This window comes from Passer domesticus, chromosome 7, assembly GCF_036417665.1.
Source record: "Passer domesticus isolate bPasDom1 chromosome 7, bPasDom1.hap1, whole genome shotgun sequence".
In the NCBI taxonomy this organism is placed as follows: domain Eukaryota; kingdom Metazoa; phylum Chordata; class Aves; order Passeriformes; family Passeridae; genus Passer; species Passer domesticus.
Window position 1 is genome coordinate 16,429,430 of NC_087480.1, and position 203,742 is coordinate 16,633,171.

General features: G+C 45.6%; 4 protein-coding genes across 15 annotated transcripts; 2 read left to right on the forward strand and 2 right to left on the reverse strand.

The window, feature by feature from the left end:
* The first annotated feature begins 6,000 nt into the window (after window positions 1–6,000).
* LOC135304585 (serine/threonine-protein kinase PAK 3-like) lies at window positions 6,001–20,189 on the forward strand. Of its 4 annotated transcripts, XM_064427154.1 has the most exons (14): window positions 6,001–6,204; window positions 6,881–7,144; window positions 7,231–9,451; window positions 10,339–10,388; window positions 11,217–11,357; window positions 11,792–11,945; window positions 12,877–12,940; window positions 13,703–13,751; window positions 15,009–15,121; window positions 15,958–16,075; window positions 17,343–17,442; window positions 17,559–17,755; window positions 18,774–18,911; window positions 20,008–20,189. In XM_064427154.1, the coding sequence occupies exons 3-14, from the start codon at window positions 9,349–9,351 to the stop codon at window positions 20,134–20,136; spliced, it is 1,356 nt and encodes a 451-aa protein (XP_064283224.1). In that variant the 5' UTR covers window positions 6,001–6,204; window positions 6,881–7,144; window positions 7,231–9,348; the 3' UTR covers window positions 20,137–20,189. The 4 variants fall into 4 exon arrangements, with proteins under 4 accessions (XP_064283224.1, XP_064283225.1, XP_064283226.1 ...); XM_064427155.1 differs by having other exon boundaries at window positions 6,881–9,451; window positions 11,223–11,357; XM_064427156.1 differs by having other exon boundaries at window positions 6,881–9,451; window positions 11,250–11,357.
* A 951-nt stretch (window positions 20,190–21,140) lies between these two features.
* LOC135304584 (calpain-5-like) lies at window positions 21,141–73,538 on the reverse strand. 4 transcript variants are annotated; one of them, XM_064427149.1, is made up of 14 exons: window positions 73,280–73,538; window positions 67,308–67,394; window positions 66,340–66,511; window positions 45,191–45,322; window positions 44,164–44,372; window positions 43,609–43,801; window positions 39,166–39,359; window positions 37,541–37,618; window positions 36,195–36,390; window positions 32,232–32,354; window positions 30,090–30,292; window positions 29,246–29,367; window positions 25,362–25,498; window positions 21,141–24,361 (listed from the first exon to the last, which is right to left on the reverse strand). In XM_064427149.1, exons 3-14 carry the CDS (start codon window positions 66,502–66,504, stop codon window positions 24,179–24,181), a joined length of 1,935 nt encoding a protein of 644 aa, XP_064283219.1. In that variant the 5' UTR covers window positions 66,505–66,511; window positions 67,308–67,394; window positions 73,280–73,538; the 3' UTR covers window positions 21,141–24,178. The 4 variants fall into 4 exon arrangements, with proteins under 4 accessions (XP_064283219.1, XP_064283221.1, XP_064283222.1 ...); XM_064427151.1 differs by lacking the exon at window positions 73,280–73,538 and adding an exon at window positions 69,325–69,381; XM_064427152.1 differs by lacking the exon at window positions 73,280–73,538 and adding an exon at window positions 69,165–69,186.
* Window positions 73,539–82,950: 9,412 nt separating this feature from the next.
* DCX (doublecortin) lies at window positions 82,951–188,954 on the reverse strand. Of its 6 annotated transcripts, none has more exons than XM_064427158.1 (8): window positions 188,801–188,913; window positions 161,962–162,158; window positions 160,073–160,463; window positions 149,678–150,018; window positions 107,494–107,596; window positions 103,450–103,587; window positions 97,373–97,470; window positions 82,951–94,622 (listed from the first exon to the last, which is right to left on the reverse strand). In XM_064427158.1, the coding sequence occupies exons 3-8, from the start codon at window positions 160,434–160,436 to the stop codon at window positions 94,566–94,568; spliced, it is 1,101 nt and encodes a 366-aa protein (XP_064283228.1). In that variant the 5' UTR covers window positions 160,437–160,463; window positions 161,962–162,158; window positions 188,801–188,913; the 3' UTR covers window positions 82,951–94,565. The 6 variants fall into 6 exon arrangements, with proteins under 6 accessions (XP_064283228.1, XP_064283233.1, XP_064283232.1 ...); XM_064427163.1 differs by having other exon boundaries at window positions 103,465–103,587; window positions 188,801–188,912; XM_064427162.1 differs by having other exon boundaries at window positions 97,376–97,470; window positions 188,801–188,911.
* On the forward strand, window positions 187,915–193,647 carry SERTM2 (serine rich and transmembrane domain containing 2). The gene is made up of 2 exons (XM_064427165.1): window positions 187,915–188,448; window positions 191,464–193,647. The coding sequence occupies exon 2, from the start codon at window positions 192,053–192,055 to the stop codon at window positions 192,326–192,328; it is 276 nt and encodes a 91-aa protein (XP_064283235.1). The 5' UTR covers window positions 187,915–188,448; window positions 191,464–192,052; the 3' UTR covers window positions 192,329–193,647.
* The last annotated feature ends 10,095 nt before the right edge of the window (window positions 193,648–203,742 follow it).

Here is a 203,742-nt window from a genome sequence, read left to right on the forward strand (position 1 = left end):
TGCATCTGTAAAACAAGAATGTTTACAAATAATTTCAAAGAAAAAAACCCCTCATCCTAAGGATTATTTTTATGAGCAGGAAGGGATTGTGAAACAAGCAGTTGATGCATCTTGTGCTGTGCTAAATTTTTGTGGATGTGAAACACTGGAAGGCATGTGAGTTGGAACAGGGCTGAGAAATCATTAGATGTGGGAAAAGGCTCACTCTTGTTTATACCCCTTGGAAACAGCATATCTTATTGTTATTTCTCCCTGAAACATGTAAGTATTACAAAGATTCCATGCTGGATGTTTTGGCAAACCTGCAAGGGCAGGTGTTCAACATTCTATGGGCTCCATGAGGATGATTGCTCCATGACACACATTTATCTTTAATATAGTTTACAGAGTTGGGATTTTTATTGTTGTTGTTATTTTTTGTGGGTTTTTTCCCCTTTTCTCTGTGACAAATTACATTGTGCTTTATGGAAATGTAACATTTTGTATGAATGGCTGGCAGCAGCCATGTTGCATAGCAATGAGCAAGACAAAGTAGCTCCACTCTTATTTGCAACTGGCTCAGACCTTTCCATTAGCAAATTAAAATCTGTTCAAATTTATTTACTAATATATTAGGAGAAGCTTCAGGCTAACCCCTGTTGACCTGTATTATATAGCAAACAACTGTAGCAGTGAAAATAATTAATAGAATGTATTGCACCTCCTGCTTGTTTCTCCATCACAGCCCAGGGTCGGCTGCAGAGTGGGTTTGCCATCTGCATTCTGTTACAAGGCCACATTTACTTAAAAATTATCAATTATATTCTGAAATTACTTCCTCTAATTGAACTCTCTTTATTCAAGGCATCCCCTGCTTTTAAAGCTTCTGAAAGCATGTACACGAAAATGTTTTATTTTTCAAAATTTAAGGGGAACTTGCTGAATTACCTGTGGATGCAAAAGGAGCAAATATGCAACATCAGTTATTCTTTATTATTATTATTATTATTATTATTATTATTATTATTATTATTATTAATATTATTATTATTATTTCATACTTGTGTAATTCAGGTGTAAAGTATTACAAGACCTCTTTTATTTTTCATTTGCTATTACAATGTTTTCCAGAGAAGCTGTGGCTGCCCCATCCCTGGAATTGTCCAAGGCTGGGCTGGACGGAGCTTGGAGCAACCTGAGATAGTGGAAGGTGGAACTGGATGAGCTTTCATATCCCTTCCCAAACCTTTGGGGTGTTACCCTCATCCAGCATTTTTACCTGGAGAGCAGCTAATTCTGAGGTCTTCATCTGATTGATGAAGGAGAAAGAGAGTACGAGACACAGAATGATAAAAAAAGGGGTTGTGAGGAAAAAATGCAGTTTTCAGTTGCACAGACTGAAGTTTAAGTGCTAATGAAAGCTGGGGATGTGTAAATGCTTCCTTTCTATCAACACAAACAGCTACAATAAAAGCTGTCAGATGGTGATCAGCTGGGAAATCTTAGCCCTACACAACATATCCAAGTTTTAAGAAAGAAATCAATATGTCACCTTAACATCTTAGTGATTTTTTAAAATGTATGTAGATATAGAAATAAACTTGCACATTAATGGCCATGGTGACAAATTTCACACAGTGAATGTAGGACTATTTTATTATTATATGAACAAAACCAATCACGATCTCTGGAAAACATACAACTCTAGGTAATTTACTTAGTTTTTGATATCTTCCTTTCTGTATAAAGGCAAACATTAATTAATGAGTGCTAGATCATCACCCTTCAAATGTCTTTAGAAAAAGAGATTGTTAACAACCTATACACATTAGAAGATCTTCTCTAAAATAGCTAGAAAATCTAGTTTAATTAGGTGTTTTTATTATAAAGTATTTCATATACAGGAAGAAGGGGTATTAGCCATTACAGGTCGCTGTTGACCTCTTGTGGTCCCATTCTGTGGTTACAGGAAAACCCTAAAGCCAGCCAGGAGTTGGACATCGATGCTCCTTGTGGAGCAGGACTATGACTCTGTAACTCTCGGATAGCCAGGAAATCCCTGGAATTCTCCCCTGAACCTTAAAAAGAACAAACCCAAGATTATTTCTTCACCATAAGACTGGAATATAAATCAAATGGTTGTTTAGAACAGCTTCTTTCCTGTGGAGGAGCCTAAATGCTGAATATCAATTAATAATTATCAGATAACTTATCAGTTATCAATTGTTAACAATTTTGTTTAAATTCATTCAATACTAAACGAAAAAAAGTACTCTTACTGTTAGCAGCCAGCTCTTTCTTTTCCAAAGTGGAAAAGAACAAAAATTACAAAAAAAAAAAAAAAAAAAAAAAAAAAAAAAAAAAAAAGATACAATACAACACGATGTTCAAGCATTCAGCTAACCAAGAAATAACAATTAACAGCCGGAGAAAAGGCAATTAGGGGACAGGAGGAAGATGAGAAATAAAAGAATGATAAATCAGCATTTAGGCCGCTCTACACAAAAAGCAGTAATTCCCTCTGGAAGCTCTACAAGCTCTTAACTTTCTGTGCTAGTGAAAGATTATGTGATAAAAATTCACCCTGGCATATTGTTTTCTTTCTCAGAAAGAAAACCAAACCCAAACATGTTAACAAACAGCTGAAAGAAAGCAGCATAGTTCTAATTGTTACTAAGAAAAATAAACAGAGCAGAAGCCCCCTCCATCTCAATAACAGCAATTGGAATTATTATATAATACATAACAGCAATATTATCAAGAAAGCAAAATTCTGTTGAGCTACACATATTTGTGAAGAAGATTTAAATTTGCACTTTTATGCTAAGCAGGAACAAGGAAAACTGTAGGTGATCCTATGGGGTTTTTCCTCCCTGCAATTTCATGCTCCTGCTACCTACAAAGATAAAACAATCCAACATTTCCAGTGTGAAAACATAGGTATTGCTCTAAAAGCAAAGGAATATTCAACAAAATAGTGAAAATAATTAATTAAAAATGAATAGATGCCGTTGTGTCTGGTGTCCCTGTTTTATCTTCTGGCATGTGCCACATTTCCTCTGGTCCACCCCAATGCCAGCAGCCACGCAGCAGCTGGTGCAGCCATCTGTGACCTCTCTGTCCCTCCAGGCTGCAGAACAGCCCCCAGCTGGTTTTCCCTGCCTGGGAGGGTGAATGGGCAAACAGGAACCCTCTCCTAAGGAAATGAACACAATCCTGAACTGACTCCAGGAAACTGAACTGTGCTAATTCACAGAGACGCCACGAGGTGGCAAGTTAGGATTGCATTCAACCCTTGTACTCTCACAAGAGCAGCGAGGGAAAAATCAAACTTCATTTGCTGGGATGAGAAAGGTGTATTCATAAGAACCATTTATGCAATCTATTGTGCCTATCAAAAACAAAAAGAGTTTTGAACAATAACAATAATTTTGGAATTATTTCCTTTCTCTGTCTTTAAACTTCGCAGGATTCTCTCACACACTTCTCCAGGGAAGGGGTTGTCACGCCCTGGAAAAGGCTTCCAGGAAGGTGGTGAAGTCTCCATCCCTGGAAATGTTCAAAATCCATGTGGGCATGGCAGCTGAGGACATGGTTTGGTGCTGAGCATGGTGACAATGCTGATGCTTGGTGATCCTCTTCCAGCCTTCATGACTTTATAATTCTATTTCCCTTGGTAGTTTCTGTTTTGTTTTAAATAAGGAACCTCATATCACAGTTTTAAAATATGTAATAACAAAATATACTGTTCACTTTCAGTGGAATGGACCCAAACCGACATGATTCCACTGCAAGTAAATGTTTTTTTCTTGGGGACCAAGCCAGGGTAGCAGTGGGAATATGTTCAGTCAGGATCTGTTCAGTATCTGCATGCACACGTTTGTATCTGAGGTATGGAGGATCTCCACCCCACACAGAACAGCTCAAGTGCCACAAATCCCATGGCTCCCGTGGCACTCTGCATTTTGCACTCAGTGTTTGTGCCTTCAGTAGATGCAGGGAAGCACAGGAGCACTCCCAGCTCCTCTCTGGGAGCAGGACAGCTCCTGAGTGCCACTCCACCACCAAGAGCTCATGATTTATTGTTAAATGTGATTATGTCCTGTCAACACCACGGTGTCACTTGAAAACTGTCTTCTGGAGGAGATGAAGAGAACAAAACTGCTCTTCCAGGCTCTCTTCCCTCTGTTCTGCCACGAGGATTCTTTGCTTGGTATTTTCCCTGTTTTCCAAACACGGGATGCTCTGAAGGACCTGGTGCAGGTGACCTTGGGCCCAAGGAGGGACCCATGGCTCCCTCCTATCCCCGTCTGCCCCATTCCGTCTCCCCCATTCCCTGTCTCCCCCATTCCCTGTCTCTTCCCATTCCCTGTCTCTTCCCATTCCCTGTCTCCCTCATTCTCAGTCTCTCCACAACCACAGTCTCTCTATTCCCAGTCTCTCCCCAATCCCAGTCTCTCTCTCCATTCCATTTCCCTGTTCCCAGTTTCCCCATTCTCAGTTCCCCGTTTCCAGTTTCCCCTTTTCCAGTTTCCCCATTCCCAGTCTCTCCCCATTGCATTTCCCATTCCCAGTCTCTCCCCATTCCCAGTTCCCTGTTCCAAGTTCCCCATTCCCACTTTCCCATTCCCAGTCTCTCCCCGTTCCCAGTTCCCCATTCCCAGTCTCTCCCCGTTCCCAGTCTCTCCCCATTCCCAGTTTCCCGTTCCCAGTCGTTCCCCATTCCCAGTTCCCCGTTCCCAGTCTCTCCCCATTTGCAGTTCCCCATTCCCAGTTCCCCATTCCCAGTCTCTCCCCATTCCCAGTCTCTCCCCGTTCCCAGTCTCTCCCCATTTGCAGTTCCCCATTCCCAGTTTCCCGTTCCCAGTCTCTCCCCGTTCCCAGTCTCTCCCCGTTCCCAGTCTCTCCCCATTCCCAGTTCCCCATTCCCAGTCTCTCCCCATTCCCAGTCTCTCCCCATTCCCACTTTCCCGTTCCCAGTCTCTCCCACGTTCCCAGTCTCTCCCCATTCCCAGTCTCTCCCCATTCCCACTTTCCCGTTCCCAGTTCCCCATTCCCAGTTCCCCATTCCCAGTCTCTCCCCATTCCCAGTTTCCCGTTCCCAGTCTCTCCCCGTTCCCAGTCTCTCCCCGTTCCCAGTCTCTCCCCATTCCCAGTTCCCCATTCCCAGTCTCTCCCCATTCCCAGTCTCTCCCCATTCCCAGTTCCCCATTCCCAGTCTCTCCCCATTCCCAGTTCCCCATTCCCAGTCTCTCCCCGTTCCCAGTCTCTCCCCATTCCCAGTTCCCCATTCCCAGTCTCTCCCCATTCCCAGTCTCTCCCCATTCCCAGTTCCCCATTCCCAGTCTCTCCCCATTCCCAGTTCCCCATTCCCAGTCTCTCCCCGTTCCCAGTCTCTCCCCATTCCCAGTTCCCCATTCCCAGTCTCTCCCCATTCCCAGTTCCCCATTCCCAGTCTCTCCCCATTCCCAGTTTCCCGTTCCCAGTCTCTCCCCGTTCCCAGTCTCTCCCCGTTCCCAGTCTCTCCCCATTCCCAGTTCCCCATTCCCAGTCTCTCCCCATTCCCAGTCTCTCCCCATTCCCAGTTCCCCATTCCCAGTCTCTCCCCATTCCCAGTTCCCCATTCCCAGTCTCTCCCCGTTCCCAGTCTCTCCCCATTCCCAGTTCCCCATTCCCAGTCTCTCCCCATTCCCAGTCTCTCCCCATTCCCAGTTCCCCATTCCCAGTCTCTCCCCATTCCCAGTTCCCCATTCCCAGTCTCTCCCCGTTCCCAGTCTCTCCCCATTCCCAGTTCCCCATTCCCAGTCTCTCCCCATTCCCAGTTCCCCATTCCCAGTTCCCCATTCCCACTTTCCCGTTCCCAGTCTTTCCCCGCCTCAGGACCCTCAGTCCCGGCCCGGCAGCGCCCCCTGGCGGCCCGCGGCTCACAGCCCCGCCCTGCTCCCCGTCTAGCCCCGCCCCCCGCCTCCGATTGGTGGGAGCGGCCGAGGGGGCGGGCAGAAGCCACGCCCCCGTGATTATTGAGGGGCTGGTGGGGGCCGTGCCAAGATGGCGGCCGGGAGGGGGACAGGGGTGCAGACCGAGCGGCAGCGGAGCGGCGGGGCTGGGCTCCCGCACACCTCGCCCTCTCCTCCTCAGCCCTGGAGGAGACGGGCAGCTCCGGCACCCTCCGCCTCACCGGCATGCAGCTGCGCGGCCAGCCCAGCAGCGACAGCGCGGCAGCAGGTGAGGGGCCGCGGCAGTGGCGGCGCTGGGGACGGGCGGTGCGGGGCCGTGAGGGGCGGCAGCGCTGGGTGAGCCCCTGGGCGGCAGGGAGGGCTGCGGGGGGACCCGGGAGCGGCCGAGGAGCGGGCCCCGCTGTGTGAGGGCAGCGGGGACAGCGGCGGCTCGGCCTCTGGGGGCTCTCCCTGCGGCAGCGGGGCGGGCTCGGCAGTGTTGGGTCATTAGTCTGGTCATTAGTCTGGTTATTAGTGGGCTCTGTCGCCGCACTGATGAGGGGCTCCCCTTCTCCGCGTGTGGGGATGGGGCCTGCAGGGTGTGCAGCGTGAGGGGAGCCCGGGGCAGTCGGAGCCCCGAGCCCAGGTGGGCTCGGACCTGCGGGCTGTGGATCCCTGCCGTGAAGCTGTCCCGGTCTGTCCTTCTCGGCTCAGCAGGAACACGCTCCAGGTGCCGATGTGAGGGATGTGTGATGGTAAAAGCAAACCTTGGACAGCTGCACAAGCAGGATAAAGTAAAGCCACCCCATACACATCACTCTGCTAGTGGGAAAGCCCAAATGAGCAAATTTCTTGATAACGTGCACGGAAAGAGCTCTTCACATAACACCAAATGAAATTCTGGAAAAAGGAATCGTTACTGAGTGCTAGTTATTTAAGTAATTTTTCCAAATATTTCCCAACAGATGGATGTTCGTGGAGAAGGAAAGCTGCCAGGGATGAGAAGATCACTGTTGAAGCAGGGCACACTGCAAACATGATGTGCTCTTTCATGCTTGAAGCTGGGTAAACCTCCCTGCCTCAGCAGGTGGAAAGTGAAACCCAGGCCTGGAGCAATTCTGGTGGCTCATCCCCAGGTGGTGCTCCCCACTCCTCAGAAGCTCATGGCACTTTTGGGCTTTGCTCTCTTTGTTTTGGTGATCTCAGTACCACATTTACACTGAAGTGTGGCCCAAGAGCCCCGGGGCAGCTCAGAATAAATATCCTGCTCAGGTCCAAGAGCCCCGGGACAGCTCAGAATAAATACCCTGCTCAGGTCCAAGAGCCCTGGGGCAGCTCAGAATATCCTGCTCAGGTCCAAGAGCCCTGGGGCAGTTCAGAATCCTGCTCTTGCTGAGGACACTCAGTGGGTTGGGGCTGGGCCCTGCCTGGAGCAGAGAAGGATGGGATTGCAAGGAGCTTCCTTCCAAAGTGGGAGAACACAAGGACCCTGATGAGACAGGCACTGAGACTGTGCCCAGTGCCTGGCAGTCTGCCTCTGTCACAGCTCCAGGGGCACAGTCTGCTCCTGCAGCCCCTCCCTCTCTGCCTGTCCCCTGCCCCTGGGATCTGCATTTCCTGAAAATAAATGGAATTTCACCCTTCCAAAGTTTGCCTCAAAGTGACAGAGGAAAAGCTTAATAAAAATGCCAAGGTCACATTTTCCTTGCCTCCTAAAATAATGTGACAGATCCAATATCTGCATTATTAACTATGAGTGTGAGCTTGTTTTCTTTTTACCTGTTTTCTTTTTGCTTTCTGATTTACCTGGGGCTGTTTTTCTTGTGCTGCACAAGCACATGGCTGCAGCCACTCCTGAGCCTGTGGGCAGCAGCTCTCTGGGACCAGCAGTTATTTATTGTCTTGGCTAAAGGTGCCCTCTCACTGCAGAAAATAGCTGTGTGAATGCTCCTCTCTTGGCAAACATTTCATTCTGACAAAAGCCTCAGTGTTTTGCAGAAAAATCCCTTTGCAAAGGACATTGATTGCTCTGCTTTGAACTGGAGCAATCCTGGACAGGCTGAGCAGGGACAAGCAGGATTTCTCCCAACAGCCCCACTGTCCTCACCTGCCATTGGCAGTCCAAGAAAAGGCTGCAAAATGTCACCAAAATCTTCCAGGAAATTATTTAGCAGCAATAATACTTTTTAAAAAAGCAAATTTTGATGGAGATGTCATTTCATGCAGCAGATCACTTTGGTTTGTAGGTAAAAGCTAGTGGAACAGAGTGTGTGATCACTTGGTGTTAGAAAAAAACCCTCAAAAATAGCATGTGTGGCAAATTAGCTGCACTAACTGAGGTATCAAAGACAGTTACTGATGGGGTAATTTGGGTTATTTAAGTCTGTTCTGGGAAAATGAGGATTAGGAAGAGGCATAATTAAAATATGCAAAGCCAAGGGGAATAGAGAATAGATATTAAGTCACTTTAAATTAGTAATTCATGAGAGGGTGGAAGGGAGAGAAATGGATGAAATTATGCTCTGAAAGGGCCCTGATATTCCATTGTTGCAGAGAGAAAAGCTATTCAGAGCCCAAGCACATCTTCTGTGCACACAGAAATTGGAGAGGGGAAGGATTGAGGAGCTGTCTGTCCACTGAGGGAGCTGATCCTGCAGGCTTCCCTCACATCCAGGGAATATGTTTTGGCAGGGCATCAGGAGTTTTCCAAGCTCTGTGTTCTGTACAGTGACAGCAGAGCTACAGGGGCTGGACCAGGAGAGTCCTTAGCACCTCAGTTAGGACTGTGAGAGGCAGTCTTTCCCCAGTGGTCCCTGGTGTGCTGAAAATTAATTCCATCAGGATGGGGTTTACCCTCTAATCAGACAGCAGAGACCATTTCAGCAAGATGTTTTTGTTACTGAGCATCAAAAGTCCAGTGCAAAGCTCCTGAAGGCACTGTTTTGTCTACCAATAGAGAAGAGTTTTGTTATGGAATAAAAGAATCACCAGCAAATGAGTTTAGCCTTAAATCCTTCCTCCATGGAAGCACACAGTTGATTTCCAGGTGAGTTCCATACAGAAATAGCTTTGCATCAGGAGGAAGGTTGACATCTCAATGCCATGAAGGGATGCCAGGCTCCAGAATGAGCAAAATTGAGCATCCAGCTGCTCCAGAAGCAGCCTGGGACCGTTCCACAGAGTGTGAACGTGCAGCTGCTGCCACTGTGATGTCAGGGCCCGCTGGGGTGTCGCTGAAGGGTTGGCAAGTCCCCACAGTGCCAACAGACCCTGCCATTCCTGTGATCCAGAGCTCCTAATGCCCCCTTCTCCTGGCATTCCAGGAGGATCCTCCTCCTCCAGGAGTTCTCAGCGGGCTGCCTGCAAACCAGCGAGGTTTTTCGCTGGCTTTTGGGTTATGCTGCTCTGTGAGTTCTAGCACAAGCCTGCAGAAATGATCCCGCAAGTCGGTGCCACGGCGTGCGACTTTCTGTCTGCCGCCTCTGCGGTGTATTTTTATCCAGATAAACCCTGGCTGGTGACAGCTCATCTGGGCAGTAAGTAGTGCTTTGCCTGAGGTGCAGCATATCTGGCTTTGGGATCACTGTGCTCTTTCTTCTCTCCCTTAGGATCTGAGCTGAATTTGGAGCAGCAATGACAGTCAGATGGCATTGGTTTGGTACAGCTCCTGTCAACAGCTTCTGCTAAAAGGGGTGTCTCAGTGGGGACAGCATTTGGAATGTGGGGAGCCCTGTGGGGGTTCCATGCCCTACACACAACAGTCTGGGGAGTCTCTATTTCCCTCCTTTTGCTGCTTCAGCCAACTTCCAAAATGCAGACTGAAGAGCTTGTCAGAAATGCTTCTAAAAACTGTGCAATTATCTTCAGAACTGAGGGAAAACATCTTTTTTTTTCCCCCATAATGAAAGGATTTGACTAACAACCTGTGCTAAAATAGAGACGACCTTCATGAGGAATTGTAACTTCCCAACAGTGTGTGAGGAGCCCAGGAGCTGTTCCTGTGCAGTGTTAGAATAGAATTCACATGGCTAAGGGGATTTTGGGAAAGCTTTTCTAGGGAAGCATTTTCAGCAAGCTAAAAAGAACCAACATATGCATTTTAATAATTAAAAAAAAAAAAAAAAGGGAAACTTTAGCTCTTGGGCAGAGCAGAATCATTGACTATTAAAGAGCAATTTACATTTTCTTGGCTGAGTTTCTATTTATTTAATGGTGAAACAACACAAAAAATAGACGGAAAAATGAAGAAAAAAAATCTGGTATTTTGTCCTGTTCTGTGGCTTACTATAGAAATGAACTGTTGCTCCTGCAGGGATGTTGTCAAATAAAATGCTCTTATTTGGGCTGACTTGTTCCATGGGGGATGCCCCACAAGAGGCAGCTTTCTAACAGCATCTGGTTCATCTTCTCTTGCCCACTGCAGATCTGGTCATCCAGTTATCCAGAGGTGGATACATGACAGCCCCTCCTTTGGTGAGTGGGAAAGGAACCTTTGACATTCCTCGAGTTTAAGAGCTGTGGAGGAAGTGGTGAATGAGCTTTGCCTGCTCCAACAGCGTGCCAGCCTGAAAAAATGTCCATGTCTGGTTTTGCAGCAGCAGCAAAGCAGTCCCTGGCTGTTTCCTCAATTTCTGTTCAAAGCTTTTAAACGGATGAAAGTCTGGATTTGCAGGGGGAAGATTGTGGGTTTAGCCATGGTGGAATATCTAATTCACAGCCATTTTCAATACTGTATAATTGCCCCATTTTAATTTAGTTTTACCAACTTAGAATTCCCTTTCTAGCAAGTCTCATGATTTATCTTTAGTACAGCTGGATATATAGGTGAACATAAATAAGTTTATAATTGATTATGTAACTCACTGGAGCCATTGAAAGGAAGTTTTAAATAACAATCCACACTAATAAATGTTGGGTTGATATAACAAACCTAGAGAGAGAAATGACATCCACTGTACTATTAGCCAAATTTATTAGGGTTAATATTAAACATTTTAAATAGAGCACCAGTGAGGTGTGAAGGTGTAGAATGGTGCCTTTGATTTGCTTCAGTTCTCTGAGTGGCCTTTCTGACAGCTTTAAAGCAGTTGGGAAACAGCAAATTTGGGGCAACTTGATGTAATGCTCTGCCCTTCCAGAGCAGAAGATGGGGCTGTTTCAACCCCCCATAATTTATAGATATTTCAGTTGTACTGTGACATGTGCAACAGAGATCTGAGGCTGTAGGACCACGTGCATGTCTAGATCAATTTCTGATGTCAAAGCAGCTGAATGTTGTGTTTATCTATCAAACCTCCCAAGTGGCAGAAGGGAGACTCTCACTCCTGTCCCCAGGCCACAACACTGCCACCAGGACCTCAGCTGGCTCCTTCCCTTCCTGGACAAGAGGATAACGTGAAGGAGGTGGATGAGGAACATGCAGCTGTCACCTCAGGAGAGTCAGTGAGTGCCAGCTTTGGTTACCATTGGTGCAATTCAGAGTTTCTGCTCAGCCAGCAGCTGCCATTCACAGCTGGAGGTGCTGAGGGCTGGGGTCCTGCCATGACGTTGTGCTTCACCCTGGAAAATTTGGGTTGAACTTCCCCTTTAGTCATCAGTTGCAGGATACAGGGGAAATTTCAGGATACAGGAGAAATTGTCTCTTGGATGTACATGCCCCTCTGCACAGATTATTTGAGAAAATCCATGCAAATTGAACACGAAACTGGCCATGAACTTGTTTTGGTTTTGTTCATTCAGTTTGTGATGTGGACAGCAAAAAGCAGTTTAAGAGCACTGGATATGGCTGACAGGCATCTTCCTCAGGGTTTGCATTTGGAATAGAAACTCAGGGGATCCCTGCCTGCTCCCTTCCTGACATTAATTTCTCACCACAGATCCACACGAGCTCTCTGCTGGGAGCTGAAGATGCAGATGATGAGACATTTCTCATGTCTGACACCCTCAGCAGAAGCTCGGGCGCTCTGGACAAACCCAGGGTCCGGCCGCAGAAGAAAGTCCACGTGATAGAGGAAGTGCTGGAACAACTGAGTACGTGTGGTGTGCCTTGTCTGGGGTGTGTGTCCCAGCCTCAGCTGCACCACAGGGACACGGGGAGCAGGAATTCCTGTGTCCCTGGGCATTCTGGGCATTCCTCAGGGCAGCTCAGACTGGGTTCAGTTTCCCTATGCTTCCATCTGTGCTGAAGGCAAAAGCAGGGATGGTTTCTGATTCAGCAGAAGGTGCTTTGACCTAATGAACTACTGAACTCCTGAGTACTGATGGCCAAATCAAGCAGGATATTTGGGCTCCTAAATTCTCTTTAGTCTGCTGACAAGTCATTGGAGCAAAAATACTTCACAGCAATCTACCAGATTGAAGACAAGCAGTGTGGTCCTTCAAATGGCACAGGCAAGGTTATCATCAGAATTTAGCCTGGTAACCCATGATGAGGGTCTGGATCCTAAAGCTCCATCATTATTGATTATAATATGAGATGCTGTTCTTGAAAATCCTAAGGACAATCCTTTGGTGAACTGCTGAAAGTTGGGAAGGTCCCCTTCTCTCCTGGAAACACTTTGCACTGTTTCTTAAAAATGAATCCCAGAACCCAAGGTGCATTTAATCTTCAGAAATATTAAACCTTTTGTTGAATCACACAGAGGGTTTATTCCTGGGAAAATAAAAGCTGTGTTGTTTTAGCTCTCCTAAATGTTTGTAGAAAACAAATTCATGCTTTGGTACCTGGTCTTTCCCGATTTCTGTCTCCTGTGCATATTTCTCCAGGTGCTTTGTTTCCTGTCAAGGTAACTCTTCAAAGCACTCTAGAAAATCAGAAAATCCATGGAGCCATCTGTGCTTTGGGGCTGCCTCTGTTGCTGTTGTTGTCCACAGAGGGCTCACAGGCAGTGGGGCTGCATTTCCCATCTGCTGGAGGGTGGTGTCTGTCTGAAGTGAGCATCCTGCATTTCGTTTCTTTCAGGGGGCATTGTGAACGAGGGGGACCCTAAGACCAAATACACTGAATTTGTTCAAGTTGGCCAAGGGTAAGTCCCTCCCAGTTACTCCTACAAGACCATGGGCTGGGCATTTTGCTGCTGTAATATCAAGTGTGAATCCATGCAAGCTCCAAACATGATGTGGGTTTAGATCCTCCCATCTCAGTAGAGGTCAAAATTAATAATTATGGTCAGAAGGGGTTGTCAAAGAAATCTTGACACTGGCAGTGCCTCACCTGCAACAAGGAGGAGATCTGAAAAATCTCCCATCCCTCAAACCTTATTGCCTAAAAGAGCACCTTACCACCCCACAGCTGTCAGACAAAAGTTCTCAATAACATTTATTTCAAATATTTTGCTTAAAAAATATTTGGTAATCTGGATTATAACCACATAGTTTAGCAATTGAAACCAGAGATGAAATAATAAACTCTCACACTGTCATAGAAAAACCCATCCTTTGTAGTCTGCAGCATGCATTCCCTGGGAAAAAATACACACACAAAAAGGAAAAAACCCAACACAACAAGGCAAAATAGAAAAAAAATTAAATATTTGTCAGTTTTTGTAGGCACACCCTCCCCCTGGTCTTAGGTTTTGAAGGTCTGTGTGCCAGCTCTTTTTCTTCAGTTTTCTTCTCAGTTTTCCCTTGGACACTCTGCATGACAGAGGGCTGCTGTGCTGCTTTGAAGAATAGATGAACCAAGGTGTTTTAAAACACTTCATGCAGCGGAGATCTCCTGTCTGGGCTGGCTTTTACTCCCAGCACCTGAACTGCTTCTCCTTTCTTCACTGCTCTTTTGTTTCCAGGGGTTTCGGGACTGTTTACAAAGCCACGGACCCAGCCACAGGAGATGTGGTGAGTGCCAGCACCCCCAGCACACTGTGCAGCTCTTCAGGGCCTTCCCCTCTGCTGGCAGCTCTGCTGGAGCTTTGGGTGCCCAGTGGAGCTTCCCTGCACAGCCTGTTCCTCGAGCACAGAGCAGTGACAGCTGCAAAACTCATTCTGGACAGACTTTGTTCCTGCTCAGTTCCAGAAAGAATGCAGGATGGGCAGTGGTGTCTTTCAGTGAGGAACATAATTAAGGCTTAAAATACCAGAAAGTTATTTCTCTAGAAACCCAGAAAACAATTGCAAATCTGAACTATGCAGTTCAGATTGCTCATAGAGTAGCAAAATCAAAGTTCAAGAACTGAGAAATGTGGGATTGTATTATTTTTGTGTGTGTAACTGCTATGATCTTTTAGGGTGGGATTTTATCCATCATGTATGCATGTGTTTGCTTTGTTGTTCAACCAAGACCAGCAGCAGTGGCTGAAATAATGGCCAAACCCCATAGAATTGCTGAAGGATTCCCAGCTGTTTTGATATATTTTCACAGTCACAAAATCCTGCTTGCAAAACCTGTGTGAATAATAACAGAAGTGATAAACTGAGGCCATCAGGGAAGAATGTGGGTGCAGGGTGATGTCAGAGATCTGTGGATGTTAGTTTAGAGAAATTTTTGCAGAGTTTAGAAGGCAAAATGTCTCTGGCAAGTGTCCTGTAAGTGGCACCCAAGCAAGTGGACAAATCAGCTGTTGTCCTGTCACTTCCTGAGCCCTGGTGTTTGATCACAAGGCACAGAGCAGCTGGCACAGTCCAGCCCCATCACTCCAAAAAGATTCTCTCCATGGTCATTGTGCTCTGTCAAAGCCAGGTGCCCCCAATGCAGCAAATATGTGCTCTGACTCCATGGTTCAGAAGGCTGAACAATTGTTGTATTAAAACTATACTAAAAAGATACTGTACTATACTAAAGAAAACCCATGACTGTCTCCAGACAGTCAGACACAGCTTTGAGTGATTGGCTAATCACTCAAAACAACTTTCTCCTGTGTCCAATTAACAAATCACTTCAGGTAAACAATCTCCATAACACATTCCACATGTGCAAAAACAGGAGCAGTGAATGGAGATCAGAATTGTTTTCTCTTCTTCTCTCTGTGCTTCTCCCTGCTTTCCCAGGTAAAATCCTTGGGAAGTTGTGCCTGCTGCTCTCTGTGAAGAGAGCTGTGGCCATAGTGCTCTCCTGCAGCAGAACTCTGGGCTCCACGGGCTCCACTTTCATTCCAGGTGGCCCTCAAGAAGATGCCTCTCCGCAAACGGAGCAGGAAGGAACTCATCGTCAACGAGATCCAGGTCATGAAGGAAAACAGGCATCCCAATATTGTCAATTATATAGACAGGTGAGTGCTTCACACACAGTGAGTCTGTTCACACACAGCAAGACAAAGGTTTAAAAACCTCTCTGGGCAGTGGCAGAACATGGAGCTCTTTCTTATTTCTCTGTTCATCTCCAATTGATGGAAGGAGATGGCCTTGGGTCTCCATTAATCTTTTCTGGTGTATGTAGCTGGAAACCTCATTTCAGAACCTGAATGTGCCATGTCTTACTGAAACAACAGCCTGTCAGTTCATTACCTCTGTGTTGTTTTGGGGTTTGGTTTTTAGGTTGATCATATTTTCTATGCCTTAACAATAAGTGCTGATAAACCATCATAGAAATTATTTCCCTTGGGCTGTTCCCACCATTTTCCATTGCTGTGGAATCCAGGAAGACTAAATTTTCATTTGTAGAACCACATAATTTGCCAGTTTAACATAGTTTTCCTTGTTTCTGACTGTATTTTATGCAGTGTTTTCCAAATGGTTGGCCAACATCTGTTCTCAGTGGTGCAGAGCCTCCTCCCATAGGTAACTCTGGATTGTGTTGCCTTGTTCCTGCAGTGAATGCTGGAACTGATAAATTAAGATAATGACTCAGTTGATGGCAAGTGTCCTGGTTCCAGACTGATCTCTGCTGTTACTAAACTGCATTTTTCATTTAATTTCTCATGAGCCTTTCTCATTTAGACTGCACAGGTTCCAAATAATCTGTCACCTACAAGGAATGTCTCTCCATTTCATTCTGCCTCCATTTACAAGTGACCTGGAAACAAAACTCCCCTGCAGTCTTTCCACAAGGTAATTTAGCTGTGTACATTCATACATTCATCTCCATGCCTTGGTTTTCTTCTCTCAGCTACCTGGTGAACGAAGATCTGTGGCTCGTGATGGAATATGTGGATGGAGGCACTTTAACCAGCGTTCTTGTCCAAGTCTTAATGGAGGAAAGAATTATAGCTGCTATCAGCAGGGAGGTGAGGGACCCTGCTTGTGCTTCCAATGGCTTGGACAGGTTGGGACAGGAGTGGCTTCGTGTTCACAGCTTTGTTTCAGATATGAAATGTAAAATAAAAGGGTGTATTTAGTTTGAATAGACAGGTGTCTATTAAGGAAGGCAGGAGCTCTCTTGAAATGGAAAATGTGAATCCCCTCTCTCTGAATTATTATGATTTTGAAATTAAGAGGCTCTCAGGTAAAGATATGGGAAAGGGAATAACAGTTATTTATTAGGAAAGTTAAAAATACAGATGCAATAGTACACTGCCAACGGAACCACAGGTAGTGGAGGACAGAAAACAGGCAAAGTCTTGGAAAAGATGGGGTCACTCACAAAGACACATTTTTTGTAAGAAATGGACTTAAAGAAGCCTCAAAAAGCCCTGCCACAAAATCACAAAATGTGCCTAGATCCACACCTCTATTCCCTATGGCTCTTCTCCCTTAACAGGATTTCCTTTTGTCACAAGATTTGACTAGGAAAAAATCCCATTTTTGTGAGGTGCTGTGAACTGTTTTTATTACTTGTAATAACCATCCCAGATCTGAGTATTCTTGTAATGCAATGCCATGCAGCAGAGAACCTGTCCACTTTATAGCTTTGCTCTCAATATTTGTTACTCATTGTTTTCTCATCTAAATGTACATTTGCAAGATGTGTGTCCACCTAAGACAAAGGGCATCTAAGTGAGCCTCCTGCCAACACAACTGCATTTCCTATACCCTGTTATTATACACTTTTGTCATAGTCTCTTTTAAAATTTATTTAACATTCTAAACTTTGCCTCATTAAACTGGAGCATGTCTGCACTGCATTCTTGGCCTGTAAAAGCAAACATGCTGGTGGCGGAATTTTAAACTAACAACAAATTAAAACAGAGCCTCATTTCGCACAGCCCTCAGCTTAAAAGGAGAGCATTGCACCCCAAGTGGTGTTTGCTTCTGAAAAGTGACTAATGTGCTGCTTAATGTGCTGTTGAGGCCAAAATAAAACCTCTGTCATGCAGCCTCCCACAAAAATGATACAATTCATAATGGAGGGAGAGATGTTTTCCTTTTTGACAAACCCTCCTTTATCACCCGGATGGAGAGAGCAGAACCACTGCAGCCATTCTGGCTGGGTTAGCAATGGACAGTCTAGATCAACAACTGGTGTTTCACCTAGAAATTCCATCTTTTAGACCCATTTCCTTTTCTTGTGTGATGAAATGAGATTAACTTCTACCGTCATGGGTTTTGTCTCAGTGCCTCAAAGCCCTGGATTTCCTTCATTCAAAGAATGTGATTCACAGAGATGTCAAAAGTGACAATATTCTTCTCGGGATGGACGGATCTGTGAAACTGAGTAGGTATTCTTGGTCAGGCACAGCATCCCCCTGTTCTCAGACACAGAGTGAGGAATTCTTGTGCTTGGTTTCACGGTTCAAGCTGGTTTGACAGTACTTTTGTTTTCCTCCTCAGCTGATTTTGGCCTGTGTGCTCAGCTGACCCCGGAGCGGAGCACACGGTGCACAGTGCTTGGCTCTCCTTACTGGGTAGCCCCAGAAATCCTGAAAAAAAAGGGATACGACACCCAAGTGGACATCTGGGCCCTTGGGATTGTGGCCATTGAAATGCTGGAGGGAGAACCTCCATACTTTAAAGAAAGCCCTATCCAGGTAAGGTGCAAACACTGTCAGATACCACTGTCTTGCCAATCTGTGCCATGTTTTGTCTCCCATGAACCAAAATCCCACTCAAATCAGCCTGAAATGGTTCCACCAAGGCCCACTTCTAGAAATGTCTCTGCAGAACATCTCATCAGAGGAGAAGTGACCCGTGCCAGTGCAAAAATGTGCCTTTTTGGCTTCCAGCACTGCTTGAGTTCCTCCTGGTGTGTTTGGTCTCCCTCTGAGCTGGATCTGAGCTGGGAATGACAGCAGCAAGTTTCTCCAATTGGGAAATTATTATGAAAAGCATTACAAGTGTACCTGCAGGCCCAGAAGTCTTTTCAAATTTTGACAGTGCCTTTCAGGGAGGGTCACTGGTTCTAGTGATGCCATAATTATGTATTACCCAAAAAAATTCTAAAAGTGTATTTTAGCAAAGCTATTTGCAGTAAACATATTTTGAAGTTTTCAGTTTTAGATTCTAATTCCTTAAAATGAAATTATGAGTTCTTATACCAAACAAGTGAGGAATAGTGGAGGAATGTATACCAGGATAAAATCTCATGCCTATTAGCTGATACCAGGTTAAATGCTGCACAGTTAATTCCTGAGGAAGACAACTGTTCTGAATATTTCAGTCTTCCACTCTTCTTGAAAAATTTCCCTGACTTACCTTGGAAGGCCACTTTTGGATTGCTTTTGCCTTGTATAAGGCAGCAAACCCAGATGAAGAGAATGATTTCCAGATCCCAGAATATTCTGAGCTGGGAGGGATCACCAAGTCCAGCTCCTGAGTGAATGGCCCATGTGGGAATTGCTGTCACCAGCACTGTGCTCTGACCAGCTGAGCTCCACTCAGGCTCATGATCCTCCCTGCTCTGAGGCTGACAGTCCTGCTGCCTTGCCCTCAAATGCTGACCACAGCCCCTGCGAGGCACCAGGAGCTCTCAGAGAGCCAGCAGGGCCTGTGCTGGAGCTGTGACCCCAGGGATGGTCAGTGGCTGTCCCGTGCTTCCTCTGTCCCCAGGCTCAGCGCCTGATCGCCCGGAACAGGTACCCCCCTCTGAAGATGCCCAGCAAGATGTCAGTTCTGTTCCACGCCTTCCTGCACTCCTGCCTGGACACCGACCCCGGCATCCGCTGGACAGCCAGGCAGCTCCTGCAGGTACAGGCCCAGTGGCTGCAGGGGAAGGTCTCCTCTCCTGTTAATCCCCAGTCTGGGTGCTTTGCAAAGTGGAATCATAGAATAGTTTGGCTTGGAAGGGGCCTTTAAAGTCCATCTGGTCCAACCTCCCTGCCAGGAATGGAGACATCTTCAACTTGATCAGGTTGCTCAGGGCTCCGTCCAACCTGACTTTGGATGTTTTCAGGGATGGGGCATCCAACACCTCTCTGGGCAACCTGTGCCAGTGTTTCACCACCCCCAGCATAAACAGTTTCTTCCTTAGACCTAACCTGAATCTCTCCTCTTTTCATTTAAAACCATTATCCTTTGCCCTTTTGCAACAGGCCCTACTAAAAATGGGTCCCCTTGAAGTTTTGAACGGCTGCAACAAGGTCTCCCTGGGGCTTTCTCTCCTCCAGGCTGAGCAATCCCAGTTCTCTTGGCCCTTTCTCAGAAGAAAGGTGTTCCATCCACCCTCTGACCATTTCTGTGTTGTATTTTGGGAGTGCATTCAGTTTTGGCTGGTGGCAAGAGAGCTGCAGTAGAATGGTGCCAGGTACAGAGGCCCAAAATGGTGTTGGTGGAAGAGGAACCCAGTCCCAGCCCAGCAGTCAGAGATTTGGCCGTTGTTGTCTTGGTGCTGAAATCCTGCACCTCAGTGTCCTTCAGAACAGCACAGCCCTAAATCCTAATGGGATCAACATTCCTTGGAGGTGCTGGAGTTCCCTGTGGAACAGCTTGCACTCATCTTTTCTGACAACTGAAGCAGCCCTACCTTTAGAAAAAAAAGAATCTAAGTGAGTCCTTTGAATTTCCTGAAATGAAAAAAGCCCTAAGGCAGCAAGTGCCATTCCCAGAGTGCTGGCAGGGTCAAAATCCCAGCAAGCTGAAGACCCCTTGATAAATTGATTAATGGGATTACTGGGTCATGTTTGCCTCTGACAGCAAGGTCCTGAATATTAAGACTGAAGTGGAGATGGTCCCCTCAGTCCTATTTATGGGTATTTCTGGTAAGCAGAGGAGTCATGCTTCCTCTTGTGAGAAACTGGCCCTGGAAAGTAACAGTTCCTTTGTTTCTTTTTTCCCCTTTGGGCAGCATCCATTTTTACGAACAGCCATGAGCCTCTCTGTCCTGCCTGACATGATCCGTATAGCCAGGAAACTCTGTAAGGCCATGGAAGCACTCCAGGCCAGCAGTGCCAGCCCAGAGGAAAAGAAGGAATAAAATTTTCACTCCTTTGGGAGATTTGCTCCCTTCTCACACTGGTTCCACAACAACTTCTGAGTTATTGGTTGCTTCTTAAAGATGGAAAGTCCCAATAATGGGAGTTTTGGTATGGTTTGGAAATGGGGAAGGGTCTCCTTCCTCCATCAGCTCCAGACCACGCTGCCTCTGGAATGCCCATGGGCTGGGTTTTGCCCACTTGTGGCACTTCTGGGTGAGGAAGAAAGTGAAACTGCATTTCCAGCCAAACGGGGAAGCCAGAACATCCTGTTGGATGCACACAGTCAGCTGGGACTGCAGAGTGTTTGGAGAATTCCCTGTCCTCCCTCCACCTGGCAGAACATGTGGACACAAAAAATATCTAGAGATTATAGAGAAAGACATGTATATAACATATATTGCTAAGTGGGGGGTGTGCAAATGTACACAGACACATAATATACTGCATAATTATATGTATAAATATTTATAGAATATATATTATTATTATAGTCCTATATATATAATGTTTTTATATAATTATATGTATAGATAGCATGTTACAGAGCTATGGACATACATTTACCTTGTAACTTATATTGTCCCCTATTCACAACCCCCCCCCATAACTCTCCTGAACTTATATAATACTCCTTTTATATATATATGTGTGTGTATATACATATATATGTTGTGTGTGTATATATATTGTGTGTATACATAGTGTGCATATATATTATATATCTGTATATACCTATATAGCGTGTGTGTATATGCAGTTTGCATATATATATATATAAAATATTTTTATATACACTCAGGGCTTCTATAACAGTTACACAGTGCGTAGAGTGCTATAATAGCGTGTATAGGTTAACGTCTGGCCCCTTCTATAAATGAAAGGCCGTTTTTACCCGGGAGTGTCGCACCCCGCGCTCAGGTGTCCGTACCTGGCCGTGGTCACACCTGTGTGATGGACACCGAGCGCCCCCTCGCGGCCGCCGCCGGCGCAGAAATCGCTAAAATTGATTTTTGGTAAAATTTTATTTAGGTCACTTCGTATGGAAAAGTTACAAAATGTTGCAATGAAATATTTTACACCCATTTCCACCTGTTTTCATTTTTGAGGTGGCTCGAGCGTGTACATAAATGCAGCCCTTCTCCCCTCTCAAAAAAACAACCCAAGATGTTTTCCCACATGTTGATATTGTTAAAAAAATGAACCATTTTAAGTACCAAAGTTAGAAGCAGGCAGCAGCACAAGCCCCTCTCAGCCTGCCCTTGCCTGGCTTCACCTGGGAAGGCAGAAGCATCTGTAAACCAGCAGAGCCAGCTGAATTCCCAGGCTGGGTAAACCTCATGGGTGAACCAAACAGTTCCCAAAAACAATCACTGCAGAGGTGGAGGCAATCCTGCTGAGCCTCCTGCAGCTCCAGCACTGCCAGTCCCTTGGGGCAGCGCTGGCCAGCAGTGCCTGGCCCCGTGCCACGGGGACAAACTGGGGCAATGTCTGGGGCTGGCACAATGATCAAGGCCTCAGAGTCACCGTGTCTGTCCTCCACCCTGAGCTCCCACTTTGCCAGGCTGTGCATGCCCAGGAACTGCTGGTCACACTCCCTGTGTCCCGCTGATGCTGGGGACAGCCCTGAGGGACAGAGGCTGGGACAGGGTGGTGGTGCTGGGATTGGGGCCAGGGCTGTGGGGCTGCAAGGAAAGAGCCAAGGGACTCCCCTCCAGCTTGGGGCTGAGCTGGCTTTGTGCCCTCGGTGGGCTCAGGAGCTCCCTCAGCCAAATCGTGGGGCAGGGAGGCACAAACCTCTGGTGCCATCTCAGAGTGGAATGTTTTTCAGGCTGAACACTGCTCCTTGGCCAAGCCAAGCCCCAGGAATGGCCCTCATCCCATGGAGAATGAGCCCCAAAGGGAACAGCCCCCATCCCACAGGGAATGGCTCCCATTCCATATGGAACAGACCCTAAACGGGCCCTGATCCCATAGGGAATGGCCCCATTCCACAGGGGAAGGCTCCCATCCCATATGGAACAGCCCCCAAAGGGCCCTGATCCCATAGGGAATGGCCCCATTCCACAGGGAATGGCTCCCATCCCATAGGGGAAGGCTCCCATTCCATAGGGAATGCCCCCATCCCACAGGGAACACTGCAGGAAGCAGCTCCCACAGCCTGGACAGAGTGTGAGGAAAAGCAAAGCAAACAGCTCTCAGTGCAGCACTAGGGCAGCCCCGATCTTTGCAGTTCTGTCCAAGCTCTGGTCTGCGTGAGACAGTTTATGCTTTCCAAGAGAGAAATCTCAGTTTACAAACATTTCCCGAGTAAGCAGCCCTGAAGCCATGAGCTTTCAGAGAATGTCACTTGCCTGTGGGGCCTGTAGTTCACACCTCTGACAAGATGTCTGCTGTGCCAAACGGCCTGAGCCCAAACTGTCTGAAAAGAGCTGGATTTTGGTCCTTGGTTCCCGCGAGCTGATGGCTCTGCAGCATCATTCACAGCCCCACAGACCATCTCTGCCATGTCAGAGAAAGCATTTTCCTACCGCAGCAATGATCTTTTTGGAGCCCTGAGGAGACCTTTTGTGAAAACATTAGCTCTGTCAAGGACCATTTCATAAATTGTAAAAATTGCCCAGTGTGGCTGAAGTGGCTACAAGGCACACAGAAATCCATATTTCCTGGCTGTAAAAAGGAATAATGGTCCTTCAGCTTCACTTTCCCACCCGGAATCTGCAGCTGTGTAAAATCCATTTCTGAGTGTCTGGCACAGAGCCCTGTGCACTGCCAGGGTCAGTGCCCAGCGTGCCCACTCCAGACAGCTGCTGAGGGAACCCTGCCAGGGCTGCAGGGGGAGGGAAGAGCTGGCACCAGACCCCTGCTGGGAGGGAAATGTGAAATAACACCCATCCTCCATGGTACCCAAGTGAAACTCCATCAAACATCAGCCACGACAGCAATAAGTGACTGCAAAATTTTAAGAGTGAGACCTGACAACTGCCAGGGAATAGCACCCTGCTTTTACAACCCCACCCTTCTCATGAGCTCATTTTATCCTTTCGGGCTGGTGCTACATCTACCAAAACAAGAGGGCTGTTATCCCATTTTTAGCATGATGTGGCTTAAACAAAGCAAGGAGGCTCCCATTACTGAATCTGTGCTCTGAGCAAAGCCCCAGCTGAACTGTGAGGTGCCCTTGGACAGAGATACCAAACTGTGAGTGACCAGCTCGAGGCGGAGAACAATCAGAAAGTCAGTCTGAGAGCCTTTGGGTGGACAAAGTTCTTATTTGCTGCAGTGTTCAAACAGGCACTGCAAGATGTGCCCCTCTGTTTTAATGTTGTCCTGGCAAGACTGGTCTTAAGGCCATGTGCTATGACTGAGCTCTATTTTCACCGAGGAACAGAAACACCTAATCTATAGTGAAATTCATCAAGAAATTTATATCCTTCTATGGGAAGGATATGGAAAAACATCCCCATGAAGCCCCCTTGTACTTGCCAGTTCCCAAGCTGCTGGTGGGTGCCCAATGGAGCTGCAGCCATTCCTGCCTGCATCCTCAAATCCCCACGAGCTTCCCTGCCAGCATTCCATTTGGTCCCTCTCCTGTCAGCCTGTTCTTCTAAGTTTTTCTAAGGCTTCTGATATTTATATTCTTGTAACGGAGTTTCTCATGCACTTTTATGTAAATAATTATTGTTTTTACATTCCTCTCTGGAGGAGGAGAAATTTGAGAGAAATTTGGTTTGTCCAGCGTCATTGGAGAAGTGGCACTTTCATCCTCCAATCCACTGTCACTTTTGAAAGTCTATAAATGTTAGAGTCAAGAAATAAACCACCCTTCTTCTTCTTACCTTGCCGTTCCAGTGTCTGTGTGGTTTAATTTCATGTCCTATTGCGACACTCTCCTACTGCATGAGCTGTATCACGAGCATAGCTATGGATAAATATGCATTTCCCCCTTTCCCAACGGAGGGCTTTCCCCCCCCTTTAAAGCGATTATGCTGATGTGCTCCCTGCGCTGCCGAGAGGCGACAGCTCCGTGTGGCTGCGCGGAGCTCAGAGCCCGGCCAGGTCCTCGCTGCACAGCACCGTGACGCTGATGTGACCCGGCACCTCGGCCGCTTCCCCGCCGCCTCTGCCCCGCAGCTGCAACCTCTGCTGCTGGGGGGGCTCACCCGGGGGGGCTGCCAGCACCGCCTGCCCCAGGAACCGGTCACTCAGGAGGTTGCTGTTCCACACCTGCAGAGAGCACACGGAACCCGGCTGGGCAGCACTGCTGTCACAGTCCGCCAGGAAGGGTCACCCCCGATAACCCCTTGGAACATTGCGTATCTCAGTTTAGCTAATTGTCTAGAGAGCGTGAGGGAGAGTCTGGATTTGCATGCTCATTTACACAGACTATGCAAATAAGGAAAGAAATGCAGCTTTTTGCTTTCTAGGTCAGAGCGTGCCTAGGAGAGGAATAAAAATGACCTTTTTTAGCACATCAGCAGTAAAATCTATCTACAATAGCCTGTCTGTGCTGCTCTGCCTGCCTGTGCCCACCTCTGCACCTCCTCAGTGCTACAGTTTTAGAGCCTGGCCCAGAGACTAGGCTGAAGACTAAGTTTTCCTGGACTGCATCATCTCAATGCCAAGCTCTATTTCTCCAGCAAGTGCTGAGGTAAACAGTGAGGTCTAGTTCTCACAGGACTAGAATTCGGGGTAGAAAACTTCCTAATAACAGCCTTAGCTTTGGGGTTGTTTCAAACACTGACTCTGGACAGCACTTGGCTTTTCCTTGTCTCTGTTTCATCAGATACCACAAGGGGCAAAAGGAATTCTGTAAATTCCTTCAAAGACTTGGAAAGAAATATTCCTTGGAATGAAATATGCCTTGTGATCCCCAAGTGCCATCAGCTGGTGTTTGTGGAGCAGAAGCAGCCCTGAGTGGCCAGCTGCCTGCTGAGGTTCTGCATGGCGCAGGATTCCTCCAGACCCAAGCTGCCACCACCTGCAACTGTGGCTGCTTTGACAGTGCCAAGTGCCTCCTGCAAACTGACATCAGGAACCTGAGCTGGTGAGTTTTGTTTCCCAGGGAAAAGGCTGGCATTGGTGTTCAGGGGCAGAGCCCAACATGGGGAGCAGAGGTTCACTCTTCTCTCCTGGGTCACATGAAGGAACAGTTGGCCCAGTGAAGCCCAGGGCTGCTGCTGTGCTGCCCTCCCTGCCCTGAGCAGCTGCCCTGGGGCTGTCTCACCTGGATGGTGACAGGACTGTCGATGTCCTTCCTGTAGAAGATCACCTGGGTGTTGAAGACGGGGCTGGTGGTGTCGTGCTGCACCGCGGAGCGCCGGCTTTGGTTCTCACACTTGATGAGCACGTAGGGATCTGCTCCTGGAACACAGTCAGCAGTACAGCTCTGGGCACACAGAATGGCAGCTGAGAGCTGCCCAGAAACCCAGCAGAGACAATCCCCTCCTGTGCCTGGCAGCACCACAGGACAGGGCACCAGAGCACATCACAGCCACTGCTCCCTGTCCAGGTGAAAACACAGAATCCTGGAATGGTTTGGGTTGGGAGGGACCTTAAAGCCCATCCAGTTCCACCCCCTGCCATGAGCAGGGACACCTTCCACTGTTCCAGGCTGCTCCAAGCCCTGTCCAACCTGACCTTGGACACTTCCAGGGATGCAGGGGCAGCCCCAGCTTCTTGGGCACCCTGTGCCAGGGCCTGCCCACCCTCACAGGGAACAATTTCTACCAAACATCCAATTGAACCCTCATACGTGACCCCCTGCCATTGTTCAACATTCTATAAATGCCTTGAGCATTTTTATTTCTTATTAAAGTTGATATTCTCTTTCCTTTACAATAAGGAGTGAGATCCATTTTGAAAACATCAAACACATTCAAATAGAATGGGCCATTCCATCTTCTAATTAACCTTTAATTAAACAAAGGCAATACCATGTTTTCATTTCAACACAACTCTATCTATTTCTATGTTAATGACAGAATACCTTTTTTCCCCCCACATCTTGCAACTTCTTAGATAAAGATGTTAAATAAACCCAGGGTATGTGTAATAACTCATGAGAGTTTCTACCACACTTCTTTTCACCATCTACTTGAAAATACCATCACAGCCAGAAGGCAGCACAATTCTAGGCAACTTTAGCTTAACAAACCATGCCCAGCTGATTTCCCTCAAACTCATCACTTATTTACCAGACCAGGTACTAACACCTCGCATGAACAAAGCACATAACAGCTGCATCCAAGGCAGACACAGCCACTTCCATGTACAAGGCAGACAGATTTTTCCACATGTTACTCTGTGGTTACACCTGGCCAGAGCTGTTTCCCTGTTTCCCTGACAATCCCCGGTTCCAGGGCAGGTAGCAGGATATTGGCTTTTCTGATGGGCAATTGCCTTCCCTGTCACTGAACTGTGAATTCAGCTCTGGGGCACGGGGTGGCACCAGGCTGTGTCACCAGGGGTGGAAAAGCTGCCCTCTTTGCACAGCAGTTTGGAAAATGGATCTGGATAAAACGGGGTCTTGCCTGTCACCCCAGTGGTGTTCACAGCTTTGTCCGAGGGCAAAGGGCAGAGCAACACCTGATCATTAACAGTAATTAAGAGATAAAGAGCATAAGGAGGGGTGGGGAAAGGGCACAGAGCTAAAGAGGTGACAGGCACATCTGCTGGATGGATGAGGGAGAGTTAATGAGGGAACTGGCTAAGTGAAGGGAAAAGGAAAGAAAATATTTGAAGGAAACTTTCAAATTCTCAGCAAGACCTCTCAGAGGGAGGTAGAAGGAGGACATGTCACCATGATATTTTCTGAAAAATCCCTTTGCCAGGATTTCTTCTCCTGGGAAGTTGAGAAGCCTCAGAGAAAAATGTAAATAATAATTATCTGATTCTCTTCTCCTGTGTTTGCTGCTTTGGAATGTGGCAGGTGCACGTTTCATTGGTTCCATGTGAATTGTTTTTACTTAATGATCAATCAAAGCCAGCTGTGTCAGACTCTGAGAAGTCACAAGTTTTTATTATTCATTCTTTTCTAGCCTTCTGATGTATCCTTTTCTCTATAGTTTAGTATAGTTTTAGTATATTATTTTTAAATATAATATAATAAAATAATAAATCAACATTCTGAAACATGGAGTCAGATTAATCTCTTCCCTCATCCTGGGACCCTCACAACAACAGCAGGGACACAAAATGTTCCTGTAGCCGTGATGATCCAGAATGTTCTGACCCCGTGATGGCAGTGCTGGATGGGTCAGTTGTTTTAGGAAAACTGGCTCCAATTCCACAACAAAAGCAAGCAGTGGGAGAGCAAATGGGGGATCAGATGTTCTCAGCTGTGTATGGCCCAGTTCTGTGCCTGGTTTATTTACAGGACAAAGAAAAAACACCAAGGTCTGCTAGAGTGGAAAAGCAGTGTCCTGGAACTGGCCATGAGCAGGGAATGAAACCAGAGCTGCTGCTCAGGAAACAGCTCTGGCAGTGGAAGGAGGGCTGGGTTCAGCTCTGGGGCACTCAAATGGCTCCAGCTCTGCCCTGAACCCCACAACAGCTCTCTCACCTCAGTCCTGGCCATGCTGCTGCTTTGGGAAGTTGTACAAAAGAATAGTGCAAAGGTAAAAGTTGGAATCTGTAAAAGCCAGAAACACCTGAACAGTACTGGCATTTCTGAGGGTTAAAGAAATCTGTGCTCAGTAGTCTAAGGGTGAATTTTTGGGTTTTTGAGAACTGCACCGAGGATCTAACACCCACACCCTGCAGCACTGCACCGAAGCAAAAGGCTTTCTGGAAAACATTCCTGAGGGAATGCTAGCTGCATTCCCACTCCTCTACTGCTCTTCCCAGAACCTGGAGAGCTCTGACAGCCTCAGCCACTGGAAAAGAGCATGGCACAAACACCAGGTACAGTGCTGGGACACAAGCACTGCACTGGCAACCACAGGTTGCCTCTGGCAGCTGAATTTCTGCTTCTCAGGCTGCTCCCAAGGCACTTCCACTAAAGATTCTCTGCTTCCAGGGCTGTCACACACCATGGATCTCCATACTCAGTTTATATTCTAAGTGATGAAAAACAATTCAATGTGCAAATCCAACATGGAATGTCAGCAGGAACACTTAAAGGTGCAAAAGGTGATTTTTTTCACAAAGAGAAATACAGGGAAAAGGCCTGACAGACAGTAGTGAGAGCCATTTTTAAAACAGGCTTGGGAATGAGTGACAGAAAATCCTCTAGCACAGAGTTCCCTAATCATCCTGCAGACCTGCCACTGTGCTTGGCTCACAGACAGCTGGATCCACTTCAGAACACACTGACTTGGAGAGAGGTGCTTCCACAAGGAGCAGCCAGGACTGAGTCTGGATTCATCCACTATTCCTGACAACAGCAAACCATCCATTATTTTGTCCAGACAGAGCAATGGATCAAAGATAGCACCGAGGAGGAGCTTTCCAATAAACATTTAAAATAAAAATTAAATAATTTTCCTCTGGCCAGGAACAAAGCTCTGATAACAACCAGCATTGAGCTGTGAAAAATGAAGACCATCAGAGAGCAGGAGTAGAAAATGAAAAAGCAAATGACAACTGGGCAAGTTTCCTAATTAACTCAACATCAGGTGCTAAAAAGCCATTTTGGTGTCCTTCAGGACACTTCCTCTGACAGACACACAGTCATGTATAAAGCATTTAACCCCTGTTCTACTTTACCCAGCTGAAAATGATTGATTGAAAACCATGAAGTCCTTCCTGAAGTGCTCTAATGAGGTAAATGTAACACGCTACACAAGTCTGTGCCATTCAGCTGCCCCCTGGATATTTTCCATTTAAAAAATTCACAGCCCTGACAAAAAACCTTACTAATCCCCACAATTAGCTCCTCAGGAGGGTCTGGCTACTCCTGCCCATCCTGGCCAGTTATGGACCTGCCCATAATTTGCTGTTGTGCATCCCCATATTCATCTGATCTCTCCATCTCTCTTTATAGCAAGATGGAAAAACAAATCCCATAAATCCTGTTTGGATGATTTCTGATTGCTTGCATATCAACCCAAATCATCTTCAGAGGACTGAAAAGCCAATTCCACTCCTCCAGACTCCCTTTCCACTTACCTCCTGATCTGTCTTGTTTCTGCAAACCCTCTGCAGAGTGCACTTTGATTTGGGTGACGCTGCGTGGGTAGCCACAAAGGAGACTCCAACACGTCATTTTAGGCCTATCTGCCTTCAGCTCTCTGAAAAATCATGGAAAAGGCAACCTAAGCAAAGAATGCCAAGCAAACAATCAATGGTTGTGGAAATCTGGCATTTTTAGAACATGAGATTTGTAGTTTTTCCTCATCTGCTGTTTTTGAATTCTGTGGTGCAGAAATGACAGTTGTAAGAGATAAAAACAGAACAAAACAAAGTAAAACAAATTTGTGTTATCTTTTGTGTGAAAGCAAAAGTGGTGGAAAAAACCCCAATTTTAAATAGTGGAAAATACTATCAAATCAAGAAATAAATGCAGTGGGCCTGATTCACGAAGCACTGGTTCTCCTCTTGCAGCAGCCACTGCTTTCAGAGGAGATGGCCACAGGAACAACAAATATCAGCTGTGGCCACAAGCACCAGTGCTCCATGTCCTGACCTAGAACTGGGAGCCACTACAAGAACTGCACTAAAAAAGCCAAAAGACTGAAAATGAATCATCCAAGATGTCCCCAAGTAAACATTTCCTGACCGTGCACAAACCTGGATATTCTCAGAGGTGCTCCTGACCAAGACGTCCCCAAGTAAACATTTCCTGACCATGCACAAACCTGGATATTCTCAGAGGTGCTCCTGATGTCTCCAGGGCCCAGTTCTGGAGCCACATGAGCCAGGGAGCTGGAGGACAACCTGGCAAGCCCTTCCACGGAGCTGCAGCCTGTGGGCTAAGGAGGATCCATCTCCTGCAGCTGTGAGTGGCACCCACCTGAGTTTTGAGGGCACATCTGTGTAGAGCCTGAGGATGAATTTTGTGGGGACCCCTGGCATGTAGGTGGTTGGGACCAGGACGTAGCGGCCCTGCTGCAGGGTCCTCCTCAGGAACACGCTGCGGGTGTTGGAGTAGGGAGACGTGGCCACTCTCTCCTGCACCGTGAGCTTGTGCAGCCTGTACCTCCTGTTGTCCTCCACCTGCAGCACGAGAGGGGTCAGGGACAGCAGGGCTAAGGGCAGGGCTGTCCCTGAGCACCACGCAGCTTCTCACCCAACAAGGCAAATAGTTTGGCAGTTCAGTCCAGTTCAGCTGTGGCAGGTGAAAGTTTGGGGCTGGCAAAGACAGGAGCCCACCGACAGAGATGATGTGATGCCACTGCAGAGCTTGGAATGCTTCCAGAGATGGACACACAGCCCAAGGACTGCACCTGCTCAGACAAGGCTGAGATCCCGTGGAAGAGGTTTAACAGTGAGTTCAGTGAGCCAGAGGGAAGTTTGAGAAGAGGATCCATGTTCACTCCTGAAAGAATTTTCTACCAAGGTCATTGACATAGAAACCAAGAAAGAAAGAAGGATGAATAAGAGAAACCTGCAACTGCCTGTTCCAATGAGCACTTTGTTTGTCTTTCCTGACCAATGAGTAAAGTGTAAACTGATGAGTTTTGTAAGAATGTACAAAAAGCATGCAGGCTATAAAAAAAAACCAGTTTGAAGCCTTCTGAAAATGGAGTGTTGCTTTGTATTGTGACCATCTCAACTAGAACAAGATCCCTCTGCCTCCCTTCTGTAGCCTTTCACAGCAGGCTCCCAATCCAGATGCACACAGCTGGATTTTCCTTGCCCTTTCCTGAATACAAAAGCCACAGAATAACCAAGCATGTTTTGTTCTAAGCCTTGAAGTCGTGCTTAACTCTTAACATCCCCTCCAGGGCTCTGGTATTGCCAGAGCACAGTTTAAATCTAAACCTCTCTCTCAAGCAGTTCTTGAGGCAAAGCAGCCCTTCATTCTTTTCTGGCAGCTCTCTTCCCAAGGCCTTTAGTCATGCTAATGAGCCTGGTGTGTTAGAATATATCTAAAATAGAAAAATTATTGATCAGAAATAAAAATAGAGCACTGAAGCTCTTAGGAAGGTGTGGTGTTCTTTTTCAAGCCTTTCCAAATTACAGGCATGAACAAGGGAAATTATTCTGCTTTCTGCAACACTTTTCAATATATGTGGTTAACAGGTGATTGGCAAATGAGTAGGTGTGGTGCAGATGTCAGCAGATCTAACCAACTGTTAAAAATTGACTTTTTTTTTTAGGGTAGGGCCATAGATTTAATGCAGTCCCAGGAGCTGTAGCAACAGATGACAGGATTATCCCAATCCTCAGTGAAAGAGCAGAAAAAATGCTGTTTCTTTGCTTCCCTCCTCTGAGTTTGAGTGTTTTCATTTTACTCAATTTGCCTTGAGAGTGCAATTAAATTACCTTTTGGGATCCCTGTGGTTCCTTTTCCCATATATTCATTTCCTGCTCACCACTCCAGCTTTAGAAAAGACTTTTTTCCTAAGTGGCAACAGAAAAACTGCAGACTTCTCAACCTCATTCTTCTAGCTGTATTTTCTGGTGAAATGGAGGCAGAAGAAGGAGACAAAAACCCCATGTTTTAAGTATTAATATAATTTTGCCTTTCTCTAGAAAGTTTTGGGGTAGGAAAAACACTCAAAATTCTTTTGCAAGGAGTGAAAATTATTTATCTCAAATAAATGAAATTTATTCGAATAGAGTTTGAGCTGAGCTAAAATCAGTTGCGTTCCTGTGGCCTGAGTGCAGTGCACACACAAAGTCTGAGCACAGAGCCAGACCCCAGAACAATCCTGGTATATTATCTGAAAGATGAATTTTCAAAGTAGTACCTAAAAGAGTAAGTCCCCAGACAGTAAGAGAAGTCTATACCTGAATTTGCACATGCTGGGAGAGAGAAGGGCAGGAAGGTGGGAAAGGGAGTAGGAATAGATGAACAGATAAACTGATTTTTATCTAGATTTATCTATCTAGAGATAGATCTCTATCTGCCAAAGATCTCACTGTCAGGGAGAAGCAGGACTGAGCAAACTGAACAAGCTCTGCACCAGGAGCACAGCTGGCTGCCTACCTTGAGGATTTCAAAGCCAATTGTGATGTTGTCTCCTTTCCCTTCTTTCTTGTACTTGCGGCGATCCTCCTGCTGTAAGGACACCAGCACTTTGTCCTGGGCCTTCTTTACATCAAAGAGGTACTGGGAGGAGAGAGGAGAGGGAAGAGCTGTTGGAATTCTACCCTTGGGAGGCTGAGAGTAAAGCCATCACCAAGGAAATGTTGTCTTAGGTTGGAAATGGGGGTGTGTGTTCTATTTCACATCTGTCAGAGCTGGGCAGTTCTCTGCTGTCCATGGGGCAGATTTTTCTTTATCTCTCCCACAGCCAATCCTCCCTCCAGGAGATCTCTGCTGTCCATGGCCAGGGAGTGTCCCTGCAGGGCTGATCAAATTCCAGCATCCCATGGGGAGATGCTCCGCCCAGGGCAGGAGCCAAGCATTCCTACCTGGATACAATCTGAGCCCGGAACAGCACAGCAGCCTCTGCCCCCTGCATTCCCAGGGGAGCAGCTTTCTCCTGCCCTGCATTCCCAGGGGAGCAGCTTTCTCCTGCCCTGCATTCCCAGAGGAACACCAGGCCCATCTCCAGCAGCCCTGGAGCTGCAGAGGAAAACTCCCCCCTTGTGCAGGATCCCTGCTCCAGCAGAAGCACAGCTGGCACTGCAGGAGGGCTGAGCCCCCATGGGATGGGACTGTGCCACCACCCTGACACACAGGGCTCAGCTCCTGTTCTGACTCTGTCAGATTTGTTTTGTTTCTTTGTACTATTGCATTTGTATTTTTAATTTTCCTAGTAAAGAACTGTTATTCATATTCCCATATCTTTGCCTGAGAGCACCTTAATTTCAAAATCATAATAATTCAGAGGGAGGAGGTTTACATTTTCCATTTCAGGGGAGGCTCCTGCCTTCCTTACCAGACACCTGGCTTTTCAAACCAAGACATGTGCATACAAAGGAGACAAATGGAAAATACCTTTGAGGGAGGAAGGAGAGCTCTCCATGGAGCAGACATTCCCAGCAATTCACAGATGGAAAATGAATGCTAGTAATAATGATCTTAAAATCAAAAGTATCAGGTAAATAAAAGGTATTGATGAAAATGGTTATCTTACTGGTAGGACATGGGGAATGACCTTAAGGTGAAGCAAGACAGGTTTAGACTGGATGTCAGGAAAATTTTTTTTCCTAAAGGAGGGTGGGCAGGCCCTGGCACAGGGTGCCCAGAGCAGCTGTGGCTGCCCCTGGATCCTGGCAGTGCCCAAGAGCAGGCTGGACAGGGCTTGGAGCAGCGTGGGATGGTGGAAGGTGTCCCTGTGGCAGGGGATGGATTGAGGATTGAGATGAGCTTTAAGGTCCCTGCCAACCCAAACCATTTCACGACTCTGATTCTGTGAACTCACATAAAAGACAGCCTGGGACAAAGCTACAAAATAACTGGAGTCAGCAGGAGGATGCCTCACTTGAAAGCAAAAGACAAAAGATGAAGTTTTATTTAGCTATATATCAGGAATGAGATTAAAAAAATAAACCAACAGACTCCACAGGGGGTCTTAGATAATTTTTGATTCTCCTTTTAACTAGACAGTGCCTATAAATTTCAAAAATATTTATATAGGAGCTGCAAATGAAGGAATCTTTCAAATCTTTTTTAAAAGGCACTTTGTTCTGCATCTACCATTCCTATTTAATGTGAGAATGACAGTAATGCTAATTTTGGACTTCTCAGTTTTCCTGAATACCCAGTTAAAAACAGCTAAGAAAGACTCCTGCACCTCTACCACACAAATATTTTATCCAAACTATTTACAGTAAACTTCAGTCAACTTGGGTTTAAGACAAATCAAAGGAATTTATCTCAAGTTTAAGCAGCAGTTCTCATCTTACTAAATCTGACTTGAACAGTTACATTAATAAAAATCACTACCCGACCAGTTCATAAGTATGAACAAAAGAAGGTCAGACAGGTGTTTCTTTATATGACAAGGAATTTAATTAATTTGTTCATTATTAGAGACTCCTTTAAATTTTGCTTTGTGCATGCAAAGGGCAAATCTGAATTGTCAGGACCAGAGAAGAGAAGAGGACATTATTTACCCCAAGTTTGGATAGATACTGCACTCTCCCATCCTCAAAGACATTTAAATGTAAAGAAAATAAATAGAAACATAAACCTGCAGCAGTGCACAGCTGGGTACCATGTGCACCACATGTTCTGATTTAAACAGAAATTCCCTGGCAGTGTGGAGAGGAACATCATCATTGGTTCAACTCTATCCTCCCTTTTCCTTTGGCTGCTGCTGCAAAACAAATTACTGAGCTTTGCTCTGAGGTAGATTTTGAGATTGCCTTGGCTGCAGAACCATCCACATCCCTCTGCCTTGCAGCTCTGCTGAACAAGGCCCCATCCCAAGCTCTGATTTGTGTTTTTATCACTTACTGCAGCAGAGAAAGCACAGGGCCCTGGGAGAGTCCCAGGGGTTGTAAGAGAACATAAAAAGTGAGATATAAAGATGGAGCAACACCCAGTAAGGCACATTTTAATTCTTGTCCTGTTGAGCCATACACAGGTTACCCCCTCAGGGTGCTCCAAGGCCAAGGAGGGGTGGAAGGGCAACAAGTGGAACCAGGAAAGTTCTCCTGGTCTGGTGACAGCTCTGCAGCTGTGACCTTCTCCTGATGGCACCTCAGCTGCCCAGTGGGTAATGATCTAGAAGTCAGCAGGTGACTGTGGAATACACAAATACTTGGCTGAAATCGCCTTATCAAAGGAACTGGAAGTGTGACAATGCCTCTCTGCACAGATAAACCTCACAGGAAGCCTCAGTGCCAGGAGAACAGAATGATTATCTCTAGATTACGGTGGGGTGTACCACAGTAACCTGTAATGGCCCTAAAATAACAGAAATGTGTTCCAGCACTGCTACTAAGAGCCTTTTAATCAGCTGGCCCAGAGATAACACTGGAATACCACATCAGCATTGCACCCAGCTGGAACTGTGCATTTTGTTCTCTGTGACATCTAAACACTTACAAATGAGACCAGACAAGGCTTGGAACACATCCAGAATCCCACAGGGCAATACCTGAATTACATCACCCGCTGGAAGTGAGGCACTGACAGAAGGCAGAGCAGTGAAGAACTGCAGGATGAGCCGGGAACCTGAGATCTGATGTGAACAGCAGGGCTGCACTGCTGCAGCATCCTGCTCTGAAAACACAGCCTGCAGGCAGAAACCTCCCTTGCAAGTGCAGAGAAGCAGATGCAAAAATATCTTTAATTAATCTGGACAGAAAGATCAATTATCAAAGTAGTAACTACCAGAGTAAGTGCCCAGACCCCACAGACAATAACAGAAATTGTATGTCTGAATTTGCATGTGCTGGGAGAGAGAAGGGCAGGAAGGTGAGAATGGGAGTAGGAATGGATGAACAGATAAACTGAATAGCTTGAAATGACCAGGTAGGATGAGAAAATGAAAATTCTGTAATGCTGATGAGAGGGTGAGCTTGGGGAAGAGATCAGGTACTTCCAGAATCTCACAGTAATGCCAAGGGATACTAACTGAATACAGTGGATCAAATCCCCAAGCTGTTTAAGGGGGTTAAGTGAGTTCTGTCATTAGAAAATCAGAAAATTGCTGCCTTTGTATGACTGGGAAAATGGAAGAAGTCCAGGCAGGACACTAATAATTCTGTTGTGTGTGTGACTCACCAGCCCCAAGCATGATCAGTCCTAAATAAATATACAAACCATTCTGAGGAATTGCACCGAAATCATCAAACATGCAGTACACAGCACACTCCCAGGGCAATGAGATTCTTGTCTAGTAGTCACCACCAACTCCTAAACAGGGGGGATACTTCAGGAGCCTCAGCTAAAGTGGGTACACTTCAATACCTCACAGAACTTCCCACCTGGGGGTTCTGCAGGAAGGTCTCTCTGTTATCAAACACCTCACAAACACACAGGGGTTCCTACCTGGGGGTTCTGCAGGAAGGTCTCTCTGTTATCAAAGCAGCCCCCAGCTCGGTTCAGCAGGGGCTCTGGATGCTTTGCCCAAGCCCCATACATCATTTCCTTCTCCCAGGTCTTGTGGAGGCTGAAGCAGGAGGTGTTCACAGTCCTGCAGATGTCCACATCTGTGAAATTCTTACACCAGTCCTCAAACGTCATCCTGTTCCAGGGAACATCAGGAGAATAATGGTTTGTTTAAAAATAAACAGTGATATTCACATAAAGAATCAAAACAAAACACAAAATCTTCCAGTAATTTGAAGAGGAGACATTGCTCAGCTGTCCAGGGGACAAAGTGATTCACTGGAAAGCTTTCCTTGTAGAAATACTCGTGAAACCACAGAGTTTTAATTCAGAGCAGCATCACTCAGTGTGCTTGGTCAGACCAGGATCTGGCCTGTTGCATCTCCTAAGCCTAAAGGACTGCTTGAACTTCCCAGGCTGGATTTGATAACACATTTTACAAAGGCCAAAGAGATCACCTGCAATTAAAGCAGGATCCACTCATTATTACAGTCCTTATTGTCACATCTGTCCCTGAGCAGGACTCCAACCTCTGCACTCTGGACAGAGCTTTTTTTTGACCTCATCTCACCTGTGCCTGCTAAAGGAAGGGGCTGGACTGCAGAGCCACTGAAAACCAGCTTGGCTCTCTGAATTACCACCATGGCCTGGCTTATTCATGGCCCAGAGCCAAACCCTGCAGCTGCCAGTCCTGACAAAGCCAACAGAATTATTTCCACTCTGAGCCCTGCCAGCTCACTTGATGCAATATTGATCATCTCCTGAAGGACCTGCTGGGCTAAGGATCCAAGCTTTAAGCAAGGTCAAAATTAATAGAGCTCTAGACATTGTATAGAGAATGAACACTTGGAAAGCGCCAACAAATACTGGATGCAACTCTATTTTTAGATGCCTCAGCCAGGGCTGAGCTACAGACAGGCACAGTACTCAGTAAACAGGGTGTGAAATGCACATGGTACTTCCTCAGATATTTTTGCCCATTTCAAAATTTAACTGGTCTAAACAGTGTTCAATATTGGGCATTGTGTCATGTAAATCAGCACATTTTCTCCTGGTTTTTGAAAGATTATCCTAAATATAGACAATAGATTCTGAGAGCTACTGATTTTGTTCTACTAGCTTGAAATCCATTTTTATTATTCTTCCCTGTCATCCCTTGGGAGCTTGAAAGAAACAGACCTTGGGATAACTTTATCCATCTGTTTTTGAAGCTGTTAATTGGCAGATTAATGACAGTTACTCAGTGTAGCCAGTGTCTCCAAACCCTTCTCATCACTCCCACTCACCAGAACTCTCCATCGTTCTCAACAGTGAGCCCCAAATTCTTGCGCTCAGAATCGCTGACTTTCTTCCACTCTTCAGAACTAAAAGGAAATTATTTTAAAAAAAGAGAAAAAAAAATCAAAACAATAAAGATGATTAATAACTTAAAATAAAAACTCTCACCTGGAAAAAAAATTGAAGTAAAAGTCTCTCCTGGTCCATGGTTTTAAAAAGAATATCAGAGTACTAAAAGGGCAAATGATATTGATGAAAGTGTGAGGCTTTCAGGAGGAATTTTAAAACATGAATTGATTTGAAAGCTACTGAAAAAGAAAGAGATTAATAGGAAATAGGCTCAACTAGAGCAGAACTTTATTGATTTCCTTTGTCACACCCTCCATTAGGACTCTTAAACACTTAAACAGCTGGTTTCCAAGGTCACAGGAGATTGACTTCACTCCCTGAAGGCCCCTCAAATGAAACCTGGTTTTCCTCCTCGGGAGATTATTGAATGCTTCCCTTAGACCAGAGTATTCTCTTTGTCTTTTAATCACCTTAATAAAACAGGCCTGAGGTCTGAGATTTCCCCGGGGGCCTTTGAGAAGAAACTGCTGGAGCCTGAGCAGAGTGTCCACTCTGCAGAGGGATATTCCAGTGCACAGACCCTCCAGGCACACAGAGCCTGAATTCAGCCTCCTGCTGAAACCCAAACCAGACCCTGTTCCTGCTGGGGTACACCAGACAAACAGAGCCACAACTCCCCCCTGCCCCTCCAAAAGCACCGGAGGCTAAAGCTGAAGGAGGCTGGAAGGAGGGAAGAGAGGCTGCTCACCCCAACAGCCATTTTCTTAACCTGTTTAGAAATTGTCAATTTAATTCTGTTAGACCAAAAACCACGGGTCACCATCAGAGTTCTCAGTGCTGGCATGAGTGGCAGCTGTGCCAGGCTACTGGAGAACCCTAAGGGCTTCAGTTAAACAAGACACAGCAGCTCTTTTGTGCATTCTCTGCATTTCACCCAAACCAATCTCCCTGAAAGGAGTAGATTTTTGCTAGCTAAAGCATGGATTATAAGAAATTAATATGCTGCTGCTAAGAACAGTGCAATGTTAAATACCAAATGCTAGCTGGTGAGCCCAGTGCTGAATTGTCACATATTTTTCATGTATAAATCACCCCTGATGGGAGACTTCCCCTCCAGCAACCATGTCTCTTGCTGTGGAGGTACCTGCTAAATCCATGGCCCATGAGACAATTAATTAGAAAGTTAATTAGAAAGAAATCACAAATATGGCACTTTCACAGCATTTTTCACCAGTCACTTAAATTATCTACAAGACTTTTGCCATCCCCAGCAGCTGGAAATGACAGGTGAGAAACTGAGTCACAGACACACTCAGTGGTTCTTGACTCCTGAGCTATTTTTCTTCCCATGTTCCAGTGGGCCAGAAGAATGATGTAAACAGTAAATAAGGTCCAGGGAGCCATAGACTCCTCCAGGACATGCTCATTTTCTCAGAGGAAAATGGACAGAGATGCACAGAGCTCCAGCCATCTCTGAGCATGGGTGTGTGCCACCAGTGTTTACCCACAAATTGCAGTGCCCCAGCACAGCTTCACCCTTGGACACGGGGTTTACAGCCCTTACCTGTCACTCCAGGCACCATGCCATTCTTTTTTGCCCCAGGGATTCCTCAGCCTGACCATGAAGAGCTTTTCTGCCTTGAAGGAGAACACCAGGCTCTCCCCGAGGCGCAGCTTCCTGATAGCAGTCACAGAGTAGGCATGGCCCACGATCAGCCCCATCTCTGTCTCTGCCTCACTGGGCCGGCCAGGGGACTCCTGGGGCATGAAAAACAACAATTAAACAGAAAGAACCCACATATGTGAGGAACCTGATGTGGCAGCAGCTCTCTAGGCACAGAGAGAAACAGACAACCTTTCAAGGCATCGTTCTGGGAAAGGCTGTGAGAAAATCTGAGAAAAGAATGAGAAACAATTCTTATCTTGACTTGCTGCACCTGGTGTTGTGAACATGTGGAATGTGTTATGGAGAAAGGGTGGTTTCTTAATTAGCCAGTGGTGATGGTGTTTTAACTAAAGCACCAATTAGGTCCACCTGTAGCAAACTAGGGTATAAAAGTATGGGTTTCTTAATAAAGAAATTATCAGCCTTCTGAAATACACCGAGTCTCTATCAATTATTACCCAGCCAGGGACCTGCTGTGCTGACAACCTGACAGCTCCACATTCAAGGGGAAGGACAAGAAAAAATTGTTTTTCATTCTCTTCCTGAGTGATTTTACTGTGCATAATAATAACAGCACTGGGAATCAGAACTAGGGGCTCACTAGTGTGGTGGTGTTAGTGCCAGATAATTCCAGTGCCAGACAGTCCCAGGGCACAGGGGAATCCTGCCTACTGCAGCCAGTCTCTCTCCTCCTGGCCTCAGAGTTAGAGACAGGGCTGATGGAAAATCAGCCCTCCCAAAATCTTGCCATCTCTACCAAGTGGCTCTTCTGGACACTGATGGCTGTGCCCAGACTGGTGGCCTCACCTGGGCACTCATGAATTTACCTGGTGATCCAATGGTTGTTCTTGTGTTGGAATAAATTAATAGGAAGAACTACTGGCAGTGAGTGAAAATGGGAGAGCACAAGTAAAAAAGCTTCCAAGCCATTTGTGTCCTCTACCTCACTCACTCCTGGCAGGGCTCTCTTACGTGGCAGAGGGAAGATCTGTAGGGTGCTTTAGGAACTGGGTTTGCTCATCATAAACTCCACTAAGAATCCCAGTTTCCAGCAGTGATCAGGCTGTCCCTAAACTGTCCTACTTGATGACCTGGGCCTGATCAGATGCTGATCTAAGAATACATAAAAGTAGTCAAGCTCTGAAAAAGAGTGCAATTTCATTTAAGGCATCCAAATCTCCTGATCTAAACCCAGAAAAGCAGCACCATACAAAGATGTTGGAGTTGTTTTGAAGGTTCTGGACCCAGATTCTCCTCACCTTCACTGAATCCAGCCAACCATCCTTGAGTCTCTCTCATCTATCACCCAGAGGGTCTGGAAACACATTCCCTTGGTCATCAAGGAAGGAAGATTTGACTCAGTGCAGATCATTGTGTGTCACCTTGTAATTACCTAATAAATGCTCAATTAAGCTTTGGCTGGGTGGAGAGAGCAAGAGGTATGGCCTCTTGGTGTTACTAATGCAAATATTTAAATATAAATATATTTTAATAATTGCACATTAACATATTAGTATAAATATACGAATATTTAAATATAAATAAGGACTCACCACAGGTATGAAATGCACATATTTCCTCAGATATTTTTACCCATTTCAAAATTTAACTGGTCTAAACAGACAAGGTCCTTGTCCTAAGGCAAATGTTGCACTGATACAACAGTGCTCAGTCCCCAAAGGTAAGAAATCACATTTAAAAAAAAAGGTGGGGGGAGGAGAAATTCCTATCAAATTGGAACTGACAGATGGGCTGGCAACTGTGAGAGTGTCACCAAGGCCTCTGTGCCTCTCGCTGACAGCAGCTCCCATGGAATCAGCTCAAGTGTTCCCCAGCCTGGCTGACATCCCCCTGGCTCTGGGCTCCCCCAGTGTAACACTTTCACTGGCATTTTTCACAACTAACAGCAAACAAAGAGTCCTTGACAGCACAGGAGTCTGTAACTTCTCCTGCTGCCTTTATCACCCCCCAGGCTTTCCTCACTGCTGGCCTTTCCCACCTCATTCTGAAGATACTTATTTATTTCTTTATTCAAATGAGATATTGGAGCATCTCCTGTCTGTTCAGATTTCCAAATGGTGATGCTCAGGGCTATTCTGTAATCCAAGGCAAACGATGGCATGTTTGTAAGGCAGCAAAGAAGCCACTTGAGTATTAAATATTCTACACCTAGCAAGCTCCACTGGGTGTAAATTACATCAAGACATGACAAATGCAGGCAAACTTAGAAATGGCCTCTCTGTTATCAATGTTTAGAAGCATTTGTGTTCAATTTGGAAGGCAGAAACATAATGCCAGGAATCAGTGAAAGCATTACAACTGCCTAATTAATTGCTTTTTGAAATACAGCTCACTGTACTGAGGCAATCAGCTCAGCAAATTCTTGCTAAGAAACAGAAGTGCTCTAGCATTTGGGAGCAGCCCATCATTCTGGAAACAGTGTCTGCAGTAACAATTCACACCAGGCACTCTGCCCTGTCAGCCTGAGAAAATCAGATGGAATTCTTGCAAATAAAAATTCAGGCCTTATGAAAAAAAGGTAAAACAGAACCCAAAGACCTTGAAGCTTTTGTTTCTGAGCTGTTTCCTGATGTTGCTGGGAGGGACAGTCCCTGTTCTACCTCAGGGTGGAGTTTGTGTCCCTGAAGGTACCAGGTGCATCAAATTCAGGGTGCCCCCAACGTGAGGAATCATTGGCATCTGACTCCATGATTCAGAAGGCTGAACAATTGCTTTATTAAAACTATATATATCACATTAATACTATATTATAACTGCACTAAAGAGACACTAAAGAAAAAAACCACGACTGTCTGAGACAGCCAGGACACAGCTTTGAGCCAATTGGCCAAGGAATGAAAACAATCTCAGCAGAATCCAACTGACAAATCACTTCAGGTAAACAATCTTCCTAACACATTCCACATGTGCCAAACAACAGAAGCAGAGAGTAGAGATAAGGATTGTCTTATCTTCTCCTCTCTGTGCTTCTCACTGCCTTCCCAGGAAAAATCCTGTGTGGATTTGTGAATGTGGAAAAATCCTGTGTGGATCTGGGAAAGCTTGTGCCTGCTGCTTTCTGTGAAGAGAGCTAAGGCCATATCAGGTGTTCCTCCTTGGTGCCTGATGCAGAACCATGCATGGCCAGGGCCAGATCAGCAGGTAACATTCTGAGGAACCCCAAAACCAGCTGATTTTCTGCTGTTCTTGACAATCCCACAACTCTCTTCATACTCAGAGGAATTTCTGAATGAATCATCCTCATTCACAGACAGGGAAATTAAAGCAAAATATTTAGGTGATTTAACTAAGATCAGCCTTAGCTAAGGCCTTAAACTGAAGCAGGGGCCATGGGAGGAAGGTGCTGAAGTGCACTTGGATGCCAACCCTGCAGCTCCTAGAAAATTATCCTTTTTCTGTGGGCTGCTGGGTTAATGATTCACAATAAGTAACTTAAAAAAAAACATTTAAAAGCAACTTTTAAGGAAATATTCAGGTGCATTCATACTGCAGTTTGTTAGCCCTTCACGTGATAACAGCTGTGAGCAAGGTGAGGATTTTAGCACTATCCAGCCAGGGCCTGACATTGCAGACTTAGAAGGGGAGTTCAGTCCAGCTGTCAATGGTTTGCCTCCTGTGGCCAGGGGCTGGGCCATAGGTCCTTTGTGAAGCACAGAGCATCCTTTGGGAGCTGTTATTCATCCATCTTCTAGCACAGGACTGGAGAGGGGCAAATCTTCCTCAGAAACATCCCCTCTCTACTGACTACAGGAACTTCAGGGCCATGGGCTCCTCATGTGGGCACTGAGCCCCACATGAGCCAGCACAGACAAGCTCTGCAGGTTAATGCCAGCAGGGAGATTATTCAATATATTGACTGTATTGAATATATTCAATATCTAATAGCATTCCCTGAATAACCAGGTGAGCTCAGCCTTTCAGCTCAGCTCCACTGTTACCCTGGACTGCAGTGGCACAACCAAAGTCAAGAAGTCTCAGCAGGCTCTGTGCCAGAGCTGTTTTCTCTAAAGAGATTTCTCTAAGAAATAAAGCAGTTGAATGCTGCTATCTGCTGTGTAAATTAGGGTGGATTTACCTCAGGTCAATTCACAGCTGTGATCATTCAGAAAAAAGAATTTCAGACACACAGTGAAGTGGCAGCACAAGCACTTGTGATTGTATTTAGTGGCTCCTGAAGCTGGAAGCACTTGTTAGATTTCTCCATACAAAGCTTTTCCAAACATGCAAAGGAATTGCAAACATGCAATATCCTAATAAAGGTATGTCTTTCAGAATATCTTCATTGAAATAAACCCTAAAAATCCAGCTCTCTGTACTCACTGAAATGGAGCAGCTGATGAACCCTCCTCTTTTATGCACTTTCATCAAGTCTTCAAACAGCTTCATCTGCTCAGGAATAGCCTCACCATATTTGCCCTCTTCCAAATTGATGGATTCTGCCACTGCTCCAGTGAAATCCACCAGGGCTTCTGCAGCACAGCCTCCATCCAGGGCTTGGTAGGATCCAGCCAGCCTGGGAGCAACACAGAATATTCTCTGTTTACAGGGGGCTGGAACAACTGCTCTAATTTGGCTTAAATGTAGGGAACATGTTTGTGTCTCACCAAGGAAAAAGCAGAACAGAACATAAAAGCCTGAGCAAACTGCAGATAAATTTTCCCTAGTTTCTAGGATCCTTAAGGATTTGGCCTGCTGAAGTAGACTGCAATGCAGTCATTTATGATTTTAACAGAGATTAAAGAAGGAGTTTTCAGTCTTTTTTAGGTTCTCTTCCAGCAGCAAAACGAAAACCTATGGAAAGTCTGACAGAACTGAAAGACAAAACAGCCAAAGGGACAACACTGAGGAGTACAACCACAAGGAACCAGCTCATACTTAGCATAAGCTTTCTCCAGCAAAGCACTCCAGAATTCATTTCTCACGTTGGAACGGCAGTAGATGAGCTCCCCATGCTCAGTTGGCAGCAGATCATCCACCACCACCTCTGTCCACTCTCCAAAGCGCCAGAAGCGGAAACGGAAAATCCCAGCATATTTCTTTGGGTTTTTGGGGTCCCACTCCTGCTCGTTATAGTCTGGAATCACCTGAGAAACCATGCAAGGGGGTGAAAAATGCCAAATCACTTGTTTTTAGAATTTTAAAAGTTTAATAGTAATAAAATGGTTATAAAAATAGTAATATAATTACAGTAATAAAAATCTGGACGATTAGGATTAGGACAATATGAGACAATAAAAACAAAGAGTTACAGGCAGTCCAGGTACCTCTTTCTGGGCAAAATAAGCCCGAAAAAGGACACATGTTAACAGAGGATTAACCCTTAAAAACAACAGCCTGTTGCATGTTCATACACCTCATACATGATGCATAAATTCCATTCAAACAAAGGATTCTGTCTGGTTAGCATCAACTTCTTCCTCTTAATTCTGACAGCGTCTTCAGGGCTGAGCAAGGCAGGAAGAAGTTAGTTTCTTCTGATTATGGAGCAATAAATTCTTTTTTGCTGAAAGATTTAGGTGTCCTGTGGCTGCTATACCTATCTTTAAAAAAATATCCCACATACATAGATTCTATTTTAACATTATGTTATAACCTAAAACTATATTTAACACACTACTTAAGAGAATTAATACAGCATAACTTTCTAACGTAAGACATATAATATTCATTTTAATATTTGTGAAAAGCTGATCATAAAATACACATTTTTCACAAAGGGGAAGTTCAGCAAGTGCACTGTGCTGAGGTTTATTCCCTGGGCAGACTTCCCTGGAACATGTCAAAGAAAGGAAAGATTTGAATCCACCAAAATTTACCCCTTGTTAGTTCTAGGGAGAAAAACAACCAAGGTTAGCTTGGTTTCTCAGATTTATCTCCTGCACGACACACAGCAATCACCCACCTGCTGCCAGAGGCTTTTCCTCAAAGCCAGGCAGGAGCACGCAGCCACAAACCAGCAGTTCCCCAGCTTGCCCTGGTGGAAGTCGTGGGAGCTCATTCCATCCACAAGCAGGTGGGGGTCTTCACAGAGGTCCTGGCAAAGCAAACCAGAGATTGCTGGAGACTCCACTCCCAAAATGATCACAGCATCCTTCCAGTCAAGAAAAGCAGCAGGAGTTGATGCTGCTGACACCTGAGCTCTGAGCTTCTCCTTGTCAAGCCTCTAAAGAGGGGAATGCTGCTTCAAGATTTTAGCATTTATATATTTCAATCCTGTGCTGCAATAGTGCATAACTCTACACTTCATACAAAGTGTTAATTACTGTCTTCACACTTTGGTCAGACAGAACAATCCCTCCAGGCCTGGAACCCAAGGACAGCTTACAGCCTCAGGCCCTGAAAAGTATAAACAAAAGTGAATTGGGGAAAAGCAAACTGAGGCAATGTGACTTCATTATCTGAAGCTGTAATTGGGGAATGAACCTCTGATATGCAAACAGACCAAACTTACATCAGCCCAAAGAACTCGTGACCATCGTGCATCTTGGGTGTAGCCCCTGCCAGGCTCCTGCCCTGCCCAAGGTGAACCTGCTAAAGGCCTTTAATAAATACTCACTTTATTCTCTTAACTTTGTCCAGCCTCTGTTCTAGTAGCCACTCCAAGGCATCATCTTGACTGCCATTCCTTTGGCTGACACACTGGAAACCCTCCCTCACCAACAGCCTGGGTCACTGCAGTGCCCCCAACCCCTCAGCACCACAGCAGGAAGAGAACACTCTTTGTGCAGCACACTTTTCATTCTCTGGGTCTCATAACTCTCAGGATCCGGCTCCTTTAGAACTATTTGTCCCTCCTTTCCTGGCTCCATCTCTATCCACACTCAGATTCTCACCAAAGCATGGCTGGATCTTCCTGGGAGGTCTCCCTGCTTCTGCCTGGATTACCCCTTGCACTAAAGGGAGAACTCTCCATTTCATGGACCATGGGAAAGCCACAGGGGTGCATTTTGCAGCAGTGGTGTGTTTGTCCCCACAAAATCCTTGGCAGAGGTGCCCTGCTGAATGGAGGGGGAACCTCCCACCAAGACTTCAGCAGAAAGGAATGGGACCATCCCTAACTGCAGGGTTCAACCCAGTGACTGCTCCTGACACTCTCCTGTCAGTCACTGCTCTTCCTGCCTGGCTGAGAAGATGGCAGAGCAGGCAGTGGCAGGAAATTCTGCTCTTTCACAGTTTAATAACCCTAAATTTCAACACTGTGGAGATGATTCTGTATCCAAGCATTAGAAATGCAGAATAAATAACTCCACCTCATCTCAAAATGGCAGGAGAGCCCAGATTTCCTGCAGTCTGTCCTGTCTGCCATCAGCAGCAGAGGAAGGAGCTGTGCTCCTTACCTATGGATTCTCTCTGCCCTTTGGTAATTAGAGATGATGATCCCAAAACATCATCTGGACTGCAACCCAAGAATGGCTACAGACCACAGGCATCTATCCCTCTGATGTGACTCTGACAAATCAGAGTCAGATGAACTCATTTCCAGATGAAAGAGCCACCTCAGTGCTCAGCTGATGGAGAAACGTGGGCTGGTTTAGCCAATGGCACCTGAAATCAGCTCACAGCATGGAATTCATAGAGCTGCAGCCATCCTCCTTAAGGAAATTATATTTTTGGCATGAGACTTTTATCATTAAATAACAGCTGACATTTTAAATGCCTTTTGGGAAACAAGCAACTGATCATTACATGACACTGCTCTCCTGTCAGGAATTCTCATGTGTCTGCACTTAGAGAAAACACAAAGCTTATTAAGAGGCCTCAACAAAAATCTGAGTAACAAAATGGTGCCCAGGAGGAAAACTGAGCACGTACAAGACGCTCACCAGCATCATGGACAGATTCATGCAGCCTCCCTGGTGCTCTGACATGGAATGGCACTTCAGGGATGTAAATCCTCCTAGCTGCAGGGGTGGACAGCAGTTGGCCCCTTGGCTTTCATAGTGGTAGCACACATCCCACATCCACGTGGGCCAGATTCCATTTTATATCCCATTTCCTGGCATCTCTGGCATTAATAATTTCTAGTTTGTTTTTCCTTTCAAAATGCTATTTTGTTTGAATAATAAATGAGGGATAAATGAAGCCATTGGGGTTAAAACTGTCCAAACTTTTCCGTCACTAGTAGAAGCCAAAACTTTAATTAGTTTTAGAAAGAAATTAAGCACTGCTGTGTATTATGAAGATCTTATTTGGTTTGTTTTGATAAAAATAACCACATTAAACTGCCATTTTTTAATTGAAGTGTGTCTTGCATCTCACAAAGTCCTCAGAGGAAAAACAGAGCAGCATGTGCCAACTGCCAAAATTTATGGATGAGATCAGCATTTGCTGAGTGCTGGGGTCCAAAGCAAACATGGAACAGCACAGCTCAGAAACAGCACCTCCCTGCTCACACCAGAGCCACCAAATTCTCCAGGATCCTGCCTGATAAACCCTTTCTGGTTAAACTACCTAAGAAACCTGGAGTTCTGGGGCTAAAGAACAATGTAATAAAATGCCACCAATTCTGTTTATTTTATTAATTAATAAATTAATAAATTAGTGCCATTAATTCTCTTGTCATTATAACAGCTTCTGTGGTGACTGTCACTGTGTGGCTCAGATGAGACACAACAGCACTGAGGCACAGCCTGGAGCTCATTTCAGCTCTTTGCTCTCTTCTGGGCTTTGTGATTTTCACCACTTATGCCATACAGTAAATTCTTAGGAATACTTTTATCTATGTAAGTCACAATTCCCCCAACACAAGTTAGAAATGTGCTATTTCAATATATTATTCTGCAGTCCTTGTGAGGATCTTTAAGTGTTTTTGGTTGCCCCAAGCATGCAAAAAAATAGAAATTAAAAAGAAAAAAGATAAAAAAAAATTAAAAAAATATTTTTCTACAATGCTCCCAGCAGTTGGGATATATAATGTTCCCAATTTAGGATTGTTGAGGATCAAGCCTCAAGCCAGTTACTATCAGAGGAATTACAAGGAGGAGACACTGACAGGAGATGTGATCCAGGCACTTCAGGAGTCCCAGTCCCTTCTCCCTCTTGCTGCCTAAGTACCCAAGCACTGGGGCTGGGAGTTCCACCAGAACCTCCTCACAGAATTCACAGAATCACCAGGTTGGAAGAGACCTTCAAGACCATCGAGTCCACCCCAGCCCCAGCACCTCAGCTAAACCCTGGCACCCAGTGCCACATCCAGGCTTTGTTACACACACCCAGGGATGGGGACTGCACCACCTCCCCGGGCAGCCATTCCAGAACTTTATCACTCTTTCCATGATTTTTTTTTTTCCTAATGTATTCCTCCTTTGCAGACACAATGGTTTAACCCCAATCCTTTTTCTCAGGATCATCTTGCATCATCCATGCTGTGAAGGAGAGAAATATCTTCCCATTTCCAAGGAAACGTTCAAAGGCAGTTACAGGATCCTGCTGCACACCACTAACATTGACAGCCACCCTATTTCTGACACAGCACCACAATAAAAGCAGTTGTTGCAGTATTTGTGCCTGCAGGGAGCATCCCAGATGCAGAACCCTCCCCAGTGGTCCCCTCACACACGTACACAGTGAAACAAGCACCATCTGCAGAGCTCTGCCTGGGCTGGCACGGGCTGGAATTCAATGAGGTTGGAGGTTTCAGGGCCTCGTGGTTCTGCTGATGCTCTCCCTCATTGTCCCACCAGGCTTTCATTTGCATGACAGAAGTCTGGTTGTGTCACCTCCCATCCTTGCTGCGTAGTTGGAATATCTGACATTCAGACACTGATGCTCTGAGGAATAAAGTGGCTCACAGACCCCTTTTTTTCTGTTTTTAGTGGTCCCTTTATTTCTAACAGACCAACCTGGTCAACTGGCTTGCAATCCTATTCCAGTCTGGATCCTACAGAATTACCATACCTGCCTTCCTAGCCCTTCATCCAAGCAGTAACGAAAATTCTGATGGGGGAGATCCCTCTAGGACTCCAGCAACACAGCTTGAGAGTACTCCAAGTAATTTATTTCACCAGCTATGCATCCCCATGAAAGAGTTTTGCAAAACAATGTGAACCATGGGAGACAACAGACACCCATTTCACTGGAGCCATGAAATGGTTTGTGTGTTGTTCTGCCACAATTCCCTAAAATTTAAAAAAAAAAAAAAATAAAAAGAAAGTATGGGTTTTATTTAAGACCAGATGCACCACTGAAAGTACAGCAGGTAACTGATTGTGCACTGATACATGCATTGACTCAGAGTAATTTAGCTAAAGGAGAAAATTCCCCTTAGCTCTGAACATTCATCTCCTGGTGTGAGTATTACCAATATTCATGAACTAAAAGTTATGCAGTATTGGTTAGAAATAGGGAGAAAGACATTCAAAGGGTTAATTAATTAGCTGTGTGTCTTCGCAGGAGTTAGCTGAAGCTGCACTGTAAAATAATATTATTTATTGGATGATCTCAGATGTCCAAGAAAAGGGAAAGATGATTTTTTAACAGATTAGGATCTGTCAACTGTCTTAGAGACAGACCCTAATTATTCAGAGATTATACAATGTCTATATAACAAAGATTATATAGAGATTCAGTCAAGGGGAGAAGACAGAAGAGCAGTAATTGTTTGCAACTAAGATTTTCAAAGGTTTCTGTAGTATTTAGAGCTTTTCTATAGCACTCTTTAAAGAACCCAGCCCTAGCATGACAAATAATCCACCTTTGCTTGCACACGAGGCCTGCAGAGACAGGCACTATCAAACTGGTCTACTGATCCCAGTCACCATTCCCTTAAATTCTTTAAAGCAGGTTGATTTCTGTCAGAGCTGAGAATTGCTTCCATTTTCTTCCCTTCTCCCACCCTCACATCATCCTGAGACAACTCCTGCAGAGGCAGTGCAGGGAGCAGGGGGAAAGGCAATTCTTTCTGAACATGGATGGAAAATTCAGCTTTGGCTGCAGCTGGCACTGAAGCACCCTCATCTAAAGGAGGACACTCAGTGGCCCTGGAGCTGAACAGGTAAATGGGATTGTCCATCCTATAGCAAGCCCCAGCTGTGCTGGCATGGCCACAGAAGCCCTCCCCAGAGCAGGCTGCGTGCCAAGGCAATTGCAGTGAGCCCCAAGAAGCAAAAGGACCAAACCAAACTGCACTGGGTACTCCACTGCATGCAAAAAGATTTTAAACCTTGTTGTGGTTGAAAAAAAATCTGCCTGTGGAGTGGAAAAATAGAAGTGACCCCACAGGGGGCAGTTCTCAGAGAAATCTCCATCCAAAAAAACCGAGACTCAGACGTGACCTGACTGAAACAGCCCTTGCTGAGATCAGGAGGGGACTTTGGGCAGTGCTGCAAACCCCCAAAAGGCAGGTTTAGCCCCTTTAGTCTGTGCATCCTGAGCTCAGGATGAGCAACTCCTCTGAAAGCTCTGTGCCCAGCATCCAGCAGCATCAGCTCCTGAAAGTGAGACAATGCCCAGTGCTGCTTCCGAGAAACTGAGCAGCACAGCAGCAAGGGGAAGGGCTGCCAGAGCTCCAGCCCTGTGTGAAAGGAAACTCAGCTATTTGGGGATTGAGAAATGCTTCTTCCCCCTCCTCCCTCTCCTCTAAATCCTGTTACAAAATCAAATGCATCACAGACATTTTTATAGTGTTCTTTTTTTCCTTTCTCAGTTTGGGGCTAGTGGTGACTAATACTCAGTCCATGGGTTTCAGCCTTGCTCTGCCTATGGGCCACGTGTGTTTGGGGAGGATCTGAATCAGTGTTTTGGAAGAAAAACCCCCAAAAAATTGGAATTGGGCAACATGGTGTGTATGTTGGCTGTCTGTGGGTTTCACCTGACCCCTGGAGCAGCACGGCTGCTCTCTCCAGAATGCTGACAGGGCTGGGCAGGGCTCAGTGATGGCCCTAGGGCTGACCTCTCCTGAACCTCCTGACAAAGCCTTTGCTGAAGCTCTGCCAGTCCTCTGCCACTGCGGCCCAGAAATCACTCCAGACTGCAATGAAAGGTTTGCTGTTCTCCCAGAACCCTCAGACAAGAACAAAGCACTTCAGATCACCTCTTGCTGCACCATCTGAGTTTGTGATGCTACAGAACTGCAGCACATCCACAACACCTCCAGAGAAAAGCTGCCTTCTTTGAGAAGAACACTTTGCTTTTCACTGAATTTACCAGAACACAGCCTTTGCCTCCTGCCTTTTCCCCTTGGACCTGTTCCCTTCTCTAAACTCAATTTGTGTGACTTTTCCCCAGCAGCAGCAATCAGAGATGCCATTCTTAGGACAGGATTCACCTCAGGCAACATCAAATTCTCTCAGCCAGATGTCCAAACTCCCCTGGAAGCAGAGCTCAGGTCCTTTCAAAGGGCAGTGCCCAGACTTTACCCTGTGTCTCTTCTGATCATATAAACCAATAGTTCACAGCAATTCCAACCCCTATGAAACTTGATTTTCAGCTATTCTTAAGCTACAGCAACTGTGACATAATGTGGAGGGGAAAAAAATTAATAAAATCCCAATTTAATCAGTTAAAAATGTATATGTTTAAACTTCCTGGGAAAAGTGATAATTTTCCATCCTAAAGGAACCATTTTGGGGTCACTAATCTGACATTTTCTTGCAAAATGCTTTTACAGGGATTTATTCTGATTTTGAGGTGGTGATGCTCCATGAAAAACATTTGAAAGAAAATCTGACTGTAGCCATGCACCAAAGCAGGGGAAATGTTTTTGCATTAAATGCAATAAAAGAGGATGGTCAGGGACAAAGCCAGTCCTTAGGGCAACTCCCTGACATCATTTCCAGAACTCCCAAACGTAGCTGAGGTCAGACATGGGCTGCAAGGCCACTCATCAGACTCAAAGGCCACCCACTGCTCAGCTCCAGCTTTTTACTGCTTCCTCAAAACATGTTTGTCTATCAAATTCTTGGACGAGTTTCCTCAGATGGGGAACAAAAACAGTAAGAAAAGGAGGTTGGAAAAAGTCGTACACATTTTTTCACAGCACTGACATATTCAGCACTGGAGCAGTGTGGAATAAACTATTCCCAGGTCAGTACTCCTGACTGTCTGGGGAGGAAAATATTTGTTTGCCTGATAACGAGCATCATTTTGGGTCAGGAGCCATGATCTTGTCCAGTCTGACCTTCTGCTCTGTCTCAGGGGGCTGGCAACTGATGCAGATGGAATTCTCCATCACTGCCTTTTCTGAAGAAGGGAATTTGCTGTTTACAAAAGAGTACCAGGCAGATTTTAGCAAAGTCACATTTATTTTTTTATGACATTGAGTATTTTGTAGCAAAACTAAAGTCAAGTCATCTAAACATTGTCTGGAGTGAAAATTCAGATTAATCTGGGAGATGATTTGTTTTTCCTGAAAGGAAATATTTCTCCCTTGCCCAGTGGCAATGCACAGACTACAAGGATTAAAAAGCATAAATCTAAACACCACCTTAAAGAGCATAAACCCCTTTAGCAACAAGTTCCTCCTTTCCACATCCCTTTTCCAGCAGGGTTTGTTTCAGCCTAGATTCCACTATCTACCATTTATCTCAGACACTTAAGGATAAAAATCCTTTTTCCTCTTCTCCCAGGCTCCTCATCTTTTTCAGACTGCACCTTGAGGTGTTCTCCCACTTATTTGCTTCAAGCAAAAATAAGTGAATGCCTGGGATAACAGTTCAGGGCCTACCCAGTGACACCTTGCACAGAAACCTTTAGAATTGTGATCCACCCCATTCTGGACTAGATGTTTGCTTCATAACATAAAAAGAGGAACTGTAAAATGACACAAAGCCCTGAGCATAACACACAAGCTCTTAGACTATGAGCTGTATCAAATTTTGGATTTTGAATTGGTTTTTAATAGAAATGTTGTTCTAGCCAACACAACACAACTGTGCTGAACCTATAAAGGTCAGAGTCTATAGAGGGTCTCTGTCCCAAAATTACACATTCATTAAATTCTAGTCTGGACATCCTTTCTGGCAAAAATCAGCCTTAGAACATGTAAACCAGAGTATTTTTCTTTTAGGAAGACAGAGAGTTCAAATTCTAAGCTATAAAAATATTGCCTCAAAAGTGACACAGCAGCACTCATTTTACTCCTGAATACTGAAAGCACTTTTATGACTCAGCCAAATCAGTGTATCATAGAATCATAAATTCACAGTAACTACCAGGAAGGCTTTTATTTGCTCATTTTGAAAACAAACAGCAGCTTCTATCTCTAAAACATCTTTTTAAACTTTGTCTTGGAAAGATTTCCATTTAGCAATAAAGTTACAGCATGTGAGATAAGTTTCTTCAGTTCTGAGTGATGACACTGAAAAATCCACATCAGTGACTTCCAAAGAAGAATTATTAAGCAAAAAAATCACAGTTGCTGTATCTGCCAGGCAATCAAGCCCATGCTTTTCCCTCCATGTAGTTGATTTTGTCTTGCACAGATGGCTATTAGAGTACTAAAATGAATAAAATATGTTTGGATAACATGCTGTTATACAAAGTGATCTTGAGGATTTCTTCTTTCCAGCCCCAAGAGAGTTTCCAGGATAAACCAGTCTGACTATGCTTTAATGTTCTCACAAACTCTGCATGTCACTTTGGATATTGTTATTGTGCAACTTAAATCCTGAAACCACTGAAAAGCCAGAGGAACCTGGATGCTTTAATCACTTAAGGACTTGTGAAAATGTGGAGCTCTATCACTGTTTGAATACTCAGTGAGTTTCCTAGCACCATTAATGATCATTAATTTTGGATTCTCTTCTGCTTCAACCCAAAACAAAGAGTAGAGCAGATCCAGTCAGACAGATCCATGGACAAGAGCCTTTGGCTGCCTGGGAGGACTCAGCCTGTCAGGGTGGAGTCAGAATATTTACTTGGTCAGACTTTATCCCAGATGAAGCACAGTGAGTTTCATCTCTGTGATTAAATTGTTCAGACATTTAAGAGACTTCTTGTTTGCAAAGACAGAGTAAGACATTTTTTTCTTTATTTATATCATGCTGTTTCTTTCCATAGCTCTTTCACTGCTTGAGCTAATTTTCAATGTGATACAAATACACTGAGTTGAATTCACCACTTCATTTCAGACAAATTTCTCTGTTAAACACTAACATCAGTGCCATCCCTGAGAAATTGCCCTCCTGATTTACCAGCTTAGAAATCTTTAGAATCCAAATAATCTCCCTCCTGTCTTTTGCAATAACTACTGGCAGCCACAGGAATATTCACAGTGCCCAACCTCACAGCACCTCCCAGAGAACACCAAGTGTTTGATTTGGAATTATGGATTTGAAGTCACATTCTGGGAAAAACAAAAGGGATCCAGACCTCCAGTTCCTGTTGTGTTTCAAAGCACCACAACATTTCCTCTAAAGATGAAGATTTTATACGAATATCTAGGAATTGCTGTGAGAACTCCACCATCTTTATTTAATCAGGAACTAACAGCTAAAGTGAAGTCAGTGAAAAACCTAAGGAAACATTTCTTAACTCTCAAAAGACAGGAGAAGAGCCTGTTTCTAATAATGTTGAGGTTTGTCAGTGCTGCCTTTCCCTTGTCTTACAACACAAGTATTTACAGCTCATTCAGTTTCATTATGTTCATTGGGAGTGATGTCGGTTTTTAATTTTTTGCAGATTTTGGAATGTCTGCACAAGTAGCTTAACCTGGTGTCCCTGTGTCTTCCAAGCACAGCCTCCCCCTCAGGGTCTGCATTTGCACTCCACCCAAACGAAGAGCTGTAAATCATCCTCACTTCAGCTAAACCAAGGGCTGCTGGTGCTTTATGGGTGCCAGTCCCCTCAGCCCACCTCTGTCCAGGCAGATACAGCTTTGGTTGGGCTCATGGGACATCCAGCATTTTAGGGGAATAAATGTGCTCGTTAAGACCAGGAAGGAGAAATGCCATGGTTGGATTACATCTGAAATATTTGGATTCAATTGGAGTTATTCCTCTCGCAGTGCAGACAGCAGCTGTTTGACCAGGTAGGTCACGTGCCCAAATGTGACAAGCAGCTTTTAGACAATTGTCACTTCTGAGGAGTTTTGTTTGTGGAGAGCGGATCAGAGAGTGAGGGAGGAGAGGCCAGAGGACGAGGTGCTGCATTCACATCTCCATTTAGGGAGGAAAATCAGATGTCCAAGGCTTAAAGGCCCTTCTCTGAAGGGAGGAGGAAACAGATAGCAGTCCTCATGCACAGCAAATGCAGCTCTGCACAAAGATGGATTATCTGTAGTTATCCTACTGACCCAGGGAGAGAAAATTCCTGATTTTTGTCTTTTGTCAGTCCCACAAATGCTTCCTTAAAGCTCCTGTGGTAAACTTGCAGCAGCAATAAAACTCCAAACATGCACACCAAAGCTCAGCCCACAGCTGGATCAGTGCTAAATGAGATTTAATTTTTTACTCACCATCACAGGACTGAAGATTAAGTGCAGTCTTAGGCAAAAAACCAACCCCATTTTGATAATTATTCAGTGTATCAGACTGGAAAATGCTGCCTCCAGACGAAAATCAGCCTCAATGTGCTTTCACAGCACAGACACTCTTTACTCAGCAGACCTTGGGGAGCCCCTTGTCCTCCCAGGTTCAGGAAGGGTCAGCTGGAGCAGGAGTGCCCAGATGGCTCCTGGACAGCTCCAGACACAGATTCCACCTCCTGATGCATGTGAGGAGCTCAAGGTGGCCTCTGCCACCTCCAACGTTGGCCAAAGCTCAGTGTAGGAACTGAAAAATTGTAAGATAATTTTAAGATAGCACTTGCTCTTAAGAAAAAGTGCATTTTTTCTGAGGAACAACATTTTGTTTTCTGAAAGCTGGAAAAAATGCAAATTCAAAATGGTTTAGCCTTTGTGATTAAGTTAGAAACATTGCCACATACAGGCAAGAAAGCAATTCTAAAAGGTTCTTTCAGCTGTAAAGGATTTTTAAAAGCTTCTTTTTAGCCAAGAAAACATACATATTTATTTAATCTTTAAATAGAATTAATCTTGAAGGAAACATACACTTGGATCACAGGAACACAGCATGAAATTCAAACAAATTACTCTGCAAATCGAAGGCAGAATGGCTTATTAAACTTCCAATTCCAGCTCATCCCAAATACCCTTTTAAATATGGAAATAATATGACAAAAGCATGAAGCTCTTCACACAGAAAGCATTTTTTGGATGGGGATGCTTTCTACTCTTGCTGAAGAGTGTTGACAGAACAATACTTCAATTTCCTTTGCAACTGGCATGTTTAGGCTGTAATTTTTGCTTCAGAGAAGTCAGACATTTAATTCTTTTGGAAGACTAAATCAATGAACTAACAATTACTGTAAGAAGACTTATGCTAGCTGGGGATATGATCCTCAGGCTTTTTGTTTTACAGTCTCAAAATAAATTTTACCATGTCATCCTTGCCATCACCACATCGCCTCAGGACAAACAGCAACTGTTTGAGAAAGCAATTTTCATCTAATGACAACTGAACCAACTAAATGAAACCTGACATTTTAAACTTTAAAGAAACATTCAGAGCCTTGCAGTTGTACTGTTTGTGCTCTAGAAATGACATTGAGGTCGTTTAATATTTTTTTTCTTTAGAGGAAACAACCACAACAACATAAGAAAGCCTTCATCCAGTCTGAGGGAGGGAAATACAAACTGGAAAAAGTGCCAAGAGAGAAGATAACAGAATACTGGCATCTGGAGAGCTGTCTGCTTGGCAAGCATACATGTCATTTACAAATGTTTGCCTTTAATTATAGTCCTGGTGAATAATCCCCCTGAGCAAGCTGCCACTTTCCAAAGGTTGCCACTTCATCCCTTCTCCATCAATACTTTCATGGAAATAAAGGGTTCCCATTGAGGGGTTTTTGTTTCCTATCAGGATGCAGCCAGCAACAAAGGGCACAACTAAACCCAAAGAATTTTCTGACATCAGCAGTGGGATTGGGCCATCAAATTGATGTCATATGGGGTCCACTCAGTCACCAGGCTGTACTGGAGAGGTCAGGCCTGCAGGTTTTATGGTGCCTTGCTCATCTCTTCTTCTGGGCAAGCCCCATCTTAACAAGATTTTCCAGGCAAATAAAAATAAAATTATGGAATTCGTAGAATAAGGGTGAGCAACAGCTCGATTCTGGGAACATTTCGGCAGTTTCTGAAAGAAACATGTCACAACTTCCCCAGATGGAAACATTAAGGACAAAATATTATGGGAGGAATGTTTTATCCAGTCAGAAACCAAGATGGAAACATGCCAAGCAATGTTTTCATGATGCCTCCCATACTCAGCCTGTTGGGGGACAGACAAGGTGACAAACAGAACACAGTGAAATTCCCAAAGCTTTGAAAGGAGCCAGTGACCAAAAACCCTGATATTAATATTGAGGTGTACCAGCATAAATCACTGGTGGGAGTAAAAGTGAATTAAACTATGTTTATAAGTTTCTATTGTTTAGAAAAGGACACTTTCTTAAAATAACATCCCCAAGAGAACAAAACAGTATCTGTTTCAGTCTCAATAGAGCTTCTTAAATTAAACACTCATCTCAAAAAAAAAGTGAGGCCCTCCCAGGTTCTGGAGCACCATGTGCTCCCATATTTTCATTGTTCAAATTAACACAGATTTCAAATTAACAAGATCGCTTCATGGTGTGAAGCACCCTGCCAGAGCTGGGCATCACCAGCCTGCTGCAGAAAGGTGAGGAGAGACACAAAATCCTAGAGCAATATGGAATTCCTGATCCTGTTCCTGGTGGACCTTCACGGACACAGAAATGGAATTTTATCAGCTTCTCAGGGTTCCTGGTCTAGAGGCACAGCACCTCAGCCTGGACGGGGCCTGCAGACCCTGGCCTGGGAAATGGGACCTGGACAAGGCTCACACTGCTGGACATGACCCCCAAGAGGGAATCCCAGCCCCTGCCAGCAATAACTGCTGGGAGGGACTCAGGGAATTGAGAGAATTAACCCCTCCTGGTTTGTTTGGCTGTGTGAGAGGAGTCCTGGGGACACCACACACAGCTCTGCTCCACTTTCTGCCTCCAACAGCTGGGAAAGAAAGTGCTCAACAACACACCTGCAACAACCTTTTGTGTCTGGTGGCTGCTCAGCCCAGTCACTTCTCCTTGGACCCATCCTCTTTCCCATCACTACTCTTAGTACAAAAAAATAAATTATATTTTCCTTGTAAAGCTACCACCATTGAAATTCTACAGCACAGATTCTGGGGCTGCTTGCCTTCCAAGTGCCTCAGGTTTGCCCTGGGGTGACAAAGCAAGTCCAAAGCTCTGCTTCACCCCTCAGCATCCTGTTTCCCAAGGTCCTGCCCATTCATGTACACACATCCATGTGCACATCTCCATTTAAACACATCCCTGCCTGCCTGCTCTGGGTTCAAGCCCTCACAGCTCACCATCCAGGCTTCATTTTCGTGGTGGAAATTGGGTTGGTCTCACCACAGATAGAAATGCTGTTGCAAATGAATCAAGATTTCAGCTTGCTGGGGGGTTACGTTGTGAAATTGATAATTTATGTGAAGCTTATATTGTTCAAGTTAAAACTCTCTTTAGCAAAATGCAATCCAATATGAAGTATTTGCTGTTAACAGGATTTTCTCAGGGTCCAATGCCCATCAGATTTCCAGAGACAAGCCTGTTAATTATTACTTTGAGGCTTTGGTGACAAAGGTTACTTTAGAATAATAATAGGCCAAACCTGCAGACAAAGTCAACACACATTTTCCAGTTTGTCTGGTGACAGCAGAACACCTGCAGAAGCTGAGGCAGGGCTTGCAGCAGAGATGTCATAGCCACTGAGAAAGGATCAGTGTCACGTTGAACATGAATCAGCACAGTGGCCATGGTGTGGGCATTTCAGTCCCCTTTTCCTGGGATCAACACAACATTTCCTCAACTGATTATTCAGTATTTTTACTATATTCAACAAGGTATCTTTTGTGGCAGCTGTCTGCTCTGCTGTGGCAATAAAGGTCCTTCCCTTTGCACTGCAGGCAAAGAGAAAAGATTATCTAACAAACACATAAATTATAACATCAGCCTGGAAGACAGGAGACTCCTTTGGAGTTTTCCTGGTTTCTCAGGAGGCTGCTCTCAGATGTTGTGAGCTGTCAAGCACGTTTTACATGCCTGATGTAACAAAAATCCTCCTGTTTGGTTCTTCCTTTTCCATCCAGCTATGAAAAAAAATCCCAAATGAACCTCCCAGTTGTGAAACACACAAACACACTCCCCCAAAAAATCCACTTTTGCCATTTCTCAGCCAAGAAAGGGCAATGGTCTGTAGGAAACAGCTGCCTGCAGCTCCCTACCTTCACCTGCCAGGATACTAGTAGGTGCCACATCTTCTTTTTCACATGTTCAGTGAAAAAAATAAAACAACCCAACCTCAAAACCTTAGGACAAAATAGTAATGGGAGAAGGGCAAAAAATGAAACAAAGCCCATGATGTTTTCAGTGAATTGTTTGGCTGGACACCATCGGAACATGTTGTTCTAAGTACCTTAAATCACCAACAAGGGACAGCCCTTCAGGGCTGAAAAATGTTTCCTTGCCTCCAAGAAAAAAATTTCCGATAAATATTTCAGCTTTATTAGCACATTTGGGGGAAAGTTACAACACTAAAATTAAAACCAAAAAGTATTTTGGCTCAATATTTTCCCCCCACAAAGAAAGCCACTATTTCTCCCTTCCATTCTTACAAAATATGTGTGCTCCTCAAAAAGATCAATTCTTTGGAACAGCTGGGACTGGTCTTAACTTCAAAATGCTTACAAGATTGTATTAGGGTAGCACAAATAATGACAATGTTATTCTATCATGATGTGCTCTATGAGAACTTCCATTCTTCATTGGTAAAATGCGAATTCCAGTTCCAAGGGATTCCAGTTACTTTTTTGATCTCTGTAGATCAATGCATGCTATATGAATTTGAGTTATTAGAATTCTTATTTAGATTACATTTAGATTTCAATATCCCTTACAAAATTCTGGCTGCTTAGTGCTTTAGAAAGTTTTGAATTTCAGTGAATTCCCATAAATTGTGATTTGGTGCATGAAATACATCTCTTCTGTCCCATCACTCTAGGGCAAAACTAGGCAGCCACACTTCTCTTGAAAATGACATTACTTTTCCAGCTGCTGGTGAAAATGTCCCAAATCAACTGATTTCACCAAATAAAACAAGAAAGCAGATTCTGAACCCAGCTGATCCAGAATTGCAGCCATACAGGAAGGGTAAGGCTTGTTTTGACCTGGATTTGAAAGATCTTGCCCTCCACTTTTGGACACCTCCTCCTAGGAGCTGGGATCTTGGTAATCCCTGCATTTCCAGTCTGTGGATCTCCAGGATGCAAGAACAGCAATAGCTGCACAGAAGATCATTCACTCCACCAAATCCACCCTCATTAAACAAATAAAGCTCCCGAGGCAGATTTTTAGTCGCTCCAACAAAACCCCCCAAGGCTCGGGAGCCAAGTGCCAGCACTAATTTTACCCTTCAAGAAGCCCAGAGCACGATGAAGCCCTGCCCACGCCGGCATCTCAGAGGGGTGGCAGCTCATTGTTCTACCCCCAACACCCCTCCCCTCCCAGCTCAAAATTAATTCTAACAACGTGAAGACAATCCGACTTAATTGCAGCTGCATCATCTCCTGCAGGATGCCGCTGCCAATGCTGCCCTTCGAATGCGCAGTTGCCAGGGCAACGGGCGCGAAGAGGATGCTTTTGTGCTGCCACTTGCATCCTCGGGAGCCGTGCCAACCTCGCAGCTCCCGCAGCTGGGATGGGGTGGGATTAACGCCTTCCTCCCCGGGAGCCGCCTGTCCTTCCTGCACATCCACACTTGTGCGACAGGGACAGATGGCTGCAGCTCGGCTCGACAGCTCCCGGCACCCTGGGTGCTGGAGCAGCTCCCCAGAAACGTGCAGCAGTGCCAGACTCTGGTTGCAGGAGCTTTGGGGTACGTGGTTTGTTCTCAACGAGGAAAGAAAAGATACTTCACCGTCATTTAGGAATTATTTTCTTCTGGTGGTTTCCCATCTGCCTGTTGTTGTCCCCTCACCCACCCCCTCTGCACTAGCAGAAGACTGCACCATGTCTGGAGGTCTACATGGTTCCTGCCTCCACAATTTTAATCTAAAACCATGATTAATGTGTACAGAAACCTCCCCATCAATCTATGATTATCTTCCAGGGCAGACTGCTTCCCAGAGCTTTGCTCTTAACAGCTTTCCTATTTCTTTAAGATGAAGGGTTTAAACTTGGGTCAGAGCCTGCTTTGCCTATGACCTTTTATACCACTTTTGAGTCTGCAAGGCTTAAACCTTCTATAAAAATTAAGGTGCACTGCAATAATTCTCTTTATATACACACACATGCAGTTAACAAAGAAATATCTGACTTTAAGTTTTTCCACAGATAGAGCTGTAGCTGAAGATCACGAGCTAAATCTGCTTTTAATGGCAGAAAACTATTTGCAACAATAGCAAACAGCCTCCCTGCTAGTGCACTCACAACTAATTACAGCACACAAAAACGCCTGTTGAAAGGATCACCAGTGTCATCTAGGAAGTCCTAAAATCCTCCAGCAGCCCTGTACAGCTACACTTATGGAGTGAATGTCTGAAAGTCACCCACTGAAGGATGCTGGACTGTCTGGAGGACAACATCCACGGTGTTGAGATCCAGGATGTGACAGACACACAGGGAAAAGAAGCCAGTTTGGGATTGATTTCATCTTAGTGCAAAGCTGAGTCTTTCACAGCCCTTTGCTGCTACAAACAGGTCCCAGAGAAGCCCAGCAAACAAGCAAACCACAAGGCACTGGCTCACACAGCCTCCAGCCTGAACCACCTTTGTGTCACCAGCTGTGCTTGAGGCACATGAAAGGATTTGTGAGCTCCCTCAAAGCTCAGCACCTTTTGAAACACATTTCCTCACCTCCCAGATGCCACATGTGCCATTATTTCCAGTGCAAACACGAATGTCAGCACACAGAGCTTTACAGCTTCTGTTTACCTACACTTGAACAAGAGTCAATAACCACCAACAGCAGAGAAATGTGGACAATTCTGGGATAGGCAGGGAAACAGAAGCCCAAACTTCATCTGTTTCAGTACACGTAGCCTTTGCAGAATAAGTAATTTTTTCAGGAAAATAATAATTATATCATGCAAATCTTTAAGGGTGAGGAGGAGAGGTGGGGAGGGACCCCTATTCTAATTAAGCATGATTGCTGTTGGTCCATATTTTTAACTGGAAAAAAAAAGGGGCTGAAGGAATTAAAAAGGCACATTCAGATGTGAAAAAGTGATCATTTCACCACGAGCCACACTCCAGAAGGGTGTTGGGGCACAGAGAGGGGATCTGGCAGACCAGGTAAGTGCCACTGTTCAGGGGGGCTGGCACAAGCCCATCACTTTGTCACACAGAAGGCAGCAGTGCAGCTGCTCTGAGAGGAGTGCACATCACTGCCATGCAGCTGATGGCATTCCCCTTTAATATCCACTCTCCTCCAGCTCTGGATTCCCCCCAGGCCCCATCCTGGCAGATATCCCAGGCTGTGATGAGCTGTCACTCCTCTGCATGCCCTGAAACTGCTCTTGCAGTGGTCATGCAACTGCTCAAAGCCTGACACAGTGCCAGGACACCTCCCTGTCCTGCCGGCTCCACACGAGACCCAAACACAAGCAGAAGTCTCTGGTCTTGTTCAAACTGGAAAACAGGGTCACACTGCAGTGACACAGCCACAGTGGAGTCAGAGGAATTAAATGATGAGGAGCATTACATCTGAGGGACATTTAACCTGACAGCCAAATCTTTCACGACCCTCATTCCATGAAATTTATGACAAGTGGGTTACTGTTGAATATTCTGGAGGACACTGTCACTGTGGAATAAAGAACATTAATGCAAAATCTGGAAAGCTCACCCAGACTAAGTGCCCACACAGGGATTTTCCCCAAGCTTCCTCTGTCTTCCAAATGAGAGCAAAATCTTAAATAGGCAACAAGGTAGGGGAGGGTTTAGGGTTTCAATCAGCACTTGTAAATATGAAGATGTTTCAGCTCCTGAGACAATGGATCATTTTCCACCAGAAGCAAACAAAAGCTGCTACTGCCTGCAGTAAACACATGAAGGTGCAGAAGTCAGAGCTCCTGAATTCCCTGGCAGCAGAGAATAAAGGTTGGATAAATCACCAACCTGCTCATCCCACACACCCCAATTTGGGAAGTGGGGAGACACTTGTCCCATCTATTCTTATCACTGGATCATTCCAGAACACAGTACTGCCTTATTTTCTGGACTTTTCCATTGCATGGTGATAACCACTCTGAAAAGGCTGGAAAACTGGTGGGAAGAGTGGAGAATGTGGCCCATGGCATGCAGTGTTTCTAGGAAAAAGGACACTGGGCTGTGCAGATGCAACTCCCCACCTTCAGCCAGGTATCTGACCTTTGGAGTTAATGGGAATTTAATCAAACAGAGCAGTGTCCCTCAGTGGGCTGGGACACAGGAGGGGTTTCTGGGGAAGCAGATCAGCAGCTCTGTCTCACGGTGTCTTTCTGTACTGTTTTCCTGGACACAGACCAGCTCTGTCTTCCCAGAACATCAGGGTGCAATCACAGCCCTCTCAAAAAGAGAAGATGCAGATGAAAGCAGAATCAGGGCTCAAAAACACAGGGTCAAAGCAGGGAAACCAGGAAAGCACATGATAAGAGTCTCATTCTGTAGGATCAGACTATTTTTCCTTGTGAATAACTAAAGAACAGTGTTTATCTCTGAAGCAAGCTTACCCACTCTTTCCTCACATGCCTGCCTGCCCTGCTTGGGGGATCACTGCTGTTTGTTTAACACTGACAACGATGTCCTTGAGATTCCATCCTTTCTGCAGGGTCAATGAAAAAGTTCACACAAACCCAGGTTTTGTTAAAAATAAGACAAAGTATCCATTCAGCAGCTGCAGGAATTCCTGGGTATTTTCAGCCCATGCTGAGCAGGACCACACAGAGGCAGTGTTAACCAGGACAGGTGGCCAAGGACATCCCCTCTTGACAGGACACAGCTGCCCCCAGCCCTACTTCAGCCTGGCAAGGGAGGAAACACCAGGGAAATCACAGGAAAAGAGCAGGATGATGCTAATATCAGTGGGCAGAAAGAATGTCCACTAACCAGAGGGAATGTTTCTTACTCTTTTTCCAACAAACCAGCAGGTTTTCCCACAGAGGATCTCCCCAGGAGTCTTCCTGCATGAGCTGAGGGGCTCTGGAAGATGCTGCACCTTTGAAATGGTCGTGCTCAGCTCAGCTGCTGTTTCACAGGTTTATCTCAGAGGAACTGGGGTATTAGCAGAGCCCAATGTTCTGAAACACCAGCAAAGGATTCACACACAGGAGAGGTTTAGATTAGATATAAAGAGAAACTTCTTTACCAAAAGGGTTGTCAAGCACTGGAACTGATTGCAATTGGACATAGCTTAGCAGTGGACTCAGCAGTGTCAGGGTAAGTGTTGGATTCAATGATCTTAGCAGGCTTTGTCAACCTGGAAGATTCTATGGTTCTGTGTTGTTGGCATCAACACCAGAATTCACCCTCTGAACTTCTGGCTGGCAGAGGCCAGGACTGGTGGGATATGGTTCAACATCCCAGGAGGGTCAGGTTAATCTGTGCTTGGTTTTATGATAAATTATAATAAAATCTATGTAAATAGAACATTAACTAATATGTGAGGTTTCCTACATTAACATAATGTTTAATGGGTAATAATTGAATGCAAAGCTAATCACTGACCTACAATTAGATTTCAAACTACTGACCACCACCTTGAACAAACTCACAGGCACAAGAATGGCCCAAAATGGCATCCTTGGCAAGAGTTTAGCTCTTGCTTCACATCTTTGATGAAGAACAAACACTCTTCCTGACCTCACTGTGAATGGTTGCACAGTATTTTCTCTTCTAGGAGGGGATGAAAGACTCCAATAAACAGGAAAGTGCTCAGAAATAAAAATAAACCCACAGACTTTGGAATGTCTTCTTTTTCTTTCCCAAATTACTTCTCCCCATTCTTCAGTCTCATGTCTGACTTGAAAAACTGAAATGAGAAGCAATGAAAGCAACCCTTTGACTGCTCACTAAAATTCCAGTAGAGAAGCTGCTGTGAGGAATGAGCACCACCAGGAAAGAAGAGAAGCAAAATAGAGAAGCAGCCTCAGGCCATCCTGGCAAAGAGAGCCCAGCCTTGGTCAGCCTCATCTGCTGTCCCCTGTCACAGAGGACACAGAACAGCACCAGCTGTATGTGAAGGACATCACATTGGCATTGTGTTTTCTAAGGAAAGACACCCAAGTCTGTGCTTCCAGAAGATTAACCCCAAAAGTGGACATGGGTGAGGTCAAGGAGTGATTCATCATGCTTAAGGGCAAAAATACTGCCTGCATCTGGCTGGAGGCTTCCACTGGCCTCTCCATTACACTTGTCACAGTAAGAGAACAGATGACACTGATGGAAAGCCAGACTGGGAATGGGTTTGTGTTCTTCTGAATTGTTTGCTTATGGCTGTGAGCTGATTTAAAAATACATGTGAAGCATAAAACCTCAGAGCAAACCAATTAATTGACCATGGATATAGGTATTAATGATTTGAAATTCCTACTACATTAGTTCCCATTCAAAGCAAATTAGATATTTGTTTTCCTGTTAAGATGCCAGTAAAAGTGGCAAAGAGACAAAAGCATTCTTGGTTGCTTACAGATAATAGCTGTTCATTTGGCATAGAAGGTCACTGGTGGGTAATTGAGGTTTTACACAAGTCAGAGCCAAAATCCATTGTGAATTCAGCACAGCCATGCAGAGACCAGAGCTGGCATCAACCAATAAAGGAGAACTCTCCACTCTCTCTGGGTAGAACTTGCTGCTAAGGCTTCACCAGAACCAAACTCAAACAGCTGAGGGAGAGGGTGGCAGCTCAGAACAGAACAAAGCTGTGCTCAGACACCTCTTGGTGGAAGTGTCTCTGCTGGAGGAGCCAGCAGGAGTGCAAACACATCCACCATTTACCTTTGGCCGCTTCCATTCCACCTTCCCTTTTGCTGCTGAGTCGTAGTAAAGGGATTCATCCGAGGCTGGAAACTCAGGGTCCTCAAAGAGGATCCCCTGCCGCAGGCACTGCCCCTTCAGCTCGTGGTACCTCTGGTCTCGGAAGAGCTGCACTGATGAGGACATCTTCTGTCTACATAAGATCAACATTGGACAAACCATGAAGACTCTTGAAAGCCCATAGGTGACACCACTCCCTGGTCTTGAACAAGAGAGCATGCAACTTGTTCTAAATGAGGCGACTGATTTATTTATAATAAAACAAAAAGCCCCAGATTATATATTAGATTAGATTAAAGACTGGGAAAGTATAAACACAAGAAGATCCTACAGATAAGGATCATATTTTTGTTTGAACAGAATTCTTATCAGGAAAGAGCCCAGGCCAGGCACAAACTCAACATTTTGCTTTGTCTAATTGATTGGAAAGGTAGCAGAGTGAGGCTTGGCTCTCAGTCTGCACCATGTGTGAAGGGCTGGGCCGTCTTTCTTATGTTCTTCTGGCCACTAAAGCTCGAATTATCTTCTTCAGATTTCATGCCTAAAAAAACCAAAACCAGATTTCCACATTTCTCCATCTTAATGTAAGTGACAATGCTTTGGCTTGTACTATTGTCTTTGAACTTTATGTTACATTTCAGGGAACAGATTTCCCAGAAGGAGAAAATATTTGCAAATAATTGATGAGAACTAAAAGTATTTTTAAAAAAGCACAACAACAACAAAAAACCCAAACAATGTATTCCCAGAATCCTGACTATCAAACTTGGCAGGTTTATGGTTGCACCCACAGAGCTCAAATAAATAGCTTTAAAACATTTTACAAATGAGTAATCAATTACAGAAATCACTGATAGTTTGAAATTTGGAGGACATGAGGGATGCTACCTCTGCTTCATGAGAGAGAGTGATGAGAGATCTGAACTTACCTTGTTTGGAGGGGTCCTGTGTGTCAGTTCCTTTCCTCTTCCTTCTGGACACAGGCTGGAATTTGAGATGTATCTCCCCTCCCTTGCCTACAGCAATAAAGACAAATGCAGGCTGAATTAACCAACATCCTACTCTGGAGCATGGCACCACATGGTCCTGGCAGCCACCCGCTGTGTCCAGCTGCAGGGAGCTCAGCTGCTGCTCCTTGAGCCACCTGCAGCACAAATTGGATGAGATTCCACAAAACCAAGCTTTTGCAGGTGGGCAAGTGAGCACAGTGAGAGAAATACAGAAGAGTAATGAGGAACACTTGGAAATGGCAAATTTATCATGGTCTTTGTTCTTGTGAGTGAAACCTGTTTGTGGCTGCTCCTGGATCCCTGGAAGTGTCCAAGGCCAGGATGGATGGAGCTTGGAGTAACCTGGGATGGTGGAAGGTGTCCCTGTCCATGGCAGAGGGTGGGACTGGATGGGCTTTAAGATCCCTCCCCATCAAAGCCATTTTGCGATTCTATTCCTTTCTGGTTAGTTATCTCCCTCAAAAAAAGTCTCAAGGCCTCTCACTTGGCATGTGGCCTCCCAAGACAGGGCAAATAGATTTGCTTCCCCCGCCACAAACCAGTTCTTCAAATTCATGTGTAGAACAACTTGTCAATTTTACAGAGGCACTTCAGAGACCACAACAAAATAGTCTGACTAATTTGGGTGGGATATAGATTATTTCATGATAACTGGCATTCTTGATCATTAAAAATTCCCCATGAGCTATCTAACATTCTAAACCGAGTCTACTTGTTTTTAAAATAGCCCCTGGGTGATGAGGTTTCTGTTGCTGCCTAATTCATTGAGACAGGTTTTTCATGACCTCACTCCCCTGCCCTTTTTTCCCACCTATCTGCCAGACAGGAACATGAGACCTTCCAGGATTAACGCTCCGTTCCACAACAGCCCGGAATGTTCTGTGGCAATGCACAGAAGGAGGTGATAAAGCACTGCCGGCCTCGTCCTGGGCTGCCGGGCAGTGCTCAGCAAGGGAAACACCAACAAGGAGGAGGCTTCTCCTGCCAGTCTCTTCTCCCGCCCCTCTCCAGGCTCTCTGTAACATCTGCAGTGTGTTTTTGGGGCTCAGGCTCCCAGGGCTGCTCTCCTGGCTGCTGAATGTTTCATTCCCACCCAGGAGGCACTGAACTGATGTCCCATCACCATCTGGAGAACCAGGAGGAACCCACTTTCACAGGAACACAGAGCTGCCCATTTCAAACTCAATAAAAACATCTCTTTTTCGTTGGAAAGCCCTCCATCAAGAATATCAGTGCAGCTTCTGTACAACAGCCTGGTGGTTTGAGTGCTGAGGATGGAGCCCACCTCTCCTGGAGTGTTCACCTACCAGGACATGGCCTGAGGCAGACCTGGCTCCCATTCCAAGGTTTATTTTTGAAGCAGCTCCCAGTTTTTGACCCTCAGTTGATGACTGAAGCTCCCAAACTAAGAAGCACAGTCCTTCCTCCATTCTCCAGCTGGGGAACAGGGCAGCAGAGCATCCCCTGCTGCACAGCCACAGCTTTACCCTGGCTCAGCTGGCACTCCAGCCTTGCAGTGCTGAGGAAACACTGCAGGGCTTGGCAGCTGCTCTGCCAGGGCTGCCTGCTCTGCCATGTGATACAGAATGAGCTCTGCACAGTGGACTATGAAATACAGTCCTAAAAATACTGCACCCCAGCTAGAGACACTCTGTCACTCTGCAGAGAGAAGGGACCAGTGCAGGGGAGGGACAGAGGAGAAGGGAGAATAAACACCGAAGAGCTCTACAGGTCACCCAATCCCCTGGGCTATCAGCAGAAATACAGGAGTCTCACCTCACTGAGCTTTCAACCGTTCAGCTTTTAAGTCTTTCTCTGCCCCTCTGTTTCTCCAGAATTTTCCATTCTGTTTAGAAAAAGGGATTCAGCAGAAGAGTTGAGCTGGTGCAGAGTACCCTCTTCAGCCTGACCACAGAACAATCTCAGTTTTACTTACAGTTTATTCTCAGAGATGATTCCTCTGCCAGAGCCAGTCCGAGCACAGCTAAATCACATTCAGTCCTGGGCAAATACCAGCTCCTGGCCTTAGCAGCAGCAATTAATTAAAGGGACATTCACTTGAAATCCAGGTGTTCCCCAGAGCATTAAGATAAGCTTAGAGTCTTAAACTACCCAACAGTGTTTCTTTACACTCACATTTCCCTGTCCTAACCTTTCTCTTCTCCATCTGCTACACAGGAGATCCAAAACAGACAGATGTGTGAGGGAGAACTACACCCTCCTTATCCTTGAATTCATGCAATAAACACACAAACCTGAACAGAATTCACCTGCTCTCATCCCAGTTTGGTTACTTTGTGTGACCAAGTGACGTGCAGGGTGAAAACCCAGGCAGAGCAGTTAGTGCAGCTGCTAAGCCCAGCCATCCCTCCCACTCCCATCCCAGCCCAAGGGGTGCAGGGACAGCAGGGCTGGGTTTTTCATAACCAAACCCAGCACTTTCAGCCCCAGAGGCCAAGCAGCTGCAGAGGGTCCTCGGTGCCAGATGAAACTCCTCTGCAAGGAGGAGGCTTGATGTGTTGTAACACATAAATTCTGTAACACGCCCCACTTTGCTGTTCCAGCTGCAGGACTCCAAAGAATTTCCATGCACAGCACCAGGACTAAAAGGGCAAAGTGCATTTCCAGGCAGGATTTAAGGCCACAGTTGGACACAACTTTGAAAATGAAACTGCTTCTTCCAGAAGTGAATCCTGAGTTCAGGCCCACATTCCTGCTGGTTCAGGAGCCCCTGACTGGGAAGGCCGTGGAGGGATGCCAGAAATGATGCACACAGCATATTCCATGCTCTGGGATAGCCTCCCAGGCTGAGAGAGCTGGGGTGCCTCAGCCTGCAGAAGAGAAGGCTCCAGGGAAACCTTAGAGCAGCCTTTCAGCTCCTAAAGGAGCTTTCCAACCCAAACCATTCTGTTATTGTACAAACCCAGTTTGAAGATTATTGTCCATTTCAGGTACCAAGTTGTCACCTGAGCAGGACTAACAGCCACCCCTGGTTCTCAGGTTTCTCTTTTGTACCTGCAGTCGTGTGCCTGTCTTGACAGCGCACAGAAACCTCCCAGCTCAGCACTGACTCCTCACCAAACCTCAAAGCCACTGTTTGGACTACGAGAGCAAAACAGGGACTCAAGTATTTCACTGTTTGCAAACATAGTTTTGTATTTTCCCAAACATCTCTGTCTCCACAGTTTGCTTCAGAACAATCAAACCAGTGAGTGCTTCCAAAAAAGCAGCCCTGCAGCCAAAAGCTTTAAATTACTCCGAACTGGTTTTCTGTAAAACTAATTAAAGGAACTTCCAGCTGGAAAAGGTTATTGCTCTTTCTTGCTGTGCAGAGTGATCACAGGTCCTTACAACACAATGACTTTGCAAATCTGTATTAAGTGCAGGGGAACTTAAAGCAGTTGAAAATCTTCCACTTCATAAACACTGGTTTCACGATCTTGGCTGTTCCACTGCTACTGCTGCAGTAGAAGCATGTCTTCTGGAGAAATTTACTCATTCAAACTCTTTAAACAGCTCAAGTCATTAACTGGGAGGCTTTATGTTGGACTGGATCTCCTCTCTTCCTCTGCGTAAGCCAATAAAAATGTATAAAGTCATTGTTAAGTCTGGGTTGTGTGGATGTGCAATTGCATTAGTAGGAATATATTCAATGCTGACCAAATTTGCTGCACAGGATAATTTAATAGCATCCTGTCCAGTATTAATGACTGTGATCCAGCATTCTCAGTAGTTTTGGATGGCAGTGCTCTCCCTGACTGGGTGAAATACCAGTTACTTGTGTGCTCTGGGGATGCCATGATTATTAATGATTATTAATACATGATTATTAATGATACTTCTTTCATCCAGTATTTGGATTTTCCAACAAAATAAGGTAAGTTGGACTATTTTATAGCCTCTGTAACTCAGGAATTTTATAGACGTATAAAGAAGGTTTCTCTGTTAGCTCCGCTCAAGAATTAGCTATGGGAAGGAGACACAAGCATTTGCCTTCTTGCAGAAACAGGACAGTGCCAACCTTGTTCTGCTGGGCAGTTTTGCCACAAAATCGAGAAAGAAAACCACATATTTTCATTTGGGAGTATCCCAACCCATATCCTATCACTTCTGAGCAGGAATGTGGGGGAGAGCCACCGGACAGCCCACAAGCTGTTTGCTTTCACAGACAGCAGCACAGCCTGGCAGAATCAACAGGCTATAAACCAAAGTTTTTCCACGATAAAATTAATTACAACACTTGAACTGCAACAGCACGGTGCTTAACCAGGTTTTTCTTTCATGTCTCACTGGGATAGGAGGGGTTCTGTGGTACTTCAGCTGGGATCAGAATTCAGACTGCACTGCAGAGGGTGGGTGCTGGGTCAGGACCAAGCCTGATGTTCCCTAAGCCCAGGAGTGGAGCAGGAGCTCTGCCAAGAACCTGCTGCTGATTTTCTCAGCTTGTTCTCTCTCCGTCTCACCAGTTCCCGGTGAGATAAAGTGCAAACTCATTCTGACCCCTCAGGATGGGAGTGCAGAGGCAAACAGCTGCTGAGGAAACAGCCCCTGCAGGTGACTGTGCCCAAGGGGGAACAGCTGCTTCTGGCATGAGCAGAAACATCCCAGATTTGTAGGGCTGGCTGATGGTCAGGGGTGTGTGGGATCTTTTCAGCTTGAGAACGGAGTGAATTGAATATACACCTGTGATTATTCAGCAGTACAATGCTGATTTCATGGTCAAAACCACTCAAAGTCCTGGCAGAACACACTCAGGGAGGATAAACTCTGGCTGGACTCCCTCTCTCCCCTCCTTGCCTTTCCCATGGGAGTTTATCCCCCGTGAAACACTTTTAACTGTTCTCTCTCCTCAGGCAAGGGCAAAGATTTAAAAAGCAATGGCATTAGCAGCAGAGCAGACTTTGCCTCCACCTGACTTCCAGGTGAAACATTCAACAAAATCCTGAAATTCTTGAAGATCATTGCAAGCAGAGACAAAACCCATGGCTCCTTTCAGGATTTTCCAAAGTGCAAAGGTGTCCTCATGTTTTAAGAAATCTTGCCCTTCAGTGGCTTCCAGGACAGCCTCAAAATCAGACATGCTTTCAGTTAACATCAGAGAGGTACAATTCCAGTTAGATTCTTTTAAAAATCTTTTAGTAGAGTAGATGGCAATTGTTACAATTAACATTAATCCAGTCAAGTGATCTATAAAAAGCTCTGAAGAAAATGCAAACAGCATTGTCACTTAATTCATTCAAGCCAAGGTTTTGTGCTGAAACCACAGGAAACAGCTTTCTTCAGAATTCCAGTACCTCTCCATTCTGCCTTTTCATAAAAGTTAGTTTAAATAAAGAGGGTAAAAAGAGATTGCAAATTAATCAGTAACTCCTTATTAGGCCACTCTATTATTTTATATATCCACTTATCAATTATTTTAGATACAATTATTTACAAAAATCTCCCCTTCACAAGAACAGTGAAATAAAGTAAAAATAAAAACCAAAAAACCCCTTGAATTTCACAGTGAAGGAATCCACAAAGAGAACTGACAATATTTTGGCAGATCAGAGACAGGATGGCAAATGGAATTACATGAGCAGAGATCAAATCACACTTTCTCAGTCTGGCCCCTTTCTTTGGAATAACTGTAAAGGATGCCTGTAGAGAGAAAAGCAGAGTGGAACTGGTTATCCAGAAGAAAGGACAGCACCCATGCTTTGGCAATAAATCCTGCAATAAACTTTGTCTCAGAGTTAGCACAGAGCTGTGACTTTGTGAAAGAACTATATATTAAATAAATTCGAATAATCCAAAGCATTTTCTCACTGTGCTGGCTCGTTAGGGCTCACACAGAGCTCTCTCTCCTGGTGACAGAGGTGTCAATCAGCAAACACCCGTCAGGCACTCACCTGCCTGGGGTCAGACGCTGCTGGGGCACATCGAGCTCCAAAGTGGCTCCTGCAGACAATGATCCCTCTGCTTCTTAAGTGGGATTCTCCGGGCTGCACCACGCTCACATCTCCAGGGGGTGTGTGTTGGGATAACTCCCCCAGGACACCAGGAAAGCTCCGAGCTGACCCGAAGTGCAGAGCCTGCTGCGCTCCTGACACACAAACCATCAGCTGTGGCTGTGGTTGGAACTGTGAATGAACTCTTAGAGAAGGAGATAAGGCCAGGCTGTTTGGCAAGAGTTGCAGGGTTTGGATTTTTTTTTTTTTTTTTTTTTTTTTTTTTTTTTTTTTTTTTTTTTTTTTTTTTTGGGAAAACGGATTAATGTGCACCGTGAAAAAAAAAAAAAAGTTACATTCCTTATTAGGCTGCACAGCATTCATCCTCCTCTCCCTGTCCTAGTAAAGGAATTGGTATCACTTAATGGGGGTAACAAAGTTTAGAACCCAGAAAATAATACAGAAAATTTCTCTGTGCTGTACCAAAATAAAAAGCAGGACACAAAGACATTCTTGACAATAAATGGTTTTGGAAAAACAAGCTTCTCTCCATATTTTGCTCAGCCTCAATTTCCTTTTGGGTAAATCCTAAACATCCGGGTTAATTTAACTTGATTTTTCCCCTTGATTTGAGGACTATAAAACCTTTATTTTGCCATTATGTGGCTTTTATTTGTATTTTAATAAATGTAGTCCCATTTTTTGAACAAGCACCATTTCAAAATGCATTACAAAATTTCATCTGCACTATATATAGTTTTATATATTCTCCCCAGGTTTTTTCCTCCATTTAATCCTCATTTTAGCATAACTGGTCTAAGTTTACAAATAGGTTCATTCTTTCTCCTCAACATTATTACTGAGCAAATTTCCTAGAGGAGATTGGATCTCAGGGGATGAGTTACATCCACAAAATACTCTGAAGATGATTAAGAAGTATCACAAATTTCTGTACTGCAAGGTTCACCACAGGACTGTTTGCTCTCTTACCCCAATTCCTCTTGAATGCACGCTGAAATTTGGACTGAAAGTCCCTGGAAGCCGCCACTACAATTTTACCATTTCATGAATAAAAAAACCTTACAAACTAAAGCCATGTGTTTCCAATTCCTGATTGAGTAAGTAGCCCAGAGTTTAAATCATAATAAAAAGCTGATGCCTGTATATTACACGCACACTGTGATTCATTTGCACAGCTGAGGGAAGAACATGAAAACTCCCACAAGAGCACAACAAAATTCCACTCTGTGAGCTGATAATAATATTCACAGCTTATAAGAAGTGTTCTCGCACTAGCTGCCTTTGCTTTGATCCAGTGCAGAACAAAACCATGAGAACTTTTTGATGTGAGTGGTGTAATCCAAGAATTGGATGGGATTTGTCTGGGCTGAGGAGGAGCTCTTGCTGGAAGTCTTGTCAGAAACAGAAATTCCTTCGGACAGGCAGCAAGATGAGCTACACGGATGAGAACTTATGGAAAAAAAACCTGGAAAAGAGGTCTCAGTTATTGTGAACAATTTAACCTTACAATATTGTATACCTGAAATCCTTGAATGAACCCTGCAGCCTTTAGCTGCCTTGGTGGATGTGTCCTCTCCTCTGAATGAACTGGTTTCCATCCATGACTGTGCTGCATCTCCTGGTGTCCCAAATTTCCTCACTGCTCTCCTGCACAGCCTGCAGGCACCCTGAGCCGTGCCCCACCACACTCTCCAGACTTGCTGCTTTCCAAACCTGACTCCTCCTGCACCTCAGCAGCAAACCAGAGCCCAGAGCCAGCCTGTTTTGTAAAGAGACACCACAGCACAAGGAACGACCAGAACTTGCTCTTTCACAAGGTCTTCTATACCCCACATCTGTATGTTCAGCACCTTCAGCTCAGAGCCCATCTTACCTTCAGAAATTCCTGCCCATCACCTTGCACACACTGCACTGCCAGGTTCCTGTGTCCCACCAGAGATATGTTCATCTATTATTCACTTAATTTCATGGGGCAATTTATTAATAAAACAGGAGGTGGTTTCCAGCAGAGATTCAACTTAAATCCTACATGTTTATTCTACTTTCTAATTTAAGCAGTTTGAACAAAGAAGAGCCCAAGAAATCTGAAAACTAAGCAAGAGTCACTGAAAATTTTCAGAGTATCTGTGTATCCAGTCATGCCTGATTTTGCTCAACAACAGCATTTTGAACCTGGATCGCTCATCCTTCACATTGTGGAATTTTGATAACAGGTTCCTTTCTACTTTCTTCCAAAGCATAAATGACAGAAGGGGTTGAAGTAAGGATCAGTCCCAGAGTGATGGTTTGCTATTATTGAGTTAAAGGAAAACAATCCCTAAAACAGAAGGCACAGAAGGGGCTTTGCCCCTGTCAACAGCTGTCACAGAAGCTGAAGTGTACAGAGCAGCCTGTATCCCCCAACTACCTTAACCACAATCAGAAGAAAAAATTCTAAAAAGCCAAGGCAACACTACCCTACAGGGTTTGAAGCGGGGTTTGGAGTTATTTTTCAGGCAGGCTGGTCACGGGGGGAAGGAGGAGCAGGGGAACAGCCCTGCGAGGGAAGGGCCCCAGGATTTATTTCCAGGCAGGACACACACGAAATCCACCCGCCCTCCCTCCGGTGAGCCCGGGGAGGGGGAACGTGGCCGCGAGGTGGCGGCATCGCCCCGGGATGCGAGGGTGGGAAAGGCAAGGACAGGGCTGGGAAAGGCAAGGCATGGGTGGGAAAGGCAAGGACAGGGCTGGGAAAGGCAAGGGTTGGGTGAGGTGGGAAAGGCAAGGAATGGGAGAGGTGGGAAAGACAAGAGGTAGGTGGAAAAGGCAAGGTATGGGTGGGGAAGGCAAGGACAGGTTGGGAAAAGCAAGAACGGGGTAGAAAAGGCAAGGGATGGGTGAGAAAGGCAAGAACAGGGGTGGGAAAGGCAAGGGAGAAGTGGAACAGGCAGGGGATGGGAGGAGTAGCTAAGGCATGATTGCTCCCTTGCCTTGTCCTGCACATTCCTCCCTTGCTTTGTGTTTCCCTTCCCTTCCCTTCCCTTCCCTTCCCTTCCCTTCCCTTCCCTTCCCTTCCCTTCCCTTCCCTTCCCTTCCCTTCCCTTCCCTTCCCCTTCCCTTCCCCTTCCCTTGGCTCCCTCTCCCATGCCTTTTCTAGCCCTTCCTTGCCTTTCTTTGCCAGCCGTCCCTTGTTCTGCCCACACTGCCTGGCCCTGCCGTGCCCTCTGGGCCAGCGGGAGCTCCTGAGTGGCCCTGGGGCCCGGGAAGGGTCGCCGGGGCTCCCGGGGCAGGGAAGGGAAGGGGTGGTGAGGAGCAGCTGGAGTCCCTGCGGTGCTGGGAGAGCGACTGTAGGGCTGCGATAGGAATGGAGCTGAAATCACCGCAGGGCTGGGATAGAGAATGGCTGGAGGAAAATTGTGAGGCTGGGGTTGGAATGTGCGCTCTAGAGCTGGAGATGAAACCTCAGAGAGCTGCAACCAAAAAGATCCTGAAGTGAGAACCAGGAGCAGTTCCACCTGGCGGTGGGGGAAGTGGAGATGCGGAGTTGGAGCTGAAACGGGAGAACTGGTCGTGAAATAAAGCTTGTGGGGCTGGAGCTGAAATCACTGTCGGGATGGCAGAGCCACTGTTGGGGTGTGATAGGGACATTCAGGATGGGGTAGTGGCACTCGGGGTGGGATAGGGACTGTCGGGTGCCATAGGGACGGTAGGGATGTGATGAGGAGTGTAGGGATGTGACAGGGCTTGTTGATATGCGATAGGGATTGTCGGGAGCCATAGGGACTGTAGGGATATGACAGGGATTGTTGGGATCGGATAGTGACTGTCGGGATGCCACGGGAACCCCAAGCGGGCCGGGCAGCGGGCAGGGATTGGCTGGGTGGGCCGGGCAGCGGGCAGGGATTGGCTGGGTGGGCCGGGCGGGGGTATAAATAGCGTGTGCCGGGGAGATTGAGAGCAGTGCTGTTCGGGTGCCGGGTAGAGGTGCGGGCTGGGTTAGGACCCTCACAGTTATGTGGGCCGGGGAGTGTCGGTGAGCCAGCACCGGGCCGAACTCCATCCGACCCGGCCCCTGCGGCTGCTGGGCCGCGCGTCCCGGCGCGGTGGCGGCTCGTTCCGGCCCCGTCCGTGCCCGCTATGCCCCGTGAGGGTCGGGCAGCAGCGCCGCTGGAGGCTGGTGTGGAGCCTGTGGGGGGAGAGCTGTCCCCGAGTGAGGGGAGGGCGGGATGTGGCCCAGTAGAGCTGTAATATTAAAAATATCGGCAATAAAGTTGTTTCATTCCATTATTATATTGTTTTTATGCTGCGATAATGTTTTGCAATAGAGTATTTTTATTCTACTCTTTTATTCTCTTACTGGATAAGTAGCGTTTGTAGGACTGGGGCCACAGGGAGCATAAAGCCTTGGGGCTGGAGGCAGACCCAAACCCACGTTTAGCTGAAATAAATCCCACAGGGAAGGGGATGGAGCTGCCCTGGGGCTTCCAGCCCAGCCAGGGGTGGATCCTCAGGGTGTTCTGGAGCTCGGAACCAGACCAAGGGCACGTTTTGGGATGGGGAATCGGGGGCTCAGTGCCCCTATTGCTGGCTGGGGCGGGATTGTAGGAAGGTGTGTGTTTGGAGTCAGGTCTCGTTAGCTGCGCCCGTTGGGATGGGTGTGACAGCTCATGGAGACAGCAAAGTGGTGGCAGTGACTGGTTTGTGTCCTTGTCTACAGCCCTGGCTGCAGTGAGAGCCAGGAGCAGCTTTTAGCCGCAGGCAGAGGGAAGCTGAGGAGCTGGAGCTGAGGCAGCACAGCTGGCAAGATGTAAATGTGGTAGGGCTAGGGGTGAAACCCCAGTGGGGTAGGGACAGGGTAGGAGACAAACTGAAGATCCTGCCAAGAACCTGGAGCAGCTTCACCTGTCAGTAGTGGGGAGATGTAGAGCTGGAGTGGAAACTGAGCTGGCAGTGAAATAAAAAGCTTGTGGGGCTGGAGCTGAAATCGCTGTGGGGTAGGGATGGGAGAGCAGCTGTAGTGTGGAGCTCATTGTGGGGCTGGAGCTGAAATCCCTGTGGGGTAGGGATGGGAGAGCAGCTGTAGTGTGGAGCTCATTGTAGGGCTGGGCTGGCTCTATAGCAAAGATCCTGCTGTGAGTACCCAGAGCAGTTTCACCTGATGGCAGTGGGAAGAAGTGGAACGAGCTGAATGGGCAGAGCTGGCAGTGAAATAAAGTTTGTGGGGCTGGGACAGGGGCTAAAGGAGCTTAAATCACCAGTTCTTCCCCAATTCTCTAGCAGCAAGGGCCCTGTGCAGTGGAGCAGGACGGGTGTTTTTGGGCACACAGGGCACATCCCCTGCTGCCGTTCACCGTCTGTGTGGGCAGGCGTCAATCAAGCTGAAAAACACACATGAAGAGAAAACTCCCTGAGGGGCTCACAGAGACAGGAGTTCCCTTCTCTTTGAATTGCCATTTGTATTCCGAGTGTTGTGTAAACATTAAATATTTAAAACATTGCCTGTAGCGCTCTTGTTTCGCGGTGGGATTTGGAGAAAACCATTCCTGTCTCAGGGTCATGAGAAATGTGCTCAGGCTTAGCGTGTTGCCCTTCTCCATCAGAGATTCCAGGGCCTCCAGGAGCACTGCCCCTCTCACACAGCCTGAAACCATGCCTTGTTTAATGTTGGCAGGAGTTGGACGGGGTTTGGCTCATGTTTGCCCTGTCATTCCTGGTCTGTGGGATGCTGCTGCTGCTGCAGGAACATTGTCCAAACCTCCCCCAGCACTGGCACATCTCTGCACTCCCAGACAGAACCCACTGCACCAAGCTTTAGGGGTTTTGTTGCAGTGCCCAGGCCATGCTCACTGCAGTTCACATCAGCTTTGGAACCCAGGATGTTCCACCTTGGCCACTTGATCATGCAATGCCATTATTTAGTGAAGGTTTGTCTTCTTGCAATTTCAGAAGCCAGCTCTGCTCTCACAGTGCTGGTGATTTCTTGCTCTGGTAACTCTTAGCAGCTGTTGTAGTTTCCCAGGTGAAACTCTTTACATGGAACCTGAGGGTGTGATTATCCCCATCCTGCTGGCACCTGGAGACCAAGGAAATTCCAAGCCCATTTTGGGCACTTGCTGTGTTTTTATTGTGGTCCCAGGTGATTCCCCAGGTGGCACAGAAACCTGTGGCCACATCAGCAGCTGAAAGTCTCCTGAGTTGTAGCCTACTGCTCTAAATATTATTTTCCTAATTCTGGTGCCTGGCATTTAGAGTCACAGCTGATCTCTTTCTGACCAGAAAAGCAGAGTATGGTGAGTCATTTAAAGATTTAAGGATATTGAAGGCAGGCTTGGTTTTATGTACCTAAATCTGTGTCAAGGGGACAGAAAGGTGTTTTTTAGTTTCTGTTTTAATGGAGTAAGCCTTGTGGGGATGCTGCATTGGCCCTTGTGTGCCTGGAGCCTGTTCCAGAGTACTATGTCACAAAACACAGGAATAAGAGAATTGTCCTTTAAGAGGAGAGCACAGGAGGACACATTTGCCCTTGTCCTCAAGTTCTCCAGCACGTAACTGCATTCCCCCCCTCGTGTCCCCTCCCACCCAGAGTGTGACCCATTCATTTGCAGAGCTACAAAATACAAAAGCTTGGCCTCATCTCCCCGCACTTGGCTTGTGTGCACAAGCAGTGCATGGGTGGGCGACCTCATTTGAGAGCTGATTTCATTATAGATCAACTGTGTTCCTCCCCTCGTGGATCTCATAGTTATCTTCCTCCCTGATGAGGACTTCTTAATTAAAGCATGGACAATTTGTGACAGAATGGCATTTTCAAAGATTTTCTTTCCTGGTTGCACAAATGCATCACTCTCCAGAGGCCAGGCTGGTTGTGTTAATTTAAAATGAAGGTTTTATTGCTGCACCCTGCTCTAGCTGCTGTTCACCTTCCTAGGCAGCACTGGAACACCATTTACAGGCTGATGACAGATTTGGCTGTAGGTTATTCCAGGCTTCTGTGCTAATTCAACCTTATGTTGGCATTGGTGCCTTATTTTTCAGCAAAACTGAGGCCATGTCAGAGTAGCATCTTTGTCCCCCTCCTCTCTCCAAGAAAAGCAACTGATTTCTCCTGTTCCACCAACCCTGACGACCTCAGCAGATTCCAGGAAGGTCTTTCTGCTTCCTCCAGTGTTCTCTTCCATGGGGCACTAACAGGGACCCTGCCCTGTCCCCAAAGACACCGAGGCCACATCAGAGAGCGAGGGAGCTGTGCTGCCTCCAGGGCCCAGCAGTGCTGCCCAGCTCAGCCCTGCCCTGTCCCACTGGGGGGGATCTCAGGTGGCCTGGTTTAACCTGGTTTAACCCCAACCCCACACAGCCACTCACTCCCTGCCTTCCCTGGGGATGGGGAGAGGGTCGGAGGGGTGAAAGCGAGAGAACTTGTGGGTTGAGATAAAGACAGTTTAATGCATCAGAAAGGAAGAAACCAATCATGATGATGATAGTAAAAGAGAATTACAATGTACAAAGCAAGTGATGCACAGTGCAGCTGTCCAGCCCATGGATGGCTTTCCCTCAGTTCATGTGATAAGCATGACTCCAGATGGTCTGGAATATCCTTGGGTCAGTCGGGGTCAGCTGTCCTGACTGTGACCTCTCCCAGCTCCCTGTGCCCCCAATCTCCTCATTGGCAGGGCATGAGAAGCTGAAAAGTCTGAGCACAGACACTGCTTAGCCATGACTGAAAACAAGTGTGTTATCAGCATTATCCTCACCCCAACTCCAAACCACAACAGTTGGTGCTACTGGGAAGAAAATTAACTCTCTCCCAGCCTAAACCGGCCCGGGAACTTAGTCAGGTCTCTTATGTTCAGAATATATGATTATTAAAAGCTTATGAATAAGTTTTTAAAGATGCAGGTCAGCCTGATGAGGCTGACAAAGCACTGATACAATTAAAGCAGTGCCACTGGGGTGTTCATCCCACTCAGGGGTTTTCACAGCTCCCTGGAGAATCCCATGGTTATGGTCACTCCTGTCCTTTGGGACACCTCTGCTTTAGGACGTGGTCCAGCACGGTCTGGTGTGTTTCCTGGAGCACAGCACAGAGCCAGCCTGGGGTGACAACCTGAAAAAAGCTTTTTAAATCACAAGATTTGATGGCAGATGGTGAAAGGGAGCAGCAGAGAGTGGGGTCAAACTCTGGATTTGATACACCAGGCTCAAGAAGCACAAAATCTGAACACAGATGCTAAGCATCATTTCCAGTGATCTAAAATCCTCCTCTGTGTTGTTTCACAAACCAAGAAAAGCAGAAGACAGCGGCCAAGGGGTTTTGAACCAGGCCAGAAGTTGCTTCAATCCAAGCAACTGATACCACATAGGGCTGACACACTTGGACTGAGACTTTTCAGGAGCAAACACTCTTGCTGCTCTGATGTTCCAACATATTCCAGGATCCCTGATGTTCATTTCTGTCTAGATCTAGGGCAATGCAGCAGAAAGGCCGGGCTGTGGAAGCTGAATTTTGCTCTCACTGACACAGCAATAAATCTGGAGTGATTCCATATGTGCCAGAGGGATTTCTGCTAAGACAGCAGCATCATTTCCAATGGCTTGCAGTGCTGGTTGGGGTGCCACACTACCAGAATTTAGATTTCCTTTTAACTCTCTCTGGAGTCCCTGGAATAGCTGTAATAGATACACAGAGCAGGTTTTAAATCTGTCATTTTCAGAACATTTTGCATGGGCAGGAATATTTCCTCCAGGTTTTTATTGACCTGATCCAACACACAGCCCCTGAAAGAGACACCAGGCTTTGTTCTTGGCTCCTCAAGTGCACAGGGACACAAGCAGAGAGTTGTCTAAAGCACTCGTTCTGCTTTTCTGATAACGTTTCCTTCAGTTTCAGCCCATGCACATTCACATAAAGGCTGCTCTGAGAGTGGTTTCCTCCTGGTTTCACAATGGGAGCTGCATTTTTTTCCACGTGGCCTTTCCCTGCAAACAGAACTGCTCTGTCTGTGCTGCTCTGGCCTGTCCAGGCACAAGTGGGTGCCAGCACTTTGCCAAGAGGGGAGATGGGTTGGTAGCCCAAGCCTTACTGTCATTTCTCAGGGCTCACAGGGAAGGCAGCTTTTGTCCTCACTGTGGTTCTGACAGAGAGGCTGGGAAAGGAAATTTTGGAGCTTTTTCAGGCCTGTGTGGGAAGGCAGGATGAACACAGTGCAGCTCTCAAATCTCACCAAACTTCCCCAAACTTGTGTGGGACTGCACGGGCCTTGCCCAGGCCCTGGATGCCAGGGCAGAGTTCAGATGGGGGCCACATTTGCTGCTCTGAATCCGCAGTTTTATCTGCAGTGCTCACACAGGGAAAGAGCTGCTCTTATTTTCCCCTTTTCTCCCAGAGTGGGACCCATACAGAGTTCATCCCTTTAGGCAAAAGGATGGGTCCTGCACAGGTTGTGCTGCTACAGTCAGGCAGATTTGTATCTTAATTAATTCAGGGGCATCAAATTCCCTCCCCAGCCTCTTTTTTTCCTGCATTTATATAAGTGGGGCAGATTTGGGAAAGCTGAGGTATCAAAATTAATGAGTGTTCTATAATTCACAAGTCACAGTCAACACACACTCAACAAATAAAAGCCTCAGAAAGGTTTTTATCGGCCTAAATATTGAAACCAAATTTTATTTTTTGAAAATGACATTACACACATCTTGCAAATGTACATTTAGATGAGAAAACAATGAGTAACAAATATTGAGAGCAAAGCTATAAAGTGGACAGGTTCTCTGCTGCATGGCATTGCATTACAAGAATACTCAGACCTGGAATGGTTATTACAAGTAGTAAAAACAGTTCACAACACCTCACAAAAATGGAATTTTTTCCTAGTCAAATCTTGTGACAAAAGGAAATCCTGTTAAGGGAGAAGAGCCATAGGGAATAGAGGTGTGGATCTAGGTACACTTTGTGATTTTGTGGCACGGCTTGTTAGGGTTTCTTTAAGTCCATTTCTTACAAAATGAGTCTTTGTGAGTGACCCCATCTTTTCCAAGACTTTGCCCGTTTTCTGTCCTCCACTGCCAACAGAACCACAGCTAATAACCAAGAAGCCCCTTGTACTCAACTCAGAGCTCAGGAGAAGGAGTTGTCTACAGACCCCCCAACAACATAATTCCCATATCCCATCCCCACCCCCTCGCTGCGTATCCAGGAAAATCAAAAGTGTGTGCAAACTCCGCAAATCAGGGGCCGTGGGACGAGTCCCAGGGACATCCCCACCACCGCCAGGAGTGGAGGCCACGGCCGACGCCGCTCGTGCCTCTTGCCTCGGCTGCAGTGCCCAGCAGCACCTCACCCTGCAGCAGAGCCAAGCTTCCAGAGGCTGCACTCGCCCCCAGCCCGGGCACCGGCGCTGGGGACTGATCTCCTCCTGCTGTGTCCTGCAGGGCGGGTGTGATCGACGTGCCAAGGCAAGGCACTGCGAGAAGTACGTTCCCCGAGAGAACCTGTTGAGAACTGCTTTTCAAACCTGGTCCTTTATCGTTTCATTTATGCCCAAATCTGTACTTTACAACCACGAGAGAGAGAGAGAGAGAGAGAGACAAAGACAGAGTAAGAGAGAGGGAGAGAGAGAGAATCTTTCCAGGAGGAAAGGAAGAGCTAATTAAGAAAAGAGAGGTACAGGACCATGCATTTACTCTCAAGAGCTTGTTCACGAGCAAGCCAACATTTCTAACACTACAACCACTCATCTACATCTGTTTGCTAAGTAACTGAGTTCTACCTACAACTAGAGAGCAGAAGGGGTCTTTTCATTTTCTTCCCCCTCCCTTTAAAACGTCAATAAAAATGTTTTCTGTACAAGTTGAATGGCACAAAAGGTGGTTAAAATGCTAAGTAACTCACCACAAATGGAGAATGCAAAATTAGTTCAAAACATGCATGGACTGTGTACAGGTAAGCAAGGAATCATTGGCATAAAGCTGCAATATATTACAAGATGATACAGTTGAGATCTTTTGGAATAACCTCTGCTTGTTCTGTCCCTTTGAAGAGACCTTCACATAAAAATTCAGCATAAAGGGAATTCAAGGTATGTATCCAAGCAGGAAGTTAACTATGGGCAACGTTATTTGTCTGAAGAGAAAAGCATTTCCCCTCCCCTTCCACACACTCCCCCAAGGTACAAAAGTCAACATGATCAGCATTGCTGCAGGCTTGCCAAAAAGAAAGGTTAGACAGGTCTGGGGTAGGAGAACAAAAGCACCATTTAAATTAATAGCTCTTTGTACAATGTCATTAATTAAATACCTTACTCTTTAAACAAAAACATCCTGAAGTTTACCAATCCCACCAAAATAACCACGGACCCCTTCCCAGCCCCGTGTCTTCCAAGGTTATGTACACAGAGTTTAAAGTATACCAGCTAAACTTTAAACCCAGCTGCCCCTCCAACCCCCACCCTCTGAACCACAAGAGAAAATACATCGTGGCCTCTCAGTTATTTATATTATATTGCAGCTTTGTCGTTAATGAGGAAATCATACGAACTCAATGCATGGTGTAAGACAGTAACCCACCAGCAGGTCCCAGTTCAGCTGCACATCTCCCTCCCTCCCTTAGCACTGCTGGGTGGTGGCTCTGGGAGCCACAGGTCCTGAGCAAAGGCAGCTCCTGCTCTCCAAACAAGAGCAGCGTGAGGAGCTCAGGCTGAGGGCTGCCCGCTGCTCACCTCAGCTGGGACAGGATTTGTAACTGAGAGAGCAGACAAAGGCTAGTGACAGCAAAGCCAGCAGGCTGATCCTCCTTTCCTGTGCTTCCAGAATAGACTGTGTCACAAAATCCGCAGAATTATGGAGGGGAATGTGTCATTTCAGAGAACAGAAGAGATTTGGCTAGACAGGTTTCCTCTTTCCAAAAGACCCTGGGTGTCTTCTAATTGCTAATCACAGCTGTACTAGGACTGCCATGGTGCTCAAGCTGCTTGGATCACCCATCATTTAAATAAGAAGCAAACTAACAACAATTTCACGTCAGAATTCAGCATGTAATTATAAACTCTCAGGCTTCCTTGTTCTTACATTCAATACTCCTGCTTTACCATATCTAAAAACACCAATTAGCAGTGCAATTAATTCCCTAGACATTCTTCTTTTTAGGCAGATGCATCATCAGACATCACACTAAATCTGGAAAAAGCTCCTCTGTCTTAGAGGGAGAAAAAGGAAAAAAAGCTGTGTGTTCTGCAATCCCACAGTGTCTGTATGGTCAGCATGAGAGGGAAACAGAATATCACAGGATTTCACCTGCCACTTGCTAAGGAAAGTGAATTACAAGTCCATCCATACATGCTCTGCAGTGGTTGGAAGCAGATAGAGAAAAGCAGCAATGCTGTAATTTAAAAAACAAAAAAGACAAAATACTCCCCCAACATAACCCCAAAAACCCAAACAACAACAAAAATAAACCCCACAAAAGGTTTCTCAGGGATTCTCTGAAAATAAAATTTGTCATGTTAAGGTCTGGGCCTGGACCCAAGGCTGGGATCCCTTTGGTCCCTTACAGGTCTTTCCCAGACCCTGTTTTCTGACCCCGTGCATGGGTTTCCCTGGGCTCAGGGATTCAGAGCCAGGGTTTGGTTCTGGCTCTCCCTGACCAGGTGCCACCATCATGTTCCATCCTGCCTGCACGTGCCAGGTGAGTCCCTGTGCTCTGCAACAACTCCCCCAGTGCAAATGGGACTCCAATTTAGCTCCATTTCCTAGCTATAACCCTTGCAAGGAGAGATGGAAGAACCAGCTTGGATAAAATTCAAAAGCAGCCTTGAGTTTAGACGAGTCACCTAAAATGAACCCAACCTTCCTTTTTATTTCAGAGGCATTTGGCAATGCTTTTCGCTAAAAATCAAGCCAACCACAAATCTCTATTCTGCCTGGTACTAACTGGGACTAGAGTAGAAAAATACTGGTAAAAATAGAAATACTACTTCTAGTCCCATAAACCTGCTGGGCTCAGGGCATGTCTATTGGTAGACTGAGTGAGAATGAAGTGAGATAAACTCAACACTCTTTAAAAGCAAAAAATATGGAGGAGGCTCTGATTTGCTGAGGTTCCTTGTTTAATTTTCAATTCTAAAACTTTTAAGGTATTTCAGCAAACTATTTCAGCTTTATCAGTAACTATAATTAAACTGTACAAAATATCTCCCATCTATAACTTGCTATTCAAGGTCCATACAAGAGATCACTTGATAACTGGGGTCAGTGAGGTTTTCTCTGCAAAGGCTGCAGCTGTCACCCAGGAAACTGAATCTGCACTCAGGTAATCAATCACACAAGAATTATCAACAGTAATCAATCTTTGAAATAGGAGACCAACCTTGGACCAAATGGATTAATAAATTAATTACAGAGGAGCTTCTGCCTGCTTAAAGCAGCAGAAGATTAGGGTTCCATTTGCATTATATTGAGTGTCTGAGAATTTATGGAAATAGAAGAGATGCAATCTTTATGCAACAAAAAAAAAAATAATCTGAGACTGTACAGCAAAAAAGTGTTTGGATGAATCAGTTATTTTGTGGTTTAGGATTAAATTCACAAGCAACTCAACTGAATTTAGGAAAAAGATCTCATTAGAAAACCAGTGCAAACACAGGTGCCCTTGTTCAGCACGGACCTCCCATTGCTGTGTGGCTGCAGCAGCTCTCACACAGGGGTGGGCATTTCCTGGGCAAGATCAGCATCACCTCTGTGCCCACACAGCAAACCCAGGAAACCTCCCCAAGGAGCCTGTCCTGCCTTTTCACCCTGGCTGCCACTTTTCCCAGAGTTTGCTGAGCTCTGTGGGAGGGGATGGGAGGCTCTGAGGTGCCCTCATTATTCTCTTACACCCCCAAGAGTGCCAGGTCTGTCCTCCCCAGACCAGGGTGTGTGATCAGTGATTGATATTTCTGATCTGCACAAGGAGGAGTGTAAATAAACCCAGCCCACAGCTTGGTGCTGTCCTTCAGCACAGGGCTGCACCTTCCCTCTCCCTCTGAGGGATGGCACATGCTGGCAGGAGGGTTGAACAGCACCAGGGAAGGAGCTGCACACCAAGTTCTCCTGCCTGCAGCCAGGTTTGGCTTTATTTCTGCCAAGGGGAGAGGGACAGACGCTGCTGTGGACAGACACCATCCCCTGGCCTTGGTACCTGCAGGGACATGACTCTGAACAACAGCCAGGAGCTGCTGCTGCTGCTCTTCTGTCCAAACCAAGCCACAGATCCTCAGCTAGCCCCAGCATCCTCCTTTGTCCCTGGAATTTCTTGCCTTTTGTCTTTCACTATTCCTGCACATCAGTGGCACTGACACATCCCCCAGTGCTGTGTCTCCCAGCCACTGGACTTTCTCTGAAGCTCCATCCCATTTCATGACTCAGTACCTACCTCCTAACAAACATCCCCACCATTCCTCTAAGGAACAGGCTTTCCCCTTCATTCCCTGTGTTTTCCATCATGGCATCTTTCTCTGATGATGCCAACTTTCTCTTTTTCAGCTGACAGATGAATTACTGCCAAGATATGTTAATTCCCTTTAGGCATCCTCCTTTTTCCTCAGTTTAAGTGACAAACTCTCAGACCTAGGGAACCTCCAAACTGGCTCGAGAGCCCTGAGTTCAGGGAGATAAAGAGCAAGAGGTGAGTTCAGCACTAAGCAAGGACACTGCTCTCTCCCATGTAGGCATCTGGCCACGAACACTTTCTAAACAAGAAGGTTTTCAACACCTGGCCCACTGCTTTCTTCGTAGAAAGCCACTGAAAGAATTAGACTTATTCACTGTTTGTAAATACAGTGTCAATACAGTTTGTAAATACAGGTCCATACTGTGACTACTAGCACAAATTGCCCCTGATATGGGCACGTACATCTAACAAAAAGAGGGGCAGTGAGGGCTGTATTCAGGCAGGAGAAATGGGCTGCTGGATGAGGGGACCTCCTTCCTCCCAGGGATGTTGCTGGCTCCCCCATGGTTTCAATGGGGAACTCAAAATGAGGTGTCTCTCTTTCCTCATGACTGAAATACCTAAGCATTTTTACAGCAGAGTTTTGAGAGAGCCAGAGTTCTGTGTTGCTTCTGTAACCTGTTCAGACTTTGCTGAGCAATAAATACATTTTAAAATCAAGCTCTGTATCAGCTTATCTCAAAGCACCCTACAGGTGGAGGAAAATATTGGGACCAGCCCTCTGTGCACTGGGACACCATGGCACAGGGAGAAGTGATGTGTCCAGAGTGTGCCACACCCCAACAGCTCTGAAACCCCGCTGCTGAATCCACTATGTTTGATTCTCATTTGCTGAGAAGCTCATCAGTTGGCCAAAAATACGTGTTGATGTGTTTAACCTTCTCTAGGCAGTGTCCTGAGGGATGGACAGTGGTCTGTGATCCCAGAACTCCACATTTTCCTCTGTAGGTGTAGTACTCACACCAGGCCCTGCAGCTGGGATCCTGTCAGAGCAGCTGTGCAATGGCATTGCTGGAAAAAGCCTTTCCATCCACCTGCTTCTGTTCCCTGAAAATCTCCTCTCTCCCTGTTAAAATGTGGGTTTGTCAGCTTGGCCTCAGACCTTCAGTCATCACCGACTAGAACGGCTCCAGAGGAAACAAAACAAAGCAAAGAGGGGTCCAGACATTGCTGCTCCCAGCCTTTCACCTGCAGGCACCAGGAGAAACCAGCCAGGAGCAGAGGAGGAGGATGAAGAACATCTGAACAGCAGAATCAACCACCACTGCAGCAGAACCCAGCCCTGTTCACTCCACAGTGAGGAGCAGCCTTGTGTCCTGTGAGACACAAGACTCAGCTTTAACATTTCCCGACATACCGTGGAGAGGCCCAGATTCATGCAGATAGGACAGAGGCGTCAGCCAGAAGAATTCTGTGGTTCTGGAAACAGCAATTTTCAAGAGATGGGCTAAATACCTCGAGAATTAAAGTGTGCCCTGTCTCCTTTGGTCAAGGCCATTGAACCCCAGGCCTTGCTGGCCACATGCACAGTCCTGCTTCTGAAGCCCAAGGGATGTTAGAAGGCACTTAAAGTCTTCACCTTCCTGCTCTCATCACACCAGGGTGGGGTTCCAGCTGGATCCCTTCCAGGTGTCTTGTGTAAAGCACTCGTCCTGTTCCATGGCCTGACTCTTTAGATACACAGAAAAAAGATCCTCATCTCGTGCCACCCATTTGCTTCTACAAAGAACCTCACCAGTCCCAAACACTGTCCCAGCCTGCTTCCATCAGCAACCAGAAAACTGACCTGGAGCCTAAGTCACCACGTGGAAAAAAAGCTGTTTTGTTCCATTGTGGTCATAATCAGTGTGTGGCAAACACACCTCTACAGAGCTCTTCTCTGGTTATGGATTGTCTTAGCTTGAGGAGACATTTTCTAGGCTAATTTTATATCTACTTGGCTATTTTTTATCCCTTTCTCTAAAAATGATTCTGCCTCTTCTACAGTGAAGGAGAACCCTTGGTTGCTTTGCATGGCTGTGGGGCACCACGGAGGTCAGTGACAAAATCACTGGTGTTCTCAGCACACTGGGGATGGCTCAGGCTGCAAAATCCAGGCTGGACCCCTGCAGAGAAGATGTCACTTCCAGGGGTGGCTGTCCCTGGAACAGTGTCTGGGTAGGGATTCAGCCTGGAATCCCAGAGCACTCCCACAGGCTGTGCTGGAAGCAGCAGGAAGAGCAGCACTGACCTCAAAGGTGTGAAAAGGCAAAGCCAAGGCATCCCAGGAAATGTTATCCATATGGATAAGGAGAAACTAACACTTTAATGCCCTTGCTTCCCATTGGAAATGCCCGGGTTTGCTGTTTTGCTGTTTGCCACAATTTTTGGTTCTGCCTCCTTTTTTTCCCTTCAGAAGTACTGAACAAGCAAATGGGAGAGAAATAGCAACTCGACAAAGTGTGTGGATGCCTACACATGAGTTAGCTGAGGGTGAGAGAGATGTGGAAGTTGTTTTCTAAGCAGGATTCTTCTACTGTCTGTGGAAATAACACAGTTAGGGTTTCTAGCTCCTGAGAAGACAATAAATAATGTGCAGATATTGGAAACACAGACAGCTGCTTCCAACTCCCACCATAAAGTAAAATCCCATTATCAAACTCTTTCCGAATCACTTCAAGATATTTAGCTGGTGGAACTGAATTAGCTCCAAATCATATAGCAGATAAGGCTTTAAACCAGAAACTTCAGGATTATAAATGCTTTACAAGTGATAAAAATCCCAAGGCTGAAGGTTTTGCTGCATTGCTCTCATCTTTTACAGTCAAGACCATCACCTGAGTGTAAAAATGCTAAACCTTTTTGTCTGTACTATTCCTTCCTAATGACTGTGTCTGAAACAGGGATCTTAATATGCAAATTTGCTAAATTATTCTGAATAATGACAGATTTCAAAGAAACAAAGCCCTGTTACTTTAAGGGTTTCTCCAATTTGTTTTTAAATACTGTATTGTTTTAAAACAATATCATCTCAATGATTCAATTAGTCTCTGAAAGCACTAAAGGCAGCCTCATGAGGCAAATTAAACAGAGTTTTTATGGCAGAATTAATATAGCAAATCCTCATATCATGTGGAGCTTTATGTGCTTGTAAATGTAAAAAAAAAAAATTAAAAATGAAAGGTGAACTCTGGAGTATATAGTGGAATTACTATCATCTGCTCCAGCATCTCACAGGGTCTGGAATTGCCATAGTAAATTGGAAGTAATTAATAATTCACAGCAGTTCAGGAAAGCTTTCTGACCAAACCCAAGCTTCATCTCGTGAAAAGTCAACAGGAGTAAAGCACGTGCTAAAATTTTAACTTTTAGGTTTTTTCCTGAATCACGGCTGTTGTTCTGTTTAAGTACCTAAGGTCTGATGCCTGTGCACTGTTTCTCTTTGTATTCAAATCTAGATGAGGGATCCTACAAAGCCAAAGATAACTAGTTCTGAATGTATGTAACATTCCACATGCATTTCTGTACAAGAACTCATGCAATATTGGCATTAATACAGACTTCACTCTATGCTACAGCTGAAATGCTCACTGACTTCTACTGCCCAGGCATTTCTACCTAGAAAATTGCTTCTCAAAACTTGGGAGTCTGACCTCATACCCTGTTTTCTTTGTGGCTTCTGCTGGTTTGAATGGCTATTTTTCCCACTGAATACATAATTTTAATTCTTTTAGGCCTTTTCAAGGTCCCCCTAATTGCCTGAAGGAATTGCTGGGCTCAGCCCCACCACAGGATGATCCTCATGCAAACAAAGCTGCATTCCCAAGGGAGAGCTGGCAGGATCAGGTCTCAGATGTGTCACCAGGTGCAGCTCAGGAAGAAGAGCTCAGTGATCCTCCACCAGGAAAAGCATCTCCAAATAACCAAACAGAGCTTTGGGCAGGAAGGAAAGGAACCCCTTCTCAACAACCATCCAAACAAAGCATCATTCCTCCCTTGGCATCCTGCTTTCTTTACACAGACTGGGTGAGAGCATCTCCCAAATTCCTTTCCTCCCAGCAGCAGCTCCAGCAGCTCAGGCTGCAGAGACCAGCCCAGATTTGGGTTTCCTGGTGGATCTGTGGTGAGTGTCCTGCACTGAGCAGCACGAGAACCTGGCTGGGACTGCATGGCTGGTCTCCTGGTTTATCTGAGGAAAGGTGGCAGGACAGCTCGCCTGACTGTGACAGGAATGGCTCTGTCACAGTGTGACAGCACCCTGGACTGCAGCTCCAGCCCATCCATGGCAACTGCTCAGGGTCCCTGGAGAGGCAGAGACTCAGGGAGGGACTCTGAGATTTCCACCAGCAGAACAGAGGAGGGGGTAAGAGCATGTCAAGTTATCTGTCCCACTAAGGCTTTCCCTAAGACAAAAGCTCTGATGAATAATATTGTTATTAGCATAACCAAGGCCTTTGACATCCTTATGCTTAAAAAAGTCTTTTTTGCTCATGACCAGTGTCTACAGTAGCACTCACAGGACTAAACAGCCAAAAATTAGCACCCATAACCAAATCTGCACCCAGAATATTTCAGCACCTTCTGTTAGAGGATCTGAAAGCACTTGACAAATGTTAACCAACATTTGGCCTCACAACCCCCAGTGAGGTAGAACAGAGCTGTCCCTGCAGGGACAGACAGACAGATTGAGGCACAGGGTTACTCAGAGACCTGCTCCCATTCAGACACAAAATTCAGCAATGCCAAGGGCTTAGAGGTGTGCTGACTGCTGCACCCAAGCTTTGTCCATAGCACCATCCTTCCCCCCACAAACCCTCAAGGAGCCCTTAGCCTGTGAACTAACCCCAGGATTCTATTTACAACATTTAAAATGACCATTTAGCAGTTGTGCAGTCAGAGAGTTATTCAATCAAATGAAGCTATCAGTGAGAACAAATGGTTCCTTGTGCAAAACTCTGGCTGGAAATGATCATGCACTAAGACTACTGGGTGCAAATTTGGTGCATGATAACTCTGACCCCTTGACAATTCCCAATCCTGGCCTCTCTCTGATAAAACTCTTTAAAAAGTTGCATTATAAGTGTGATCACACGAGCCTCGAAAGATGCAGCCTGCACAGATTGTTTCATCCCAGCAATGCAAGCAAACAAAACGTGGAGTGGCTTTGGGAACAACCCAGCATTCATGGAGCATTGAACATCACAAGGATAAAATCCATCCTAATCACAAGGGGTTGCAAGGCAACAGGGAGTAGGTGTCTATGTTGGGGGAAAAAAAGGAAAAAAAAGCAAATAGAGCAACAAAGAAAGGCTTGATTGCACAGATTTCATTTAGGTAAAGTTCTGCAAGAATCAGTTTCATCAAAGCTTATTCCATGAGGGAGGGAGGCAATGGCAGCTGGCCTAGGACGAAGCTTTGGCGCAGTAAAAACCACCAGCCCTGCGTGAGGAGATGAACTTTGCATTCTGGAGGAGGCATTACTGATTAATAAAAGCAAAAGCTTTCTCTAAATACAGCGAGTTTTTTTTTTTTTTCTCAGATAGAAGAGTTTCTTAAAATACAGGTTTTTAGAACACCACAAAACTTCATTTGTTATATAAGTAGAGAATCTGGCCATAGTTAGGAATACTGAAGTGTAAAAAACCAAATACGTAGTCTTAAACATTACAAAAACTATCAAAACATTCAATATTTTGAATTGACCTTTTTTCCCCCCCCTACACGTGTCTGTTTTGGCAGTGATGACAAGATTTCTAAACTGAGTTGCTGTTATTATTGTTCTGCAGTTGTGGTTGGTTTTTTTTGTACTTTTTTTTTTCTGAATGTGTTTTTTAAACAAAAGAAAATTACCAGCTTTTATAAAAAAGAAGGAGCTTGAATCCTTACTCCCAAAACACAGATAAAAGGTTTTCCTTTATAAAAAGTGTATTGATTTTTTTGCTATAAAAAGTGACCTATAGGGTGTCAAACCTGAAAACAAATTCTCACAGTGTTTTCAGTGTTGGCTGTTCACAAGGCATTACTGTTACAAACAGAGATAGAGAGATACCATAGGGGAGGTATAAACATTTGTTACCAGCCAGCAGCATTGCATGTGGAAGGTGTTCTACTCCAGACAACTCAGCTGATTTATGGTCTTTTTGCTTAATTATTAAAAAAATTCCAAACAATATTTGAATAATTTGAATTATTGTATTAACCTTACTTAGCATCTGACACAATCATTCCTAATCTCATCCAAGCTTCTGCTGGCATATTACGCATCAAACTAGAAATTCCCTTCCTTCCTGCCCTCCACAATAAAGCCAAGACTCTTTAGAATGCAGGTGCCAAAACTGGGGCTGTGAATAATTAGCAGGTGAGCTGGCAGAGGCTGGCAGTTTGCACAGGTGGAGAACATCATCTGCCCTGCTCCAGCCTGCAAACTGCTCAGCAAGGGGTCCATTTGCACACCTCCAGGGGAACTACTTTACTCACACTAGGAAAAACCACATGGATGCAGCAGCAGAAGAAACAACAGAAGAAAATGGGAAATGCACAGAATCGTTGGCACGGAGGCCCCAAATTTCTCACAATGCCCATTTTGCACCCCTGTAACTTAGAAGAATGGTATCCCTCTATCTCTATAGACTGGCAGGTGTTGGTTTGTGGCACAGAGAGGAGAAATCACAGAACAAAAATGACATTTAACCGTGTGTCCTTTGACTTGAAAGCACCAGTCAGGATCTGCTTGTTGGGCAGAGGTACTTTGCTGTATCCCAAACACAACGTGGACATCTCGCTCTACATGGAGTCTCCCAAGGAATCCGAGTCGTCCAAAGACAGGGGCAGGTACAAGTCCTGTAGGGAGAAAGGAGAAAATGTTAACCCTCACCATCAGCTCCCACCCTTGGCCACGCAAAGGGAAGCAGCTGAGTGGCTCTGGGCAGCTCAGAGGCTAAAATTCCCATTCCAGAGGGTGGAATGTGCTGGTGACTGGGCTGGGCTCAGCAGAACCCAGGGAGTTCCAGGCTAAAATCAAGGCAGGCTCCTTGCACAGAGGAGAAAGAGCATTTCTGTTCCTGATGACTATTGAGGGATAAGTCTCAGAAGTGTTCTTTTATTGTTCTGGATCAATGTGGCCATTCCAGTAAGTGCATCTCTGTTCCTGATGACTGCTCAGGGATAAGTTTCAGAACTGGTTTTTTATTGTTCTGGATCAATGTGGCCATTCCAGCACATGCATGAAAGAGCAGCATCGTGCCTTAAACACATCTCTTTAAACCTAAGTCCACAATAAAGAGTCTTACCTTGGTTTGACAGCTGCCTTCAGGACAAATCCCCAGGAAAATCACATGTTCCATGGTTTATTCTTTATTTTAAGTAACTTCTAATCAATTGGAAAGGTTAATAAAATAATCCCAAATTTATTATTTGGATCAAATGCTTAATGTAAAGCTTTTCCAGTGTCCCTTTCTGGGGTAACCATTTTATTCCACTTGTTTAAAGTCCAGGGTGGGACAAGGTACAGGAACCAGCTCAAGAGCTAAAGCTCTCTTGGGCCCTTTTTGAACTCTGACCCACACACAAGTAATAACTGAGCAAAATGAAAAAAAACCCCAATATTCAGGAAGGAAATCTACAGAAATCTTGATATAAGAAGAGGTAAAATAGGACTTCGTGGTGAACTCAACCTAAGCATTTATCACTTGAGCTTTAAGGGGAAAAAAGAAAAGTGATTTCATCATAAGCAGAAAATTGCTCCTGGGAGAAAAGACATGATTCATGAATATTCTGGTAACCTAAAATGCTGCATTTGTGTTTGCTGATTGGCTTCACTTAGTGGAGAAAATCATAGCTGGGTTGGCTTTGCCCTCAGCACTCTCCATCTATTACAAATGGTCTCAGGGCTGCACTGGAAAGGTCATCAATCAGTCAGCTGCAAACATACATAAAACACTAAAAAGGTGAGTTTTGCTTGTCTTGACCAAGAAACAAATCCTCACCTCCAAAGTTCTCAATGAGATGGAAAGTTTAGAAAGTATTTAGTGTCCCTGATGCTGAAGCAAAGGATGCAGTTTGCAGCATTACTTCTGCTCAACTGATGAACTCAGACCATGGGCCAGATTCTGTCCTCAGTTATAAGTGAATAATAAATCTGGACAAACTGTGTTAAATTTGGCGTGTTTTCTCAGACTGAGCAGCTGAGAACAGAGTGAGGTGCTGAGGAAAACACAGTTTCCATTTGGACTCATCTATGCCTTTGTTAAACAGAATTAGTTCAACCCCTGCAGTCTGCCCCACTCTGGATTCCACATGGCTGCTGACTGAAAAACCTCAGCACCATCAGAATTTTTTATTTACTCTTCAAAATCTTTGAGTCAATGCTTTCAGAGTTGGGCTGAGAGGTGCATTTGTTTACTAAAGAGAAACCCCCGTGACTTCCTCTCACACCTATATTTGTGTCCAAGCTCCTATCCCCTGTATCAAGTGAAAACTGTTGGAAGCAGCATTGTGGCTATTCCAGAAATGCAAAGGAAATGAAAGTCAGAACTCAGCACAGAGCGGCCCAGAATAACAGGAACTGAAAAAGCTGTGACAGCTGCTGTACCTTTTAAATAAATCAATACATGAATTACCCATGAGTCAGCACAGGTTTCCTGATCCCTGCCAGGATGCTGTGCTACCTGTTGGTCTGCTCTACAACACAATTACCACACCAGCTGTAAAAATCACCTGTAAAACAGAGCACGGCCTTAAATAATTTAAAAAACTTAAATTCTTGAGGAGCATCATTAAAGTGATGTCTGAGAGCTCCAGTAACATTCGTGTTGCTTCTGCTCTTTAAGGGGCCTGATTTGCCAACACTTGAATCTTTTCAGGCCAGGAGGGTTGATATGAAACCACATCCATCAATGATTTTTTCAAACAGTGGCACAAGCTCATGGTGAAGTTGTCTCCTCTGATCCCTCTGGATGGTCTCCAGCACACATTATCAGCTCCAGGGGAGGAGTCAGGCCAGTGCTTTGCTCAGCACCTTGCCCTAAAGGACAACTTGTACAGGTAAAGGGCCAAACTCTGTTGTGTTTACAGGGACCATCGTGGCAGGGAGGAATGATGCACCTGACTCCATGTTCTCACAAGACTAATTTATTATTATATTATACTATATTATATTAAAGAATACTGTACTAAACTATACTAAAGAATACACAAAATATATTTAAAAAGGCTAAAAAGATAATAATAAAAACTCATGACTCTCTCCAGGGTCCTGACACAGCTTGGCTGATTGGCCAAAGAGTCAAAACAACTCACAGCAGAAACCAATTAAACAATCACCTGTGGGTAAACAATCTCCAACCACATTCCAAAGGAGCAAAACACAGGAGAAGCAAATAAGATAAAATAGTTTTCCTTTTTCTCAGAGGCTTGTCAGCTTCCCAGGAGAAGAATCCTAAGTTAAGGGATTTTTCAGAAAATATAAACGTGACAAAACTGCCCTGTTTGAACACCAGGAGCTGTTGTTATTGTTTCAGAGGATATGTCCATGACACCCAGCCCTGTGGAGCAGAGGCAGAAAGAGGTGTAGTAAGGTATAAGAAACGTAATACCTTGTGCTTGCGGAGGCTCCCGGGGCTGGTGGGCGTGGAGATCGGGGACTGCTTGGATTTGGGTGTGGACAGCTGGCTGCTGGAGGTCCCGTTGGCTGGAGAAAACAAGACACAAGCTGGAAATCGGGCAAGCAAGGGGAAGGCTTTTCTCCTTCGGGGAGATGGAAGGTCTCCAAACATTTAACACTGTGGTTTATTCATGTTAGGCAGGAGGAAGAAAACCAAGTGAACAGCATAGCTATAAACATAACTCAAGGATTTCAGCTGCAAAATACAACAAGATACAAAATAAACAGAGGGAGCAATATTTCACACAACAAATACTCACCAAGACAGTCCAAGGCACATACCAGAAAAACAGAAAGACAATTTCTGTGTTCTCAAACTGTTTAAGGGCATGACTGCAAACCAGAGGCTGAAGATATCCTGAATCCTGCCCAAGCAATGTTAGATGTCAATTATAGAAATGAAAAATTAGGCAAACAGCAGCCTGGAATGCCCTGGCTGTACTTTGCTGTGTGTGGGATTAAGTGACCAAAGAGCCTGATTGGAATTATGCTTTCAATTGTGACAGCTGGATCTACAAATCAATTTAAAATTCATCAAGTACTTGAGTGTCTGGAGGAGTCTGAAGAAGTGTAGAAAGTATCACAGAGTAAAATGTGTGAATGTTGTATTTTTAAGAGCCAAACCAGCACAGCTCTTGTTTAATGCCTCAGAAAGCCCCACTGCTCTTCTCTGTTACCTCCCTGTGAGGAACGGGGCTAGCTCAGGTTTGCAGCCAAGGCAGAGGTCAAGCAGGTGTGAAAAGAAACGTGCTCAAAGCCCCAGGACAAAGGAGGAGCTGCCAGCACCTTAAAGCAACAAATTCATGGTGGTGTGGCTCCTCTGCCTTCACATCCATCATTTCCATGCACTTCCTCCTCTGTTGGAAGAGGAGGTTTTTCATCACACACAGCTTTTTTCCTATTGCAAATGCACCTAACTGAGGAAATGGGTATTTTTAAAAGGTGCTAGAAATAATGATTTATAGATAATTGGGGAACAGAGTGACACTTCACCTCCTTATCTTACTCAAACCATGTTTTATTGATAGGGGAAAAAGCCTGTTCTGGACAGGCAGGAGCTGTTTCCTGCTGGCCCCTGCACTGAGCTGTGCTATTCTACAAAATTAACTGCACTGCAGGCTGGTGGAGAAAAAAGTAGAGTTCTCTAACTGTATGTCAAATAATGAAAGCAACCCAATGAAAAAGAACTTGGATGTCTTTTATGTTTTATTTCACTGAGTGAATTTGTGTTTCCTATTAAAGAAAATGTGGGGAACAAGAGGACTGATATAATCTCCATTAGCTAGAATCCATTTCCAATTTCCAAAATGCCTCTTTCTTTATCTCCAGTTGTCACTGATCCTTCCTACGCTGAAGAATGCCACCTAACAACTCTGCAAGAAACCCCAATTTCCTTTCCACAAACAAGACTGGAACAGCAGCAGAGCCAGTGTGCAGCAAAATGGATGTGATTGCTGCAGGGCAGGACAGAAATTCCCTAATACAATGAGAGTTTTAAGTGCTACAGCAGGCATGTAAATATTTTATGAGCATCAACAAAAAAACAGATGTGACATCCAAATCAGAAATGGAATGAGATGGATGGATATCATTACAAAGACAGCAGAATTTTGCAGCAGGAGCAACAATGAAGAAGCCCAGTTTAATTTTCTCTGCCTGCTAATGAAGAATAGTGTTCATAAGCAAACTTGCCTGCATTTCCTTTGAACTGAAATGCAAGAAAATAGCAGGAGGCAAAGAGCAGGTCCCAGGTGGTGCATAACACTGCTGCTCCACTAAAATCTGCTGATGGTTTAGGGTAGCTCAGGATCTTACCTACACTCAGCTATCAGGAACTGTTCTTTAGAACCAGCTTTCCTTTTAGTTCTTTGGGGTTTTTCCACCATTTTATTCTTTGTGCATTATGGCTTATTCATGGCATTGTATTTGCTCTGCAACATCAATGTACCTTAAAGTGTATATGTAATATTCTTTAATTGCAGGAGCATGTGCACCTTTTTCCACAGGATCCTCACCTCCCCCTGTGCATGAGGCAGTTTGGACTCAGGAGAGAAATCAGGTTTGGCAGCACATGAGAGGGAGGATGGAGAATATTCCTGTCATGTTTGAGATGAGAGTTTCAGGGAAACTGAATTCTCTGTCTGCTTCCCCCACAGATATTTTAGAATCACAGAAAGGTTTGGGTTGGAAGGGATCTTAAAGCTCATCCTATCCCACCCCCTGCCATGGCAGGGACACCTCCCACTGTCCCAGGCTGCTCCCAGCCCTGTCCAGCCTGGCCTTGGGCACTGCCAGGGATCCAGGGGCAGCCACAGCTGCTCTGGGCACCCTGTGCCAGGGCCTCAGCACCCCCACAACAAAGAATTTCATGTTAATATCTAAACCTGCCCTCTTTTAGCTTAAGTCCATTCCCCCTTTGTTCTGTCACTCAATGCCCTTGTCAAAAGTCCCTCTTCAGTCTTTTTTGAGGCCCTTTTTTAGGCAGATTTTCACATGGAATTGTTCCCTGATTGTTGTTTAGGTTTGCTGGGATGGCTCGGGCTCTGGATCCAGAGTTCATTGTCCAATTCCAGCTCCAGCCCATGCAGTCCCATCCTTGTTTTTCTCTCTCCAGCCCACGTTGTTTGTGCTCTTAGGCTGAGATTTGGATCATTTGTCCTTGGTGCCCAGCTGGAGCAGGAATTGTTTTGTCTCCCTGCTCTGTGCACAGAGCTCACCATCCCCTGACATGAAGCTCAGACCCACACACTAAAGCAGCACAGAATCTGAAACATAGAAAAGCCAAAACCTGAGGCACCAGGGCATTCCCCAGACATCTGCTGCCCTTGGACACACTCATCCATAATGACCCTTGGGAGCAGCCCTGCAGCCAGGACAGACGGACACTCTGGGTCTGTTTGCTAATTGCTGCTGCCTGGTGAATGTGCTTTTGTCCCTCTGTCCATTAGTGGACTGAGACATTAAGGTCCTGCAGCAGCCTCAGAGCTCTGCTTGTATTCTCCCCAAGCCAAATCAAGGCAAAGATATTTTCAAATTTCAGTTCAGGTCCTTTAGTTCAGTGACTCCATCCTGGTTTAAAAATCATAAGCTCGCCTATCACAGCACATGTTTTTATACAACTGAACCCTTGTTTGGTATGTCAGTTAGTGTAAGATAAATTCAAGTTTTTTTAACAAAGAAAGAATGGCACATGACATCATTATTTTCTCTCCTGTATTTCTCCCCTGAGATTTAGCTCTGGCTTTTGCTTAGCCTGACTCCTTATTGGAGCAGTCTGTTAAAGAAATTTTGCCAAACCTCATGCTGACCCTGCTCCATTTAAATCTCATGGATCAGAGCAGAAGCACAGAGGCTCCTCTCCTCATGCCCAGTTTTCCTCTGCCATGTTAGGAGAAGGAATTGGCTGGTGCCCTGCAGGTGTGGTTTAGTATGGATTTCACTGCTCTAAGCTGGGTCTTTCAGGAAAGCTGACTCCCTAGGAAGAAAAATTGAGTTTAGAAATTCACAGAAGCTTTCTATCTCCAATTTTGCCAGGAATCCACTGGCATTGCTTAGGAAGTACAGATATGGGTTGGGTGTTAGTGAGGGAAGGGAGAAAGGATCTCCCTTGGGAATACAAGGATTGGGGTGAGTTCCCATCTCCTTAGAGCAAGGAGACACTTTTTGTTCTGCATTCTTTCATTTAATTTTCATTCATTCATTTAAATGACTGCATGGTAAGAGAAAAGCACCGTGCCAAGAAAACAAAGTTTAAATTGCTTCTGTGGATTTGCCACCTCATTTTTTTTTATATATATCCTGGGAGCTGAAGGGCTCCGGCTGCCTAAAGGGATTGAGCTTTCCACAGTGAGGCCCTGACCCCTCACATGAGGTGGGCTCATTCTCCTCTCACCCAAAGATTTCCCTCCAAAGCACAGATATCAGTGCCCAGATATGTCACAATGACCTTGGAGACCTGGGTGAGAAAAAAAGATAAAGAAACCTGCACAGAAAATAGCTGGAAAGAACAGAAACAACACAAAACCAAGGAAACGCTCACGAGTTTCCACATGACAACCACAGCAGAGGGAAAGACAACAAAGGTACAAATGGGTAGGAGAGCAAATACACAGCAGAAATATTGCATATATTTGAAGTAAAACTGCTTTAAAATAGTTTCACACATTAAATGGGTGAGATTCTTGGGGGAAAAAAAATAGGTCAGATCATCTTTTATTAATCAGACTTCATTCAGCTTTCTTTGCTTTTTGAATGTGATAACTCCAAAATCTCATCTAAATGTAAATATTGGCTCTTAAAAGATGTGTAAATCCACTTAATTTATTACCAGTTCAATACAAGAATACAAAATGGTATTCTTTTTTCTCTCTGTCCTGAGAAAACAAGAGTCTTCTATTTTTCAGTACTAAAAGAGCTCAGTCTTTTTTTATTCTCATTAAGCAGGACAAGTGCCATTTTTTTCCTTTATTGAAATTACAGGAAAGCACGAAAGTCCCTTGTCTGGACGGATTAAAGAAACCTGATTTGCTCTTCATTACTGACCTTAACTCCAGGAACTGGTTATTGTTCAGCCTTTCTGGTTGTTTTAATCTCCCTCTGAAAAGCTCTGCTAAGTGTGTTCATTAAAGCTCATCAGATGAGTCACCATCCTGGGCCTGGAGTCGCTCAATCAGTTAAAATCAGGCACACAATAATTGCCATTTCATATTAAACTCTATGCTCATGCAGCAAACTCTGGTTCTGGTGGGAATCAGCACCTGATGCCTGTGGAGAAGGTTTAAAGCTGCTCATGCATGAGCTGGCTCCCACATCACTGAGTGTTACTTCTGGGTTTTTGTAAATCAACATCACATTTCCCTTTTGCCTTCAGTGTGCCTACAGAGCTTCAGCAGGCATTTGGGACTGTGGAAGTGGTTAAATTATGGCAAGCTTGAGTTTGAGAATAGCCAACAATGGAATCTTGAAGAAAAACTTTCTGGATGCAAAATCACCTTAGAGAGAATTTAAAAAAAGAAAAAAACAGAGTCTTGGCATGTGCCAACCAATTCCTCACTGTCCCTTTGGGTCGCTGAAGAACACCCAAACCCCCTAAACTAATGAACTGCTTCCTGGGGGAAATCCTTCTGACTACTGCCAAGAGAATTTTCTGTCTAATAATCCCATTTCTACTGATGGTCAGCTGTCATGTGATGTTCCCATGCAATATGCAGCACTTTAGCATGATGGTGAAAAGGAATTTCTGGTTTGTATCACCTGTGTTGATGCTGTGGGACACCTGAATTCAAGCTGTGAAGCTCTCCTGGAATTCTGACTTGTTTAATTGATGATTTGGCCATTTTAGTGAGAGGCCATGTCTGGTTTTCTTTTGGAACAGAACAGGCAGGCAGGTGAGAGATCAATCATAGCTCCAGAAACTCTGCATGACTCCAAAGACTATCAGTTACCAGAATTACTGCAATGTGCAGCCCAGCCTTGGACTGACAGCCCTGCAGCTCCCCACGTGTGCTGACGCTGAAGAAGGAGGGAGGCTTTCCAAATGATGCAAGCTGCTGCAGCAAATTAGGATTCCCATTTTCCCTCTCTTCCACTACTGAATGAGTGTCTCAGTGTCACATCAATAAACCCATCAGCAGTTCTGCAGTTGCAAGGTCACTGGTCTCCTTTAAATAATGATTGCGAGGAGCCGCTCCTGACCTGTGCAATAATCACCATTTGCTTTGCACAGGAGGTTACCCTAAATCACTCTGTATCTGCAGGGACCACCTGGGAGCATGTGGGCCTTGATTTCCTGCCTGGGGAATAGAAACTTCTTTTAAAATATTTTTGGGGACGGTGAGACTGTGGCTGGAACAACCTCAAGCCGCAAAGCCGCGCTTCACCAACCAGGAGATTCCTTCCCAATATTCTTGTCTCCAAAAGACCCCCGAGTTTCCTTTGCAAGCACAGGGAGTTTGTGCCTTTCCCTGGAGCAGAGAGGAAGGCAGACAGCAAGAAACATTCACTCACCATCTTGGTGGTTACCTGAATCGGCCGGGGACTTGCTGCGGCGCATGGGCGCGGGGCTCTTGGCCGAGCTCTTCTGAGGGGTGGGCGAGGATTTGCTGCCCGTGGCACCTGCTGGGCTCCCCTTCATCACCCGGCACTCTGGGGAAACACAAACCCACCCGGTTACGGCCCTGCTGCTCCCTGCTCTGAGCAGCCATACAGCTCAGTGCCTGGTCCCCAGAGAGGTGCAGGAAATCCCAAGGGCAAGGGAAAAGCTGAGATCATCCCTTGTTCTCCAGGGCTGAAAGGAGACTCGTCAAGGGCAGGGCAAAGAGAACAGCTCTGCTCCTCTGGAAGAGCTGCTGAGGCTCTGGGGGTGTCAGGCTGGCTCCTACCTGTGTCCCAACAAACATTTTCTGCCCTTCCCCTTCCCTTGGCTCTCATGAGGACAATGAAAATGGCCAGCACTGACTGAGGGAACATTCAGGCCAAGAAAATCCAGTTAATTTGCTGTAACCCTTCCATGAATACCCAGTACCAGGAATGATGAGTGAGTGCCCTTTCTGCAGGCGCAGAAAGCCAGCAAACAGCTTATGGTGTGCTGTAAATGAAGTCTCCAAGTGGCAGATGGGGCAGCTGCCCCTGGAGGCTTTCACCCAGCTGGAAGCAGCCTCTTCTGTCCTCAACTTTTCAGATGCACAAAGCAAAGGAGACAAAATGGTTTTACAAAGCACATCCTCTGTCCTGGCCACTCGTCCCTTTCAGCAAGGTTTGTATAAACAAGCCCAGCAGATTTATGTACTGGAAGATGTGAGCAGATGAGGACCCCAACTGTGCTTCCTTAAAAAATAAATAGGCCAGGAAGAGTGGAAAATGTAAACATGATCTGCAGAGTCCTGCAGAGGGGAACTGAAATGCTAACAAACCTCCACGTGTCCCAGGATTTCAGGCGTGCCTGATCTTCAGAACTGGGTTTTATTTACATTGAGAGCTAACAGAAAAGGAACTTTCCACCCCTCAAGTTATTAACTTAACCCAGTTAAGAAGAAGGCAATAAAAAAGGGATTTCCTTTTTGTCAAATGTTAGCTGGTTCCACCTCATCTCCTCCAACAGCTTGTCCTCACCAAGATGTGAAAAATGTGTCTTTTTTACAGATGGGAGTTACATGTTCCACATGCAGGCAGTTTTTATGGAAAAGTTCAGCTCAGCCCCACATGCTCCACACTGAGGATCCCCTGGAATGGAGTCCCCAAAGGAATTAAGGCAGCACAGAGCAGATAAATAATTGGTCACCCAAAAGCAAGCTGTCTGATTTAAATGGATGTGTTATTTAATTATATATCAGTGTATCTATGAAAATGTAATTGCCTTCAATTTTTCCCCAGGCTTTGCTCATTCTCAGCCAGCCAAGGCTCCATCTCTGCTCCTTCTGGATGGTTTGAGAGAGAGTTTTGCTGTTGGGCCATGCACCACAACAATGTCAGGAGAGAAGGCTCCAGGGATGCTGCATGGCAAGAATTAAACCTACAGTCAGCTTATTTTCTCTCCTGCTAAATCAATTTTGGAAATTCTAAATCAGGAACAGAAAAGGTTGTGGGTTTTTTTCCTTCAAAAATACTTGAATTCTCACAGATGATGTCACTTGAAAGGCTTGTAGAGGTCCAGCCCCAATATAGCCCAAATTTTTTTACACATGAAGAGCAGTACTGGTGTTGTGAGGGAACTCAAAGGGTGTCAGGCAGCTGTGTTTAGTCACCTGAATTACTCACTAAAAAAAAAAAAAAAACCTAAAAAATAAAAATACTTAATGTTAGGTCTTTGCAAGGGCTTCCAAATTTATGTGTTTCCCAGGGGAGTAATTCCTTGGAAGGAAATCTGGCTCTGGATTTTCCAGCAGAGAAAGGCTGACTCTGAGGAATTCCTCCAGCTCAGCCCTTGGCAAGTGTCAGAGGCAATCCCTGAGCTTTTGCAGGAGGTGGAAACCTGGCTGTGCTGGGGTTGGTGTGAAAAGGCCTCTAAATGTCACCAAAGTGTGGCATTTCCACCACGCTGAAACCCGTGGGTACAAAAGGGACAGAGCAATGTCTCTGGAAGGTGCTCAGCAGCAGGATTAGAGGGTGGAAGCTGTGGTGGGCAGCCAGGAGGAAAAAGATGACATAATCCTCTCTTGTGCTGTTTATTTTTGTTTCCTGACGTCCTGCCAGAGTGAACATAATAACCAGCAATCCTGGTGTGTGTCATCCAAGCAGGCAAGAGAAATTTCCCCATGACAGAGGAGATTTTATTAAGTGACACTCATCTGCAGAACCTCAGGATTTGCAGCTCTCCTGGCAGCATCTGCCTCAGAAGGAGGAAGGGTGATGGGTGTACAATGGGGAAACACTGCTGAGACTCCTCATCTGCCCCTGGGAGCTGCAGGGCTCCTCTAAAAACACCTCTGGAGCTGCTCACTGCCTTCCCTACAGCAAACTTGGCTTCTTCCTGCCAGAGAAATCCAAGCTGGAGAGGTGAGCAGTGCCCAGAAGTGGAGGCAGAGGGCTGGGATTTCCATCCAGTTGTTCTGCCAGCACTGCATCCAAGCTGTTTTCCAGCGTGGAGCTCCCTGAGGAGCTGACTCAGCTGCTGAGTGGTGAAAAACAACGTGAAGCTCAGCTTGCAGATCACTTCCCCAGTCTGACACAGGCTTTATTCTCTGCCTGCAAAGTCTCAGCTGAGCCTTGGAAACTTCCTTTGAATTACCCCAAGACCATCAAATGGGTTCATCTGGAGTACAGGTCAGAAGTAGCAGCACTAAAATAAAATCAGGCTTGCAAAGGAGTAATAAAAACCTCAGTGTTTGGAGATTAGAGGCTGCTTGCCTTCCTGCATCCAGCAAAAATCCTCTTTGGTCCTCCATACAGAGCCAGTTTGCAGCATATGGGACAGGATGGGGCTTGTGTTCCTCACACAGCACACCTGGAGCTTTGGGAAGTGTGCCTAGAGGCTTGGAGAGCACATTTCTTTCAGTTTAAATGGCTAAAATGGAATTAATTTCCTCTTGCTGCTCTCACTGGCACCTGCAGACAGGTGGGTACAGTTGCCAGGTGGGGTGGGTGGTAAGGCCTACAAGCAAGGTCTGTGTATTCTGTGAAATCAAAGATTTCATGGTGTAATTGATCACAGAGACTCACATTATTACAGACTTCTACTGGCAGTGGGGATAAGGAAAAATAATGGTGCTGTCCCAGTCATGCCCCCAAAAGGGGAATTATTGCCCTGCTTTTTAATCATCAGAAGTAAGCAGTGGAAATATGATTTTTTTTTTTTTCAACTCTTGCTTGTTTCCTTTTTTAATATGCATGTGTCTACATAAGGATGATGAGCTCTCAAGAAAAATGCATCTATCTGAATGTGACTGGAGAAAGCTGAAAGTATAAACACTCCCAGATTTTGCAGTAAATGTCAAAATGCTGTAATTTATTCTGACTATACCTCAGCCAGTATTTGCCTGATTATAATACTGCTGACTGGATGAGTATCACAAAAGTGTCACAGACATATTTGCTGGAAAAATCCCTTTGCCCAGGATTCTTCTCCTGGGAAGCTGAGAAGCCTCAGAGAAAAGGAAAGCAATAATTATCTGATTTGCTTCTCCTGTGTTTTGCTGCTTTGGAATGTGTTTGGAGATTGTTTACCCACAGGTGATTGTCTGATTGGTTTCATGTGAATTGTTTCACTCTTTGGCCAATTGGGGTCAAGCTGTGTCAGACTCTGGAAAGAGTCACGAGTTTTCATTATTATCTTTTTAGCATTCTGTAAGTATCCTTTCTGTATTCTTTAGTATAGTTTAGTGTAATATTCTTTTATTATAATATAGTATCATAAAATAATAAATTAGCCCTCTGAGAACATGGAGTCAGATCCATCATCCCTTCCTTCGTCTGGGAGCCCCACAAATACAATACAAAAGGATGTTAAACTCCATGTAGTGGGTCTTAAAACGCAGAGGAAAGGCACGCAGCATTATGCTCAGGCAGGAGCAGCAGAGTGGCAGTGCAGTAAAAGCTCAGTGTGCGTTTGGTTACCGCTCTCATCCAGGGAAAAGTCATCCTGCGCGTAGCGGAACTTCTCGGGGCCACAGGCGATGAACACGTCATCATCCCCGAAGAAATCGTGGAGACAGGTCACCTGCAGAGAGACAGAGAGCAGAGTCATGCCCTGCGTTGGTGTTGGCAGCGTCCTGGTGGGGCTCTGCCTCTCTGCTCTTCCCCCACCCCACGTTAACGTGGTCCTGCTTTCCCTAGGGCTGGTGCTCATCACACAACTGCCCTGGGCAGGTCAAGCCTTACAGAGGCATTAAATAACCCCAAAAACAGAGATAAGACACCCAAAGCACTCCCTTACAAGTTCTTGGAGATCTGGCATTTCCCACCCAGCTGACAGGACACATCAGTCACCTGAAGGAATGACACAGCTACTTCTCAAATAAGAACAGAGGTGTCCCTGTGCCACGCTGGCAGGGCTGTGACACCACTGCCTGTGCTGGGGGTGTCTTGATACCCACGGAGCCTAAACCCTCAAAGAATCACTGGGGATAATCACTTGGTACCCACGGAGCCTAAACCCTCAAAGAATCACTGGGGATAAGCACAGACGTAGAGCTGTGACTCCTCCTGAGCAATCCTGGTGACAAATTTTAAAGCAAAAACGTTTATCCGTGGTATTGGTGGAGAGACCCAAAGTACAACAGGACAACATTTTCACTCCAGCACCATTTAAATCCAAATTTACTGTGGCTGCCTCTCCCTCACTGAGTGCCTTGCTCCCCATTTTTGCCATCCTCAACAGGAGGAAGTTTTATCTTGCAGCACCTGGAGCTCCAGACTCTGCCTTGCCTTGCAGCATCAAACAGAAATTAAGCATAAGATGTGGGAGCCCCAGATCCACAGATTTAATCAGAGAACTGATAGCTGGGAGTTTGGAAATGTGAAAATGCATTCAGGTTGCTGAGAGAAAAATTTAAAATGCCATCAGGCTGAGAGCTCCTCCCCATATTCAGCAGGCAGAGATCTGCAGATGATGGACTTGCTTTGACAATTCCTAGCAATATTCTGATATCCCAGATATCCTGACCAAATGTCGTGTCAGGAGCAGCACAAATGCTCATCTGCAATCACCCCAGTGTGGAACAGCTCCAGTACAGCCAGCACCCAGCAGAGCCCAGGGTGGCTTCCCAAAGCTCCACTTTCCCAGGAAAACCTTTCCAAGCAAGCACAGGGTCAGCTCTGGTGTTTGTCATGGAGGTGAGAGGCTGAGAGCTGCTGCTGCTGACCGGGTTTACCCTGTGTGGGCACTGGGAGGGACTGGAGAGAGCACTGGAGAACCATGGGGAACTCACTGAAGGCAGAGCTGAGCTTCTGTATCTACTGATCTCTTGGAGCTGGACTGTGAAAAGTTAATTTCAAGCTCTAATAAATCAACTGTAAAGAAGGCTTTTGGCTATCTTAATAAGGCTCAGTATTTCACACTGGTTAGTATAATGTATAATTAAAGCACTGCCTGGGAGTGCCAGCTCTGGTTACAATGCCAAACCTTAGTGAAAAGCCTGTTTTTCACATTGTCATGACTTTCAAAATGGAGCAGGCTGAAATCTGCCATAGCTTTGATGATCAGAGTTAGAATTTTCTCTGCTAACTCCAGTGAATTCCTATTTCTGATTGTCTAAAATTAGATTGAAAATAGCTAGCTTCATCTATAGAGAATTCTCCCAAAGAAAAGATGACATTTCAAACCAGCACTTGGTATTACAGCCCTCCCCCTGAGGATGTGTGGCACTGGTTCATTTGCAAATAATTGGGTTTGGCTCAACACAGCATTTCCCATCTGAATGCTAAGTGCCACACTTGTGCCACTGAAGAGACCCATGGGCTGCTCTGCTCCACTGTGCAGTTAAATCTGTGATCTAAAGTTGGATCAAAAGGCTTCAGAAATTTCCCAGCCTTTTGCATGACATCAGAAAGAACCCACAGATGCTTTTGCTGTCTCCAGGTCACAAGTCCAAGTGTGGATTTTGTCCTTGACTGCCCACAACCATCCTGAGCAAAAACAAAATCCAGGTAATTGAGAAAATCTTCAGATCCAAGAGTCCAGACATGATGGAGAAGTCCCAGAGTGTCCCAGGACAGGAACCTGACTGCATTTCAAAAAGAGATACTTGCAATTCACTTTTCTGCGTGCCTGCTCCTCCAGAGAGCAGTTATTGTGTGTAAATACACCCAGTAGTTACAGCTATATATATTATATATATAAAATAATAGTTATGAGCAGCTGGTGAGCACTGGAGGCTGGTAGAGAATTTGATAATCTACTTGCTGAACTCTGAATATTCAGGAAGCAATCACTTCTGCCTTTGCCTTATTTGTTCCTTTTTGGTTTCCTGTTGTAACTTCCACTACTAAGAGCTCACCACAACACAGCCAAAACCCAACCCCAGTCTCCTTAAATAGTGCAAAACTTTGCAAAATTCAGAAAATAACTGGGCTCCTGTGCTATGGGGCCTGTAGCTCTGTTGCTTATGTTCACCATGTGTGTGGTATTTTCTATTTACCTTTTGTTTATTCAACCCCAGCCCTTGATCACTGCCCTGAGTTCCTGAAACACATCCCAGATGGGTTCCTGCCCACAGGAAGTCACTGGAGTAAACTTTCTTTGGGAAAAATGTGACTTCTCTGCTGGATCTGGGAGCACCAGAGCCAGATTGTCTCAGGGGGGCATGGAAAAAGAAACCCACCAGGAAAAAGCCCTGGATATGCTCATCCCTGAAGGACATGAGGCTGGGAAGTGAGGCCGTGCTGGGATAACTGGTCTGAGACCTCATTAACCAGTATGGAAAGTTTAAGGGCTGTTCTTGACAGGCAAGGCCAAACCTCTACCTGCACTAATGATGGAGAGCCTTTTAGTGACTCCCAAATAACATTATTGGACTTCTCTCCATTTTTCAGAAGTCTTTTTTCTGATGTTTTCTCCATTTAAACAAACAAACAAAAAAATTAATTAATAAATGTAGTACAAGTCTCCCCCCCAAGCAGTGTGGACTTTTTGAAGGAATATTTTCTGCTTTACCTTACTCTGATCTATCACTCTAATTATATCCAATAATTCACCTGGAACACTATAAAAAAAAAACAAACCTGAAAGAAGTAACAAAAAAATTACCCCAGATGATAACTTGAAAATATTTTTTAAATGCTGTGTTTTGCTTTTAGTTATAAGTTTATTAAAGCACAGGACAAAACCCAGTAGTAGCCAACTAGTGCAAGGAGCAATGCTGCCACTTGAAAATGGTGATTTTGTTGGTGGCTGTTGTCATGCACCCTCAGCAATGACACCAGAAGCAGAAAAATAGGAAGAATTTGTCTTTCTGCAGTTTTCAGTCTACAGGCATTTTTCATCTATAGCAAAAATTAAACTGGTGTTTGTGGCTACAGTAGACAAGATAAATAGCATTGATTTCCAAGCATGCCTTTGTTTAAGAGAGGATAATATTGAATTTGAAATTCAGAATTGAAAGGACAATATTGACTTGGGAAAGGATCATACTGCATGAAATGTTTACTCTCCAATTCCTGTAGCTCAAGCAATTCCAAGGAAGGAAATCATATCTTCACAGCCCTGGCCATGAGGCACACATTTATTTCTTACCAAGTCATTATTCCTGTTAGACCTGATGGTAGCATTTTTCTTTGTGCCAAGGTCTGATCTTTAAAAACCCTTATAATATATATTATGGAATAAATAGAAGGCTGTAGAGATTAGTTTGCAATTCCTTAGGTTTCCCCTGTTAAATTAAACCCTTCTCTGCTTATATGAGAAAAAGCTTCCCTGAGAGGGCAGCCTAGCTGGGATTTCTGCAGTGACAGTCCATCAGTGCCTGCTGCAGCAATTTTAATTGCAGAGAGGAAAAGCTGCAGCCTTGTGAGAGCTGCTGAGCCCCTGCCTCATTTTAATACAGCACTTGTAGAACTAAGCATTTCTCAGGATTTTGACAAAATGGAGCTTGCCTCATACACGTCCCTGGGTGTGAGCTCACAGTTTGCTGAAATGCCTGTGCTGGCACAGGCAGAAATCCTGAGTTCACTTGGAAAAGGAGCAGGAAAACCACAGGATCTGCACTGGCACAGCTCAGGGTAACTGGCTGTTCCCAGCTTCCTCCAGGAGGCAGCAGCAGAATTTAGAAACTGTGATTTAGTCATAAATAAAACAATTAAAAGGAATTAGATGTAAAAAGTTTGAGGACTTCAGCCTCAGCCTGAATCACCCGGCAGTGCAGAGCCTGGGCTGCTTTGAAGGGTTGGGATTTCCCAGCTCCTTCTGCCCCTTTCAGCCCCTCTCTGTCCCTCACAGGTGATGGACACTGTCCCTCTCAGCCCCTCTCTGTCCCTCACTATCCCTCTCTGTCACTCCAGGACAAACATGGGCACAGCACTGACAGAGGGTGAACTGAACCATCCTCTTCACCCTTCAGAGAAGTGTCCTTTTCAGCAGAAAATGTTCTTATTTTCAGCTCTCTCCCTCAGTCATAATGATTTTGTAAACCATTCTCTCTGCAATCTCCCATTTAGGAATTTAGGCAGCACAACAGTGATAAGTACAGAAGCAGCTTCAAAGTCCCTAAGTTTCTGCAAATCTAATGGTTATGTTCAAAGAAAACAGATCTCCACTTGCTTTCTTTAAATCATCACAGTTCTTCAGCTTGTAGGCTTCCAAAGGTCAGAACTGGGGGAAAACTGTCTACAGAAAAAGCCAAAAAAGGCCCAAAAAGACCCCAGGAGACAACTGCATGCCTGTAAGAACAGAGCTGAATTAAGACATACTCTCATTTTCTAGGCTGCTTTGGTAAGTGCTGTAAAATTGAACATGTCCAATCATCAGATAAATACAATTAATGTGCTTTAGGTGCCTGCTGCTGTCCTTTCTCTCTCAGCACTAAGCTGAGCAAGTCAGACCAGCAGCCAGACAGGCACCAAGAGCTAACTGAGCTGAAAATGTCACTAAAAGCTCTTTAAACTCTGTTTTAAGTCACACCAGCAATCTCAGGGATTTATTGACACTCCATCAGCTGCACTCCAAGTCAGACTGGCAGTGGCCTGCTTGTTCCAGGTGTGAGGAGCCAAAGTCCTGAACCACAAAGGAAATTGTGCTTTATGATGGATGTGTCACTTGGGTGTCTGCAATCAGCAAAGGCCAGCACAGAAACCAAACACCCTCAGACTGACCCACAAAGATTCAGAAGGAAATGGGAATTGATGAACATGGGGAGTGAGCTCCTCACCACACACCCACAAAGAAAAAGATTTCACTGAAGGGTTAAGGCAATGCAGTGGAAGATAAAGACATTGGTATTGGAACGCACAGCACTTAATGCATTTTTCTTTTTAACAGTCTGAAGACTGCAAGCCCAAAGCAGACACTGAATTGATTTACATTTTATTAGATTCTGGTTTCCTGCATTTAAAAATAAGAGATGTTTGGATTCAATTATTTCTTTAAAGTATGCACACACCCACTCAATAGATTCCACATTTGCATTCACAGAAAGAGAATTACTTATCTGCTTTCCTGAAAAAAAATACTGCTTAAAATTGCAAAGCAATAAAAAGAGGAGCAGGAAAACACAAATATGAACATTCCAAAGTGGACCCAGAACACTCCTGCATGCCCAGCTCGTGCCACACAAATATTTTAATTGCACTTTCGGGAGCCCTCTCTGAGCTACCCAGCAGTGAGGGAAGGAGTCTCTGTCACCTGCTCTTCCATCTCTGCCCCCCTGGGCCACCAAATGTCCACGTGGAGACCTGGCCAGAGCATGTCCCCTCACTCCTGCGAGGGCAGGAGAAGTCACCTCTGCCATCTGCGTTTCTCTGTGACCTCTCAATAGAAACCCAGAGGTTTTTCCATTCCTTCATGCATTATTCAGAGATCTCAGCTTTTTCTTGTGTCCACAGAGACCATTCAGGCTCTACCTACACAGTTGGATTGAAACAATCAAACTCCACTCTCCTGCAGAGGTTTTTTCCTTCCTTTCTCACCTACAGAAGAGAAAGTTCTGGGCCAGTCAAGACCATCAAACGTTTTCTTTGATGCCAGAAGGAATCTTTACACCTTTTTGTTGCTGACAAATGCTGATCCTCTTAATTAGGCTGTGTGACTCCAGCAGGTAGATCGTGAGTGCTTACACCCACTTTATGAGGCAACTGAACCAGAGCAGGGACACCAGCTCCTGACCAACATGCATTATTTCTAGGATAAGCATTTGTGATGCTTATTTAAGTGGAATAAGGAATATTCATGCATGCATGTCCACGGCAGCTTGCAAGACTTCATGCATGAAGAAATGCTGCTCTCAGGGGGCTGCAGCACACTGTTTATCTAAGTTCTGGAAATGGGTAAGTTTGAAACAGAATGGAACAAAAAGCAGGAGGGAGGGAGGTCAACAGCCAAGCTACCCAGTAGGAATGTTAAAGCTGAATTTTAATATCTCTAATGAATTAGTGGTGCTTCCAAACTGTGTGAAATCCAATTAGCCCCTGGGAGAAAGGTTAGTTTGTTATCCCCATTGCCTATACATATGGAGGAGACTGTGAAACAGATATTCAGGCTGTTGATTCTTTTTAACCAGAAGAAAGGCTTGCTCTTGCATTCATGAGGGTATTACGCCGAGGATGAACGTGCTGTGAAGTTTGGGGGAACAAAGAGCACAGCCATGCAAACCAATATATAAAACATTACCATTTCTCCATTGGAAAACCATAAAATGAAGAATTCTGGGTGACAGATTGACTTTGAAAGGAGAGATTGCCAGCACAAATAGCCCCAGAACAGGTAGCACTTAGCAATTCAGAAAACTGCATCCTAATCAGTATTCCATCATCACTCTTGAGAGGAAACTGTAGTTTGGGATGACAGAAGAGCAGCAGAGACTTTGGAAGTAACACAACTACATGGCCAAGGTCAAGCAAGACTAATAGAAATGGGAGTCTTGGAAGTAAGGACACAGGGAGCCTGTAAAGGGGAGGCTGGAATATCCATTAATGGGATTTCCAACTCCAAAAACCCCTAAAATCTCTAGCCTTTGCTGTCCTGTTGTGCACAGTTTCACAAAAGGGAAAGGCTGTTTTTCAGCTTCGTGTAGATCTCTCTTGAGCAAGGCACTGCCAGTGATGAGGAGACCTTGGGAAACAGATCTCACCCTGCTTACAGCACAAACACAGCACTCTGTGCCAGGATGGAGTGGTCTGGGACAAAACTGAGGTATCCATGCATTTCCATTTCCAGGGGAAACCCACTGTCTTTCAACCCAGCCTTCTTCCCAACTGCTGCCCAGCACGCAGCCATGGGAGGACAGGGCAGCATCCCAGCACAAATAAAGGTCTGGGAAAATGGAGATTACAGAAAATAGCTGTACTTGTTCCTACATCCTCTGTGATGCAGGGTAAAGAGACATGAGAGAAAATTCTGTCCTCAGTAGTCACCCAGAGTGACAAAGGAAATGACATCAAATCTGACTGATGAGTTTCCCTGTAACTCGTGGGTGTGTTTTACTCACTGAGGCAGCCTCTCTGAGAAATGGAGTTATTGGAGGTTGTCTCACATCCTGCTGACATCAATAACTTCCTTCCAGAACAGGTGCTGGGGAGAAATGAGAGTCAGACTTGCTGTTTTTATCAGGGCATCAGGAGAATTTGGGGACATTTCAGTTTGAGTCAGGTGCCAGCACTCCTCTGGAGGAGCAATTTTTGCACTGGCTCTGTCTCTCCTGGCACAGCAGCACACTGACACACTTCCTAAGGGACACCCTCGTCCTCCTTGGCACTTGGGGTAGACAGAATATGTTGGTTAGGATTGAGTAAGTCACAAAAGCCCCACAAATCTCACTGAAAAGACACAGCAGCCTGGTCTTGTTTGGCCTATGTCACCTTCTTTCCAAGAGTGGCAATAAAAAATAAAAAACAACAAAACACAATAAATCAAGAAAGTAACAGAATAAATGCTTTCCTTCCATCTTGTTTGGCACTTTGGCAAATATTTTTGGACTCATTTGTGCTATCCTGAGTTTCCCAACCCAGGGCAGACACAATGCAGGGTGTGTGCCCCAGTCCTTTGGGATGTGTGTGATGTACCTGGACACAGGTACAGGGTTTGCCCCTCTGTTTTGTATTTCTGTACAATCCTGCACACGCCCCCATCGAGGGACAAGTTGAGGAGTTGATATTTTTAGTTTCCTGCTATCAACCTTCATAGAAAAAAGACACCAGTGTGAAGTATCCAACCTCTAAGTTTTGGCATTCACATTCTCTGGAAAAATCCCTTTGCCCAGGATTTTTCTCCTTGGAAGCTGAGAAGCTTCAGAGAAAAGGAAAACAATTCTTATCTCATTTGCTTCTCCTGTGTTGTGCTCGTCTGGAATGAGTTTGGAGATTGTTTACCCACAGGTGATTGTTTCACTGGTTTCTGCTGTGAGTTGTTTTGACTCTTTGGCCAATCAGGGCCAAGCTGTGTCAGACCCTGGAGAGAGTCACGAGTTTTCATTATTATCTTTTTAGCCTTCTGTGAGTATCTTTTCTGTGTTCTTTATTACAGTATTCTTTAATATAATATAGTATCTTAAAGTGGTAAATTAGCCTTCTGAGAACATGGAGTCAGATTCATCATTCCTGCCTTCGTCAGGGGTGCCCTGCAAATACAATACTAAGTAAATCTTCCTAATACTTCTCCAAACCTGGTGAGGGACAAATGTCCCATCCTCCAGCAGTATAAATTCATTTACAGCCTATGGATCCAAGTCAGCCAAATTCTTGAATTAAGGGACAATGCAACTGGAATGTGTCTAATTAACACTGGCTTTGCATTTCATCTCGTTCAAAGCATAAATGCTGTTGCTAAATTCCTTAAATATTCTGTAAAGGCTCCTAGAGGCATTTTGACTTGTTAAATTTCAATGTTTGCCAGGATCTTTATCACACTGTTAATTCTGGAGATTAATGGGAATTAAAAATGGCAGCCTTTAAAAATTAAATTGTAACAGATGCTACATGAAATCTAAAGGAAAGTAACAATTGTTATCAAGCTGTTCTTCCAGGGAGCTAAATTTTCTTCCTTAATTACAAGTCTGAACCTGTTCTTTGTGTTTTGGGAGATATCCTGAATTTACAGCTAATGCATATCCCCTCCCTATCAGAAGAGTTTTGTTTTCACCCTAATTTCTGTTAATCTTTGAATAAAGCTATTATTTTTTTTTTCCTAATTAACAGTTCTTTTAAACTCAGCTGACAGAGAACAGAGTAGTGGAAAATTCAGCTTTATGTCCTGAGCTAAACCATATTAGGGTAGAAATTAACAGTGTTAAGCAGGCTGGGAGATAAAAATACTTTGTATAGCACATGTAGAGAGGCTGCTGAAATGGATGACCCACAGCCTTTCACATGAAAATACCTTTTCTTGCCTTTTTTTTTTTGCAATGTATTTCATCCCTTCCATGTCTGCAGGACCAGTGACAGGTTCTAGCTTAGTGTGCAGCAACGTTAATGGAATAACTGATGCAGGAATAGTGAAATAGATGATGTGTAAAATGGCAGGCTGCATAATTGTCTGGAGTGAGTTCAAGTATTTCTGCAGTGAAAAATTGTCCTGTTTTACACTCCCATCACGTCTCCCTGCTGCTGCGTGGCAAGCAAATTTCATTTGGAGATGATCCCAAGATGCAGTTGATTTACTGGCAGGATTCCAGAAGGCAGGAGGTTAAAACCTTCCTAGCCCAACGAAACAGCACCTGGGAGAGGCATTGCAGGGCTTACACTGCTTTGGGGAGCAACCACTCAAATTACAGCTCAGCAATAAACACAGAGCACATCGGGGTGGAGCTGAGCAGTGGCACAAGAGCACCTGATTAGAGAAACAAAAATATGACTTTGTAATATTTGACCTTTCTTTTTTGCAGTATAGAATGTTGCGTGATGGAAGAAAGGGGGAATGGAAAGAACATGAGCTTTTAAAATTATGATGCAATTAATTTCTGCTTCTGTGAAACATGCAAGAACCATTACATTTGCATGGCATTTCTCATCAAATCAGTTGTAGACTACTGAAGCAATTAGAAACTAATTGCTGTGAGATTCCCCCAAGAGATACATGATGGAAAGAGGAGGTGGCCAGAGACTTACAAGCAGAAGTGTATCTGTTTCTTTGCCAATCTCTAGGAAACAGCACACTCCACCTCTGGAATGGTGCAGAGGTGGCTGCAGGGCTCCCAGATCAGCCTGCTGCAGATGGCTGCACTCCCTGACATTCCCTCTGTGCCCTCTCTGGGATAATTGGCTGTTGCTTTGCTTGTTTGAACCACAGCAATGATGCATCGGGATTTTAAACTCCTCTGTCCCTCACTGCATGAATTCATCAGCTCCTCACCCATCCTTCCCTCCCCAGCCCTCACCCCCAGAGGCTGAGTGTCATTTCCATGGTAATGGATCCTTTCTGCTGCTGTGCAGGACACCAGCCTGGCATCTGCCACACAGTGCTGCCCTGCCCTGCCACAGGCATGGGCTGAGCTGGCATCCCCCTGGCACCTGCTGTGGGCAGGAATGGACACAGGGAGCACCTCACAGTGCTCTTCACCTTGCCAGGGATGGATATTGTAGATTCTTTCCTCCCCTGACCCTTCCTGCTGATCCTCACCTCTGCACAAAAGAGTTTCTTGTTCCTTGGCAGGTTTTGAGGCAGCTTCTGATCTCAATTATGTGCCCACCAGCCCTGGGTGAAAACATTCTGAGTCCTCTTTGTGACTGTGGTCAGTAACTCTGCAACTACAGTTAACCAAAAGGATTTTAAATAACCCTTTGTTAGGTTCAGCAAAGCTGACACATTAATTACACCCATTAAAAGATGCAGGTGTTTTGGTTGGCTTGTTATTGTGGAGTTTTTTGTTTGTTTCAGGGTTTAGTTTTATTGTGGACGCCAAGAATGAACAAGGTTTGTTGTCTGCTCACGATGGGAATGCTGCTTATACATATGTAGATATATGCAGATATGGACATGTGGGCATTGCACAGGGACTGAGGGTGCAGCCATGAGCAGCAATGTGAAATAGAAGGGCCAAAGCCACACTGACACTTGAGCCTCTTGGTGCAAATCCACGGCAGAATTCCACAGAGCATCACTCGGGCTTTGCTCCCTGATTGTACTGACAGCACTTCTGAAACTTTGTATTTTTAGTTTTTCCCCCTCAAATGTTTTACGGCCCCCCTTTGCTGCCTTCCCCTTTCATCTCAGAGCCAGATCATTTCTGACAGGTAATCCAGCAGCATCAGCCTCTCCTGTGGCAGTCTCCCTCCCCTCAGTGGTGTGCTTTCAATTTGCTCCTGCACTCCCATAAACATCCAGCACAGACAGCCAAGGCTGAGCTTTTTTATGAAAATCTGAATGGCTGCAGTTCCACTTGGGCTCAAGAACTGCAGAAACACATCCAGCATTTCTGAGGCTTGGGATAGCAGGGATAAGTGCAGAGAGGTAGTTGTAACAAAAGCAGTGTTGTGCTTTCCCTGTGTCTCTGAAGAAATCTTGTTCAGAATATACATTTCCATCTGGAATTTGGTGCTGGAGTTCACGAAAATGTCACTGTGCTAAAACAACTTTCTCTAATTTCCCCGTGTGCCCAGGCAGTGCAACATCTGTAACCAAATAAGGCAACACAGCAGCATCCTTAAAAAAGAATTAGGGACTCATGTCCTGACAATTAACATGCTGGTGCAGTCAATTCCTGGAACATCAACTCAGCCATGATACTTGCACACTACAAGAGCTTAACAAGCATTTTGCTTTTGCTGTCTTGAACTCAAACATGCCAAAGTAATTTTAAAAACCTGACACTCTTCTTCCTTTGTAGTCCAGGCTAAATATTTTGTTTCTTTCCCCCAGAGAATACATAATCTACACTATTGTCTTGTTTCAGTTCCAAGGCAGCCTTCTTAGACAAAAGAAAAATACTGGCTGCCTAGAAAATCAGCCTTAGATAACAAATGGTACATTCTCTTTGCAACTCCTTTTCACTTCTTTGCAACAGCAAGGCAAATATTAAATTCACTTCTCCAAGCTGGCTTATATTTCAGTTTTTACTGAGAACTCTGCTTCTCTGACCTGGTGTGTAGATGCACCCATTGTCCCTGGGTGTGTTTGATTAAGTCACAGTTTTATTCTTCAGCTGGTTCTGACCATGGAAATCCCAGCTTGGCCACCCACAACATGTCTGGGGGGGCTCTTGCCAAGAGCAGGAGCCCCAGGGAGAGCAGGGGAAGCTGTCCAGGTCATTGTGTGCAAACCAGACTCTCCTGGGTACTCAGTGAGATGCTGTTTTGCACCCAGAGCTCCTTCACTGGGAGCAAACCCAGACTGTATAAATAAATACACATTTATTTAAGGACCATCAGGTGGTCATAGAACTAAGCATTATATCACAATAACATAGTGACTCATAACAAAAGAGTGTTATTCTGCCTACTACATGTAAGATTTAGGCCAGTGAGTGGCAGAAAAAGTTCCCAGTCTTTTCCAGAAGAGATTTTAAATGGAAATCTGGGAAGTCTTATCTTATGATGGGCCTCTGCCCTTGTAATGCCATTTCAGGAGCCCATTTCAACTCACCTATATTGAATTAGAAATAAAGCATCACTTCTGTAAGGTCTGCCACTGTGCTCCAGCCATCCACTCCAATTCAGGACATCTCTGAAGAGCCCTGGGGTGCTTTTATTCCATCCTTTGCAGCTCCTCTAATGCTGATGAGGGATGTCCCAGGATTTGGGGGAATTTTGGGCTTACCCTGGTGAGCAGCACACCCAGAGAGAAAGTCTGAGCCCTTGAGATCAAGGCTTGAGAGCTGCTCCTGGAGCTGTGTGTGGGGCAGAATAGGAGCAATGTGACACAGGGACTTTGAAACAAGTAATGGGACACAGACAGCAGCTGTGTCCCATCTGGAGGTGCCTTGGATACACGTGAAAATTAGTGCCATTCAACGTAAAATGTCCTTGCACTAGATTTAATTTTGAATGTGCTGATGAGAACTTGGTTTTGTTTTGGTTTGTTTTCAGCAGGTACCATCACAGCAACACACAAGAAAAGGGATCCCATTTGAACTGTGTACTTATTCATCATGTTGTAATTTCCCACTCATGGTTACAGCCCCTAATAAGATGATGTTGCTCTCTTGTTTGTGTACACAGCCCAGCCTGCTGTTTGGGGGTTAATGAATGATAGCAAGTGAAAGCATGAAAATAAAATTAGCAATGCCCAGAGCAACCCACTTTATCAAACTCACCAGTTTATAGGATTAGCAATGGATTCTGTGCAAATCTCTGCTATGGGTATTAGCAGGGCAAGATTTATGCCAATTAGCAGTAAGAGTGCAGATTATTTGGGAAGAGCATTGACAAGAGTTAAAAACTCCCTGTACTTTCAAACTATGTTGTTGGGACATCCATTTCAAGCATTCAACTCCACTTACAAGGTTATTTTTACTCATCTCCCAAGTGCTATTTGATTTCTTACATGTATCCATGGCATTGTTTCCTGAGGCAGTGAAGAAGGCTGAATTGTTCCTTTCCTAAGATAAATCTTGCACTCTCAAACTTCCCTGGGTTCAGGTCAGGCTGCCCTCAGCAGAGCCCCACGTGTGTCCCACTCTGCACTCCCCTGCAGCAGATGTGATTCTGACCACACAGACCCCACTGGGCAAATCCCCTGCTGAATCCCAGAGGGATCAGGCCCAAATCCCCGTGGCAACCAAGGACCTGAGGGAAAGAATTCCAGAAATGGGTTGGTAGGTGCCACTTGAGCAGCAGCAGAGCTCAGCCTGTCTCCAGGAGAGGAACACAGCTCCTAAAACCTGCAGCTCTCCTGTGGGCATCAGGACAGCAAATCCACGTACAAATTTCATTGATAATCAGATTAGGAAAGGAAAACTTCATGGAAAGTGGGCTTTTCCCATATACTCAAACCTACAAGACACAAACCTACAAGCCTGAAACTGGTGCCATTGAAGATAAAACATCCCTTGGAGAGCCAAGTTTTTGGGGGAGGGCCATTTGTTCTGCTTCTCTACAACCAAGTTTTAATAAATTAATGAACTTCAAGACAGCATCCTCTCATCTCTACCCAGTGGATGATTTGGAGCCCTGGGGGATGTGTGAGCTGGTCCCACTCTGAGGGACAAAGATGCTGAGTTTGGTCTAATTCCACACACACACACACGTGCCACACATACACTAATGGGTTTTGCTCTAAAACACTTGATAATCTCCCAGCCAGTTTATCCTGAAGAAAAGCTGGTTAATAGAACTAGGTATTTACAACTGTGACAATTACATTGAAGCAATTTGTGTGCGGACATAATTATGTTTCTAATGAAGATTAACTGAAATTAAATGCTTTTAATTACAATTTGCACTGCCTTTGGCTATTGTGCAGACTGCATTCTGACACTCACGCCTCACCAGACACGAGATTTATACTTTGCTGTGTCAAAGCTGACCATAATTATTGCCTGGATGTTTGCTGTCAGGTGCTGCTGACGTTGCAAAAGGGCTCAGTGCTGGAAACCACGGTGTGGAAGGATCAGAGATTGAACCTTTCAAAAGCTGTTTGCTCAAACTCCTCTGATAACACCCTGTCTGCCCTTGTGACTGCAATTTTTCTACCTGTCTGCTCCAGCTTTCTTCAGAAGGAGAGGGAATGTTGCTTTTTATTTCAGTAGGAGTATGTGGAAGCCTCTGTATCTGTACAATTTGCTGGAGTCCCTTCTTCTTGATAACTGTGGGAGCCCAGTTTACATATTAGATCCAAATTTGAAAAAATTAATTCCAAAGGGTCCTTAGAGGCAGCATCTTCATTATTCAGAAAATCTTGGCATGTAAACTCCACCTACCAGCATTCAAAAGGAATGAGTGATCAAAGCCAGATTACAGATTCATTAGTGATTAATCTGTTCAGGAAAACCTTCCCTGGTGCTTTGCAGGAATATGATAGGAATATGATTAATAGGAATAGTTACAATAGGATCACAGCCAAACCCATAAACAGCTACTAAGAAACATAACCACGGGAGCCTTGGAGTTTCCTTCCTGAAGAGCTCTTGTTTGGTGGAGATGTACTCAGAGCTCTGTGTCCTTCCACTGTGACTGGAGACCTTTACAAGCCTCCACACCCCTGGGAAGAGTTGGTAAAAAGAGACCTTAGAGGTCACAGTCTCAAGCTGCACCCAGAGAAATATGGGTTGGATATTAGGAAAAAGTTTTCTACAGGAAGAGTGATAAAGTTCTGGAATGTTCTGCCCAGGGAGGTGGTGGAGTCCCCATCCCTGGGTGTGTGTAACAAAGCCTGGATGTGGCACTGGGTGCCAGGGTTGAGTTGGGGTGTTGGGGCTGGGTTGGACTCGATGATCTTGGAGGTCTCTTCCAACCTTGTGATTCTGTGATTCTGTGACCTCAGTTGCATTTCACTGCCAGAATTGCAGTGCCTTGCCTCCTTTATGCCCTGTCCAACTCTCATGTCTTCAGGAAAATTGAAGATGACACAAGGCAGGGCAGAACTTAGCCCAGGGCTTCCCCTCTTGGGCTTTGCCTTGTTCTTCCTCTCCATGTGTTGGACTGGGAATGAGTTACAGAAAATATTTCATCTCTCCCTTCTTTCTGTAAAGACTGTCACAAAACAACTCTCACTGAGGGCACACATGTGACATTTCACTTCCAGCACAGCCCTGTGGCTTGGAGCCTGCCTCAGCACGCTGTCCTTCCCCAGGGGGCTGTGACAGCCCTGCCTGCCCCCCTTGGGAAGGGGAAACCAGGAGGTGCTAAACTCCCTTTAAACCACAGCCTCAGCATAGAGCAGGAGTGTTTTGTGCAGCAAGAAACACAAAAAAATCTCCAGTAAAAGTTACAGCCTGTCTGATTTGCCTCACAGGAAAGAATCACAGACTGGTTTAGGTTGGGAAAGAGCCTCTAGATCACTGAGTCCAGCCACTAACCCAGCCCTGCCAAGGCCACCACTCAGCTGAGAATAATGCTCATCCCGCTTAGCATTCATTCCAATACATATTTCATCATGTTTATGCATATTTTATTGCACTTTTTGTACCAATTCCTCCAGCATTTTGCTTTTGCAATGGTGCCTAATAACCCATGATTGCATGTAGATTTTGTGTTTGTGAGTGCAGTGATTCCCTTCTGTCCCGAGGAGGGAATGATCCTTCCAGGCTCCTGTTTTCCCTGCGTATTGCTTCCAGTTTAGCTCTCCCTCCCTGGGTTTCTCAGCCCATGATTTTCCATCACAAGAATGATCCCATTCCCAGCTCCACTCAGGCCATTCCTGCAAACTTCCACCCTCCAGCTTTTTAGATACAACATCCATGGCCACTCTACCCACATAAACCAAAAAAACTTGGAATTTTTACTTTCGCCCACAGTCACTCTGATTGGACTAAGTTTTATTCATAGAAATACAGATTACTATTTGGTAAAAAACTAACAAAAAAAGCGTATTTGCACAAAAGATAAGCCAATCCTCACCATTTTTAAGTTTTTTTCTGAGCTGCTCTTTCTGAGTTAAGAGGCTGGCTTGTGGATGGCCAGTGCAGTGCACCACACTCTGCAAGATCAGGCAATGGAAACCACAAACATTTGTGCAGTACTTTATTTCCTACAGGTTATTTCACCCACCAAAGGAGTCTCCCAGCTTTTAAGAGCTCAGCAAGAAGGATGTAGAGCAGTCTGATGATTCAGTTCACTCCACAGCCCAAGCTAATCCTATAAAGAGCCGCCTGAAAATGCATAAAAGGTGATGTCTGCAGAGCTGCACGTATGCTTATCTTGATATGTATATATATGTATATTTTTATATATTTATATATATTTATCTATTTATATATATATTTATATATATATATGTATATATGTATATTTATATCCTTATGTGCAAGCACACAAAGATGATTTCACATCTTAAAGAACACACAATATAATATTTTAAAATATCCCAGAGGAAATGAGGACATGGTTTCACCATCAGATCCTCAAGGACAAAATGTCAAAGCAGCCATTGAGGTTCCTACATCAAATTAATTCCTATAAAGAAATAGATTCCTGTCTACAGAAATCGCTGGGGCCTTTAATGACCCATGTTAGAACTCGGAGCATTTGAATAAAGCTCCATGAATGTATCAAAATAATTTAAATCAATACATTTGCAGAGTGATGTCTTTTTAATCAAATGCCATATGTGTTTTTGCACTCAAAATTAACACATGAATTTCAGGCCATTTCCCTAAGAGAAATCAAATAAACAAATTTCATATGTATCTATTTATAGCAGTACAAAATACATCCCCTTCCTAACTCACATCAGGGCAGATTTAGAGAAACTAATTAAAGAAACATACACGTACACACGCATATGTATATGTGTGTGTGTGTATATGCATATATATATACTTAAAATGTATATATATATATATATATATATATATATGGTAAATATTAAAAATATTAAATATAATATATATTATAAAATATAAAAATTCGTATAAATTATATTTATTATTATAAATATATAAAAGAATATATAAACAATATAATTTATTTGTATATAAATAAATATAAGTAATATATTTACAATATATCCATAATGTATTTATATTTATATATAAATAGAAAATATATTATAAAATAATAATAAAATTATTTATATCATTAAAATATTTTCAATAATTTAATTTAAATATTTAATTAATGTAATCATTTTAGTTAATTTATTATTATTTATATATTATAAAAGATATTAAAATAGAATATATATATAAATTACTATCTTTTTTGGCACCAAATGATGCCCAGGGAAACACATGAGTGAGGAGCACCACTGATAATTTTTCAGTGTCTTTCAGGACACTGGGAAGGCAGTGTCCAAGTGTGAGGACCTTCAAGGTAAAGTTACTCCTGAGGTTCTGGATTTTGGATTTGGGAAGCTCTCAGAACTCATGCCCCAAACTATCTGCAGTTCTGCAAATCCAAGTCAATACCCTGATTTTGTAACAGGGGAGCAGGGAAATAAAAAGAGAAGGAACAAAGTGTTTTAGCAAATGACAGCCTTGCAGGTTTTTCCCCCTCTTGGTGTTCTCTGGGCAGAAGAGCAGAGAACAAAGCCCAGCTGGCAGGTTCCAAAGGGCTGGATTAGCATCCTGAGAGCCAGCTCCCAAAGCAGATGGGCACAGGAGGCCCCTGGGACAGGATCTCAGGCACAAAGCCTGGGACAAGCCGTGGGAGCAGGCCAGCATCCCTTCCATGGCTGCAGCCAGAATCCTGTCTGGGCCGGCTTCAAAGTTTGCTCTTTGGCCAGTAAAGCACAGGCGTCGGGGTTCTGGGGTTGAGATGGCCCCGAGGTGTTAGAAAGTCTCTTTTTTCTCACAGCCCCCTGACCAAAGAAGTCAGGATTCGTCAGTTCTGCTCTTCAAGGTTGTTTAGTTTTCCTTATCTATGACATTTTCTCTCTGACCAGCTGAGATCTGTCCTGCAGGTCTGGCTGTAGCACCATCCCTGCCCTTGGGGTGGTGTTAACTTTTTATACTAAGAACTACTTGTTTCCAATACCTCTCACCTATATTAGAGAGTCTGTCTCTACTCTAAACCAATCCAAAAGTGCCACCATCCCAGCAGAAGATGGAGGGCAAGAAGAAGGACAGGACACACTCAAATCCCTCCATCTTGCCTCTTGAACCCCCATTCCAAAACCCCAAAATTCTACTTTTTCACCCTGTGACAAATTAACTATCATTCTACTCAGACTCCTGTGGCTTGTAAATATTCACAGTAGCTGGTAATTTTTTCCATGGACTAAAATCAAAGGCACAGGTGATCTTGACTCTGTGCCAAGGTCTCTGAGCCCCTTGCCAGGATCTTGAATCATCTAGAGCAGTCAGAGGAATGTCCTGGGTTCTGACTCAGGCACTGAACTGGCTGAATTTAGCTAAATTCAGCCATTCTCCTCTCTCACTGAGGGTGACACAACCCAGCTTGTTCCACCATCCCCTGTCACCGCAGGGGTGTTGGGAACAGCCAAAGGTGATGCTGAGACTCCAGCCTCAGAAGGCATGAAAACATATTTTATTATTAGAAATCCACAGTTCTTATGGAAACAATGGTGGACCTAAGACCTGATTGGTCTTTAGGAATCTTCTCTCACACTATTGGAGAGCCTTGAATAGCACACTCTAGAGAACCAAATGTATGGTTACAGAAAGAGAGATAATAATTGTTTGGATTCTTTCCTCTAAGTTTCCCACAGATTCTACACAGCTTCCCAGGATTTTCCTGGGAGAACCATGTCTGTCTCTGTTCAGAGGCTCTGTAATTACTACAATCCCCCATCTACACAGCACAAAGGAGCACTGACACAAACCAACCCCAGAGATGTATCCTGACAATGCAGAAACACTGCCCCAGTGACAGGCAGTGCCACCAGCCTCAGGTGGCCTTTGCTAGATGTTTACCCAATTTTTGAAAAATCCCCCAGGCAATGCTTTCAAGGTGGTTTTGGACAGTCCATTGTTCCTCTCCTCTTTGCCTGCAGCTGGTGCATGCTAGGAGTTGTGGTACACCCACACCCAGTGTGGGGGCAGGAGGGCAGCATTGGTGTGGTGGAGGACAGGATTCCTTTCCTGCACCCAGGATCAGCAGGGGCAGGACATTCCCTGTGCATCCAGGTGCTCCAGAAACAGGTAAAGCCATTTATCCAACCAGCAAAACAGCTTGAAAATCATCTTCTACTAAACAGAACTTCAGTGTTTGCAAAGGATGGTGGAAAAGCACTGCTGACTCTGTTTTAGCTAATTCCCTTCTCCTGCTCTTTCAAATCATTCCCTGTGGCAGAATAATGATAAAGAGGTTCTTCTACCAGCCACACTTGGGGCAAGTAATGATCCCAAGCAATGATCCCAAGTTCCAGGTCACCAGCCTGTTTGTTGCCTCTCAGTCCATCCTGTACTCTCCATACACCTGTCACCATGATATTTTTATGAAAAATCCCTTTGCCAGGATTTTTCTCATGAGAAGCTGAGAAGCCTCAGAAAAGAAATGTAAACAATAATTATCTGATGCTTTGGAATGTGGCAGGTGCATCTTTGATTGGTTCCATGTGAATTGTTTTTACTTAATGACCAATCCCAGTCCAGCTGTGTCGGGACTCTGGTCTGTCACGAGTTTTTATTATTCATTCCTTTCTTTGCTTTCTGCTGTATTGCTTTATCTCTGTAGTTTAGTATAGCTTTAGTATAGCACTCTTTAATATAATAAAATATCATAATATAATAAATCAGCCTTCCAAGAAATATGGAGTCAGATTAATCTCTTTCCTTGTACTGAGACCCACAAATACATCAACACACACCTCCCCCACAAGAAATTCTCTGTTCATTTTGGAGCTGTGAAAAAAAATCAAGTTACTTCAGCTGCTCACACCTACCCATTTCCACCTGGAGGTTCTCCAGGGATGAGTGGAGATTAATTGTGCTCTCCCCCAAGTCCTTACTTTGATAAATGGAATTTGCCTACGTGCTTTGTCCAGGAAGAGCAATTTCGAACAGGTATGGAGTGCACACAGTGCAGCAGTTCAGCAAAATGCACTTGGGAGCCTGGTTAATTGACAAGGAAAAATAGAAATAAACCTTCCAAGGACTGTAGGGAACCAGGCTACATTAGTGAGAGATATGTGGAAAAGATAACTGGGCTGGGCAAGAGAGGAGAGAAATGCTGAGACCTCTCCACTGTGGTGCCTGCTGGGTGACCTGGACCAGCCAAGAGGGCTCAGGGTGTAAAATAAAAAGAGATCAGTGAGGGAAGGGGTCTTGGCTGCTTTTAGGACCAGGACATCTCCTACCACAAAATGAGATGCAGCATGGGCTTCATTTGTAACACACCTGAGCTGCACTGTCCCTCCCGAGGGTGCAGCATCACCTCCCACATCCAAGTCCTTTATTCTCCAAATCAAATCCTTGATTTCCCTGCGTTTTGGTTTGACTCACCCTTGAATAATTTAATCAAGCATGAGGTGCCTGGAGTATTCTTATGCTTGACTAACTGCTTGTTTTGGAAGGTGCTCTTTTTCCCCCCAAATTAAAAGGTGGCTCAGCCAAAGTAATCCTGTTTTTTGAGGCATAAATCCATTTATGCAAGTTACCAAAGTTGCCACTCAGCTTTTGAGAGCTGGAAAACTTCAAGAATGTCCTGTATTGAACTGAATCACAAGAACTGCTCCATTTCATCAATATTCCCTGAACTTCCCACTCTGAATTCCTGCAGGAGCAAGTGTCTTTCCCTATCAGCATCCTTACATTAAAATTTTTAATCTTTCATGCTGCCTGCTGGGACCGTCTGAAAAAGGAACCCAGAATAACCACAGTACTCACAACAATTCTAAACTTTGAACTTAAATTCATCCATTTGGCACCTGTGATTACTGAATTTGAGCCCAATTTGACACCACCCTTATTTTGAGGCAGATTTGCTGCAACATTTCTTTTGCCATGTGCCAGTTCAATTACAAATACTCTGTCTCCACACTGCTGCCTTCCAGATGCACTGAACTTCCCTCCTGCAGACTGCAAGAAAATTACTTGGCTCCTTTTCCACAGCTTTTTTTTATTCCATTACATCAGGCAAATAAACAAGACTAGTTTGCATTAACTTAGTACATCACTTAAAATTTCCTGCACTATTTTTTTTTAAGAGATCCCAAAAAAACCCATCCAAGTCCCATGCATTGGTAACCTGTACACTAAAATATCCATATTCTTTCTCATTCTAGGGAGAAAGAGAAGGATAGAAAGCAAGAAGAATTATTATAACATCTCCCCAGGAGGTAAATGTTGGTTCTTTCATATAACTGAACTTTATTGCTGGCGTTCAAGGGCCAAGTCCTGTTTGAGATTAATTTTCAATCCACCTATTTTAAATAAATGCTGGAATAAAATGGAAAAGAATCTGCTCAAATTCACTACAGTAGGTTAAAAAGGCACTGGATACTTGCCTCATACAGGTTTTGGGGGTGGGGTTTTTTTTTTGTGACTTCCAAGATCTGGTCTCTTGGTTATAATTCATCCAGTGGCAGCTCTCAGAGCAGCACTGATCCACAGATGGAGATGCCAAGCACATGGCTCTGCTCAGTGCCCTCACCCCCAGTGACATTCCCCTGACAGAACCAGCACTTCCCTTTGCCCAAGGCCCTTCAGCCTTGAGATCTGCCCCAGCCAACAAATGCAGCCTTATTTGATAAGGCTGAAATAATCATCAGACTGGATACCTCTTATAGGCAAGGAAATGAACTTTGGGACCTCAGCTGCCCCTCCTGAGCTGCACCAGAAGATGAACGTGTCCAACCTAGCGCGGCCGTGCTGGATTTAGAGCACCCGAGCCTTTGGCCTCCTACCACAATTTTATTTCTTTTTGCAAGAAGGAGGCAGCACATCCCACGGGCACCCTTCCATTCACCTGTGCAGACACATGTTTGAATCCTCTGCCCACTGGGGTGTGCAGAAATGTCTCTTTCCTCACCTGCCTGCCTCCACGTGCGGGAGCTGCTGCTGCTGACCTGCCAGCCAACCGCACTGATGGGAGCTGGTGCAGCACCTTGGCCTTGACCCAGGGCAACCAGGGCTGTCTCCAGAGCAGAGCCACTACAGCCAGGCCCAACAGCCCTCTGTGTGCTCCACTTGTGATCTGCTCTGGCTTTGGGGACCTCACAGCAGCAGAGCTCTCCTCAGACCCCACTGCCAGCAGCGCCAGGCTGTGTTTGGACGTTTACACCAACATAAAGTGAGAGCAGGCTGCAAAGGAAGAGAAAAAATCAGGGGCTCTGTGGCCAGCTGGGCAATAAACAAGCACCTCCACTAACAGGATTAAACTCCTGCTAGATTACAAGTGTGTCAAGTTTACAAACAATCAGATTGGGGCCATGCCCTCAATTTGCAGCGCTTGATGCTACAGGTGGCAGCTCTGGGGCAGGCACACCAAGCCTATTGGTGCACACATTTATAGTTGGAACTTCCATATAATGCCCTTCTCCTCTCCAGTCAGACATTTTCCTATTTTCCTTTCAGCACATTAAGTGGATCCCCACCTCAGTGCCTCTGTCCAGGTTCATTTCCCTGTCATTTGCTGCCACACTGACAACTCGTGCCTGCTAATGGCCCCTGCACAGAGGAGAAGCCAAGTGCAAGCTGGAGCAGGTGTCTGCTCAGTGAGTAAAAGAAAAATCTGAAAATTACCTCCATAGAAGTGGAGGAAACCTGGAACTGGGAGATTGTTTTTTGTTCTGCAGGTAAAGGGACAAATGGTTGGGTTAATAAAGTCCAGTTCTGCTTACAGATTCTTGGATGAGATTTGAACCCCAGTATTCCTGACTGCTCCAGTCTGTCTGCTCTGTACATCCCTGTAAATTAATGAGCCAGAGCAGCATCTCAGAAGGTGCTTGTCTTACCCTGCAGTGATGCAGCAGAGGGAAAGGGGCATGTCCTGGGCACCAGGAGCTGGGGTGGCTGACAGTCCAGCTCTGACCCGTGCCAGTGGCACAAACAGAATGAAAACAAGATAATTAGGGAAGCACCTCAGAGGAAACATCCCTGGGAAGGCAGGCAGGAGAAGTTATTTCTTGGAGCTCTCTCCTGTGCAGTGCAGCTCCTCTGCCACAGCCTGAGCAGCTCAGCTTTTCCACGGGGCTGAGGCAATTCCTCAGACAAAGGATGTGCTGGGTTACATCACTGCTGCTGGGAGAGTGTGAGCCCAGCTGCACTGAGAGGCTGCAGGCTCAGCCCCACTGCCCTCACCTCCCCTCTGCCCAGAGAACTCTGCTACAGGGATGCAGAAATTATCCTGAGCTGCTCGGCTTGGATAAATTAGGAGAGATTTTTCTTCTGCACATTTTGTTTTTCCTCTGCAGCCGTGAAGAGGACAAACGTTGAACCTCCTGCCTGGAGCTGCCTCAGATGCTGGCAGGGAGAAAATAGTAAAGGTTGTTTTGTCTGGTGCCTAAGTGGATAAAATGGCAGATCTGCCCTAAGAGAAAACTGGGTAATTCCTGAGACTGGCAGAACAATGCTCCTGCTAACAGTATCATGCTCAAAATCCTCTGTATAACCTTTCCAAATGCATTTTTAAACTGTTAGCACTTAAACAAGGGACAGAGGCAACACTGCTAGGAAGGACAAGGGAAAGCAATATGAACTACATTAGTTTGGTTTTAAAAGCAGCTTTAGGAACAGATTATCAGCCGGTGTAAGTCAATAAATCTGCACTGTTTTTAATAGAGTGACCCAGGCTTGTGTGAGCTCTTCCTCTGCAAATAGCACCTCAGACCTTCCCATTTACAGCGTCTCAAATTCATGCTTTGGGGATAGTCCATTGTCAAAAAGGATCTATTTTTCTAACAGTTCTCTTGCAAACACATCCCCAGATGTGACAGCCAGACAACTCCCACACCAGCCCTGCTAATGGATTTCTGCAAAGTCTAAACCTGCGTGCACTGTGCTGTGGGAATATGTTTGTTGTGAGTGCTACCACAAATAGCATCTCCACCACTGTGCCATCAATTACATGGGTGCTACCCACAAGTAATCCTTCCACAGCTCCCCACTGAGAGCTCAGCATCTTGCTCCCAGCTAAAAGGGGTGGAAAGCTCGAGTATCATGCCCAGTTATTACAAATAAACTGTGGCACTGGGGATGTTCCCAGGCTGGGGCCGAGGTCCCCACCTGCAAAGTGTCACAGGGCTTCATTTCACCCTAAGCTTGGATGCTTTCTCTCTTATGGGTATTATTTAAAATCTGAAATAAGGCTGAGGCAGCTCCAGCCATGTCCATTCCCGCATTCAACAAGATGCGCTGTTTTTAAGGGAGAACAAGCAGAAAATGCTGAAACAGCACTGGGCAACTGAGAACAGGCTCAGCTTAGGCACCTTTAGTACAAGAAAATGCTGATGCAGGGCATCAAGACCAGAAAATATCAGAGCTGCTTTAGTCAGGCTGAAAAAAACGACATGCAATTATCAAAACCATTAGAAAAGGCTGCATTTGCAGGGGACCCACCCAGAGACTTGATTACTGCCACAGCTGCCTCTGCCTTTCTCAGGGGCTCCTTAAAACCACACACTGAGCCAGGGCAGGGACAGCTGCAGGGGGGGACAGAGCTGCACACAGGTCACTAACTGCATGCTAGACACCAGTAAAACAATACAAAATAAAAGTAGCTCTTGGGGATGCTGTGACCTTTGCTGTTATAGATGGGTTTATTCCAAATGACAGAAGCATTTAAATGACTGGGTAATGGTTTCCCCTCCAAAATTGCATTTCTTGGTACATCAGACATTGCTGATTCCTAAATTATAGTTTGTCTTTAAGTAGGTTTTTCCAGTCCTTGCTCCACAGGAGCTGGCTGGGACAGTGATATCATTCCTAAGGAAAAGCCACAAACTTTAAGTGAGCTACAGTCAAATCCAATTAAAAACAACACAAGCATTTAGAGTTACAAAAGAACAAAACTTTCTACAGCCAGCTGGCCCAGGGGGGAAAAAAAAACACCATAAAATCAAAGCTCATTTTGTGTAGCAGCAGATTTGAGTCAGTGTGCTGGCATTTTGGATGCAAATGCTGCAAGGGGAGAATGGACTCTGCTGAGAATGGGGATAAAGGGGGACTGTTGAAGAGCCTCATTCGTGCACTGGTGAAAAGCAAGTCCAAAGAGCAGCGTGGAGTAACAACAGCGCAGACAAAGAGCAGCCCAGAGGGGCTGGAGCCACCACGAGAGAACAGGCAGGGAGAAACAAGCTTCTGCAGTGAGGAATGAAGTAAAACAAAAGGCTGGTCTGGAAAAGCTTGGGCAGTGGAAAAAACAGGACACATTTACACAGGTTTCTTCCAAATGGCCAGCTAACCACTGCTGCTTGTAAAGATGTGCACACACCATGCTGGGTCCCAGGTGGGATCCCCCTGCTCAGGGCATGAGGAGGCACAGCAAACAGCATGGGGGAGTGATGCTCCACAGCAGCACATCCAGGGGCTCAGCTGGCACCCAAAATCATCTCCAAAACAGGAGCACAAGGGGTACAAATGTGGCCCTTCTGAGGCAGAGAAAAGGAGCCTCTGTGTGTGAGGGGAAAGCAGAGCATCCTTAGTGTCAGAGGTGACAACTCAGGAGCAGTGCTGGTTTTCCCCTTGTCATGGAAGGCACTGGACCATCAGACTGAGGTCATGGCCTCTGGAAGCGTTCTGTAGAGCTTTGGACAAGGCTCTGCAGCTGGGCAAGAAACAAATCTCCATGCCTGACAGATTCTTGCACATCTATATAGAAAAAGATGAGTCCAAGGCACTGCTCAGTCCCTGCCACTCCAGCCTTTTTGGTACTTCTTTGAGGTTACATAATAATGTAAATGCCAGGTTTATTCAGAATGACACCACCTGCACTGGTGGACACTCCCTCCAACCTGAGCAGTGGAAGCCCAGGACCAGGGAGCTGTGTCAAGCTGCAGGGCACAACCTGCATTGCTGTAGGGCTCAGGAGGGAATCCTATTCCTCCCACTCCTGCAGACCCCACTGCTATGCCCAGGGAGCATTTCCAGCTAAAGCAGAGTCAGCCAGGGGCAAAATGAAGGACTTGGAAGGTTAATGGTCTCATTTGGTGTGGCAAATCCTCTGAAATCCACTGACAATTTAGGAACATAATCCCCTCTCTTTTATTAGTGACATGCTTCAGTCTTCCCTACAAACCATAGACGAGACTAGCACCACAAACTTATACCCAGTGATTTCCCTCAAAAAGGATGCACTCCTCAAACTGCCTGGTAGGAACGTCTTTGCCCCTGAACACAGTGAGGATTAAGGTGTGAAATTCCTATTAGGGCAGGGGGATTAGGCTGTTGCATTTACATAAGGATTTGACACAGAGGATCAGTTCATGGCTCCTGAAGCACAGCCTCTGTCAGGGGCTAAGAGCTGAATTCCCTGTTTCAGCAGACAGGGAAGCTCCTCCTTCACAAATGTACTTACATCTTTCTGCATGATGCTGCCTGGGAAGGCCAATTCCTCCCTGATCCCTTCAGTGATTGCTGTAAACCCCAAAGCATGAGCTGGAGGATTGCCCTGATTATTGTCTCCCTACATCCGAGGAAAACTGCTAGATTTACAATCAGCAAAATCCATGCAAATACCATGCATGCAAAAAGTGTCTGGGAAGCACCAGCTCAGGGATGAAAACTGTGCCATAAGTGCCTGTATTAGAGTGACAAAATGTTTTCAGGGCAAGAAGGAGATTATGGCTTAAGTATGTGTTTTTAAGAAAGAAATTCCACCCTGGCTGTGGTTTATTCACTGAAAAGATTTGTGTAATAATGCCCTGTGCAGGCATGTGGGCATAAACAAAAGGTCCAAAGCTCCCAGATGCCCACTACAACACCTGCTATGACAGCTCATGAGTGTGAGGCACTAAAATTCAGAGTTCTCATTGTTACAGTCAGATCAGAAGATCACACCAATGCAGCCCTTTCCCTCAGCAGCTCTGCATGCTGCATTTAGCACCGAGTTAGGCAGGTGTGTTTCCACTTCAGCTCATGTTCCTCAATCTTTCTTGACTTTAGCCCTGGCAGCAGAGCGGCCCAAACTCTCAAAAGGTAGTTTTACTTCTTGGCACCTCAGGGCTTTTGATCTGGGAGGAAAATGCCAGAAAGCAACAACACTTCCTGGTCTGGAGTTTAACAGCAGATCCTTCATGCATTCATGCATCATTTTATCCATGTCAGTGTGCATTTCATCAGTGAACTGTAAACATTTAGGGTTTATTTGTCACCCCATAGCACCTTTCATAAATAAATCACCAAAAAGCCATTAACACCTGACTAGAATCAACATATTATTAATTATCTTTCACAATACCCAAGGAGCAGCGTGCTCTTCTGAGGCAGAGGAGGAGTCATTCATAGCTATTTCACAGATACGACCTGCACAGCACAGGATTATTACAAAGAATGAACAGGCAGGCAGTCACACACTGGATTAAGGAACAATGATTCATAAATCCAAATCCCCATCTCACATGTTGCTTTTATACAGACCCTGGTAAAAGCCTGCCTGAACCAGCAGTGGCAATCACAGCTTTTCATTTCATTTCTGAAATCACAGGCCACTTCTGGCACACCTCCCTGACTCGTGGAGAAAAAGGTGCATGCTAAAGAAGCCATAAATAGTATCTGCTGGTGCTCCCTTTTCTATTATGTTGACTTTGATTTGGGTCCTCACAATTACTGGGAACAAGAGGGAGATAAATAAAATTATCCCAGCTGTTTGTGGCCTCCCAGCTGAGAGCTCTTTGTGCTGCTGAGAGCGTCACCAAGCAACCAGCCCTCGCAGCTGCCAGGCTGCAGAGAAGTGAAAGCATGACTTATGGAAAGGAAGCACACGTGAAGGCTGGCACTGAATCAATCTCAGCTTTGTCTCCTGCCTAAATATGGCACCAGAGATTGCCCTCAGTGGATCCCACCCGCTGAGGGGGCAGAACCCGGATGCTTATTTTGTTTCAGAAGCCAGACCCTTGCAGAACTAAAACCAGGTATTCTGTAATCTGTGCAATGAAAATAAGGGGGGGTCAGTCTGCTATGATGCTGTTGAGGCTTCTCCTCTCCATCAGTCTTAGCTGGTGGTCCAAAAAGCAGCAGAAGGTGGCCCAGGATGCAGCTGCCAGAATGACTGCATTGTCCCAGCTGCAAGTCACACCCACATGTAAGTTAAGTGGAGGTGAAAAAAGATTGTGTGATAATTGGAACAATATGGCAAGGAAAGCAAAGCAAACAGGCAAATCCCCATGCACACAGGCAGGGAGTGAATAAAGTGGGAGGAGGGGAAATGGAGAGATAAATGACCATTCAAAGTGTGCTCTGCTTGTTCCTGATTGTACAGCGCTGTTGGGAGAGGGGCAATAGACATTCCTCCTGCAGAATTTGGGCAGGGCTGGGAAACCCTGGCTGGCACCTTCCCTGGGCCACAGCATTCCCCAGCTCTCAGCAGTCTCACAAATGAGTCCTGTTTTACCTAAAGGCAGCCAAGACAGGGCTGCGTGAAGACTCTTCCAACCCGGACATTAAAGACAAATTGACAAACTCATTTCAGCTCCCTGTGAGTTTAAATGTGTCACAGCAGCCCAGTCTGAAAACAGCAAATTAATTGCCTTGCTCGTGGTCACACAGTGCAGTTGGATTCAGGCCAGGAGAGCCATTCCTGAATACCTGCAGCACACTGCCACTCATCTGTGACATCAGATATTTCCTGGGGCAATTACCTTCTTCTGCTTTTGAGAGAAAGAAGCTCTTTGTCAGCTGTGCTGGGAAGAAAAAAACAAGTTGGTTTTCACTCATTATGAGATCTGTAAAACAGTGCTCAGTGCAATTTGGGCTCACCTTTATTTCTCCTTATCTGCTGTCCCTTTTACACTACACTGAACACATGCAACTGGAAACAACCCAAAGAGTGAATGGCAGCATTTTCTCCAGCATCTCCTGTTGGAAGAAAGGGCCTTCTGGAGAAATGGTGTAAAATGGAGCAGTTCTGCACTGCTTGGCACTAAAGCACTACCCGCTGCCAAGAGCAGTGCAAAAACTTTAGGAAGAAACTCATGATATGGATGAAAATTCAAGGAAAAGCAGACATTTCAAGAGCTGTTCTCCATTTTGAAACTGCAAGAAATGCCAAGACTGTAAAGATCTCTGTTGCTCTACAGTGCTAAAAATAACATTTGCCAACAACTCTATCGAGTCTCTTGCACAAAATTCAGCCTTATGGCTTTCATTTTGATTGTGAAATGAACACATCATTTTGCAAACCTCTGTGACTGGGGTTGTCTAAAATGAAGGAAATCCCCAGTACCATTTACTCTCAAAATGTTAAAATTCACTAGAAGCAAAAAAAAAAAAAGCTTCAAATTTCAGCTGGTATTAAGAGATGTTAGTTCTTGTTTCTAATCCATTATGAAGGGCTTTCAAGTAGGCAAAAATAATGTTCTTAGATCCTAATGTTGGCTACCTAACTCAACTCTTTGATACACTTCATTTACATGTAATCCTGCAGCCTGCCAGCAGTTGATAAGGTTCCTGATATCTGCACATTTGAGAGAGAGAAGTTTAGTTCATGATGGGCTAAAGCTGAGCTCCATGATGGAAGGCTGCTCAGGTTTAGGGTTTCACACAGATTTTTTGCTTGTCTGCAAATGCTTCTCAGCATTTCTCCCCATATAATTTATCTGCCAAGTTTAAATTTCTTGACCAAGTTGAAATGGCTGCGCTGGATTTTTGCTTTTTTTCCATTAGTAAAATATTTTATGAGTTCCTGTTAACACTGGGTGGTGGGGAGGAAAGTGAGGGGTGTATTTTTCTTTTCACTCCATTTATACTATCTGGTAGATAAAAGGAGAGCAAAAGTTACAGAAGTGGCTGAGAGAAGCCACAAATGCTGAGTTAGTGGCTCTACAGCACATCTGACTGAAGGATGGACAGGGTGGTCCATCAAGACCAAGACATCTACAAGCACTGAATTTTATGTCCCTCATGTAAAGTGCAGGGTCATTCCATGCAGTTTTGACAAATTCATTTCAAAGTTTCCACCAGAGAATAATAGAACAGTTTGTGTTGGAGGGGACCTTGAAAGGGAATCTCATCCAAGCCCCCTGCAATGAGCAGGGACACCTCCCACCATCCCAGGCTGCTCCAAGCCCTGTCCAACCTGGCCTTGGACATTTCCAGGAACCCAGGGGCAGCCTCATCTTCTCTGGGCACCCTGCCCACCCTCATTGTAAAAAACTTCATTTTATCTGATATAAATCTACCCTCTTTTAGTTTAAAACTATTACACCTCGTCCCAGGCTAAAAATGTGCCCCCATCTTTATTATAAACGTCCTTTATTTACAGAAAGCTGCACCATGCCATGCCACGTGTCACTTGGCTGTAGAAATTCAGGGTATTCCCCATTTGCAGCTGGAGCTTCCCTCAACATCTTTGCACAACTGGAAACTCTGGGTCTCCAAAATAAGTGAACCTGGCAGCCAGATCACCCCATAGCCCAGCCACAGCCAAGCTCCCACGTTCAAAGGCACAAAAACACAGCAAGACTGGGCAGCAGGGGGTGATTCAGCACTCCAGAGAAAAGAGGCTCTGACCATCTGTAACCCCCTTGGTGTCTCACCAAAGCCCCAGCTCCAGAACCCTGCAAGAACTGGAGCTCCCAAGCACCTGCAGGAGCCAGCCCAGCCCTCCTGGGTGCTTCAGAAGGTGGGAGCACAGCACAGCCACTGAGGCAGCTCTTTATTCCCTTCCCTTCTCTGAGACACATCTGAGAATGTGGAGAGGTGAAGTGGGAAGACAAATGGAATGCAGCAATATTTTACAAAGCTGCTCCTTTCTGTGTGAATTTTGAATGGATACCATATGCTTTAGCATGCTGTTTTCATTCTCTGCTAAAATATTATTTACTAGCCTGCCTCAGCAAGGCAATCCTCTCTCCAGAATAGTTATTTTTAGTTTAAAAAGACAAACACAAGAGTAATTTCTACCAGTGCTGCTTTGAACTTACAATCATCCATTACACTGCCTGTTCATCTCAGTCTCCCAAGTTTTTTATTACCATGGTCCTTTCATCATCTTCACCAAGTGCTCCCACCTCCAGATCACTCAGGAAGATAGTAAACACCACTTGTTTATTGGCATTTTTTTTTACTCTGATAAGAAGTTATTTCTACCCTGGTTTCTTCTTCTAAAGCTGTTTCAAATCTGTGATAACATTTTCACTTCTTATCATTACCTCAGGTTTCTGCACAGGTTCTTGAAGGAGCCTTTCCTTCCTCATGAATTTTGAAGTCCAAATGCTTATTGGCTCTCCCCCACCCATGCTTTTATTATTTTATATTAATAGATCAGCAAGATGAAAGGGGGTTTTGCACGTTGTAGCATGTTTTTTCCACAATTTTGTCTTTCACTTGATTTATCCAGCACAGAGGCTGAGTTTCCTGGTGTGTTTTCACAGCCAGACACACAGAGGAGAGCAGGCACCATTAGTCCCACTCTGCCCCTCTTCCTGCACCATTCTGGGCATGAGGGAGTCAGGAAGGGCACAAGAGATGATGTGCAGAGTGCAGGGGCACAGCAACAACTTGAGGAAATGCTTCTTTCACAGATGGGTGCACACACCAGGAGCTGCTTTCCCAAACCCATTTCTGTTCCCTGCTCAGAGAACCTGAATGAAGACAGAAAAAACAACACCTGCAGGCAGCAACTGCTCTGCCAGGAGCACAGGGAAGTGCTTCAGGTGGGGGCTTGGACTGCTCTGCCACGGCCAGGGGCTGATGCCCACGGGCAGAGATTGATGTCCACAGCCAGGAATTTATGCCTACAGAGAGGGATTGGTGCCCACAGCCAGGGATGTATATCCACAGACAGAAACTGATGCCCATGGGTAGGAATGGATGCCCACAGACAGAGATGGATGCCACACACAGGAATTGATGCCCACAGAGAGGGATTGATGCCCAAAGACGGGGATGGATATCCAGAAACAGGATTTGATGCCCATGGGCAGGGATTGATGCCCAGAGATAGGAACTGATACCCACAGATGGGGATTGATGCCCATGGGCACGGATTGATGCCCACGGACAGGAATTGATGTCCATGGGCAGGGATTGATGCCCACAACCAGGGATCGATGCCCAGAGATAGGAACTGATACCCACAGATGGGGATTGATGCCCACAGTCAGGGATGGATGCCCACAGCCAATGATTGATGCCCACAGCAAAGGATTGATGCCCACAGACAGGGACTGATGCCCATGGCCAGAAATTGATGCCCACAGGCAGGGATGGATGCCCTCAGACAAGGATGGATGCTCACAACCAGGGATTGATGCCCAGAGATAGGAACTGATACCCACAGATGGGGATTGATGCCCATGGCCAGAGATGGATGCCCAGTACCAAGCAGTGGGTCCTGCAGCCCCAGGGCACCCAGCAGCAGGGAGCAGATGGAGAGGGCAGGCAGGGCAGGGAGGAAGGAGCCCCAGCCCTGCTCTGCTCCCCCCGGCTGCCCTGCAGGCTCAGGGGCTGCACAATGATTCCTGTGGAGCCAATCAAAGCTCCCTGAGCTCATTGTCCTCCTGATAACTCAGAACTGGAGCACTGGCAGGACTGACCTCTCATGCCAGCTCTGACTGGAGCAAAATCCTCTGGAAAAGTCCTGCTAAATTCCCCATCTGGGAAAAAAAATAAAAATAAAAAAGAAACAGTAAAAGGTAGGATAGATCTTACACCCACTCTAGCTGAAAAATCCCTGTTCTGAGGTATTTTTCAAGATAAAAAAATACAAAAGCACCATGAGCTAATACACATTAATTTCTTACTTATTTTAGATTACATGGATAATTTTTAAACTGCTAATAACACTGACATTTGCATTTATGTCAAAGAATAATGTAAAAGTAAACAAACATTTTCAAAGTGCAGTTAAAGACCGCAGTGAGATGTCTGCTTTTGATTTATCAGGGTTAGGGAACAAAAACAATTACATGGCTTGAGGATATCAGAGCACAACAATCCCTGGGATTCTTTAACTACAGGAAGAGTTAAGATTGCTTAGACAGCAAATTGAGCTGCAGAGCTGTGTTGTACAACGCTTAGTAAAATGTATTTATACAGATAAAAACGTGTTTACTCACACACACAGTGCTTGCAGTTAAGCAGGGAACTAGAACTGGGTTTAATAGTGTAGATTATTATTAAATATCCACTAAAAACACCCAGCAAGGCCTGGCTGCACATTCACAGGGGACAGGGTGTGCCTGTGGCTGGGAGCAGTCAATGCTCTGGTTATTAGCCCTGCTCATTCCTCCCTGTTCAGCCTGAGCACATCTCCAGGAGCAGGCCTGCAGTTCCAGCTCTGTTTTAATCGATTTTCTGCAGCCTGGGGAGCACTGGGACAGCCCTCAGCTCTCACAGCTCCTCTCTGCACCTCCCCACGTGTGCAGGGCTACCTCAGCCAGACAGGAAAAGCTCCAGGGATTGCACCCAACTTGGTTTTTTCCTCCTCAGCTCCTTTAGACACTGTTATGAGACACATTTCTGTGTGTCTTCTGTCACTCCTGGCAGAGCTGAGGGTGGATGGAGGCTTCATCCTCTGCAGGTGAGCAGGGCTATCACTCCTTCCCTTACTGAGCCATAAAAACACCTTTGTGGCCACTGAGATCGTGGCCAAAAGACAGGGTGAGGAGGGTTGAGAAAACCTCTCACACTCACAGAGCCCTTAATATTTAAGGTCCATCCAGATACAGGCACTGGACACAAGAATGAAAAACCAGTGGCTCAGCCCATGTGCAGTTCCAGAGGCAAGGAAGAAGGAAATGCTGTTGTGCTGGCTGGCAGCTCTATCCCAGCATTTCTGCCAGCCTCTCTTACCTGCTTGTTTGCCTTTATTCACACCTAGAGCAGGCTTTTCCTAGAGAAAAGTGTGAACTGTCTCATAACTTGCCTGCCACTGAGTGAAAACAGCTTTTTGGTTGAAGGCCAGTAAGAACTGGTCTTTGGTTGAAGGCCAGTAAGGGAAGGGAAAAGAAGAAATGGTTTCAGGCAGTCAAGAAAAAGAGGTGAACTTGCAACAGGATGTGGAACGTGGCACCAACCACCAGGACATCCTCAAGGTGTGTCCCCCTGAGGGAATTCAGGGGGTGTTTGTTCAATCCTTGAGCTACTGCAGGTAAGGAGAGGTGAGCAAAAATAATGTGTGATGCCACTCACAGCCTAACACTAAGGACCCTGGCACAGCAGAGTAAGCACAGAATTCACAGAGCTCTGCTTATTCTGTGAATTCAGAATAAGCAAGATATTTCCCCATTGCAAACAGGGGAAATTCACATATTGGATTATTCCGTGTGATCAAAATAAGACATTTACAAGAACCCACACCCTTGCTCAGGATATTTGAAGTGTAACTTCCCCCCTCTCAGGGAAGGAGGGACTCTCATTCACATTGGTGGAATTGCTGCTGAAGCATCAAAAACGAACCAGAAACTTAAGTTTCATATAATGACACAAACTCACAATGAAAAAAACAACAAGGCTTTCTTGGCCTGTCCACAGCTCCAGATATTCAGCCTTATTTCCCTTGCTCATTTTCAGCCCATTTATTCCAAGATAAACCCTCTGGCACTACAGTGAATAATCCTCTTCTCTCTTGGGATTCAGAGTGAAAAGGGAACATGTCACTGTGTATGACAGAGAGAACTGCTAAAATAAAGATGCTGCTGAGGATTGAATTTTGAGCATACATCTCTTTCGGGGTGTGAATAGCACCAGGATGCAGAACCAGGGGCCAACACTCCCAGGTCACCAGGTCAGCTCCGGCTGCGTCTTTCAATAATTTTGACAGCCTGCCATCTGTGGCACGAGGAGCAGGTGTTCATGTGGAGCACGGTCAGTGCATGGCTCTAAAATCAACCATTTCCAGCAAGCAGCAACTCCGGAGCCTGCTTGTGGGCTGGGAGCCTCGCTGCCTTGGGAGAAAAATGGATTTACAGAGATTTTTACCCCAGCCAGGATCTGCACTGTGCCAATGAGTACACAAAGCCCTGTGCATGGCAGGCAGGGGATGACACCTCCTCCAGAGCCTGAGAGTGAGGCAAAGCAATGGCAAAACACCCAGCAAAGTCTGCAAGATGATGTTGTCCTCCACTGCCTCTCCTTGCTCTGCACACAGAATTATAGAATGGTTTGGCTTGAAAGGGACCTTAAAGCTCATTTAGTGCCACCTGGACACCCAGGGATGGGGCAGCCACAGCTTCTCTGGGCAACCTGTGCCAGGGCCTCACCACCCTCACAGGGAAGAATATTTTTTCCCAATATCTAATTTAAATCTGCCCTCTGACAGTTTAAATCCATTTTCCCCTGTTTCTATCACTACCTGTCTTGGGGAGTGGTCAGACACCAGTGGTAACCAGTACTCACAGGAGAACAGGTCTGATGAGGGTTCAGCTGCTGAGGTCAGCCTGTGCCAGCTTTAGGAAGCACAGGAGTTAGGATTCACAGTGCTCCAGACAGACCCCTCTTCACCCAGATTCTGTGGCCCACAGACCCAGAGGAAACAGAAATTAATAGGCATAAGGTTTTTGAATAACATCTCGGGAAGTCTTCTGAATATTTTATCCTAAGTACTTAGATACACACTCATGGAAGCTGGGCTTGCTCATTCTAGTGAGTGCTGCAATCCTTGTGGGATACCTGTGGACTAATTGGTTTTGTCTGTGTTAGTGTCTAGTCACTGCATGAATCAGGCACTGCTGAAGCTGCAGCTTGCACTGAGAGCTCCCTGAAGGTGGAGAACTGGGCTGTGCTGTCTGGCTCTGGAAGTGGCTGGGTTCAGAAGTTCTCCAGTCCATACATTATTACTAATCCCCCCTGCCTGACACACGGCTGCTGCAGAGCAGTGATCTCACGCGAGCACCCTGAGCCAGAGCATCTGCAGCAGCCTGGCAGGAGGAGGAGGCTGGGATTCATCCCCATCCCCAGTGATGTGGGCAGGGATCCTGCCTGCTCAGCTCCCCACACCTGCACTCTTGCTATCAAAATGGCAGATTTGCACGGGGCCTGGCAAATCTCAGAAGAAGCTTTGAGAGGAAAGGGCTGAGGAGCAGATGCAAACCAGATCTGGGTTTGTTGGTCCAGCTTTGTGAGGCAGGGAGGGAAGGTGTGTCACCATGATATTTTCTGAAAAATCCTCTTTGCCCAGGATTCTTCTCCTGGGAAGACAAGAAGCCTCAGAGGACAAGAAAAGCAATATTATCTGATCACTTCTCCCTCTGTTTTGCTGCTTTGGAACGTGGTCTGGACATTGTTTACCAACAGGTGCATCTTGGATTGGTTCCATGTGAATTGTTTTTACTTAATGACCAATCCCAGTCCAGCTGTGTCAGGACTCTGGTCAGTCATGGTTTTTTATTATTAATTTTTTTCTAGATTTCTGATGTATCCTTTTCTCTATTGTTTAGTATAGTTTTAGTATATATTTTCTTTTAATATAATATTATATCGTAATATAATAAATCAGCCTTCTAAGAATATGGAGCCAGATTCATCTTTTCCCTTGTCCTGGGACCCTTGCAACCACAACAAGGGTGGGACTCCCCCTGGCACTGGCTGCTGCAGGAGCTCTACAGAAGGTGGGACACAGAGCACACTGTTCCCCTCTCCTGATTTCCTTTGAGGCTGAATTCCAGCTTTACAGCAGTGCATGTAGCTGCGTGTTCTGGGGTCACTCCAAGGCAGTTCTTCAGCATCCTAAAGGACAGCCAACAACTCGGAAGGAGGAGTTGTTTCTGTGATCCCTCTCCTCAACGTGTGCAAGAACACAAAGCAGTTTGCTCACTTTGTAACCCTGAACCTGGTGCCTCAGGGTGTGAGTGAACTCCTGCCAGGGCCCTGGAGAGAACAGGCTCCCTCTGACCTTCCAGCAGTGCAGATGTTCTTGGGCACAGGCACACAGGTGTCACCTCCTTCCTGAGCAACAATTACAGATTACAGCTGTTGGAGGCATTTTTATATTTAAGCACAAACCTTGTTCCATGTCTCATTGGTACAATTTCATTAATACAATCAATAGATCTACATTATCCTGGAAGAGTTTGGTCCACTGCTGTTATCAACACCTGATTGATACATTTTTTACTACTTTTTTCCCCAAGTACCAGCTTAAAATCAGTGCAGCAACTCCAAAGTTTGGTTTCTCCAGTGCAACTTGGACGGATGCCTCAGTGCAGTATTTAGGAGATGCTCTATCAACTAATTTATTGACTCTGACTGACTCTGATCACAAAGTCCCAACCTTAAACTTGCTGTAAGTTTTGTCATCTTGCTTCTCTCTCTTGCTGCCCTTTAGTGCAGGAAATCTAAAATGAAATGGCAACTTCATGCCTGGCCAGGAGAGGTGGGCTGGCCCCCGGGGCCCTGGCATCAGCTTTGCAAACACAGGATGAACTCCCCTCATCACCTGCCACTTGATATCCTTATCAAAGCTAAGGCTGCTAGAGGGGACCATTTTATTAAGACCGGGAATTCTATTGGGAGTGCAGTCACAAGTGCCCTGACATATGGAAATGGATGTAATTTCATCTGATGAGACAGCTAGCACTGTGTCTGGGCAAGGGAACAGCCAATGAGCAGAGCATGGGCGACTTCTCCCCATGTTTGAAGATTTCAAAGGCCAGAGGAGATCACTGATGTTATCGTAGCTAAAACCACAATCTGTTCCCTCCTTGTTGACCAGAATATCTCAATTTACGTGCAGCTGAAGCATACAAGCTCTCCCTGCTCTGAACAGCACCTATTTGGCTTAGTTTTTGGTGATGATAATTGTTAGGTCACACAAAGGGGTGTTTAGATAATTAAGGCATGGCAACAAAACAGCTGGAGAAAAAGAAGACATTCCACACCACAAAAGAATATATTTAGTACATAAAGTACAAAAGTACATAAAGTATCTTTTGTACATAAAGTACAACTGGACATGCCTGATGAATTTCAGACTATCACCAAACTCAGACAACAACCAAAAAAAGGATTGATTTGTGTCACTGCATCTCTTCAGACACTTGGCTCAACAACTCAAAGACCTTGGAATAAAATACAGGGCTGGGACAGAGAAGTTCAGAGTGCACAGAACATCAGCTTTCACAGGTCACTGAGAAGCAGAAGGAATGCAGGCTGAGCCCACCTGCAAAGCAAGGTGCTGAGAGCAGCAGCTCTGGGCAGCCAGGGCTGGAGCAGCCCCTGCCCCAGAGAACAGCGACCCTTTGTGCACCATGGTGAGGAGGGAGCTCAGGCATGAGCAGGACAGAGAATCCACACAACCTTTGCAGAGTCTAGCTCAGCCTGCTGCATTCAGAACATCCCAGTGCAACTCCATCCATGGTCTCGAATTCTGCTTGCTAATTTGGCTTGTTAACGACGCGGGGCAGGAACTGTCATCGTGTGTCTGTGAAGCAGCCAGTGCTCCCAGGAATCCAGACCTATTTGGGATGTTGGGTAGAACTAAGGGTTTAAAAAAGGAGGAAGAATCTACCAAAATAACTGTTTTCCAGCATGACCCACAGGCCTGACCAAATTAAATCCTGGATGTGTGTATTTTAATTGTGTGTGTTGCACATCTCAACACTACAGCAGTTGTAGTCACAGAACCAAGTCCTGAATTTGGCCCATTACAGCATCTGCTTAATGCACTGAATTCTCTTACCCACTCCATTTCCTGTACAGCCATGGAAGTTCCAAAGTTAAATCTCTGTTGTGATCCCCTGTCATGCTCATTTTTGGTCAACTATTTGAAAAACCTTTTGAGCTCAGGGGTGTGCATCAAGAGGTAATGCTTTGCTCCAGGGAGGGAAGGAGCCTGAGTACAGACATTAGAAATATGTGCAAGTTAAATAAACTACTTAAACACAAGATGCTAATTTAGCAGCTTCAAGGGCCATATTTCTCCAGCCAACCCAAGACATAAAAAGACACAATTTCATTAAAATAACCTAACCCCACTGTTGTTTCGAGTGCTACATTTATTCAAACACAGCCCACCAGCTCTCAATTAGCTGCTTTCACACTCCAACTGCAGCAGGTCTGCAGTGCACAGAAATGTAATTATTCACACGCCACCCTGTCACTGCCACCACTGTCTGTACTTCTAAAGCATCTTGATTACTGCACTGATGAGCACTATGGAAATGCCTATAAATAAAATAATCATCTCCCCTCATTAAGTTCCAGCTCGTGGACTGAGGAATGATGATTTCCCTTTGTACGTTCCTTTTGTAAATTTTATCATTTCACAACAGAGGGAGCAACGTGCCTCTGATGGCACTCAAAGAGACAGACTGTCAGGATTCTTGTCAGTATTTCAGCTTTGAGCAGCTTGCATTTTTGCATGAACATTTCCTCCTGAAAATAAAGCGCTGTTTGTCAGAATCACGCATGCAGTAATCTCTTTCTAATGTCAGCATCAGACATGCAAAACCCCCTAATGTCATGTCAGGAGGTCAGATTTTATGGAGCAGTATGTCATGGAAACCCTAAGAGCCAGCATAAGCTTCTAGCTCTGACTTCTACACTAAGAACACACATCTGTAATAAAGAACAGACATTGAAGGAAACCTTCTACTAAAAACAAAGCCTTGGTGAACCAGGTTTGCTCCTCAGGAAGCTTTAACAGCAATTGGTGCTGCAAACAAATATCAAACATCCCATTATTGCCAAATCACAGTCTCACTGTTTTCATAACTGCATTACTGGGTGTACATTTGCACACACTGAATCTCCCAGCAACGTCTCCAACATGCAATCAAATATCTGATTTCATAAAATGGTGAATTACAAAGCCAGAGAAACAAGTGAAATGTTGTATCAGGGCTGATCCCGTCTTGCTCTCCAGCCAGAGGTGGAAGGGAATCACCACTTGCTGCCATAAACAGCTAAAAGGGGGAGAAGAGGATGTCTGATGGAAGCTCATGGAGCATCCCTATTTCTGCAGCATCCAAAGCAACATCTCACCCCCAAACAGCAGCAGCTCTCAAAGAACTGAGGCCACTCACAGGTTCAGATTAGGATCCTCCTTCTCAGCTGGGAGAACAGCAGGACTCTGTGTCAGCATGAACAGGGAGATGCTCTCAGGCCAGATCCAGCTATGGAACCCTCTGCAAAGCTGCTATGACCCCAAGGGCATGGCCTGTGCCCAGGTGTGATCACCTCAGGGAGCACAGATAATCTGAGAATCTCCTTCCTCTTTCCCTGGTCTCTCCCAAGGTTTCCAGTGCACCTGTCCTGGTGTCACTGCCCATTTCCAGCAGGTTACTGTGCCTATGGACAGGCACCCTCTCATGTTCAAACTGTGCCTCTGAGGAAGGAAAAGTGCTGTGTTGAGACAAGTGGAAAGGAAAGCTTTGGCAGACAGATGGGATGTTTTGTGCATCTGAAGCTGGAACCAGACAGTAACTAACGTGCAGGACACAGGATGGGACAAAGCAAGAATCACAGAATGGTTTGGGTTGGAAGGGACCTTAAAGATCATTTAGTTCCAACCCCTGCCATGGGCAGAGACACCAGACTATCAGGTCAGAGTGACATGCTGCTCTCCCAGGAACTACACTACACTCCTGGACTGTGCAGGACATTGTAGGAACCTGCATTTGGGATGAACATTTTTATTTGTAAAATCTGCATTTCCTTGGGCAGAGCCAGTCCTTGAATAATTTTCTCCAGAGACAGGAGAATTTAAAGCAAAACCATCAATCCCTAGAATAGCCAGCATCCAAACCCACACAAGAGGTGTGCTGCCTCATTCCAAAAACTGGAGCAGGAAAAATAGTGACAAAAATAACACCATTCCTCAATTACAATAAACAGAAATGTTAAATCAAGCTCAGAATTGTCCTTGAAGAATCTAGCTCTTCCCAGCTCTAAAAATGATCCCCCACATTCCTTTAAGGCTTTTCATAGATACAGCAATACGAAATGGCTCGTTGCTGTGTAGCTGCTAACAAGAGACAGATGTTTCCTTCAGTTCCAGCAACATGTAGACATGAAGCACATTTTGATGACCTGCTAAATATTTCTGCCTCTTTCTGCACGTTACCCCCTCGTGCATTTACTCAAGGAAACACTCTCCAGTTCCACACTTTCCCTGCTCACTCTGGAGCTGGCCAGAGGAGCATGCTCGGATCAATCGCTTTATCTTAGCAAGCCTTCAACAGAGGGCAAGGAAAGTCAAGCAACATGTTTTCACTGAGTGGAGCCAAAGCTGGAGAGTTCTTCCAGTGAGTCCAGATCCAGATCAGCCCATGGCTGTGAGCCCAAGTCTCCCTGTTATTTATTTAGCTGGCCCAGAAGACACGCACCGTGCGCCGGAGTGCAGGGCGAGCATCTGTTCCACCCAGACCCACGGCTACATTCTTTACTTGGTATTAATATCAGGGAAAATTTAGTAACCTAACCACTGGCATGAGAAGCCATACTTCTAAGGGAACAGATGGCAGCAATCATCTCAGCTTAATTTTAGGCTTCAAGAATTGCTGAGTCAGCAAAGCCGCACGACGTGAGGAAGAAAAAGACGTAACATCTGTAAAACCTCCTACCTGCTTCCCATCCAAGGTGTACAGCTTTTTGACCACCCCTGTCTCCAGTTTGATAGCTTCAGTGATGTCAGTGAGGACCTGCTCGAAGGAGTGGGCTGTCTTCTTGTTGAGGAGCACGCGCACGGCCTTGCGCGGCTTGACCCCGCTGCGGATGATGGTCACCAGCTTGGGGCGCACGAAATCCTTGTTCTCCTTGGCCTGGGCACTGTTGCTGCTGGCCAGGGACTGAGGTGCTTTCTGGTTGGCAGACGTCTTCACATTGACAGACCAGTTGGGGTTGACGTTCTTGGTGTACTCCACCTTCTTGAAGAAGTTGTCGGACGAGCAGACGTAACTCTCCCCTTGAGGAAGAAAGGAGATTCTGCATGAGCACCAGCTCTGTGCTCTTCCCCCGTGAATCATGCAAACCATGGATAATTGTTTCCATTACCACTCCCATGACAGCTTGTTCTTAAAACATTCTGCCTTGTTTTAATGCTATATTTATGGTTATTTTAAATATTGCTGACATTTCCACAAAGTAAGCGTGTCAGCCATCAGCAAATACATACAATGAACCAGGGGTTGAGAGAGGTTGAGTTATAAAGGTATTTAGGTACTTGAAGATGCAGCCAAGCTTTCCAAGAGCTTCAGAACACCAAATTCATCTGACCACCTCAATTATTTTATAAATTTGCCAGTTTTCCCTTTATCTTTACAGACCTAGGTGCTACTTCAGTGTGCCATTCCCTGACATCAACACTCATCCACAAAGTGCCTTCTGCATCATGCCTGAAAAATAATCAAAATCTTGTCCTGAACAGTCTCCACTAAAAGTAGCCTTGATAAATCTAGCAGGCACAACAAATATGCACTGTTGGAGCATCAGTGGTTTATTAGGGAACAGACCTAGTGGCAGCTGAGATTAAACACTGCACCAAATACCACTCCTTGATTTACATGGCTGATACCAACCAAAAATACATTAAATCCAAACTTAGACATGGCAGAGAAGAGTTACAGGGTCTTTTTAATAATTCCCTAAAAGCTCTTCCCCATCCCACCCAAAATTAGTTTCAGGCTTTGTCTGTAATTTACAGGATCCTATCTATCCAAGGTTTTAAAAGCACCTTAAAGGATTTGTAGGAGCTTCTTTTGGGCCTGCAAATCTGACGGATGCTGGGAGAGTTATTACTAGAACGAGACTGTAAACCAGTATCCCTAAGGGAATGTAGCTGTCTGGTCTGAAATGACTCAGGCTGCTCTGAAAAAAAGTCACTCACTGCTGGAGGAAGAAGCTTTCGTCTCGCCATTAGATAAAATTTTAATAGGAACTGAAGGCATGACCTGTAGGATTTTAGAGTCTCTTCTGGTGTTTTCTTTGACTGATCTTACAGAATTAAGTTTTTCCTGTACTACAATACGTTTTAAATCAAAATACAGATTAACTATTCCGAAAGACAAATTTTTTTTAAAAAAATTAACTCCTTCATTACAAAAACAGATTGGCTGCATTTCCTTGTCTGTCCCTGACTGCAAACTCCCAGGCTCAGACATCTTTGAAAAGCCTATCCCACAGCAAAGTCTGGCTTCCCACCCAGGGATCTCTAGGACAGGATTTGACATCCAGTTGGCAAAACATGGATTTCTAAACATCCCACTGATTTTCACATGGCCAGGCACGTAACATGCCCAGGATAAAGTTCATACTGGAGCTCCTTCTGCTGACTAAACTGCACTTCTAATGGAGGCACCAGAACCCATGGTGAGACCACAACAGACACACAATAAACAGATTTTAACAGGCTTATAACAGCACTCTGTGTATTTCTGTCCCTATTTCTGACCAGGGTGTGATGCCACTAGCAGCCATAGAAAATATGTAGGATTCTCACTTATTTTAACCCCACCTTTGTACCCAGTTTGCCACCATAATGCCCAGTTGTGGTGTTTGCATCACCAACTGCAGCTCTTCTCCATCAGTTGTATAAAATTTACCAAAATCCTTGATCAACAGGAAGCAGATATTCTGTTTCCCCTTCTAAAGACGGAATACAAATACAGGAGAGAGCTGACAAGGTTTGTGATGAACACTCGGGCATTTTGTCAGCTGGTGTACCCCAAACTAACAACAATCCCACCAGCAGCTTCTGTTGGCCTGAACAAACAGCAAAAATCTCTATTTGCTGACAGCAACCCCCCTCAATAAACTAACCATGCAGCCCTGCCTATAGCTGGAGCTCCTTAATCCCCAACATTTTGTGAATCTGACTCAATAAAAACTCAAATATACCCTCCAGAGTACCACACATTATACAAAATTCCCTCTGGGGATATCGTTTTCCAGAAGCTTTGAATACTTCAGATCTTTCTGATTAATAAGTGATAAGTTGTGGTTTATTCATCTGCTTCAGCCAAGTAACACCTGGTGCAGAGCAGGCCCAGGCTTCTCTCCAGTTCCAGGACTGAGAGAAGGGCAGCAAGGAGTCTGGAATGCTCCCAGGAATTAACCATCCTAAGAACCTGAGCCCTCCCAAGCCCATAATCCCCGGGCAGCAGAGCCCTCCTAAGTGTGCTCAGCAGAACTGTGCATTATCCTCTGAGAAAAGGGATTTCTCTGTTTAAATGCAGCACTAAGAACAAGTGATTTGAATGCTGCTGTCACCCCAGCTTCCCTGTGCCAGCTCCTGACCTCACATCCACCTCTGCTTCCCCACCTGAAAAACAGAAATAAACTAGCAGTGTGGCAAGGCTTGACTTTCATCTGCATTTGACCTTCATCTATATTATTTTCACAGAAAGAAAGTACACATTTTCACTGTGTTCTGTAGGCTTGTGAGGTGCTGGAGCATATTTTCTATTAACAAGTTGCATATTTTAAAGCAAGCTGAAGAGATTATTGATCTCTCTGGTACAGTTCCATTACCCTTAGTTCCAGCTGAGTCCTTTTGAGCTGCTCACTGCACAGCACAGCAGTTTGTGGATTTACCCCCCTGTACACCAAAGGCAACAGTGGCATGAAGGCAGAACTCCTATGGGTTTTGTTCCACAGGTGTGATCTTGGGCAGCTGTGCAGATCCACACACTGGCCTCTCCAGCTGTGCTCACACTCACAAGTGGAAAATGGAATCTGCCTTTCTCTCTTTGTTTCATTTAACCCAAACTCCAGCAAATAAAATCCGTGCTGTACTCGATTCTAAAAGTGGTGAGGAATTTCCTTGGAGAAACACTCCAGAAGAGCAGTTCAGAGCAGCAGCTCTTCTCAGCATCATTTCTGCAGCCACAGCAGCACGGCTCCAGGGAAGAGGAGCTTTTCTTTCCTTCCTCCCTGACCTAAAGATGTGACCTGAAGCTTTAACTTCATTTAAAAACCACTTCAACTAATGTCTTCCCTAACTCAGTTTGTGACCCTCAAATAGCAGCAAAATCATCATTCAAGCTCCTCACTGGAGCACATGCATTTTCCAGCCAGGAACACACTTTCCACAGTGCATTTCACCTCCCACAGTGAAGTTTTACCCAAACCTTACCATGGTGGCAGCAGGATTGAGCAAGCATGGGCTGAAGACCTGTGAACTTTGCAGCTTTTAACTGCACAGTGTGGCCAGGAGATTATAAAGAAGAGAAATCTTACAAGGATAGAGCTGCCATGGAGGGAGGAGTGGGTTCTCTGTGGGTTTCTGTGCCACATCTGTCTGTGCTAAGCCTGTAATGAGAAGTCAAGGTGTACAACTGTGCCAGCCACAGAAATATGACTGACAGACACAGCGTGATAGCAGAAGATGTGCTCAGCATAACAGAAGGGATGGGAAGAGGATGTGAGATCTTGTCACAAGCAAAAGAAACAACTCCAAGAAGAACACTGCTCCCCAGCCCTAAGCACAAAAATCTGTGCACAAATACTTTCAGGAGCACATCTCAAGCCAGCAAGCAGCTGTGCAGAAATCCCACTGCAAGCCATGAGGAGGTACAATGGACAGCCAGGTCATTAATTCCAAACAACCCCAAAAAAGGGAGCCCCAAAGAGACACACTCGTGCACTGGGGCTGGGGAACATCATCCTGACAAAACCCCCGTGGTGCCAAGGACAGTGCTGGTTCAGTGCAGGGCCAGCTCAGAGCACAATGCCCTTTTTACACTGCAGAGCAGAGCCCACAGAGGGATGAGGATGTCACCATGCCAGGGTGCTCTAGACGTGTCACAATTCTTATTGTGCCACCAAACCAGCCAAGGCATTTCCTCCCTGCTCCTGCCTGCCCCCAGCAGTGGCTGGGCTGCCTGCAGACCTCAGAGCTGCTGCCATGACCATCATATTTGCCATTTGAAGCCTGGCCTGCATCACACAGAATGATTCCAGCTTCAAGTGCATGACACATCCCAGAGCTACGGATTTGATGGAAGCACAAGGAGATTATTCAGCTCCTAAAGAAGGGATGATCTCAGCAAAGATAAGGTTTGCCTTGAAGAAGGTTCCTTAGAAAAACCCTAAGCTCCAGATGAGTGCTAATCCTCCAACCCTCTTACAGCAGCTCCCTGTGACAATACCAAAAATGACAGACTGTGCTTTCAGGAAAAGTTATCCTTCCTCTGCATGCACCAGCAACTTTCCAAGGATAATGAACTGTGGGCAAAAGTCTTTTGAGAAAAATCAGGAAAGCTGGATTGAGGCCATTTTGAATGTCTAAGTGTTAACATTTATTCCAGGAACAGTCTCTGTGGGCAGCAGTCAATTATTCTGGTTGTTAGAGCTGCAGTTGCAAAGTTGAGAATGTGCTACTGTGCCCAGCTTTTGTGTTTCATGGAATTTACCAGGGCTGCAGCAGGAATTAAGTGGACTTAACACCTTGCAGAGTTCATTCCACATGGTGTTAGAGGAGGCCTTGAGTTTCAAATACATGAACTTGCTGCTGCTTCGTGAGTTAAAAAGAACTACTCCAGGTAAAAAGACCTACTCCAGCATGGCAAAATGAACCTTGGAAGAGCTCCCTTCCCTTGGCTCCTCCATGGACAGAAGCATCTCTTGTTCTGCTGGAGAAGTGGAAGAAATGCTTGGTTAGAAATCACCTTCAGAGCCACACGATGCCCCTAAAGAATTCTGGGACCACACCAGTCCTGGCTGCACCCAGCCAGGGTGAGGAAGCAAATAAAACAGAGCCCCATGGACACATTTTGTTATGTGGGATGTAATTAACTGAGCTATCAGGCCAACAAACACCCACAGAAAACAATTCCACAAGTTACCAAGGCTCCAGTATGAAACTACAGGAACTTCACTTTTCCAGGCAAACTGGAACACACACACTGGGTGGAGATTCCAGGATGTTTCCTATAAACCCCTCAGTCCCAGCACACACCAGACTCTGCACAGTTCCAGGGTGGAGCCCCTCCTATGATTACTTTAAATACTCCTGGACAAGATTATGGAAAATATTCCCAAGGGCACAACAGGATACAAAAAGCTTGGAATCACTTTGTGGAATATCTCACACAGCCCAAGAACATTTGCAATAAAACCACACTGAGCAAAACAAATCCTACTCAGCTTTTTCTAGAGTTTGATTTGAAACAAGGGCAAATTTCAAAGAAGCAGCCCAGGACAGGGCATGAAATCCACCTTGGGATGTGCCTTCCCTTCCCTCCCAGGTTGTGCCTCACTGTCCATTTCATTTTGTCAAGAAGCTGAATATGGGAAAGCAGCAAAATTGTGGAGAGGGCTGAAAAAACCCTTTTGTCCCACAAAGAATTCATTTATGGGACAAGTGGCCAAGAGCAGCATTTCCTAAGCCATCTTTGCTGCTGAATTCAATGCACAACACCAGCTTCCACCTCTACCCAGCCTTCCATCCAAGGACAAAAAATAATCAGAGCTGAGGTGGGACAACTTCTCATCACACCAAGTCTTCAAGAAGAGGCTCAAAATGAACCAAACCACCATGTCCAGATACCAGAGGAACTAAATTTCAGCTGAAACTTGGATGAAATGCAAGCTGCTCTATGATCATCGTGAGAAAGGCTGGAAAGGATGGCATGTGATTATTTTAGCATCTTTCATATGCAAGTTTGATCACAGCACAAGGCACAGAATTATCAGTTACAAGTGACTCACTGCAGTAAATGCAGCTACATAAATCAACTTCCCAAAGCCCTGGTCCCTGGAACCAATTCCATATGAAGGGGAATAAAGCCCACCTGGTGCTCTTTTCCAAAAAATTCATCTGCCACGATAAATAGCAGCACCTTGGGGCAACATCCACTCCTGACCCAGCCAAGGCAGTGGGACATGAGTGGAAGGATGAGCTGGAACAGGATGCTGCCCTGCACTTGACCAGCACAGAGATTAAGGAGGAATGCAGTCCTAAGCAATATCAGCAGGTGCATTATTTAAATATTATTATTATTATTATTGCTTATTATTTATTTATATTAAAGCTGAATGCTGAAAATAGGAAGTCAGGATTGAGACAATGACCTCAGTGATGGAAGATGGCTGCTAGGACTGAAAAGGGGGAGAAAAAATGATCAGGTGGGAGGATTTTGAGAGAAAGTCACTGGGAGATGAGACAGCTCCCTGGAAAAGAATGGGAAAAGCGACCTGTGACCAGTGAGGGAGAACTCAGATGGCAGCAAAAGGTACCTGTGTGACAGAGCTCTGAGGGCTTCCAAAATGGGAGATCTGAGGCTGAGTACAGGAAAGGACCAAGAGGCTCAGCCCAACAGATGGAAGGAATGTGAAAAAAGAAAGAGCATGAAAAACTTCACTTGTTCTCATTATGGGAGTGCCCTTGAGTGCCAGGGAAGATCTCTGGGTCTGGAGAACAAAAGGGTGATTCCAAGCCCCAGTTAATTAGCTGCACACCACGTGGTTTTTGTTCACCTGAAATGTCTGTCTCTAGATATTGCTGCTGTGCAATCTCTACCCCCCAGAACTACACTCAGGCTACACTAGGTAAGGACATTTTTCAATCAGAAATAATCAAGCTTAGAACATGATTGAAATATTGTCAGTAATTCACAAGTTTTTGCCATCAAACCACTGAGATGAGCCTCTGATGACTTTACCTAGATTCTACTTGTTTTTTGGAAATTACAATGATGAATTAGCCCCATTATAGCAACAAGTTTGGTTACCCTCAGTCTCCAAGCAGAAAGCCAATTTATAAGAGATGCCCTGGTTGTGTGTGCACTGTTCTTGTGTGTCACAGCAGAATTACTCCCAGATTCTGGGTTTCATGCAGGTATTTTATATTTTGGTACACAGGTATTCTGTACACAGCTATGCAAACACCCAAGCTGAGGGCAGAGTTCACCACAAGGGCTGGTTATAACCACAGTGTAGTAAATTGCTTTTCTACAACAGAAGTGTAGGTCACCCCTAGAAATATGGGATCAATAGCAGCATGCAGACCTACTCTGGCATGGTCAGAAATGGATTCCTTTGTCTTCACTCTGCTCAGGTTTTGTTTTCCTAGATCAGGCTCTGCTGAGGACACAGCCACAAAGACAATCCCATTCTGGTTTTAGTGCCTCTTCTTCAGTGCTGTTTCCAGATGCCATTTTGGCAGAACAAAGCCAGAGCCCAAATGCCAGCATCTCCTGTCTGTACCTCAACCAGAAAAATATATTTTCATTAACTAGGTACCTCCTTACCTGCAGCAAAACCTATTTGAAGGAGATGCAACAACTAAAGCTTTCTTAACTTCACTGACAAAAAGCAGGAAGAGTACAAGAGGAGGGAGAGTGTAAAAAGAGAATAAAGAACTGCATTTTCTTCTGGAGTTATTTCTGAATATTTGCTTAAAACCTAGGGCGAGCAGGACTGAGAGCTGCCATTAGGGAAAGGCTGTGGCCATATTAAGAGACCAGAATGAAACATGGCAGAATCTCTAAAATTAAGGGAGGCCACACCTCCATTCGACAGCTGTAAATGGGCTGAGAATAACTCCACCAAGAAGCATCACAGCTCTGAAAGGCAGCAATTTCTTCCCAGGAAAACTCCTCTATGGAAACCAAGATTTATTCCACGTCCTTGTCCCTGCAGTGTGTTTTGGGGAGATGAGTATCCTGCCTGACAGAGAAGGAGTTCTAGGAGAGCTGCCTTATTCAAGGTCACACAATGACTCGCAGCCGAGGCTGCCCCTGCAGTCCGTGCCTCACTCTCCCATCCATTGTCTTTCGCTAAAGGCAAAAGCCTCGTGGATTTTTTGGGAGTTACCAAAAAATCTGCTTGGAGAAAAACACCAGGAAAAAGGGAAGAGCACCTCCCCTCCCGCAGCAGGAGGTTCCAGGTCCGAACAAAGAAGGAATTGCTCGGGGAGGAGAAAGCAGCGTGGCCGTGGGTGCCTCCTTCCACCCCGCGGTCCAGCCTCGGGCAGGAGGCAGCCCCGGCCATCCATCCATCCATCCATCCATCCATCCATCCATCCATCCATCCATCCATCCATCCATCCCTGCAGTGCCATCCCAGGGTTGTCCTGAGCCTGCCGGGAGGGGCAGCCAGCAGGGCAGCCCCCGGGCTGGGGCACGGCTGGCAAACCTGCTCCCCGGGCACCCCTTCCCAGCAGCATTGGTTTCTGGCTCATCCCTCACCCCGCGGTGACACACGGAGGAGCAGGCACAGCCACACCCCCTCGGCACACGGGGACAGGCTCGGCCCTGCCCCGAGCAGCCCCGGGATGCTCCTCACGCTGCCCCGGGGCCACCGCAGCGACCGCGGCCGCAGCCAGGGGGGCTCCCTCCGCACAGCCCCGCACGGACCGCGCTGGGGGCAGGGCATGAACCCCGTGCCCTGTGCGCACATCTCTGAGAGACCCCCTTACAGACCCCTTACAGACCCCCCAGACCCCCTTACAGACCCCTTACAGACCCACCAGACCCCTTACAGACCCTCCCGACCCCCTTACAGAACCCCCAGACCCATTACAGACCCCCAAGACCCCCCAGGCCCCCTTACAGACCCTCCCAACCCCCTCACAGACCCCCCCAGACCCCTTAAAGACCCCCTAGACTCCTTTACAGACCCCCCAGACCCCCTTACAGACCCTCCCGACCCCCTTACAGACCCCTTAGAGACCCCCCAGACCCCCTTACAAACCCCCCCAGACCCCCTTACAGACCCCCCCAGACCCCCCAGGCCCCCTTACAGACCCTCCCGACCCCCTCACAGACTCCCCAGACCCCTTACAGACCCCCTAGACTCCTTTACAGACCCCCCAGACCCCTTACAGACCCCCTAGACTCCTTTACAGACCCCCAGACCCCTTACAGACCCCCAGACTCCCTTACAGATCCCCTCACCGACCCCCCAGACCCCTTAAAGACCCCCCAGACCCCTTAAAGACCCACTTACAGACCCCCTCACTGACCCCCGGACGCCCTTACAGACAGCCCAGCCCACCCCCACAGCTCCTGAGCTCAAACCCCAGCGCAAAGAAGCCCCCACAGCTCCCTGTAATGGTCCCTCCTCACGCATAAACCCCAAATTTCACGCAGCGCAACCTGTCCAAAACGCCCTTCTCTATTCACAAGCCTCGCTCATTAAATCCCCTCTCTAATCAGGCTGTGTGAGCTCCCAACACAGCCCTGCACACGCTCCACAAACACCGAGACCCCCGCGCCCTCCAAACACCCCTCGCACCCCAACACACACCCCCAGGTGCCCGCCCGGCCCTGACCACACCCCTGTGCACAGAGACCGTGTGTGCCATACCCCAAAAACCCTGCACAGAGCACACAAACCCTCCTCACCCCATCCCACACCCCTGTGCACACACACCGTGTGTCATACCCAAAAACCCTGCACAGAGCACACAAACCCTCCCCACACCCCTGTGCACACACACCGTGTGTCATACCCAAAAACCCTGCACAGGGCACACAAACCCTCCCCACCCCATCCCGCACCCCGGGAACACCTCAGCCCCTCTTCCCTTTCCATTGATCCCCACCCACCCCACTGGGAAACCCAGCCGGGCTCACCCCAGCCCGGAGAGCCCTGGGGACACCCTGAGGCAGCCCCCGAGACACGGACACGGCCACGAGCTGGACACACGGACACGGCCAGCAGCCGGACACACAGCCAGCAGCCGGACACACGGCCAGCAGCCGGACACACGGACACACGGCCAGGAGGCTGACACACGGCTAGGAGCCGGACACACGGTCACAGGCAGGAGCCAGACACACGGACACACGGCCAGGAGGCGGACACACGGACACGGCCAGGAGGCGGACACACGGACAGGCGGACACACCCCTCCGGCCGCACATCTGCTCGGCGCTGGGCACACGGCGGGGGTGGCACCCGCACCGCCGCCCGCCCGGCCGGGCACAGCTGGCTCAGCCCCCCAGAGCCGGGGAAAGGTGACCCCCCGGGCACCCCCAGCGTGCAGCCCCCTCCCCAGCAGCGATGCTCGCTACCTTCCTCCAGCTCGTCCATGCTGCCGATCTTCCTGGAGCCGTCGATGGTGTAAATGTAGCGCACGCCCTGCGGCAGGTTGATGTTGTCGGACAGGGAGCGGGTCAGGTCCGCCAGGAGGGCATCAAAACTTCGGAAGCGGTCGGAGGACACGGCGTATACAATCCCCTTGAAGTAGCGGTCCCCGTTGCGATAGAATCGCACCTTCTTGGCTTTCTTCTCGTTACTGAGCGCCTGTAAGGTCCGGGTTCTGTAGAAGCTACAGTGAGCGCTGTGAGTGGGGCTGGGCAAGCCGTTCATCCGTGTGCCTCGCATGTTTCTGGACGCCTTGTCTCTTTCGTCAAAGTGTCCAAAATCAAGTTCCATAGTTTGGTGGACCCTAAAGATCTGAAGCTGGGCGGGAAGGAGATGGGGAGAGAAGGAGGGCAGAGGGTCGGGTTAGAGCCCGGCAGAGCCGCGATCCGGAGAGCAAAACGACACTAGGGCTGAGTGTGGAGCAGGACAGATGCATTTGGGAAGCGCCCCCTCCCCTGACCCAGATTTGTATCGATTCTGGGGACTGAGAGTAGGAGGGGTCCTCGCATTTTGAAAGGGATCCAACTACTGGGGGCAGGGAACACGTTTCCCTGCTCCTGCACCTGGGAGTTCTCAAAGTGCAGCAGATCGGGACTTGGGGCCAAAGGGATACATGGCAATCACAACTCGGCCCCCAAAAAACTCATCCAAACACCAGTTGGCAATGAATTAAACCTCTGAGCCCTGTGAGGTTTCCTTTGGCAACAGAAAACAAGGAGATCCCAGTAAATCAGCCCTTCAATCTGTCGAATCACGGAAGGACCCAGAGCATCTGAATGTTTAACATTAGAATAAACTGGCATTTATGAAAGAATGGTCACAGGGGAATAAGCAGTTTCTTTGTGACAGCCTGTTCAATAAGGGTTAGCAATGAGATCCAGCCCACCCTTCCCCCTATCCGCAGCCCCCTCCTAGCCCATCAATCAATTCCCAGGACCAGCCTACATCTCCAAGAAGAAATGACTGCAAAGAAAAATCTGTCATTGAAACGCAGCTTCGGTAAGCTCTTTTCAGCCCGAGCCCCCTCTGAATTGCATTTTTTGCTCCCGTTTAATGAGGAGGAGAAAATGAAGGGGCTATTTCCACCCCCCGCTCCCAGCCCTAAGTGATTTAATAGCTGGAAGTGCCCGTGCCCCAGGGACACGCCGCCCCTGCTCCTCACCTTTCATTGTTCTGAGCACGGGGGCTTCCAGCACTGCAAAGCCGAGGCTGGAGCTGACACCCAGCGAGCAGGAATTGTGCACTGTCTCTAGTTTATGCTCGAGAACAACCTTTCTCCTGCGCCAAACCCCAACACAAAAGGAGAAGGAGCCCCCCAACCCTGCAATAGGGACCCTTCCCTCCCCCGGCAGCGCCAGGCACATGCAGCTCATGGATGTGGTTCTCATGTTAACACAGGGCTGGAAGGGGATTTACAGCCCTTGGCAGCCAGGTACAAACCCAGGAAAAGCTGTTGCTATCTCATCCCCGCCCTTTACACTCGCCGGAGCCAAGCTCCTTCCCTGTATTTTACAATGTCAGCGTGACCCGTGCAAGAAAAAATCATTGTCCCCAGGCTGCGGTGAGGCAGATGACAATGCAGGCATTCCACACAGAAACCCCGACTTGGGAACGTTCCCCCCACGATGCCACCGGGGTAGATTCCGTCTGGTGTCATGCACTGAACAATGAAACATCCAAGCAACTTCGGGAATGAATCAGAGGACGCAGGGGTTTTGATTTTAAAATGAACTGCAGATGCTGTAAAGCACCAAGGAAAGATTCCTCCCTTCTCTTACTTTTCTGCATGCAAGTCACTCAGGCAAGCTCTACTCACCGGTTTTCAGCGTGCAGGGTGGAGATGCTCAGAGAAAGAAAACCAGGCTCACTCTGCCTTTGTTGTCTGAGCTCCAAGCAAGAAATTCCTGCCAGGGTGGATGAGACGCCTCCTAGGTCCTAGTGCCTTGTTCCATCCCTCCGCGGTAACTTTGCCTCAGTGATTCTCACTCTCACCATCAGCTGTCTGCTCACAGGCTGTGTTTGAGGGGAAAACGGGGTGCTGATTCCAGCTCTGGATTGTCAGCAAATCAGTGAACAAAAGGTTTAGAGGGGCACGGTCGGGGGTGGTGTTTGGAAGGATGCAAATTTCCCCTTGAATCCAGTGGGGAGGGGGGGAAAAAAAGGAAAAAAAGGCAGGATAATTGCCCCAATCCTACAGGATTAGCAGTACAGGGGGGTCACAGTCACAATCCCACAGTGTGGCACAAGACTCCTGGGCATTAGGAATGTAACTGAGAAAATCTCTGACCAGTGGAACTGGGCACAGTCCTGCCCCTGTGCTGGTTTTACATGGCAGCTGTGGTTTACACTGGCAAGCAGAAAGGGAGAATTCACTTGGTGGTTCTGCATGAGGTGCCCCTGGATACTTTTTCTCTGTTAACATTGGACGCAAGCCAAAGCCAGAGCGCTGAATCCCAGTTCATTCAAACCCCCAGGGATTTCGGGATGGAGTCATCCAGCACAAGCCAAACCCAGCAGACCCAGCGTGGCTCACATCCCACTGTAAGAGAAGTTTATTTTCTGATTCCATTACAGGAGGAGCCAGCTGTTAAAAAATTGTACTGAGCTCTTTCACTTTGACAGCAAAATCTTTCACCTGCTTTCTGGGTGGAGATTCCCATGCTGCAGCACCACTAACCCTGCTCCTAACCCCACTGGTGCTGGCCTCATCCTTACGTTAGAAAAGAATGGGATTTGGAAATGGGAGAGTTTTCCCATCTGTAGAAGGCAATCTTTCCTAACAACACTGCGTCTGTTTCGAGTGAAAACATCAGATGTTGTCATTTTGGCACATCACAGCAGTATCACATTTACACAGAAGGAGTCAGTATTTATTCCAGCTTTGTCTGCCCTGTGCATGATAGTCCAGGCAACACTGACACAAACCCACTGAGAGTTCGTCTCTGTTTGCCAGCAACTTTCACACATGACATTTGTAAAAAGTTTCTTATTCCCTGAAACCACCCTTTTATTCAAAGGCTCCCACGCATCCTCTGCTGGAGCTTTTGGCTGCTCCCTTGTGTGCATGGTCGGATCAGTGCAGAGGAGACAGAGCTGCTCTCCTCCCTCAGGAATCAGCCCTTGAGGGGAAGAACAGGGTCTGTCCTCTCCAGGGTATATTTCAGTATTTCTCTGGATTCAGTCGCAAGGGGTATGTGGGACTTCAAACCTTGTCCTTCCCATTAGGTCCTATTTTCTGAATTAGATAATTCCTGGCTATTCATCACCATGAGCTTAATCTGTCCAGAATTAACAATTTTTTCCTTTAATACAATGCTGCTGTAAATATAAATCTGCCCGTGCTTTAAAAATTTGCCAAAAATATAAATCATTCAGCATGTGCCAAGTACAGCAGCAGCAAGAATAGAGAAAAGGAGAGTCTTCATTCAGCCTTCAGAGGCACACACAGCTTTGACACAGGAAGATTTTTGGGATGATGGATGGTACTACACCAAAATAACCAGGCAGGATGATGTAGACCCAGGTGGAATTGTACCACAATGTGTCAATCTCCCAAATTTGACTTGAATGGGAAGTTCTGAGGGCAGCAAAGGGGGTCAAGCATCATTAACAGATGGCTCTTCTTGGTGCACCCCAGCTCATACCCTGTGAGATGAACGTGTCTGCACGGACACCTCTGCTCAGGATAGGGACAGGAGCTTTTTGAAGCACAGGCACTGCCTTTGAAAAGCATTTTAAAAGAATTACCCCAACAAGAGAACTGGAATTTGTCCCTGACTGAAGGATAAGATTTCTACAGCAAATCATGGTAATGTTCATCTTGGGTAAAACCTCAAGCTCCTCCTAAACAGTGCCCAGAACATCTCCAGTGTGTCCTCCTTTAATCCCTCCACAAGATCAGGAGGATCTCACAAGCCAGAGCACCATCAGAGGTGAAGAGCCCTGCAGCCAGACTGATTTCACATGTCCTCAGTGAAATCACACCATATTTGATTATCGCCACATGAGAACAGAATCACCTCAGACCACAGACACCAGCACAGAAACAAGCAGCAGCTTCTTAAGGAAAGCAAGGGCCTGCTCCTGACTTCATTTCTTCTTCAGAGCTTCTTCCCTGGCCTTAAGGAGTTAATGCCAGTCAAAACATATTTACATCAGAAGAGACTCACCCTCTGAGACATCATACTCTAAACAATTTTAGGCAGCGTGAGTGATTGAGAATTGGAAAGAAAATTCCACTTCCCATCAATAATTTCATCTAGCTGCAAAGGAAAGATAAATTTAGCTCTTCAGATTAAATTATCTACTTCAAATCAGGTGAATCATCTTTCCTCCAGGAAGGCAATATTTAGACTTTTGCCTGTGTAACTAAATCTGTATAAATGCATGTTTGTTGACATTGCTGAGCAACTGTGACACTCTGGAAAGGGACTGCAGGTGACAGGGGTTGTGTGATGCTGTGTGCTAACTTCTTCACACACACCTAGAAAACCCAGCTTTTAGCATCACTGGGAGCTGCAGTCTCAAATACTCTGTGTCAATGCCCAGTTGCTTTGCTATGCAGCTTCCTGACTTCCATAAAAATTGCCTCTGGTGGCACAGCACATTGTCTGAACAGGATATAAGTCAGGGTGATAAGCAGCCACGGTCTGGCTGTACCACAGAATCACAGAAAAATCAAGTGATCACTGGGTTTGAAGGAAGTCTTGGATCAGCATCTCCAAGTCAGTCTATTTGGAAGCATGTGTTTAGTTACATTTCTTACTTTAACCTCTGTGGTTCCGGACTGGGTGGAAATTGTCATCCCTGATCACTGCTGGCAAAGCTCTGCTTGATGTAACTTAAACACCAAAACTCTGTGAAACAACCAATTGTTATTTCAGGGGTCTGACAAGTGTGTCACTTTAAGAATGACCATGTGATGGGGGGAAGAACAAACCATGTGATATAATATCAACTATTCAGTGCAATATAAGGACCACTCAGTGCAAAATCTGTAATCACCCAGTGCAAAACAACAATTAAATAAACTATTTAGTGCAGTATAACACATCAGGGCACTCACAGCTGAAATCCCATCAAGTCAATGGCTCAACCTCGACCCTATAGAGCAACATCCTTTAAATCTGAATCTTCAAAAGAGCTGAGAGTTCATCACAGAGTTATCCTATATCAGGCTATAGAGCTAAGTTCCTCCTACAGAATACTATGAGCTAATAAGCAACGAGGACTTGGCAGACTTTCACCACATAACATTTGTTTCCTTTGGAGATTTATTTTTATAGGGACCACACACATCTGAAAGTCTTTTAAATACCAAAGCTGGAGAGCCAAAGTCAGCCCAGCCACTGGGGAGAGAAGGGTGGAGGGTCACCCCCAGAGCAGCTCCCCCTCTGCAAGCCTTGGAAACATCTGCAGGGGCTGCTCACATCTTGAGGTTGGAGGACTGAACCCCTCACAGTCTGAACAACTGGAACCTCCAGGGAGGAGCAGGGACAAAGTTCTCAGTGTGAGGAAGGAGGAGAGGGTGGAAGAAGCAGGGGGGCTCCAAGGCCACCTGGGTGTGGGAGTGCTCAGCAGTGTCCCCTGGCTGGGACCTGTCCCTCCTCCACACCCCACAGGCTGTGCTGAGCCAGGGTATGGCAGCCCCACACCCGTGGCAGATGCCCTCAATCCCAGCAGGTGACTTCAGCTTCGGGTATTCCTGAAATCTGGGAGCCAGGGGCCTTTGCATCCTCTGAGGGACCATCAGGAAGCAGGCTGAAAGGAAAAGGCCATTTTCTGTGCTGAGTATCTGGAATCTGTGCAGCTCAATGAGCTCAAGATATTCCAAACACATCCAGATACAACAAAGCATTAAACCCCACAACAGTCATCCAAAAGGAAAATACCTCCTGCACTAGATCTCTTCTGGCTCAATCCCCTCCCTTCTGCAACAAACCACCACGATTAATAAATCTCTCCCAGCTGAAAACAAGTTCCCTGACAGCAGGAAGTGAAGCACCCCACCCCAGCACACCCCTGTGTATTTTGGGTGAACTCTGCCAGAGCCAGCGAGTTCCAGGAGCCAGCTTCTGGTGGCAGCTCAGTGGCAGCATTTCCCCTTAAAATCAAAGTGCAAATCTTGCAGAAATCCGTGGCTGTGGCTGCCTCATGCACTGCCTGTACCCAGGGATGTGCAGAGCCCCTCTGAGCTTGTCAGTGTATTTGTGCTGACCAAGTTATGGGTGATACATGGTCTGTGAGCCTCAGCCAAAGTCATGACAAATGGAACAGCAAAACCTCCAAATTCTCCTTTTTCCAAGGTTGTCCACGGGCTGCATCATAGTAGTTAGGAGATTTGTGACCACAAATTTAATAACTTCTTGATAATTTCATTTTTTATGTTAATTGGAACTGAATACCTGATTGCCAGCCTCTCTCAAAATGCCTGCTGAGTGTGACACAGGCTTGAAGGACTTTCCTGATGGAATTCTAAGTGATAGAAAGGAAAATCCCATCAAAGCCATCACGGGGGATCATGTCACGTTCAAGTTGGAAGTGCAAGATGTTTCCTTTCAAACACAGATCCTTTCTGTCACTCTGAAGGCAGTGACAGTGAAGTCAGGTGACACTGGGGAAGCATTTGTAAAAGATACTCGAACAACTCATCTTAAAAGCTTAGAAATCCCAACAACAGACCTTTTCAGAAGTTGTTTTCCATGGGACTTCCACCCAGTGCATTCAGTAAATGTCATCCCAGACCAAGCCCAACAGAGGCTGCAGGGTTAGCTGTATCAGTGTCCCAGGAGTAGGGCAGTAAAGCAGGAATGAAGAGGTAGGAGAGCAGGTAAAGAAAGATTTTGTGCCTGTTTTACTCTTTTCAGGAGATGGTTCCAATCTGTTTTATCCTAAAAATACAGACAGAACTAATGAATGGTGATTTTTTCACGACAGTAAATATTCCCCAGTTATTTTGCTATTGTTCCTCAGGCACACATATCATGTACATACAATAATCTATTGAAAATCGGTGCTTTGCATCTGTACTGGCATTTAGAGGTAGATACAGCAATGAGAAAACTCATTTAGCTACATCAAAAGAACAGCTTATCTGTCCGAAGTCTTATGCAAATTAGGAGCACACTGAAAGACCATTGTTTAAACATCAATGAACTGGGGTCTCTTGTCTGCAGAGCTGCGTCCCTCACTCCAGAGAGACACAGAATCTCAGCCTGGCAGGATGGAGGGACAATTAAACACCGAGTACAAATCAGCACCTTCAGCCCCCTTTCCCCAGCAAGGAGAGCCAGCACTGCAAACTCTGCCTCAAACGGAACCAAATCTGGTTTTCTCCTCCTGGAATTCCTGGGTCTGGCACACAGCAGCCAGCATCACCCTGTTGTCTACAAGGCAGCCCCAAGCACAGGAAGGATTCAGGTTCCAGACACATCCTGACATGCAAAACCCTGACCCAAGCAGCCACTGAAGCACCCAGGGATTTCTAAAACACCTCCTGGAGACCTGCACGGGTGGATCCCTGTGTGCTTTTAATCTTTAAAGCAAAGGTTACAGTGTGGAAGCATTGTGGGACACTCTGCCTTCTGAATAGCTTTATTTCAATACTGAAACTGCGAGCTGAACTCGTGCAGCTCTTCCCCTGCTCCCTCCACACCCAGCAGAGTTGTGCTGAGGTGAGAGATGGCTGCAGGCAGAAGCTCTCCCTGTCTACAGTCAGACCATCAAGAGATAAGCACTGAGCATCATTAATGCCCCTGGACAGATCACTGGAGACAAGCATCATCCAGCAGGGAGACAATGACTTTGGCACTCAGCTTTTTAGGATAAAAAGTACTACCCTTTTACCTTGTGAACATCTCCAGCTTGCTGGAAAAGTCCTTTCTAGCCTTGCAGGGGAGTAGGAGCTGACTGAAGGAGCTACTGGACAAGAAACCAACACCAGAAACTCCACAGAGATGGTTCTGATGCTATTTTATCTTCAGGTTGGGCAGGGTCTGTTCATCAGGAAACCCTCCCAGAGGGGCACACACTACTCACAGATTATTTGATTAAATTCCCAGCCTGGAAAACTTTGTGAACCACAGAACAACTGAACAGGGGAATGAGAACCCTATCAGAAATCAGGATTGGTATCACAAAGTTTGGGTGAAGAGCCAGGTCAAGAAGAAACTCCTGGTCTCCTCTGAGGGTGCTGTCAAGCACATTTCTGATTCCATGAGCTCTCCTAAGGGCTACCCAACATCAGCTGTGTGAACACTCACACTGAGCAGGGATAGCAGCTGCTCAGGCACCAGGAAAAAAAAAAAAAAAAAAAAAAAAAAAAAAAAAAAAAAAAAAAAAAAAAAAAAAAAAGGCAGGTTTCCAGTTAAAATCCATTCTGAGCAGTTATCAGAGCAGCTACTTGCAAGAAGTCACAAGGGAATATGGCTCTTTCCTGTGGCCCCAAACTCCAGGCAAACAAGCCCTAGAAGCACTGAGTGTGCAGTGTGTAAATTCACTCAGTGTGAGTTTGAGCACTGTCTCTACAGGGATGCATGGGGCAAGTGACCCAAGCCAGAAAATCAACTGATGAAATGCTGTGGTAGTGAAAAAAAAAAAGATGGAGATGATTTTCAATCCTGGCTAGCTGCAAGCAAATTGTATCAGCAGCAGCCTGACTTTACCCAGGGCCCTGTGGGCTGTAACCACAGTCATCTTTTTCATCAGAGCAGCCAAGCTGCAAAGGCAAGGGCTCTCCTGCAGCAGCAGCCTCCGTTCCCAGTGCTGTGAGCACTTTAAACCCCAGCAGAATGGGCCCATCCCACCTTTGCACCGTGGGATAATGGTTTATGATGATGTAACTGCTACAGGCACTGCTTTTGCCCAGCTCCTGCTCTGCTCTCCCTCCCAGAGGAAGGCAGCTCAGCCCCAGTGCAGAGCCAGGCTGAGCCACAAACGCTGTCAGGCCATTGTCTGGGGCTGTGTGTCCATCCTGTGCTCTGCTGCTCTCAGCCCAAGGTTTATTCTGTTTCCAATTAGAAACCCAAACTGCCTGTTGGATTAGGTGACTTGCACTCTCTAGGCAACCCAAGAAATATTTTCCATTTGATCCTTGCGTTTCCGAGCCCTGCGAGCACAGGGAGCACTCTGCCCAGTTAAACCCAGTTCACCTGCGGGCCCACCCAGCATGAACAGCCCTGCACACCCCCGGCCATGGCTGTGACTGGTTCCACTGTGCTCACCCTGCTCCAGCCCTGCTGGCCAGCCCAAATCTCGTTTGTGGGCTCAGGCTGTGGCCATAACCCTGGCAGGGAGTTATCAAAGGCAGGGCTTGTCTCACTTTTAGGCCCAGCCATCTCCAGGCTGCTCAAGCCAGAGATGCTTTCATTTTCTTCTTGATGGCACGTTTCCCTCACTTCACTGTGGGACAGGACATCCATTCCAGGCCTCCTTCATGGAGAGAGGACCTGCAGGGAGGTCTGGCTGTGCTCCCTGCAGTGCTAATTATTATATTTTTGTAATTACTAACAAAATAATTATATATGGTAATTATAATTATTATGTCACATACCCCAGATAAAGTATTATGGTACATAATTTATATTAAATTATTATTGAATATAATATTATTTATATAAAATAGATAAATATATATTTATATTTAAATATAAATTTATTTTTATAAATTTTATTACAATAAATTTATATTTATATTTAAATTAAATTTATATTTACATATAAATATAAATTTATTTTATAAATTTTATAAAAATAAATTTATATTTATATTTAAATTAAATATATTTAATTAAAATATATTGAATTATTGTAGATTCTTATTTGTTATTAATATGATTAATACAATTAATATTAGTTATTACTAGTATTACTAGTATCACTATTATTAGTATTATGGCTATTTAGGATTTATTATTAAACATTAATATTTATTACTATATTAAATAATTATGTCACGCACCCCAGCTAAAGAGAATACCTGGCTGTTTTAGACCCTAACCAGCCACTCTGCAGCAGAGACACCTTTGTGGTACTCCCCAAAAAACCCATTTCAGTGAGTCTTTAACTCATCCCGCTCACAGACAGCGACATTAGCGCACGCTGGGTCCCTGTGAGGTGGAAGAAAGGACAGGAAATATTCGTGAGGCAGTGAGCTCAGTGCCCGGGGAGCAGGGTCTGTCCCGGCTCTGTCACCCGCAGGGAGCCGCGGTGCCGCCCGCCCGCGCCAGGCGACAGCGGTGCCACCCTGTGGTGACACCGAGCGGCAGCACGGGGACAGCTCGGGCTGGCAGCGCTCTGGGGTCCCCGGGCACCGCGGTGACAACCAGACAGCGGCACCACCAGCGGCGGCTCTGGGATAACGGAATTGAAAATGGGGAAAAAAAACTCAAAAAGTGCACAGCACCATCAGCACTCAGAGAGGAGTGAGAGTGTGTGAGAGGAGGAGAGAAGCTGGCTCTGGTTTCTGGGGTTGAGATGGCCCCGAGGTAGTAGAAAGTCTCTTTTTCCCACCCCACGACCAAAGAAGTCAGGATTCGTCAGTTCTGCTTTTCAAGGTTGTTTATTTTTCCTTATCTATAACATTCTCTCCCTGACCAGCTGAGATCTGCCCTGCAGGTCTGGCTGTGGCACCGTCCCTGCCCTTGGGGTGCTGTAAAGTTTTTACACTAAGAACTACGTGTACTTGGCTTACAATCATTTTCCAATACCTATCACCTATGTTAGACAGTCTGTCTCTACTCTAAACCAATCCAAAAGTGTCACCATCCCAGCAGAAGATGGAGGGCAAGAAGAAGGACAGGACACACTCAAATCTCTCCCTCTTGCCTCTTGAACCCCCATTCTAAAACCCCAAAATTCTACTTTTTCACCCTGTGACAAATTAACTATCATTCTTCTCAAACTCTTGTGGCTTGTAAATATTCACATAAAGTTTGTCGTTTTTTCCATGGACTAAAATCAAAGGCACAGGTGTTCTTGACTCCATGCCAAGGTCTCTGAGCCCCTTGCCAGGGTCTCAGATCATCCAGGGCAGTCAGAGGAATGTCCTGGGTTCCGACAAAGCTGGGCCCAGGAAGAGGGGAGGGCTAGGGGGAAGGTATTTCATTATTTGCTTTTATTTCTCGCTGCCCTGCTCTGATTTGATTTGTAATAATTAATTTCCCCAAGACGAATCTGTTTTGCCCGTGACAGTAATTGCTGAGTGATCTCCCTGGCCTTATCTCCACCACGAGCCTTTCATCACATCCTTCTCCCCCTGTTCAGCTTCTCTCAAATCATTTTGAATGGTTGCTCAGGCCTGGACTGCCTGGCAGGATCAGAAGCAGAACAGCCCTTCTTTAGGCTACAAACGTTTATAATTTGAGCATTTCAGGGGGCAAATCCTCCAGAGATGGAGTTTTAGCTCAGTCAATACTGCATTGAAACAGCTGTAATGCCGGGATAACGTAATTGAAAATGGGGAAAAAAACCCAAAAAGTGCACAGCACCATCAGCACTCAGAGAGGAGTGAGAGTGTGTGAGAGGAGGAGAGAAGCTGGCTCTGGTTTCTGGGGTTGAGATGACCCCAAGGTAGTAGAAAGTCTCTTTTCCCCACCCCACGACCAAAGAAGTCAGGATTCGGGGTCAGTATGGGGTCAGTATGGGGTCAGCCCAAGACAAGACACTTGATAAGAGGAGTCACAGGACCCTTCACCTTCTGTCCCGTTGGTCGGTGTCCCCTGCGCGGCCCCGCAGTTAAATGCGGTGCCAGCAGATGGCAATCCAAGAAGGGCTTGAGTTCCCAGCAGCTGGCACAGCCTCGGGGCTGGCACAGCCACGGGGACCCGCTGCCTTCCCTCCTCAGCGGGGACAAGCTCTGCTGGAGCCCCGGCTGCTGAGAGCTTCAGACCTTCTGTGCTGGAGGCACCGACCCCCAAGAGAACCCTGCATTGACCTGAGGCCGTGGGGAAGCTTCCAAAATGGAATGGTGGAACTGGGATTGTGGGTGTGGAGTTTGGGTAGAAGTGTGTGATATCACAGGGGGGGAAACCCAGAGTTTAAGGGATTAGAATATAGTGATATATATAAAGCAAGATGGAGGTTTTAGGGCAGAGGTTGGTCCTTCTTCTTCACCTTTTCCATGGGTTTGGGTGGTTTTGTGCAATTGGATAAAAAGTCCATATTGCATGGACTTTTAACCCAATAACCAACCATGGGTTGGGTTAAAAGTACAAATAATTTAGGTATAATTTCTTAATTGGACGGTTTATCCTTAAAAGGCTTTGTAGAGAGAGAGATGGGCTCCATTATTAGTTTGTTAGAGAGAAGTGCTGCAGAGCTCAGGGTCTGTGAGACTGTAACAGAGATAAGAACAAATAAACATCTGAGTCCAAACAAGAACTAGCATCTCACATCAGGCATTTAATCCCAACCCTAGCAAAAAAGAAGCAAAGACTCCACACTGTGCCACTGCAGCCAAACCTCTGAAGGAGCTCAGATGCTGAAAAGAACTCCTGGATGTTTTAAACTCTAGCCAACCACTCTGCAGTAGAGACATCTTTGTGGTATTCCCCAAAATACCCATTTCAGTGATGGGTATTTCACTCATCCAATGGAATTCTTACCCATTTCAGTAGCCTTTTACTCATCCCATGAAATTCTTGCTGGCTCATGGAAGTTCACCCCACTGCACGTGGTCACTGCTCACTGTGATTCAGCAGTGTCAGGGTCCCTCTTCACTCCCACCCCTGCAGGCTGGATGCAGGTGGTTTCCTCTGAGCAGTGCTGTCCAAGGCACAGCACTGAGCTCACACACTCTGGCATTTCAGGCAGCATAAATCCATCTGCCCTCAGCCCATCTTCTCACATCTCCACGCCCAGGAATTCATTTCAGCCAGCTCTAGAAGAGTTCCTACTTTATGCAACGAATTGCTGTTCATACTTCCCTCTTCCTCCAATGACTTCTGATTAGGGTTTAGATGCAGAAACATTTTCAGTAGAGCTTTAAGCAGAGTCCTCCTGGATCCTCAGGGGCTGTCAGGGAGCTGGTCTGATGTTCCCTGCTCCTTTTGAAGGAGCAATTCTCACCCACAGCCACAGGACCAGGGTGCCCAGGGACACAGCAGGACCCCAAGGACTGAAGCTAGAGCAGGAATTCAGACAAGCCACAGCCCACATGCTTTCCCCTCATGTTCCTGTCACTGGCTCAGCTCTGTGCTGAGAAAGAGCCCACCCAAGGTGCCTGTGTGGTGACTGGGTCTTACCTGGTCTACGTGAGAGATATCTGCTCAGATTAGAGTTCAGACTATTCTTAAACTTGTGCTTCTACAGCTACAAAGGGGAGAATTTAGATTTGAAATGGAGAAGACTGTTCAGGCTTCCCAGCACCTGAAAAAACCCCAAACCCAGGCACATCTTCACCAATGTCAGTTTTCTTGAGAAGAGACAAACTATGGACTATCCCTGCTCAGGGCAAAGCAACTGCAATGGCAAACACATCTAGGAGGACTTGTAGTGACCACCTGGAGCCATTAAAGGGGATATGAGGGATCTGTCTGGTGAGGGATGAGATTACAGCAACATCCTGCTAATTAATAGACAGGAGGTCCCATCCACTGAACTACTGATTGAGCTGGTGCTTTTAATTAGACTCTGAGTTGCTGTGCTGCAGGGCTGCTTTCCAACCCCTCACCCAGGACAGAGATTAGCAGTAGTTTTATGCTAATTTATGTTGGCTGAAAAGCTGGTGATTTTAGGAGACATTTAGATTTCAGGGAGGAACTACTTATTAATATTCATCTCAGCTCCTATAAATACATTTCTAATCCACTGCAGGATTTAGAAGGCTGTGGATGGCAGCTGTGTCACTGCACACATTGGATTTGTTGCAGAGCAGGGGTCACGTTGGGTCAGGGGGTGTTGGAGCATAGCTGTGACAGGGTGGGCACAGCTCACAGCTGTGGGATGTGGCAGGTGGCATTTCTGTGTTTCTGCCACAGTGGCAGGAGCTGGACAAGTCCCAGGATGAGCACACACAGTCTCTTGGGCTTTTCCTAATTCTGGCTTCTCAAATTAACTTCAAGTTACAGAGGAGGTAGAGCTGAGCTTTGTCTTATGATTCTTCAGGGGCTCTCTGAGCCTCTCCTTTGCATAATAATTGCTCCCTGTCTTGCATTTCCCAAACACCTTCATACATCCTTTTGCCCCAAAGGAATGGAGCAAACCCAAATTATACTTGCTAATATGAAACAACCACTCATCACACTTTCAGCTTGGCTACTCCCCACCTGAACTCCTCCCTCCAGTTCAGCCACAATCCAGCTGGATGTGGACATCCCAGAAAGTGGCACCATTTTCCAGACTCTCTGCACACACATGCCCATGCACTGACCTTTCCACATGCCTCCACCTACTTTCCCATCAATAAGAACTGGTTCTAGTGTTGCATCATATGTCACAGTCAAGAAACCACAATACACAGAGCAGCCCCATAAGACCTCAGAAGGCTCCAAACATCTGCTCTTCTTGTTGTTTAGCCCAGCCTTTCACACCCCTGATGCTGATGCCCTGCCCCTGTGTGCCCTCTGCTCCCTTTGGTGGGTGCTCAGCACCCCTGGGCACCCCCTGGCTCGCTGCTGTCAGTGCTGCTCACAGCTGTGCACTGGGGATGGGGCTGGGCCAGCCCACCCCAGCCACCCCAAACTGTGTGCCTACATGCCAGGATAACTTTTTTGTTGTGGCCAGCCCATACTGGTTTCAGCCACAGTAGGAGAAAAGTATTCTTTTCTGCAAAATATACTTAGAAAAGTATTACTTTTCTAAGAAGAGTAATGCCCTATTGCAGAATCTCTGGTGCTGCAGTCTCCAGAGGGTGCAATGGGATCCATAAGCAAAATCACAATTTACAAGACCTAAAGCCCTAAATCCACTTTTCTAGAGCACTGAAACAAAGAACACAACGTGAGTGGAGCAGTACCATTCCAAACAACCACCTGCAAGCTCAGAAGCTGGGAGAGGTTGCATCACACCAGCTGGCAAAAGAGCTTTTGGTTCCTTTATGTTCGCCACACCAGCTGGAAAAAACCCACAAACCATGGTGTGGATAAAACCAAGAATAACCAGCCCCAAAGTGACAGTCATCACCAGAACAGCAGCTGCAAGCAGGAGAGGTGCTACTACACCTTTGTGAGCAGCAGCCTGCTCCGTGCCTCGGCCAGGGAGCCCTGAGCAGATTCAGATGATGCTAAACAAAGATGTCTTCAGGAGGGGTGAAGGTGTCCTTCAGGAGGGAAGCAGGCAGCAGCTCCTCCTCTCCTCCTGTAACCATTCCCTGACGTGAGGAGCTGTAGGAGCAATGGGGGTAGGACGGTTGGGACGGATGGAGACGAGAGATCTCTGAAGCCAGGTCTTGGAACTTGTGGTTTATTGCAGAGGCCCTGGGTGCAGGGGTGTTGTGTTGCACTAAATAGTTATTTAGTTGATGTTTTGCACTGGGTGATTAGGAGTTTGCACTGAGCAGTCCTTATATTGCACTGAATAGTTGATGTTATATCACATGGTTTGTTCTTCCCCCATCACATGGTCTTTTCCTCACACACCCCAGTACCCCCTGGTGCTCTCTCCCTCTCCTCTCCTCACTGGTATCCATTGGCTGTGGACCTCTCCCTCTGTCCCCATTCCCTGGGGTATAAAAGACCCCTGCCACTAGGGAACACCCTCTTTCTCCCATGCGTTTGTCCACATGGTGTGTCTCCTGGAATAAAGAGAGAACATCTCACGTGGGGAAGAGCACTTCTCATCTTTTGCTTTCATCCATGTAAGACCCTCTGGGCTGGGGTCCATAGCAGCCAGAGTGGACCCAAACAGCCCATCCAGACTCAATCTTACAGGTGGCACCCAGTGTGGGACATGATCTTACACAGGGGCCCTGCTGGGAGCTGCAGCCACAGCTGGGAGCAGGCTGAGAGAGAGAGAGAGCTAAAGAGAATGATAAAGAAGCCAAGAGCATGGTAAAGAGGATGAGAGAGAGAGGTTCCTGTTACAATACAACAAATCTTCTTCTGTGTTGAATATTCAAATTCTCACTAACAAATCTAGTACAAGATACAAATCCTATAGCATTTATATCCAGCCTATAAGAATCATTACATTACCATACTGTGTTACATTTTAAACCCTAAAAACTGCTCTTTGGACCCCTTCTGCCAAGCTGGTAGGGTCTGCTCTGACCCTTGGGCCTGTCTGCAGGCAAAGGGTATTGTTCCATCGAAAGGGGATTACCTTCAGCTGGCCATGCCATTGTTTTCCAGTTGTTCAGTAACTAAGGTGTCTCAAAGCTTGCTTTCATTTCAATCTCGCTTATAGTTTCCATATTCTCAAAATCTTTTGCCAGACAATCATATTTATAAGGCTTTCCTGTTTCATCCTCCCCAGCAAGGAGCGTTGGGTTTGTGTGTGGAACAAGGAGCTGGTCCCCTGGCAGAGCAGCAAGTGGCAGCCATCTGGAGTGTGAGGTGGCCCCGTGCCAGCAGCGCCCGGGGCTGGGGGACTTCGAGCAGGGAGCACATGCACAGCCTGGAGAGGAGGGAGAGCAAGGGAAGGAGCAAACGTGGGGAGAGCTGCTCTTAAAGAGCCTGGAATTGATGTTTCACTAAGAGCAAGCACACGTGGAAGCTATAGGAAATATTTTCAGTCTGTTTGCTCACATGAAGAAAGGGAAAGGAGAGTTAACCTGAGAGTAACATTAGGGGGAAAAAATAAGACAAACAGTCTTTCAGGGAAGTTCCTAACCCCACTGAGTCAGGAAATCGCCCAGCAGTGACAATAGAAGATGTGAACACAAAAATGACAGCAGGGACATCACAACACACAGTTCTGTGCCATGCTAGCAGAAACAAAGATTGCCTCACTGCTAAGGGAGTCCAGAGTCTGTAAAGTTTAGCACACAGACTTCTGTAGGACTGCCTGGCATCTTTGGCACAAGTCAGCACACAGACTTCCCTTGCCTTATTCTGATACTACAGCACAAAAGGCACTCAAGTGAAACCAGGCCTTTTGTACAGTGCAAAACACTTTTTTTTTTCCCTTTTCAGGTTAAAAATCCAGTACTGTAGTGGTATTCAGTCAAGGGTTGGACTTGATGAATGTGAAGGTCTTTTCCAACTTCAATGATTCTTAAACAAAGGCCAGGTCTGGCCATTCAGAGTACTTTAAACAAAGGGATGATTTCCTTGTTCTTTTCCTAGTGTTTGCTGATACTGGTAGGGTGGGGTACAGAAATTGTAACACTTCAAATGCATTTCAGTTTGTGGTACCATGCTGTACAATGTGTTTGTTTCTTTCTTCAGTCATTATGGGCTCCTGAAGTCTAAGCCCTTTGTGTTTCAATGGGTTACAGGCAAAATCTGAATAGAGAAGCCAGGAAAGCTGGGTTTGCCTCCTGTTGGTGTGAGGATATCAGCCTGTGGTGCTCTCCTCTTTGGAAGTCAAGGCTTGGAATGGATGCTTCCCCCATTTCTCCTTCCTGATTCCCTCGGGCTCCCTACAGAAAGCTGTTCCAGTGGTGGCTCACACGTGAGGGTCTTGCCTGCAGAGAGAGCTGCAGCAGTGCTGTGCTGGGACAACAAAGCCTTCCCTGTGAATTGCAGGCACGCTGGAGTTTTAGGTCAAACCCAACAAAGAGATTTGTCTTTCCCCCCAAATTAAAATGTGCTCGTTTGGGCTGATTCTAGGGGGAAATGTGACACCAGATGATCAGGAGGCCAGCAGCTAACACTGATTTAGCCAGCCACGAACTAGAAGCTAGATCAGATCAGGGCTCATCTGGTTTTGTTGGTCAGGGACAAAGCACGACAGCTGCTTCTGAAGCTGCTGCAAAACCTGAGCAGTGAGGCTGGGGCAGCAGCTCATCCTGGGGCTCTTGGGCAGCCCCGGTGGGTGCTGCTTGTCCATGCTGTAAAGCTCTGGCAGTGCTGATGCTGCAGCAGGGCTCTTTTATGTCAGCTACAGCTTTTGGGGTGTTGATTTTCAGCTGCCCCTTTCTTCTGGAGTCCCAGTGAAGCTGCACTGAGAGCTACAAGCAGCTCCTATCCCAGCCCAGTCCCTGCTTGGCTCCTGCTCTGACCCCTCTCTCACTGCCATCCTCAGCCACTTCTGCCATTACTTGCATCTCCTGGGTTTTAACTGGCTGCCCATCACTTATCAAACATATTAATTACAGAGAGGGTTGCTTTTATCTCTGCAGTCCCAGAGGGGTTTGGGGATTCGTGGTTGGAGAGTGCAGTTTGATACCACCTGCCCTGGGGGAAGGGTGCCGAGCCAAGGACCATTACACCCTTCTGATTTCTGATGGAAAAAACATTCAAGCTTCATCCATGGACAGCAACAACAGAAAACCATGGGGTTTGTTTCAAGTGGAACCCTCCCTGCAGGTGCTGCATCCCTCTGGAGGAGGTGGACTGGGATGCAATGGGAAAAAAGTGTCTGCTGGCACTTCCAGAGCAGGGTGTGCTCTCCAGGCCAAATCTGGATGCTGCTCTTCTTCTCCAAATAGGCATGTATAAAAATTTCATTCAGTTTTCTCAGAAACACACACTAAAGAAAAGGAAGCATAGCTGAGTGATGGGAGAAAAAGAAAATAAATCAGAAATTAATCTCTCCCTGTCCTTTACATCAGGGTCTCCAGGACCTCTCCAGGGAAAAGCACCTTTTTGGTTTCCCTGTGCTGGGAAGAAAGCCATGCTGGTATCTAATTAGGAAAGGGATTGTGTGAGTGAGCAGGTAGCTCAGGAGCAGATCTTTTGTGAGCAGAGCTAATTTCATTTGTGCAAAGAGAAATGTGGGGCTTAGGCTGAATTATCAAATGAATTATACCAACAAATCATTTGCCTTCACAGTGATTTAATTATCAAAGATTTTGCAAGTGAAGGAGGGGGGAACCAGACGAGGGACAGAGCATTTCCTGAGGGAAATGTCAGCTTGGCAGCTGCATCCCTCACCTGGCTATGTCAGGCCAAGGTTATCAAGGGAAGGTGACATGGTGCAATCATTTGTGATGGAATTCTTCTGTACATCTGCTCTCCCTTCAGCTGGAGCTCTTTCCAGCACACAAGCATTTTCCAGTGCAAGGAACTCACCCTCTTTCTCAGATGAATTATCCCAAGCACCTCAGACACTTCAACATTTCTTGTCAGGCTCATAAAACAAATCTTACCTCAGCTGTAATGAACCTGATGTGCTGTGACAGCCACAAGCAGGGCAACAAAGAGAATCCTCACATGTCAGCAGATCTGAGCAAGACCTCAATCTCCCACCACCAGAAAGAACAGGATGTGTCTCTGAAAGTGACAGCCACGATTTCCTCACACAGGAACGTGTGAGGGCAGAGACTGATGTGCCAGGTTCTATTAACAGAGGATTCCTTTGAAAAGAGTTATTCTTTTGTGGACCTTGTCTTGGATTCCTCTGAAAAGAGTTATTCTTTTGTGGACCTTGTCTTGGATTCCTTTGAAAAGAGTTATTTTTGTAGACCTTGTCTTACCATCAGGTCTGATATTGTGCTTTCCTGGGACAAAGAGCAGGAAAGAATTCCAGATTGTCTTATTTTCTTTTAAAAAGTGTTTTCCTGCCTACAGGAAATATTTGATGGGAGAAGGCAGTTTCTATACCACAGGTCATGCACTGCAAAATGTCTGTGTATTTCACACAACATGAAGGTACCTTGTGGAATTATAGGCACTGAAAATGAAATATCTCAAAATGTCAAAGGACAAGAGGCATTTTATGAGTTCAAAAAGGAGTGGTACAAACCTTCCTTCTTCTTGAAAGGAGATCAGCTGGTTCAGGAAGATTCAGAGATTTAAATTCCCTTCAGAGGACTTATATTTAAATCAGCAGAGTTGATTACACTGCAGGGTGTCGTAAAGTTCTTCTGCTTGAAGTGACTGGACTTTACTGATCCCCAGTGGAATTTAAGCTGCACTCTCACAGTTATCTGTATGAATCATTCAACTGTTTGCACTAAACCAGGCAGGGCACTCCTGCACTCCTGGTGGGGTCCACACATGGAAATTTCTAGAGAAATTTCTATAGAAATCTCATAGCTGATGGTTCTGAGATTACTCCAAGCTCATGGCTGTGAAGATTTCCCCATTCTAAAGCAGTGGCTCTTTAAAGCAGAGGTCTATTCTCTTACATTCTGTTCCCATTTTAATTCATATATTTATTCCCAGGATAATCTTTGCAGGGCTGGCCTCTGCTGAGAGCCCCAGACCATCACACACAGGTTCTACATGCTCCTGGTGCAGCTTAAGAAAGACACTCAATGTGCAGCCCAGCACATTATTCCTGCACTTGCTCCTCTTTTTCTTTGTTATTTTGAGCCTGTCATCAGAGGCAGAGCTGAAGCAGGAAGAAATGTTGATGATAATAAATTGTATGCAGAAGCAGATAATGTGCCATGTCCTCCCTGTAGCACAGGACTAAAATCCTCGGGAATGGGAACAGGGATTTTGCAGCGTTAGTGGGTAAGACAGAAAGATTCTCTCCCTTCCAAAAGTGGAAACAGAGAATTTGAAAGCTTTACAGAGAGCAGCACTAGCACTGAATAGACACTGACACACACCTCACATTCCCTAAAGCCATTGCCAGAGAAGGGCTGAATGCCTTTACAGTTCCAGGGAGAATCAGGTGTGGAGAGCTGACCCAGGATGTTTAAATGTCCCTTAACCTGGGCACATGGAACTGCTCTTTGAATACCAGGGGGACAAAAGCCCATCTTCAGCATCCACACCCTGCCTCTTTCCAGTGTCCTCCTGCAGCAGGGACATCTCAGCTGGCCACTGGTGCCCAGCAGGCAGGACAAAAGCTCCTCTCTCCCTCCAGAGCATCACCCAACTCCAGCACAAGATCCACGTGGCAGAATGGTCAGAGACTGGAGCTGTTGCCCAGGCACTGGAGAAGTTTTAGAAGTTTAGAAGTTTTCTGGGGTTTTAGAAGCTGGGACTTGCTGCAAAGTCAGTCTGGAGCATGGATAAACCTGCTTCCAGTGAGAACTCAGAGAGGTTGTGTAGAGCAAGGCAGAGGAAAAGGACCAAGTGGCCATGCAGAACCATGTGGTGAATCTTTGTAGAGATCTTTGTCCAAATTGAAAACATGTCTTCAGCTATGAAAAGTGAGGCAATAAAGCAACATTTGTTGTTAATAAGCTAAAAAAAAAAGAGAAATCAGTCTTCTGTTCAAAAGGAAGGGTTGTTCAATAAGCTTTTTGTCCAGCGTTTTCACAGAACAGTTTCTTCCCAGACAGCTTGATCCTGGAAACAGAAGAGAAACGTATTTTGTGGCACATAGGCTGGAAGGGGGACCAAAACTGGCTATTAATAACCAGGCACATCAGTTAAGCAGAATCACACAGGGATGCTTATTCTTTTCTTCACCAAAAATGAACAATAATTAAGTGGAACTGGCCAGTGAGCTTGTTCTGCTACTGACCCAGAGGCTGGGGAAGAGGGAACTTGTGACTGCTATTACAAACAAAGGCATCAAATGGAAACATCCCCCCATTTAGATTGACTAGAAATGTGTAGGAATTGCTGCCACAGCTCAGACTGAGGGGCTCTCTGGGCTGACACCCTGTCTCCATTCTCTCATGAAAACAGCACAAGTTAAAATTTGTTGTATAAAGATGCCCCACGTGAAACAAAATGGGAATTCAGGCACTGTGCATTTGTTATTCACGTTTTCATCCCGCCTGCTCTCCTCTTCAGCACTCCCCAAACACCAACTGTGTGGAAGAGGTTTTACAGCAACTTCTGAAAGCCAGAGAGAAGTTTGAGAAGAGGATCCATGTTTGAGAAGAGGATCCATGTTCACCCCTGAAAGAATTCTACCAAGGTCGTTGATGTAGAAACCAAGAAAGAAAGAAGGATAAATAAGAGAAACCTGCAACTGCCTGTTCCAATGAGCACTTTGTCTCTTCTAACCAATGAGTAGAGTGTAAACTGATGAGCTTTGTTAGAATGTATAAAAAGCATGCATGCTGGAATGAAACAGGGTTTGAAGCCTTCTGAAAATGGAGTGTTGCTTTGTACTGTGACCGTCCCAACTATGACACAACTGGGCTCCCCATGAATCAAAAAGGATTTCAGGGTTAGTTTATGTGACTTAACTCTCTGCTCATTGCCTGGGTGCGGCAGAATAAAGTGGGATAACATTGCACAGGGCAACACGTGGGCTGTGTGTCAGTAAAAGGCAGATACTGAGGTACAAATGCTTTGGGGTGGAAGCCAAGGGAACCATGGCAAGAGAGAGATCCCTGGTGTTGAGAAGGGATTAAAGAGAAATACCTGAATGGCTTTTGTATCACTTGGAAGATTACATTTTTTAAGGTTAAACTATGATATTTCTTTCAGTACAGCTGGCAGCAGCTCAGGATTCCTGTGCTGTGCTCTCCTGTACAGGACAGATGCATCCAAACACAGGATTTCCTCAAAAATGCAGTGGAAATGGGTGGCAGAGCAGAGATGGCAATGTTTGCATCTATCACTCTTTTTCACTCTTGTGCTGTGAAGATTTCAACCATGTTTCCTCCAGACAGGTTTAGAAAGAGTTCATCCAGGCCTGCTTGGAAATGCTGATATCTGAAATGTTAAAGTGTGTGGGTGGGCAGAGCTCTCTCAGCTGCAGATTCTGTAAATGAGAATTGAGAAAAGAGACTTTCTTCCCTATGACTGGAATTAAAACAAACAAACAAACCAAGGAAATAAAAATTGGTGTAATGGGGTCATCACTAAATTGTTTTCCTTTCAGTATAAACGGTCATGATTATTATTTAATTGAAGAACTGGTCCCCCCTCAGTATAGGCAGAAGCCCATCTGTTAACTGTGAATCATGCAAATAATGTGGCATCAGAGGCTTCAGGGAAGGGTTTAACTGCTTTGCAGCTCACATTCCCCATGCTCTACCCACCCTGCACTCAGCTTCACGGCCTGGCTGGGGGGATTTGGTCACAATCCAGGAATTATCTGTTCATATTTTAAAGATTTGCCTCGTGGGTCCCTTGGCAGAAGTGAGTTGGTCAATACCTGAGCTCTGGGCTCAGACCAAAATGCCATCCTGCTCAACAGGGAGCTCCAGCTTAGGGATGGCTCTGCTCAGGAATCACTGATCAGTGCTGTGGTCACAAGTGCTGCCTGGCAAGCTCAGGGGTGCCTTCGTTTTAACATGTGTGACCTTACCTGAGACCCTCCTGACATCACCTGTGCTGGGAAAAGCACCTTTCAGGGAATCCTACCCAAGCATTAACCCTGCAAGCTGTTCCTGCAGGCAGAAATCTGGGAGAAGTCCTCAGGAGTCCAAGGGCTCTCAGCACCCAGCTCTGGGTGGGCTGGGAGGGGCTCTGTGGTGACAAGACAAAGGTCCAGTGCCTCAAGAGTGACCATGGCTGACACCAAGGGAAACGCTGTCCTCAGCCAGAGCAAGGAGCTGGCAGGGGGAAAGTGAGCTGGGAATACAAAATACATTTCCAGGCTCCATCCAGAATGCCCAGAGGAATGCAGAGAGCACAAAACCTGCAAATTTCACACATTTACACACCTCAGGTTTTGGTTTGATGCTGAGGCCAGTGTCAGGTGTCCCCTGGGGCACCAGCCCTGCCATGCAGATGGGAAGGAGAAAATTCCATGAGTGGCTCAACAAACTCTGCATTGTCCTCATGGATGATTTGTCCATCAGGCAGGGACACAGCCTCATCTCCTGGAGACTTTCCTGTGGCTACATAGAAACCCAGGTGTGGTGTTCACTGTGCAACCCTGGTGAGCTCTGGGACGAGCTGGGCTGGGAGGGTGACAAACAAGAACCCATTTATTGTATTTGCTGGGTAGGGCCAATGAAGGCAGGATGGATGAACCTGACTCCATGCTCTCAGAAGGCTAATTTATTATTATATTATTATATTATATTATATTATATTATATTATATTATATTATATTATATTATACTAAAGAATGCAGAAAATATACAGAATGCTAAAAAGATAATAATGAAAACTGGTGACTCTCTCCAGATTCCCGACACAACTTGGCTCTGATTGGCCAAAGAGTGAAAACAACTCACACCAGAATCCAATGAAACAACCACCTGTGGGTAAACAATCTCCAAACACATTCCACACATGAGCACAACACAGCAGAAGCAAATGAGATAAGAATTGTTTTCCTTTTCTCTGAGGCTTCTCAGCTTCCCAGGAGAAAAATCCTGGGCGAAGGGATTTTTCCAGAGGATGTGAATGCCACATCCATTTTCAGTGACTGAAGCACAGTGGCTCACTGCTGTCTCTCAGGATGTGTTTTAGCAACTGGCCAGCCAAAACCAAAGGACCAGCACATCTCAAAGTTCCTCCAGACCTGCATGAAGCTCCTGGGTCTAGAATTTGTGCTGAACTCCCTTAAAAATAGGCACTGCTGCAAGAACTATCCTGCTTCAGGAGAAATAATAATATTCCAAACTGTGGGCTGGAGAACACAAGGTCTGTTTATTTTTCAATAAATTTTTGCCAAGGCCCACGTGATCCATGTGGGATCTTGATGGAGGGTGGCTGACATGAACCTGTGGCTTGGATCCTGCTGGAATCTGCTTCCCAAATTCCCCCTGCTCCAAAGGGTGTTCACAGGACCCTGTTCACTGCCAGCTGGCCCTACCTGAGCCAGCCCTCACTGACTTATCCTGAGCACTGCCTGTCCCTTCTGCAAGTGGTGCTAATGCCATTCTGGGGACATGCAATGCCTTCCCCACAAGCTCACTCACAAAAATGAAGCTCAGGGCTGTTCCAGACAGAATTCTGTGCAGAACAATGCAGCCCTTCACTGGCAACTGTAAATCAAATTAGAAATGTTCCTCAAAATTAGCAGCAACATCAGACAACACTGAATTTCTTCAGTCATCTGTGGGAGACTAAGTTTCTATAAATAAACTGAAGCATTGCCATGATGAAGTTCCAAACAAAGCCAAATTGTCAAAACAGCCCCTGAGCCTTTCAAAGCAACAAAACTCTTTCAGTCCAAACCCACGAGCATTTTCAGGCTCGGTGTGCTGGAGAAAAGGAGATTTTGTGGGAATGCACGGAGGGAAAGGCAGCGGGTGCTGCTGGAGCAGGGGACACATGACCACTGCATCTGCATAGCCCTTGGCGGGAGGGACCAATAATTTTTCCTTTTTCATGAAAAAGAAATGAGACAGAGAGAAGTCAGTACATTTGATTGGGGCCCAAGTAAGGAACAAGCCTGAGGCAACAGTCTTTGCTTTCAAGGTTGGCACCCCTTGCTCTGTGGGGCTTTTCCCTCAAAGCTGGTGGCAGCTGGAGCCATTTCACAGGAACCTGAATATTTATCATATTTTAAATTCCATCCATTAGAGACTCCTGATTCAAATTCTACCAAAACATGTCTTTTTACGTGTTCTACAACAGTACAGAACAAAACATATTAGAACAAAAACAGACCCCAGTCTGCCAAGACAAACAGCTACCCCTTGCTTCAGCATGTCCCCATTCACTGCAGCTGCACTGAAAGGAAATTTTAAAGACCCAAATTATACATTTACTGTGTTGATAGGATTCATGAGTGAGGGTAACACAAGAATCCCTATAGGAACACACAGATTATACTCACTAACAATCATGCAGAGATCTTGTTTTCTTCTAAAATCCGAATTTCACTCTAAGACTGGTGAGAGTCTTATGAGAAAGATGTGTGAAATGACCTGATTAAAAGCTTGAGACACAGGCCAAATGGTGCAAAGGAAAAAGTTCAACAAGCTCCCCGGGTGTTTGCCCCCAAATTCCCAAAGGCTGTTTAAAAATATACATTCCCTGGGGTCATATCTCTGAGTAGCTCCAAGGGAATTTGTACACCTTTATTTTATGTAACATAAATTTGTCACTGATTGTCCCAGAAATTTACATGTTTATCAACAATTTGGGAATTCAGCAATCATTCAGTCAAGTATTCATCAGCCTCAGCTGGTATAAATTGTGGCAGTATTTAAAATTCATCTGTCATTATTATACCCTGCTACAAAGTAAACAAGAAATCCAAGTGCACCCACCCAGCAAGCAATAGCTCGGTCCTACAAAAGGGAGAGATAATTTACTGCAAAATCAACAAAGGGAGAAAAAAGCTGAGCAGAGAAGCTGGATGGCATGGACAGGGAGACAGCCTTTCATTTCAGCACTGCTCATTAGCATTATATAGCGAGCAAGGATGCAAGGTTTCAACATATCTGTCTCTTCTGGGTCTCATAAATTCAACCAGCAACATAATTCCTGCTTAAACAGAGCTCTCACTTGTTTCTTCTTAAATACAAGGACGTGTACCAAGGGTTTGGAGGTGCTGTCAGATGGTTTGTTGGTAAAACAGCAATTGTAGCAATTCCAGGGGAAAAATACACAATCTTCCTTCTGCTTTATCACTGCACTTTCATTCCTATGTGCCTAGCAGGGAATGGTGGCATAGACTGCAATATTGGGGACAGCGCTTGATATTGCAACAAAGGAAATATGAACTAAAACCAGCAGTCAAAGCTGCCTTTTATGTCTTAGTTTACAGAGTTCATCCCTGCACAGAAGCGTGGAGGAACTGGGGCTTCTTTTAAGGGACTATGTTTTATTTATCTAAAGAGTGCTGCATTGTAATAATACACTGTGCTTGTGAGCTCCAGGGACTGAAGAGCCTTTAGAGAGATGGATTTATAATGCATCCCAGGAGGATGAAAGAGTGTGCAGCTCTGGCTTTCATTACCCTTTGGCCCCTCTGCTCAGGCTGTGGCCATGGTGAACCAGAGAGGGAAAGCTATTCTAGGAGACAGTTTGGAGATTAAATATCTCTATTTTGTCACACAGAAAGCTGCAGAGAGAAAGAACTAACAGGTCTTTCCGAAACCCCAGTGCAGGACCTACTTTTCAGAGGGGAAGCTTGTTTCCAGCACCCCAAACATAGGCCATGAACAACAGTCTGAGAACTTCCACAATCCCAGAGGTCAGAGCAGGGCCATGGGTCAGGTTCACCCCATGGAGGTGCCTCCAGTCCTTGCTGGGGCACAGGGACACGGGCACACGAAATACAGCTGCACACATCTGCCCAAGCTCAGTGCTCAGAGCTGCAAACTGCATCTTGTGCTGGTGACACCTTGGGGACAGCTGCAGTGCATCCCAAGCTGGCATGTGTCACAAAACATCCCCACTCTGCCAGCCCGGGAGGGTGAAGAAATGCAGGTCAAGAGGTGTGGCAGTCAGGGGGATGTTTGGGTTCTCACCCAGCCCTGGCTCCTCTGCCTCATTTCTGTGTCCGTAAATTTGTGCTTCATGCATTCATAAACTGGCAAAAATAATTTTTGCCCACAACACTGCAGGGTTGGGGTTATGTTTATTCCTGCAGTTCCAAACTACTCAGTGGGGGCAGGACTGTAAACTCAACACAGCCCTTCCCAAATCACCAACCAGGGACAAAAATGCACTAAAAGCTCCACGGCCAAAGAGCAATGCTTGGGGACTGTCCGGAGGGCTGGAAGGTGACAGGAAACCAGCTAGGAGCCCTCACCAGGAGGCACAAAACAAAAAAAAAAGCCATTTGAGCCTCCCAGAAAAAGAGAGGAGCCCTAAGCTGCTCTCCAGGGTGATGTCTCACTCCTCAGCCACAGGCAGCGCAGCCTTGCGAGCAGGAAAGAGTTAAACCGAGAGAGAAGGAGTTAAACCGAGAGGGAAGGAGTTAAACCGAGCCTCGCACAAACTTTGCAGTGAGCTGAGCTCAGAGCGTCCCTCCCTTCTCTCGGAGCCGGAGCTCGGCTCATCCCCTCCCGGTGCTGCCGAGGGAGGCAGGCAGGGAGGGAGGGAGGTTCTGCCTCCATCCATCCATCCCTCCATCCATCCATCCATCCATCCCACAGAGCTGCTCGGCCAGGGAAGCTCCTCGGCCCTGGCCCTAGCCCTGCAGGGACCCAGCGGTGCCCTCCATCCATCAGCGGTGCCCTCCATCCATCAGCGGTGCCCTCCATCCATCAGCAGTGCCCTCCATCCTCCAGCACAGCCACGCTGCTCTGGTGGCACCCCAGGTCGGGAGGAAGAGCCATCCGTGCCTCGGAGACCAAGAGCAGAGGAGCAAAGTGCACTCGGCTGGAAGGGCACTGTCCCGGCTCCAGGGACAGCACAGCAGAGCCTTCTGCACAGATCCCACCGCCCGGGAGGAGGAGATGTCCCCGGGGACATCAGCAGCAAGCTCGTGGTCTGAAGCAGGGACTCTGGTGCCTGGTCCCAGCCCTGCTGCCTGCTCCGAAAGGTAACTGTGCTTTATTCTCTTCTCTCCCCGTGCACCAGCACTCTCACACGTGTTCAGCATGAGAACAAAACATCTTCTCTGACGCTAAAAGAGGAGACACAAGACACCCCTGCCTTTCTTCTCCCCTCCAGACCCTCTCTGGATCTGAGGGAGAAAATGCAAGCCATGGATGGAATTGATAGTTTTGATGGGGTTTTTTAATTTCTTCAGTGCTGACATTTTCCTGTAAAGGTGACCTGGACAGAACACACCTGGTGCTGTGTGTCCAACCCCAAACCATCCTGTACTTGCCAGCCAGCTGGGTGCACTTGAAGAAGCTACACAAGTAATTGTTCTATTTTGTCCCACTTACCTGTTTGTAAGAGCCAGAGTGGGAGGAGAGGCCAAGGGGAGCTCAGGAAAGTTGCCTTTCAGAGATGCTGTGCTGGCAAGTGGTGCTCACACCGAGTGTGGGAGTGGAAGGAAGCAGGTGGGCAAGACAAAAACATTTCCTGCAGCTGCAGGATCAATTAGTACTGCCTGTGTGCACTGTTTGGGGAAAACCTTTTTTTCTGCTCCCCTGTGACCTCCAAACATGCAGAGTAGAGCAATGCAGGCTTCATAAACACTCCCCAGAGCTGAAGCTCCCCACACCCTGAGAGCTGCAGTGGGAGGCTGCTAATGTCAGTGCCCATGAAGTTTTGGCTGATGAATTTCCTGGCTCAGCGACACACTATGGGGGAAAAATCCTTCTCTTGTTGTGTATGAAGGCTTCTATTTTCATTGCAGATTTTTATTAAATGAAATGTGTTGGGTTTGGGTTTGGTTTTTTTAATCCTTGATTTAAAAAAGCCACAGACTGATAAAAAAACCCCCAAGTGTCTGCTTGGAATCAGTCTGCACCCACTGAGCACCAGTGAGCACTCAGAATTGGAGCATTGTTCAGCCAGAGAATGACTAAATCTTGGAAACTGAGATCACAGGGAATGCTCCTGTGTCCATGAACTTGAGGGCTCCTCATGGTGACCAGTGAGGTTCTGCCTCTAATCTGAGTGATACACAGCTACAGTCTGACCTGCTTTACACACAGAATTATTGTCTACCACTTATTTTCACATCATGTTGGTCTCTACAGTCATTCATCTTCCCTTCCTTAAAGGGAAGTGTACAAAATCTGAATCTACTGGTATCCAGAGAGATGTGCTCAATGGGATAATTGGTAGATTGAAAAGCAAAAAATCTTTGGGGTTGCCTGGAGCTATTGAATTATTTCTGGCTCATTTCTGGAGAAGATGCAGTTAATGTTGCAGCTTTCAATAGTCTGAATAGTTGATTGCTCCTGACAAATCTATAGTTGAGCCTAAAAAATCCCAAACAGTGCCAGCTCTCCATTGCTGATACTTCTTACTATTAATCTGCTCCTTTTATCAATAAATACCCAGCTGAGCTTTACTAATTCACCATCTTGGTTTGTGGTTAATTATTGAACTTCAGACTAATGTCCTTAGCATTCTGCAGTCTAATTTTATGAAGGATATAAAGCCATTATGCTCTCTGCTCGTTAAGGAGAGAAACCAGCTCTGGCTTTTTCTCTCAGTAACAGAGCAGATGGGATGGGCAAAGACATTGCTCTGTACTTTAACTCACACAAGTGTCACATTCCAGGCTGGTTGCACTTCATTATCAGCAGAGAAATCATATTGTAAGAACAGAATTTAATACAGTTACCTTCACACCCTCTATTTCCCACCTGCTGTAACATGAGAATATTCTTCACGGGAGAAGAATTTCCATTTATAGATTCCAAGTGTGAAAATCACAGTTATTGCCCTGTAATTGAGAGCAAAAGAGCCTGGCTGCCCTGCCCACACCTCTGCATCAGCAGCACACCCTGTGCCAGAGTATCTGGCTGCAGAGGGGCTGGGTCAGCCCCTGGAGGAACACTGAGCTTGCCCACAGCCTCCCTCACACAGCACAGCTCAGAGTCCACTGCCCACACAGGGACTGCAGGAGTCAAATCCCCTGGTCATTTTTTCCATCAGCAGTTTGGGCCAGTTTATTACTGGGAGTAATCTTGTCCAGTATTCCCTGAACTGGATTGCTGTTGTCTCAAATGCTTTGGTACTGCAGAAGGAGCTGGGAGGCAAAGTGTATCCAAGCCCTCATGCCCCTTCTCCAAAAACTCAGCAAATCAGATCTTTCCTCATCACATGAGCCAGAGCTGGTCTTTCTTGCTTGTAGTGAAAGTTTGAGTCCCTTGAAAGTCAAAATGTTTTGCAGCAATTTGTCATTTAGGTGAAATGTGTCAGAGCTTATATCATATTGACCTAATGTTTCATTTATTCTGATTATCATAGTATATTACCATGTTAATATTACTCTATTTATGTCTCGTGTAGGTTTATGGGCAGTGGACATTATAAATTATTCCATCAGTTTGTTTAGTGCTTTCATTTTTGTTTCAGCTAAAACCAAAATTCTGGTCTTATCAGAGCAGAACATTATGCTTTTGAATGCACCATTGACAGTGAAATTTCAGAATTTTCATTTATGTTTCCAGCTGGAAGAATGGAAACTACTAAAACATTGATTCACCCAATTTCTAGTAAGTTCTCCTGCCAGGAGGAGAGGGAAGTGTCACATCCTGAGCAGAGTTGCTCCAGGGGGACAGGGAGGGCTCTGGACAGCTGCCAGGTGCATCCAGCCTCAGAAAAAGAGGGTACTGATACACAATAAATGAGACCCGTGGTGAAAAACACTGATTTGATTCATATCTCCCCTTCCTCTCTGACATCTGACTGCACAGCTTGTGGGGCCTTCTTGTACCCTGAATAATGTGTTACCAGAGAGGACATCAACAATTAGATTTGCACGGTGTTTTTCTAAAGTTAAATACTCAGTGCTTCTCCTCATCTCAGTGTCTCACAGGAGCATGACAGGGGTTTTCTTATCTATTTGCTCTAAAGACACCACATCCAGGCTAGGCTGTTTTGGTATCTGGTGTCATTTCTCTCTCTCACACTTTTTTCCCTTTAGAAATCTGACTTTTTGATGGTTCCTAATGAGAAACTCAGAACTCCACACTCCTTAAGCCCTGAATTAGGAGAGAAGAGATCTCCCAGACGTTTGGCAAAGCAGAAAACAACCTTCCCCAGCTCACCCAAGGATAAACCACCTGCTGTGGGAGAGAGAAGCTGGCAGAAAGCTGATTGCTCAGTCTGTCTGGAAAAACAACACTTGCAAGGACCAAAGCTGTGCCAACCATCGCAGCTCAGCTTGAGAGAAGGACCAAAGCTTTTCACCATCCAAAGGAGGTGACCTACCAAAAGGAGGCCCAAAGTATTTTTAGGATGAAATAAAAGCCAGAAGGAAGTGTAAAGCACAAGTGTGATGCTCGTTGTCATTATGACAGCAATGTGCAAAATGGTCTGCACAGGCTTGTCCCTCGCAGTTTGCTCAGTTGTGTGAGCAGCAGCCTTGACACCGAGAGGATGGAGCAGCTCTTGCTGAAGCCATCATGCCATCTATGCTGACTTCCTCTCCTGACCTCCTTTGTGAGTCTGGTGAGGAGAGACAGGAGATCTGAAGGTAAATACAGAAAATGGACCAAAGCTGACAGAGAGCAATGACTGAGATTTATTTCAAGTTCCGCGGAAACCTGACTGGCCGTGTCCACCTTCCAACTCTGGCTACTGAAGTAGACACAACAGCAGACAAATATTCCGGCCTCTATGTGTATGTGGGGCTGTTCCTAACCCTGCTGGCTCTCCTCCTGATCCTGCTCTTCTCCATGCTCCTGCGCCTGAAGCACGTTGTGTCTCCCATCACCTCCCCAGAGAGCACGGAGAACGCGCAGCAGTTCACAGACGTGGAAATGCACAGCAGGATCCCCACCACGTAGGGAGCCCACAGCAAAGAGGGCTCCGTGCTTGGCAAAGGTGTTTTGTTCAGCAAAGGTGGTGGAAAGAAGCTCTGGCTGCCTGTTGAGCCCCAAGACTTCTTGCAGAAGCCTCAGCAGCATCTGGAGAGTGTTGCTGGCTGTTGGCACCACGGGCAGCATCAGCAGCCTCCATGAAATGGACATCACAGGAACCTGCTGCTGCCAGGGATGGCTCACACCCCTCTAAAAACTTTGCAAAAAATGGGAAAAGCCACATTAATGACAGCCAAAACCCCAGAGAAACATAGCAGAATGTGTCCTGGAGCCTGTGTTTGCTGACCTCTCGCTCTGAATCAACAAAGTTGAAGTGGTGTAAGTGGGAAGAGCCCAGGGGGCACACACAGAAATTGTGGGTGGGTTGAAAATTCTCAGGCATTTCTCCCATTCAAGAAGGAAAAATTAAATCGTTCTCTTTCACCTGAATGGCAATTAAACAATGGAGCTTCACAAATATAGAAATGTTTCATCACCTTCTGGAACTATGTCTTTCTGACATTAGAAACCATTTGGTGAATAGTTGCACACCAGATATCAAAAAGAGACAGATCTTTAAAGAGGAAAGATAATAAAGCCAAAATTTAATCAAGGTTTAAAATAAAAAGAAGCAGCGGCAGCAGAAAATTAGATTAAAAAACTTATAAGACACTCTACCTCTTCCTTAGTCCTCCTTTATATTAACTGAGCTCAATACAAACATTTTATGCTCCCATGCTTTTAGGCTCCCCAGTATCACTCAGTAATTAAAATGCAGTGTAAATTTTGGGAGCCCAGTTGACATTGCTCTCCTAACAGACTCCAGTTCATGATAACATTTTGTCTCATATCCATATTGGGTTTTCTTCCTCAAAAGACACGCGAGTTCTTCCAAAGATTTCTCATTTGTTTTCCTCCAAAGAAAGCTGAGGAAATGCCCAGGCCTGGCACTGCAGTAAGGAATAGTGGGAACAGCTTTGGACACAGACTAATAGGGAACATGCAGATGGAAAATAAACTCACTGAGCACTGAAAGATAGGAATGGATTCAAATGTCCTGATGGAATCTCTTGGGGGAAAGAAATGTTTATTTGAATTTATGGAACAACAATCTGACCCAGTCCTATGAGTGACGTACAGAGGTAGCCTTTCCTTCTGTGGATGGAAAAGTTGGAACCAAATATGGCAAAGCACTCCTGGGAGAGCCACTGCCTCTCACAGAAAAACTTTCAGTCAATTGTTTCAGCCACATCTCTAAAGGGCAGGTATTTTACACAGCTTATCCACTTTATTACAGTCTAACTCTAGTTCAGCAATAAAATCCCCTGGATGTTTCCCACATGTACATACACTCTTTGCCAATTCTTCTCTCTCCAAGGGCTTGGAAAGTGCAGAGTCCTCACACAAACCCAGTGCAAAATTAGAGAAGACACTGTCACATGGACATGTGATAGTAGCACAAAATTTTTCTTCAAATGCTGTGTGTACAGCAGGTTTTTTGCTTACCTTTGAAGATCTGGGTGAGCTGTTTGGACTGGGAATGTCTGGGCTTTTACAGATGATTGGCAGGGGGAAGCAGAATGACAGGTAACATCCCCACTGGATCCACTGGATCTATGGGCAGGGCTAGTGCAACTTCTCACTGATGTACTGAGTACAAAACCATTTAAACATTGCTTCCTTATACTGAATTATTCCTTTTTACTTCATTAACCTCTGTGAATCACAGAATCCCAGAATGGATTGGGTTGGAAAGGACCTTAGACATCACCTTGTTCCTGTCATGTCCTTGTTCACCTGTTATGGGCAGGAACACCTCCCACTATCCCAGGTTGCTCCAAGCCCTGTCCAGCCTGGCTGGGGACAGTGAGACAGAACAGTGATTGTGTGAGGGAATACAGCAAAAATTCACCCTCAGCGGTGTCTCTCCATACTATGCTTGGCTGTGTTTCCCTAGAAAAATGGCAGGATGCAGGTTATCCTCTATGGGGACAGCACCAGCCAGGATGGTGGCTTCACACAGAGTCTGAAGATTGGCTCCTTGACTCTCAGTACTGCACAAGAGCCAACATTTTGTGTGATGATCAGGATATTAATCCAGCTAAGACAGATGGCTACTGAGTTAGTCAATGACATTTAAAATTAACAAAAATCTATGCTGCTCAAATTGCTTTGGTATGTGTCATTCATTGAGCCATCATGAGGCAGCCTAGCCCAGGCTCAACATCTGACTCACCCTGGAAAACTTCTCCATTCAAAAGCTGCCACTTACCTGGACCCTGTTCTAACTTACTGAATCAGCAACTCAACCACATCAACTTCCCAGCACAACTATCTGCAGAAAAGCCTTGTATCCAAGAGTCTGCAGGACATACTCAGCTTTTATTGACAGACTTTTATTGATTATATAAAATATCAGACCTACGGATGGAAAATGACATTATCAAATTCTGAGTGCTCTGATCTCAGCCAAAATGGCCCCTGAGGTACAGGTCAGGACTGAGCTTCTTTCCATCACACTAAGGAATGTTATTTCAGAAGAGTCCCACAACACTTTAAAACTTATTCAGTAACTATCCTTTAAATAAATGAGTAATCTCTTTATATATCAGATGGTATCTTTGTGCAGACTGGGTATTTTTATAGAGTACTCTTATGGAAGGCTGCCCTATCTTCTCACAGGAAAATGACAAGTTTTCCTTTCCAAAGCTTGATTTCACATAAAGCCTCTGTCCCACTTGACACATCTACAGTGGCACTCAGGGTGCCTCATTTGTCTGTAAAATGCCAGTATATTTTAAAACATTTCCCACTGAAATAGAAGAATGCCTTTCCCCTCTTTTCATTATCATTTGCAGTGTCCCAGACCTGAGGGAAAAGAGACTTTTGGGATGTGCTGGCCCGTGTTTGGTGAGTGGCCTCTAGTGGAGTTTGGCATTCTTTGGCTTTCAGAAGTGGTTATTGGAACTTTTGCCCAGTTTTGGAGCATCTTTTGGAACTTTTGCTGCATCTTGGAGCACTGCAGGTCTCACAGCCATACCCTTCCCCTCATGCAGGCTGTTCCCTTCCCACCTGTCCATGTGCTATAGAAAATGGGGGTTTTTTTACAAAAATAAAGAGTCACAGTGCTACCAATGCTGAGTCACTGACTGCTCTGTACATTCCCACCTGTGGGTCTGAAGGACCAGCTCACAAAAAGGCTCAGGTGGTGCCACTATTCCAAACCAGCTGCTGGCCACAGGGAGGGTCTGGGCAAGAAAACCCTCTCCCAGTCTGTGTGAGTATTACTTGAACCAGCACAGTTTGCCCCCACCCTTACTCCCATCAGACACTGGAAATAAACCGAGTATTGAGTAAATTCCTCACCTCCTCCAGGCCCTGCCTGCGGGGGAAGGCAGCCACCTGTTGTTGTGAAGGAGCAGAAAACACCGAGCATCACCGCCCCTGCTGGGTGGGGCTGTGAGGCCAGAGCCGGCTCCTCTCACCAGAAAACCACCAGTGCTCCCAAATCTCCCAGGGCTCCTGGCCTGGCAGCTGTCAGGAGTATGGTGTGACTCCCCAGACCATACAGGATTAACCACTGACTAATCTCACCCACGTGGTTTTCATCCACAAACATGAATTTTCTGTATTAACAGACCCCCAAGGGTGGATATGTGGAATCTGTTCCTTCTCTACATCAGAATAAACACAAATATTTTCATACCCTCTCAGAGCTGCAGAGAAAAACTTGATTTTGCAAACAACACAACTCAGCATAGGATCAACCCTGATCCTTGATCCTTCCCAAAGGACCTTTTAGGATTTTACTTGAAAAATAAATAAAAAATGTTCAAAATCCCAAAATCATGTGAAGTCACCCATCCATTTAACTGACAGCATTAATGGAAACTTCTATGTGTGACTGATCCTCACTAGGAATTGATGTATCCTTCCATATCCTTACCCTGCAGCCACTGATGAGGTAACTAGGAGGGAGTGCAGACAGACAGCTCCAGCTTTAGGGCAGGCTGGAGAGCAGGAGACAGACAGACAACTCCTCTGCTGGCAGGTAATGCCACGAGTCTGCTTTGCCACAGGTTGGGCAGCAAGGGAGGTGAAATTGTGGAATGGGTGCACTTTTTAAAAAAAAGAAAAAAGCATCTTTGTGTTGTGTCTATGCTTCAGCTTAATTCTGGTATGGAAAGAAAGTTGGTTCACAGTCTATTCCTGTGCCCTGCAACAAAATGGGCAATGACATTCATGACTACAAATTCAGATGGAGATATATCTGGAAAGGGGAAATCCCAGCCAGTGTTTTGTTGGTACATGAGCTGTAGAATCAAATGTTGGCATTTTGGTAGAAAACTGAAGCTGGAGGTGGTGAAGTCTGCTTGATCTTTGCCGTGGGCTCCAGAAAAGGCTACACAGAATGTTAAGGAAAAAAGAGAAATACTTCTGGATTGGGGAAGGTATTTTCAGTGATGGTTCCTGACACAGATTTCACATTTGTTCACAAAAAGGAACTGTGTGTTTTGCATTCCATCTGCCAGAAACCTTACCCCATAAAGGCCTCTCAGATCTTCACCTTCTTCAGGCTTTTCCAGAAGGTTGTGAAGTTCCAGCAAGGGTAAGAGCAGTCTTCAACTTTTGATGTTCATTCTGGGGGCACAGATATCAAAATAAAGCCTAAAAACCCCACAATGATAATTTGATTTCTTGTACACGTGCTCTCCAAAATGTGATATATGAACATTTCCTCCTCAGTCCTTTCATTATCAAGAATAGTTGAAATGTCATCTAAGATGATTGATGTTAAGAGTGAAAAAAGAAACTGGATTTGAATTTTGATGGATTGGATTTTTCAAAGGTACTTAGAATTTCCTCAGCCGAAGGCAAAAAGAATTTGCCCAGCTGTAGTCAAAGCTAAGTTGTGGAAGCAGATCTGGCTGCAGGAGAGAAAGGTCTGTGCAATTCATATGTAATTAATAAATAACCCACTCCTTATACTCCCACCTGCATTTCATGGCTATGTAAACTTGTCAAACAGATGATGAATAATTCAAAATACCTTCTCCTCCCTCTCTTCTCCTCTAGATTTATTAACCCGTTTTCAAAGTATAATTTGATCAAGCTAATAGCCACAGACTTCCTAAGCTGACTCTCTCTGCATTAATTCTCTCTGCATAGCCATAGTCCTACTCCCACAGTATCATCTAATAAAAATCAATTACCAGACAACAAAAGGCACCTGAAAGCCAAATGAGAGCTCAGCAACATTCTTTGATGCTTGAAGTCTGTTCTTCTCTGCAAGCAAGAAATTTATCTTATTTAAGTTGGGCTGTTGTCCTGAAGTCAGTTCCTCTATAAGTCCTCAAACACTTAGCTACTGGATGAAGTTTATTTATGCAGTTTTGTCAGAAACAACAACAACAACAACAACAACAACAACAACAACAACAACAACAAAACACAAAAAAACACAGAAAAACCAAACACAAAACAAAACAAAAAAACAAACAAACAAACAAAACAAACAAAAAAAACAAATAAAACCACGCACACCCAAAAAAAAAAAAAAGAAAAGTAAAACCAAAAGAAACCCAAACCACATCCTACCAACAGTGCTGAAGGCTCAAATAGGACCTGTTTAGGATATTTCTGTGTGATATTTTGCTCACATGTGTGAGCAAACCACAGGCAGAGAAGCTCTCCCTTGCAGTGCAGGGGAAGTTTGGAAGCAAACTGGCCCTGGACTACCCTTTGAACTGTGTGGGCAAGCACTGGGAAACTCCACAGGACAACACTGAGCCTGGGGCTGGATTTGAGTGCACCACAGGCTTTGGCATCCTCCAGCTTCCCAGCCTTCTTCCCAGACCAGAATTGTGTCCTTGGCCCAGACCTCACAAGTGGGTGTTTCCAGTTTACTCCTTATGCCTTAGCAACCTTATTCAAATTAATTAATGCTCACAGCAGTTAACATGCAGCACTTTTTGTCATGTTAATCCATAGTCTTTAGGTGACAAGGACCTGTCCAAGTTGCTGTGGCATGAGCAGCAGAAACACCCCGGGAAGCTCAAATCTGGGCTAGGGTGAGGTTGCTGCAGTGGACTTGGTGGCAAATCTTACAGCTTGTCACTGCAGAACCAAACTGACATGGGCTTGCTGTTGTTCACAAATTTTTCATGCTTTCACACCCTGGGAAAGCTCCCAACAGCCCTTTCAGCACTGACTCTGTCAGGATGGGAACACCACACCCGTTTGCACTTCATGTTGGCACCTAGAGGGGAAGAAATGTGACTCTTCTTCTTCTTCTTCTTCTTCTTCTTCTTCTTCTTCTTCTTCTTCTTCTTCTTCTTCTTCTTCTTCTTCTTCTTCTTCTTCTTCTTCTTCTCCTTCTTCTTCTTCTTCCTCTTCTTTCTTCTTCCTCTTCTTGTTCTTCTTGTTGTTCTTCTTCTTGTTCTTCTTGTTCTTGTTCTTCTTGTTCTTGTTCTTCTTCTTCTTCTTGTTCTTCTTCTTCTTCTTCCTGTTCTTCTTCTTCCTCTTCTTCCTCTCCTCCTTCTTCTCCTTCTCCTTCTCCTTCTCCTTCTCCTTCTTCTTCTTCTTCTTCTTCTTCTCCTTCTTCTTCTTCTTCTTCTTCTTCTTCTTCTTCTTCTTCTTCTTCTTCTTCTTCTTCTTCTCCTTCTTCTTCTTCTTCTTCCTCTCCTCCTTATTCTCCTTCTCCTTCTTCTTCCTCTCCTCCTTCTTCTCCTTCTTCTTCCTCTTCTTGTTTGTGTCCAGCAAAGCAGAGGAAAGCAGGAAGCACCCTGAATGCACCTGGTCTGAGCTACTGCTGGGCTGAATTTCTGAGCTGTTTATTGTTTCAGAGCATGACCAACACTGAAGGAATGGGTAACAGATAACCACAGCACAGCAGTATTCTCCACATGCACTTCTGCGAGCTTCTCAGGAAGAAAAAAACGCTGGGATCAGAGTGCTGAGGCTGCTTTTCCTTTGTTTGACTTCTGCTGGTAACTATCCATCAATTTACTATAGATACATCATCATTCTGCTGATCTGCTTCCCTCCACTCACACTGCTCAGATGAATAATAATTTGCTGCAAAGCAATTTGGAAAATAAATGCTGACAGACTGAATGTATACTTAGCCTAGGTGAGATTTTTTTCCTATTTCTACTTTTTCAATTAATTTTTCTGGCTTAGAATTCTTAAAATATCCCCAAAAGGAAAATGTTTTTGTGGAAATTCAGTGCTTTCATGCACTGAAGGTGAAGGCCCATGCTGGACAACAGCAATTACAAAGAGATTAAGAAAAGTTTATCACACTTTGAGGTAGTGGGATGTCTTGAAGGCCTTTCTCTAGATAGCTGCTTTCCATATCCATGAGCAAGTCACAGTTCAGACATAAAGCTTGCAGACAACACCTCTGCATTTGGTGTCATTTCTGCCACTTAAAAGCTCAGATAAGCCTTTCCATCTTATGAATACTGATTAGTTCAGCATTGTTGCCTCTTTTTTTTTTTTTTATCCTCCTGAGGAAACTTGAGAACACAAGAATCATTCACACCTCAAGAGCAGGGGACAGAGCAAGATATTTATCATGAAAACTTTAGGTCAGAATGTCCAGTTTATGCAGGCACATAAGTACCCATGGCACAGAGAATGTTAATCCATAGAGGAGGTGTGCAAGGCCAAGGAAGGTCTGTTGTGGATGGATGTGTGACTGTAGCCTTCTCCTACTGTTTTACTCATGATCCAGTTGAATCCAAACACAACAGCCACACAGTAAACCACAGGCAGGAATCACAGCAGAGTGCCAGTGATGTTCATAGAAAGTAAAAATACACGTTAGGATACATCAGACAACAAGCCCAGTCATTTCTCACTTTAGGGCAGTGTGCCCTCCTCTCAGCAGGCAGCAGATGCTGAGAAAGCAGAAACAGCCAAAGCAAATGCAGGAGTCCAAGCTGCACTGCCAGCCTAGGAGTTGGGAGTGCAGACAGACCATGAGTCTGCTTCTTCTAGCTATGCCCTGCTTTGAAAATCTATTTGGACAAGCAGCCCCTTCCACTGAGGTCAGGTTCAGCAAATGCTGCTTGGCTGTGCCCAGTTTGCCCCTCTGCACATTCCATGTGCTGCTCCTGCCATTTACCTTGGCACATCACTGTGACAACCACTCCCAGAAGAACACAGGAAACTGAGAGCAAGGAATTATCTAGATAAAATCTTTGAATGTAATTTAAAGGTAAAATAAGGAGAAAACAACCAGCTCTCCCTGGACTGCTCCTACACGGTTTGAGTTCAGTGTTATTGAAGCAGGAAGATCTGAGAATTGCAAGGTTTTGTCTTTTTGGGTGTATAAATTCTCTCAATGGTTTCCTTGAAGGAAAGACAAACATGACAAACATCCCTACAGCCAGGAAGCCTGAGAGCTGTTGTCACTTTCTCACGTGATTAGATCCAGCTGTACCAGGTTTTCACGTCCCAAGGTATCATCTTTCAGCAGTAATCATCATTTTGTTTGGGTTTTTTTAGCAGATCAATCTGTAAATAAATGCAGTCTTGCTCTGGGGAAGGCCATTTATTCTTTCTTGTAAGTGAGTCAGTGTTATGAAGTGTGAACATATATTGCATTCTATTGAAGGAAAATAAGAGTTTGGATTCAATTTCACCAGACAGCTGGGGAAGGCAATTTCAATATTAAACATTGCCTCTTTATTTAATACTGCTGGTTTTAAACTCATAAGAGAACATCAGGCACAATAAAATATGTGTATGTGGAGTTTTCATCCCCAAGTGACCACAGCCTAATCTTTGTCATTTTCACCCTCTGTTGTGCCAAAGAAGCCTTGCAGCTCTTCTCTCTGCTGACCTTTTTGTCCCTCAGCAGTCTCTTGAACAACCCTCAGCAGAGCTTTGCAGCTTAGTGAACCATCTCAGATCTGCAGAGATCCAATCAAATCAATGCTGGAACCTGGGCTGGAGAATAGGGCTGTGAGTGAGGAAATCAGAGTTTTTTCCCTTCTTGACCACAGGCAACCCATTCTGGGATGTAACGTGCCTGGTGACAGAACCACTGGTCTCATTGTCTCAGAATTTCTTAGTGGTGTAGAAGATGTTTTCAGGCATTTGCTTCCCAAATTTCTCTAATCCAATAATATTCAATATTCCTTGATTGTATGTCAATAAATCCATCAGCAATCGACAGTCATTTCATTTAATACATGCCTAGATAAAGTATGAGAGGAGTTTGTACAAACCATTACACATTCCTTCTTTGTCTCTAGGCTAGTCCTTCATGTTTTTCTGGGTGTTTTTCTTTTGTTTTGTTACTTGTTTTGTTTTGGTTTTTGTTTATTTTTTCTTCCCTGTGGCTGGCACAGGCTCTCTTTATCTATTGCAAAATTCATTATAATTGGACTTCTTTAAGATTTTTAGCATTTCTAGGGGGAATTAGTTCTTTGCATAGGAAGGGTTTCTCCATTGTGGGATTCATACCATAATTAGACAAAATGATAGGCTAAGTCCCAGTGGAAAAAAATGCACTGTAATTGGTGTTCATTTTTGTTACATAAACCCATGGAGATCATGCTGGTTCCTCCTCTTGCAGCCACTTCTGAAGCAGAGAGTTCCATTTAAAACTGATGTGTCATTATTATCTAGAACCACAAATATCTTCAAGACTTTCATCTGAGTATAATGTGAACCTTCTCCCTCTGAGCAAAATAAAACTTCAGATCAGTTTAAGGCATCTGCACTATCCAATCTCAGAAGCCACAGATTACCACCAGCCATGCTTTGCTTTGTGTGTTCAGGCATCCTTGAAGTCAGAACAACACCTGGCATGGCACAAATGATATTTGTATGTCAAAATAAAGCACACAGAAGAATTTCTTTCAGCCTGCACAGCACCTGGGACAAGAAATAGCTGGTGGCAACCACAGAACAAAGGTAGCAACCCCCAAGAACAGATCTTATTGAGTGCAAACAAGATGTGGCCAGATTTTGTGGAAGATAAACAAAAATATTTAAATGTGTTTATTGCATCTAACAAACACTTATTGAGAATAGTTATTATTAAGAATTAACCAAATATGTGTAAGTTTGTTTTAGGTGAAAAATACCAGTCTCACAAATTTATGCTATTGCCTTGCTGATTTCAGAAAACACAGGATGTTCACAATTAAGCCAAGTCACATCAACCCCAAATGTATTTTTAGAGAGGAACAAACCAGTGCTCTGTGTACATGCAACTCCTCCAGCTAATTAGCACCTTGGGGCAGGCTGCTCATAAACAGAAAACAGTAAGGGACCACTACATCCCAGCAGTACCTTGTGTAATACCAGTCTCAGAATCAATGAAAATTTTACCTGAATCCTCACCAAGTCACTGCCTCACAACATAGAAAATAAAATCCCAGGTTCAGAGAAACCAAAGGGAATGATTTTGCCTGTCTAAGGCCCTGGAGGGATCTGGGACACTCCTTCAGAAGACATTTCCTTTTGATCTTAGGCATGAATCATTCCTTTAATATCAAGCTCATTACCTTTGGAAAAATTAATTTATTTTACTAGTTATGCCACGAGTGTCAACAAGTGTGGGTGCTGCCAGGCAATTCCATCCCCTTGATAAGGGACAGAAAAGTAACATCATTTGCTTCACGGCAAAGGCAGTGGGTCAGGTTCAGCACTGTCTGACAGCAACCTGATGCTGCTGCTGCTCTGCACAAGGGTGAACCAGCAGCCTGCAAGGGTCCCCAGTCCAATTTCTCATGGCCAGCTGCCCACACCCACACTGAAACCTCAGAGCCATGACCAAAAGGATTAAACATGGACCGTGCTGTGAAGTGGAAAGAATTTTTCAGCTTTAATAGTTCCACCTTCCAAGCCAGGCACATAAAGCTGAACTGTCTGTAGATCTGATGTGCTTCACCCCACTTTTGAATAGATTTAGGGCTTCAGACTACCCTCAGCCATCAGCCCAATCTGTGATACACTTATAAATAAAAAAAAAAAAAACCCCAAACCAAAACCAAGGCCCTTCTTTTGGACAAATTTAACCATGAACCACCATTGTAAGATGGCACAGGAAACATTGGTACACAAAGCCTTGTTTAATGAACACAAACATTCAGCAGCTGAATAGCTCTTGGTTTCAGTAGGGAAAAGGAAAAGGAAAAGGAAAAGGAAAAGGAAAAGGAAAAGGAAAAGGAAAAGGAAAAGGAAAAGGAAAAGGAAAAGGAAAAGGAAAAGGAAAAGGAAAAGGAAAAGGAAAAGGAAAAGGAAAAGGAGGAAAATTACTGTGGATGAAGTACCGGTGGCCATGCATAAATGTGCTATAAGGTGAAGCAAACAGAACTAATTTGAGTTCAGAAGCTTTCTCTAGAGGCAACATAATGAAAAATATTCTTGTTTTGACATTA

What these genes read in the sequence shown, in the direction of transcription:
- LOC135304585 (XM_064427154.1), top strand. Translation starts at nt 9,349, where the DNA reads ATGATCCCGCAAGTCGGTGCCACGGCGTGCGACTTTCTGTCTGCCGCC. An exon ending in GGAAGTGCTGGAACAACTGA is followed by an intron (nt 11,946 to 12,876) that starts GTACGTGTGGTG and finishes CGTTTCTTTCAG; the next exon opens with GGGGCATTGTGAACGAGGGG. An exon ending in ACCCAGCCACAGGAGATGTG is followed by an intron (nt 13,752 to 15,008) that starts GTGAGTGCCAGC and finishes CTTTCATTCCAG; the next exon opens with GTGGCCCTCAAGAAGATGCC.
- LOC135304584 (XM_064427149.1), bottom strand. Translation starts at nt 66,504, where the DNA reads ATGTCCTCATCAGTGCAGCTCTTCCGAGACCAGAGGTACCACGAGCTG. An exon ending in GGAAAAGCCTCTGGCAGCAG is followed by an intron (nt 44,373 to 45,190) that starts GTGGGTGATTGC and finishes ATGGTTTCTCAG; the next exon opens with GTGATTCCAGACTATAACGA. An exon ending in CCTTCCTGCAGAACCCCCAG is followed by an intron (nt 32,355 to 36,194) that starts GTAGGAACCCCT and finishes CTCTCCTCCCAG; the next exon opens with TACCTCTTTGATGTAAAGAA.
- DCX (XM_064427161.1), bottom strand. Translation starts at nt 160,436, where the DNA reads ATGGAACTTGATTTTGGACACTTTGACGAAAGAGACAAGGCGTCCAGA. An exon ending in CATGGACGAGCTGGAGGAAG is followed by an intron (nt 150,019 to 160,072) that starts GTAGCGAGCATC and finishes TTCTTCCTCAAG; the next exon opens with GGGAGAGTTACGTCTGCTCG. An exon ending in CTTTTCCCTGGATGAGAGCG is followed by an intron (nt 103,588 to 107,493) that starts GTAACCAAACGC and finishes GTGTTTCCCCAG; the next exon opens with AGTGCCGGGTGATGAAGGGG.
- SERTM2 (XM_064427165.1), top strand. Translation starts at nt 192,053, where the DNA reads ATGACTGAGATTTATTTCAAGTTCCGCGGAAACCTGACTGGCCGTGTC.